The sequence below is a fragment of the Heterodontus francisci genome, chromosome 13 (genome assembly GCF_036365525.1).
Source record: "Heterodontus francisci isolate sHetFra1 chromosome 13, sHetFra1.hap1, whole genome shotgun sequence".
Taxonomy (NCBI): domain Eukaryota; kingdom Metazoa; phylum Chordata; class Chondrichthyes; order Heterodontiformes; family Heterodontidae; genus Heterodontus; species Heterodontus francisci.
The window spans coordinates 67,260,486-67,548,843 of NC_090383.1; the positions used below are offsets into that span (position 1 = coordinate 67,260,486).

At 42.5% G+C, this 288,358-nt stretch overlaps 4 protein-coding genes across 18 annotated transcripts; 2 read left to right on the forward strand and 2 right to left on the reverse strand.

Moving 5' to 3' along the window:
- Nucleotides 1-25,882: 25,882 nt before the first annotated feature.
- Nucleotides 25,883-74,301, reverse strand: erlec1 (endoplasmic reticulum lectin 1). 2 transcript variants are annotated; one of them, XM_068044938.1, is made up of 14 exons: nt 74,012-74,301; nt 55,935-56,039; nt 52,699-52,779; nt 50,616-50,693; nt 50,468-50,531; nt 49,140-49,186; nt 43,473-43,696; nt 43,169-43,307; nt 41,937-42,098; nt 39,708-39,767; nt 37,050-37,174; nt 35,642-35,719; nt 34,721-34,796; nt 25,883-27,323 (listed from the first exon to the last, which is right to left on the reverse strand). In XM_068044938.1, exons 1-14 carry the CDS (start codon nt 74,198-74,200, stop codon nt 27,252-27,254), a joined length of 1,500 nt encoding a protein of 499 aa, XP_067901039.1. In that variant the 5' UTR covers nt 74,201-74,301; the 3' UTR covers nt 25,883-27,251. The 2 variants fall into 2 exon arrangements, with proteins under 2 accessions (XP_067901039.1, XP_067901038.1); XM_068044937.1 differs by having other exon boundaries at nt 50,468-50,534.
- Nucleotides 74,302-74,337: 36 nt separating this feature from the next.
- On the forward strand, nt 74,338-187,159 carry asb3 (ankyrin repeat and SOCS box containing 3). Of its 12 annotated transcripts, none has more exons than XM_068044942.1 (12): nt 117,552-117,763; nt 118,277-118,827; nt 121,300-121,413; nt 131,363-131,567; nt 134,937-135,095; nt 137,306-137,418; nt 140,556-140,691; nt 158,004-158,181; nt 159,029-159,226; nt 174,989-175,240; nt 181,922-182,055; nt 186,906-187,159. In XM_068044942.1, the coding sequence occupies exons 4-12, from the start codon at nt 131,372-131,374 to the stop codon at nt 187,130-187,132; spliced, it is 1,593 nt and encodes a 530-aa protein (XP_067901043.1). In that variant the 5' UTR covers nt 117,552-117,763; nt 118,277-118,827; nt 121,300-121,413; nt 131,363-131,371; the 3' UTR covers nt 187,133-187,159. The 12 variants fall into 12 exon arrangements, with proteins under 12 accessions (XP_067901041.1, XP_067901050.1, XP_067901040.1 ...); XM_068044945.1 differs by having other exon boundaries at nt 117,561-117,587; XM_068044940.1 differs by lacking the exons at nt 117,552-117,763; nt 118,277-118,827; nt 121,300-121,413 and adding exons at nt 74,338-74,400; nt 74,913-74,966.
- On the reverse strand, nt 92,332-117,258 carry chac2 (ChaC, cation transport regulator homolog 2 (E. coli)). 3 transcript variants are annotated; one of them, XM_068044954.1, is made up of 4 exons: nt 117,172-117,221; nt 103,835-103,958; nt 102,828-102,863; nt 92,332-94,678 (listed from the first exon to the last, which is right to left on the reverse strand). In XM_068044954.1, exons 2-4 carry the CDS (start codon nt 103,880-103,882, stop codon nt 94,295-94,297), a joined length of 468 nt encoding a protein of 155 aa, XP_067901055.1. In that variant the 5' UTR covers nt 103,883-103,958; nt 117,172-117,221; the 3' UTR covers nt 92,332-94,294. The 3 variants fall into 3 exon arrangements, with proteins under 3 accessions (XP_067901055.1, XP_067901053.1, XP_067901054.1); XM_068044952.1 differs by lacking the exon at nt 103,835-103,958 and having other exon boundaries at nt 117,051-117,258; XM_068044953.1 differs by lacking the exons at nt 102,828-102,863; nt 103,835-103,958 and having other exon boundaries at nt 117,051-117,258.
- Nucleotides 187,160-207,511: 20,352 nt separating the features above from the next.
- Nucleotides 207,512-208,498, forward strand: LOC137376714 (putative nuclease HARBI1). The gene is made up of 2 exons (XM_068045689.1): nt 207,512-207,583; nt 207,860-208,498. Exons 1-2 carry the CDS (start codon nt 207,512-207,514, stop codon nt 208,496-208,498), a joined length of 711 nt encoding a protein of 236 aa, XP_067901790.1.
- Nucleotides 208,499-288,358: the final 79,860 nt, after the last annotated feature.

Consider the following 288,358-nt stretch of genomic DNA (forward strand, 5'->3'; position numbering starts at 1 on the left):
CCACTCTCTGTATAAAGAACCTACCTCTGACATATCCCCTAAACCTTCCTCCAATCACCTTAAAATTATGCCCCCTGGTGATAGCCCTTTCCACCCTGGGAAAAAGTCTCTGGCTATCCACTCTATCTATGCCTCTCATCATCTTGTACACCTCTATCAAGTCGCCTCATCCTTCTTCGCTCCAATGAGAAAAGCCCTAGCTCCCTCAACCTTTCTTCATAAGACATGCCCTCCAGTCCAGGCAGCATCTTGGTAAATCTCCTCTGCACCCTCTCTAAACTTCCACATCCTTCCTATAATGAGGCGACCAGAACTGAACACAATATTCCAAGTGTGGTCTAACCAGGGCTTTACAGAGCTGCAGCATAACCTCGCGGCTCTTAAACTCAATCCCCCTGTTAATGAAAGCCAACACCCCATACGCCTTCTTAACAACCCTATCAACTTGGGTGGCAACTTTGAGGGATCTATGGACGTGGACCCCAAGATCCCTCTGTTCCTCCACACTGCCAAGAATCCTGTCTTTAAGCCTGTATTCTGCATTCAAATTCGACCTTCCAAAATGAATCACTTTACACTTTTCCAGGTTGAACTCCATCTGCCATTTCTCAGCCCAGCTCTGCATCCTGTCAATGTCCCGTTGCAGCCTACAACAACCTACACTATCCACAACTCCAGCAACCTTTGTGTCATCGGCAAACTTGCTAACCCAGCCTTCCACTTCTTCATCCAAGTCATTTATAAAAATCACAAAGAGCAGAGGTCCCAGAACAGATTTGCTGAGCATTCTGATCCCACTCTAGGACTTGCATGCAGGATCTAGCCTAATGCTATTGGGGAAGTTGTATTGGTGAAGATGCTGTTCTTCAGAAGAAGGGGAACATTCTACAGAATCTTGCTGGGACTACAATTTGATAAAATTATCAGTCAAATGTTAGACTGAAGTCCAAGTGGATATTGAAGATCCTGTGCACTATGTGATGAAGAGCAGGGAGTTTGCCCAGTGTCCTAGCCAATGTTCCTCCCTTCACCAAAAACAATCAAAATGGTCATGCATCTCATTGCTGTCATAATATCTTGCTGTGTGCAAAATGGCAGCATTTCCCTACATGGCAACACTCACTGTACTTCAGAGTAATTTATATGAAATGCATTGAGATGTTTCTGATGGATATTATGTGTTATATAAACATGTCATTTTTATCAATGTGAGTCATGACCCTCCAATTTTTTTTGTTATTGTTTTAACCTGTATTTGCATTATAAAGCACCTAGCTAATAACTTGATTTTCCTTTAAACAGTACAATTTGTGTTATGAGCAGGTATACCTTACACAGGAGCTATAAGCCTGTGACTACATATTTTACCAATACTGTTTGGCAGACCAAAAGATGTAATAAGAACTGTTCTATGTTCTATTAGAATGAAGGGTATGTAGGTAGTTTGATCTTAGAGTAGGTTAAAGGTTCGGCACAACATTGTGGGCCGAAGGGCCTGTGCTGTACTGTTCTATGTTCTATGTTCTAACATAAGAAATAGGAGCAGGAGCAGGAGTCAGCCATTTGGCCTCTCGAGCCTGCTCTGCAATTCAATAAGATCATGGCTGATCTGATTGTGGCCTTAACTCCACTTTTATGCCTGCCTCCCATAACCCTTGTAGATCAAAAATCTGTCTAACTCAGCCTTGAATATATTCAATGACCCAGCGTCCACTGCTTACTGGGGAAGAGAATTCCAAAGATTAATGACCCTCTGAGAGAAGAAATTCTTCATCATCTCCATCTTGAATGGAAGACCCCTTATTTTGAAACTGTGCCCTCTAGTTCTAGATTCTCCCACAAGGGGAAACATCCTCTCAGCATCTAGCCTGTCAAGCCCCCTCAGAATCTTATATATTTCAATAAGATAACCTCTCATTCTAGCTGTTTAAGAAATCCAGGTGCTCTGCAGTCAAATACTCTTGCCCTCTGGATGTAATTTTGTGGATATCAACTTGCAGTATGTATCTGAAATGTTTAAACAGTTCAGCAAAGTTTATACGTTCCAACATATGGTAGCTTTCCTGCCATACCTTCACTCAATAAGATGGAGAAAACTGTGTGGATTCACATTTATTTGCTGAAAAATGCTCAGCCTAATGATGAAAATCAACACTTTGTATCGATTACTGAAATCACCCCCAGATGGTCGTGTGTTGCCTGCTAAGCTGCTCATGGATTGTAGAACCAAAACGAGACTTGGGGCTGGATTTAATGTTTAGTTTAGTTTAGAGATACAGCACTGAAACAGGCCCTTCGGCCCACCGAGTCTGTGCCGACCATCAACCACCTATTTATACTAATCCTATACTAATTCCATCCCCACCTGTCCCTATATTTCCCTATCACCTACCTATACTAGGGGCAATTGCTAACGGCCAATTTACCTATCAACCTTCAAATCTTTGGCATGTGGGAGGAAACCGGAGCACCCGGAGGAAACCCACGTAGACACAGGGAGAACTTGCAAACTCCACACAGGCAGTACCCAGAATTGAACCCGGGTCGCTGGAGCTGTGAGGCTGCGGTGCTAACCACTGCGCTGGTCCTGCTGTCAGGACCAGAAGCAGCTGCGGCTTACGTCAGGCCAGGAGTGGCCAGCAGTACATGATCCAGCGGCGGCCGGGCAATGAAGCGCGGGGGACGACCAGTTATGTGGTCGGGAGCGGTGGTGGAGACGCCCGCATCAGCTGACATCACCGCAGGTGCTGGCACTATTTTTAAAAAGCTATCAGATCTGCATTCATTGTTGCTGTTTGCAGTGATAGGATTTCCAGTGCTGAAGGGCTGCAGATTAATGGCAGACAGTAGACTCTGGGTGGCTCCACACTTTAGTGATGCCTTGGTGGGAGATTCTCTTCCCTAGGAATGGGAGGAGGGGAGTTGGGAGCCTGACCAAGCAAGCCTGGCTGCAGATTGTGGAGGAGGTCAGCAGCCGTGAGGTCACCCCAAGAACATGGATACAATGCTGCAAGCAGCTCATTGACCTCACCTGGCCAACAAAAGTGAGTACCTCTTAAAGCCTTCAGCTCTTGAGTCTTGCATTTATCAGAGGAGCAGGGTGCGTTGGTGGGGAGGGCGTCCATCCAGACGTGGGCAAAAGGCCAGGGAATGCAGACAAATTGCCTGAGGCATTATGAAATGGCCCTGAAGGGAGGTAGGTTGTCATTGAAGATCTCACAAAGTCCCTGGAAAGGGGCTGGATGCAGGAGGCATATATGTGCCCTCATTAGTAAAAGACTACCACCAGGCTATGTCTTGGCATTGTTCCCAGTTGGAAACCAACAGCATTCGTCCTTGTGTCTGCAGGAGAAGATAGCACACAATTACAGGGAGAGGCCCAAGACTGGCAGTGTTTTGCCAATTCTCCAAGTCCTGACCCTGGTGTGCATGGAGGCCATGGAGCTGGATGGACCACAGGACAGCTGGAACGTTGCAGATGTAGAGACGGGTACCTTTCTAAGACAGTAAGTAAGGTCATCCTGCGCACAAGGTGCATCTGCTGCGATGGAGCCATACTGCTCATCAGGCATCCAGTGCCTACAGGGATCTCTCATCTAGGGGGGTGAGCTATTCAGGAGGGGAGGTCCTTGACCCTTCAGTGTCTCTGTTCTCTCATGCAGGACATGTGAAACCTACTCAAAGAGCCTCCGAGAACTTGGGCGAGCCTGCCAGCTCTGAGGGGGAGGAAGGAGCCTCCGAGGGTGCATCGTCACCTCGTACCTCTGCACCCTCCACCAGCACACTCTCACGTTGGTGGGTCTGTGCTCACATTTGAATTTGGGCACACAACCTGGTGAGCACATCACACACACGCCAGAGCAGCTGACTGAGGCTGTGACAGTTAGGCCTCTAGACAGTTGGAGAACTGTGGGAGGTCAGGCCCATGCTGAGCCCCAGGCTCACGGTGTACCTCTGAAGTCATCAGCATCACGGGAAATGCTGCAGCTGCAGTGAGAGGTCAGGCAGCATCTGGCAGAGATGGCAGAGGCAATGCATGCCCAAGCGCAGACAATGGACGTGTCCATCCAGTCCTTGAGTGCTGCACTGTCGCTGACTGGTGCACAAGTGGCATCCACCGTTGAGAGATTGGTGACATTCCTGGAGAACCACATCCAGCAGAGCACTGTGTCTGTAGGACATTTGTGCAGACCTGCATACCTTCGTCTTGACCAGGCACTTAAGGTAGCAGTGGCAAGGCGAGAGGGGCACAGGGGACCTGGAGTTACCTCCAAGTCCTCTACCCTCTCAGGTCAGCGGGGAGGCACAGGTTTGCATTGCAAGGAAAGAGAAGCAGCTGCCCACCGCTACTGGGGGTTCCTCTCAGGGCACGCCTGGTGCGGGCCACAGTTCCACTGCCCCTCTGCTAGATACGCCAGATGCTCCTTCATCCCTGATGACAGAGGGTGCTACTGCTTCTGTGCAGGAGGTCCCCAACATGCCAGAGCCCACTAGGCCTAAGACAACCAGAGGACCACTACCAAGGTCATCCCTAGCCAAACTGCAGCAAGGCATCCTGCCTCCACTTCAGCTGACAGTACAGGGGAGCATCTCATAGTGCACACAAAAGGATGAAGAAGAGCAGATAGAAGCACGGGGTCTTCATGGGTGAATGTATTGTAGATGGAAAGGTAGAGTTTGCTAAAGAATTTTTTTCCAACAAACACGATCTCCTTATTCCGTATCCTGTTCCTCCACTGTCCTTCCTGATAGACTTGGCACTGAAATCTATTCAATGGCATGAACTTGGAGTACTTTCCCACTTGTTCTCCACTAAAGGTGGGGGGCGGGCGGGAATGTGAGCTGTGAGGAGCATGCAAAGAGGCTCCAATGTGATTTGGACAAGTTGGGTGAGTGGGCAGATGCAGTATAATGTGGATAAATGTGAAGTTATCCACTTTGGTTGTAAAAACAGAAAGGCAGATTATTATCTGAATGGTGATAGATTGGGAAAGGGGGAGGTGCAATGAGACCTGGGTGTCCTTGTACACCAGTTGCTGAAAACAAGCATTCCGGTGCAGAAAGCAATTAGAAAGGCCAATGGTATGTTGGCCTTCATTGCAAGAGAATTTGAGTGCAGGGGCAAGGATGTCTTACTGCAATTATACAGGGCCTTGGTGAGACCACGTCTGGAGTGTTGTGTGCAGTTTTGGTCTCCTTATCTGAGGAAGGATGTTCTTGTAATAGAGGGAGTGCAAAGAAGATTTACTAGGCTGATTCCTGGGATGGCAGGATTGACATATGAGGAGAGATTGGGTCGACTAGGCCTATATTCACTAAAGTTTAGAAGAATGAGAGTGGATCTCATAGAAACGTATAAAATTCTAACAGGACATGACAGGCTAGATGCAGGGAGGATGTTCCCGATGGCTGGGGTGTCCAGAACCAGAGGTCACACTCTCAGGATATGGGGTATGCCATTTAGAACCGAGATGAGGACAAATTTCGTCACTCAGAGGGTGATGAACCTGTGGCATTCTCTACTGCAGAAGGCAGTGGAAGCCAAGTCATTAAATATATTCAAGAAGGAGATAGCTATATTTCTTAATGCCAAAGGGATCAAGGGATATGGGGAAAAAGCAGGAACAAGGTACTGAATGAGACGATCAGCCATGATCTTTTTTTTGAATGGCGGAGCAGGCCTGAAGGGCCGAATGGTCTACGCCTGCTCCTATTTTCTATTTCTATGTAAGTGAATTTTTAACAGCTTGATTATTGATAATTATTGCCGTATAACTTTAGACTCCCACAGCAGCCATCACTGAGGCTGCTGGTTGTGCTAAGGGAGAGATCTGTGATTTGTGCCAAAGCCTTGCACTGCACCAGAGGGAAATGAGATGTCCGAGGGGAGCTGGAGGCCCAGCACTCGGGGTAGAGCAGACCCTGGTTTCCTTGATGCCAACCTGGATCTAATATTAGAGGCTATGAGGGAGAGAAGGGAGGTCCTCTTCCCAGAGAATGGCAGGAGGTGGATACTTTGTTGTGCAGTGGACGCACCATCTGTTCAGCATCATCTCCCTCTGCCTCCTCATCTCTCACCTGCACCTGCTCCTCCCCGATAAGCTGTCTTCTTCCACGTCCTCATTGTCCTCAAGATCCACACCTCTCTGCTGTGTAATGGAGAGCACCATGATGACCGAGACCCTTTCAGGAGGGTATTGGAGGGTGCTGCCTGACCGGTCCAGGTACTAGAATCACATCTTCAGAAGCCTGATGGACTGCTCAGTGATTGTCTGACTGAGCAGATTGCATTGGTCGTATCGCCTCTGTGCCTGTCTGGGGCTCCCACAACGGTGTCAGTTGCCATCTCTTCAAGGGATTTGTCTTATCCCCAAGGATCCATCCACGCACTTTGGTGGTGAAGATCTGAGGCAGCCTGGACTGGCGGAAGATGAAGGAGTCATGGCAGCTGCCAGGAAAGCGAGTGCACACATGGAGGCAGCTCTTGTTGTAGTCACAGACCAGTTGGACATTGAGGGAGTGGAAGTCCTTCTTGTTGATGGTTCTCACTGGCTGGTCACTGGTTGCCTTAATGGCCACATGGTTGCAATCAATGATCTGCATCTGGGGGAATCCAGCGATGGAGGCGAAACCCAATGCACTCTGTCCTTGCGAGGCTGTGTCTGTCCTTAAATGAATGTACTGTTCAGCTCTGGCAAATAGGGCATCAATGACCAGTGAGATGCAAAGGTGTGCAGCTGCTTTTGAGATGTCATTAAGGTCTGCAGTTGATCCTTGGAAGGAGCCAGGAGTGAATAAGTTAGGAACATAGGAAATAGGAACAGGAGTGGGCTATTCGGCTAGATTCATTCAACTAGATCATGGCTGATCTACCTCAGTGCCACTTTCCTGCATTATCCCCATATCTCTTGATTAGAATTAGAACATTACAGCGCAGTACAGGCCCTTCGGCCCTCGATGTTGCGCCGACCTGTGAAACCATCTGACCTACACTATTCCATTTTCATCCATATGTCTATCCAATGACCACTTAAATGCCCTTAAAGTTGGCGAGTCTACTACTGTTGCAGGCAGGGCGTTCCACGCCCCTACTACTCTCTGTGAAAAGAAACTACCTCTGACATCTGTCCTATATCTTTCACCCCTCAACTTAAAGCTATGTCCCCTCGTGTTTGCCATCATCATCCGAGGAAAAAGACTCTCACTATCCACCCTATCTAACCCTCTGATTATCTTGTATGTCTCTATTAAGTCACCTCTCCTCCTCCTTCTCTCTAACGAAAACAACCCCAAGTCCCTCAGCCTTTCCTCGTAAGAACTTCCCTCCATACCAGGCAACATCCTAGTAAATCTCCTCTGCACCCTTTCCAAAGCTTCCACATCCTTCCTATAATGCGGTGACCAGAACTGCACGCAATACTCAAGGTGCGGCCTCACCAGAGTTTTGTACAGCTGCATCATGACCTCGTGGCTCCGAAACTCGATCCCCCTACTAATAAAAGCTAACACACCATATGCCTTCTTAACAGCCCTATTAACCTGGGTAGCAACTTTCAGGGATTTATGTACCTGGACACCAAGATCTCTCTGCTCATCTACACTACCAAGAATCTTCCCATTAGCCCAGTACTCTGCATTTCTGTTACTCCTTCCAAAGTGAATCACCTCACACTTCTCCGCATTAAACTCCATTTGCCATCTCTCAGCCCAGCTCTGCAGCCTATCTATGTCCCTCTGTACCCTACAACATCCTTCGACACTATCCACAACTCCACCGACCTTCGTGTCATCCGCAAATTTACTAACCCACCCTTCTACACCCTCATCCAGGTCATTTATAAAAATGACAAACAGCAGTGGCCCCAAAACAGAACCTTGCGGTACACCACTAGTAACTAAACTCCAGGATGAACATTTGCCATCAACCACCACCCTCTGTCTTCTTTCAGCTAACCAATTTCTGATCCAAAGCTCTAAATCACCTTCAACCCCATACTTCCGTATTTTCTGCAATAGCCTACCGTGGGGAACCTTATCAAACGCCTTACTGAAATCCATATACACCACATCCACGGCTTTACCCTCATCCACCTGTTTGGTCACCTTGTCGAAAAACTCAATAAGGTTAGTGAGGCACGACCTACCCTTCACAAAACCGTGCTGACTATCGCTAATGAACTTATTCTTTTCAAGATGATTATAAATCCTATCTCTTATAACCTTTTCCAACATTTTACCCACAACCGAAGTAAGGCTCACAGGTCTATAATTACCAGGGCTGTCTCTACTCCCCTTCTTGAACAAGGGGACAACATTTGCTATCCTCCAGTCTTCCGGCACTACTCCTGTCGACAATGACGACATAAAGATCAACAACAACGGCTCTGCAATCTCCTCCCTGGCTTCCCAGAGAATCCTAGGATAAATCCCATCTGGCCCAGGGGACTTATCTATTTTCACACTTTCCAAAATTGCTAACACCTCCTCCTTGTGAATCTCAATCCCATCTAGCCTAGTAGGCTGTATCTCAGTAATCTCCTCGACAACATTTTCTTTCTCTACTGTAAATACTGACGAAAAATATTCATTTAACGCTTCCCCTATCTCCTCTGATTCCACACACAACTTCCCACTACTATCCTTGATTGGCCCTATTCTAACTCTAGTCATTCTTTTATTCCTGATATACCTATAGAAAGCCTTAGGGTTTTCTTTGATCCTATCCGCCAATGACTTCTCGTGTCCTCTCCTTGCTCTTCTTAGCTCTCCCTTTAGATCCTTCCTGGCTAGCTTGTAACTCTCAAGCGCCCTAACTGAGCCTTCACGTCTCATCCTAACATAAGCCGCCTTCTTCCTCTTGACAAGCGCTTCAACTTCTTTAGTAAACCACGGCTCCCTCGCTCGACAACTTCCTCCCTGCCTGACAGGTACATACTTATCAAGGACACGCATTAGCTGCTCCTTGAATAAGCTCCACATTTTGTTTGTGCCCATCCCCTGCAGTTTCCTTCCCCATCCTACACATCCTAAATCTTGCCTAATCGCGTCATAATTTCCTTTCCCCCAGCTATAATTCTTGCCCTGCGGTATATACCTGTCCCTGCCCATCGCTAAGGTAAACCTAACCGAATTGTGATCACTATCGCCAAAGTGCTCACCTACATCTAAATCTAACACCTGGCCGGGTTCATTACCCAGTACCAAATCCAATGTGGCATCGCCCCTGGTTGGCCTGTCAACATACTGTGTCAGAAAACCCTCCTGCACACACTGGACAAAAACAGACTCATCTAAAGTACTCGGACTATAGTCTTTCCAGTCAATATTTGGAAAGTTAAAGTCCCCCATAACCACTACCCTGTTACTTTCGCTCCTGTCGAGAATCATCTTCGCTCTCCTTTCCTCTACATCTCTGGAACTATTCGGAGGTCTATAGAAAACTCCCAACAGGGTGACGTCTCCTCTCCTGTTTCTAACCTCGGCCCATACTACCTCAGTAGACGAGTCCTCAAACGTCCTTTCTGCCGCTGTAATACTTTCCTTGATTAACAATGCCACACCCCCCCCCTCTTTTACCCTCTTCTCTGTTCTTACTGAAACAACTAAATCCCGGAACCTGCAACATCCATTCCTGCCCCTGCTCTACCCATGTCTCCGAAATGGCCACAACATCAGGATCCCAGGTACCAACTCATGCTGCAAGATATCTTTAATATCTAGAAATCTATTGATCTCTGTCTTGAACATACTCAATGACTGAGTCTCTGCAGCCCTCTGAGGTAAAGAATTCCAAAGATTCCCCACCTCTGAAGAAATTCCTCGTCATATCAGTCCTAAATGGCCTGCCTCTTATTCTGAGACTGTGTACTCTAGTTCTAGTCCCTCCCCCAGCCAGGGGAAACATCCTTCCTGCATCAACCCTGTCGAGCCCTCTAAGAATTTTGTATGCTTCAATGAGATCACCTCTTATTCTTTTAAATTCTCGAGAATGCAGGCCCAGTCTCCTCAATCTCTTCTCATAGGACAATCCTACCATCCCAGGAATCAGTCTGGTGAACCATCGTTGTACCGCCTCTATGGCATGTATATCCTTCCTTAGGTAAGGAAACCAAAACTGTACACAATAGTCCAGGTGCGGTCTTACCAAGGCTCTACACAATTGCAGCAAGACTTCTTTAATCCTGTACTCAAATCCTCTTGCAATAAAGGCCAGCATACCATTTGCCTTCCTAATTGCTTGCTGCACCTGCATGTTGGCTTCCAGTGACTAATGAACGAGGACACCCAGGTCCCTTTGGGCATCAATGCTGCCCAATCTTACATCATTTAAGAAATACTCTGCATTTCTGTTTTTCTTACCAAAGTTGATAACTTCACATTTTTTCACATTATATTCCATCTTGCCCACTCACTTAGATTTAGATTTAGAGATACAGCACTGAAACAGGCCCTTTGGCCCACCGAGTCTGTGCCGACCATTAACCACCCATTTATACTAATCCTACACTAATCCCATATTTCTACCACATCCTCACCTGTCCCTATATTCCCCTACCACCTACCTACACTAGGGGCAATTTATAATGGCCAATTTACCTATCAACCTGCAAGTCTTTTGGCTGTGGGAGGAAACCGGAGCACCCGGAGGAAACCCACGCAGACACAGGGAGAACTTGCAAACTCCACACAGGCAGTACCCAAAATTGAACCCGGGTCACTGGAGCTGTGAGGCTGCGGTGCTAACCGCTGCGCCACTGTGCCGCCCTTAGCCTGTCTAAATCCCTTGAAGCCTCCTCACAACTCACATTCCCACCAAGTTTTGCACCATCAGCAAACTTGGAAATATTACATTTGGTCCCCACATCCAAATCATTGATATAGATTGTGAACAGCTGGGGCCCAAGCACTCGCGGTACCCCACTAGTCGCAGCCTGGCAACCTAAGAATGACCGTTTATTGCTACTCTCTGTTTCTGTCCATTTACCAATTCACAATCCATGCCAATGTATGATCCCCAATCTCATGTGCTCTAATTTTGCTTACTAACCTCGTGTGGGACCTTATTGAAAGCCTTCTGAAAATCTGAACACACCACATCCACTGGCTCCCCCTTATCTATTCCTCTCGTTACGTCCTCAAAAAATGCCAACAGGTTTGTCAAGTATGATTTTCCTTTCATAAATCCATGTTGGTTCTGCCCAATCTGACCATTATTTTCTAATTGTCCTGTTATCACATCCTTTAGAATAGATTCTAGCATTTTCCCTACTACTTGATAGTTCCCCGTTTTCTCTCTGCCTCCTTTCTTAAATAGTGGGGTTACATTTGCTACCTTCCAATCAGCAGGAACCGCCCTAGAATCTATAGAATTTTGGAAGATGATCACCAATTTATCCACTATGTCTACAGCCAGCTCTTTCAACATTCTGGGATGTAGATCATCAGATCCAGGGGATTTATCAACATTCAGTCCCATTAATTTCTCCAGTACTACTTTTTTTACTAATACTAATTTCTTTCTGCTCCTCAAGTTCAAGACCACAGTGACTTTGACAGTCACTGGCAGGGCATGGCAACCAGTGGTGTGAGGTCTTTTGTGAAGAGGGTACAGATCTCTGTGGCCATCTACCTGGACAGTCGCAGTCTCCTGCGGCTCTGGTTCTCGGTCATCTTCAGGTGGCTGCATCTTTGGCAGCTGATCCTGTGATGAGGGTTTCGCCACCGTTGCCTTCCTGCCTCTCTTTCCTGTTCTGTGCCCTCCTGATGCCTGGGGTTCTGCCACTCATTGCCATTGGGCCTAAAGTCTGACAGTTGTGTCCCCATTGCCAACTGGAGCCTTTTGGGTAGGTGGTTGCCCAGTTGTCCTTGGCAGCATTGCCCCCTGCTATTCTGTAACTATGTCCCCTAGTTCGAGATTCCCCCACTAGTGGAAACATCTACCCAGTCAAGCCCCCTCAGAATCTTGTATATTTCAATAAGATCACCCTTCATTCGTCTGAACTCTAATGAATAAAGGCCTAACCTGTTTAGCTGTACTTGTTAAGTCTACCCCTTCATCCCAGGAATCAGCCTCGTGAATCTCTTGAACTGCCTCCAATGCCAGTATATCCTTTCTTAAATACGGGGACCAAAACTGTACACAGTACTCCAGGTGCAGCCTCACCAACACCCTGTACAGTTGTAACAAGACTTCCCTATTTTTAAACTCCAACCCCCTAGCAATAAAGGCCAAAATTCCGGTTGCCTTCTTAATTACTTGCTGCACCTGCATGCTAATGTGTTTCATGCACAGGAACACCTAGATCCCTCTGTGCTGCAATTTTTTGGAGTCTCCCTCCATTTAAATAATAGTCTGCCTTTTGTTTCTTCCTACCAAAGTGCATGACCTCACACTTTCCTACATTAAACTCCATCTGCCAAGTTTTTGCCCACTCACTCAACCTATCTATATCCCCTTGCAGATTCCTTATGTCCTCATCACAACATGCCCTCCCACCTATTTTTGTATCGTCAGCAAATTTGGATATATTACACTCTGCCCCCTCCTCCAAGTCATTAATATAGCTAGTAAATAATTGAGGCCCTAGGACCGATCCTCGTGGCATTCCACTAATTACGTCTTTCCAACCTGAAAAAGACCCATTAATCACGACTCGCTGTCTTCTATGAGTTAACCAATCCTCAATCCATGTTAATACATTCCCCCAATACCATGAGCTCCTATCTTGTCCAATAATCTTTTATGTGGCACCTTATCAAATGCCTTCTGGAAATCCAAATACACTACATCTACCGGTTCCCCTTTATCAACTCTGCTTGTTATATCCTCAAAGAACTCTAGCAAATTTGTCAAACATGATTTCCCTTTCACAAAACCATGTTGACACTGATTGCGTTCAGCTTTTCTAAATGTTCTGCTATTTCTTCCTTAATGATGGACTTGGCATTTTCCCAATGACTGACGTTAGGCTGACTGGCCTATAGTTTCCTTCTTTATGTCTCCCTCCCTTCTTGAAGAGGGGCATCACATTAGTGGTTTTTCAATCCGCTGGGACCCTCCCAGAATCCAGTGAGTTCTGGAATATTTTGACCAATGCCTCCACTATCTGTGTAGCCACTTTCTTTAAAACCTTTGGATGCAGGCCATCAGGTCCTGGCGACTTGTCTGCCTTTAGTCTCATTAGTTTGTCAAATACTTTGTCCCTCGTGATAGAGATTGTTACAAGAGGAAGGGGAGATGGAGGGGAGGAAGATAGAGGGGAGAAGAAGGGGAGGGAGGGAGAGAGAGAGAGGAGAGGGGAGGGAGAGAGAGAGAGAAGGGGGAAAGAGGAGATTGAGAGAAAGAGGGGAGAGAAAGATATCAAGAGCACACCTGCCAGATGGACATCTAACTGAATTCTCCACATTGGTACATCAAGTGTGCAAGCAGACATTGACTACTTGTGCAAGCAAAAACAATGCCAGGTACTCACTAAATAGGGAGAAATGCTTTTTAAATCAGACTGTGTTTGATGGCATTAGATTGGCTATACACTTTATATACAGATTAATTGCCCGTGGCTGAGTCAATAATTTTGTCAAATATTCGTGGTGCAACTTGTCAGTGCCTAATCCTGCTTCACCGCACAAAATTACGAATCACTGGTGTAGGAGATTTGCTGTGCACCCCATCAATCCGCATTGCTCAAAAGTTTATCAAATTTGTTTGACTTCCATTGGTATTTCCTATTCAGGGGTGCAAACTCCACACCTCTTCTTGCTGGTTTTGCTAAAACCAGGAATTTACTGTGAATGAATCATGAGTGCAATCCTATCCTAACACTTCATTATAGCACATGAGAGCACTACTGCAGTCTTCAAAATATACAGCCTTCATCTTTCTCTTTGTTGATAAAACAGAATGGTCAAAGTTCTGATCATGTCACCTAAATCTTCCCCATCAGTTTCCTATAGCTCTTGTTGCCAACTCTGGAAGTCATGGACTACAGCTGGCAAGGTTCCCACTCTGATCAACAAGATCACCTTCTCTTTATCTAAAAAATATAAACCTAACACTGAAAAGATTTGTGGCAAAATCTTTTGACCTGTCTGTACAAAGAATTGAACTGAGCAAAGGATGAGGACTCCTACTTTGCAAGTTTAAATTCTTCAATCAAGTTTTTATAAAGACTAAATCACTATCAATAATTTGACAAGTCTGTAAAAGCTTTCTCACCCACATTCTGCAACCAAAAGACATATGAGTGTCTATGTGGAACACCAGCTTAGGAAGTCAGCCACTCAAAATATAGTACAGACCAGACTGGATATTTATTTTGACTGACACAACCATGTAATGGAACTTGGAAAACAAACAAGGCAAGTTGGGTAAGGCAAGGGGCATTCACTGTATGCACCCAGTCATTTAGAGTGGGTAAAAATAACTCAGTCATTTGGTCCTTTTTAGACATCTAATGGAATATAAAGGTGAAGCAGATATGGTCTAGTACTATAGTGTAAAACAGCATAGCTTTATTTTAATAATTTCCTTCCATTTCCTCTCTCAGTGATGAGTGACCTAGCACATCTCCACACTAATTGGCTGAGGTCAGGAACTTCTGTGGACTGCAGTGCTGACCAGCTTCATTTGGTTTCAACAAAGTAGGAAGGGGCATAAATTAAAGGCACTGTTGCCAGTTGTACCTTCATTCTGTAATAAAATCAGTGGCGAGTAGTTTGCAAACATTTTTAAAATATATAATACATTGTCAACCCCAGGAAGTTTAGTTGCAAGATGTATGGCTGGCCATCTTCATCAAATCTCCAGGAAAGCATAAGGGGGCTACTAAATTGCTTCAAAATGTCTCAACATCATGAAAGCCATCTTAAATATGCAATTATCATGGACTTTGAGAATAAACCAAAAAGCAGTTTTTTGGGAATTTATTTTTGAAGATTAAGGATGGAACAATTTCCATTTTGGGCACTTAATATCAGTACCAAGTACTCCTAGGTCAGAATTAGTGCCGCGTAAAGCCTCCTCTATTCTGTCTCAGTTTCAGAAGGGCACCCTCTGCTGTGTTTATCTATTTCCTACTGCATCGGGCATCCTGCTGCATCTCTGAGCAAGCCTATCAATGAGTGCAAAATTATGAGATTTAGGCTGGTGACATCAAGAGCTGGATGGAGACTGCTCAAACTCACTTCACGTAGGACCCTTACAGTCAAGACAGAGGATACTTTCATTAAAATAGGTTTTTTGTTGTTCTGCCAACTTTATTCTTTAGCAGTATAAAGTTTCTGTTTAAAATGCTAACTCCCATGCCAACAAAAAATCTGACTTTGTATTGAAATATATTTAGAGTTTACATTTTGTTTTTAGGACAATCTGAAACTAAAGAAACAAATTCACATACTGCTAAAATTAAGGAGGTGATAATTGGACTTAATTTTCATTTTTCTTGTTTATATATTAGCAGATGAATTAAATCAACACAATTAGATTAGCTGGTAGGCAGACATTAATCCACACTTTTTTATTTGATCATATGATGTGGGCATCGCTGGCATGGCCATCATTTAATGCTCATCCTTAATTGCCCTTTAAAACATTTCAGAGGGCTGTTAAGAGTCAATCACATTGCTGACAGTCTGGAGTCACAAGGATGGCAGATTTCCTTCTCTAAAGGACATTAGTGAACCAGATGGGTTTTTAATAACAATCCAGTAGATTCATGGTCTCCATTACTTGATACGAGCTTTCTTTAATTCCAGATTTATGTAATTAACTGAATTTAAATTCCCCAGCTGCCATGATGAGATCTGAATTTATGTCTCAGGATCATTAGTTCAGGCCTCTGGATTACTAGGCCAGTCACATAACCACTTTGCTACCACACCCCTAACACACATTAAATTTCAAAACATTACCTAAACAACTTCTGCTAATAGCTATAATGAATGAGTCTCATCTTTTAACCAGCTTTCTACTCCCTATTCCAGCATAGAAGTTCATATATGACAGGAACAGGCATAGGCCATTCAGCCCTTGCAACCCGTTCCGCCATGGCTAATCTGTATCCAAACTCTATTCACCCATCCTGACTCTATATCCCTTTTAACACTTGGCTAACAAATACCTGCCCATCTCAGATTTAAAATTATTAATTGAGCTAATATCTGCTGCTTTTTGTGGGAGTTCCACACTTCTACCACCTTTTGCATGAACAAGTCTTTCCTAATGGCTTGGCTCTGTGGTTATGCCCCTGGACCATCCCCCCTCCAACCACACCCCCCCTCCAACCACACCCCCCGCCCCACACCTACCCACCCACACAAACAAAAAGCCAAAAAAATTTCCATGTACCCTACCAATTTCTTTTAAAATCCTGAAAACCTCAATCAAGTCAGATTCTGGAGGGGTGTAGGGCTGGAGGAGATTAGAGGTGGGGAGGAGAGAGGCTTTGTACAATGTTCCCTCGAATTTCCCTTTGCTGTTGTGGCCCATTTCTTGCACTTTGCGGTCCCTTTAAGATTGCTGCATAGCCACGCATGTGCATATCCTAAAGGGACCGCCGATTATGCCCTTCCATGGCACATTTCCGATTGCTGCATGACCGCACAGGAGGAATTTAAAAACAAGGAAATTTGAAATCCCTTTGGACCTTCATTGTTCCCAGCTTTTCACAATTTAAATAACACTCATATCTATCCTTTTTGGTCCAAAATATATGATCTCACACTTACCTGCGTTGAAATCCTGCTACCAATTTTGCCTACTCACTTAATCTAGCAATGTCTCTTTGTAATTTTATGCTTCTGTCTACACTATACTGCTAATCTTTGTCTCAGTGGCAAACGTGAATGCATGCAGGGGTGAGAGTGGCCAAAGAGCAAAAGGTCTGAAAATTAGTGGCTGAAGATAAAAAAAAAAGTCTGATTTTTTTTTTGATAAGGAATCATGTTAATGATCTGTAATGAATGCAAATACTTACAGGCCACTTCCAAATGTGTAGAAACATTCGTGTTCTCTTTGTCTATCTTTGATTATCGTCACGATGGCGGACCAATGCATTTGTATAAAATCACCAAAGTGACCTCGGCATTCCATGATTTCAGCATTTAATACAGTTAGTACATCATGTAATTTTGAAGGATGAAGTAAATTTTAACACCAAAACATAACCTTGAAAACTTATTCGCAAATCTGCGCTTGTTCATTCGTTGTTACCATAGCCTTAGTTGGGGCCGTTGGCATCGTCTTGCTTCTTCTCTGACTTGCTTCAAGCCTCCCTCAGTCCTCGCCTCAATGTTATTCTCCCATCTGATTTTTCCTCTTCTGTTTTTACCCTCAATTTCTCCTTCATTTGTTGCCAAGACAGTTGTGGGGTCTTTGTTTCCGATATCTGTACTTGGCTATTTTTCTTTCTCTAACTGTACTTAGCAACCCTTTTGCTGAACTTCTATTCTTGATCAAATCCACTCATTTATCTTTGTCCATCCAGCTGATTCTGAGCATCCTCTGCCACACCTACATTTCACAAGCTGTTATCTCCCTCTCATCCTCTTCAGAGTCTAACTCCCGCATCCATAGAGTGCAACACTCTACACTAGCGACTACGAGACGCTTTTTCAACTTCAGTCTGATGCTTTTGGATTTACAGATGCTACTGAAGTCACTGGTCACACCTCTTGCTTTGTAACAGTAGATTATAGTTCAAATCTGCTTTCTGTATCAGACAGATATTGTGCTTATAACAAGTTTAATTGACAATGTATTGTCTGATTGTTGCAATGAACAGGTGTGATAAACATGCTTGAACTGCCACTACCACCACACACAATTCCACCTGAAGGATGCGATTCTCATTGAGAAACTGTGAACATCAGGTGAGGACAGGATTGAGCTCAGATGCAATGTCAGCACTTCCCCCTCTGCTTACTCCCTTACTCAACAAAATCTACCAATGTCAGTTTTGAAAGTTTCAACTGACCTAACCCGCAACAGATTCTTTGGGGGAGTTAGATCCAGAATCCCACTACTGTGTGTGAAGACGTGCTTCTTGTCATCATCTCTGAACTGCCTAGCTTGAATTTTATGGTCATTCCACATGTCCTAGGGCTCCCACACCATTGGAAAAGTTTCTACCTATCTACCCTATCAATTCCTTGCAAAATCCTTATAAACATCAATCAAATTACCCCTTAACCTCTATATTCCAAAGACTACAAGTCTAGTTTATGCAATCTGTGTTCATAATTTAACCTTTTTAACTGGTGTCACATTCTGTTGCATCTGCTCTGTGCCCCCTCCAAGACAATACATCGTTCCTGTATAATGCCCAGAAGTGAACACAGTATGCCAGATAAGCCAAACCAGAGCTTTATGTAACTAACATAATTTCCATTCCTTTGCATTCCAGCCTCCTTGAGATGAAGCATAACATTCAATTTGCCTTTTCATTACTTTTTGTAATAAAAACAGAAATACTCAGCAGGTCTGGCAGCATCTGTGGAGAGAGAAGCAGAGTTAACATTTCAGGTCTGTGACCTTTCATCAATTCAGCTGAGTATTTTCAGCATTTTCTGATTTTATTTCAGATTTTCAGCATCTGCAGTATTTTGCTTTTATCATTACTTTTTTGCCTGTCTGTTCACGAGTTTTTCTCGTGATTTCTGTACTTGGACCCTGTAAGAAATGTGGATTCTGTCATTTTTTTACTGACATTTTTTTTGTATTATGAATTTCATGTACTTTTATATGTAAGTGTTTTGTACAAGCTTTTGGTAAATGAATTAACCTTAGCTGTGTATGTTATTGGAAAAAAACTGCTGCCCATACAGTTTGAGTCAACCAGAATTACTTTGTGATACAGACCAACAACAAACAGATAAAGGGAAAGAAAAGAACACCTATTGAAAACTATGTAACAAGTTATGAGCAAAATGTACCACAAAAGCAGGATGAGTCTCGCCAGAAATATATGATCTAATGGACCTCAAGGTTATAATGGACTGTTTGTACACATTGTTTTGCGCATGTGATCATGATTAATGTACAAACGGAAGTACTGACAAACAAAATGGCAGGGCCAATCAAAACAGCGATATGTATGAACCAACCAATGCACAGGAGCCGCCACTGGCTATGAAGAATAAAAGAACAGACCTTGAGGTTCGGCGTACAGATTTGAAGATGACAAAGGGAGAGACAAGAGGAGTCACGAGCCATATGTGCCACCAGAGCCTGTGGAGAGTAAAGTCCATCTGAACTAGGATACTGACTGCCTTGGATTTGTAAGTATTGCTTTTAGCCTTAATAAATAATCTTGATATCACTACATAAGGTCTCCTTATCCAAATTCTTACTGTCTGGTCCAAGAACAAATTATAAGTAAGGTTCTAAATCTTACAACCCTTAAATCTGTCTGTTCCTTCACAGTTTCTGGCATCCCACCATTTAAAAAATATTCTGATCCATCTTTCTTTAGGTCCAAAGTGGATGACTTCACACTGAACTTCATCTGCCATCAGTTTTCCCCACACATTTAATCTACCAATATCCCGTCACATTTTTTTTTTTGCTTCTATCTACACTATTTACTTGATCAACTAACAGTCAAATGTTGGATATAAAGTACCTGATTCCTTCAGCTAAGTCATTTATAAATATAGCGAAAGGTTATAGCAAAAGAATACTAGATAATTCAGGAAGTAGCCAATAAACAATCTGAGTAATTTTGTGCCTAAATAAATAACTGCATTAAGTTTGCATATCAATGAAGTTAGACAGTTTAACATTTATGCTGCAGTTACAACTATTTAAGTTAAATTACTAAAGCGTTAATCAAGTTGCCTGCATTAAATGACTCAACATACTATATCTGCCTTTAGTTATTAATTTAATAGAACAGGATGTTGGGAACCAGTCAGTCCTAAATGGATGACTCAATGCCCAAAGAGAGGGAAGGGGAGGGACAGCAGTCTGCATCCACTGGCCCACTTTGTAACTTCACTTTAGGATTGAGAATATTTCTGTATTCTAGCGAGAAGGGATTTTACCTGGTGCTGAAAAGCTGACTCTATTGTGTTATCCAAGTCACTATAATAGTGAATAGTTGAGACTTCAGCACAGATCTTTGTGGGACACCACTAGGAACTTACCTCCAATTTGACTATATGCCAATTATCCCTATTATCTATTATCTGCTGGCGCAGACATGATGGGCTGAATGGCTTCCTTCTGTGCTATAATTTTTCTATGGTTCTATCACCTAACCAATCTCCTGACCAGGTCAACATTTTTGCCTTTAATTCCATGATCTAAGTCTGTTCTGCGGAATCTCATCGAATGCCCTCTGGAAGTCCAGATAAACAGTACCCACAGGCATTGCCCTACTACTGTAATTACTTCCTTAAAAAATTCAATTAGGTAAGTTAGACATGACTTACTCTTTACAAATCCATATTGGCTCTAATTAGCTCAAATTTCTCTCGGTGCTCAGTCACTCTGTCCTTAATTATAGATTCCAATAACTTCCCCAAAATAGATGTTAGACCAACAGGTCATTAATTTACAAACCTCTCTCATCTTTCTTAAATAATGGAGACATATTTGCAATTTTCCAATGTAAAGAGACAGTTCCTGAATTGAGCACGCATTGGAAAATTATGGTTAAAGTATGTGCAATTCACTGGTTTCCTTTAAAATGCTGGGGGATAAACCATCAGGTCTTGTGGATTTGGCAGTCTTTAGTGCCAACATTTTATCGAATACGGTTTTCTTGCTATCGTTGAATTTCAGTGAATTCCAGTCCTTGTATCATTATTAATTTCCATGGAATGCCGGGTGTATTAATTAGGTTTAAGATAAAGAATGCAAAGGACAGAAGTAAGAAACGCAAAAGTAATAAACTGGGGGGGCTGATTTTAAGGGGATGAGAGTGGAACTAGGGAAAGTAAACTGGAAAAATATACTGACAGAAATAGAACAGCAGTGGGAAATATTTGAAACTGTGACTAATGGAATCCAGCAGAAATATATTCCACTAAAATGCAAGAACAAACTAGCCAGTAATAATACACCATGGATGAATAAAGAAATAAGGTCAAAATTGAAAGTAAGGAAAAAGGCATACATTAAGTACACTGACAACAAAGCAGCGGATGCCAAAAGGGAATACGCAAAGGTTAGGAAAAAGTTAAGAATTAGTAAAGCAAAGAGAAACTACAATAGTAAATTATCAAGGAATATAAAAAGAAATAGCAAGGTATTCTGCAGACACACAAATGACAAAAGAAAAATCAGAATAGGGAGGGCCACTAAGAGATAGACACAATAAATTCAACAACTTGTATTTATAAAGCATCTTTAATGTAATAAAATGTCCCAAGGTGCTTCGCAGCAACCTTACAAAGCAAAACTTGACAGAACCGTTTAAGATATCAGTGCAGATAATGAAAAGCTTGGCCAAAAAGGCAGATTTTAAGGAGCATTTTAAAGGAGAGAGGTAGAGAGGTTTAGGGAGGGAGTTCCAGTGCTTAGGATCTTGGCAGCTGAAGGCTCAAACTAATGGTACAGTGATTAAAATTGGGGATACTCAAGAGGCCAGAATTAGAGAAGCGCAGATAGGGAGGGGCGAGACCATGGTGGGGGGGGGGGGGGATTGGAAAACAAGGATGATAATTTCAAAATTGTGGAACTAACCAGGAGCTAATGTAGGTTAATGAGGATAATGGTGACAGAGGAATGGGACTTAGTGCAAGTTAGGACATGGGCAGCAGAATATTGGATGACAAATTTATAGAGGGTAGAACATGAGAGGCCAGCTAGGAGTTAAATGTAGAGGTAAAAAAGGCATTGCTGAGGGTTTCAGCAGCACATGGACTGAGACAGGGGCAGAGTTAGCAATGGAAATAGGCAATCTTAGTGATGGTGCAGATGTGTGGTTGGAAGCTTATCATGGAGTCAAATATGACTGTAAGGTTGCAAACAGTTTGGTTCAGTTTCAGACAGTTGCCAGGGAGAGAAATGAAGTCAGTAGGTAGGGAATGGAATTTGTATTGTGGAGCGAAGACAATAGCTTGTCTTCTCAATATTCAATTGGAGGAAATTTCTGCTCATCCAGTACTAGATGCTAGTTGGACAAGCAGTCTGACAATTTAGAGACAATGGAGGGGGTTGAGAGGTGGTGGGGAGGTAGAGCTGGGTGTCATCAGGATACATGTGGAAACTAACAGTGCTTTTAGATGATGTTACCCAGGGGCACCATGTAGATGAGAAATAGAAGGGGGACCAAGGATAGATCCTTTGGGGGGGCGGGGGTGAAGACTTGCATTTATATAGTGCCTTTCATGACCACTGGACATCTCTAAGTGCTTTACAGCCAATGAAGTACTTTTTGAAGTGTAGTCACTATTGTAATACAGGAAACGCGGCAGCCTGTATACAGACCGCAAACAGAAATGTGATAATGACCAGATAATGTTTTTTTTTTGTGGTGTTGATTAAGGGATAAATATTGGCGTGGACACCAAGGAGAACTCTCCTGTTCTTCAAAATAGCATCATGGGAGCTTTTACATCCACCCAAGAAAACAGATGGGGCCTTGTTTTAACGTCTCATCTGAAAGACGGCACCTCTGACAGTGCAGCACTCCGTTAGTATTGCACTGGAATGTCAGCCTTGATTTTTGTGCTCAAGCCCTGGAGTGAAACTTGAACCCACAACCTTGTGATTCAGAGGCGAGAGTGCTACCAACTGAGTGACAGCTGACACTAAAGGTAACCGTGAGGGAGTGGGAAGAGAAGTGATTGCAGGTGATTCTCTGTATATGATGATGTAGATTAAAAAGGAAACAGGCGACTGCAGTCTCACTTAGCTGGACAACACTGGAAAGGTATAGGAGGAGGATGGTGTAGTTAACCGTCACAAAGGCTGCTGACAGGTCGAGAAGGACAAGGAGGAACAGTTTACCTTTGTCATATTCAATTATGACTTTGATAAGAGCTGCTTTGCTAATGTGGCAGGGATAGAAATTTGATTGGAGGACTTCAAACATGGAGATCCAGGAAAGATGGGCACAGATTTGGGAAATGACAACACAGTCAAGGACCTTGGAGGGGAAAGGGAGATTGGAGATGGGTGGTAGTTTGAAAGGATGAAGAGGTCAAGGGTTTTTTTTTTGAGGAGAGGGATGATGATGGCAGATTTAAAGGAAAGGGATAATACCTGAACAGACAGAATTGTGAATAATATCAGTTAACAAAGGAGCAAGAAGGGATGTTGGGTGGTCAGCAGTTAAGTGGAAATAGGGTCGAGGGAGGAGGAGGTAGACCTCATTGGCAAGTTGAGCTCAGAAATGGCATGAGGGGAGATAGGAGAGAAACCGGAGAGTGATGCAAGTTCAGGGCGAGGATAGGAGGAACTTTAGAGAAAGTTTGGCACGGTGGACTAGGAAAAGGGAGGGAAGTGGCAAAGGCAGCTGGATTGGATGGTTTCAATCTCAGTGACGAAGAAATCAGGAGTTCTGATGATAGGTCATCAACCTGAAACATTAACTCTGTTTCTGTCTTCACAGGTGCTGCCAGATCTGAGCATTTCCAGCATTTTCTGTTTTTATTTCAGATTTCCAGCATGCACCATATTTAACTTTTGTAGAATGGATAGGAAGCTGGCTACAAAACAGAAAGCAGAGAGTTGGGATTAAAAGTAGTTACTTAAGATTGGCAAATGCTGGAAAGTGTTGTTCTACAAAGATCGGTGCTGGGACCAATACTCACTATTTACATAAAATGATTTGCGCTCAGGAATCGGTAGTACAATTTCAAAATTTGCAATAAACTAAATGGTTGGCGGTGGAGGGGAATGTGGTATGGTATGCAGTTAATACAGAGGAAGGCAGACAAAATATAGGATATTAATAAACTTGCAGAATGGATGTGTAATTGGCAAATGAACTTCAACATAGATAAGTGTGAGGTAGTACATTTTGGTACGAAGAACAAAGTCACATACCTCTTGGAAAATAAGTGTCTAAATGAGGTAGAGGCAGAGAGAGATCTGGTGTACAGATACACATATCACTAAACATAATGATGCAGGTTAATAAGGCCATTAAAAAGCAAACAAAGCACTGGGGTTCATTTCCAGAGGAATAGAATTGAAAAGCAGAGATGTTATTTTAAACCACATGGTACTGTGAACAGTTCTGGTCTCCATATTATAAAAAGGACATAGAGGCACTGGAAAAGATGCAAATAAATTTTACTAGAATGATACCAGAACTATGAGGTTACACCTATCAGTTAAGATTGAACAGGTTCTTTTCTGCAGAAAAAAGACTGAGGGGTGACCTAACAGAGGTCTTGAAGTTTATGAAAGGTTTTGATAGGATAGCCATTGAGAAAGCGTTTCCACTTGTGGGTGAGATCAGACTGGGACCATAAATATAAAATTGTTACCAATAAATCCAGTAGGGAATTCCAGAGAAACTTCTTTACCCAGAGTGGTTAGAATGTGGAACTCACTATGACAAGGAACAGTTTAGGAGAAGAGCACAGATGCAGTTAAGGGGAAGTTAGATAAGCACATGGAGGGAGAATGAGATAGGTTATGTTGATGCAGTTGCATGGAGGGAGGGAAGAGGCTTGTGTGAAGCATAAACAACAGCATGGATCTATTGGGCAGAATGGCCTATTTCTGTGCTGTAAATGGTCAGTCTTCACAAGAGAGGAAGAGGATAAAGTAATTATTCAACAAATCTGCCATTTCCTTATTTTCATTTGTAATATTACCCACATTCTTTTTTAAGGCCCACAATACCTTTGACTACCCATTTCTTCTAATTGTAAAAACTGTGTTAACCTTGATATCCCTTGCACATTTTCTTTTGTTTGCCTTTCTGCAGGTCTTCCTATCTTTTCTGCCTTGCTTTGCTGTTCCTTATATCTTTCCTAGTCCCCTGGATCTACACTATTCTTTGCACTTATGATCTTTCCTTTAGTTTTATGTTCTCACTCACCTCTTGTGTCAAACATGGCTGTTTTATTTGGCAAGTAGAGATTTTGTCCCTAAGGGGTATGTACTGGTCTTGCTTTGAGCTAAATTCTTTTTTGAACACCGTTCATCTGCAGTTTTACTGGATAACAGTTTTGATCAGTTTGCTGTTGTCAGTCTGTCTCATCCTGTTAAAGGCAGCCTTACCAAAATCTAGAATCTTAGTAACTATGCTAAGTTTCTCCTTCAAACCCCTCATTGAATTCAAGCATATTACTATCACTGTTAAACTAATGAAGTTTGGCTCATTATTCATTGCTAAATCTAGCAAAGCCTGCCTTCTGGTTCATTCTAGAACATATTGCTTCAGAAAACTCTGAATGGAGTCAAGGAATTCACAACCTTTCAGACTTGAGCTATTCTGTTTTTCCCAATTAAAATGAAAATTACAGTCTCATTAAAACAACTTTGTTTTTGCTACAAGCCTCTCTAATCTCTGAATTAATACATTCTGCCACTTCATTGCTGCTAGCGGGAGACCTGTAGGCAACCCCCATTACAGTTTTAAGTCCTCTCTTGTCTGGGCTGTTTGCTTTCTTTTACCTGTATCCTCTCTTACTTATGACTTTGTTCATGATAGATGAAAAGATGATGTTTTGTCATACTGTAGTAGTATTCTTTCGATACTTTTTTCTCACTGCAGTTGCATCACAACAACTGTACACGGATGGGTGTTTGGGTGCAAGGAATTTTGTTCAAAATATAAAATGAGGAAATTGACTGTAGACTACTGGAGCAGTTATATGGATAGCTTTAAAAATCCATTCAATATCTGTCACACCGTATTGTGAAGAGATAAACCAGCAATTATAACCACAAATAATTCAGTGAGTTGAATCTAAAAGCTTCAGCAGTAGAAGGTTCATTATAATTTGTAATGATTAACAAGTTATACTTCAAAGTACACTGGGAACAACTTATTAACACCTTCCAATGCTAACTACTCAGCCGAAGGGAGAAACACACTATTAATACATTTTTAAAAACAATTTGGTCTTCTATACTGGACTTTTAAGGTTGTTCAAACCAAATGAAAAAGTGAGAAACCAATCTACTTTCTTCTCATTTTTTTCATCCATTTCCTCCCCTCCCCTATTGAAGGATTGACTCTGTTTTAGTGTGGATTTATTGGCACCAGCTGTCCTACCATATTTTACCCAGTCACTATTATTCATGTTTGAGCTTTGACAACAACCGAAGTGAAGGGCCGCATCACAGTTCACCTATTTCATTATCAGATGTTTGCATATAGATAATCCCAGAATAGCAATCAGAGAAGGAAGCCTTCTCGATTGTCGCCTACCTGAAGTTAATTATAGTGCCTCCTACTTCTGCCCCACTGAGACCAATTATCCAAGGACAGATTGGGGATCTAATCCAGGACCTTCTTGGTCTGTATGGCTCAGTCATAGTTCTTGTTAACTATGTGCATCTAAACAGAACTTACAATCTACTTAGTACTAATTCTTTTAAAGTGAATGTGCCCACTATGAAGCATTTTGCACCAGTTGCTGATACTAGCTATTTGATGTTCATTCATAGCCATAAAGAAACTATATGCATTTATATAATTCTAGTATTAACAGATTTTGTTTTATTCAACTTAGCCACTTTTACTTATTCCGATTAGGTAGAAAGAACATTTAAGATATGTGGAATCAAAAGTCATAATACTTTTCAAAATATTATAAAAATTCAATGGAAAATAAAAAAAATTAAGAAATACACCGTAATGTTCATGGAAAAAAGATTCAGGAGGTCCATAGTTGAGGTGCAGTAAAGAAACATTCTTCTTTGATACCTTATGAAAAATTAGTATTTGCAGGAATTTAACAAAAAGGTGACTCTTGCAATAAAGTTCTGGAAAAAAGTTTAAATTTAAAATTTACATCCTGGTAAAATTACACTTCGCACATCAGATGTACAAATTTCAAGTATCATTTCAAACATTATACAAGTTCAATGCAGTCTACTACTTTTTTTTTTATACAGTGTATTTACAACCACTCAGTGGATGGCTTACTCCACTGTTTCCTTATACTATTTAGACATGAATGTCTCAAATACTTATTTCCAGGTGTTCATTTTTAAAAGAAACGGATATGTGATAAATGCTGATAATGGACTATTACACTATAATCTGTGTATTTGTTCACACAAATATTTAGCAAAGTAAATTTTGTTTAACCAACAAGAATCTAGTCTGTTCGGTCTTTTAGCTGGGTACTGAAAGCAATCCATTTTCATCAGCTGTATCCAGAATTTTACAAATTACCCGTGATTCCACCTGAGAAAAACAAACAATATCAAATTGAGATCTGACAATTGAGAGATAACACAGAGATCAAAGCCATGGTCCACATCAGTGCCCCAGACGCAATCAACTAATTCAGCACAGACCAGAGATTGAACCTGGGTCCTTGCTGCATGACTCAGTTACATATGAACATACGAATTAGGAGGAGTAGGCCGCGCGGCCCCTCAAGCCTGCTCTCCCATTCAACAACCTCATGGCTGATCTGATTGTAACCTCAACTCCACATTCCTGCCTATCCCCAATAACCTTTCACCCTCTTGCCCATCAAGGATCTATCTACCTCTGCCTTAAAAATGTTCAACACCTTTTGACGAAGAGTCTTCCAAAGACTGACGACCCCCCAAAAAAATGTCTCCTCAACTCGGTCTTAAATGGGCGACCCCTTATTTTTAAACAGTGACCCCTAGTTCTAGATTCTCCCGCAAGAGGAAACATCCTTTCCACATCCACCCTATCAAGACCCCTCAGAATCTTAAATGTTTCAGTCAAGTTTCCTCTTACTCTTCTACACTCCAGCGGATACAAGCCTAGCCTGTCCAAGCTTTCCTCACAAGACAACCCACCCATTCCGGGTATTAGTCCAGTAAACCTTCTCTGAACTGCTTCCAATGCATTTACATCCTTCCTTAAATGAAAAGAGACCAATACTGTCCATAATACTCCAGATGTTGTCTCACCAATGCCCTGTATAACTGAAGTATAACCTCCCTACTTTTGTATTCAATTCCCCTTGCAATAAATGATGACATTCTATTAGCTTTCCTAATTATTTGCTGTACCTGCATATTAACATTTTGCGATTCATGCACTGGGACACACAGATCCCTCTGTATCCCAGAGCTCTGCAATCTATCATTTAGATGTTTCTTTTTTTATTCTTCCTACCAAAAATGGACAATTTCACATTTTCCCACATTATACTCCATTTGCCAGATCTTTGCCCACTCACTTAACCTATCTATATCCCTTTGTAGCCTCATTTCTTCACAACTTACTTTCCTACCTATCTTTGCATCAGCAAATTTAGCTACCATACCTTCAGTCCCTTCATCCAAGTCATTTATATAAATGTAAAAAGTTGAGGCCCTAGCACTGATCCCTGTGGCACATCACTCGTTACATCTTGCGAACCAGAAAATGACCCATTTATACCTACTGTTTCCTGTTAGCTAGCCAATCTTCTATCCATGCCAATGTTACCCTCTACACCATGAGCTTTTATTTTCCGCAATCACCTTTGATGTGGCACCTTATCAACTGCCTTCTGGAAATCTAAGTACAGTACATCCATTGGTTCCCCTTTATCCACAGCACTTAACTTCTTCAAAGAACTCCAATAAATTGGTTAATCACGATTTCCCTTTCACAAAACCATGTTGACTCTGCCCAATTACCTTGAATTTTTCTAAGTGCCCTGCTATAACGTCTTTAATAACAGCTTCTAACATTTTCCCTATGACAGATGCTAAGCTAACTGGTGTGTGGTTTCCTGCTTTCTGTCTCCCTCCCTTTTTGAATAAGGCTATTTTCCAATCTAATAAAACATTCCCTGAATCTAGGGAATTTTGGAAAATTAAAACCAATACGTCAACTATCTCACTAGCCACTTCTTTTAAGACCCTAGGATGAAGTCCATCAGGACCCAGGGACTTGTCAGCCCGCAGCTCTAATAATTTGTTCAGTACCACTTCCCTAGTGATTGTAATTTTCTTGAGTTCCTCCCTCCCAAACCGAAACCTAATTCTACCACACCAGTCTTTGTGCCATGCATTCATTTCTCTAATCTTATTTGCCCTGTGCCAATTTGTACGTGGCTCAGGTAATAATCCAGAGATTATTACCTTTGAGGTTCTACTTCTTAATTTGGTGCCTAGCTCCTCATACTGACTATGCAGAACCTCTTTCCTTGTCATGCCTATGTCGTTGGTACTTACATGGACTACGACGACTGGATCCTCCCTGTCACACTATAAGTTTCTCTCCAGCCCTGAGCAAATGTCCTGAACCCTGGCACCGGGCAGACAACACAGCCTTCGGGACTCTCACTCTTCGCTGCAGAGAACAGTGTCAATCCCCCTCACTATACTGTCCCCTACTACCACTACTTTCCTTTTTGCTCCCCCCGCTTGAATGGCTTCCTGTACCATGATCAGTCTTCTCATCCACACTATAGCCCTCGCTCTTGTCCATACAAGCTGCAAGAACCTCGAACTTGTTGCCCAATTGCAAGGGCTGAGGCTGCTCCACTTCCACCTTCTCGATCCCCTTACCTGCCTGACTCGCAGTCACGCCCTCTTGTCCCTGACCAAAAAAGTCAACCCTATCCTAAGGGGTGTGACTGCCTTCTGGAACAGAGTGTCCGGGTAACTTTCCCCCTCCCTGATGCAACGCAATGTCTGCAGCTAGGCCTTCAGCTCATCGACTGTGAACCAAAGCTCTTCAAGCTGCAGACACTTACCTGCAGACTTGGTTGCCATGGATTGCAGTGGCATTCAGGAGCTCCCACAGTCTGCAGCCGCGACACATCACCTGTCCTGCCGGTTAGATTGTGTTAATTAAATTCAATTAATTTTTCTTATTTATTGTTCCCCTCGTTACCGAACTCCCTCACTTACCAAATTCCCTTCTTCACACTCTGTTGACTCACTGCATAAAATCAATTAGATCACTGTAGAAGCTGTAATCCCATAATATTAATAATCTGACACTCTAAATAGCTGGAGTGTTATAGCCCTATTGAATGATATTGGGAAGCTGATATGCTCTGCAAGAATCCATGTTACACACGTCACATCTGTTGGTGCTTTTGACCTGGCCACTTCTTACATGGCTACTTTTTGGGACTATTTCAACAGTTTGTAAACTATTTAATTTTCCATGTATTGTACTGACAGAAGAAGCCATCAGTTTCGTTCCAACTTTAATCGGAGGCCAGAGAAGTACCAACAGCCTCTGTTATTTCCTAATTTTACAACTACTTCCCACAGTATTTAACAGAGTACAGTACAAATGCCTGGAATAGTGTGGAACTTGTTACCACAAGAAATGGTTGAGGCAAATAGCTTAGATGCGTTCAAAAGGAATCAAGATAACAACATGAGTGCGAGAGAGAAAAGGGAATGGAAAGATATACTGAAAGGTTCAGATGAGGTAGTTGGAATGGAAGGAGTCTCAGTTGGAGTGAAAACACCAGCACAGATGAGCTGGGCTGCACATTTTATGTAACAGATAATAATGACACACTTGCAGTGTCAAGTAAAACTGTTCAAAACCAAATGTTAATGAGAGACTTGTGAGGTCTAGTGGTGGAGCAGAGGACTGTCCACCAGGTGGTCACTGGACATTAGGTGTACAGATGCCTTTCTGCTCAAGAATATGCAAATACATCACTGCAGGAGTTCCTCAGGGTACAAAGAACAGTACAGCACAGTAACAGGTCATTCGGCCCTCCAAGCCTGCGCCGATCTTGATGCCTGCCTAAACTAAAACCGTCCGCACTTCCGGGGACCGTATCCCTCTATTCTCACCCCTACTCATGTATTTGTCAAGATGCCTCTTAAACGTCATTATCGTACCTGCTTCCACCACCTCCCCCGGCAGCAAGTTCCAGGCACTCACCATCCTCTGTGTAAAGAACTTGCCTCGCACATCCCCTCTAAACTTTGCCCCTCTCACCGTAAACCTATGTCCCCTAGTAACTGACTCTTCCACCCTGGGAAAAAGCTTCTGACTATCCATTCTGTCCATGCCGCTCATAACTTTGTAAACCTCTATCATGTCACCCCTCCACCTCCGTCATTCCAGTGAAAACAATCCGAGTTTATCCAACCTCTCCTCATAGCCAATGCCCTCCAGACCAGGCAACATCCTGGTAAACCTCTTCTGTACCCTCTCCAAAGCCTCCACGTCCTTCTGGTAGTGTGGCAACCAGAATTGCACGCAATATTCTAAGTGTGGCATAACTAAGGTTCTGTACAGCTGCAGCATGACTTGCCAATTTTTATACTCTATGCCCCGACCGATGAAGGGAAGCATGCCGTATGCCTTCTTGACTACCTTATCCACCTGCGTTGCCACTTTCAGTGACCTGTGGACCTCTACGCCCAGATCTCTCTGCCTGTCAATACTCCTAAGGGTTCTGCCATTTACTGTATACTTCCCACCTGCATTAGACCTTCCAAAATGCATGACCTCACATTTGTCCAGATTAAACTCCATCTGCCATTTCTCCGCCCAAGTCTCCAACCGATCTATATCCTGCTGTATCCTCTGACAATCCTCATCACTAACCACAACTCCACCAACCTTTGTGTCGTCTGCAAACTTACTAATCAGACCAGCTACATTTTCCTCCAAATCATTTATATATACTACAAACAGCAAAGGTCCCAGCACTGATCCCTGCGGAACACCACTAGTTACATCCCTCCATTCAGAAAATCACCCTTCCACCGCTACCCTCTGTCTTCTGTGACAGAGCCAGTTCTGTATCCATCTTGCCAGCTCACCTCTGATCCCGTGTCACTTCACCTTTTGTACCAGTTTGCCATGAGGGACCTTGTCAAAGGCTTTACTGAAGTCCATATAGATAACATCCACTGCCCTTCCTTCATCAATCATCTTTGTCACTTCCTCCAAAAGCTCAATCAAGTTAGTGAGACACGACCTCCCCTTCACAAAACCATGCCGCCTCTCGCTAATAAGTTTGTTTCTTTCCAAATGGGAGTAAATCCTGTCCCGAAGAATCCTCTCTAATAATTTCCCTACCACTGATGTAAGGCTCACCGGCCTAGAATTTTCTGGATTATCCTTGCTACCCTTCTTAAAAAAAGGAACAACATTGGCTATTCTCCAGTCCTCTGGGACCTCACCTGTAGCCAATGAGGATGCAAAGATTTCTGTCAAGGCCCCAGCAATTTCTTCCCTTGCCTCCCTTAGTATTCTGGGGTAGATCCCATCAGGCCCTGGGGACCTATCTACCTTAATGCTTTGCAAGACACCCAACACCTCCTCCTTTTTGATAATGAGATGACTGAGACTATCTACACTCCCTTCCCTAGACTCATCATCCACCAAGTCCTTCTCTTTGGTGAATACTGATGCAAAGTACTCATTTAGTACCTCGCCCATTTCCTCTGGCTCCACACATAGATTCCCTTCTCTGTCTTTGAGTGGGCCAACCCTTTCCCTAGTTACCCTCTTGCTCTTTATATATGTATAAAAAGCCTTGGGATTATCCTTAATCCTGTTTGCCAATGATTTTTCATGAACCCTTTTAGCCCTCCTGACTCCTTGCTTAAGTTCCTTTCTACTGTCTTTATATTCCTCAAGGGATTTGTCTGTTCCTAGCCTTCCAGCCCTTACGAATGCTTCCTTTTTCTTTGACTAGGCTCACAATATCCCGCGTTATCCAAGGTTCCCGAAACTTGCCAAACTTATCCTTCTTCCTCACAGGAACATGCTGGTCCTGGATTCTAATCAACCGCCATTTGAAAGACTCCCACACGTCAGATGTTGATTTACCCTCAAACAGCAGCCCCCAATCTAAATTCCTCAGTTCCTGCCTAATATTGTTATAATTAGCCTTCCCCCAATTTAGCACCTTCACCCGAGGACTACTTTTGTCCTTATCCACAAGTACCTTAAAACTTATGGAATTATGGTCACTGTTCCCGAAATGCTCCCCTACTGAAACTTCGACCACCTGGCCGGGCTCATTCCCCAATACCAGGTCCAGTACGGCCCCATCCCTATTTGGACTATCAACATATTGTTTCAAGAAGCCCTCCTGGATGCTCCTTACAAATTCTGCCCCATCCAAGCCCCTAGCACTAAGTGAGTCCCAGTCAATATAGGGGAAGTTAAAATCACCCACCACTACAACCCTGTTAACTTTACATCTTTCCAAAATCTGTCTACATATCTGCTCCTCTACCTCCCGCTGGCTGTTGGGAAGCCTGTAGAAAACCCCCAACATCGTGACTGCACCCTTCCTATTCCTGAGCTCCACCCATATGGCCTCACTGCACGACCCCTCAGAGGTGTCCTCCCGTAGTACAGCTGTGATATTCTCCTTAACAAGTAATGCAACTCCCCCACCCCTTTTACATTCCCCCTCTATCCCGCCTGAAGCTTCTAAATCCTGGAACATTTAGCTGCCAATCCTGTCCTTCCCTCAACCGTCTCTGTAATAGCAACATCATAGTTCCAAGTACTAATGCAAGCTCTAAGTTCATCTGCCTTACCTGTTATACTTAATCCAAGCTCGAAGTTCATCTGCCTTACCTGTTATACTTATATAGGTAGTGTCCTAGACCCAATCATCTTTAGCTACTTCATTAATGACCTTCCCTCCATCATATGGTCAGAAGTGGAGATGTTCGCTGATGATTGCACAATGTTCAGTACCATTCACAGCTCCTCAGGTATTGAAGTAGCCGTGCCGGCATGCAGCAAGACCTGGACAACATTCAGGCTCGTGCTGATAAATGTCAAGTAACATTCGTGCCGCACAAGCGCCAGGTAATGACCATCACCAACATGAGAGAATCTAACCATTTCCCCATGACATTCAACGGCATTACCATCGCTGAATCCTCACCGACATCTGAGGTTGTTGGGGGGGCTGGCGGGGGTTACCATTGACCAGAAACTGAACTGGACCAGCCATATAAATACTGTGGCTACAATGGCAGGTCAGAGGCTGGGAATTCTGTGGCAGGTAACTCATCTCCTGTCTCCCCAAAGCTTGTCCACCATCTACAAGGCACAAGTCAGGAATGTGATGGAATACTTTCCGCTTGCCTGGATAGGTGCAGCTCCAACAACATTCAAGAAGCTCAACATCATCCAAGACAAAGCAGCCCGCTTGATCGGCACCTCACCCACCAGCTTAAAATTCACTCCCTCCACCACCAGCGCACAGTGGCAGCAGTGTACACCATCTACAAGATGCACTGCAGCCACTTGCTAAGACTCCTCTGACAGTACATTCCAAATCTGCAACCTCTGCTGCTAGATGTACAAGGGCAGCAGACGCATGGGGCCACCACCACCTGCAGGTACCCCTCCAAGTCACACACCATCCCAGAAACTATTTCTTCACTGTCACTGGGTCAAAATTCTGGAACTCCCTTCCTAACAGCACTGTGGGTGTACCTACACCACATAGACTGAAGAAGTTCAAGAATGTGGCTCACCACCACCTTCTCAAGGACAATTAGGGATGGGCAATAAATGCTGGCCTTGCCAGTGATGCCCACATCCCAAGAATGAATTAAAAAAGAACTCTGTTTTCAACATAAAAAGGAATAATGAAAAAATACGCACACAAAATGTAACTGCAAGATACAGTATACGTTACTCACCCCCAGAATGTACTGACAGGTTTGTGGCTCAAGCATGTAGATTGTGACAGCATGAGGGGACTCTGATTCCTTACACCTGCAATGTAGTATATATTTATTGACATGCACACAGTACAAAGAACAGGAAAGTATGACTGACATTTACAAAACACAGCACGTCTGAACTCTATCTAGAAAATCAAACTGTGAAGAACAACTTGCATTTATGTAGCATCTTTAAAGTAATAATCTATCTCAAGGTGCTTCACAGGAGCATTATAAAGCAAAATTTGATACCGAGTCACATGAGGAGATATTAGGACTGATGGTCAAAAACTTGGTCGAACAAGTATCTTTTAAGTGAGTGTCTTCAAGAAGGAAAGAGAGGTAGGGAGGCAGAAAGGTTTAGGAAGAGAATTCCAGAGCTTAGGGCCTTGGCAGCTGAAGGCAGGGCCACCAATAGTGGAGCAATTAAAATTAGGGATGCTCAACAGGCCAGAATTAAAAGAGCAGATATCTTGTAGGGTTGTGGGGCCGGAGGCGATTACAGAGATAGGGAGGGGCGAGGCCATGGAGGGATTTGAAAACAGGATGAGAATTTTAAAATAAAGCAGAAAGTGCTGGAACTACTCAGCAGGTCAGGCAGCATCTGTAGAAAGAGAAGCAGAGTTAACATTTCAGGTCTGTGACCTTTCATCAGAACTGGCAAAGGTTAGAAAAAAATTAGGTTTTAAGCAAGTGAAGGCGGAGTGGTCGGGGTTGATGGGGAAGAGAACAAAAGGGAAGGTGTGTGATAGGGCAGAGGGCAGGATAGATTAGTGAGAGTTTTAAAATCATAGTGCATTGATTTGAAAATTAAAAAGATTTTCCTATATAGAGTTAAACCTATAAGTCTGGAGAAAGATAGGTCTGTCGTGTGATCGCAGCAAAGACTAAACTTACTTCAATTTTACAACCACCTGTCGTGGTTTTCCTGTTAAGTCACAAAGATCACCATTTCCATAAAAATGTGAAACAACTCTGGAAAAAAAAAAGGAAATTGCAATACAGAACAGCATTCGCATCAATTCTCAGCTAATTTTATTAAAACTGTACTAAACATATAACATAGGCTACTTCACTAATGTTCTATGGAGAATCAAATTAGAAGCTTTATACAACCCCAAGTACTAAACGGACATTGAGATCAGCCAACAGATTTTCATAACTTCTGCCAAGCAAAATTTAATTCCAGAATTATACATAGTTGCTGTTTTCACCTGTAACTGGATCATGCTGCAGAAGAATAGTTACATAGTTCAACATGATAGGTTCGGAGGAAGATTATTTGTACAGAAGTGGCAAGTACATTGATAATTGCTTCTGATAGGTCTACAACCTTTAGCAACATTTAAAAAAATTCTACTACAATTTAATGCATAATTCCTTTAAAATCAGGAAACTTAAAATGAATATTTAACACCCGTTTCAAACACATAACAAAGATAGTTAAATTGATATGTATATGTCTCTGCATCGTGTTACAAAGAAGCAAAATAGAAGGGCTCACACGATGCCGTAAATTATTAGAGCAGGTTATCAACATGATTTCAAGTCTGTCTGCTGCTTTCTTGCACTACACAGTAATTATTCTGGGGTACAATTTTCCATTTTTGGCCAGAAGTATCATGGCCCACAGTGTTTGAAGGATGTTTCCTGTGGCTGATTCGCACATTATTAAACAGGAGTGATAGTGCACAATATGATCTGAACTGAAATGGTAGGATTTATTTCATGGCTCATGATAATTTGCAGATGTTATTCACAGAATTATAGAAATTATGCAACATAGGAGGCCATTCAGTCCATCGGGCCTGTCCTGGCTCTTTCAAATCGCATTCATGCTTAGTCCCACACCCAGCGTTTGGCCCTAACTTTGTAAGTTTAAATACCTGTCCAACGCCTTTTCAAAATTATTTATGGAATCAGCTTCTACCACCTTTTCAGATCCTGATACTCAGAAAAAAAATACCCTTCATCTTCCGTCTAGATCTTTTGCCAATATTTTTAAATCTATGACCTCTGGTTATTGACTCATTCACAACGAGGAATAGTTTTCCCTCTATTTACTCTATCGAAACCTATTATCTGAAAAACCTCTATTAGGTCACCTCTTAACCTTTGTTCCAAGAAGAACAGTCTTAACTTTTCCAACCTCCCCTCAACTGAAGTCACTCATCCCTGATAAACCTCCTGCTCCCTTTCTTTCTACACTTTTACATCTTTCCTGCAGTGTGGTGCCCAGAATTATCCACAGTATTCCAGCTGAAGTCTAGCCATTAAACTAAATATTACAATCTTAAAAATTTACCTCACTTTCTGTGTTCCATCTTCTTTCCATTGGTAAGACCTTGCTGAATTTTTTGCAGCCCATGTGATGTGCTCTTCTTTATTCCAGGTGCCAACCACTATGATGTTTTTTCCAGCTCCTTTATCCTTAATATATAAAAAAAATATTTTGTGACATCCTTATTGTTACAGCTTAAAATAAAAGGGATGAAAGTGTCTGTCAGGATGGAGGCAATCAGTATTAGGTGGCTATTTTCTGGGGAAAACTGTGTGGCTCCATGGGGTAGCCACTAGCCTTTCACCTTTGGGACCTGGGTTTAAATCCAGCTCTGTCTGATAGAATAATTTTCTTCTGTCTTCTGGCTGTATGGGTCCTAGGTGAATGAGTCTTAATCCCGTTCCCACACCAGCTCGCAATTTGACAGTAAATTGCAATCTCCCTCAGAGACATGGTTGTGGGAAATTGAAGATAATGCAGCAGGGACAAGCTCTTTTGAGGCAGAGGTACATTGATGGGGTAGAGCAGAGATATCTTTACTCTGTACCTGGTGTACGTCACTGAACCAGGAGTGCTTGATGGTGACAATAGGTGCCTGAAACAACATACATTTCACCAACACCTCATTATCAAAAAAGGATTTTTGTCCCCACTTTTTGCACCCAGTGTCAGCATTAAGCACTTGCAGGATTTTAGCATAGCATGGCTTATATGCATGGTAGAGATCCTCTATGCTTCTCTAACAATCACTAATTTTTGACAAACCACCAATCATTACTGTCTCCTTTACTAAAACTGCTAAGTCAGCTTGTGACAAATTACTGTTAATTTTATGTTGCGATCTGCGCACACTAAGAACCGCATGCACACAAATATGAGGGGGAGTGAATAAGCAAGTGTTGTTTCTCTGCCACTATTCTCCTTGGTGGTGCATCTCAGCTGAGCAAGATCACTTTCTTGTCCAATGGCCACATATGAATATTTCCAGGAGAGTCCACTAAATAGTGATCAGGAGTGGGAACTCTGGTTGACATCCTTCAAATTTCCCTTCTTTCTCCCATAACCAATGTAGCAACCCTAGGATCACCTGGGTGGAGATCTGTTAACTCAACATAACTTGATCTTGCGATCTTCCTGGTGTGTTTGGTTCAGCTATTCATTGTCTTAACCAAGTAAGCCATGGGGAAAATCTGTGGGGAGACTGAAATCCCATTAGTTTGAGTATTCAAATCTAGGTGCCAAAACTAAAAGGGAACTTGAAATTTACTGAACTATCTGGTTCCAGTTCTAATTTTAGGAGATTCTTTACACATACACACACAAAGTGTTTACATAGCTAAATTTTTAACCATGTATATTAATGCTTATTTCTTCCATATAGCTTCATTCAGCCAAGGACTAGTGTGAACTGCCTGTGGCCCCACACTGTGTATATGCAGAATGTCTGTAAATATATGGGGAGTGCTAAATCATTTCTTTATGTGCCAGAAACCCCTCTCTTAACAGGTAATCTGCAACAGGTTAGCAGATTTCATCATCAAAGTGTACTATTACAGTAAAAAGATCCACGTGATGACAGGAACTTGAAGTGAAAATCTGATTATCCATTGCTGCTAAACGTAAAGGGAAATACAGATTTTGCATCCTATAACATGGTTTCCTGGGATTGGTTGGATATAAAGAGGCCCTTGGTTTTAAGTTCCAGTTCCCCAGCATTTGCAATGGAGTTGGTGTGTGAAATGCCCCATAACAGATACAAGCACAGAATGTTATCATGCACAGAATGTTAAAGATGCCTTTATATCCTAAATGAGAAGTATTTCCCACCCCACCATAGAGCAGATTCTTGTAAATGAAGAGCTAGCACTGACAGGGATGATGAGTTGAGCTGCTTCCTTCTGTGTCCCAATTTCGATGATTCCATGTCTTGCATAAAGTTTTGTGCTGTGGAAATTCTGGCAGATAATTGGGAAGACTGATGATGGAAGTTCCACCTAACACCTCAATGGCACTTCTGAAAAGAGATGTAGCAACCTTCTACTATGTTTTGGTTGCATCCAAATTTCTCGAAAGGTCCTTGAGTATCAATGTTATTTTTCATTGGACTGATAGAGATTGGCTAATCATAATTTTGACACTCATAACGAATTAACTGTCGGTCAAGGTTCGGCTGTGGCCGCGACAGGAAAATATTAGAACAGGTTAGTTTGTCTTTCTTAAATCTCAAGAAATCTAAAATTAAGATGCTCTTTGGGGCTACAAAATGTTCTCTACAGGGAAATATGTAAATAGTATTGAATACTCCATTAGAGCCACTTGTCAATCATGTAGGCACAAATTAAAACTTTTCAAAATTGTACTAAAATGTAATATATCAATAACTGACACCGTCATGTCCTGTGTGCTTGGATTAATCATGTCTGCCTACATATGTAATCATCTAATAAATTTCCTCCAATATAAGTTACCATGTACATTTTAACAATGAGGGACAATGTAGTTACTGACTAATAGGCTATACAGTCCTCAGGTCTTGTTCAAGTACATGGAATGCTGGCTGTAAGCTTTGACTTTAGCTTCAAAATTCTTGATTCATGTCAGATGTAAACTCAAAACAAATTAAAAACCTTAAAATTGCCTTTTTAATGAAAATGAAATAATGCATCTTCCAACTACACATACCTCATGATACTGCTGCACATGCTTACCATAGCAGAATTCGTATTTCCACCATCCTACACCCTGTTAACACAGCAGAGTGAAGTAAATTATTTAAAGTTGAAATGCTATTAAACAGAAATAATGTCACAAAAATACACATTTCAAGAATGGACAGCTAAACTAGAGAAATAGTAAATATTAGCAATTTCTGAGGCTGTTCCATTCAATCATTCCTAAATGATAAGCTCTTGTTATAATTTTAAAAAATGCACCAACTATACAAAATAGACATCAAAAGACAGATGGAAAGTTACACCTCTGGCAAAAGGAACAAAGCATTCCCAAGACATTTTAGTTGCAGTTATTTGTTTTTGAGGGCTTAACTCCCTTTACAGTGTGTTTAGTATTTCCTAATAATGGCCTTCCAATGCTATACACCATCCATGGGTGAGTAATCACCCAGTCAGTCCACACTGCAGCTGCCCTGAAACCACCTGGTGGAAGATGTATCGACAAACTTGGGGGATAGAAAAGTTTAGGACTGGGAAACCCCCCCCTATCTTCCTCCTCTGTTTTTTAAATCATTTTTAAAAATCCAGTTTGACCATCATGGGTACAATTCTATTTCGAACTCTCTATTTGGTTCACTGGCTCATGGATGTCCAACGTTTTACAGCTGGGAATCAGAAACTTGTGTCAAAACTAGTGAGCATGTGGCATGATTTTGCAGAAACACAAAGCCTGATGCAGAACAAATTCAAACACTCCCTTGTATAAAAATAGCAAGACTTCATACACATAAAAGTTACATCACATGCACACAAAAATCAAGATCTCCACATATACAAAAACAGACTCTCCCATATGCAAAATGGACAGGACATAGAATGTACAGCACAGAAACAGACCCTGTGGCCCAACATATCTGTGCTGTTTATAGTCCACATGAATCTCCTCTCATTCCATCTGCCTCATCTCAGCCATTCAGCATATCTTTCTATTCCCTTTTCTCTCATGTAGTTGTCTGGCTTTCATTTCCCTATTGGATATATTAGTAACTATCTTATATTTATGGTCCCTAGTTTTGCATTCTCCCACAAATGGAAACATTCCACTTCTACTCTGCCCAACCCATTCATAATTTAAAAGATCTCTATCAGGTCACCTCTAAGTCTTCTCTTTTCTAAATTAGAAAATCTTTCAGTCTGGTACCATATTTGCAAATAAGGCAGCGCATAGGCTAGGTGAAAGGACTTGTGGGCATGGCTTGATCCTAGGGACAACTGTTGGGACAATTCTGCATGAAGACCATGCCTGATGTGTATTTTGTTTTTCTCCTTTGTGCTCCCATCTATAAATGTTGATCTCCAACACAAACCACATTGAGGTAGTTTAACTACAAACTGTAACTAGTGCTTAGCAAAGAAATAAAAGCTGTCACAAATTTCTTTTGCAAGTACACAGCACAGAAAGCAATATGGACTATCATGTCTATGCTGGCAACTAATCTCATTGCCCATCTCTCTTCCACAGCCCTGTTCTCTCCCTTTCCTTCAAATGTTTATCTCCCTTTCCTTTAAAAGATGAAATGGTTTTTGCCTCAAATATACCATGACAAAGTATTCCATGCTCCAACAATTCTTTGCTTTGTTTTTCCCAACTATTCTTATTGCCTCAGTGACTATTTTAAATTGTTGACTTTTCGTCACTGAATAGCCAACCAATCATCTGACAGCCTTTTTTCTTATTCTCCCATTCACCCTCCATAACACTTTGTCTATTCCTCATGATTGTCCCAGCATTGTTAGAAAGACATATGATAAAATCAGAGCTAAGTTTGTTTACTTTTAATCTATTTATACATGGAACTCTACCCTTATAGAACCAGCCTTTTACCTTACAAGAATGTAGTCATTTTGTAATTTACCCAAGTCATATTTGAACATTTTCCCACTGCTGATCGGTTATCCCAACTGCCAACTTTTTTACCCAATTAATTTGAGCTAGATCCCTTCCTATCTCATGGAATGCTGCCTTTTTCCATTCTAGCACTTATACCACTGAATTGCTGTTATCCTTTTATAATTTTACATTTAACCCACATATTAAAATAGACATCATTAACTTCTGGCTTTATTTCTCAAAGGCATAAATTTTTCAAATTATTTAATTTTATGTTTAACAGTGATCTCTAATTTAATCAGCATTTTTATGACTATCCTTGAAAAATACCAAGGGCTGGAATCTTACCCCATGGAAACAATAGGAACCACTTAGAAATTCCTGAATGAGCTGTTCATCAGTCAGTTTGGAGATGTGAGTAGTTCCTACAACAACTGGCTGTTGTCCTGCCACACTGATAGACTTGTGGGATAAAAACTTTTCATCTTGTGCGGATGTTGCGTCCATTTCCTATTAACCCAATATGAAGACCATTTTCAAATGTCATTATTTCAGATATATGAGCACTATCAAAGTAATAGGCCTGCTTACCTCTCAAGTCCAGTATGGAAATTAAAGAATGCCTGACGCTTATTGAAAGCTACACCTTCGGGACACATCTGAAATTACTTTAAAAAAAAATTCTGAACAGAACATTTTTTCCAGACAAAGCTCTCAGGAAACAGCAAAACTGATTTTAGAAGTGGCATCTGATTAATATCCCATGGGATAATGTCCCTGTACTGTATATTTCACAGCGTCAAACATACTGTCAACTTTTAATATGCATGAGTTTGAAATAATTTAGTTGTAATGCACTCAAACCACATTGACACATACCAATCTTGATATGCGTATTTATAACAATGTCAAAATAAGGTGGAGAAAAAAAAAGCCCATAGCTTCAGCAGCTTTGAAGTTTGGTCACAATACTCCAAGCTATAGCTATGAAATGGGTTCATTCTGAAACCCGTTATGTTTAGGGGTAGCAGAGAGCAGGCACTAAACTGGAGCTACGTTTTCAAAACTGAAAAAAGAAAAAATGAAAGTCACTGGAAAAAGGACCATGTGTCCTGCTGGGAGCTACAACAGATAGAGACCAAAATATTATTTTACTTCGCGCTTTAATACAGGCAATAGATCTTCAAAAATAGGATTCAGTTATTGCAACTCAACTGTCTTCACCCAACAAAGTTGTTAATTACTTAAACCAATATCTAGACAACATAGAATCTGAAGATGTAATTACATCGGCAGTTACATTTGGCATTTACAGCTGGTGTTATGGAACAGATGTCAGTTTAAAAAAAAATTAGCTGCCGGCTTATTTAAAAGAATGAAAAGTTGGAGAGTAAAAGGTAAATGGCCTAAAGAAACAAAGTACCATTTTCTCAAATTTCATTAACTTGGTTGTACTAAAGTACAAAGTGTTTGTATTTCCGAAGCAAAATGGAATTAAGCTACGTGGAAAATAGCCAGGCACAGATTTTCTTAGCTATTAGAGAAATTATTTTAAAACTCCATTTGGTATAGACAATTACCTCTTGGGCTCTTTGGGTAGTTAAAGGTGATTTCATCACATCTCCTTGCTGTTTTTCTAACTGTTCAAGGCTTTGAGGCCTTAATGGTGAGCCGTGTACCGACTGGCAAAATATGTCATTAACTGGGGAGGATTTAAATCTATACAAGATAAAAACAAAGTGAACACTCACATGTGGCATCAAATTATTAAGAGTATTACGAAAATGTGGTTAGAACAGATTACCTTTAAACTACTGAAGTTATAAATTATGTAGTGCTGGTGTACTGATTTTAAAGACAACGTATTACAGTTAGCTATTTTACCTGTATTTAGGATGGCTGCACAATAGTGGTGTCAAGATTACTAATTCATATTCACAGGTGGTGACTTCAGCAACAGAGAGGATCTCATGTTTGGCTTCAGGGTGGCAGACATACATTACAGTGGTAAGTCTTGGTTTGTTCTGTTTTAAGCTGCAAGGTGTGCCATTTCCCATTATGACTGGGTAATAAGGAGTGATCTGTCCTTCTATGTTTTTGGTATGAACCTTAAAATAAAATAATTGCCATTTTAGTACATTTGCCTTTCCACAACTCTGGACAAGATTTATCTTTGGTTATAAATGATGAGGAAGCATTCACAAAACAGAATACAGCAGCATCTAACCCAGAACCAAAAATGTTACAGGCTCGTCTTCTCTGTAACACTGTATATAAACAGGATGACCAGTTTTCATCTTTTACACAGTAGTTTTAGGAGGGATGCAAGAAAACATTAATGTGAGACTGAAAAAAGCAATAGTCCCTTGTATAAAATCTCTCAAGTTCGAATTCAGCAAACTTTAAAACTTACATCTGGTCTGAAAAGGGATCAGAAATCATACTTCTACAGTTAAAAACTGTAAGCCAAAGCTTTCTGTTCATTTATTATATTCTATTCCAATTGATTCATTCAAAAATAAAAAAAAATAAAAATAATTTAAATTATCTGAATGTGAATTTCTTTACATTAATTACATTGCTCTATTCAAATGCATGAAATGATTTTGAATTATCCAGTAATTTGAATTAAACAACAATGCAAAGTGGGAATTTAGTTTTAGTTTAGTTTTAGAGATACAGCACTGAAACAGGCCCTTCGGCCCACCGAGTCTGTGACGACCATCAACACCCATTTATACTAATCATTTAGATGAAATAAAAAACTGAACAAAAATAATTGAAGCGACTTCAAATTAAGAGGAATGACTATCCAGAAGGCATCATTGTAGCTGCAGCCTGCTATTTAAAAGCACGTTGTTTTGGCAGCAAAAGATGTGCAAAAACCAGGCTGATGATTTAACCAAACTTCAATTTTAATGGATACCACATCAGCGAGTGAAAGCTAACAACAGTGAGTGGCTTGGTTCTATTTTACCTCAACACTGATCACTTAGTCGACATTGTTATTTAGGGAGTTTCAAATGGGATTTATTTTTGAATGATAGTTCAGATATATCGTCTTGTTCATTCAGTTCTTGCAAAATTGTTGCTCATAAGAAACTAATGATCTTTTTCAAATTCTACCTCAATCCATTTCTTAGACTGAACAAACTGATCTTTATACAGTATGCAAAAGACCTAGAAATAGCAATAAATTTCCATTAAAGCACAGTGGTTTCTAGTTTTTATGCATGTGTTGAAAATCTTGCTTTTATAGAAATGAGAATAATTTAGTATGAGTTACCTAGTTACTTCCCTCCACCGCCCGCCCACCATCACCAACCCCCCTCCATCAGGGGGCCATTTTTCAGAGTAGAATTCACTCACATTCAGCAGAACAATTCATGAGAACCAGTTTGCCAGGTGGCTTAGCAGCACCTTGGCTCAGCACATTTACAGTAACTACCTTTGACTGTTTTGTGCTAAAAGGTTTGAAATATTGGGCTGGATTTTATGGCAGCGAGCTCATAAAATGGCGGCCTGCCCGTGCAAGCCACATGCCAAAGAGCCGTCATTTAAATAGTCGGGTTGACCCCATCCCGCCCACTCAAATCACAAGGAGGCGGGCTGTCCATTGCCTGTGCACAGTCCTGTAAAGTCCTCCTTACGATCATCTGGGGGCTTGTGCCAAAATTGGGAGAGCTGTCCCACAGACTAGTCAAGCAACAGTCTGACATAGTTATACTCACAGAATCTTACCTTATAATGTCCCTGATTCCACCATCGTCATCCCTGGGTCTGTTCTGTTCCACCTGGCAGCAGAGGTGGCAGCACAGTGATATACATTCAGGAGAGAGTTGCCCTGGGAGCCCTCAAAGTTGATTCCAGACCCCATGAAGTCTCATGGCATCAGGTCAAACATGGGCAAGGAAACCTCCTGCTGATTACCACCTACCGCCCCACTTCAGCTGATGTATCAGTGCTTCTCCAAGTTGAACACCAATTGGAAGAAGCACTAAGGGTAGCAAAGGCACAGAATGTACTCTGGGTGGGGAATTTCAATGTACATCACCAAGAGTAGCTCAGTAGCACCACTACTGACCAAGCTGGCCGTGTCCTAAAAGACATAGCTGCTAGACTGGGTCTGCAGCAGGTAGTGAGGGAGCCAACAAGAGGGAAAACCTACTTGACCTCATCCTCACCAATCTACCTGTCGCAGATGCGTCTGTCCATGACAGTATTAGTAGGAGTGACCACCGCACAGTCCTTGTGGAGACGAAGTCCCGCCTTCACATTGAGGACGCCCACCATTGTGTTGTGTGGCAGTACCACTGTGCTAAATGGGATAGATTTCAAACAGATCTAGCAACTCCAAACTGGGCATCCGAGGCGCTGTGGGGCAGCAGCAGAATTGTACTCAACCACAACCTGTAACCCTCATGGCATATCCCCCACTCTACAATTACCATTAAGCCAGGGGACCAACCCTGGTTCAATGAAGAGTGAAGGAGGGCATGCCAGGAGAAGCACTAGGCATACCTAAAAATGAGGTGTCAGCCTGGTGAAGCTACAACACAGGACTACTTGCACGCCAAACAGTGTAAGCAGCATGCAACAGGCACAGCTAAGCGATCCCACAACCAACGGATCAGATCAAAGCTCTGCAATTCTGCCACATCCAGTCCTGAATGGTGTTGGACAATTAAACAACTAACAGGAGGAAGCTGCTCCACAAATATCCTCATCCTCAACAATGGGGATGCCCAGCACATCAGTGCAAAAGACAAGACTGAAGCATTTGCATCCATCTTCAGCCAGAAGTGCCGAGTGGATAATCCATCTCGGCCTCCTCCTGATGTCCCAAGCATCACAGATGCCAGTCTTCAGTCAATCCGATTCACTCCACGGGATATCACCAAACAGCTGAAGGCACTGTACATTGCAAAGGATATGGGCCCTGACAACATTCCAGCAATTGTACTGAAGACTTGTGTTTCAGAACTAGCCACGCCCCTAGTCAAGCTGTTTCAGTAAAGCTACAACACTGGCATCTACCAGGCTATATTGAAAATTGCCCAGATACGCCCTGTACACAAAAAGCAGGACAAATCACCGCCCTATCAGTCTACTCTCAATTATCAGTAAAGTGATGAATAGAGTAGTCAACAGTGCTATCAAACGGCATTTGCTCACTGACGCTCTATTTTGGCTCTGCCAGGGCTACTCGGCTCCTGAGCTCATTACAGCCTTTGCCCAAACATGAACAATAGAGCTGAACTCCAGAGCCGATGTAAGAGTGACTGCTCTCGACATCAAGGCAGCATTTGACTGAGTATGGTATCAAGGAGCCCTAGCAAAACTGGAGCCAGGGGAAATCAGGGGGGAAACTTTCAGCTGGCTGAAGTCATACCCAGCACAAAGGAAGATGGTTGTTGTCGTCAGAGGTCAGTCATCTCAGTCCCAGGACATCACTGCAGGAGTTCTTCAGGGTATTGTCCTAGGCCCAACCATCTTCAGCTGCTTCATCAATGACCTTCCCTCCATCATAAGGTCAGAAGTGGGGATGTTTGCTGACAACTGCACAATGTTCAGTACCATTTTGCAACTCCTCAGATACTGAAGCAGCCTGTGTCCAGCTGTAGCAAGACCCAGACAACATCCAAGGTTGGGCTGATAAGTGGCAAGTAACATTCTCTCCACACAAGTGCTGGGCAAAGAGAGAATCTAATCATCTCCCCTTGATGTTCAATGGCATTACTATCACTGAATCCCCCATTATCACCATCCTGGGGGATGCCATTGACCAGAAACTGAACTGGACCAGGCACATAAATACTGTGGCTACAAGAGCAGGTCAGAGGCTGGGAATTCTGTGGCGAGTAACTCACTCCTAACCTTCCAAAGCCTGTCCACCATCTACAAGGCACAAGTCAGGAGTGTGTTGGAATACTCTCCACTTGCCTGGATGGGTGCAGCTCCAACAACTCTCAGGAAGCTCGACACAATCCGGGATAAAGCAGCCCACTTGATTAGCACCCCATCCACCTCCTTCAACATTCACTCCCTTCACCATCAACGCACAGTAGCAGCAGTGCGTACCATCTACAAGATGCACTGAGCAACTCATCAAGGCTCCTTCGACAGCATCTTCCAAACCCATGACCTCTACCACTTGGAAGGACAACAGCAGCAGATTCATGGAAATACCATCACCTGCAAGTTCCCCTCCAGGCCACACACCATCCTGATTTGGAACTATATCGCCGTACCTTCGCTGTCGCTGGGTCAAAATCCTGGAACTCCCTTTCTAATAGCACTATGGATGTGCCTACACCCCAAGGACTGCAGCGGTTCAAGGCAGCAGCTCTCCACTACCTTCTCAAGGGCAATTAGGGATGGGCAATAAATGCTGCTCTAGCCAGCGACGCCCACATCCCAGGAATTAATATAAAACAAAAGCCTCTCTTGCCCTGAAAAACTAATCTTATTTTTGTGGAATGTCAAACTTCTCCATTATGACAAAAATTCCATTGGTTTTCAAAGTAATTTTAAAATTTGTTTTCATTTATGATATTTCAGCTTCTACCTTAATCGTATGTGTGTGTCCCAATCTTTATTTTATTCTCTGAAAAATGATTGAAAAGTGAAGGATAATCAGTGCATTTTACTTCCGGATTAGCTGTGCAAGAGTCGTTCAACATGATAGGCTACTTAACCTGCATGATAACATCACTGTTGTTGGATGCCGAAGATCCTCTATAACTGGCATCAAAATCAAATTAACATTGGGAAAGATGAAATCCATGCTAGGGCAGCTTTCTTCAAGGCCAGCAGCGAGTGCTCTCACTTCGCCACTGACCACATAATCCAGACCAATGGTTGAGCATTGCAGTACTGCTCAACTTCCCAAATGCTTATTAATAGTGCCATCTGGTGGTGAGATTTCAGCTAGCTCAAATCTACACAATTACAGTATTATAGTTGACTGTATTTTGTAGTCCCACTGGCATGGAAAATGGTGGCCGTCCCCACAGGACCCGCCTCGTTGCTATTCTGTGGCGGGCGGCTACTTTACATATTCACAGCAGCTGCCTCCTCCAATCACGTGGCGGGGGTGGCATTGGCGGCGTTGCTCATAGCGTTACCGATGTGGAAGCAGGTGTTGGCACCATTTTTAGAAGGCTGCCAGTCCTACAAACAGTTAAACCAACTGCAGAGTTCACTCCTTTCCCCTACCCACTATCCATCCGAGTGCAGAGTTCACCCCTTAACCCACACCCCCCCGCCCATCAGAGTGTAGAGTTCATCCCTTCCCCCCGCCAGCCCCACCCATCAGAGGACATCGGTGGCGCCAGCTTTCCCTGGACGGGAAAGTGAAGGCGCCTGAGTGCCACTTGTCGCACTGAGGATCGGGAAATGAAGATAAGATCGCAGCGGTCTATATTTTAATTCATGCAAATGTGTTATTTAAATATGCCAAGTCGGGTCCCATCGTAGAGCTGACAGATCTGAATCCTCCTGCAAAAGCGTGGAAGAGAGAAAATTACAATAAGACTGCATTCTACTTACTTTCAATTTCTCAGTTTCAGATTCTTCTGGCTGCTCTGCAGTGGAATCTAAACAAAGACACAAAAATCAAAAATGTTTGAAATACAGTTGAATGTTCACCAATTCTTCATACATAATTTTACTCAATTAACAAGACAAACTCTCCCTTACGACTTTGCTCCTGTTAGAAACTGAACTACAGAAACGTTCATTTTAACGGGTAGAAATTTCCATATTAATGCCACGACCACAATGCTAATTCTCAGACTCTCACTCCACTCCTTCGTTCATCTATTAGCTGATATTTGAGATATGTTGATGCAATACTTGGGAAGATGAACATTTGTTCTGCTGTTCTAATTAGTCTCAGTGCAAAACTTAACACTGGTACAGTAAATGGTAACTGCATGAATGCTCCTTCAGTGTGTCACATCCTACAAATCTCTTCTAAGAGTTTCCATACTGTTCCTGAAAGGGACTAGAATTTATGGTATGTCCATCATTGTTTTTATGAAGATCTGTTTTGCATTCCACATTCTGCAGATTTAAAACTTTTTTCCTTTTGTACGAAATTTCAAGCATATTTAGAAAATGTGTCATGAGCAGGTTATTAAAGAAAATGTGTAAAAACATATCTGTTGAATTAAAATATGTTTCTATTGCACAGGGTTAAAATGACGTTTCAGCTTGTGGAACCAGTGACATAGATTAAACACATTTTTTTTTGATTCACAAGAAACAGCATCAGATTCCATGTTAGTTTACAAACCCTCATGACCTTGCCCCGGCCCATCTCTGTAACCTCCTCCAAGTCTCCAACCCTTCAAGAATTCCATGTTTCTCCAAGTCTGGCCTTATGCATTCCCTCACTCCCTTCACCCTACCATTGGTGACTGTGCCTTCAGTCACCTAGGTCCTAAGCTATGAAATTACTTCCCTTATTGGTCATTAGTCCTAATGTCTCCTTCTTTGGCTCATCAATTTTTGTCTGATTACACTCCTGTAAAGTGCCTTGTACTGTTTTGATACCTTAAAGGAGCTATATAAATACAAGTTGTTGTTGTGGTTTTCTGCAGAATCCCAACGTAAACGTGAATTGAGATACTGTAAGTAATGAAACAGAAGTGAACAATCCATAACTTATTTTTGGCTACAAACAGTATCTGAAATGGTCAGGTCTAAAAGGATTATTTTTAATTATTGCTCCTTTGATGTAAATCGCCTTTTATTTCAATTGTCATCATACAGAATTCACTTCTTGACAGGTCTGCAAATAACATGCTCCAAGAACATACTGTGCTGTATAAATGAAAATTCAGTGCTTTCTGATAGACAACATTGTTTCTTACCTTTGGTCTCAGAATCGGCTGGTGTGGTCATGGCACCAAGGTAATATTCTTGAATATTAACTTTCTGCTAAATCGAAGGTACATAAAAGTTAGCAATGCAATCAACTAAAGTTGATAACATTACAGGTTGATAAAAACAGCACAGTACCTGGCCAGTTTCTTTTTCCTCATGATATTGGCGAATGTGTTTTCCATGGCACACTTCATATGTCCAGTAAGATTCAATCTGCAGTGTACAAAGATTTCTATGAGAAATATTCAGCTCGCAGTATTTGCATATAAATCAACAGGTCAAAGAACATAAAAAGTATTTACAAATTGAACATTAACTATTGTTCTTTTGGGCCTCCTTATCTCGAGAGACAATGGATACGCGCCTGGAGGTGGTCAGTGCTTTGTGAAGCAGCGCCTGGAGTGGCTATAAAGGCCAATTCTGGAGTGACAGGCTCTTCCACAGGTGCTGCAGAGAAATTTGTTTGTTGGGGCTGTTGCACAGTTGGCTCTCCCCTTGCGCCTCTGTCTTTTTTCCTGCCAACTACTAAGTCTCTTCGACTCGCCACAATTTAGCCCTGTCTTTATGGTAGAAAATAACAAAATCATGGAAGTTAAAGAAGCACTTCAAAGTTTTACATTAATATTTTAAGTGCTACATGAACTTATATAACTGAATACAATGCTATTCACAGGAAGCAGGTCCTCAACGAAAAAAAGAAAAAATTACCCGAGTACCCAGGGAATGAACAGAAAACATTTGTTCATGCATTTTGTCTCTCTAGTTAATAACATTTCCCCTCAACATAATCTTCCTTGGGTTTGGAAGGCAGTAAGTTAAACACTTTACTAGATTGAGGCTTTAGCTATAAAATGTCAAGTTTCTTAAACAGTAAATGGATAACTGACCAGCAGCAATAACAAGGAATAGATTTTACAGTAGTTACCAGGTGAACTCTCTCTTGGCATTGGTAGAAAATAATGAACCATTACAGTTACTGTGTTAAAATGAAAACAAATGTTTTTTGCTGATCAGCCATGGTTCAGGTGGTAGCACTCTCACCTCAGAGTTAGAAGGTTGTAGATTCAAGTCACACTCCAGAGACTTAAGCACTAAAATATAGGTTGACACTCCAGTGCTGAGGGAATGCTGCACTGTCACAGGAGGCATTAAACAAAGGTCCCATCTGCTCTCCAAGATTTATGTAAAAGATCCCAGGACACCTCTTCGAAGAAGAGCAGGAGAGTTATCTCCACTGTCCTGGCCAATATTTATCCCTCAATCAACATCACTAAAGCAGAATATCTGATCATTATCACACTGCTGTTTGTGCGAGCTTCCTATGTGCAAATTGGCTGCTGCATTTCCTGCAACAGTGACTTCAAAAGCACTTAATGAATGTAAAGCGCTTTGGGAAGTCTTGAGGTTGCGAAAGGCACTTTCTCCAATAGCTTCAACAGACCACTCAATTTTTACAAGTCATGCTGAGAATTTTTTTTTTTCAAAAAAGAGCAGCCCAGAAAAAGAAGTTTAAATATTCAAGTTAAACTCAGAAACAGCTGCCAATCAGGCATATATACAAATAAAACTGACAGGATATGTGTATTCGAATGCAATGGCTATGGCCTTCCCTAAAACACTCCCTAGAACAGTTGACCACCCAATAGCATATAGTTAAATTTCAAGATAAGCAGAGTCCTTTATGTGAATGAATCTGGGTTTAAATCCCATGTGTTTCATGATAAAAGAAAAAAGCTACACCATGATACATCATAGACAAAAATTATTAATATGTCAGCCATCTTTGGACAAGTCACTATAAACGCATTCAGAAACAAGCAAGTCTACAATTTGGAACAGCAATGAAATTAGTAGCAACAGCTGAATGCTTTCGTAACTATACTTATTTAGAATAAATTAATGCAAGAGCTAGAAAAGAGCTAATGAGGTAGGTAAAGAAGTATAGTTGAGATGCAAAGTGGCAATGGGTTACAAACCAGCTATCAATATGGAAAAATACTAGTCTGTTCTTAATAGGATCAAATGTTCTTTTCCTCATTATAATACCTTTTCGCAGTGACTTTGTATCCAGTAAAACGATCACCACCTCCATCCCAAATGTGATCAGAAAACCCTGCATGAAAGTATGACCTAAAGACTACATTGTATAGCCCAGGAAAATAATTTAACCACAGCTGGAAATAGATTCTGTGAATTAACTAATTGCAAATAACTTTACCCTGTAAGAGCAACTGCTCTGTTTGAAGAGTGGTTCCAAAAGCTCACCAGGCCCATGTCCTTTGTAATCATGTTCTTCATCCTAAATGTATAGAAGGAAAGATTAACTGCACAGAAAAGCATCTATTTCAGTCAGATTAGGAACTCACCCTACTATGGACAGTTGACATTCAAGAGAATACAATGAAAACAGACCTTTAATTGTGTCATAGGTCAGTGATTTGTGGATTAGACAATACTGCAGCTGCAAAATGGATTGAATGTTTTATGTCTGCTGTAAACACTACCAGATTCAATACCTGCTTCCCCAAAGTAAAGTAAAATTGGTTCCATTTGTTATTTTATATTCAACCTTGACAGAAATTTTATAATATCTTCTGTTGCATTAATATTTCTGTGGAGTTAAACAATTGAAACAGGCTAGTGGACTGAAGTACACACTACACTAAAACATACATAGAAAAATATTTTCTGTGCAGAAACTAAACCAATCAGCATTGTGTAATAAAAACAATGCTTTACAGTGTTTGAAAATGAAATTGACTCAGTGCCACATGATTATAGCAAGCATGATTATAGTACAGAATATTGTTTACTCTTAACTTCACAAAACTGTTAAGATAGTAACAACCAATATGTTGTCAGATGTCTTCAGATTCTATGTAATTACCATATTTGCTGGATCATAAGACACATCAGGATTTTAAAAGGAAACCTTTAGGAAAAAAAATTTCAGTGTATATAGGTATTTACCATTACGCAACAAAAACAGCAATGCAGCACAATAAACCAATGCAACATGAAGTTTTAATAATCGCAGAAGCCTAAAAAGTCCTCATCACTCATGTCACACTCATCATCACTGGTGTTATGTGAACTATCACTTCCTTCAAATTGTACGTCATCTTCACTGCCATCTGGGAGATTACGGATACTGCATTTTTTTTGAATGTCTCAAAGAACAAAGAAAATTACAGCACAGGAACAGGCCCTTCGGCCCTCCAAGCCTACGCCGATCCAAATCCTCTATCTAAACCTGTCGCCTATTTTCTAAGGGTCTGTATCTCTTTACTTCCTGCCCATTCATGTATCTGTCTAGATACATTTTAAAAGACGCTATCGTGCCCGCGTCTACCACCTCCACTGGCAATGCGTTCCAGGCACCCACCACCCTCTGCGTAAAGAACTTTCCACGCATATCCCCCCTAAACTTTTCCCCTTTCACTTTGAACTCGTGCCCCCTTGTAATTGAATCCCCCACTCTGGGGAAAAAGCTTCTTGCTATCCACCCTGTCTATACCTCTCATGATTTTGTACACCTCAATCAGGTCCCCCCTCAACCTCCGCCTTTCTAATGAAAATAATCCTAATCTACTCAACCTCTCTTCATAGCTAGCGCCCTCCATACCAGGCAACATCCTGGTGAACCTCCTCTGCACCCTCTCCAAAGCATCCACATCCTTTTGGTAATGTGGCGACCAGAACTGCACGCAATATTCCAAATGTGGCCGAACCAAAGTCTTATAGAACTGTAACATGACCTGCCAACTCTTGTACTCAATACCCCGTCCGATGAAGGAAAGCATGCCGTATGCCTTCTTGACCACTCTATTGACCTGCGTTGCCACCTTCAGGGAACAATGGACCTGAACACCCAAATCTCTCTGTACATCAATTTTCCCCAGGACTTATTCATTTACTGTATAGTTCACTCTTGAATGGGATCTTCCAAAATGCATCACCTCGCATTTGCCCTGATTGAACTCCATCTGCCATTTCTCTGCCCAACTCTCCAGTCTATCTATATTCTGCTGTATTCTCTGACAGTCCCCTTCACTATCTGCTACTCCACCAATCTTAGTGTCATCTGCAAACTTGCTAATCAGACCACCTATACTTTCCTCCAAATCATTTATGTATATCACTAACAGCCACAAATATCTCACCTACTCTCACACCAGTGAAATGGCAGGCCCGCTTCATTTGTCCTGTTGACGTCAAGTTGTGATTTGGAGCCTCCATTCATTCGGGCCACTGGTCACGTATTTATGCTTTAAATGGCTTGATTATCGGAACGTCCAGGGGCTGAAATTGGTTGGTAAGACTGCCTGGAATCACAGCTAGCTGCATCTTCAATTCCACAACCCTCCTTTCCATGGCCTCAGTTGTGTGTGCCCTGAACTGATCACACACTAATAGGACTGATTTTTTTTTGTGAAGGCCACCTGGACGCTTCAACCGCACTTTCTCCAGCCACAATTTCATCCCTTCATTCATTCATCCATCCCTCAAGATAAACATGAACAAAAATTCCATGTGGAATTTCATTCTTTGGTAGTTTCTCTCCTAAAGATCATAAACGGTGCAGTTTGTGTCATCAGAACAACACGCCAAAACAACGTATTGGGTTTTCTCGTGGCCAGAAGTTTTTATTGGTATTGTTTTAGCACCTTTAATATCCATAGTCTTGTTCAATGGAACATCAAAAGTTAGGGGAACTTCATTCATATTGCCTATTTGTCCAAATTCCTTGCATTAACCACAAACCTGTGAAATTCAAATATCTTTGTTTCACATACAGCAGCATGCTGAGATCAGTTGGCTCAGCACTGGCAGGGAATCAAACCCATGATTTATCTGGTGTGCATGGCTCAGCTACTCAGTGCCTTAACCACCTGAGGCACTGTGGGAACTGAGTCTGGAATAAATATTGTGTCTCAAAACTTTAGTTAAACTTTCAGGGTGACTTTATATATAGTCGTACACCAGTAAACACTTTTAATGCCCACTACTTTATCCCTTATGCTGGTGAAACCACTTAAGGGTATTAACAGGTAGTTTTATGAACTGAAGGACAAAATTGTAGATGTAGAGTGTCATTGTTAAGAATGGTTAAAATATAAATCATGTTTGATTTTAGCCAATGAAAAAAATATAGTTTTTACTACTTATGATTTACCTCCACCTTATGTAAATTGAGCTAAAAGAGCAGCTGCATCGCATTTTACAAAAAGGTCCTTCATCACACAAAAGTGAGTGCTTTTAAGCAAGGATCATCACATCAGGGCTCTGCACATACAGACATAGACTTAAATCTATTTGAAGTCATTGCTTGTAGTCTAAAATGTTGAATATATTTATTGAACATTCAATGTTAAGTAATACATAATAGATTACATTACAAAGCTAATACAGGGAGCACTTGTAGCAAAACTGTGCTAGAAATTCTAGGCTTACCTGGTCTCCATTTCCAATTGATGGCAACATACATTTGTACCTTTCATTATGCACTGTAGTGATAATTATGTAGTCATCAGGTCTGTACAGGCCTCCTGTGGTTGGCTAAAAACAAAATATACAATTAACAATTGTGCAACATGACCAAATACATTCTTGCAAGTAGAATATTGTACAGTACATTACAGCGTACAACTTAACTTTTCATTACTAGATGCTAACATTTTCAAAAAAAAATGTTTAATTTTACAACACACAGGACAGGGATACAACATACTTGCTGGCACCACGATCATACTGCCCTAACTATTCTCAATTAAGACGACTTATCTTCAGGAATGTGTACTTATTTTTAGGTCCATGCAGTATAAGATAACTAACGAACTGCATCGCCATTGGATATTAATTTCACAGCAACAGGCTACAATATCATTGGAAAAGGAAATAACATTAGGATGATGGACATAGAGCCCCTTCAGCAGAATGTGCAATAGCAAGCATTTACTTTTGAAACTTTCGTCTACCGAAACATTAGAAATCACACAAAGCATCTAATGCAAGTGACACATACAATGTAATAAAATACCAAATAGTCCACGCCTGATAATTCATTTTTGCACTAAAACCATTTATCTAAATTAGCGGATAATTCGAACAGCATTAACAAAACAGCACCGTAGGAATTTAGTGCTAAAAAAGTTGGATAATTTGAACTAAGCAATTTTGAATTTTAAGTAGGTGGTACACTATCCTTGCAAAGCGCCTGGAGGTGTTTTACCACACTACAGACACTATATGAATGCATGTAATTCTCTGTTCCAAACAGTAATATGAATTTTTAAAAGGCAAACTCTGAAGGATGATGAAACTGAAATTCTTTTTCATAAATATAGCTGACAGTGCACAAGTAACTCAAACAGCAAAACTCTTTAAAAAAAAAACAAACAATTTATGGAAATAAGCAGTTAATCATAAAAGCCTCTGTCCTGGGATCTTTTTTGCTTGTTTGTAAATATTTTCTGTGCATAAACAATGGGTAAATTTGGGCGACATTTAAGAAGGATAGGGAAAAAGGAAAAGGAGGGGGTGGGTAGCTCTGTTAAAAAAGGATGAGATCAGTGCAGAAGTAAGAAATGATCTTGGCTTGGAAGATCAAGACGTAGAATTGGTTTGGCTGGAGATGAAAAATAGCAAAGGAAAAAATTCACTGGTGGGAGTAGTTTATAGGCCCCAGAACAGTAGCCACACTGTAGAAGAGTATAAATCAAGAAATAATGGGGGCTTGTAGGAAAGGTACTGCAATAATCGTGAGTGATTTTATTCTTCAAATAGCTTGGAATAATCAAATTGCAAAGGTAGCCTGGAGGATGAGTTCATAGTGTGTATTACGGACAGTTTCCTAGAACAATCATTTCTGGAACCAACGTGGGACCAAGCTATTTTTAGACCTGGCAATGTGTAATGAGACAGGATTAATTCATGACCTCATCATCAAGGATCCTCTAAGCAAGAATGATCATAACGTGATTAATTTCACATTCAGTCTTAGGGTGTAAAATTTGGGTCTGAATGTATCATAAACTTAAATAAAGGCAACTGCAAGGGTATGTGACAGATTGGCTAAAGTGAACTGGGAAAATAATTTAAAGGTAAAATGGTAGAGAAGCAATGGCAGACACTTAGGGAGATATTTCATAACTCTCAACAAAGATATATTCTATTGAGAAAGAAAGACTATGAGAAAGATCCACCATCTGTGGACAACTAATGAAGTTAAGGATGGTATCAAATTGAAAGAAAAGGCATACAATGCTGCAAAGATTAGTGGTAGGTCAGAAGATTGGGGAAATTTTAGAAATTAGCAGAGGATGACTTAAAAAAAGGGAGAAATTAGAGTATGAGAGTAAACAAGCAAGAAATATAAAAACAGACAGTACAAGTTTCTACAAATATATAAAAAGGAAGAGAGTAGCTAGAGTAAGTGTTACATAAGAACGTAAGAAATAGGAGCATGACTAGGCCATTCGGCCCCTCAAGCCTGCCCCACCATTCAATAAAATCATGGTCATCTGCCCCAGACCTCAACTCCTCATTCGTGCCAGCTCCTCACAGCCCTCAACTCCCCCATGTTTCAAAAATCTACCTCCTCTTTAAATACTTTCAGTGATCTAGCCTCCACAACTCTCTGGGCTGCAGAATTCCAGATATTCACTACCCTCAGAGAAGAAATTCTTTCACATCTCAGTTTTAAATGAGTGCCCCCTTTTTCTGTAACTGTGTCCCCTAGTTTGAGATTCCCCCACATCTTCTCAACATCTACCCTGTCAAGCCCCCTCAGAATCTTGTACGTTTCAATAAGATCATTCCTCATGCTTCTAAACTCTAACAAAGGCCTAACCTGTTTAGCCATTCTTGATTCCCAGGAATCAGCCAAGTGAATCTCTTTTGACCTACCTCCAATGCCAGTATATCCTTTCTTTAAATACAGGGACCAAAACTGTACACAGTACTCCAGATGCAGCCTCACCAACACCCTGTACAGTTGTAACAAGACTTCCCGATTTTTAAACTCCAACACCCTAGCAATAAAGGCCAAAATTCCATTTGCCTTCTTAATTACTTGCTGCACCTGCATTCTAACTTTGTGTTTCATGATCAGGAACACCCAGATCCCTCTGTGCTGCACTTTTTTGGAGTCTCCCATTTAAATAATAGTTTGCCTTCCGATTCTTCCTACCAAAGTGCATGACCTCACATTTTCCTACATTAAACTCCATCTGCCAAGTTTTTGCCCACTCACTCAACCTATCTCTATCCCCTTGCAGATTCCTTATGTCCTCATCACAACATGCCCTCCCACCTATTTTTGTATTATCAGCAAATCTGGATATATTACACTCTGCCCCCTCCTCCAAGTCATTGATATAGATAGTAAATAATTGAGGCCCGAGGACTGATCCTTGTGGCACTCCACTAGTTACGTCTTTCTAACTTGAAAAAGACCCATTAATCCCAAAACTCTGTCTTCTGTGAGTTAACCAATCCTCAATCCATGCTCATACATTATCCCTAATACCGTGAGCTCCTATCTTGTTCAATAATCTTTTATGCGGCACCTTATCGAATGTCCAATCTGCTGAGACTCTCCCAGAATCCAGTGAGTTCTGGAATATTTTGACCAATGTCTCCACTATCTCTGCAGCTACTTCCTTTAAAGCCCTTGGATGCAGGCCATCAGGTCCTGGCGACTTATCTGCCTTTAGTCCCATTAGTTTGTCAAATACTTTGTCCCTCATGATAGAGACTGTTACAAGATCTTTCCTCCCATTAGCTCCTCGCTTATCTGATATCTGTGGGATGTTTACAGTGTCCAGCACTGTGAAGACCGATGCAAAATATTGGTTTGAATTATCTGCCATTTCCCTGTTCCCAGTTATCAATTCTCCAGTCGCATCCTCCAAGGGTCCCACGCTCTTTCTTTTTACATACCCATTGAAGCTCTTGCTGTTTGTTTTAATATTTCTTGCCAATTTACTTTCATAATCAATTTTTTCCCTCTTTATTAGCTTTTTAGTCATCCGCTGCTGGTTCCTAAAACATTCCCAATCCTCTGGCCTACCATTAATTTTCACCGCTTTGTATGCCTTAGTTTTGATTGGATACTCTCCTTGACCGCCTTTGTTAACCACGGGTGGTTCAGCCTTCTCATTGAGTCCTTCTTTTTGACCGGGATAAATTTTTGCTGAGCGTTATGAAATATCTGCTTAAATGCCTGCCACTGCTCATCCACTGACCTTTCCCTTAGTCTATTTTCCCAGCCCACTTCAGACAACTCTTTCTTCATACCTCCGTAATTGCCCTTGAGGACACTGGTTTGAGACCAGAGTTGCTCGCCCTCAAACTGAAATTCTACCATGTTGTGATCGCTACCCGCTAGAGGATCCTTAACTAAAATATCTCTTATTAATCCTATCTCATTACACATTACTAGATATAAGATAACCTGTTCCTGGGTAGGTTCTGCAACATATTGCTCTAAGTAACAATCCCTGATGCATTCTACAATTTCGTTTTCCACGTTACCTCTGCCAATCTGATTTGTCCAGTCAATATGCAGATTAAAATCACCCATGACAATTGTAGCGCCCTTCTTACATGCCTCCATTATTTCTCGATTTATACTTTGTCCTACAGTGAGGCAACTCTTTGGGGGCCTATAGACGACTCCCACCCATGACTTCTTCCCCGTGCTATTCCTTATTTCCACACAAACTGATTCCACATCACGATCTATTGTACCTATATCACTACTCACCACTGTTGATCCCTAAGAGGATGAGACTGGGGAATTAATAATAAGAAGCAAGAAAATGACTTTCAACAAATATTTTATATCCATCTTCACAATATAAGACACAAAAAGCATCCCAAGAGTAGTATAAAATCAAAAGGGAAAAAGGGAGGGAGGAATTTAAAGCAATTATCACTCGAGAAAAAGTACTGGGAAAAGTAATGGGATTAAAGGCGGACAGGGTTAAGTCAGTAGGCAAACATTTGGCGGACGGGATTAAAATGTGGGAAAATGTGAGGTTGTCCACTTTGGCTGGAAGAATAGGAACGCAGAATACTAATTAAATAGAGAAAGAGACTGCAGAATGCTGTGGTACAGAGGGACCTGGGTGTTCTTGCATATGAATCACAAAAAGTTAGCATGCAGGTGCAGCAAGTAATTAGGGAGGCAAATGGAATGTTGGCATTTATTGCAAGAGGGATGGAATATAAAAGTAGCGAAGTCTTGCTACAACTGGGCAGGTGAGAGTGCACCTAGAGTACAGCGTACAGTTTTGGTCTCCTTACGTAAGGAGGGATGTACTTACATTGGAAGCAGTACAGAGAAGGCTTACTAGGCTGATTCCTGGGATGAAGAGGTTGTCTTATGAGGAAAGGTTGAGCAGGTTGGGCCTATACTCATTGGAGTTTAGAAAATAGAGATGATCTTATTAAAACACACAACAATCTGAGGGGGCTTGACAGGGTAGATGCTGAGAGGATGTTTCCCCTCATGGGGGAATCTAGAACTAGGGGGCACAGTTCCAAAATAAGGGGTCTCCCTTATAAGAGAGAGATGAGGAGGAATTTCTTCTCTCAGAGGGTCGTTAATCTTTGGAATCTTTTCTTCAGAGGGTAGGGGAGGCTGGATCATTAAACATATTCAAGGCTGAGCAAAACAGATTTTTGATCCGCAAGGGAATCAAGGGTTATGAAGGCAGGCAGGAAAGTGGAGTTAAGGCCACAATCATAATCAGCCATGATCTTATTGACGGCAGAGCAGGCTCCAGGGGCCGAATGGCCTATTCCTGCTCCTATTTCTTATTACCTTATACAAAGTCTGTGACATCATCTGAGAGCCAACCTCTACTCTTTATCTCGGGTTTCTGTCCACCACAGAGATAGAATTCCCAGCTAAGAGTTTGAGGACTCTAGGAGTACACAACCTGCATGTTGCTTAAACCAACCACTATTGTGTTTTCTTCTGTTTATATCTTTCCAAGTTATCACAAGAAATAGAAGGAGCAGGCCATATAACCCCTTGAACCTGCTCCGCTATTCAATCCAATCAAGGTTGATCTTCGACCTCAACTCCACTTTCCTCCCCGATTCCCAAATCCCTTGATTCCCTTAAATTCCAAAAGTCTATCAGTCTCAGTCTGAAATATACTCACTAAACATCCACAGTCCTCTGGGGCTAGCAAATTCCAAATAGTCACAACCATCTGAGTGAAGAAATTTTTCATCTCAGTCCTAAATGAACACCTTATCCTGAAATTATGAACCCTAGTTTTAGACTCTCCAGTCAGAGGAAACAGCTTTTCTATCTACTCTGTTAAGCCAAGGCTTCTCAGAACCTTATATGTTTCAATTAGATCACCCATTATTCTTCTAAACTTCAGACAGCATAGGCCCATTCTACTCTATTTCTCCTCATAGGACAATCATCTCATCCCAGAAATCAATCTGGTCAACCTTTGTTACCCGACCTCCAAAGTCAGCATATCTTTTGTTACAATCCCGTTAGGGACTGCAAACCTTAAAGGAGACATTACTGAAAGAATTACACCACAATACTTCACATTTTAAACAAAAAACTTTATTGTACAAGAATTAAACAAAGCAAAACATTAACAAACTACAACCTGATACATTTATATTTTAACCTTAAAATCTTACAGGAACACTTCCGTTCGACTTGTACTTCCACTCCAGGAATTCCTTATACTTTACAGGATCTTGGTGGTTTGTTCACTTCTCCTGGGACCAACCCAAAGTGCACCACTGCTCTTAGAAATTCACTTCGATTTCCTTAATTTCTCAACTGTCTTCAGAGGTATGAGATCACCTCCCGAACCTGGACTTCCCAGCTTGAACATGGGCCGGCCTGCCTGCCTGAAAATAGGAACACCCCTGGCTCCCAATGGCCTCTTTGTTCTCGAATCCAATTGACTTCCAAAAGGCAACTGCTTGTCTGAAAGCTAACTGCTTTCCGAAGCACTAACTGCTTCTGTCAGCCAGTACATAGATCAAAAGCTCAACAGACACCCTCTGCATCATCTATCTCCATAGAAATGTGGTACATGTGGAATGTCCCAGATAGCAATTTAAACTAATTATTTCCAACTCCAAATCTTCTCTTTGATTCCTGATACCATATGAATAACTGATATTGCTAACAATGACAAAGCAATTTCTTCCAAACTTTATGGTTCCAACTACCCAACTAAATGAGATCACCTGCAGTTTTATGGCTTTCACCTCTCTAACTCTGTCTCTGTAAGCACTCATGGAAAGATTTTTAGAGTCAGAATTATACAGCACAGAAACAGACCCTTCGGCCCACTGTGTCTGTGCAGGCCATCAAGCACCTAACTATTCTAGTCCCATTTTCCAGCACTTGGCCCATAGCCTTATATGCTATGGCATTTCAAGTGCTCATCTAAATACTTCTTAAATGTTGTCAGGATTCCTGCCTCCACCACCACTTCAGGCAGTGTATTCCAGATTCCAACCACCCTCTCTGGGTGAAAAATGTTTTCCTCAAATCCCCTCTAAACCTCCTTCCCCTTACCTTAAATCTATGCCCCCTGGTTATTGACCCCTCCACTAAGGGAAAAAGTCTCTTCCTATCTACCCTATCTATGCCCCTCGTAATTTTGTATACCTCAATCATGTCCCCCCTCATCCTTCACTGCTCTAAGGAAAACAACCCTAGCCTTTTCAGTCTCTCTTCATAGCTGAAATGCTCCAGCCCAGGCAACATCCTGGTGAATCTCCTCTGCACCCTCTCCAGTGCAATCACATCCTTCCTATAGTGTGGTGCCCAGAACTGTACACAGTACTCCAGCTGTGGCCTAACTAGCATTTTATACAGCTCCATCATAACCTCCCTGCTCTTATATTCTATGCCTCGGCTAATAAAGGCAAGTATCCTATATGCCTTCCTAACTACCTTATCTACCTGTGCTGCTGCCTTCAGTGATCTATGGACAAGTACACCAAAGTCCCCATGACCTTCTGTTCTCCCTAGGGCCCTACCATTCACTGTACATTCCCTTGCCTTGTTAGTCCTACCAAAATGCATCACCTCACACTTTTTTTTTTATTCATTCATGGGATGTGGGTGTCACTGGCCAGGCCAGCATTTATTGCCCATCCCTAATTGCCCTTAAGAAGGTGGTGGTGAGCTGCCTTCTTGAACCGCTGCAGTCCATTTGGGGTAGGTATACCCACAGTGCTCTTAGGAAGGGAGTTCCAGGATTTTGACCCAGCGACAGTGAAGGAACCGCGATATAGTTCCAAGTCAGGATGGTGTGTGACTTGGAGGGGAACTTGCAGGTGGTGGTGTTCCCATGTATTTGCTGCCCTTGTCCTTCTAGTTGGTAGAGGTCGCAGGTTTGGAAGGTGCTGTCTAAGGAGCCTTGGTGCATTGCTGCAGTGCATCTTGTAGATGGTACACACTGCTGCCACTGTGCGTCGGCGATGGAGGGAGTGAATGTTTGTAGATGGGGTGCCAATCAAGCGGGCTGCTTTGTCCTGGATGGTATCGAGCTTCTTGAGTGTTGTTGGAGCTGCACCAATCCAGGCAAGTGGAGAGTATTCCATCACACTCCTGACTTGTGCCTTGTAGATGGTGGACAGGCTTTGGGGAGTCAGGAGGTGAGTTACTTGCCTCAGGATTCCTAGCCTCTAACCTGCTCTTGTGGCCACGGTATCTATATGGCTACTCCAGTTCAGTTTCTGGTCAATGGTAGCCCCTAGGATGTTGATAGTGGGGGATTCAGCGATGGTAATGCCGTTGAATGTCAAGGGGAGATGGTTAGATTCTCTCTTGTTGGGGATGGTCATTGTGTGGCACTAATGTTACTTGCCACCATCAGCCTAAGCCTGGATATTGTCCAGGTCTTGCTGCATTTCTACATGGACTGCTTCAGTATCTGAGGAGTCACGAATGGTGCTGAACACTTTGCAATCATCAGCGAACATCCCCACTTCTGACCAAGATTAAATTCCATTTGCCACAGCTCCATCCATCTTAGCAGCCCATCTATATTGTCCTGTAATCTAAGGCTTTCCTCCTCACTATTTACAACACCACCAATCTTCATGCCATCTGTGAACTTACTGATCAAAACTCCTATATTCACGTCTAAATCATTAATGTACACTACAAACAGCAAGGGTCCCAGCACCGATCCCTGTGGTACACCACTGGCCACAAGCTTCTACTCGCAAAAACAACCCTCGACCATTACCCTCTGTTTCCTGCCACTAAGCCAATTTTGGATCCAATTTGCCAAATTGCCCTGTATCCCATGGGCTCTTACCTTCTTAACCAATCTCCCATGCGGGACCTCATCAAAAGCTTTACTGAAGTTCATGTAGACTACATCAACTGCTTCACCCTTATCTGCACATCTAGTCACCTCCTCGAAAAATTCAATCAAGTTAGTTCGACACAATCTCCCCTGACAAAGCCATGCTGACTATCCCTGATTATTCCCCGCCTCTCCAAGTGGAGATTAATCCTGTCCCTCAGAATCTTTGCCAATAATTGTGCTACCACTGGCGTTAGACTCACGAGCCTGTAATTACCTGGTCTATCCTTGCTACCCTTCTTGAATAATGGTACCACATTCATTGTCCTCCAGTCCTCTGGCACCTCTCCCGTGGCCAGAGAGGATCTGAAATTTTATGTCAGAGCCCTTGCTGGCACCTCCCTTGCCTCACACAACAGCCTGGAGACATCTCATCTGGGCCTGGGGATTTATCCACTTTTAAACCCGCTAAAACATCTAATATTTCCTCCCTTTCAACGTTAATATGCTCAAGTATATCGCAATCCCCCTCCCTGATCTCTACATCGGCGTTCTCCACAGTGAAAACAGATGAAAAGTAATCATTTAAAACCTCACCTACGTCCTTCGGCTCCACACACAGATTGCCACTTTGGACCCTAATGGGCACTACTCTTTCCCTGGTTATCCTCTTGCCCTTAATATACTTGTAAAACGCCTTAGGATTTTCCTTTATATTGACAGCCGATATTTTTTCATGTCCCCTCTTCGCTCTCCTAATTACTTTTTTTTTTTTTTTAAGTACCCCCCCTACACTTTCTATACTCCTCCAATGCCGCCGCTGTTTTCAGTGCTCCAAATCTGCCGTAAGCCTCCTTTTTTTTCCTGATCCAATACTCTATATCCCTTGACATCCAAGATTCCCTGGACTTGATGGTCCTACTCTTCACCTTAACGGGTACATGTTGGCTCTGAACCCTCACTATTTCCTCTTTGAATGACTCCCACTAGCCTGATGTAGACTTTCCTACAAGGAGCTGCTCCCAGTCCACTTTGGCCAGATCCCGTTTTATCAAATTGAAATCGGCCTTCCCCCAATTCAGTACCTTTATTTCTGGCCCGTCTTTGTCCTTTTCCATAACTACCTTAAATCTGACAGAGTTATGGTCACTATCTCCAAAATGCTCCCCCACTGACATTTCTACCACTTGTCCAGCTTCATTCCCTAGGATTAGGTCCAGTACTACCCCTTCTCTTGTAGGACTTTCTACATACTGACTCAAAAAGCTCTCCTGTATGCATTTTAAGAATTCCGCCCTCTTTACGCCTTTTGCATGAAGACTATCCCAGTTGATATTAGGTCCTATTATTTATCATCCCTCCTTACTGCAGTAATTGACTCCTCGATCAACAGTGCAATACCACCTCCTCTTTTATCCCCACCCCTGTCACACCTGATGATTCGATACCCTGGAATATTGAGCTGCCAGTTCTGCCCCTCCCTAAGCCATGTCTCTGTGATAGCAATAATATCATAATCCCATGTGCTAATCAATGCCCTCAATTCATCTGCCTTATTAGTAAAACTCCTTGCATTAAAGTATATGTAATCCAGCCTTGCATTTTTCACTTGTGCGTAAACAGGTTTATATTTGCTCTGCCTTCCAGACTGACTCAGTTTCTCTTCTATATTTGGCTGTGCCTCACCCCCTACTGTACCTCCACTCTGTATCCCATCCCCCTGTCAAATTAGTTTAAACCCCACCCCCCCCCACACACCAACAGCACTAGCAAACCTCCCCGCAAGGATGTTGGTTCCGTTCCGGTTCAGGTGCAACCCGTCCAACTTGTACAAGTCCCGCTTTTGCCAGAAACAGACCCAGTGATCCAGGAACCAAAAGCCCTCCCCCCTGCACTATCTCCTCAGCCACTCATTCAGCTGCTCTATCCTCCTATTCCTATACTCGCTAGCACGTGACACCAGGAGTAATCCAGAAATTACAACCCTTGAGGTCCCGCTGTTTTAATCTGCTACCTAGCTCCCTAAATTCTTGTTGCAGGACCTCATCCCTCTTTCTATATATGTCATTGGTACCAATGTGTATCATGACCTCTGATTGCTCCCCCTCCCCCTTCAGAATGTCCTGCAGCCGCTCCGTAACATCCTTGACCCTAGCACCAGGGAGGCAACATACCATCCTGCAGTCTCATTTGCGGCCACAGAAACACCTATCTGCACCCCTTACAATAGAATCCCCTATCACTCTTGCTCTTCCACCCCTGCTGTGTAGCAGAGCCCTCCATGGTGCCACGAACTTGGCTGTTGCTGCTTTCCCCTGGGAGGTCATCCCCCCCAACAGTATCCAAAGCAGTATATCTGTTTGAGAGGGGGACGGCCACAGGGGACTCCTGCACCACCTGCCTGCGCCTACTACTGCGCCTGGGGGTCACCCATCGCTTTTCTGCCTGTGCAGCCATTACCTGCGGCGTGACCACCTCGCTAAATGTACTAGCCACGATGTTCTCAGCATCGCGGATGCTCCACAGTGAATCCACCCGCAGCTCCAGCTCCGTAATGCAGGTAGCCAGTAGCTGCAGATGGATACACTTCCTGCACACAGTCGTCAGGGACACTGGAAGCGTCCCTGATTTCCCACATAGCGCAGGAGGAGCATATCACGGGTGCGATCTCTCCTGTCATGACTTAACCTTAGATTAGTTACTCACTTAACTAAAAAATACTAATTACACTAGGGGCCTTGTTCTACCCACTACAATCCACAGTCCTTAATAAGTTACACTGAATTTAAAAAAAACACTAGTAGTACTCACCTTATCACTAGAGGTTTTTACTAACAAAAAAAAACTTTCCCCTTATTTTTTAAGCTACTTAAACGCACTAACAGCTGCTACTCACCCAACCAATCACCTTGCAGATTTCCTGTGATGTCACTAAGTTTTTTTTTCGAGTCTCAGCACGCGCCGAGAGAGCAGGTCCGCCAGCTGCTCCTGTCTTCAGGTAAGTGAGGGCCTCGAGCCCCGCGCTCTCTTTTACAGCTCCCGCTCCAAATCAGCTTCCGCCCAGGTCTGCCAGCCACCGCTCCGCTCCTGTCTTCAGGTAAGTTTTGAACTTTTAAATCTTCTTTTTGTTCTGGGAAATCATGTGAGTAATTTAAACCCCTGATTGCAGCAGCTGCAGACACATCGTCTCCATCAACATGTTAAGATGGGTTCCCATTGTGTAGAGTCTTTACACTTCCCAATATGACCTTACTAAATCAACATGGGCCACCCTTATTTGCCTGCTTCTCAAACCAGGTATTTCATTTGTCTTGCATAAAAAAGCAATTCCCAAATTAAAAAAGTTACCTCGAGAAAATTTATATGAACCAAATGATCATAACACCTTCCTTAGGTACAGAGACCAAAACTGTACATGGTACTCTAGGTTTGGCCACACCAAAGCTCTGTACAACTGACGCAAGACTTCTTTACTCTTGTACTCCAACCCCCTTGTAATAAAGGCCAACATACTATTTGTTTGTTGTAGCTGCATGATAACCTGTGGTTCATGTACAAGGACACCCAATTTCTTTTTGTCCATGGGATGTGAGCATTGCTGACAAGGTCAGCATTTATTGCCCATTTCTAATTGCCTTTGAGAAGGTAGTGATGAGCTGCCTTCTTGGACTATTGCAGTCCATGTGATATTCCTAACAACACCATGTAGGTTTCTCACGATTTAAAAAAAATTCTGTTTTTCTATTCTTCCTACCAAAGTGAATAACCTCACATTTCCCCACATTATACTCCATTTGCCATGTTCTTGCCCACTCACTTAGTCTGTCTATATCCCCTTGCAGGCTCATTACTTACTTTTCCACCTAGCTTTGTATCATTGGCAAAACTGGATCCTCCATCCAAGTCATTAATATAGACTGCAAATAGCTTAGGCTCTAGAACTGAGCCTTGAGGCAACCCCACTAGCAACATCCTGCCAACCTGAAAATGACCTGTTTATTCCAGATATTTTCTGTCCTTTAACTAATCCTCTATCCATGCTATTACCCTAACTCCCTTATCTTGTGCAACAACCCTTTGTCTGGCAGCCCACCAAATGGCTTTTGAAAATTCAAATATCCTACATGCAATGGTGTCCCTTTATCTATCTATCCTCCTAGTTACATCCTCAAAAAACTCTAACAGATTTGTCAAACACTATTTTTCTTTCATAACACCATGCTAACTCTGCCCAAGCACATAATGATTTTGTAAGTACCCTGTAACCACTTCCCTAATAATGGATTCCAGCATTTTATCAACTGCCTGTAGTTCCACTTTCTCTCTCATTCATTTCTTTGCAGTCTTCTAATCCACTAGGACCATTTCAGAATCTAGGGAATTTTGGAAGATCACGACCAATGCATCCACTATATCTGCAGTCACCTCTTTCAGAACTCTAGGATGTAGGCTATCAGGTCCAGGAGATGTGTCAATTTTTAGTCCCATTTCTTCAGAACTTTTTCTTTACTAATATTAATTACTTAATTAATTAAGTTCCTCACTCTCAATAGATCCTTGGTATCCCACTATTTCTGGCATGTTTGTATCTTCTACTGTGAACATACAAAGTATTTGCATTATGTCTGCCATTTCCTTATTCCCCTTGTAACTTCGCCTGTCTCAGCCACCAAGGGATCCTTATTTGCATTCGCCATTCTCCTTTTTAAATACTTGTAAAAGCTCTTCCAGTCTGTTATATTTCTTGCTCATTTACTCCCATATTCTATTTTGCCCCTCTAACAATTTTTTGGTCCAAAACTTTCCCACACCTCAGGCTTACTATACTTTCTGGCAACATCATAAGCCTTTTGAAATCAAATACTATCCTTTAACCTCTTTAGTTAGGTATGAATGGATTATTTTTCCCTGTGGAGCTTTTATTTCTCAATACTTTCGTTGAGAATTATAAAGTATTTCTTTAAATGGCTGCCATAGCTTTTCGACTGCCATATCTTTTAATTCGATTTCCCAGTCTACCTTACCGAACTCACCCCTCATACCTATGTAATTGGCTTTATTTAGGTTTAAGGCTTTAGTTTCAGACTTAAGTGTGCCACTTTCAAAGTCAATGTGAAATTCTATCATATTATGATCACTTTTCCCCAGAGGAGCCCTTATTATGAAATTAATTAACTCATTCCCATTACACAAGACAAGATTTAAACTCCTGGTCAGTTCCACAACATATTGTTCTAGGAAACTGCCTCAAATGGATTTCATGAACTTGTCCTCTAAACTACTGTTGCCAATTTGATTTGTCTGGTTTATGTAAAGATTAAAGTTCCCCCTATTATTGCATTACCATTGTTACAAGCTTCTCTTAATACCTGATTAATACTCTGTCCAACAGTAGCTGTTAGAGGCCGACAAACTACTCCCAACAGTATTTTCTGCCCCTTGATATTTCTTATCTCCACCCATACTTTTTTACTTTTCGAGCAAAAGTCCTTCCTCAGTACAGTCCTTATGTCATTTTTATCAGGCTACCCCACCACTCCTGTTCCATTTCATCTCCCTTTGAAATGTCAAGCACCCTGAAATATTTAGTTTCCAACTTTGGTCACCATGTAACCATTTCTCTGTAATGGTTATTACACCAAACTCATTTATCTCCATTTGTGCCATCAATTCTTTGGCTTTTATGTTATGAATACTTTGTGCATTCAATTAAAGCACCTTTAATTTTAACTTTAACCATTTTTTCCCTGATTTGACCTCATACGCTGATGCACTATTACCATTAAACGGTGTCCTTTCCTGTAACACTCTAATTAGCTTTACCCAAATTGCTACACTGCTCTCTGCCCTTGACTTTTCTCTATAGTTTTAAAAAAAATTTCCCCTCACCCTACCCCGACAGTTTAAACCCAGTTTAAAGCACCAACTACAGAACTAGTTATTTTATTTGCCAGGACACTGGTCCCAAAACCCTTGTTTTCCACTCCACTCTGAGTCACACATTCAACTCTCTTATCTGTTTGACCCCATGTCAATTTGTACGTGGTTGAGTTAGTATTCGAGTTTTTATTACCTTTGATGTCCTAACTAGTAATTTGGATCCTGGTTCCTCAAACTCACTTAGCAGAACCTCATTTTGGCCGTTGTAAATTGCCCCTAGTGTAGGGAGGTGATGGGGAATATGGGATTACTGTAGGGTTAGAATAAATGGGTGGTTGTTGGTCGGCACAGACTCGGTGGGCAGTGCTGTATCTCTAAATAAAAAAAAATAAAATAAAACGTTGGTTCCTATCTGGAACATGACAATTGGATCTTGCCCCTCATGCGAAAATACAAATTAGGAGTAGGCCACTGGGCCCCTCGAGCCTGCTCCACCATTCAATAAATTCATGGCTGAACTGTTTACTCTGTATTTCCCCCTACCCCCAATAACTTTGCACCCCCCTTGCTTATCAAGAATCTATCTACCTCTGCCTTACAAATATTCAAAGGCACTGCTTCCACTGCTTTTGAGGAAGAGAATTGCAAAGACTCACAAACCTCAGAGAAATAATTTCTCCTCATCTCTGCCTTAAATGGGCGACCCCTTATTTTTAAACAGTGACCCCTAGTTCTAGATTCTCCCACAAGGGGAAACATCCTTTCCACATCCACCCTGTCAAGACCCCTCAGGATCTTATATGTTTCAATCAGGTCGCCTCTTACTTTTCTAAATTCCAGCAGATACAAGCCTAGTCTGTCCAACCTTTCCTCACAAGAAGCCCTCCCATTCCAGGTATTAGTCGAGTAAACCTTCTCTGTACTGCCTCCAATGCATTTACATCCATCCTTAAATAATGAGACCAGTACTGTACACAGTACTCTAGATGTGGTCTCACCAATGCCCTGTATAGTTGAAGCATAACCTCCCTACTTTTGTATTCAATTCCCCTTGCGATAACCGATAACTTTCTATTAGCTTTCCTAATAACTTGCTGTACCTGCATACTAACCTTTTGCGATTCATGCAATAGGACACCCAGATCCCTCTGCATCTCAGAGCTCTGCAATCTCTCACCATTTAGATAATATGCTTCTTTGTTATTCTTCCTGCCAAAGTTGACAATTTAAACTTTCCCACATTATACTCCATTTGCCAGGTCTTTCCCCACTCACTTAACCTATCTATATCCCTTTGTAGCCTCCTTATGTCCTCTTCACAAGTTACTTTCCTACCTATGCTTCAAGTTCTTTGTCAGCTGTGAGGAGATACCCTTAACTCTGGCACCGGGCAGGCAACATAGCCTTTGGGCTCCCAGTCATGGCTACAGAGAACAGTATCTATCCACCTGACTATAACATCCCTTACCACATTCCTTTTTACTTACCCCCATTTGAATGGCCTGCTGTACCACAATGACACGGTCAAATTACAGATCCTTCCTGCAGTTTTTGTTGTTATCCATCCAGGTAGCAAGTACTTCTTACCTGTTGGACAAGGTCAAAGACTGAAGCTCCTCTATCACGGCATCCTGGTTCCCCATACCAGTCTGACTCTCAGTCACATCTTCCTGTCCGACCGCTGACCAAATCTAAACTACCTAACCTAAGGGGTATGACTGCCTCCTGGATCAATGTGTCCAGGTAACACGCTCCCTACCTGATGGATCGCAATGTCTGCAGTTCAGACCTCAGCTCAGCAACTCTGAGCTGAAGTTCGAGTTGCAGACACTTACTGTAGATACGGGTGCTCGATATCTCACTGGTCTCCACCAAGTTTCACGTGTTGCAGTTTCGACATACCACCTGCCCTACCATCCCCATCTAACCTTGTTTTATTTATCTAATTAAGGTTACAGAAGGTTTTTATTCACATTTTTATTAACTAATTAGTTTATCTAGTTTACATTATGACTTAATCAAGTAATAGACATAACTTTCCACCTCACTATTACCCTAGCATGAATGGTAAATTATCTCTAATAGCTGTAATAAGGCTTCAATTTATATATTTTTATTGCAAATATATATGACACCCCTTAGTGGATAGCCAAAATGACTGCATTTTAATTGCTATTAAAATATTTAAAATTAATTGCAGACTCACATTTTCTCCATTATCTTAAACTGAGAGTTTTCACCTGACATCCTGTCACTACTGGTGGGATTCCTCCCACATTTCTTTTTGCAGCAATAACTCAAAGGTCTTTAAGGTTGCTGTTACACAATCACTTTTAGATGATGCAAAACCATTTTAGATACAGATCAATGCAAAACTGGAGGTATAATTCAAGATTACTAAGTACACAAAGTCCTGAGGTGTAACATCCTAATTGACACCAGTTTGAATTTTCACAGCACCTATAAATAGCCTGGCTAATACAAATATTGGCCACTTGTGAAAGGAAAATTGACAAGCCATCTTGTGTTGCAATAAACATCTTGTGAATTGCAGAATGGTTTATTCCCCAGTGTTCCACAGCAGCACTGGTTAGGTCATTAAAGAAACCACAGGAGCAACCGGGAAAAATTGTAGACATTTAATTAATGTTATAATCCAATGACATACCAAGAAGTTGGCAAACAAGTTTTTTCATTTTTCTTTGTGCCGTCCACAAATTGCCTTTCTATGGCCTGCCAATCCCACTTTTATGCCGGTCCATCATAATCAACAGATTAACAAATTTAATATGACGACTAGGAAAACATGAGCTAGCATCACTACTAGTAGAGAATAATACTTTTGTGCAAACATACCGGTTAACTAGAATACGTATGCCATTGTGTTTTGATTTGCATATTCACACTGTACCCATGTTACACCTAAACTCCAACTCCTATGCCCACTACAAGCTTCCAGTGCCTGAGCTGAAAGGCAATGCCTTTTAGCATTAGGTTTACTCAATCTGGTTGGCTATATTCAGAGAGGTTATCACCTCCCAAATCCAACCACCCCAACCCACCACTGGTCAGCATATACATCCATCCTTGCAGCACCCCACACCAATTAGAGAGCAAACTGATACTTCATTACCCAACTGGATGATTCTTGACCGTCAGAAACAGTCTCATCTCCCCATGTCCAATATTTTTATAACTATTAAAAGTGTTCTACTTTTTTATGCCCCAGGATTGCTGATAGTTGTGTTCTGGAGATTTGTCTTTAATTCCCCGGATCTCGAGGGCGATGATGGTTGGCAACCCTAGCTGTATGCCTGATATACTGACCAGCGTGAATTCGGCCCCGGGCCACGTTATCCTGAACGGGACATCGTCGCTTAACACAGGGACTGTCCTGCTCCAGCTCAGCTTCACAGCATAAAGCAGCAGCAGGCCGGGCACGGCCGGCACCACTTTATACAACATCCTCACGGCAGCAATCTGCACGCTCCGACCTGACCCGCGGCCCTGCGGCATTAACACGAGTACAACAGCTCAACCGAAGAGCCGGCACCCCAGAGCCGGCCACACTGATCCGGGTTCATCACATTCGGCACACACTCCATCCGCCACGTCTATTTCCGGTAGGTTGGAGCAATAGTACTTCCGGGTTCAGACATTGTTGCCTGGACTAATGGCAGCTCGAGGGTGTCTACCGCTGACCAATGGTGTTCCAGGTACAGCAGAGAGCAGCACTGAGCACCAGGGTGTGGAATGGCTCCTGTATTTCATAGCATTACATAGAGCCTGCAGCACAAAAACAGGCCATTCGGCCCAACTGACCCATGTTGGTGTTTATACTCCACAAGAGCCTCCTCCTGTTATATATTTGGTTCTTTATACTGCCATTCTATAGTCTAGCCAGAGAAGTTCTTAGACTGTATCATTTAAGCATTAATCTTTATTGTATTAGTAACTATATACACTCCACACTAGCCTGTGTGTCTCCTTCAAAAGCTATGCTGTAACTGTTCTGGAGTCTCCCACATGATCGCTCACCTCATCATGGTGAGCGGTAATCTTTACGTTCCAAGATTAACCCTTTGATACCCTTATACTACATCTCCCCCATCCACATCTCTCGCTCTCTCTATATATATTAATTTTTTTATTTACATGCAACCCCATCTCTCTGACTTCATTGATTCAACTTATCAGGAGGATTCACAAATCTCTCTGTTGTCATCAGATCTGGAAGATTTCTCTGATCCTTTGTTTCTTGACTTGGACGACCTTCATTGAGGTTTGTAGCATTTGATGCTTTTTGAATTGTCGGTTTATCATCTGAGTTGTCTAAATGTATGACTGATTGACATCTTTGATTTAAAGGAATAAGATTCCTTCTGTTTCTCCATATAGAACCTTGAGTTCGTACTAGATAAGATCACTGTTGATTCTCATCTTTCTGGAGAATTTTTTGGGTCTCATACCCATGTCTTTTGTCTTTTTGACAACTTTGGTAGGTTTCTTATACAGTATCTTCAGTTATAATTATGGGTCCGTTTGTTTCGATATGACTTCTTTGTCTTGTACTTTCTGATAATCCTTGATTTGCATTCCTGGAAGTAATTTCTTGGGTAGAATTGGAAGTTGTGTTCAAAGTTTTCTTCCCATTAAGAGTTCTGATGGCACTAATCTGCACAATAATGGAGTAGTTCTGTATGTCAGTAGTGCTAATTGGAAATCTTGATTTTTCATCAACAGTTTTAATGGTTCTGACTGCTCGCTCAGCTTCTCCATTTGATTGTGGATACTTAGGACAGCTTGTTAGGTGAACAAATCTACATTCTTCGGCAAAGGGCGTGAAGTAATTGTTTGCAAATTGTGGTTCATTATCAGATCAGGTATACCATGTGTTGCAAAAACGTCTTGTAAAACTCTGATAAACTGCTTCAGTTGTTGTTGTGTACAGTCACTTAAATTCGATCCATCTTGAGAAGTAATCAACTATAATTAGATAGGATCTTCCCTCAAAGAAGAATAAATCCATCGCCAACCATTCCCATGGTCTAGTTGGGAATTGGGTCATAGGTAGTTGTTCTCTTTGATCTAGTTTGTGTACCTAAAAAATTTGCTGGACTTGCTTCTTCCCAAATTCTCTGTGTAGCACTCCTGTGGGAACTTGCTGCATTTCTCTTTTTCGCTCTGGTAGTCTTTGAGTGGCACGGTGGGCTGTGCTGTGTTGTGCAGGTTCTCTCCGCATTGTGCGGGCTCTGTGGTGGAATCCGGACTCTCTGCAGTGCTCAGGTCAGGTTGGGGGGCTCTCCCTCTGTCCTTGCTCCTGGATTCTTCTTGTTTATCATCTTCAGCTTTCTTTATAATATGAAGTTCAATACAAGCTCTTCTACTTAAGAGTGAGAACTCCTGATTTCTAAAGACATAAAGTGTTTTGAATATCTGCTTTCCTTTATATTGAAGTGTTGCTTGTAACTTGCCCTTTACTTCAAGTACAACTCCTCCTGGGCCATGTAACTGGGTTTCTGTTGGTTGCAGAGCATGTGTGCATAGCTAGAGCTCTTTACCTGACAGGACCGTTACACTTGCTCCGGTGTCGAGTTTGAAATCAGTGATATGTCCATTGATATACGTCTGCTGACCAAAATGCTTGTTTCAGATCACTGATCTCGCCCAGAAAATATTTCAATTGGCTTGCTGCAGGAGGTTGCGTAACTTCATTTACCTCTCTATTCTGAACTACTTTTCCTTTAGAGGTAGTCGAGATTTCATTTTGGCACATCTTACTGAAATGCCCTATTTTTCTGCAATAAAAACCTTCTGATCTATTGGTGGGGGGGACATTGTTCATGCCTGTGGGAAGTTTTGGCACCACATCGCTGGCTGGATTTAATGGCGTCTTGTTTCCCCTCCCAGTGCACATTTTTTCCTGGTGCTTCGTGTTCAGTCCTCTGGTGAAGGAACGGAAATGTTACAGGAGGTTTCCTGTACAAAGGTCTTTCTTCACCTTGTAGGATTGGTTTGATTTTGCTGCACCAATTGAAGTAGGAATCACAAGCTTTTAAGACTTAGTCAAATTTGGCTGATGTTTCATTAATATGTTGTCTTGCTATTGTATCAGCTACAGCACCAATTAAATATAATAATGTATTCACTTGCTCGGTTTCGGACCTGCTGTACAATTTCAATGCCATTCTGTATCTGAGAAATCTTTTCCTCCAAATTGCAGTTTTGAGCCTGATTGGATCCCTCATGACTTTTGAAACTCTCTGGCACTCCCAAATTTTGATCCATTTTAAAAAATTTTATAGACTTTTCAGAGTGTTCCTCTTTAAGAAATTTTTTTTCAGGCTAGCTTGCTTTGATGGAGTGTAGCAGGTTTTTGACAGTGTTCTCTGTTTTTTATAGGCTCTGGTAGGGACTTCCCCTTTCTTTCAGCAGTTCATTGAAATGTTTACACAGCTGCCTATTGGACTTGACAGAGCTGTTTGATAGTCAGTTCCGGTTGCTTTTTTTCTTAGCTAGAGTTTATTTATTTTGTTTAAGCTTGAATGCTTTAATAATTTTCTCTCCAGCTTAGTTGTGTTAATGGAGACTCATCTGTGTTTGGGGGCTACCCGCACTTTTTTTCTTCACTATCGGACATTTTTTTCAGTTCACACGGTTTTCAGGGTTTTCCCCGTTCTCTGCCCTCGCATTCAGCCCGAGTGAGGGAATGGGTTTTCCCCTTAGCTTTTTGAGAGCAAGAGATTATTTATTTACCTTCAAGCGTGACTGCTTTAATGATTTTTTTCAGCTTTTCTGCGTTAATGGAGACTCTGCTGTTTTCGGGGTTTTCCGCATTTTTTTTTAAACTTAACTAGCAGACTTTTTTCAGTTTGTGTGCTTTTCAGGGTTTTCCCCTTTTTTTCTCCCTCTCGCTCACATGAAGTCTTTAGAAAAGACAGTGTTCTTCAAAAGGCTTTTTTTTTAAGCCAGGATTTCTCGATCGTCGGCACAATGACTCACCCAATCGCTTGTTTTATAGCCACGTTTCCGTTCTATGGAGCTTTTCTCCACCTTCTACAGTATGTAGTTTGTTTATTTCTCTTCAGCTACTTGTTTTAAAGTTCCTTCTCTTCTGGCTGAAAGATGATTTTTGCTTCAAATGTTCTCTTCTGGGTATAAGACTTCGATCCTAGTGCTGTTCACCATGTTACATATTTGTTTCTTTATACTGCCACCATATAGAATCTAGCCAAAGAGGTTCTTATACTGTATTGTTTAAACATTAATCTTTATTGTATAGTAACTATATACACTCCACACTAGTCTGTGTGTCTCCTTCAAAAGCCACACTGTAATTGTTCTCGAGTCTCTCCCACATGATCTCTTACCTCATCATGGTCTGACAGCTCTGTCAAGTCCAGTAGGCAGCTATGTATTTCGTGAACTGCTGAAAAAAAGGGGAAGTCCCAGCAGAAGCCTATAAAAAAAACAAACGGGGAACACATAATCCTTACAGTTTCTCTAGATTAATCCTTTGATACCCTTATACTACATCTTGGAACCCCATCAACACATCCTTCTATTCTTTTCTCCCTCCTGTGCTTATCTAGCTTTCCCTTAAATCCATTTATGCTAGTCCCCCAATGCGTCTATGTAGTAGTGAGTTGCACATTCTTATCAGTCTTCGGGTGAAGAACTTATTCCTGAATTCCAGACATGCCAACCCCACAGTCTCAAAGCGAGAGACAAACTCTTAAAAATCAAAAGATTTGGTAAAAAAAAATGTTGAGTTACTAACATACATATAGATTGATAGTTGGTTTACATGCCAATTCCCACAAATTGATCAAGGGAGATGGGATTGCTGGGTACAATTATGCCTCTATCGTGATCTCACGAGAGGGCTCCGAAATCTTGAGATTTTGCTGTGTGTCATTGCAGAAAGGTGAGAACTTCATTGTAGCCTAAGATACTTTGATTTGTGATTCCAGGCCAGTGTCCATGTCTTGACCTTAAGTAGCAAGCTATTATTCAGCTGCCCAGGTGAGGAAGGCCTTGGACTTTGTTTTGGTGTGTGTACTGAACTTGCTGGGTCTAGTTGGACAGTGCAATGTGCCCCACCACATGGACTCATTATCCAATGAGCTATGGAGAGGAAAGGTCAGAGGGAGTTGCTGCTCCTGAATCACCATTTACTGATTTCTACTTGGAAATGCATTCATGTTTGGGTTGAATGTGGTTATTGGGTGAAAACAAGATTGTGCTCATCTCTAATGCTCTTCACAGTTGAATAGCTGATTGAAGGGCTACTTGAATGAGATAGTATTTGAATTGTTATTCCAGCAAGAGGTAGAGCCTAAAATTGGGGACAGGAAATTGGGAATTGGATAAATACTTGAAGCGAAAAAATTTACAGGGCTATGGGGAAACAGCAGGGGAGTGCACATAATTGGATAGCTCTACCAAAGAGCTGGCACAGGCACAGCAGGCTGAATGGCCTCCATCTGTGCTGTATCATTCTACTGTGATGGAAGGGCGGATACTTCACTAATACGCTGGAATTTGTAAAAGACTTGCATAAAGCTTTTTCAGATGCAGTAATATTGTTTTTGTAGAGTTCTGACCTATTAGAGATAAAATAAGCCACTAATGAGGTTTATAAACTAACTGTCAATCTATGTTGGTTTATGTTTGAAAAAAAAAGCAACTTATGATTTTTATACCAAATCTATTGATTTTTTAGCATTTGTCTTTTGATATATGAGACAGTGGGTTGACATTAGTGGGTTTACATATGAACATATGAATTAGGAATAGGAGTAGGCCACTCGACCCCTCGAACCTGCTCTGCCATTCAACAAGATTATGGCTGATTTGGTTGTAACCTCAACTCCACATTCCCGCCTATCCCCAATAACCTTTCACCCCTTGCTTATCAAAAATCTATCTACCTCTGCCTTAAAAATTTTCAAAGACTCTGCTTCCACCGCCTTTTGAGGAGGAGAGTTCCAAAGACTCACGACCCTCAGAGAAAGAATTTCTCCTCATCGGTTTCTTAAATGGGCAACTCCTTATTTTTAAACAGGAACCCCTGGTTCTAGATTCTCCCACAAGGGGAAACATCCTTTCCACATCCACCCTATCAAGACTCCTCAGGATCTTGTATGTTTCAGTCAAGTTGCCTCTTACTCTTCTAAACTCCAGCGGATACAAGCCTAGCCGGTCCAACCCGCCCATTCCAGGTATTAGTCTAGTAAACCTTCTCTGACCTGCTTACAACGAATTTAGTTCCTTCCTTAAATAAGGAGACCAATACTGTACACACTACTCCAGATGTGGTCTCACCAATGCATAACCTCCCTACTTTTGTATTCAATTCCCCTTGCAATAAACGATAATATATTAGCGTTCCTAACTACTTGCTGTACCTGCATACTAACATTTTGCGATTCATGCACTAGGACACCCAGATCCCTCTGCATCTCAGAGCTCTGCAGTCTCTCACCATTTAGATAATAAGCTTTTTTATTCTTCCTGCAAAATGGACAATTTCTCATTTTCCCACATTATACTCCATTTGCTAGATCTTTGCCCACTCACCTAACCTATCTATATCCCTTTGTAGCCCCCTTATGTCCTCTTCACAACTTATTTTCCTACCTATCTTTGCATCATCATTGTAAGAAGTTGAGGCCCCAGCACTGATCCCTGTGGCACACCACTTCTTACATCTTGCCAACCAGAAAATGATCCATTTATGCCTACTCTCCATTTCCTGTTAGCTAGCCAATCTTCTATCTATTTATGCCAAAATGTTACCCCCTACACCATGAGCTTTTATTTTCCGCAATAACCTTTGATGTGGCACCTTATCAAATGCCTTCTGGAAATCTAAGTACAATACATCCACCGGTTCCCCTTTATCCACAGCACATGTTACTTCTTCAAAGAACTCCAATAAATTGGTTAAACATTATTGCCCTTTCACAAAACCATGTTGACTCTGCCTGATTACCTTGAATTTTTCTAGGTGCCCTGCTTAAAAGTCTTCAATAATAGCTTTGAACATTTTCCCTATGACAGATGTTAAGCTAACTGGCCTTTAGTTTCCTGCTTTCTGTCTCCCTCCCTTTTTAAATAAAGGAGATACATTGGCTATTTTCCAATCTAATGGAACCTTTCCCAAATCTAAGGAATTTTGGAAAATTAAAACCAATGCATCAACTATCTCACTAGCCAATTCTTCTAAGACCCTAGGATGAAGTCCATCAGGACCCGGGGACTTGTCAGCCAGCAGCTCCAACAATTTGCTCAGTACTACTTCCCTGGTGATTGTCATTTTCTTGAGTTCCTTCCTCCCTCCCTCCACTTCCTGATTTACAGCTATTTCGGGGATGTTACTTGCATCCTCTATGATGAAGACCAATGCAAAATACCTGTTCAATTCATCTGCCATCTCCTTATTTTCCCTTATTAATTCCCCAGACTCAATTTCTATAGGACCAACGCTTACGTTGTTAACTTTTCTTTTTTAAATATCTATAGAAACTCTTACTATCTGGTTTTATATTTCTAACCAGCTTTCTCTTGTACTCTAAGTTTATAAACTTTCTTCATGGCTTATTTAATTTCTAACAGGTCAGAGTTCTTTTTGGATGAAACATAGCCCACGTGTCCCAGCTTAATGCATTAATACATTAAAAATTATCTACAGTAGGGCAACTATTATCACCTCCAAATTTGATTATTCAAAATATGATACTGTCATTTAATACAAACATAGGAATAATAGCTGATAAAGACCCTCTGGTCCAGCTAGCCTGTCCCACACAACTGCAATACCTTGTGTATCACTACATATTGTATCACCATTTATCCAGTCCTCACCCATAAAATGTAAAAATTTCAATTATCAATTTCAGTGATGAGTTTTAACCATTATATTCATTTGCAATATCTTGAAATAATTTAATATTCTATATGACTATGTCTATTTGTTATAATAGATACTTAGTGAACAGTACAGTTGCACTGCTCTTTTAGTACCAATAGACAACAATTTGCAATTCTGCAGTATTCCTTATGCAGGGACACATCTCAAAGTGCTTTACATTGAAGATTGCACAACAGTGGATGCTAAGCAGGAGGGGAACATTTAAAAATAACAGGTAGGTTGGGAAACGAAAGGCACAATAGAAGGAAAGTATTTTAGGGATTTTTTTTTTAAGAGCGGAGAAGGTGGAGAGAACTGAATAGAGAGGGCAGAACTGTAGTAGTAAAATAAGGGGCCATCAATAGTGAAGAAGTGAAAACTGTAAGACTATTTATATCAGAGGAGTGCAGGGGTTATGCAGGAATTTGAAAATTTAGCCAAAAGTTTAAGTTAACTCTTTAGGGCTTTTGTAATGTCTGAACTGAGAGAGAGTGAGGTAGAGAGAGAGAGGCGGTGCTAGCACCCTGGCCCTCCAGCTCGCCGTCTTCAGCAAACTTGGGCCCATTTGAGCTGAACCCCGGTGCCAGGTGTGTGTGGGTCTCACTTGACCAGGCCTGACTTTCAAAGTGAGTCACTGTGACACCAATGACCCTTGGATCCCGCTAATCAAATGGCGAATCCTGGATCACACCTGTCGCTGAGAGCCAGGACCCGCCTCGTGCTGCAGGTCTGTCAATCTGCTCAGCGACCATGAGGGCAGATAAGAAGCTACCTCCATGCGCCGGGTTGATATCTCCCGCTCACATGGCCACCAACAGCTCAGCTCACACTGCTCTGTGGCACAATGACCCTGCAGCAAAGAACCAGCAATCATTGGTCCACGCAGTCTAATGAAGAACAGGACCTAGCAGCTTACGGAAGCTGCATTTTCAATCTGCCTGTGACAGCTCCCAAAATTTTAGAACTCTCGCGCAAGATTGCGAATGAGGTTTAATTTTACTTAGAAATTACATCTCTCGCAGTAAATGTACAAGAGTTGGCATGACTGGAATTCCCTAATAGATTGATCTTATACTTAATGGCCCCTAGTTTTGGTCTCCCTTTCCCGTGTCAATTGTGGGCATTGTACCAGCAGCATTTTCCAGCCGACTACTCCTATCATAATGTGTTTCGATTTAGAAGTTGACTGTTCAATTTGAATGGGGGCAGGGGGGCAGCGGTGGTTTAGGTCCAAGACTTTCACTAGTCATTTCTGCAGCTAAAATTCTACTAGATGTCAGCATTGGCTCAATGTCACTCAAGTCTGATGTTTGTTGGTTCAAGCTCACTCGAGATTTGAGCACAATACTCCAGGCTAGTACTTCAGTGCAATACTTCAGGGAGGGTGTGCTGTACTCTAGAAGGTGCTGTTTTTCAGATGAACTGTTGACTCTATCTGCCTTCTCTGGTGGATACAAAGCTCCAATTGGCACTAATCGAAGACAAGCAGGAGATTTTCCCCCAGTATCCTGGCAAACAATTTATCCCCCAACCAGCAATACCAAAACAGATTATCTGGTCATTTATCTCATTGGTGTTTGTGGGATCTTGCTGTCTGCAAATTGGCTGCTGTGTTTTCTTACATTACAGTAACTGCACATCATTGGCTGTGAAAACCTGAAAGGTGCTATATAAATGGAAGTTCCTTCAAATCATTTCCTGTAGAGAAAGTACATCCAATAAATGATCCTTGCCAATGAGCACCTTCAAGCTGTCTTCAAAGGCACTGGGACATTTCCATTTAGTTCTTCTCCATAATTACTGAGAACCATCCATACAATAGAACTGTTGAAAGTACAGACTGACTCCCAGAATAAGATACTAGCTGGAGAACCGTACCTGCTTAGTTTCTCTTCAGAGACGATCATAATGTTGAGTTGCAGTCCACAGATTCAAAATAGGGGGTTGTTAATATCACTTATGTGCTTAAGGTTGAGGCAAAGTAACTTGATCCCCTTCCTCTCCCTAAGAGAACCAGTATTTAAAATGCATCGGGCCTGATATGCTATCATGAAGGTACTGCATACCCCGATACCATTATACATGTCCATATAAAAATGACTGGCAGGAAAAGACCAGCTGATCCTTTAAGTCTGTCCCTAATTCATGATGCCTAGAGCATCATGAGACATATCCTAACACTGCGCAGTCATGTAATCCTCGAGAAGCATAAAAACTGAAAGAAATCCAGGGCCAGTAAGGGGATCCAGCAGCACAATGGCGCAGTGGTTAGCACTGCAGCCTCACAGCTCCAGGGACCCGGGTTCAATTCTGGGTGCTGCCTGTGCGGAGTTTGCAAGTTCTCCCTGTGACCGCGTGGGTTTTCGCCGGGTGCTCCGGTTTCCTCCCACAACCAAAGACTTGCAGGTGATAGGTAAATTGGCCGTTGTAAATTGCCCCTAGTGTAGGTAGGTGGTAGGGAATATGGGATTACTGTAGGGTTAGTATAAATGGGTGGTTCTTGGTCGGCACAGACTCGGGCCGAAGGGCCTGTTTCAGTGCTGTATCTCTAAAAGAAAAAAGAAAAATATATACAAAAAATTCTTCTCCAACTTCTTCAAGCTATCAAAATCAGTGCAGGAGATCACGTTGATCATGTGTATGTTACCTGTTACTGTTACCAATCCACTTACCATTTAGACGATGTAATCTCTGTCATAATAATAAACTGGTTCAGCTCTCTCTTGAAGATGTGCAGAAAGTCAGCATACAATGCACAAGCCAGCAAGAAATTCCAGAGGCTCACTGTTCTCTGGGAAAAGAACCACCTAACATCTGGCCTATTCCTACTTTTGAATAATTGTGACTCACTTCTAGGCCATTAATCAGTTTCTTACCTTTGCAGCTTTTCTGCTTAAGCAAAGAAATACTTAAAAAAATATGTTTATAAAAATACATCAATTTAAGTACAGGCAAAATAACCATCGACTTGCAAATATTCAGGATGTTCAAAGTACCGGTACTTACTGAGACACATTAAAATACTCAGGCTCCCTTTTAAATCCCACTGAGAATTTTCATGGAAACTTGTGTGGACACAATGGGAAATTATTCTTTGTATTTGTCAGTAAGTTTCTCACTGGAGTCTGTGGTCTAATGCAGGTATAATCAACCTTATAAAGCTCAAGACCTGAAGAAATAAATTATCTACAGATAAAGCCTCAAATTCTAATTATATATTGTGCGCTCACAAACTACCATTAGTATAACAAACAAGAAAGATTAAAATCTAGTTAGAGAGAACTTTTGACATGATTTGTTCCCACCTATTCAGTTGAAATCAAGATTATACTAGATATACAAAAGTGAGGCAATTATGCTAAGTCTTTATAAATCACTGGTTAGGCCTCTGCTGGGCATTATACTTTGGGAAGGATGTCAAGACCTTGGATAGGGTGCTGAATAGATTTACTAGAATTATACCATAGTTATGTGAAGAGACTATAAAATCTCAGATTGATCTCCATAGGAGGTTATGATGAGATTTAATAAAGCAGTTCAAAATTTTGAGATGTTTTGAAAGAACAGAAAAGGAGACACCTTTTTATTGGTAGGAGGTTTATTAACCAGAAGAGAGAGATTTAAGACAACTGACAAAAGAATCAGAGGGGAGATGAAGTGAATTGTTATGATCTGGAATTCACTGAAATAAAAACTTTCAAAATGGAATTGGATATATACTTGAAAAGGAACAATTTGCAGGGCTATGGGGAAAGGGCAGGAGAGACGGACTAATAGGATAGTTCTTTCAAAGACATGGCACAACCACAATGACCCGAATGACCTCCTTCTGTGCTGTATGATTCCTCTTTTCTGTTTTTCCCCTTTCATTTGACCTGTTCCACTCATTCCTTTCTCTTGGCTCTCTCCTTTCCTCTCATACATTGGCAGTTTCATAAGCCTGAACTTCCATTCCAACGAATACGGACTTGCTTTCTGTTACTCAATAATGTGTTGAGAGTTTGTGTTTGTGTAACTTCCAGTTTACTCCCTTCTCATGATCTGGACCTGTTCATGTAGTTTGTAGGGTAGGACCCTTCTAAGAGCTTAACTTTACCCACTTAAATTTGGCATCCTGGTCCAACACTTATTCATGACTAGATGAGCCAGTAATCAACAGCAGTATCAAACATCTTATTCTCTTCCATCCATACTGGTTCTCAATTAAACTTCTTGTGCATCACCTTCCTTAGTCCCATGCTGAGTTTCTCACCGAGATCTTGCTACATTAAGCAACTTCTGACTCTTTGATTTTAACCAACACCTAAACTTCACTATCCCCATCTCCTTTGACATTACTGCCCTCTTTTCATTCAAACTCACCATTCACATAAACTTTTCCTCCTGCAACCATGGGCACTCTCTTGACCTCATCACTTGTGGGCTCTTGATTTCTGAAGCCTTAATCACCTATGACTTCCTCATCTTCTTGCCCATCTGGTTTCCTCCAAGCTCACTATTCTTACCATCTGCTCTGTGGTAAAAAAAAAACTCACCCAGCTCCTTAATCAATTCCCTCGCATTGTCTCAGTCCCTTTCAAAACCACTATGACCAACCCCCCAAAAAAGCAACCTGTGACCCATCTGTCTATGCCACTATCTATCTGTAACCTTCTTTTCCTGTAGAGTTCTGGAATTAAACGTTTCAGGAAGGACAAGTAATCCTAAAAAACGTTATTTTTTTCCAAGTCTAAGCAATTAAAATAATTGGGCTCTTCCTACTTTTCTTTGCTGGTACATTGGAAAACTGAAAGATGACATAAATGTTCAATTAGTGAAATGCATAGTCTGGGAACAGACTATCGTCAAGGCACAGTATAGGGTCAAGATATTTTTAAAATGTTAAAATCTTATGGTTTCCCCAGTTGGATTGTTAACTTTTCCCCTTGTGTGTAGAGAACAATAAAACTAGGATTTTCAAAACTTAACTTCATTGTCTAGGGAGAATTATTTAGAGATATTAGAAGGCACTACAAGATGTAAAAATGAGATAAGTCCATTAGGAACACTTAAAGGGAAGGAACAAATGATGTATGCAAGGCAACTTATATTCTCAGTAAATATTCTTTAAACTATGGGTTGAAATTTTGAATGGAAAATTATAATGGCCTTATAATTATGAACTCAACTCAATTATATAAAACTTGAGATGGAGAAACCAAAAGCATCTGTTGACTTCATTTGAAATGATCCTTTGACAATATTGTATTTATCTTAAAAATTCTTCCTCGGGAGGTTAAGTCTATTCATGCTCGCTATCAAAAACTTCACGATTGCAATATCGAGATATAAATTCTGAAATTCAACTTCAAAAATAATCTGTGAGCCCCAAAATACAATTTACAATACAGCTGTTTAGTAGATACATTAGAAATTTCAATAGCAATGACTAGGTCAGAGGCAGTAGGATCCACTTTTTCAATCCCTAATAGGATTGGATTTTCAAATTTCATTAAAAGTTGCAAAAACTTTCATAGATTGGTAACCCTTGGATTACTCCCAGTGCCATGTGCTAATGATAACCGAAACAGGAAGATAATGCAGGTAAAGAAACATGGCTGGAGAAGCGGTGCAGAGGGAGAGCTTCTGGGGCATTAGGACCAGTTTTGGGGCAGATGGGACTTGTACAATGTTTAGGGATTGCACAAATGGCCTTGTAGGGAGGTTAAATAGTTTTGTTGGGAGGTTGGGATCTTTAAACTAACTTGGCAGGGAGAGGGTCACCAGGACATAGCAACAGTGAGGAGAGACAAGGTGCATAGAAAAACAGGAGACACAAACAGCAACAGAACAAGAAGTGTACAAAGACCAGGAATTAGATGGAGGAAATAAAGTCAATTGTGTACGGTGAGAAGCGTTACACAAGTTTGGCGAGTTACAGATTTAAGTTGTCACATGGGGTTATGATATAAAGGCTGTCGTGGAGACATAGTTTAACATGTACAGGAATGGGAACTGAACAGTCCAGGCTATAATGTATTCCGGAGGAATAAGGATGTAAAAAAAAAAGGGGGGGGGGGGTGGTGCGGGGGTTTGGCAGTCTTGATCAAGAATAATGTTTAACTTCTACAAGGAGAAGATATGCTCGGGGGTCCAAAAACTATTTGGTTAGAGTTAAAGAACAGAAAAAGGAGCTGCTACATTGCTGGATCTTTATTATATTCCCCCAAATAGTGAGAAGGAGAAAGGAGAGCAAATGTGGAGGCAAATTTCAGACAAATGTGGAGATACTTCGAGTATGAATGAAACATATTCACATTAGGAGGGAATATGGGGCATGCAAAGCCATAGCTCCATGGATGACAAAGGAAATGAGGTTAAATTAAAACAGAAAAATGGGGTTTGCAAAGAAATTAAAAGGCAAACAAAGCACAGGGATTTATTTTAGGGGTACAGAATTCAAAAGTAGTGAACTTATGTTAAACTTGTATACAACCCCAGTCAGGCCACACCTATAGAGTTTTAGGTGTACAGTTTTGGTCGCCATACTATAAAAATGACATAGAAGCACTGGAGAAAGTGCAAAAAGATTTACAAAGATGGTACCAGAACTGAGAGATTACACCAGTCAGAAGAGACTGAACAGGCTGGGGCTTTTTTTCTTTAGAAAAGAGAAGACTTAGAGGTGACCCGATAGAGGTCTTTAAAATTATAATTGGATTGGACAGGAGGAATGTGAAGTGAATGTTTCTACTTGTGGGCGAATCCTAAACTAGGGACCTTAAATACAGGATAGAATCATAGCTAGTTACTAATAAATCCAACAGGGAAAGAAGAAATAAAAGCAAAATACTGCAGATGCTGGAAATCTGAAATAAAAACAAAAACTGCTGGAAATACTCAGCAGGTCAGGCAACGTCAGTGGAGAGAGAAGCAAAGTTAACATTTCAGGTCTGTAACCTTCCATCAGAACTGGCAAGTGAAGGGGAGAGGGATGGGGCAGAGAACAAAGGGGAAGGTGTTTGATAGGGCAGGAGAGATTAAATAACAAAGCTGTCCTGAGACAAAGGCAAAGAGAGTGCTAATTGCTTGTGGTGAAAGACAAGAGTGTTAATAGCAGAATAATGATCAGCTCTGACTATATGAAAAGCAGGCACATGGTTAAAAACTAAAATATTTTTTAAAAGGGTCAGTTATGCTCTGAAGTTATTGAACTCAATGTTCAGTCCACAAGACTGTAGAGTGCCTAATCGAAAGATAAGGTGCTGCTCCTCGAGCTTGCGTTGATGTTCACTGGAACAGGCCAAAGACAGAAATGTTGGCATGAGAGTAGGGGGGTGTGTTGAAATGGCAAGCAACTGGAAGCTCAGGGTTATGCTTTCGGACTGAGTGAAGGTGTTCCGCAAAGCGGTCACCCAAGCTGCATTTGGTCTCCCCAATGTAGAAGACACCGCATTGTGAGCAGCGAATACAGTATACTAAGTTGAAAGAAGTACAAGTAAATCACTGCTTCATCTGAAAGGAGTGTTTGGGGCCTTGGATAGTGAGGAGAGAGGAGGTAAAAGGGCAGGTATTACACCTCCTTCGATTGCATGGGAAGATGCCGTGGGAATGGGACGAGGTGTCGGGGAATGGAGGAATGGACCAGGGTGTCACAGAGGGAACAATCCCTTTGGAATGCTGACAGGGGAAGATGAATTTGGTGGCGGCATCATGCTGGAGGTGGCGGAAATGAGGGAGGATGATCCTCTGGATGTGGAGGCTGGTGGGGTGGAAAGTGAGGACAAGGGAAATAAGAAATTTCTTTACTCAAGAGCAGTTAGAATGTGGAATTGGTTGAGGCAATTGGCTTAGATACTTTCAGAAGTTAAATTAGACAACTACAACTAAACAATCTTCTTTCAACGAGACTTAAACCCAAGCCACATCTACCCTTTGAGGTGGATGTAAGATTCTATGGCATCATTTTGAAGAAGAACTCGGCCATTCTCTGAGGTGTCCTGGTCAATATCTATCCCTCAATCAACATCACAAAAACAGATTATCTGGTCATTATCACAATGCTGTTTGTGGGAGCTTGTTGTGTGCAAATTGACTGCTGTGTTTCCAACATTAACTGTACTTCAAAAGTACTTCATTGGCTGTAAAGTGCTTTGGGATGTCCAGTGGTCATGAAAAGGACTATATAAATGCAAGTCTTTCTTTCCAGGAGAGAAAAGGGAATGGAAAGATGTGCTGAAAGGCTGAAAGGAGGTAGATGGAATGGGAAGAGATTTGTGTGAAGTAAACACCAGCAAAGACTAGTTGTGCTGAATGGCCCCTTTCTGGTCTGTAGATTCTGTGTAATGTAATTTATGTCAAAGATCAGGTTCAGAATACAGTAGAAAACCAGGCATAATAGAGTGCAGGGGGAAATTGAAAAGAGATGCTGGGGCAAAGAAAGAGCATGAGGAAAGATTAGGAAACACAAAAAGGAACCCAAAATATTTTATAAACATATAAAAAGTAAAAAGATAGTTAAAGGAATGGTGGGATTGATTAGAGACAAGGAAGGAAATCTTTTTGTGGAGGCAGAGGTACTGAATGAATACTTTGCATCTGTCTTCATAAATGAGGATGAAGTTAATATTGTAGTAGAGAAGGGGGGGGGGGAGCAGAGATATTGTATGGAATTAAAATAAGTTGGTATGACAAATTTAACAGTCACCTGGTTCAGACGGAACGATTCTAGGTTGCTGAGGAAAGCTAGAGTGGAGATTGCAGAAGCTCTGACCACAATCTTTCAATCCCCCTTGGATATGGGAATAGTGCCAAAGGACTGGAGGATTGCAAATATTACACCGCTTTTCAAATAAAAAAAGGGTGGGATAAAGCTGGTAACTGCAGACCAATCAGTCTGGCAGTGGTGGTAAAACTGCTACTAACTATTGTTGAGGACAAAATTAATTCACACTTGGAGAGGCACGGGTTAATAAGGGTCAGCTAGCATGGATTTGTTAAAGGCAAATCATGTCTGACTAAACTGATTGTGTTCTTTGATGAAGTAACAGAGAGGATTGATGATGTTGGTGAAGTAGATGTATATATTAACTTTCAAAAGGCATTTAGTTATCACATAACAGACCTACTCGGAAAATTGAAGCACATGGTATTAAAGCGATGTCGGTAACTTGGTTACCTAATTGGTTCAGGGATGGAAGGTAGAGAATAGCAGTGAATGGATATTTTCCTGACTGGAGGCACTTACGCAGAGATCCTCAGGAGTCGGTAATAGAATCATTACTTTTGTTTTATATAAATGATCTGGACTTGGGTATAGGGTGCACAATTTTGAAGTTTGTGGATGATATAGAACTTGGCAATGTAATAAATAGTAAGAACATCAAACTTCAGGACGACATTGACTGGTGAAATGGGCAAACGTGGCAGATGCAATTTAATACAGATAAGTGTGAAGTGATGCACTTTGGGAGAAACAACATGGAGAGGCAATATAATCTAAATGGCACTTTTTGCATGGGGGTGCAGCAGCAGAGGGATCTGAAATTGCATATTCATAAATCCTTGAAGGTGGCTCGGCAAGTTGATAAGGCAGCTAAGAAAGCATATGGGACATGGCTTTATAAATAGGGGCATTGAGTTCAAAAACAGGGGAAACACTTTTACAAATCACTCGTTCGGCCTGAGCTGAAGTACTGTGTAAAAGTCTGGGCATCACACTTTTGGAAGGATGTCAAGGCCTTGGAGATGGTACAAAGGAGGTTTACCAAGGTTCAGGGATTTTAGTTACATGGAGAGATTGGAGAAGCTGGGATTGAGAAAATTTAGCAGAGACCCAATAGAGGGAATCAAAATTATGAGGGATTTTGATGAAGCAAGTAGTAAGAAAGGATTCCCTCTGCCAGATGGGTTGGTAACCAGAACACAGATTTAAAATAATTGCAGAAGAACCAGAGGAGACATTGTTTCCCACAGAGGATTATAATTATCTGAAATGCACTACCTGAAAGGCTGATTCACTAATGTCCTTCAGGAGAGGAAATCTGCCGTCCTTACCCAGTCGGGCCTACATGTGACCCAGATCCACAAAAATGTGGTTGACTCTTAACTGCCCTCTGAAATGGCGTAGTAAGCTACTCAGTTATATCAAACCATTACAAAAGAAAGCATTGTGGACGTACCTACACCGCATGGACTGCAGTGGTTCAAGGCAGCAGCTCACCACCACCTTCTCAAGGGCAATTAAGGATGGGCAATAAATGCTAGCCTTGCCAGTGATGCTCACATCCCAAGAACGAATAAAAAAAAATCTTTTGGAGCTTTCAGAATGCATATGAACAGAAGTAATTTGCACGGTTATGGGGAGAAAACTGGGGGCTGGGACTAATTTAGACAGTTCTTTCAAAGAGTGACCAGGCATGATGTGTCAAATAACCCGCTTTTGTGCATTAAGATTCTACAAAAATTCTCTTTTTCCAATTAGAAAAGGATGGTGTTTTGAAATTAATTCAACTTGGGGCTATGAAAATAGCTGTGTGCTAAACAGGATAGTAGGTTAGGATTGTTAGTTTCAAGCCTTAATTAATAATAGCTGTCAGTACTGTGTAAAATAGGATTCCCACTCAAATTAGAACTTATGATATTTAGAATTTGGCAATATCCATAAGTAAACACCAGAGAATTAATACATTTCAAATCAACATTCCCATTAATGGTATTGCATTTATTTTTTTAAATGATATTCTTTGAGGTTCATTCAAAAATGATAAATAAATTTCAATAATGGCAATATTACTTTAGATCACATTCATGAAGCACAGGAACCCATTTGCTAAATAGCAGCAGCTTTACGAATGTGAAGTACAATGGTGTTTTCGAGCAATCCCGATTTAAAAGTAATTTTCAGTGCAAGTCAAAACTCTGACTGGCTTCTATTATAGCTTAAAACTAACTAAGACGATCATATGTATTTCTATTCATTTTTTTACAGTCTGAATATAATTATGGCTCATTGTAGTTTGCAATCTCACCTTTTCCAAATATCAAATTATTTATTTAACAGAAATCAGCATATCGATTCAGTGTTATAAAACCCCCAAGTAAAGAGGCACATATTCTTCATAAACCATGTACACAAGCTTGTGTGCAATCCAGACAAACATTTTCTAGTTTGGCTTAGACTAATCCTCTATAACATTCAACACAAGTGTTCTCTAGTACAAAAGCAAAATACAGCTAATGTTGGAAATCTGAAATAAAAACAGAAATCCCTGAAATACTCAGCAGGTCAGGCAACATCTTAGGAGAGAGAAATAGAGTTAATGTTTCAGGTCAATAACCTTTATCAGAACTGGCAAAAGTTAGAGATGTAACAGTTTTTAAGCAAGTACAGAGGGGGAGGAGCTGGGAGAGGGGAGGAATGGTCTGTTACAGAGGAGGAATGGTCTGTTACAAGGTGGAAGGCAGAACTAATAAAAGGGATGCTGGTGCAAGGCAAAAGAGGCTGGTAACGGCACAAAAAAAAACAAAAATGGGATGCAGGGAGCTGTAAATGGGAACCGCAGAACCATTACCAGAACTTGCTGTTCGAAAAAAATGGGAGTAGCAGTTATGAATGCATGTCACTGAAGTCAACATTGGGTTCAACAATTTCAGATTATAACCATTGCTCCCATTTTTTTCAGACAGTTGTTGCCGTTTACAGCTCCTCTGGACCTATCTTTTGATTCCTTAAAGAGTTGCACTTATATAGCGCCCTTCATGACTTCAAGACTACAGCTAATGAAGTACTTTTTTTGTTATAATGCAGGAAATTGTAGTCACTGTTATAATGCACTTGTCCCATTACCACTGCCTTTTTCCTTATGCCATTAGCTTTTTGTGTTATTGAATCATTCCTGCTTTCCACCCTATCACAGTTCTTCCCTTGTGTCCTTTCCTCCCCTTTCCCTGCCTCTGTAATAACATCTCTAACCTTCTCCAGTTCGGACGAAAGGTCATCGACCTGAAACCTTAACTCTGTTTCTCTTTCCAAAGATGCTTGTTGAATATTTCCATCATTTTCTGTTTTTAGTTCAACATTATCTAGATTCTGTTGAGATACAGAGCCAGCAATTTACAAAGATCACAGTAGAAATGCTTCCATTATCAAATGTCGTACATACAAGATAAACTTCTGGGACTAATTTTGCATTTCAACATACATTTACTGTACATGTAATACATTGATTTTAATCCCTGAATGTTTGCTGTTCCCAGCAACAATAAAGGCTGGCAGTATCCATATAAATGACATTTTACTGGATGATATAATCCTGCCAAGTTAAAATTTAACTTGTAGCTTCTCCACTTAGAATTTATGGTAGTATTAAAGCAGATGATAATATTACTGATAGTACCTAAATACTCAGGATATGCAGTGCAAACTATTCTTGGGTTTAATCTACACCAGGTTTGTCAAGCAATTCCGCCTCTGGAGTAAGCGTGACTTCTGCTTTGCTAAAGACCAATGAGAGAACACTTTGATATGCAGAATACATGGATACACATACACTTTTTAAGTTACCACAGGTCATCAGCATTGCATTTAACATCTTCTACCCTGTTTTGGTGGGCATTTTCAGAAAGAGTACTGATGCAGCAGGAATAAATTAAGTAAGAGTAAAAGGGATTAAAGTGAAGTCTCTATTCCAGTTCTACTTTATTGCACCAATTCTTTATATACAGTTACTTTTTCCATTTCGCTCTAAAAGCTCCTTGACCATTTTCTCCAATGAAAAGAGGTGTTCATCTGTATCTTCTGGAACAAGCTTTCGTAAGGAGTCAGCAAGTTCAAATAAGTACTCTGTGTTCCTTCCACTTTGCCCAACAGCATTTAAAATCTGCAGAGCCATGTCTTCCAAGGGTGCTGGGCCCAAGTAATTGGGATTATCACATGTTCCTATGTATTGCATCACAGGGAAGGGATCTTTTGAAGTATCCTTAGGGTAAAAAGTAACAGTAATAGTCCTGTAACCATCTTTTTCTCGAAAGTCAAGATATTCCTTCACCTCTTCTTCCTTTCCATCTGGAAGTTTATACACCACACCCCATACAAGGCCCTGAACATAAACATATGATATGGTAATGCATTTGTTCAAAATATCAATACCTTTTATTAAATCATGAATCATGGTTTACTGTAGAAAACAAATTGAATGAGTTATACATATTTCACAAGTATGTAATGGATTACTTTGAGGTTGCAGTATGGATTGTTGAACCAATTATATATGCTTACCAATGTAAATATTCATATATTTAATTGGTGCAATTTGCACTCTTCCACCCCAGATTATTAGGATGGCAGATCCTAATGCTGTAGATGACTTATTAACAGTAAACAAAAAAGTTCTCTATATAAAATAAACATAATCCTCATTTTTATTGCTAATGTTCTATAATATGCTGTCTGATACAATATTGTAATTGAAAAATGTAAATAATTCATCTGGTGGTAGGAATTGTTTCCTATCTTGAACTTTCACATAAGTGACTGCTTTGCCACAAAGAATTTACAGAAGATGAGTAATCACGAAGCTTCCATCTGCCATATTAAGAATTTCACCTTCCACCCTCCCCCCCGCCCCATTCTTACCTGAACCAATCCCAATCCTGATAGAGAGCAGTGCTTTGCATTTCCTCTGGGGAGGTCCTTGTACATAATATGCATAACTCCCAACGTCTTGGCTGAGATCAGAAGCTCAACATGGGACAAACTGCCTCTGAATATTTAAAAGCTAAAGTATTTGCATTGATCCAAGCAGTCATTTAGTGGAAGCTCTCACCAAAATAATCAAACATGACTGATAGCCTGTCCTCCTTCAGACAACTTGCAGGCATGAAAAAAAAAATCAAGATTGCTGTTACAGTTTCAAGTTCTTTTGTACCACCTCCTTCAAAAGAGAACTTGAGGCTTCAATAAGCACAATGGGCTGGATTTTAGAGGCCCCCTGACGTCAGGGGTCGTGGGGTGGGGGCCCAGAAAATGTCACCAGGAGAGGCCCGCCACAGGCCTCGATGCTGGGAAGGCCGGGCCCGATATTGCCAGCAGTGGCGAAGCCAATCTAAATATGTAAATTTATTAAAACAAATGAAATATTTACCGACTCATGCCGTCTGTCCCGCTCCAAAATGCTAGCCGGTGGCAGGCACTCCCGCATCTTTGGATCTCCATTCAGGAGATCCGATGCGAGACACTGGTTTGGGGGGTGGGGGGTGGAAGCAGGAACAAACGAATATGATTGGTGGAGGGGATGGTGGGAACGGTTAAAGATAAAAGTTTTTGTCAACTTTGGGAGGGGCGGGGGAAGAGAAGGTCAGGTACACAAAGTAAGTATTTGGGGGGGGTGGTTGGGAAGAGGGCACAGAATGAAGTGTATGGTTATTGGGGGGGGGGGGGGTGGGAGAGGGGTTAGAAACATTAATTTACAATGCCTTTATCTTTAAATATGTAAATGAAATGGAAGGGTTTGAAGCCCTTTAAAAATGGCGTCAGCACCTGCACTATTTGATATGTTGTGGTTTCTCCACAGTATAAGATCAGCATTTTTTTGAGTCAGAAAATACAGATTTCATTTCTGCAATTTGAAAGTATTTTACATTATAAAGATACAAAACCATCCAGGGAATCACAGCACAGTGGTTGTGTCACTGGACTAGTAATCCAGAGGTCGGGGCTAACGATCCAGGATGTGAGTTCACATCCCACCATAGCAGCTGGGGAATTTAAATACAGTTAATTAAATAAATCTGAAATAGTATCAGTAATAGTGACCATGAAACTACTAGATTGTCATAAAAACCTATCTGGTTCACCAAAATCCTTTGGGGAAAGAAATCTGCTGCCCTTGCCTGCTCTGGCCAGTAAGTGTTTCTGAACCCAGAGCAATATGGTTGATTCTAAAATGGTCTGGCAAACGGTTATAAAAATATCACACAGATTGCATCAGTTCAAGAAGGCTCCCCATTACTACCTTCTCAAAGGCAATTAGGGATAGTCAATAAATGCTCACCATGCCAGACACGCGTCCCATGAATGAATAAGAAAAATTCCAACTGATAATGAAATTTCTAAAATTTGTATAATCTGAAAGATGAAAAGCATAATCCATATCTGGATTATTCTTACCTGTCTCTATTGTGGGTAACCTTGGTTTAAGGTTAGCTCAGCTCAATCTTATTAGCATTCAAATTAATAAGTTAATAAACATTCTTTGTCCTTGGTGTCTCCCTTTACCCATCTAGCACCATCTCCTCCTTTGCCCTCCTCATTTAGTTCCACCCATCAGCTTTTCTTTAAAATCCTCATTTTTTATTGTCCATCCAAGCTCCAATCTGAATTTCTCATCGAGATATACTTACTCCTTTCCTCCATCAGCCTCTGCATAGTGACTGTTAATCCTCTGTCATATCAACCTTCATCTCAATTCACCTTGCTCTCTTTCCTCGGCGTTCAATGCCCTGCTATTCTCCCTACCCATATTCACAGCCATCCCCTCAACCATGCCAGTTCGTGTGGCCTCCCTATTCCCATTGTCTCAATGACAGAAGACCACCTCTTGTTACTTCCTTGTATCCCTCAGAAATCACATTTCCCCCTTCCAAAGCTTGCATGTCTGCATTTTGGAAAATCTCTCCCCAAATGATACTTACGATTGCACTTTCAAACTCCTAATTATCTAGTCTTTGGCCCATCTGTTCTTCGCAATTCTCCTGCAGCTGTTGATATACTCAATCACTCCCTCGCCTTCACCTTTGGTGTTCACCTTCCCAGTAAAACCTGGTCTTAACCCCTGGTACAGCTCCCATTTTCACTCCCTCAAGTCTAAGGGGTGGAGTATTGAACATATATGAGACACAACTAGTTTTGATTGGACTACTTCAAGCACGATCAGGCTTCACTCTCCTTTGTCAAAACTACTCCATGCATTCCAGGATCATCCTGGAGTAAAGATAAACTTTGAGTTTGTTTCTTCATTACTAACCACCTTCTTAAACCCTGCTCCCTTGTCCCCTCCACTCTCACCTCAAACAAGTGTAAGCGTAGATTTATTAGTAAAATAGATAAAATCAGCTGCCTTTTCTGCAACTCCCTTCCTCTTGCCCACAATTCTAAATCTATAGACTTGCCCCTACCCTAGCCCTGAACCTTACCTTTATTTCCCCTCACGTCTTCTCCAAGCCTATCTTGTCCATGAGATCCATTGTTTGCTCCTTTCACGCCATAAAACTGTAAACTGTTGACCACTCAAACTTCCCATCCTGGTCCCCGTGCTACATTTAGCATAGTGATAATGCCCCATAACATGACGGAGGGTGTCCTCAGTGTGAAGATGGGACTTCGTCTCCACAAGGACAGTGCAGTAGGCACACCTACCAACACTGTCTTGGACTGATGCATCTGCAACAGGTAGATTGGTGAGGACAAAGTTTGGTAGGTTTTTCCCTCTTGTTGGTTCTCTCACCACCTGCCACAGACCCAGTCTGGCAGATTATATCCTTCAGGACTCAGCCAACTTGGTCAGTAGTGGGGCTACCAAGCCACTCTTGGTGATGGACATTGACATCTTCCACCCAGAGTATATTTTGTGCCCTTGCTACCCTCAGTGCTTCTCCCAAGTGGTGTTCAACATGGAAGAGTACTGACTCATCAGCTGAGGGAGGGCTGTAGGCGATCAGCAGGAGATTTCCTTGCCCGTGTTTGACTTGACGCTGTGAAACTTCATGTGGTTCACAGTCAATGTGGAGGACACCCAGGGCCACTCACTCTCAACTGTATACCACTGAGCAGCCACCTCTGTTGTGTTTGTCCTGCTGGTGGGAAAGGGCATGCCCAAGGATAACGATGGCAGAATCTGAGATTTTGACTGTAAGGTATGATTCGATGAATATAACTGTGTCAGGCTGTGCATGACTTGTCTGTGGGACAGCTCTCCCAATTTTGGCACAAGTCCCAAAATGTTACTGAGGAGGACTTTGCAGGTCGACTGAGAAGGGTATGCCTTTGTCATTTACGGTGCCTAGGCCGATGCCAGGTGGTTCGCTTGGTTTTATTCTTATTCCACTTTTCCATGGTTTGATACAACTGAGTGGTTGCTAGGCTATTTCAGAGGGCAGTTAAGAGCCAACCACACTCCAGCTGTGTGTCTGGAGTCAAATGTATGCCAGACTGGGTAAAGACAACAGATTTCCTCCCCTGAAGGATATTAGTGAACCAGATGGGTTTTTACGACAATCCGGTAGCGTGATTTATGAGACAAGCAGTTTATTGCAGATTTATTAATTAATTGAATTTAAATTTGCCCAGCTACCATGGTGAGGTTTGAACTCATGTCTCTGGAGCATCAGTTCAGACCTATGGATTACTAGTCCAATAACATTACTATGCTACTCTCACAAGGACACAAGAAATAGGAGGAGGAGTAGACCATATGGCCCATCAAGCCTGCTCCGCCATTCAATACAATCATGGCTGCCCTTACGATTTAACTCCACTTCCCTGCCCGCTCGCCATACCCCTCGATTCCCTGATGGACCAAAAATCTGTCTATCCCAGCCACAACCTTCTGGAGCAGAGAATTCCAAAGATTCACAACCCTTTAAGGAATTTCTCCTCATCTCAGTTCTAAATGACCGGCCCCTTATCCTGAGGCTGTGACCCCATGTTTTAGATTCCCCGACCAGCGGAAATAATCTCTCAGTGTCTACCCTATCCAGCCCCTTTAGGATCTTATATGTTTCATTGAGATCACCTCTCATTCTTCTAAACTCCAGAGAATACAGGCCCAATTTACTTAGTCTCTCATCTTATGACAACCCCCTCAACCCAGGGACCAATCTAGTGATTTAGTGAACCTTTGCTGCACTGACTCCAATGCAAGTATATCCGTTCTTAAATGTGGAGACCAAAACTGCACACAGTATTCCAAATGTGGTCTTACATTTTTACTGATTGGACGTACACTTCTTCACACTCACAATGTTATGGGTCACTGGGGGAGTGCGATTGACTGAATTGAATTGGTTTCAAGAACACACAGGCATGATAGAAGTGCAGCCATCCTGACACGAGAGGCATTTGATCACACTATCCAATCGTAGCCAGAGACTTTCCTACTTCTCTTTCCAGCGCTGCACCATCACCCCTGGAGCTCCCATGGATCTATCCTTGGCACTCTCCTATTCCACATCTACATGCTGCGACATCAGGTTCCACATGTATGCTGACAACATCTGGCAATATCTCACCACTTGGTCCCTCCACTATGTGTTGACAGCCTACTTACCAGACATCCAGGTTGTAATGCGCTGTAAATTTTGTCCAATTAAACATCGGGAAGACCAAACCCACTTTTTGGCCCCCACACAAACTATATTCTCTCGTCGATTCCAAAAATCCTCCCTGGCCACTGGGATCGAAAATTTGCAAATGTAACTTTAACTTAAGAAATGCGAGATAGAGAAGTGAGAAATTGTCGCCCTGTTAAGTATCTATTGAGGGGAAATTACTGCAATCTATAATTAAGTACAGAGTGACAGAGCACATGGAGAAATTTGAGCTGATTAGAGGGAGCCAATATGGATTTGTAAAAGGTACATCACATCGAACGAACCTAAGTAAATTTTATGAGGAAGTAACTAAAGTACTAGACTAGAAGTACTAAAATATCTATGGATTTAGTTAATCTGTAGTTTCAGAAACCATTTGATAAGGTTCCACATAAAAGACTCTTAGCTAAAATTAAAGCTCATGGAATTGAAGGATAATTATTGATCTGGTTGGGAGATTGGTTAGGCAGTAGAAGACAGAGTACTGACAACAGGTATGCACTCAAATTGGAAGGAAGTGACTGCGTGGTGTCCCATAATGATCTGTGCTGAAGACTCAACTATTCGCTATGTTTAATAACTTAGATAACACAATACAGAGCCATATATTCAAGTTTGCCAATGACAAAGATTGGTGGATATAGTAAGTAGTGTAGATGGGAGCATAAAACTACAAGGAGACATTAGTAGATTAAGTAAATGGACAAAACTGCAGCAGATAGATTTCAATGCAAGCTACTAAGAGATAATCCATTTTGGACCAAAAAAAGGATAGATCCGGGTGTCAATAAATGGTGAAAAGCTAGGAACAGCGGAGGCCCAAGTAGATTTCAAATGTTCTTATTTTCAATTCCCTTCATAGCCTTACTCCTTCCCATCTCTGTAACCTCCTCCAGCCCTATAACTCTCCAAAATCTCTTTGCTCGTCTAATTCTGGCCTCTTACGCAGTCCTGATTTCAAAAATCACTGGACCATTGGTGGCCATGTCTTCAGCTACCTGAGCCCTAAGCTCAAGAATTTCCTTCCTAAGCCTCACCATCTATCACTTCTCCTTTAAGATGCTCCCTAAAACCTACCTCTTTGATCAAGCTTTTGGTCACCTATCCTAATATCTTATCAAATTTTGCTTGATAATGCTGCAGTGAAGCACCTTGGGATGGTTTAATACATCAAGGTGCTATGAAAATGCAAGTTGTTGTTGTTGTTATTGTTGGACCAGTAATACATTATTGATGTAGTTTAGCGTTGTGATTTTCTCAATACGTGAGGCTTTCTCGGAATCATCCCTTTTTTTTAAAAAAAAGGAGGCATTTAAATAACAAATGCATAGTGAGCATTACAAAAGACCACTCGCACCATTTGAAACTATTCTGCTATATAGGATCTATAGTTACCATTCAGCACCACCACATTCCTATTGAAAAAGGCAGAATCAAAGCAAGACTAAGGATTCGGGTGATATAAATGAAGGATAGACTGTCAAGCCATGACAACAGTGAACAAAAAAATATGGTGAAATGGCAATTAGCAAATTTGCAGAAATCAACAACTTGTATTTATATGGCACCTTTAACATAGAAAATGAGATCAGGGGAGGGTGACGATAGGTTTGCTCAAAGAGGTAGACTTTAAGCAGGGTTTTAGGGAAAGGAGAGAAGTTGAGAGACTAAGAGCTTTGCGGAGGGAATTTCATTGTAGGAGAAGCAACTAAAGGCACGGCTGCCGATAGTAAGCCCAAAAAAGGAGGGATAAATAGAGGTCATAGTAGGAGGTAGTGTATCAGAAGTTTCTCTACAAAATCCAAGCTTTTGGTATTAATGATAAAAGATTGAATCGTATCGAGAACTAGCTGGAAGGCCATAGACAGAAAGTGGTTATAGATGGATTTGGATCCTTTTGGAGACAGGATGCCAATGATGTCCTGCAGGGATCGGTGCTGGGACTGTTGTGCTTTATTATTTTTATTAATGATCTAGATCGGGGGCAAGATCTGCAAGTTTGTACAAGATACTAAAGCTGTGCAAATGTCATGACTGTAGGTGATACTTGCTTCAGGTGGATCTTGATGAACTGGACTTTTGATTGGCAAATGATATTTAAATTGGAAAACTGCAGTGTTTTGCATGGTAGGGCAAGGCGAATATTAAATATATGTACACACTTTAGGAAATAGCATTAAATTAGGTAGAGAAAGAGATCTGGATGTTCTAGTGCACAGATCTCTAAAGGTTCATGAGCAATGCCCTGAAGTGATAGTTAGAGTGGGATGCATTTATAGGACAACTGATTACAAGACAAAGCATACTGTTTTGTCCTTTTAGAAGACCTTGGTCAGGCCTCAGTTAGAATAAGGTGTCCAGTTTTAGTCTCCTCACATGTTGGGTGATATGGCTTTGGAAAGGGAGCAGAGGAGGACCACTAGGTTAATCCCAAGTTTGAAGCATCTTATTGGGGGTGGTGGGAGGGGTAGGGGAGGGAGAAGGTGGGAAGCCATTGCTGAAGAAAGATAAAGGGAAACAAGGGCTTGGACCAATTTAAAAACAAGGACGGGAATTTTAAATGAGACTTTTCACTAATCTGTGAGCATTAAATTTCAATCCTATACAATAAACAAGCATGCTGAAATTTAGTGTAGTTTCTCTACCTTCCTAATCTGGAAGCTGATACTGTATTTTATTGCAAAGTTTGTGATTTAAAACTACAGATTTTATCAGTAATATGATAATACTGGTACTTTGCACACATTTGATCAGGTAATAAATATACAATGGCCCGCTGTTGTTCCTCCACAGATACTTAAATATTTCAAATACGTACATGAATGAATCAAAATATCTTAAACTGAAGGACTGATTTACAATCATTCATTATTCTTTTACCTCAGGATCTTCAACAAGTGTGACAACTCTTCCAGGCTACAGGGATGGAATGAAAAATACATAAAATGTTCAGAGATGTATAATCACACAATTTAATTATACTATGATTAAGGACGAGCCAAATTTGGCCTAATTTTAAAAGACCTCTTAAAATCAAAATTATTTCCTTGCTTTACAACAAAGTTGACATATTCTTGGGTTCTAAATATTCTGGTTCCAGTAACAAAATATGTGACTTAAACCAGACATTTTATTAATTACAGAACACATTGTAACTTGTTCTTTCAGAAAGCACATGGCAGACAACTCACCTGGACTTTCCCACACATAAACAGTAATAAATTACCTCACTATCAGGCAAATTAAGTCTGTACTGCTGAATCACACTCTATTCTAAATTTGAATTTAGTACATCCCTGGAAGAAAATCACTGGTACAAATTTTGGATTTGGTTTATTTCTAAAAAAAAACTTCCATTTGAACAGAATCACTGATTATACAGTACAGTAGTGTTGGACTAGCAAGTCAAAGGTGGCGAGTTCAAATCCCACCCTGACAAGCTGTGAAACTGAATTTAATAATTCTGGTAATTTGTGGCTAGCTGGACTTTTGTAAAAAACCCATCTGGTTCATTCAATTTACCACTCCTACCTGATTCAGCCCACATGGGACTCCAGTTCCACATTATGTGGTTGACTTCTATTGCCCACAGGCAACCAGGGATGGACAATAAATACTCTTGTGCTAATGCCACCCACATCCCAAGAACTGCAAATATTTAAATGCTTTAATCTGATATTCCTGGATTATAAACAGTAGATACTTTCTCAATAAAGCACCTGTGATAAACATGCTGCTTTTAAATGCTGCTTTCAATGAACAATAAATATTTTTAGTGGCATTTGCCACAGATAGAAATTGTTTAATTTACTGTGACTTTAATCCCCAGAGAAAATGCAAGACTAAAGGTCTGCCTTTGCACTAGAAAAAACTGAAATGCCACGTACAATTCCCATTTTGAGTAAAGAATTATCAACACAGGCAGTCACTCTCATCTCAGCTCTGGAATTCAGGTCATGTCCAAGCTTGGATCAAGGCTGTTGTTGAAGTGTATTCCCAGGGCAGAGGCACCTGCAATAAATACTATGTGAATAACTAATAACATATAATTCTAGCTAGCAATGAAATGTTTGCAAGGCATCATGGGACTCAGCTAACTTGACCACATTCCTTACAAGGGATGATTCACATAAATTCAGCAGAGTCTAATCAAGTAGCCTCTAGCCGATGCCCTTATGAAATGTCGACAAAGATGGAATGCTGACAAAGTCACCCGCCTGTAACAAGGTTAAGATAAGATGTTATGTATACATAAGGCCCAAGGGCGGTGAAGCAGGGGATCTGGAAGACATCATGAACGCATGAGTAACCCCTAGCTGTCCAAGAGCACGAGCTGACCATGCAGTCCCCCAATGTCTAGTAACCCAGTTCATTGGTTCTACGAATCAATGTATATAATTTATAATCACTATGATTGGACCGTGTCCAGCCGGGATGGGCCGAGGAACTGTATGAAACTGTATAAGTATTGATGATTTTCCTTTGTTCGGTGGAGAGGAATCTGGATTGCCCAGTAACCTACTCCTCGCCGGCGTAACCCAAGAAACTGTTTGACGTTTGGAGAAGACCAGAGTGTCGAGTGATTCTTTCAGATTCATTCCCGTTAACAGCTGTCATGAGGTATGAAGCAGAGTCTTCCTGGCAGAATCCAAACCGCATCAGCAAGCAGGTTATTGGTAAGTGCTCCTTGACAGCACAGTTGATGACCCCTTCCATCATTCTGCTGACTATTAGGAGTTGGCTGATAGGACAGTAATTGGCTGGATTAGATTTGTCATACTTTTTTTTGCAGTAAGTCGTATTCATAGGCATAGAGATACAGCACTGAAACAGGCCCTTCGGCCCACTGCGTCTGTGCCGACCAACAACCACCCATTTATACTAATTCTACATTAATCCCATATTCCCTACCATGTCCCCACCATTCTCCTACCACCTACCTACACTAGGGGCAATTTACAATGACCAATTTACCTATCAACCTGCAAGTCTTTGGCTGTGGGAGGAAACCAGAGCACCCGGCGGAAACCCACGCGGACACAGGGAAAATTTGCAAACTCCGCACAGGCAGTACCTAGAATCAAACCCGGGTCGCTGGAGCTGTGAGGCTGCGGTGCTAACCACTGCGCCGCTCCAATCTGAGCCAACTAGTCCCAATATCTTATCAAGAACAGGACAAATAATGAAAACTAATCTAAAGGTTGGCTGCAGAATTACATGTATAGTACTTCCTTCATAAACAAGCATCACTGACAAACCTGGAGTTCTTTGAAGATGTTACAAATAAAAAAAATTAAACTATGATCGTGAACTTTAAGAATTTGATGAAGTCCCATGTGAAAGATTCCTAATTAAGTTAAAAGCTACAAAAGCCCAAGGCAGAACATGGAACTTGATTAAGCAATTGAATAAAAAAAAAGAATATACTTTGAGAGACACAATATTAACTTGGGGGATGTTGAAAGGCATCATGCAGGGTTCAGTGCTTGGGACAGCGGCTTTCATCTTCATTAATGTCTTACATACGAATTAGGAGCCACATACGAACATACGAATTAGGCCACTCGGCCTTTCGGGCCTGCTCCACCATTCAATAAGTTCATTGCTGAACTGATTACTCCACATTTCCACCTACCCCTGATAACCTTCCACCCCCTTGCTCATCAAGAATCTATCTATCTCCGCCTTAAAAATATTCAAAGACTCTGCTTGCACCGCCTTTTGAGGAAGAGAGTTCCAAAAACTCACAAACCTCAAAGAAAAAAATTCTCATCTTTGTCTTAAATGGGCGACCCCTTATTTTTAAACAGTGACCCCTCGTTCTAGATTCTCCCACAAGGGGAAACATCCTTTTCACATCCTCCCTGTCGAGACCCCTCAGGATCTTATATGTTTCAATCAAGTCGCCTCTTACTCTTCTAACTTCCAGCGGATACAAGCCTAGCCTTTCCAATCTTTCTTCATAAGACAGCCTACCCATTCCAGATGTTAGACTAGTAAAACTTCTCTGTACTGCCTCCAATGCATTTACATCCATCCTTAAATAAGGAGACCAGTACTGTACACAGTACTCTAGATGTGGTCTCACCAATGCCCTGTATAGCTGAAGCATAACCTTCCTATTTTTGTATTCAATAGCCCTCGCGATAAACGATGACATTCTATTAGCTTTCCGAATTACATGCTGTACCTGCATACTAACCTTTTGCGATTCATGCACTAGGACACCCAGATCCCTCTGCATCTCAGAGCTCTGCAATCTCTCACCATTTAAATAAAATGTTTCTTTTTTATTCTTCCTGCCAAAGTAGACAATTTCCCACTTTCCCACATTATACTCCATTTGTCAGGTTTTTGCCCACTCACTTAACCCATCTATATCCCTTTGTAGCCCCCTTTTGTCCTCTTCACAAGTTACTTTCCTAACTACCTTTGTGTCATCAGCAAATTTAGCAACCATACCTTTGGTCCCTTCATCCAAATCATTTACATAAATTGTAAAAAGTTGAGACCCCTACACTGATCCCTGTGGCACAGCACTCATTACATTTTGCCAACCAGAAAATGATCCATTTATGCCTACTCTCCATTTCCTGTTAGATAGCCAATCTTCTGTCCATGCCAATATGTTACCCCCACACCATGAGCTTTTATTTTCTGCAATAACCTTTGATGTGGCACTTTATCAAGTACCTCGATTTCCAGAAGGTATAATACATCCACCAATTCCCCTTTATCCACAGCACATGTAACTCCCTCAAAGAACTCCAATAAATTGGTTAAACATGATTTCCCTTTCACAAAACCATGTTGACTCTACCTGATTATCTTGAATTTTTCTAAGTGCCCTGCTATAATGTCTTCAATAACAGCTTCTAACATTTTCCCTATGACAGATGTTAAGCTAACTGGCCTGTGGTTTCCTGCTTTCTGTCTCCCTCCCTTTTTGAATAAGTGAGTTACATTCACTATTTTCCAATCTAATGGAACCTTCCCAGAATCTAGGGAATTTTGGAAAATTAAAACCATGCATCAACTATCTCACTAGCCACTTCTTTTAAGACCCTAGGATGAAGTCCATCAGCACCCGGGGACTTGTCAGCCCGCAGCTCCAACAACTTGTTCAGTACCACTTGCCTGGTGATTATAATTTTCTTGAGTTCCTCCCTCCCTTTCATTTCCTGACTTACAGCTAATACTGGGATATTACTTGTATCCTCAATAGTGAGGACTGATGCAAAATATCTGTTCAATTCATCTGCCATCTCCTTATTACCCATTATTAATTCCCCAGACTCACATTCTATAGGACTTTGTTAACTCTTTTCTTTTTTAAATATCTATAGAAAATCTTACTGTCTTTAATATTGAAATCAAATATAAGCTGGTCAAAGAGTCTGGTTGTACTTAATGGTATATACCTAAATGCAAGGAGAATAATGAATAAAGTAGATTAGTAAAGGGCACAGATTGACCCGTGGAAGTATGATTTTTAGCTAATACTGAAATATGGCTTAGAGAAGGGCAGGAATGGCAACTGAACATTCCTGGTTACAGGGTTTTCAGACAAAATAAAGGGGGGAATAAAAAAGGAGGTGGGCTGGCAATATTGATTAAAGAAACAATTACAACTGTGAGAAGGGATGGTATGTTAGAGGGATCATTAAATGAGGCAATACGGGTTGAACTAAGAAACAAAAAAAGGGGCAATTACACAGCAGGGAGTACTATAGACCTCCAAACAGTCTGACGGAGGTGGAGGAGCACATTTCCAGGTAAATTTCTGAAAAATGAAAAATCAATAAGGCAGTAATAATGGGGAATTTTAATTACCCTAATATTAAATGGGATACTGTCTGTATAAATGGTACAGATGGCCAGAAGTCCTGCATTCCATTCAGGAGAACTATTTTAGCCAGAAGGAGTTGCAATAAGTTCAGGGTAAATATGTTCCCGCAAAGAAAAAGGGTGGAACAGCCTAATCTAAAGCTCCCTGGATGATAAAGTGCATAGAGGGTAAGATAAGGCAAAAAAAGTCAAACAGAGAGCTTAATACTGCAGAAAGCCTAGAAACTGTACAGGTGAAATTAAAAGGGAATTAGGAAAGCAAAGAGAGGGTATGAAAAAAATACTGGCAAGTAAAATCAAGGAAACCCAAAAGAATTTTAATTACATAAAGAGCAAACGGATTAAAGGCCTGCTACCCGACCTGAACCTGACACATGGATCGGTCCCAGCTTTTGGGCTCGGCTCGGGTTGGGGCCAGGTCGGGATGGGTTTGGGTCGGGCCGGGCCAGACACACACAGCAAGTGCTCTGCCGGTAAGTATTAAAATTAAAAAAAACTTACCTGAGCTGGGAGTCCGGGACAAAACTCAGTCTGCGCAGTGATCGAGTGACGTCACTATGACATTATCATGCACGCGCTGCAGCTTCGTGGAGCTTCCCAGTCGGAAGGTAAGTAAAGGAATGGTCGAGTCGGGCTCGCTGTGGATGGGCCGGGTTGGGTTCTTTTTCCCAACCTGAGCAAGGCTTTAAAGCGGATAACTAAGGAAAGCGTAGGGCCTGTCAGGGACCAAAAAGGTAACCTATGTGTGGAGGCGAACAATGTGGATAAGGTTCTTAATGAATACTTTGTTATTGTCTTCACAAAAGAGAGGGCCAATGATGACGTTTTAGTTAAGGAGGAATAGTGTGAAATATTGGATGGGATAAACAATGCAAGAGAGGAAGTACTAAAGGGTTAGATGTCTGTGAAAATAGAGGCCTAGATGAAATATGTAACGCAGGTTGTTAAAAGAAGCAAGGGAGGATATTGTGGAGGCTCTGACCATAGCATTTCAATCCACGCTGGCTAGAGAATTGGTGTCACAGGATTGAAAGTCAGCCAACATTGTACAGTTGTTTAAAAAGGGAGGAAGGGATAATTCGAGTAATTGTAGGCCAGTTAGCTTAATTTCAGTTCTGGGCGAATTATTGGAATCAATTATAAACCTTCATTTAGGCAGAGATTATTCAAGGCAAGTCAGCATGGATTTCACAGAATAATACAGTGCAGAAGAGGCCCTTCGGCCCGTTGAGTCTGCACCGATGCATTAAAACACCTGACCTGTCTACCGAATCCCATTTGCCAGCACTTGGCCCATAGCCTTGAATGTTATGATGTGCCAAGTGCTCATCCAGGTACTTTTTAAAGGATGTGAGGCAACCTGCCTCTACCTACTCCCAGGCAGGGCATTCCAGACCGTCACCACCCTCTGGGTAAAAAAGCTCTTCCTCAAATCCCCCTTAAACCTCCCACCCCTCACCTTAAACTTGTGACCCCTCGTAACTGACCCTTCAACTAAGGGGAACAGCTGCTCCCTATCCACTCTGTCCATGCACCTCAATCTTGTACACCTCGATCAGGTCACCCCTCAGTCTTCTCTGCTCCAGCAAAAACAACCCAAGCCTATCCAACCTCTCTTCATAGCTTAAATGTTCCATCCCAGGCAACGTCCTGGTGAATCGCCTCTGCACCCCCTCCAATGCAATCACATCCTTCCTATAATGTGGCGACCAGAATTGCACACAGTACTCCAGCTGTGGCCTTACCAAAGTTCTGTGCAACCCCAACATGACCTAACATGACCTCCCTGCTTTTGTAATCTATGCCTCGATTGATAAAGGCAAGTGTCCCATATGCCTTTTTCACCACCCTATTAACCTGCCCTTCTGCCTTCAGAGATCTATGGACAAACACGCCAAGGTCCCTTTGTTCCTCGGAACTTCCCAGTGTCAGGCCATTCATTGAATACTTCCGTGACACATTACTCCTTCCAAAGTGCATCACCTCACACTTTTCAGCATTAAATTCCACCTGCCACTTTTCTGCCCATTTGACCATCCCGTCTATATCTTCCTCTAACCTAAGACACGCCACCTCACCGTTAACCACTCGGCCAATCTTTGTGTCATCCGCGAACTTACTGATCCTACCCCCCACATAGTCATCTAAGTCGTTTATATAAATGACAAACAATAGGGGACCCAGCACAGATCCCTGTGGTACGCCACTGGACACTGGCTTCCAGTCACTAAAACAGCCGTCTGTCATCACTCTCTGTCTCCTACAGCTAAGCCAATTTTAAATCCACCTTATCAAGTTACCTTGTATCCCATGTGCATTTGCTTTCTTGATAAGTCTCCCATGTGGGACCTTGTCAAAGGCTTTGCTGAAATCCATGTAAACTACATCAACTGCACTACCCTCATCTATGCACCTGGTCACATGCTCAAAAAATTCAATCAAATTTGTTAGGCATGACCTCCCTCTGACAAAGCTATGCTGACTATTCCTAATCAAATTTTGCCTCTCCAAATGGTGATAGGTTCTCTCCTTCAGAATTTTCTCTAATAGTTTCCCTACCACTGACGTAAGACTCACTGGTCTGTAGTTCCCTGGCTTATCTCTACAACCTTTCTTAAATAGTGGGACCACATTAGCTGTTCTCCAGTCCTCTGGCACCTCCCTTGTGGCCAGAGAGGAATTAAAAATTAGGGTCAGAGCCCCTGCAATCTCCACCCTCTCCTCCCACAGCTGGGACACAAATTGTCCGGACCTGGAGATTTGTCCACTTTTAAGCCTTCCAAAACCTCCAATACCTTGTCACTCCCTATGACAATTTGCTCAAGAACCTCACAGTCTCTCTCTAATTTCCATATCTACATCCTCATTCTCTTGTGTGAAGACAGATGTGAAGTATTCATTCAACACCCTACCAATGTCCTCTGGCTCCACCCACAAATTTCCCCCTTGGTCCCTAATGGGTCCGACTCTTTCCCTGGTTATCCTCTTCCCATTGATATACTTATAGAATATCTTGGGATTTTCCCTACTTTTACCAGCCAGAGCTTTCTCATATCCCCTCTTTGCTCTCCTAATTTCTTTAAGCTCCATCCTACACTTTCTGCACTCCACTAATGCATCCATTGATTTGCTCTCCTTGTATTTGCTAAAAGCCTCTCTTTTCCTTCTCATCATACCCTCAATGTTTCTGGTCATCCATGGTTCTCTGGGCTTGTTGCTCCTACCTATGACCCTAGAGGGAACATGTTGGGCCTGTACCCTCCCCATTTCCTTTTTGAATGCCCCCCCACTGCTCTTCTGTAGATTTCCCGACAAGTAACTCTTTCCAGTCTACCTTGGCCAGATCCTGCCTTATTTTACTAAAATTTGCTCTCCCCAATCCAAAACCTTTTTTTGCAACTTGATTTGTTAAGGGAAGGTCATGTCTGACTAACTTGATTGAATTTTTTGAGGTGACAAGTAGGGTTGATGAGAGCTGTGTGGTGGACACGGTCGACATGGATTTTACAAGGCTTTTGACAAGGCCCCACATGGCAGGCTAGTCAAAAAAGCAAAAGCCCTTGAGATCCAAGGAGGAGTGGCAAATTGGATCCAATATTGGCTTAGTGGCAGGAAGCAAACAGTAATGGTTGGCAGGCGTTTCTGCGACTGGAGGGCTGTTACCAGTGGGGTTCCGCAGAGCTCAGTACTATGTCCTTTACTGTTTGTAGTTTATGTTAATGATTTAGATTCAAGTGTCAGGGGCATGATAAAGAAGTTTGCAGATGATACACAAATTGTCCATGTGGTTGACAGTGAGCAGGGTAATGAATGTTGGATGGTGCAAAAAGACAAGGGAATACACAATAAATGGGAGGATACTGAGTACTGTGGAGGAACAGAGGGACGGAGCGTATGACCACAGATCCTTAAAGGTAGCAGGACAGGTCGATAAGGTTGTTAAGCAGGCATATGGCATGCTTTCCTTTATTAGCTGAGGCATAGAACAGAACAGCAGTGAGGTTATGCTAGAGCTGTATAGAACACTAGTTAGACCACAGCTTGAGTACTGCATACAGTTCTGATCACCACATTACAGGTAAGATGCGATTGCACTGAATCACAATCATTACAGTGCAGGAGGCCATTCGGTCCATTGTGTCTGCACTGGCTCTCTGAAAGCATTTTCCTCCGTTCCATTCCCCTGCCTTCTCCCCATAACCATGCACATTCTAATTGGAGAGGGTGCGGAGGAGATTTACGAGGATGTTGCCATGACCGGAAAATTTTAGTTATGAGCAAAGATTAGATAAGCTGGGGTTGTTTTCTTTGGAGCAAAGGAGGCTGAAGAGTGACTTAATTGAGGGATATAAAATTATGAGGGACCTAGATAGAATAAATAGGGACAATCTATTTACCTTAGCAGAGGGGTTAAAAGCCGGAGGGGAAAGATTTAAAGTAATTGGTAGAAGGATTAGAGGGAGATGAGGGAACATTTTTTCCCCACGCAGAGGGTGGTAGGGAACTGCAACTCACTGGCTGAAAGGGTGGTCGAGGCAGAAACTCTCACCACATTTAAAAAGTACTTGGATGGCTACTTGAAGAGCCGTGACTTAGAGGGCCATGGATCTAATTCAGGATGGTGGGATTAGGGTAGCTCCTTGTCAATCGGCATGGACATGATGGGCCAAATGGTCTTCTTCTGTGTCATAATTGTTCTATGATTTCATGGAACATATAGTGATTGCTTTAAAATGCCCACAAGCCACCCCTGAAGCTGATTCTCCACTGTAAACTATTGTGACTACTCTCACACAGAAGTGAGGGTTGTAATGTTTTACCCTACACGAAACAGGTATAGTAAACCATTAAAATGTTGTGAAGTAGATAAGCATGGAATCGTAGCATGGTTCTGCAGTGGGCAAGCCATGAAAACAATTTAACAAAGAAATGTTATTACCTCATAAGTAACAATGAAGAGCAAGTTAACTATGGAACAACATACAAAAACTAAAGAGTAACTCCCTCAAACATGAATGCATTTGTCTAAACTGATCAAGATTGTCAGATGTGCACCTTTTTTTTTCCACGATTAAAACTGACCCACATTTTACAGTGATCAGGGAAAATATTCACTGAATCACAGAATTGTCACAGTGCAGAAGGAGGCCATTCGGCCCATCATGTCTGCACCAGCTCTCCGAATGAGTAATTCACCTAATGCCATTCCCATGCCTTCTTACCGTAACCCTACACATTCTTCCTTCGCAGATACATATGAACATACAAATTAGGAGCAGGAGTAGGCCACTCGGCCCCTCGAGCCTGCCCCACCATTCAACAAGATCATGACTGATCTGATTGTAACCTCAACTCCACATTCCTGCCTACCCCCTGATAACGGTTCAACCCTTTGCTTATCAAGAATTTATCTACCTCTGCCTTAAAAATATTGAAAGACTCTGCTTCCACCGCCTTTTGAGGAAGAGTGTTCCAAAGACTTATGACCCTCAGTGAAAAAATTTCTCCTCATCTCTGCCTTAAATGGGCGACCCCTTATTTTTAAAACAGGGACCCCTAATTCTAGATTCTCCCACAAGAGGAAACATCCTTTCCACATCCACCCCATCAGGATCAGTCAGAATCTTATATGTTTCAATCATCGCATCTTACTCTTCTAAACTCCAGTGGATACAAGCCTAGCCTGTCCAACCTTTTCTCCAAAGACAACCCACCCATTCTAGGTATTAGTCAAATAAACCTTCTCTGAACTGCTTGCAACGCATTTACATCCTTCCTTAAATAAGGAGACCAATACTGTAAACAGTACTCTAGATGTGGTCTCACCAATGCCCTGTATAACTGAAGCATAACCTCCCTACTTTTGTATTCAATTCCCTCACAATTCTTTCTTTTGGGCCTCCTTATCTCGAGAGACAATGGATATGCGCCTGGAGGTGGTCAGTGGTTTGTGGAGCAGCGCCTGGAGTGGCTATAAAGGCCAATTCTGGAGTGACAGGCTCTTCCACAGGTGCTGCAGAGAAATTTGTTTGTCGGGGCTGTTGCACAGTTGGCTCTCCCCTTGCGCCTCTGTCTTTTTTCCTGCCAACTACTAAGTCTCTTCGACTCGCCACAATTTAGCCCTGTCTTTATGGCTGCCCGCCAGCTCTGGCGAATGCTGGCAACTGACTCCCACGACTTGTGATCAATGTCACACGATTTCATGTCGCGTTTGCAGACGTCTTTATAGCGGAGACATGGACGGCCGGTGGGTCTGATACCAGTGGCGAGCTCGCTGTACAATGTGTCTTTGGGGATCCTGCCATCTTCCATGCGGCTCACATGGCCAAGCCATCTCAAGCGCCGCCTACTCAGTAGTGTGTATAAGCTGGGGGTGTTGGCCGCTTCAAGGACTTCTGTGTTGGAGATATAGTCCTGCCACCTGATGCCAAGTATTCTCCGAAGGCAGCGAAGATGGAATGAATTGAGATGTCGCTCTTGGCTGGCATACGTTGTCCAGGCCTCGCTGCCGTACAGCAAGGTACTGAGGACACAGGCCTGATACACTCGGACTTTTGTGTTCCGTGTCAGTGCGCCATTTTCCCACACTCTCTTGGCCAGTCTGGACATAGCAGTGGAAGCCTTACCCATGCGCTTGTTGATTTCTGCATCTAGAGACAGGTTACTGGTGATAGTTGAGCCTAGGTAGGTGAACTCTTGAACCACTTCCAGAGCGTGGTCGCCAATATTGATGGATGGAGCATTTCTGACGTCCTGCCCCATGATGTTCGTTTTCTTGAGGCTGATGGTTAGGCCAAATTCATTGCAGGCAGACGCAAACCTGTCGATGAGACTCTGCAGGCACTCTTCAGTGTGAGATGTTAAAGCAGCATCGTCAGCAAAGAGGAGTTCTCTGATGAGGACTTTCCGTACTTTGGACTTCGCTCTTAGACGGGCAAGGTTGAACAACCTGCCCCCTGATCTTGTGTGGAGGAAAATTCCTTCTTCAGAGGATTTGAACGCATGTGAAAGCAGCAGGGAGAAGAAAATCCCAAAAAGTGTGGGTGCGAGAACACAGCCCTGTTTCACACCACTCAGGATAGGAAAGGGCTCTGATGAGGAGCCACCATGTTGAATTGTGCCTTTCATATTGTCATGGAATGAGGTGATGATACTTAGTAGCTTTGGTGGACATCCGATCTTTTCTAGTAGTCTGAAGAGACCACGTCTGCTGACGAGGTCAAAGGCTTTGGTGAGATCAATTCCCTCACAATGAACAATAACATTCTATTAGCTTTCCTAATTACTTGCTGTACCTGCACTCTAACCTTTTGCGATTCATGCACAAGGACACCCAGATCCCTCTGCATCTCAGAGCTCTGCAATCTCTCACCATTTAGATAATATACTTTTTTATTCTTCCTGCCAAAATAGTCAATTTCACATTTTCCCACATTATACTCCATTTGCCAGATCTTTGCCCACTCACTTAACCTATCTATATCCCTTTGTAGCCCCTTTATGTCCTCTTCACAACTTACTTTCTGACCTATCTTTGTATTATTGGCAAATTTAGCAACCATACTTTGTCTCTTCATCCAAGTCATTTATAATAAATGCTAATTTCCTTTTGAATGCCTCAATTGAACCTGCCTCCACCACACTCTCAGGCAGTGCATTCCCAGATCCTAATCACTAGCTGCGTGAAGAGGCTTTTCCTCATGTAGCCTTTGCTTCTTTTAAATCTGTGTCCTCTCGTTCTTGATTCTTTCATGAGCGGGAACAGTTTTTCTCTATCTACTCTGCTCAGCCCCCTCATGATTTTGAATACCTCTATCAAATCTCCTCTCAGCCTTCTCTTCTCCAAGGAAAAAGGTTCCAACTTCTTCGATCTGTCTTCATACCTCAAGTTCCTCACTCCTGAAATCATTCTCGCGAATCTTTTCTATACTCTCTCCAATGCCTTCACATCTTTCCTAACGTGTGGTGCCCAGAATTGGGCACAATATTCCAGCTGAGGCCGAACTAGTGTCTTATACAAGTTCAACATAACCTCCTTGCTCTTGTACTCTATGCCCCTATTCATAAAGCATACAGTATCCTGAGCTTTATTAACTACAGTCTCAACCTATCTTACCACCTTCATTGACTTATGCACATATACCCCCAGGTCCCTCTTCTCTTGAATCCCCTTTAGAGTTTTACCCTTTATGTTATATTGTCTCTCCACGTTCTGCCTACTAAAACGAATGACTTCCCATTCTTCGTTTTGAACTTAATCTGCCACTTGTCCGCCCATTCCACCAACTATGTCCTTTTGAAGTTCTACACTATCCTCCTCACAGTTCACAACTGTTCCAAGTTTCGTATCATCCACAAAGTTTGAAAGTGTGCCCTGTGCACCAAGGTCTAGGTCATTAATATATATCAGGACGACCACTGACCCCTGGGGAACTCCACGACAAAACTTCTTCCAGCCCGACGTACGTCCATTAACCACCACTCTGTTTCCAGTCACACAGCCAATTTTGTAGCAATGTTGCTACTGTCCCTTTTATTCCACTAGCTATAACTTTGCTGCCAAGTTTGTTGTGCGGCACTGTATCTAATGCCTTTTGGAAATTGCGGCACTATATCAAATGCCTTTTGGATATTATTGCGTAGGATACGTTTTTCAACAGGGACTGTTGCAGCCGACACAAACTACAAAATCAAAACCATTGGTTGCTTATATTGTTCGAACAAGTCCTGTCTACACTGCTCCAAATTTTCACTGACCATAACTGTGACCGTGTGGAGAAGCGGAAGAAATCCCAAGGAAAGCTCAACAGGTCTGGCAGCATCTGTGGAAAGAGAAGCAGAATTAACTTTTCGGGTCAATGACCCTTCTTCGGAACTTCTTCAGTTCCGAAGAAGGGTCACTGACCCGAAACGTTAACTCCGCTTCTCTTTCCACAGATGCTGCCAGACCTGCTGAGTATTTCCAGCATTTGTTGTTTTTATTTCAGATTTCCAGCATCCGCAGTATTTTGCTTTTATTACCCAAGGAAAGCTTTGCAGGTTGGGAAAGGAGACACAATCCGCTGCCAAAGATTTGAAGGGTGGGTGAGGGGTTATCTCCAGTTCCCACTGGCTGTCCCTCTCCCACTGACCGGGATTTAAACAGCCGCGCCAACTCGGGACGTTTATTAGCATCATAACTAAGGCAATCAGGAGCCTCTGCCGTCCTGCCAGTGCCCGGGCCACCTGCCTGCCTTCCCTGTCTCACTCACTCACCTTGCCCGGCACACCCCGGTGGTCGGTACTGCCCTGCCAGAAGCGGCGGATGTAGCCCCGAATGTAACCCACTAACTTCTCCTGGTAAGGGAAGTCCACTTTCCAGATCAGCGAGCCGTACCCAAATATCCACATGTCGGCCCCCGCTGTTACCGTGCCAGCGATGACCGTTCTCTGTAACGGCAAACCAACCTGCGCAAAGTCTCAGCAGCCCGCAGTCAAAGCCGGGAACCTAATGCGCAGGCGCACGGGTTGTGTGCTCGTAGGGCTTCACGGGAAATGATGTTCCATTTGTTTCCGTTTGTCGCGTGGTCTCGCGTTCCACTGGCGGCGCGTGGACAACAATTCCCAGCAAGCCCAGCGCATCCCCTTGCTCTCTTCTGATTCGTCTGTCACATTCAACCTATCGCCGCAGATATCGCGACCGAGCGCACCAATCAGGTATCAGCCACGTGAGTGAGAGTGCGCGCAAAGAGCGATGACGTAACAGCTAAACAGGAAGTTGAGGAAACGGTCTGGAGGAGGTTTGAGGTGTTGGTGAGTTTCTGAGGAGTAATAAAGTTTAGGCAGAAGATTTTTGTTCTTGTCCTGTTCGTTAGTTTAGGGTGTTCTTATTACAAAACGCTGCATTATTACTGGGGGTGTTGTGTTTGGAGGAAACTTGTCACCCGCTACTTCAGACGCCTGTGCTTCAGCTTTAAGTGAAATTAATTGTAAGTGTACCGTTCCTTATTGCCAGCCCAAAATTGTAATCGAGGATTGCGTTTACTTTATTCTCGTGTACTTGTCAGTTTGTCAGCCAGTCACACACAATAACAACTTTTCCCAGTGGGATTCGAAGTTTTTGGTATCAACCAATAAGATTTGTTAAGTACCTCCAATTAGATGACACCTCAACCTTGTTTACTGGAGGGAATTCAAGCCACGTTTTATGCAACCGGTTTTCTTTATTTAACACTTAAACCCTGGAGATCATTCTGTGAAATCTGTGCTGTAAACCCCTCCAAAGTCATTATATCCTTCCTTAGGTCTAGTGGCCTCTTACTGAATGTAGTGCTCAAGATGGGGACTGACCAAGGCTCTGTACAACTGAAACATAACTTCATTTGTACTCCAGCCCCCATGAGATAAAGGCCAACATTCCATTAATCTTTTTGTATCTATGTACGAGCTTTTAGTGACCTGTGTACTTGGACATTCAAATATCTTTATTCCTTGTTTCTCAGCAATTACAAGATTTATTTATTTGACTACAAAGTGGATAACATATGAACAAGAAGTACGAGGGGGTCATTCAGCCCTTCGAGCCTGCTCCGCTATTCAGTGAGATCATGGCTGATCTACTTCACCATTTTCCTGCACTACCCCCATATTCCTTGAGGTTTTTATTATGTAGAAATCTATCGAACTCAGTCTTGAAGATACTCAACAACTGAGCCTCCACAGCCCTCTGGGGAAGAGAATTCCAAAGATTCACCATCCTCCGAGTGAAGAAATTCCTCCTCATCTCAGTCCGAAATGGCCTGCCCCTTATTTGGAGACTGTATCCCCTGGTTCTAGACTTCCCAGCCAAAGGAAACATCCTTCCTGCATCTACCTTGACGAACCCTGTATGAATTTTGTATGTTTGAATGCGATCACCTCTGGTCCTTCTAAACTCCAGTGAATAGAGGCCCAATCTATTTAATCTTTCCTCATCGGACAATCCCTCCATCCCAGGAATTAGTTTGGTGAACCTTCATTGCACTGCCTCTATAGCAAGTATATCTTTCCTTAGGTAAGGAGATCGAAACTGCACACAATACTCCAGGGGCGGTCTCACTAAAACTATATATAATTGCAGTAAGACATCTTTACTCCTATACTCAAATTCTCTTGTAATAAAGGCCAGCGTACTATTTGCCGCCTTAATTGCTTGCTGTACCTGCATGTTAGCTTTCAGTGACTCATTAACAAGGACACCCAAGTCCCTTTGAAATTCAACACTTCCCAGACTCTTACCATTTCAGCAATACTCTGTATTTCTGTTTTTCCTACCAAGGTGGATAACCTCACATTTCTCCACATTGTATTCCATGTGCCAAATTTTTGCCCACTTGCTTAGCCTCTTCAAATCCCCATGAAGCATCTTTACATCCTCCTCACAACTCTCACTTCCACCTAATTTTGTCTCATCTGCAAACTTGGAAATATTACATTTAATCCCCACATCCAAATCATTGTGATTTCACAAAAGATTGTGAATAGCTGGGGCCCAAGCACCAATCCTTGCTGTACCCCACTAGTCACAGCCTGCCAACCTGAAAATGATCCATTTATTTCTGCTATGTTTTCTGTCCGTTAACCAGTTCTCAATCCATGCTCGTATATTCCCCGTGCCCCCCGCAATTCCATGTGCTCTGATTTTGTTTGCTAATCTCTTGTGTGGGACCTTATCAAAAACTTTCTGGAAATCTAAATGTATCATATCTGTTGCTTCCCCCTTGTCTATTCTGCTAGATACGTTGTCAAAAAACTCCAACAGGTTTGTGAAACATGATTTCCCTTTCATAAATCCACGTTGACTCTACCCAATCCTACCATTATTTTCTAAGTGCCTTGTTATCACATCCTTAATTATAGATTCTAGCATTTTCTCCATGACTGATAGACTAATAGGTCTGTAGTTCCCCTTTTGCTCTCTCCCTTCTTTCTTAAATAGTGGGGTTAAAGTTTCCACCTTCCAATCTGCAGGAACCATTCCAGAGTCTATAGAATTATGAAAGATGACTACCAATGCATCTACTATCTTTACAGCCACCTCTTTCAACACTCTGGAATGTAGATCATTAGGATCAGGTGATTTATCTACTTTAAGCCCCATTAATTTCTCTAGTACTTTTTTTAAACTAATATTTTGCAGTTCCTCATTTTACACTAGTCCCCTGATTCTCCATTCTTTCTGGGAGGTTGCTTGTATTTTCCTCTGTGAAGACAGAAATGAAGTACTTGATTAGTTTCTCTGCTATTTACTTATTCCGCATTATAAATTCTCCTGACTCTGCTTGTAATGGACCCACATTTGTTTTTGCTAACCTTTTACTTTTTACATACCTATAGAAGCTTTTACAGTCTGTTTTTATGTTTCTCACTAGTTTACTCTCATTCTGGTTTGTCTTTTTTAATCTTTTTCTTGGTCCTCTTTTGCAGAATTCTAAAATACTCCCAGTCCTCAGGCTTGCCATTTTTTGGGCAACGTTATACACCTCTTCCTTTGATGTAATACAATCCATGATTTCCTTCGTTAGTCACAGTTGGAACACTTCCTTGCTGGGTTTTTGTGAATTTTTTGTTGTAAACTATGTAATAGTTCTTTAAGTGTTAACCATTGCCTGTCTACTGTCATATCTCTTAATGTTTCCCAATCCACCATAGCCAATTTCTCTCTCTAACCAATTTATAACCCATGTTGCAAGGTTATTTCCAATTCCACACTTTTCCTTTTGCTAATAACTTGTTCAGAACCTTATTAAATGCTTTCTGGAAGTCCATGTAGACGACACCCACAGACACTCCCTCATCCACCATGTTGGTGACCACTTTAAAAAAAAAAAAATCAATTGGATTAATCAAGACATGATTTAACCGTCAGAAATCCATGCTGACTCTCTAATCAGCTTATACTTGTCCAAGTGTTGAGTCACTGTGCCTCTGATCGAAGATTCTAGTAACTTCCCACATCTGATGTTAGACTGACGGGTCTGTAGTTACCTGGTTTTCCTATCCCTCCATTGTTAAATAATGGAGTGCCATTTGGAATTCCAATCTGACAGCCCAATTCCCAAAGTTTTGGAAAATTATGACACATGATTCTGCAATTTTCTTTCAATACCCTGAATTGTCTAAATTGTGTCTTGTTATTTTCTCCATTACCATTTTAAAACAAAACTTGTATTAAATTCAATAGATTTGTCCTTTTGATTCTTTTTTCTTAATGTCCCTTGTTCCACTAGTATTTTATCCTCCTCTTCCATTGAGAAAACTGATATAAAGTACTCATTTAATATGTCGGCCATTTCCTTACTACTGATTAGGGTATCCCCTGCATCTCTCTTAAATGGGCCTGCATTTGCCTTTGCTACTCTCTCAGTATATTTATAACATACCATAGTTTTTATATACCATTGTTTTCATATCCCTTGCAAGTTTTTGTTCCATCTTCTCCTTTTGCATCTTTTTAATACTTCCTTTTATATTTTTCTTTTTATAGCTCTCTGTCTGCTGGACTTGAATTTTCCTTTTTAGATGCTGTATCTTACCTCATCTTTTGACCATGGTTGTTTAACCGCACAAGTGGAGCTTCTCCCTTTTAGGGCTGTATCTGGTACTGTACCAATTACTTCTTTGAATACTTTGCACTGTTTGTAGGTTTAACGATGCAGCCCTGTACACTGTGTGCTCAATTTATGCTACCTCCCCTAGATATCTCGCTCACTTTAGTTCAAAACTGTGGTTTGTGACTCACCCTTCTCCCTCTGAAACTTAAAAGCAAATTAATCCTATTATGGTTACAGCGCTAGAAAACATTTGAAATACAAAGTACATTGATCATCTTAAAGAGCAAAATGCAAATAATACTGATTTGCTTTAGTCCCTCCCGAAGTTGTTTAGTTCAAACATTAATCAGTATATGTCATCTCACAGTTGCTGTGTGTCTCCTTGGGGTTGAAGACAGGGACAGGTGTGATAATGAATTCATTTTGTGCATGAAGAATGCTCTGCTGTGTTGTATTATTGTAGACATACGTTGTAAATACTTCATTTCAAAAATTGTTAAAATATCTGGGGTCAGATTTTCCGGACCCTTTAACATTGTTTTGAACTCTATACATCTATACTTAACGAGTACTTTGTACAGATGTTTACTAAGGATGACAAATCTGACAATATCGTTAGAAGCGGAGATAGTAGAGACAATGGATAGGGTAAAACTGAGAGGGAGAAAGTACTGGAAAGGCTTCCTATGTTTAGGGTAGATAAGTCACCTGATCCAGATGACTTGCATCCCAGGTTGCTAAAGGAAGTGGGAGTGGAGATAATGGAAGGTCTTGTCAGAATTTTCCAATCTTCCCTAGATATGAGGGAGGTGCCATAGGATTGAGAGCAGCAAATGTGATACCCTTATTCACTGGGCGGCACAGTGGTTAGCACCGCAGCCTCACAGCTCCAGGGACCCGGGTTCAATTCTGGGTACTGCCTGTGCGGAGTTTGCAAGTTCTCCCTGTGACCGCGTGGGTTTTTGCCAGGTGCTCCGGTTTCCTCCCACCGCCAAAGACTTGCAGGTGATGGGTAAATTGGCCATTGTAAATTGCCCCTTGTGTAGGTAGGTGGTTGGGAATATAGGATTACTGTAGGGTTAGTATAAATGGGTGGTTCTTGGTTGGCACAGACTCGGTGGGCCGAAGGGCCTCTTTCAGTGCTGTATCTCTAAATAAAATAAATAAATGGTGTAAGGACAGTCCTAACAACTAAAGCCCAGTTACTTTAACATAATTGGTGGGTAAGGTTTTAAAAACAATAATTAGGGAAGAAATCAACAGGCACTTGGAGAGGTTTGAGTTACTTAAGGATAGCAAGCACTGATTTGTAAAAGGCAGATCATGCTTTACTAGTCTAATTGAATTTTTTGATTGAGCGACAGAGAAGGTTGATGAAGGGAATGCAGTGGATCTTTATATACATTTTAAGAAAGCATTTGATAAAGTACCACGTAAAATGCTGGTTCACAAAATTGAGGCTCATGGAACAGGAGGGTCAATGTCCAATTGGAAAAAAAATTGACTTAAGGGCAGAAAACAGCGAGTAATGGTAGATAGTTGTTTTTCAGACTGGAGGATGGCAGACAGTGGTGGTTCCCCAAGGTCAGTGCTAGGATAGCTGCTTTTTTTGCTATATATAAATAACTTGGATCTTGGAATACAGAGTAGAATTTCAAAATTTGCTGGCGACACCAAACTTGGAGGAGTGGCAACCTGTGAGTATGATGCGAACCACTTGCAACAGTACATAACTAGCAGAATGGGCAGACAAGTAGCAAATGGATTTTAATACACACAAGGGTGAGGTGATGCATTTTGGCAGAAGGGATAGGATGAGGCAATATAGACTTAATAGTGCAGTGCTAAAGAGTGTGCAGGAACAGAGGTACCTGGGGGTGCATGTGCATTAATCTTTGAAGCTAGCAGGACATATTTAGAGAGTGGTTAGCAAAGCATATGGAATCTTGGGCTTCGTAAGTAAAGGCACAGAGTACAAAAACAGGGAAGTTATGCTGAACCTTTACAAAGCTCTGGTTAGGCCCCAACTAGAGTATTGCATCCAGTCTGGTTACTACAGTTCAGGAAAGATGTGAGGGTCCTTGAGAGGGTGCAGAGGAGATTTACCAGAATGGCTGCAAGGATGGAGGATGTTAGTTACAAGGTTAGCTTGGGTTGTTCTCCCTGGAGCAAAGGAGATTGAAGGGAGATTTGATAGTGGTGTACAAGGTTATAACAAGCTTAGATAAGTTAGACAAGGAAAAGCTGAACCCACTAACTGGTACAAGGACTAGGAGATAAAGATTGAAAGTTTTGGACAAGCAATGCATGGGTAATGTGAGGAGGAACTTTTTTTTTCACAGCGAGTGGTAATGACCTGGAACTCGCTGCCCATGAGGGTGGTGGAAGCGGAGACAATCAATGATTTCAAAAGGAAATTAGATGGGTGCTTGAAGGAAATAAACTTACAGGGCTACAGGGATCGAGCGGGAGAGTGGGACTGCCTGGAATGTTCTGCGGAGAGCTGGTATGGACTCGATGGGCCGAATGGCCGCCTCCTAAGCCGTTAATGACTCTAAACACTACCTCTAATTTCATATCTAAAATAACTGAAACCCTTCCAGAATAAATTATTTTTGGCTTAATGGCAGAATTGGATTATGTGCCAAAAGGTTGGAAATGCAGCATTTTCTGGGGGATGTCCAAGATCTCTCTAGAAAATAAATCTCATGCCTTCAGGACTTGTACATCCCTTCAGTAAATGACTACATGACTGCTACAAGCTGCAATTTGGAACTGCTCCTTTAAGTCCCAGAGTCACAGACTTGAACATTTATGGAGGGCAACTGGTTTAGTCATTAATCACTAGATCTGACTGGACCACATAAAGCTCTAATGGGTCCTGCTGCCTTCTGCCAACACTATTCATCTTCCCTGGATGTCCCCATCATCCTGCAATGCAAAGATAACCCTACTTTTATTCACCACTACCAACTGTCTTCTGAAATCTTTCTCCCCAAACCTCCCCTCATTCCAACAAGAACTGTGCCCCATCAAGCACCTTTGCCCCATCATGCCTGTTACCTCTAGACTTGGCTATTCCAATGCTCTCCTGGCCATCTACCTCCTTCATACACCTGAACTCGTTCAAAATTCTGCTGCCATATCCTAATTCACACCAAGTCCTGTTCACCCCTCACTCCTTGCTGGCCTGATTGGAGAAACTTGCAGCTGAAGTCTGTATTTCACTGTGCCTCCAATCTAAATCAATTTCATGTGGTAAGGTCTTTCTTGAGGCTGCTTTTAAGCTATCAGCTTTTGTCATATTGCTAGGCTGGCATATATGCATACAGGCATGTCATCTTTGGTGGTAACACCATTGCCTCCAAGTCAAAGTGGAATGCATGACTATCTAATTCTGCCATCACCGTCACAGTGGCATTCATCACATTTCTTTGGCACCTTCTCCTCCTTTGAACATCGTACCCTGTTAGATCCCTCTCACCACTCCCTTTAAAATTCATTCCATCAAGTTCATCATGCTTTTTTTTCCTGCGGCATTCTCCCTTTCCCACTGCTGCTTTGAGCATTGACCCATCCTCCAATTTAAATCTTCATCTCTACTTCTCTTGCCCTCATCCATTAAATTCACTGCCCTCCTCTCCTCTCTCTAAACTTCTCTCTCCATATAAATTCATCTACTCAAATTCAAGGCCATCTCCTTGACCTCATCTCTCGTGTCCTCAATATTCCTGTGGTCTCAATCATCAACAGGATCATCACTGCCATGTTTTTTGTATCTCTCATCACATGCACCCTTTGGCTTCCTTCAAGACCACTTCAACATATGGTCCTGGAAAAAGCTTCCTCCCAAAGTTACTTACAGATGCGCTCTCAACTGCCTAACCTTTTGCCCTCTATTTTCTCGTATATCTCTCTATGCCTTTATTATCTCTAGACGCAACTATTTCAATGCTGTCCTGGCTGGCCTCTCACCTTGCACCCTCTATAGACTTGAGCTCATCCAAAACTCTGCAGTCTATAATCTAACTCGCACCAAGTCTTGTTCACCCACCACTCCTGTGCTCACTGACCTATATTGGCCTTTGGTCAGGTAATGCTTTGATTCTCATGCTTGTTTTCAAATCCCTCCATGGCCTTGCCCCTCCCTATCTCGAACTTCCTCCAGCCCCACAACCCTCTGACATTTCTGTGCTGCTCCAATTCTGGCCTGTTGCACATCCCCACATTTCTTGCTTCATCTTCAGCTGTCTAGACCCTAAACTCTGGAATTCCTTCCCTTGACATCTCCTCTCTACTGGTCTCCTCTTAAGATGCTCCCTAAAATTTCCCTCTAACCAAGCTTTTTGTCACCTGTTCTAATATGTTCTTCAGTGGCTTTTGTTTGATAGTAGCTCCAGTGAAGCGCCTTGGGATGTTTTGCTTTGTTAGAAGTGGCAAATGGAATTCAACCCAGAGAAATGTGAGATGATGCATTTGGGGAGGTCAAACAAGGCAAAGGAATATACGATTAATGGGAGAATACTGAGGTGTAGAGGAAGTGAGAGACCTTGGAGTAAATGTCCACAGATCCCTGAAGGTAGCAGGACAGGACGATAAGGTGGTTAAGAAGGCATTTGGAATCCTTTCCTTTATTAGCCGAGGTATAGAATAGAAGAGCAGGGAGGTTCTGCTGGAACTGTATAAGTTATTAGTTAGGCCACAACTTGAATACTGTGTACAGATCTGGTCACCTCAATACAGAAAGGATGTAATTGCATTAGCGATTAGAGGGCAGTTGAGGAAAAGATTTTTCACCCAGAGATTGGTGGGGTCTGGAACCTGCAGCCTGAAAGGATAGTAGAGGCAGAAACCCTCAACTCATTTAAAAGGTGTCTGGATAGGCACCTACAGGGCTACAGACCAAATGCTGAAAGGTGGGATTAGGCTGGGTGGCTTGTTTCTCCATCGGCACAGACATGATGGGCCATGTGGCCTCTTTCTCTGCCATAAACTAAACTTTCTAAGTGCTATATAAATGCAAATTGCTATTGTTGATTTGCTCAACCATTTCCTCATCATCTCCTTTGCCACCTTCTCCAGTAAAACTTTTACTGTTTTGTGTGTTTGGTGTTCCCTTAGGTATAGCCTGCATGTTTGCTCTCAAGTACGAGGCACAAACTTGAGTGTATTGAGCAAGTAATCTATTTAGTTTCAATCATAGTTTGAAGTTTCTTGACCATTTTTTCCACAAAGTATTTGGAAAAGTGGTTGTTTTTTAAGCAGTGTATTCATGCAGGGCTTTTTTTTGAAAGGCATTGGGACAGAAGATCATCAGAATACTAATTTTCCTTAACAGACTCTAAATGCACAACTTGTTAGCTTGTCTTGGCATTCGATAAATACCTCAATTGTGTTATAAACTCTTTGGCAAGCCATTGTTTTTGGCCCTCCGTACAGGGATCAAAAATACACACACAAACCCAAGCAAACAGTCAGGTCTTCATAAAGCAATGAAGGAATGTTTTGACAAGGGCTAGAAGGAAAGGGCAAGAGAGAACATAGGAACAGAAGTAGGCCATTTAGGCCCTTGAGCCTTTTCCGCCGTTCAATGAGATCATGGCTGATCTGTGACCGAGCTCCATATACCCACCTTTGCCCCATATCCCTTTATACCTTTGGTTACCAAAAAACCTATCAATCTCAGTTTTAAAGTTAACAATTGATCTAGTGTTAATTGCAGTTTGTGGCAGAGAGTTCCCATCTTCTACCACTTTTTGTGTGCAGAATATTGCCTAACTTCACTCCTGAAAGGTCTGGCTCTAATTTTTAGACTAAACCCCCAGTCCTAGCCTCCCCAATTGGTGGAAATAGTTTCTGTTTGTCTTGTCTGTTCCCCTTAATATCTTAAACTTCAATCAAATCACCCTTAACTGTCTGAATTCCAGGAAATACAACCCTAGTTTGTGTAATCTGTCCTCATAATTTAACCTTTGGAGTCCAAGGATCATCCTGGTAAATCGATGCTGCACTCCTTCCAAGGCCAATATATCCTTCCGAATTGCAGTACTGCAGGTGTCATTTAACCAGGGCTTGTATAGGTGAAGCATGACTTCTGCCCCTTGTATTCTAATCCTGTATAAAGGCCAGCATTCTGTTAGTTTTTTGATTATTTTCTGTACCTGTTTATAACATTTTAATGATCCACGTACCTGGACACAAGTCTGTTTCTAGTTTTCACCATTTAGAAAGTACCCTGTTCTATCCTTTTTAGATCCAACGTGGATGACTTCACATTTGCCTACTTTGAAATTCATTTGCCACAGTTTCACCTATTTACTTAATCTATCAATATCTCTTTGTAATTTTACACTTCCATCTACACTGCTTACAATACCACCTATCTTTGTCATCGGCAAATTTGAATTTGTGGCTTTCTATCCCATCGTCTAAGTCGTTAATAAATATGATGAATAGATGAGGCCCCAACATAGATCCTTGCAGGACACCACTAGTCACATTCTGCCAATTAGAGTACCTGCCTATTATCCCTATTCTCTGTTTCCTGTCTTGCAACCGATTTCCTAATTATTTATGTTGTTTAAGTCAAGCAAACTGACCCACTATGTGGGAAATCATAGTGCATTTTTTATTTTTGCATTTGGACTGATTGGATGATCGTAACTGTTACTCTGTTTACGTGGTGCAAGATAAAGCAGCTTAATGATTCATGCCTGACCTCATCGTGCCAATTTTTTTCTTGGTCCACCTTTGATAAAAGTGAAGAACTACGTGTCAGAAATACAAACATCCAGTTCGGATCACAAGGTGGTATCGTTGTTAGGATGTTTGACTTGCGCTATTATATAGTTATAGTATGGGAACACCCCTATATGCAAGATGCCCAGACTTTGTGTGGGAGTGATGAGCACCACTGTCTGAGAGAATCTCAAAGATAAGGTCCTGAACTTGTAATACCATCCAGCACCCAATCTGGCTGGACCATATCAAACTCTGCTGGGACTTGCTGTCCTCTGCTATAACTGCTCACTACTCTAAGATCATCCTGAAGGATAAAAATAATCCACGGTTTGCCTCCTTAAACCACTTTCTCCCGTCCCCTCCGTTTTCACCTCTAACAAGAAGCACAAGGAGCTCAAGTGATCTTCTATTCGTTTGCCTGTGCTGCTTCCCCTCCCTCCACTCCCCATTCCCCCCCATCTCCTGGCACACTAACCGTTACCTTGAATGCAACTTTCATATTAGTTTTTCTCCCATCTTCCTCAATATACTCTTTTTAAGGTGATTTCATTCATGAGATCCATTGATCCCATTGCCACAAACTCTCATCCGCCTTCCCTTCCTGGCCTCATGCTTGTTGACCGTGTGAATGGATCTGCTGCCTTTCAAAACCACCACCATAATCATCCCAATCTTGGAAAAAAAAAAGCACCAACCATTGACTCCTTTGTCCTTGCAAATTATCGCTTATTCCCAACTGCCATTTCTCCTCTCCAAGGCTGTCGCTTCTTGTGTCTCCCTATTTAGATCCCTCCTGTCGGATTTCCGACTCTCCCACAGCATTGAAGCTACTCTAACCAAAGTCACAAAGTAAGTGCTAAAGTAAGTTGGTAAAATGATAATATGACATAAATCTAAGACAATTACAAAAGGAATGAAAGGTGGGGATGTATATAAAAATGTTAGACATGGTCGTAGAGTAGAATTTGGAATTCCCTGCAGTATGTAAATTAGGGTATAAGGGTCTTGGGTCTGATTTTTCTACTTTTGTTCTTAAAAAAAAAACTTTGAATTTAATCGAATTTGCATTTTTTCCATACTATATTAGATAATTGAATTGATTCCTACAATGCAGGAAGGTATCTGCTTTTAAATCCCATTGAACGTGAGATAAGGCAGCAGTGGACAGGTGACTGATTTATGCAGGTGACTTAATTGCAGGTTCCGTTTTATGTGCATAAAGGGCCAGTTTTAACTTCCATCAGGAAATGTTTATTTTAAACATCATGGGATCTCCCTCCCCCAAGCTGGGGCATATGAATTTTTTCAAACAAAGGGGAACATGGAATGCTTTACTACAGGCAGTGGTTGAGGTAGAGATCGCAGTACCTTTTTAAAGGAAAACTGGATAAATATTTGAAACAGAGGAAAATACAGGGTTATAGAGAGAGTGAGAGGAATACCCTCCCTCTATGGAGTAAACCTTTAGAGTGTCTCCGGAGAGAAGAGATTTTAATGCCATCAGTTTCAGATGCGTTTGGCTTGAAATTAAGGTTCTTTCAATCATACAGGGTTCTAAGCCACTGTATCAACCAATTGTGGTACAACAATTTTAATTTGGAGTTCAGAGTCCAATCTTCACTCTCTTGCATTAGTTTGTTTGTTATTGGCTTCTATCACTGAGCAATCTTCAGTTGAAGGTCTTTTTGATAGAGACTACATCCGCTACTTTTTAAGGTAGTGAATGTTAACTAGTACTGTTGATGGTGAGTGGATTAAAATTATTTTTGGAGTGCATTTGCTACCTATTAGTGTTCTATGATTCATTTGTTTAAGTTCAGACATCTGTTTGGGCCATATATGGGGAATCCTGATTACCTCAGTTTACCCACTGTTCATATTTGGAGGAAGGAAAGCTTGGATTCAGTACCTGATAGTCGTGGCAGACTGGTTTGTTATAAATAATTCTGTGAATGCGCTTGTTGCATATTCATTTTTGTCACAATGTATTGAGACTGGTGCACTGTAGGAGGAAACCGTTGCACATGAGAACTTTTAATACGCCAATGTTTTTGTTTGATAATTTATTACTCCAATTGTACCCATCTCTGCCATAACCTGTAGTCAAGAGTTGCTCACTCCAGTATTCTAGAATTCGAGAGCCCAGATTGTACAAACAGTGCTGAACTAATGGTGCTTGCTGTTCCATTGCACTTGCGCTTGTACATACACACAGAATTTCTTACACGTGCACACAGAATTGCTACGAGCTTTTGCACTGTGAGTTGTGGTAACTAGAAATCCAAAACATTGCAGTGCCCTTAAAAGGGGATCTGGCACCTGTATGAACAAGGCAAGAAATTGTGTATCTCCTTACCCAATCAGATTGAAGAATCCTTACTGAGACACATAGTTTGAACCAGAATTGTAAGTTTAAATAATTCAATTGCAGATTCTGTACAGAAAGTGAAATGGAGAGGGAGAGAAAAATGGCATAGAGATAAAGATAGGAAAAGTTTTTTTTTAATGACATTTTAAATTTTTAAAAATCTCCAGCAGTAATTAGAATCTGAAGGAATGAGATTCCACATTTATAAAAGTTAATTTTCAGTGTCAGAGGCGTTGGTTGGCAGTAATTATGACTTATTAGGCCATTAAAAATTCCCTTATACTTGAATGGAGAAGCCCTAACTTTTTTAGTACATTTAATGGGTATCTATCACGTAAGTACCCCAAGTTTACGCTGTTGCATGTATTTGAATGCTGAGTCTTCTGGCAAGATACTGGTATTCTGGAGGAGCAGGGCAGCTTGGACAGCAGCTTCCTGATTTCCACGTTTAACTGAGCATGTGCGGTTGCAGTAGCTTACTCTTTACTCAGACTAAAGGTGAGAGCTGTTAGTCTCACTGTTACTTTTATCTGCAAAATCCAGACCAAGATAATATTTTTACACACAATCCAAGGTTGAAAGGACAAAATCTACAATTGTAATGTTGGGTGTTCTCCATAGTGTAAAAAAAAAATCACATACCCATCATTATGCCTAACTGAAATTCTAATATACTGGTATTATAAGTAGTGCAATCTTTGCTCTTTCAAAGAAACTTTTATTAAAATGTCTTATCCTAGCATGTTTATTATGTCACAGTCCCTAACTTTGTTTGTAATGTCAGCTTTGAATATTTGGGTGCCAACTTTCAAGATGGATTGTGCAGGAGCGATGTGATATCTAACATTTTCTGACTTCAATTTAATTTTCTTGCTTTATTAATTCAGCTCTGGAAAATGGACTTCACTGAGGCATACTCAAATACCTGTTCAGCTGCTGGATTTGCTGCAAGAAAAGAAAATGTAGAACTTTTGAAAGCCTTGATTCAAAAAGGTCATAGTCTTGACATTGCTGATAATCGTGGTTGGTATCCAATCCATGAAGCAGCAACTCACAACTCTTTGAGATGCTTGAAGCTTTTAATACATACAGGTACTGTGAAATACTGTGCAGTTATTGTTGAAATAAGACCTGTTCCGTTCACTTAAGCAACTAATCTTACTAATTGCTTGTACAGTACAGTTGTAGTCATTGTGTCATCCTAGTGCAGGTTGACAGTTCTGTACAGGCATTTTGTACATAAATTGTATTCAGACTGTGATATCTTTCATAATCCTGAAAGCCTTTTGTAAGAAATCAGAATGTTGTAGGGTAACCCTTCCATTGAAACCAAATTAGGAAAACAGGCGTTTTTGTTTCCTTGACCAAATAAAAGCTGTAAACCTTTTTCATTAAAATGTAAAATTGAAGCATAATAATTTAATGGCTGTACCATGATGGTGTTCACAGTAAATTGCAACATGCACTCTTTTACCTGTCTCATTTGTCTTTGCTTCTGACTCTCTCTTGCCCTCTCTCCCATTCTCCTCCAAGTTGTTTCTGTATCCTCACCTCATTATGGATGACATCATAGCATTGATGGAAACTTGACTCATGACCAGAAAGTTCTATTTCCCCTTATGGAAGCACTGTCACCAGCTTCGCCCAAAATCTTCTTGTGATAGCTTGACCCTCAGGGTCACCATTGGCCTGTTCCCCCACCCAGCAGCACCCTCTCCTCCTGTTAAGTATTTTATCCTTTCATTTTATCCCATTCCTCACACCTTCCTTTTCATATCTTTGTTGCTAACAGCACCCCGACATGATCTTTCTCCCATCTCTTTTCCCTGGGTCTCTACTGAGTCGCCCTCATCCTTGATGATTTCAACCTACACTACACCTTCCTAAACCCCTCTTTCGTCACATCATTGACCTCCTACCTTCGTTTAACCTGACCCTTGATATAAATTCTTAGATTCATAACCTTTGGCATCCCTTACCTTGACCTTGTCCTCTCTGCACCCAGGATCTTGATCCAATAACTAGGCAATCAGTGATCCCTTCCTTATTTCCCTTATCACCTGCATAGATCTAATCTCTTCCATTCCCACTATTCTTGCCACCTGACCACAAGGGAAAATACTCTTTCCCAAAAGTCCCCCCAAACTCCCTCTGAAATTCCCAATTTCCTTGACTAGTCCACCACGCATCTCAGCACCTCTGTTGCTCAGTTTGTTTAATTTCTCCCTCATTTCTGCCTTCACCCTTGTTCCTAGCAAATCAATCTTTGTTTCCCACCTCTGTCACTCCCCTAGTGCAGCTTTTACTGCTTCAGGTCAATAGAATGCAAGCTCAAACCTCCTTTAAAATCCTGTTTGCTCACCTCAGCTACTAAATATGAAGAGGTTATAAACTTTCATTTTCAAGATTGATATCGTCTGTGCATCACCCTTTGCTGCTTTTTCCCCTTACTCCTGCCAACTTTAGTCCAGGACCCCATCTTTTTAGTTTCCTGCTTATCTATTCTTGGTTCTTTTGAGGCTCATCTTATCCTCCTCACCCCTTAATGATCTACCTACTCAACTCCCTTTCCTGGCTCCCTTGCTAATTGACATTGTTAATGCTTTCCTTTCTTTCAAAACTGCTGCTATTACCTTTAGATTCAGCCCATTCACCCTTTTGAACTGTCAACCCATTTTTAAATTCCTTTTCTCTCCTAATCTTCAACGTGACATTGGCTCCTAGCTCTTTGCCTGTCACTGCTGGAACTCCCTTGCCACAACCTCTACTCTTTGCTACCAATTCCATTCCGCTCTCCAGGAAGTTCCGGGTTCAAGTCCCACTCCAGGGCTTCACAAAAATCCAGGCTGACCCTCTGGTACAGTATTGAGAGAGTGCTGCACTTCGGCGGTGCCGTCTTTTGGACGAGAAGTTAAAGCGAGGCCCAATCTGCCTGCTTGGGTGGTGTAAAAGATCCCATGGCACTGTATTGAAGAAGAGCAGGGAAGTTAACCCCAGTGTCTTGGCCAATACTTATCCCTCAATCAACATCATAAGAACAGATTATCTGGTCATTATCACAATGCTGTTTGTGGGAGTTTGCTGTGCACAAATTGGCTGCTGCACTTCCTACATTACAAATGTAATGACACTTCAAAAAGTAGTTTGTTAGCTGTAAAGCACTTTGAGACGTCTGGTGGTTGTGAAAAGTGCTATATAAATGCAAGTCTTTCTTTCTCTCCAGATGCACTCTGACAACCAGCTAGATGATTTGTAATTTTGGAACCCTGTTCGGCTCTGAGATGAACTTTTAAACCCACATCCTTGGTGGCATCAATCCTTCCACCTCCCTCCATATTGCCCACCTCTGCCTAAGCCCCTCGGCTGCAGAAACCCTCATACAGCTTTGTCATCTGACTCAATTAGGCTGAAAGTTGATCTGCTGCTCTCGCATCCTCCACCCTCCATTAACTGTAATTTGATCAAAATGTATTCTACTCCAGTTTTTGCTGACCTACACTCCCACTGTCCTCAGCACATTAAAATTTAAAATTCTTGCCCCTGTTTAAAAATTCTTTTCTTCGTGGCCTTGCTCCACCCTATGTCTGTGATTACCTCCAAGCTGATATTGCTTCCTGAAGGCTTTCTTCCTCTGGCTGCAGCCTTCTATACATTCCCTTCCACCCGCCCCTCCCACTCCCCCCGCCTTAAACCTCCAAAACTCCCCCAGGCTATTGTTAGCGGAGCTTTCAGCCATTTTGGAACTCCCTCCTTGGATGACTTCATCTCCTTCTCCTCTTTAATATCTTCGTCTTTTGTCCAGCTTTCTGACACCCCTCCTAATCTCTTCCCTTTTTTTGCCCAAAAATCCATTTTCTTCATGCCCAGTTGTGAAGCAGCTTAGGATGTTACTTTATATTGAAATTACCATATTAATGCAAGTTGTTTTTCAGTTTTCTCATCTGCTGTTGTTTGATTCTTCTGTACTTGCTGACTGTAACTGGAATTGGAAATTAGAAGAACCAAAAATAGCAAAAGTTGACACAAAGTTGGGTAGGAGGCTTGGTGAGCATTGTCAATAACTCTGGCTGAGTCAGGACAATCTGAGACTGCATTAGTCTCGGTCAGGTTGCAAAGCTTGAGAGTTTACCTGCCCACCTGCTGTGTCTTCCACTCTATTGTTCTCTCCTCTTTCCCCATGACTTTCCGAACAACCAGCTTACCTGTCTGTTCAACATAAGTGCTCTTGACCTGTTCTCGAGTGCAGTAACTAATTGCCTGCTGAGATGTGAAATTGGGCAGTAAGGGGCAGCAGGAGGTGGAGGAGGAGTGAAAGTGTGATGTGAAACAGTGAAGAAAAATGAAGGGGGAGGGCAAGAGAGAGTGAGAATTGAAGTACCGAGAGTAAGTTATGTAACATTTGAAGGGACGATCTTTAATTGAATGAAAATTCCGAACTTTTTTATTTGTACTTTCCTCCAGCTTCGTCGACTCTACACGTAGAATTAAAGACTTTTGAAGGTGAAACAGCATTGCATCTTGCTGCTAAATGTGGTCATTTAAAAACTGTTCAGATTCTGCTAAAGGCTGGGGCAAATCCAAATGCCATCACTAATGAAAACATAACATCACTTTTCTTAGGTAAGGCACTGAAAACATAGATTTTGGGCCATAATTTGCTGTGGTAGGGCATCTAATGGTGTCTGTCATTCAATAGACTTTTGCGCTTTAGGATTTAAATTTTTTTTGCATAGCAAGTTGCTGAAAGTGTGAGCTGATACCATTGCAACGAGGGAAACCAGGGACCTGAGTGAACAGGGCAAGCAACTGTGTATCTTCTGAACCAATCAGATTGAAGGACTGTGAAATTAACAGAGCAAGTACTGAGAAGGAAATGTAAATTAGAGTGGATGAATTCAGTGTCAGAACAGGTACAAAAAGGGAAATAGGAAAAGAAAGGTTGGATTAAGAGAAAAAAGTGACAAAGGAAATGTAAAGATAAAGTTTAAAATAATTGACGTTTTTAAAAAATCTCCAACAATTAAAATCTGAAGGACTGAGACTCCACAAGTGTAATAGTTCATTTTCAGTGCCAGAGTGTTAGATTAGCAGTAATTAACACTTAACATGTTATTATAAGGGACTGGAATGGATAGGATTTAACTTTCTGTGGTGATTTTTAGTTCATATCTTCTGTGTAAATACAGCAATTTTACACCATTCAACACATTTCAATGGGTGAGAAAAATATCTAGCTGCTGTTTTCGCCAGGCGAACTGCAGAGCGGCACAACTTGGACTGCAACTTTTGGATATTTGATATTCTGTGTAAATCTGCCCCCTTGCCTGAAGTTGCTCTAATATTTTCCCTAAATAATGAATTTAAATGATTATATTCAGTCTGTTATAATTTGTATCTTTCATTACGTATAAAGGAGTTGGATTTTTTTTGAGCTTCCTTGGGTCCAATAAACACTTTGGAGGCAAAACCAGCATAAAATTTGACCTTTCGCTGCCTGGAAAACTGGCTGTGAGTGATTTTTTTTGTAACAACCAGTTAAGGCTCATAACATGCCATGCTCAGCCATGAATGGTGGAGCAGGCTCAACAGGCCAAATAGCCTACTCCTGCTCCTATTTCCTATGTTCCTAACTCTCAGATTAATCTGATCACAAGTGGAACCAGGATAGTCTTCAAGTTCAGTTTTCTTGCATAGAGACTTCCTGTAATTAGATTTGTTACATGATACTCACAACCTGAGGGCTGGGACGACAATTTGTTCATAGCAGACCAAAATTTGACAGAATTCCAACTCCGTATTGTCCTGGGAGGAATAAAAATTGTACACTTCAAAATATTCAGCATATTCTATATGAAGAAGTCACTACTTTCATTTTACAAGTTGTGAAAAATCGAATTTTCCATTTAAGCATCTATACACACTGTAAAAACTAGCCTCAACAGGCCTGAGTGAAACACCAGTCTCTTGAAAACCCGCATTACCGCATTGTATTTGGGTGGTGCTGCATATCATCTCCTTCTCATTTGTCATTTTCGTGTTGATTAATTTTTCCTTTGTGTTTTTCTTTGGTTAACTGGGTGTCAGACATTGTTAAATTACATCCTTTCATCATTATTAGGCTCCAAGCTATTGAGAAATCTACATAAGTACAGAACACACTTTTTCCCAGTAAGGACACATCACAGCTTGCCTTAGTTCAGATGTCATGGGTACTGGTTGGCAGAGCCAAGGCTAAGGGATCCCAAGTGTGCACAAGGATAATAAAACAGGATTGTATCCCTCCCACAGGAAGATAGCCAATCATTAGATAACTGGCAAGCATGTTTTTAAATCAGTTTATTTTTTTCCTCTTTTCTTTCACATGTGTTCCTCCTTGACCCTTCTCCTGCCAGGACTGCACAACATAAGCTCTTGGGAATGAATAACATCTGCCAGTGCAGTCAGATAACAATGAAAGTACACTTTGTGACGTGCATACTTGTGGCAGATTGGATTGCGGGAGATCTCTTCTAATTAATAGCAGTGGGAAAAAGCTGCAGATTCTTTTAGCCATTTTTTGTGACCATAAGAGAATCCGCTCACAAATCAGAAAGAGCCATAATGAGTTGTGATTAGTTTCTGGATATAAAGTATCCATTTTATACCTGGAATGATATTTCAACTGGATAACTTAATGTTTTCAGTTAATTCTTCACATAATGTAATCTTATTTAAAATGTCTCTGTTTATCTTGTATGCATCGATATGACCATAATCTGAAACGCTACTATTTTATGTTACAATATGCTGGAAGAGAAAGTTTGATTGTTTTAATTTTTCCACATTTTAAGCTACCGAGAAAGGCCACATTGCTGTTGCAAGGATATTATTAAGACACGGAGCAAGGATTAACGGACCCCATTCTGCATGTTTATGGAGTGTTGTACATCAGGCCGCTTATCAGGTACTGTGACATTCATTGTATATCTCCGTAAGGAAGAAAGAAAAGTTTTAAAGTAATGTTAGTATTGTCATGAATGTTAGAGTAATGTATTAATTCTGTTTTTCATTCTTGGGATGTGAGTGTCACTAGCAAGGCTGGCATTTAGATCCCACCTTGAGAAGGTGGTAATGGGTCTTCTTGAACTGCTGAAATCCATGTGGGGAAGATGCTCTCTCAATGCTGTTAGGTATAGAGTTCCAGAAACTTGACAGTGATGAAGGACTGGCAATATATGTCCAAGTTAAGCTGGTGTTTGACTTGGATGGTGAACTTGGAGGTTTTGGAGTGCCCATCTACCTGTTGCCATTGTCTATTACATTTTTGTACATGCCAGGCTGTCTTTATAATTCACAGTGTGCCTATCAGGGATCTACTTGCCCAATCCTCTCTATTCTAACAGATACATTCTGGCGAACCAGTGAGACCTTCCCTGAAATTCAAAAAGTCAGGGTTTGATGACATTGTTCAGTCCATGACTATATTTAACTGCTGGATCACCGTGTTTGGTGCCCAAAGCTGTCCTCATCAGGAGCACTGGATGTGAAGGAGCAGTTAGCCTAGAAGACGACCGAAAAATTTGTTTTTAAAAAGTTTCCTTGTGGGCCAGGAGGAGCAGGAGTAACCTTTGCAAATGACATGGCTGAAACGTTTGCACCGTTTTCAGCCAAATGGATGGTCCATCTCCGCCTCCTCCTGAGGTCTCAACCTTCACTTAATGTAACATCAAGAAACGGCCGAGTATCCAGGACACAGCAAAGGCTACAGGTTCCAATAACGTGCCAGTTGCAATGTTGAAGAACTGTTCTCTAGAACTAGCTGTGCTCCGAGCTGAGCAGTTCCAGTATAGCTCCAACAGTGGCATCGACCTGACAATGTTGAAAATTGCCCAGTTGTGCACTATCTCCTAATGTCTCAAACAATTACAACCCTATCAGCCTATTTTCAATCGGCAGCAAAATGATTAAATGAGTCACCAGCAAGTGGCACTTAATTGATGCTAACCTGCTCACTGATGCAGTGTTTGAGTTCCACCAGGACCACATGTCTCCGCACCTCATTACAATCCTAGTGTAAACACGGACAAAAGAGCTGCCCTCGACATCAATATAGTATTCAACTGAGCGTGGCACAATGGAGCACTAGTAAAACTGAAATCAGTGGGGATCAGGGAGAAAACTCTCCTGTTGCTGGAGCTATATTTGGCACAAGTTAAGATGGTTATGGTTGTTGGAGGCAAGCCATCTCAGTTCCAGAACATCTCTGCAGGAGTTCTTCAGGCTGTGTCCCGGGCCCCACTATCTTCAGCTGCTTCATCAATGACCTTTCCTCCATCATGAGATCAGAAGGGGGAGGCATGTCATCTTTAATAAAGATTGATAATAGATGTGTTCCTGCCCAGATGGACATCTACAAAGGGGAAATTTGAGGCAAGTAGATGAAAGTAAAATTATCTGAGATCAACTAAAACATATGGTGGGGTGGGAAATGATAGAAGGAGCAAAAGTTATCCTGATTCTTCTTGCAGCACTTTCAGTGGTTGATATCTTGGCGGGTTCATCAAAAGGATCCACTAATAAGGTGCTTCTAGCACAAAGTGGTAACATTATATGCAATTGTTTTGCAAAATTGGTTAGCAATATCTCCCTACTTTGGTTCTTAATGCATTTGCCATTCAGAGCTTTTCAAATCTACGATCAGAGTTTCTTGCAGTGGAGAATATACCCATTAGCTTTACTTGTGACGTGCAGAGTCATTGAACTGCAAGGACTCTTTGCTGTTCCACCACATTTGATTTAGCATTCCAACAGGTGCTCCTGAGAACTCACTCTGACCTCTTACCAAAATGTGCTACTCTGTTTTCTTTCACCGATCTTTCTCTGAAGCTTCCCTCTGATGAAGGGAAGTTAGATTTAAGCCAGAATTTACCCAAAGAGATGATCCAGGAGGAACGGATAGCACCTTTTACAGGAGATTCAACACTGGTGTCTCTCAGGAAGATGAGGTAACTAAAATAAAAAATTAAAAGCAAAATACTGCGGATGCTGGAAATCTGAAATAAAAACAAGAAATACTGGAAATACTCAGCAGGTCTGGCAGCATCTGTGGAGAGAGAAGCAGAGTTAACGTTTCAGGTCAGTGACCCTTCAGGGTCAGATGATTATTATAAATATTTATTATAGGCGAGGTAACTAGTTCATTCATGCCAACTTATATGGATGAAGTCATATCAGTTCTGGAAACCTTGCTAACTATAACCATATAGACTTCAATCAATTCAGTAGAATGGCTATCTAATGCTGCTAACTGGGGCGACTATCTGAATCCTAAATTAATCTTAATTTCTATCAATTTTAAGACATTGATCACAGTCGTAAATTTATAATCATGCAGTTGATGCTGAATTATTGTGGCCTGACTGAACTCCCATTACAACCTCATTAATTTTGTCATTTCACCCTATCTATTAGTGTTTGTTTGTTAGGTGCTGCTAACTATGACTTTAAGGTTAATAAACAATTGTTAGTTCATGACTTTGTGTCTGTCAACATCTTTGTAAATTTGTGACAAAGGGTTAATTCATTCCCTCAGTAGTTTGTGTAATCCTAATTGGAAGTTGATTGCGTAGATGCCAACAAAGTCTGTTTGATGTAAGAAAGTTTGAACCAAATTTAGGTGTAATTAACTCCTAGGCATAGATTGGGTGATAATCTTAAAATGGTTCTTTGACAAGGACTTAAGTTGAAAGGGTCAGGGATTTGACGGGTGTCCTTGTCGTGGTATCGATTCCAGTGTTCTTGCCTGTTTTCCCTATAATCAGTCAAGCCAGACTTGACTGCTGTGCCCTGTGTGCACACCACTACTTTACAAAGTAAGTAATCTGTCTTTCTCTTGAGCAGCTGAGCAATCCTTTTCTCCACTGTCATTTACTGAAAGATTTAGCAATCCCTACCTAGTTATGTGGACTTTTAACTACCTGCTAATTTAACTGGCTCCATTGAGTTGTCAAACTAGATTTTACATTATCTTGAACAGTTCATAACCATAGTTAACTTTAGAAAAATTATCTCTAAAACCCTTGAATTTATAATGCTTTGCAGGAACACTTGGAAATATTGATGCTGTTGCTTGAAAAAGGGGCTGATAAAGAAGCCAGGGACGATTATGGAATTACACCATTGTTTCTTGCTGCTCAGTATGGAAAACTGGAAAGTCTAAGAGTTCTTCTACAACATGGTAATTGTTCAGAATCTTAAATACTTTGATCTAATGCAATATCATAAATGTGGGTAATTTTTCAATGGGCTATTGTAAAATCATACCATTACAATTGCACTGTTTGTATTGCTGTTCTCTAATGAGATTATTGCGTTTCAGTCTTTGAAATTATATAATTCCAATGCTAATTTTAAAATGGCTCCAGTCCTTAGAAAATAAGCAACATAGTAGGTTAGCATGCTTTTGCATATCTTTGAACACTGTTTGCATGTAACAAAAACAAGAAATGCCTGAATCACTCAGCAGGTCTGGCAGCATCTGTGGAAAGAGAAGCAGAGTTAACGTTTCGGGTCAGTGACCCTTCTTCGGAACTGACAAATATTAGAAAAGTCACAGATTATAAACAAGTAAGGTGGGGGTTGGGCAAGAGATAACAAAGGAGAAGGTGCAGATTGGACCAGGCCACATAGCTGACCAAAAGGTCACGGAGAAAAGGCAAACAATATGTAGCTATGTGGCCTGGTCCAATCTGCACCTTCTCCTTTGTTATCTCTTGCCCAACCCCCACCTTACTTGTTTATAATCTGTGACTTTTCTAATATTTGTCAGTTCCGAAGAAGGGTCACTGACCCGAAACGTTAACTCTGCTTCTCTTTCCACAGATGCTGCCAGACCTGCTGAGTGATTCCAGCATTTCTTGTTTTTGTTTCAGATTTCCAGCATCCGCAGTATTTTGCTTTTATTTTACTGTTTGCGTGTAGCCAGGGTTACTAAAGTGTAAGTATTCTCTGCCAGCTGCAAGAACCTCACATGAATGCAGTGACTGTTCTAAATATACTTTTGGGGTACCGTGACTATTTGTTTGCCCACAACAGTCACCAGATTCCTTTCTTCATTGTTTGAAGAACTTTGAGAAGTTTACTCTTGATAAGATGTTAGAAAATAAAAATGCTTGCATTTATATAAGATGTGTTTGGGCAATGTAACCCAGTTCATTGTGTTGTAAATCCACTGAGCTTGTAATAGGTATAGATATGCTATCTCTCTCAAAAAGGGTACAAGTGCAATGGAAAAATACACTCCAATACTCTTTTGAGATTTAAATTAAGGTATGCTGTTGAGCAGATCAGAGAATTTGTTATGCATCTGAATGCTAAATTTAATCTGCGATTCCTTGATGCTAACGCTTGATAGCAAATTGGAAAAGTGTTCAATTTCTAGGGCCAATGAGCAGAAAAGTAGTAATGCAAGACCAATAGCTTTAAATCATCCCCTTTTGCACCAGATATGGAAGCCAGGATGCTCTCCCTTTTATTAGTGTACCTTTGGTTTCTCTTGCTGATGAGGCAATGGCACTAAATCCCTGCAGTGGCAAAACCCAGCCAACAGGTAGGTTGGGACCAAAATGAAAAAAGCAAACAATGAGAGAACCTGGAAAGAGAGAGTTGATAATGGAGAAAGTCTTCATGAAGAGAAAAACGTGAAGCAAAGAAAGCCTCAGTAAGAGAGAAATTAGAAATTTAATCTGGAGGAGTGTGTGTCATAGAGTTAGAGGTATACAGCACAGAAACAGGCCCTTCGGCCCACTGTGTCCGCGCCAACCATCAAGTCTATCTGTTCTAATCCCATTTTCCAGCACTTGGCCTGTAGCCTTATATGCTATGGCGTTTCAAGTGCTCATCCAAATACTTCAGTGTTGTGAGGGTTCCTGCCTCTACCACCCCTCCAGGCAGTGCGTTCCAGATTCCAACCACCCCTCTGGATGAAAAAACAACTTCTCACATCCCCTCTAAACCTCCTGCCCCTTACCTTAAATCTATGCCCCTTGGTTATTGACACCTCCGCTAAAAGAAAAGGTTTCTTCCTATCTACCCGATCTATGCCCCTCATAATCTTGTATACCTCAATCAGGCCCCCCTCAGCTTTCTCTGCTCTAAGGAAAACAATCCTAGCCTATCCAGTCTCTCTTCATAGCTGATATGCTCCAGCCCAGGCAGCATCCTGGTGAATCTCCTCTGCACCCTCTCCATTGCAATCACATCCTTCCTATAGTGTGGCAAGCAGAAATGTACACAGTACTCTAGCTGTGGCCTAACTAGCATTTTATTCAGCTCCATCATAACCTCCCTGCTCTTATATTCTATGCCTCGTCTAATAAAGGCAAGTATCCCATATGCCTTCCTAACCATCTTATCTACCTGTACCGCTGCCTTCAGTGATCTATGGACAAGTACACCAAGGTCCCTCTGACCCTCTGTACTTTCTAACGTCCTACCATCCATTGTATATTCCCTTGCCTTGTTAGTCCTCCCAAAGGAGGGATTAAATTCTGTTTGCCACTGCTCCGCCCATCTTACCAGCCCATCTATATCCTGTAATCTAAGGCTTTCCTCCTCACTATTTACAGCACCACCAATTTTTGTGTTCTCTGCGAACTTACTGATCATACCTCCTATATTCACGTCTAAATCATTAATGTACACTACAAACAGCAAGGGTCCCAGCACTGATCCCTGCAGCACACCACTGGTCACAGGCTTCCAATTGCAAAAACAACCCTCGACCATCACCCTCTGCCTCCTGCCCTGAAGCCAATTTTGGATCCAATTTGCCAAATTGCCCTGTATCCCATGGGCTGTTACCTTCTTGACCATTCTCCCATGCGGGACCTTATCAAAAGCCTTACTGATGTCCACGTAGACTACATCAACTGCTTTTCCCTCATCTACACACCTGGTCACCTCCTCGAAAAATTCAATCAAATTTGTTAGACATGATCTCCCCCTGACAAAGCCATGCTGACTATCCTTGATTAATCCCTGCCTCTCCGAGTGGAGATTAATCCTGTCCATCAGAATTTTTTCCAATAGTTTCCCTACCACTGACATTAGACTCACCGGCCTGTAATTACCTGGTCTATCCCTGCTACTCTTCTTGAATAATGGTACCACATTCGCTGTCCTCCAATCCTCTGGCACCTCTCCTGTGGCCAGAGTGGATTTGAAAATTTGTGTCCAAGCCCCTGCAATCTCCTCCCTTGCCTCACATAGCAGCCTGGTATACATCTCATCTGGGCCTGGGGATTTATCCACTTTTAAGCCCACTAAAACTGCTAATACCTCCTCCCTTTCAATGCTAATTTGTTCAAGTATATCACAGATTCCCTCTCTGATCTCTACACCTACATCGTCCTTCTCCATAGTGAACACAGATGAAAAATAATCATTTAAAACCTCATCTGCGTCCTCCGGCTCCACACACACATTGCCACTTTGGTCCCTAATGGGCCCTACTCTTTCCCTGATTATCCTCTTGCCCTTAATATACTTGTAAAATGTCTTGGGATTTTCCTTTATCTTGCCTGTCAGTGTTTTTTCATGCCCCTTCTTCGCTCTCCTAATTACTTTTTTAAGTCCCCCCCCACACTTTCTATATTCCTCAGGGGCCTCCACTGTTTTCAGCCCTCTGAATCTGCCATAAGCCTGTTTTTGCTTCCTTATCCAATGACATCCAGGGTTCTCTGGACTTATTGGTCTTACCCTTCACCTTTACGATAACATGTTGTCCCTGAACTCTCACTATTTCCTTTTTGAGTGGCTCCCGCTGATCTGATGTAGACTTTCCTACAAGTAGTTGCTCCCAGTCCACTTTGGCCAGATTCTGTTTTATCATATTGAAATTGGCCTTCCCCCAATTCAGTACCTTTTATTTCCGGTCCATCTTTGTCCTTTTCCATAACTACCTTAAACCTTAGAGTTATGGTCACTCTCCCCGAAATGCTCCCCCACTGACACTTCTACACTTGTCCGGCTTCATTCTCTAAGGTTAGGTCCAGTACCGCCCCTTCTCTTGGAGGACTTTCTGCGTGCTGGCTCAAAAAGGTCTCCTGTATGCGCTTTAAGAATTCTGCCCCCTTTAAGCCTTTTGCACTGAGACTGTCCCAGTTGATATTGGAAAAGTTGTAATCCCCTGCTATTATTACCCTATTATTACTACACCTCTCTGAGATTTGCCTACATATCTGTCCTCTGTTTGTTTGGAGGCCTGTAGTACACTCCTAGCCAAGTGATTGCCCCATTTTTGTTTTTAAGTTCTACCCTTATGGCCTCATTTGAGGAACCTTCGAAGATATCATCCCTCCTTATTGCAGTAATTGACTCCTTGATCAATAGTGCAATGCCGCCACCTCTTTTACACTCCCCCCCCCCCCTCCCCTCCCCATCACGCCTAAAGATTCTACACCCTGGAATATTGAGCTGCCAGTCCTGCTCTTCTGTCAACCATGTCTCTGTGATAGCAATAATATCATATTCCCATGTGTTAATCAACGCCCTCCATTCATCTGCCTTACTTGTAACACTCCTTGCGTTAAAATAGTTGCAATCCAGCCTTGCATTATTCGCTTGTGCCTTAACAGGTCTATATTTTCTCTGCCTTCCAGACTGACTGACTTAGTTTCTCTTCTCTCTTATGGCTGTGCATCACCCCCTACTGTGCCTCCACTCTGTATCCCATCCCCCTGCCAAAATAGTTTAACCACCGCCCCCCCCCCCCCCACCCCCACCACCAACAGCACTAGCAAAACTTCTTGCAAGGATGTTGGTCCCGTTCAGGTGCAACCCGTCCAACTTGTACAGGTCCCACCTTTGCCAGAAACAGACCGAGTGATCCAGGAAACTAAAGCCTCCCTTCTGCACCATCTCTTCAGCCACGCATTCATCTGCTCTATCCTCCTATTCCTATACTCACAAGCACATGGTACTGGAAGTAATCCAGAGATTGCAACCTTGGAGGTCCTGCTTTTTAATCTGCTACCTAGCTCCTTAAATTCTTGTTGCAGGACCTCATCCCTCTGTCTACCTACGTCGTTGGTACCAATGTGAACCACGACCTCTGACTATTCACCCTGCCCCTTCAGAATGTCCTGCAGCCACTCTGACATCCTTGACCCTAGCTTGATTTGGGTGTGGGTGGGAGTGGGGGAGTTGTGTGGTTAAACTTAGCAAACATGTTATTGTATCAGGAAGCTGGTTGCAACTCACTGACTTACACATTTAACTGGAGTGCATTAGGTTGATTGCGTGCAACCCCCTCGAGAGGTGGGTTGTTATATGCTAATCACTCAATTAGAATGAGATTTTAACTGACTTTCAAATTCAGTGACGCATCCACGGCTTTCTCCAGGATTCCTAAAATGGGCCAGTGAAAGCAAGTCGAGAGAAAACAACGGCAATAGCAGAGTGCTGAATCAAATTGATGGAAGTACTATGTTACACCAATGTGCTTTGTTGTATGATTTTCTTTAATCCTCTGTTTGGAGACCTGAATTTATATATTTTTTGCAAGAAATCTTTAAAAAGACCATCTAAAAGGATGAATTTGCTGGCAGCTTAAGATGGCTACCTAATTTGCAACACTGTATCCTACACTGCAATGCTTGTGAGGAGGGAGTTGAAATGTCTGCTCATACCCCAGCAAGAACCAAGAGCCAGAAAGTTTAAAGGAACTACCTGTTCTTTTTAGCAAGAGAGAAGTACTGCTAACGGCTATGTTTTCAATCATTGAGTGACTGTCACGTGACAAGCTCCTCCCCATCTGTGCTTTTAAGCTTGCGTATTTCTGCAGCGGAGAGAGGGGAAACAACTGGACTCTGACACATGCAGACCCAAGTCGCTGTGCCTGTCTCGCTCTCCATTCCAGTTTGAAAGCTTTCAAATCCTACCTGTTCACTGACCACCTTTGCATACTCTGGCTATATTCAGAAACCCCATTGGAGGAAATCATCCACATTGCTGTCTCTAAGAGACCCACCGAACCAGTCATCTACCTCTTCAAACTAAAAGCCTCAGGATCACTGACTTCAGCTCGAAGCCAACTAAATCACCAAATGCCACAGACCATATACCTTTTTTTTTATATGGACTCTAACTCAACCAATCTACCTTTCCCCACTCTAACCTATTTCCGTGTGTGTGTGAAAGTTGGTGCGTCGTTTATTATCTTTATTCGTTCGGTTTAGGTACAATAAAGTTAACCACTTTCTTTGTTAACAAGAACCAGACAGGTTTTCTTTACTTACTTGCTATGATCATAAACTAATCAGTCACCTACTGAATTGGCCAGTTTAAGAAAGAATTAAACCTGTTGTGGTCAAACAACGAGAGGGAAGCCCTTCGACCCCCTCCTCACTTGACCGGAACACCGACCATAAATACTTGGTACTTACAGCTGCTTTAACTGCTAGTGAGAAAGGGTTTGTTCACAGCACTTGTTCTGAGAGTTTACTTTTGACGCTTGAGGATTTCTGTCTCACATCAGGACAAATGGTGCTTTGGCTGGCTTACATAGCACCTTGGATGAGGGCGAGTATCACTAGCACCATCGTGCTCTCAAGACTTGCGATAGAGTCTACAGGCAGGGTCTGGGTTTCCTTGACGTGTCCAAACAGCAGTTTTTCAGGAAACTCAGCTTGTCCTGTCAGCTTTGACCGACGTGTATAGACTCTTAGACCTGTTGCCCTCTGGACTTGGTGGCCTAGTGTTACCAAAGAGACGTAGAGTTGTTATGGCACAGAAGGAGGCCATTCAACCCATCGAGTCCATGCTAACACTCTGTAGAGCAATCCACCACAATCTGTCCTATTTCCCCGCTCTATCCCTGCAAGTTTATTTCCCTCAAGTGCCCATCCAGTTTGCTTTTGAAACCATTCATCTCCACTTCCACCTACCTCGTAGGCGGTGAGTTCCAGGTCATTACTGCTTGCTGCATAAAAAACGTTCTTCCCCACATTTCACTGCATCTCTTGCTCAAAACCTTTAAATGTGTCCCCTAGTCATCTGCTAATGGGAACAGCTTTACTTTGTCTACCTTTTATCTAAACCTGTCATAATCTTGTACATCTCCATCAAATCTCCCCTGCTCCAAAGAGAATATCCCCAGCTTCTCCAGCCTAACCTTGTAGCTAAAATGCCTCATCTCTGGAGCCATTCTGGTAAAGATTCTCTGCACCCTATCAAGGACCCTAACATCCTAAAGGGTGGTGACCAGAACTGGACACCGTATTCTAGCTGTGGCCTGACCAGAGCTTTATAAAGGTTCAGCATAACTTCCCTGCTTTCGTACTCAATACATCTATTTATGAAGCCCAAGATCCCATATGCTTTGCTAACTACTCTCTCAATGTGTTGACACTTTCAAAGATCTATCCACATGAACCACCAGGTCCCTCTGTCCCTGTACACTCTTTAGAACTGTGCCATTTAGTCTTTATTGGCTCTCCCTCTCTCTTCTGTCATTTCTCTGTATTAAATTCCATCTGCCACTTGTCTTGCTCATTCTGCTAGCCTATCCATGTCCTGTTAAAGCCACTATCGCCCTCAACTTCTAATCTTTGGATCTTTCCAGGGCTTTGTCGGAGACATATCTAGGAGATCCCAGTAAGTGGCTCACAAATGGCAGTGACTGATGAATTGTTTCCCAGGGCTAGCAATTACGTGGATTTTGTCTGCGATAACGCCATTCAGAATGAGCTGCCACGTGTGTTTGCATCTCTGGCTGGCTTCCCACGGGCTCAGGCTACACACGTGACAATTCAACTTCTACGCACATGCATGAAGGTCCTGTTAGAAGTTTCTGTTAGCTTGCCATTCAAGAGGGCATCTGAGTTCTTTGTGAACAGGGCAAGCAACTGTATCTCTTGACCAATCAGATTAAAGAATTTTTAATGAGCAGTGCAGAGTCTGAACTAGAAAGTGTTATTTTGCATATTGAATTCATTGTCAAATCAAGTACATAAAGCGAAATGTAGAAGGAAAGAAAATATTGGATAGAGAGATCAACGATTAAGGATTTTTAAAAAATTCTATAATTCTCCAATAATTAAAATATGAACAAGTGCGATTCCACACTTTTAGAAGATAACTTTCAGTGCCGGAGAGGTTGTTTACCAGTAATTTAGGAGGTTTTTTTTGTGGTGAGTTTAATCTATATCTCAGGCAATTACAGGAATTTCATGCTTTTGATGTATTTATGGTGAGTCAGAGGGCGAGATGCTGCTTTTGGAGGAGCTAGGCATCTCGGACAGAAATTTCCTGGTTTCACTGCTTTACTGGGTATGTGCAGTCACTTGAAATTGCTATCCATTTTTACACGTAAATAACAGTGAGCTCTGTTAGCCTCACTTATTTATAAGCACAATTCGGCCCATTGTTTAGAACTGTTTATTGAGGACAAAAATAATACTGGCATACCTGCAGGATTGTATATTGAATGCCCCACTAGGAGCATCTTGTATTGTCCTTCACATGACCTGCTCTTTTCCTATTCTGTATTCAATGATGACTCCCATGCCATTTGTATAATTATCTCCCTGCTCAGCATAGTGGGGAAAGTCTTTGCTTAAGTCGCTTTAAACAGGCGCCAGAAGCTGGCCGAGTGCGTCTACCCTGAGGCACAGTGTGGCTTTCGTGTGCAGAGCGATCGACCGTTGACATGCTGTTCTCCCTTCGTCAGATACAGGAGAAATGCCGCGAACAACAGATGCCCGTCTGCATTGCTTTCATTTGTCTCACCAAAGCCTTTGACCTCGTCAGCAGACGTGGTCTCTTCAGACTACTAGAAAAGATTGGATGTCCACCAAAGCTACTAAGTATCATCACCTCATTCCACGACAATATGAAAGGCACAATTCAACATAGTGGCACCTCATCAGACCCCTTTCCTATCCTGAGTGGCGTGAAACACAGTGGCTGTGTTCTCGCACCCGCACTTTTTGGGATTTTTTTCTCCCTGCTGCTCTCCTATGCGTTCAAGTCCTCTGAAGAAGGAATTTTCCTCCACACAAGATCAGGTGGCAGGTTGTTCAACCTTGCACGTCTAAGTGCGAAGTCCAAAGTATGGAAAGTCCTAATCAGGGAACTCCTGTTTGCTGACGATGCTGCTTTAACATCTCACACTGAAGGGTGTCTGCAGAGTCTCATCGACAGGTTTGCGGCTGCCTGCAATGAATTTGGCCTAACCATCAGCCTCAAGAAAACGAACGTCATGGGACAGGACGTCAGAAATGCTCCATCCATCAATATTGGCGACCACGCTCTGGAAGTGGTTCAAGAGTTCGCCTACCGAGGCTCAACTATCACCAGTAACCTGTCTCTCGATGCAGAAATCAACAAGCGCATGGGAAAGTCTTCCACTGCTATGTCCAGACTGGCCAAGAGAGTGTGGGAAAATGGCGCACTGATACGGAACACAAAAGTCCGAGTGTATCAAGCCTGAGTACCTTGCTCTGTGGCAGCGAGGCCTGGACAACGTATGTCAGCCAAGAGCGACATCTGAATTCATTCCATCTTCGCTGCCTCCGGAGAATACTTGGCATCAGGTGGCAGGACCGTATCTCCAACACAGAAGTCCTCAAGGCGGCCAACATCCCCAGCTTATACACACTACTGAGTCAGCGGCGCTTGAGATGGCTTGGCCATGTGAGCCGCATGGAAGATGGCAGGATCCCCAAAGACACATTGTACAGCGAGCTCGCCACTGGTATCAGACCCACCGGCCGTCCATGTCTCCGCTTTAAAGACGTCTGCAAACGCGACATGAAATCCTGTGACATTGATCACAAGTCCTGGGAGTCAGTTGCAAGCGTTCGCCAGAGCTGGCGGCAGCCATAAAGGCGGAGCTAAAGTGTGGCGAGTCGAAGAGACTTAGCAGTTGGCAGGAAAAAAGACAGAAGCGCAAGGGGAGAGCCAACTGTGTAACAGCCCCGACAAACAAATGTTTCTGCAGCACCTGTGGAAGAACCTGTCACTTGGCCTTTATAGCCACTCCAGGTGCTGCTCCACACACCACTGACCACCTCCAGGCGCTTACCCATTGTCTCTCGAGATAAGGAGGCTGAAGATGATGATTCAGTAATGACTCCCATGCCATTTGTATAATTATATTCTTGCTGGTATCCGTTTTTTATGTAGAACCTTTGTGCAGTATTGTACTTTTTTTTGATTCTGTGTTAACTAATTGTTCTGTTACTTTGCAGGGTTATTTTTTTTTTAAAGTAATTGTTCGTTGATCTGACTTTAACTTTTGGCAAACTGCAGAAAGGCTTATTTGACAAAATAGGAGGATTTTTGTATTTTATTCTATAAAGTTTTGAAAAAATGAATTAAAATGGAAGCTGGCTTCTCTTATCAAATTCTAAAATGAAGGTTAAGAGACAACTTGTCTACAGAACCATGTTAGTGAATGGAAGTATACCTTAAATGGTAAAATTCTTGAGTGGAGGAAGAGACTGTAGCTACATAAATCTTTAAATGTGGGAGTACAAGTAACAAAAGGCACAAAAAAGGTGATTCTGGGTTTTCCACATTGGGAGTTGAATGCATACAAGATATTGATTTGGCCACATCTGGAGTAGTGCATTCTCAGAAGGATACTGGGACCATGGAAAGGGTAAGAGAATGATATTGGGGAAATAAAAGGTTGTAGTTATGAAGCGCTCCTATGTCAATTATAGCACAGTTCAATGCAGAGCAAAGTTACTCCATTTACCACACTAGGCATCCAGTGGCCTGTGAATATTGTTGCCAACTTAGTGTCAAATAGGATAGGTTTTGGCCTGGAAGTCCATACTCATTAGAAAATTGATTGGGTCTGCCTAAACTCATTTCACATAACATCCTCACAACCAACAGACATTCTTCCCAGAAGTGATCGGCCATGCCTTATACCTTGCCATATTTGTTGTGTTGCAAATTCTTACCAAACTTTGCATACCTTGCATCAACAGAACATCCCTTTAGAGAACTATGCAACGTTATACTGCCTCTGTTTGTATTGTGGAGATAGTGATTTCAAACAAGTCATTAATTGGTTTAAAAATATAATTTTAAATTAATGAGAGAAATACTGTTAGCTTTAGTAAAATAATTGTTTTTCTTTCGATCCTCCACACAGTGGTGCTGGTGAGATGCTTTTCTGTGTGTTCTATAAAATTATGCATTGCTAAAATATCTTTCGTATCTCAATCATTTTGAATTGCAGCTGATTTTGTATAACAATATAGGATGAATTTGGGATTTAAAAAGAAAAGTCTGGAATAAGTGCTGAACAAATATAAAAGTTTGAAACAATGAATGCAGTAATAACCTATTACAATTGAATCATCACATGATTTTATTCAGAAGAAACGGAATTTTTGGGTCTTAAGACATGTTCACAGTTCATTTTCTAATAATTTGTTATCCTGTGTAGTAATTCTCCTTTTGTAATAATTTACAATGTTGATATCTTCTTTGGCCTTGTCTTGAGAGAGACAATGGGTAAGCATCTAGAGGTGGTCAGTGGTTTGTGGAGCAGCGCCTGGAGTGGCTATAAAGGCCAATTCTGGAGTGACAGACTCTTCCACAGGTGTTGCAGATAAAATTGGTTATCGGGGCTATTACACAGTTGGCTCTCTCCTTACACTTCTGTCTCTTTCTCTGTTGATATAAAATGTTGATATATTGCATCTTTATACTAATGCTTGCTAAATATAGAATTGAAATTTAGAAACTAGTGTTCAAGTCTAGAGATTTTACTGATGATGAAATTGTAAAATAGTATACATCAAAAATTGTCACCAGTTTTGTTCCCATCCTGTCTCTGAAGCATTTACTCATTAGGGAATGGTTTCACAGGTATTGGGTACCCAGCTGTACTTTCAGTAGTGACCTTTATTCAAGTGTGATCCTTAGTGGCCAATGTTGGCATGGTGGGGGAGGGATGGGGAAGTAGATTCACACTTTAGCCTAATCCTGTCTTCACATGACATCTACAGACATGCACTTTCAACATCTGCTTAGCAGTCAGGACTACAACTTTTATAAGAAACCAAAGAATACTGAGAAGAAAGCAGTCAGCATGTGACTATCAGCAAGAAACTGCAGCCCTGGATAAATTAAAGAACAAGACTATTTTCACATGAAATAGAAATGTTTTAAGGTACTGGGCCGAAGGGCCTGTTTTAATGTTGTATCTCTAAAATAAAATAAATGTTAGACTGAAAGATGGAACTAATATTCAAGTTTTATATAATGTATTTTTTAAAAAAAAGACGTTTTCTCAAAAGTAATGTTTTCCAGACCATTCTACCCATTTAGAAGTACTAATGTTATTTCATACCTTTGTCATACCACTATACACAAATCAGAATAAAAATGGCACAAAAATCAGTAAAGAACAACTGAGTTTGAATCTGTTTTTGGTCTCTACTTTTGCCAAATCTATACAAGGTGGTGGTGTAGCTGTAGAGCAAATAGACACCTCCAGTATAATGGCTGGAACCAACAACAACATCTATTTCTATAGTACATTTACTGTTATAAACATATGGCACTTCAGAGGAGTGCTGTAAAGCAAAATTTGACCCCAAGCCACAAAAGCAGTTATTATGGCATATGACCAAAAGCTTGGGGAAAGAGGTAGGTTTTAAGCAGCGTCTTAAGGGAGAAGGGAGAGACAGATTTAGGGGGGAGTTCCAGAACTTGGGGCCTTGGTAGCTGAAGGCACGACCACCAGTAGTAGAGCCATTAAAATCAAGGATGCTGAAGACCTGAATTAGAGGGGTGCATCTACCTTGTAGGGTTGTGGGGCTGGTGGAAATTAGATATAGGGAAGGGGTGAATCATGGAGGGATTTGAAAACAATGGTGAGAATTTTAAAATTGCAGCATTGCTTAACTGGGGTCCAATGTAGGTTAGCGAACATGGGTGATGGGTGAATGGCATTTGGTGCTAGTTGGAGGGTAGAATGTTGGAGGCTGGCCAGGAGTCCATTGGAATAGTCAAGTCTAGAGCTTTAAAAAAAAAAAAAAATGCATGGTTGAGGGTTTAAGCAGCAGATGTGCTGAGTCAGAGGCAGAGTTGGGCAATGTTAGAGGTGTAGTAGGCAGTCGTAGTGATGGCGCGGACATATGGTTGGAAGCCCATCTCGGGGTCAAATATGACATCAAGGTTGCAAACAGTCTGGTTCAGTCTCATTTGCAGGGAGAGGGATGGAGTTAATGGTGCAGGAACTAAAGGCAATGGTTTTGGTCTTCTCTATTTAATTGGAGGAAATTTCTGCTCATCCAATACAGAATGTTGGACATGCAATCTGACAATTTAGAGACCTTTGAGCGAGGTGGTGCATAAATGCATGTTGTGATCCCATGAAGTGCACTGAATCTGCCTTAAATCTATTTAATGATGCATATCTCGTTGTTTGTGCCAGTGGTCAGTACATTGGTGGATAGATATAATCACTCTGTGGCACATTATTCATGTCGTGCATTAATGTAGTTCATTCAAATTTTAGGGCACAAATGTGCATGGACAGAGACATGTATAATGGCTTACTAAGGAGAGCATGAGAGCCAGGAGCAGCACCAGGCACAGCTAAACAGGAATTGCTGACCTGGTGAAGCTGCAACACAGGACTATATGCATGCTAAACAGTGGAAGCAGCATGTGATAAACAGAGCTAAGCGATCCCACAACCAATGAATCAAATCAAAGCTCTTGCAGACCTGCCACATCCATTTGTGAATGGTGGTGCACAATTAAACAACTAACCAGAGGAGGAGGCTCCACAAACATTCCCATCCTGAATGATGGGGGATCCCAGCATGTCAGTGCAAAAGACAAGGCTCCAACATTTGCAACCATCTTCAGTCAGTAGGGCTGAGTGGATGATCCATCTCAGCCTCCTCCTGAGGTCCCCAGCATCACAGATGCCAGTCTTCAGCCAATCAGATTCACTTAACATGAAATGAACAAAAGGCTGAAGGCACTGGATACTGCAAAGACTATGGGCCCTGACAACATTCTGGCAGTAGTATGAAAGACTTGTGCTACAGAACAAGCCATGCCCCTAGCCAACCTGATCCAGTACAGCTACAACACTGGCACATACCTGATCGAGTGGGAAATTGCCTCTGTATGCCCTGCCCACAAAAGGCAGAACAAATCCAATCTGGCTAATAACCATCTGATCAACCTGCTCTGACTATCAGCAAAGTGATGGAAGGTGTCGTTGACGGTGCTGTCATCTGACACTCGACAATAACCTGCTCACCAATGCTCAGTTTGGGTTCCATCAGGACAACTCAGCTCCTGACCTCATTACAGCTTTGGTCTAAACATGGACAAAAGAGCTGAATTCCAGAGGTGAGGTGAGAGTGACTACCCTTGATATCAAGACAGCATTTGACTGTAGCATCGAGGAGCCTGAGCAAAGTTGAAGTCATTGGGGATCGGGGGGAAGCACTCTGGTTGGCGTCATTCCTAGCACAAAGGAAGATGGTTATGGTTATTGAAGACCAATCATCTTAGCCCCAGGATATCACTGCAGGAGTTTCTCAGGGTAGTGTCCTAGGCCCAACCATCTTTAGCTGCTTCACGATAAGGTCAGAAGTGATGATGTTCACCATTTGTGACTCTTCAGATGCCGAAGCAGTCGTGTCCACATGCAGCAAGACCTGGACAATGTTCAGGCTTGGGCTGATCAGTGGTAAGTAACATTCGTGGCACACAAGTGACAGGCAATGACCATCTCTAACAAGAGAGAATCTAACAATCTCCCCAGGGCATTCAACAGCATTACCATCGCTGAATTCCCCATCAACAATATCCTAGGAGGATATCATTGACTAGAAATTTAACTGGATCAGCCATATAAATACTGTGGTTCCATGAGAAGGTCAGAAGTTGCAAATTCTACAGCAAGTAACACACCACCTAATTTCCGAAAGCCTGTCCACCATCTACAAAGCACAAGTCAGGAGTGTGATGGAATATTCTCCACTTACCTGGATGAGTGCAGCTCCAACAACATTCAAGAACTCAACACCATCCAGGACAAAGCAGCCCATTTGATTGGCACCGCATCCACCACCTTAAACATTCACTTCCTCCTCCACCACTGGCACACAGTGGCAGCAGTGTGTACCATATACAAGATGCATTGTAGGAACTCGCCAAGTCTCCTTCGTCGGCACCTTCTAAACCCGTGACATCTACTTCCTAGAAGAACAAGGGCAGTAGGCCCAAGGAAACACCACCACTTGCAAGTTCCCCTCCAAACTCCATACCATCCTTATTTGGAACTATGTCGCTGTTCCTCACTGTCACTGGGTCAAAAACCTGGAACACTTCCTAACAACACTGTGGATGTACCTACACCTCGTGGATTGTAGCGGTTCAAGAAGGAGGGTGACTTACCACCACCTTCTCGAGGACAATTTGAGATGGGCAACAAATGCTGGCCTTGCCGATGATGCTCACATCTCATGAACAAATTATTTTTTTAAATTGCTTAATTTGGCATGTATATATCTTTTAAATAGAAGGTGGTACTTTGTTATGGAGGGAAAAATATTTCATCTCTAACTAACACAACCAAGTAATGTTTTCACATACCATATTTGTCCAATTAGCCCACACAGAATACAAGTTCTAGAATTGTACTAAGTCAGTATAGTATGTTAATATAGGTAAATAACTTAGCAAGATGTTGTATAATGGCAATGAATTCAACTTGTACACAGTGTTCTTGGCAATAAATTGCTCCTCTGTTTTGATTCAATCCAAGGCAGTCATGAGCTGTTCTTGTCCGAGTACATTGGAGAAAGAGGAATACAGCCTGTTTCTAGTGTTTTTCTTGTTACGGCCAGGTGTTGAGGGGTGTGGATGGTTCCCACTTTTCACCTCCCAACTGACCGCAGTTAGTTAGTCCCTGAGTGTTTAAGGTGAAATAAAGAGGCAAATGACAGGTGTTCTGTTTGGTTAAACAAATGATAACTATTTTTATATGATTCCTGACATGGTCTCTATCTCTCGCGCACAGACACATATGAAAAGATATATAGAGGGGAAAAGGGGTAAGTGGTTTGAAGTGAGGAAGGTATTTGGGGTTCACGATAAACCTGTTGGATGTTTTCGGAGGACAGTTTATCTTTTAAAGTTGCAGGTCTGGATATTTGTAGCTTTCTGGTGGTTAAGACTTCAGACTGGAGGTGGTGGTCATTTTCAGTTCCTCTGCACCAAGTTGAAGTGTAGAATTCGCAGCAGGACTCCTTCCTTGTTTTGGTTGGATTTCTTTTCACTGCTCTTGGCCAGAATGCTTTTCTGTAATCTTGTAGCTCTGGAGACAGAGATCACCTTTAAAGGTTTAAAAAAACTCTCACATTAGCTTCTGTTAGGAGACACATGGCCCTCTCCCCGTTGTGACCACACAATGGGGTGATCATAAAATGAGCCAAGACATGATAACCATGACCATCATTTGATGTTTGTTTGAATGGGGATCATTCAGTTGTAATGTCAACTTCACACCTTCTTTGTTTCAGAAGAGCCCATTCAATTCAGGAATGTCTCTGGATGGTTTCAGAATGGGTGTAATTGACACCTCTTAGCCTGGAATCTATCCTTTTGTTCTTAACAGACAGTGAGACAGTGTTCGAATATACAAGGCCATCTTTTTCAGCATTGTCTACTTTTTTTTTTATAAAGGTAGATTCAATTTTAAAGAGTCCGCCTTGAATAAAGTTCATATCTGAAAAGTAGCAATATGATATGTCTTTACTGGGCATGGCGCGTAATTAATTTGTCTGCCTTTGTAATCCCTAATAAAAGGGGTTAAGATGGACTTTGCAAATGAATTAAGATCGCAAGTTGCTGAATTTAGGGATTTTACATTATCTAGTGATTTTCAACTGTGACTGTAGAGCACATTAAGAGTTTTAAAAATAGGCAGCAACAATTATAGCAGCTGAAATTTGGTCATCTATAGTGATGTCTTTTAACTGTGGCTCAGATTGCTGTAACTTGTACATCTGCATTAGTACTGTAATCTACAGCTGATATCTGGCAAAACAGTTTGGATTATACCTTTCCTCGTTAACATTATCAATGACTGGTAAGTAGATTGGCTCAGAATTTACATGTAATAAGGTGTTTGTGCAAGGGGCAGATGTTCCTGAAACATAAAATCCCGATAGTTAACTGTAGTGCATGCAATATAAAAGTGAGATTTTAAAATTGAATATTCTGTCTATATAATTAATATTGCTTTTTAAAATATTGAAGTGATATGCATATGAATTGAGCTATGTTAGATTGAACACTTGGGTAAGTTCTTTCTTTTACGTCTAATAATTGCAAAATGGCGCAAAAGCTAATACTCTCAGCTAGTAAATGATTAGTTTGCACTTTAATATTTCAAATGCGTTGCACAGTACTCTTGGGATATGACTCTTTTTAACACCTGAGCCATGAACTGAATTTGCAGCAAGATAACCTGTTAAATCTATTTTATAGGTTGTGATGTTAATTGCCAGGCCTTTGATAAGGCCACGCCATTGTTCATAGCAGCTCAGGAAGGCCATACAGAATGTGTTGAACTGCTGTTGTCAAATGGAGCTGATTCAAACCTTTACTGCAGTGAAGATGATTGGCAGTTGCCCATTCATGCTGCTGCCCAGATGGGAAAAGTCAAGTAAGTATTCAGACTGAGTTATTAAAAGGGCACACCTCGGTCCATTGTCTCTCGAGATATGGAGGCCCAAAAGGAAAGGAAAAGGATGTAGTTTGAACAATTTGTGATTGGAAAATTTATTTTTGAAATTTATATTAAACATTGCTGTACTGTGGATATGTATAGGATTACAAAACAGAATTGATTGTAAAGTAGAAATTATATTGCTACAGTAGTACTTATTCTTTTCCTTATATTTTTAAAAGAAATCTTAAAATGAGAATGCATCATTTTTAACTTAAAAGTTTGGGATTTTCCAGGAGACCAAGCCTAGAACCCCCACCTAGAAATGCACTTCCTAATTTTGTGCCTTCAGCATTTGGATTTCACACTCAGGCGCTCATGCATTTTTTTCCTACTGCCTACAGTTTAAGTTACAAAGACCCTGTAACCACTTGCATTCGCATGTCAGGATTGTTCCTAAATTGTCAACTTTTTGGGGATGTGCCAATTTATTTTGTTTTCTGGGTTGACATCTGTGTTTTTATACTTGGCATTTCATTGAGATTCACTGCTGCAGTGGATACATTTGGCAAGGATAAATGATCCTGATAAATAGTTTCAGCCATAACATGGTCTTAAGTAATCCTCCACAAAGTTCTCACCCAGTCTACTCCTTGAAGCTCTTTTATGACTTCTGCTGTTTCAAAATTTATTCAAATAAATTTGTATGTATTACATTGGCTGCATTATCATTCAAAGTCTTGCACTATTTATAATTCAGGCTAAGAGCCAAGAGCAGTTTTTTCTTGTTTCTGTTGTGTGTGAATGCAAAATTCATTTAATAGTATATATGGATTTCTGGCAGGGTGCTGGAATTCTTAATACCGATCACTGATCGAATATGTGATACAGGGAGGAATAAAGTGAGCCCAGTCTATTCAGCAGTGTACGGAGGACAGCAAATATGCTTAAAAATGTTACTTCAAGCAGGTTACAGTCCTAATGCCCAGGAGTGCCCATTGTATGAGTGTCTATCGCCATTGTGCATGGCTTTTTCTCGGAGGTAAGCTATTCAAATTTCAGAGCTTTTTAATTACAATTTCTGTGGAATTGTAAATGACTCATTATTCACATTCTCTGTGCATCTATATTGACAACACATTGTAATACATTGTGTTACATTGTAACACATAGTTTAAAAAAAAATAGGGCCATATTTAATGGTTGTTCATTCGTTCATTGGTGTCATCTTCCCAGAAGGTCGACTGCCATGGATCTCCACCTCTGTCTGTCCTGTGCTATCCTTACACATTCTGCATTGGTCAACTGCATGCAGTCTATTTTATGTTATCCATTTTCTTCTCTGCTTCCCTCTCCTATGTTTTCCATCGATCTTTCCTTCCATTAATTGTCTCTGTCTTCTTTCTGCTCTAATGATGTAACAGAAGTATTGTATCTTTCTCTTTTTGATATGCACTAATTTTCTCTTTTCTCCAGCCATTTCAAGCACCTCCTCATTAGTCTTTCTGTCTGTGTAGGATATGCAGAACATCCACCCAAATGTCCACATCTCGAATGCATTCAGCTTATAATAATCTTTTTGTTTGTTGTCCATGTCTCCGAGGCATATAACATAGCTGCCAAAATGTAGCACCTCTGCATCCTTTTCCTAAGATTCAGGGTCAGTATCTTTGTCTTTTATGGTCAGCAGTGAACAAATGGCGCCAGCCATTGATTACACTTGCCCACAGATTTTCTGTGGGGTTTTGCTCTGGAACTGTGATAAAGCCATTTCAATGCAGTGCCTTCCACAAGGGATCTGGGACCTGTGTGATCAGGGCAACTGTGACTCTCCTTAACCAATCAGATTAAAGAATGGCTACACATCAGAGTCTTAATGAGGAAGTACAAATTGAAATATTTAATTCAATGCTAAATCGTGTACAGAAAGCGAAATAGAGAGGGGAAAAATAGGGTTGAGAGCGACATAAGAGACCAAGAGTAAAAGTTTCTGTTTACATTGAATTTTTATTAAATCTCCAATATTACATCGCCAACAACTTGTATTATATGGTGCTTTTAATGTAATAAAGTGTCCAAAGGGGCTTCGCAGGAGCATTATAAAACAAAATTTGACACAGCCACATCATGAAATATTAGGACAAATAATCAAAAGCATGGAGAAAGAGGAGCGCCTTAAAGGAGGAATGACAGGTTGAGGGGCAGGGGAAATTCCAGAGCTTAGGTCCTTGGTAGCTCAAGGCATGGCCACCAATGATAGAGCAATTAAAATCAGGAAGGCTCAGAGGCCAGAATTGGAGCAGCACAGTTTTCTTGAAGGGTTGTGGGGCTGGAGGATATTAGAGATAGGGAGGGGCATGTCCATGAAAGTATTTAAAAACCAGGATGAAAATTTTAAATTCGAGGCCTTCTTTAAGGGGGAACAAATATAAGTCACAACGAGCATAGGAGTGATAGTTGAATGGGACTTGATACTGTTACGACCGACCGCTCCTGTCAAAGCCCCCAATCAAAATATACGATTCTGATTGTGGTGGGACCAACGCACTGTTAATTCAGTCCCGTCGCTCCACAGATCGGCCTAACACATCATCTAAAATTTTCCAAATTAAAGAGAGACCCAGCCAAATTGTACCATTTATTAACCCCCGAATGAGGCTAACCAAACCATGTGTCTTTAAATCAACAAATTAACTCTTTAATAAGAACTAAATTCTTAAACACTATTAAGATATAAACAACAATTAAAATAGAAAAAAATTAGAGTCCTTGCAAATTTACAGTCCAATGTTGCTCGAAGTTCTCACAGGATGTTTTCCTTCTCCAGCGAATTTCAACAATTAACGACTTGTAAACACTTTCAACAGAATCAATCTGACTTTAGAGTTTTTGAGGGATAAAAGATTGTCACAGTCTAACTTCCCTTTCTTCAATTTAAATTACCAGTGATCTCTGTTTGTTTTGGCTTGACTTTTTCTTAGAATTTTGAGATAATAATAAAACAGACTAAAATCCTATTCCTTCAGTTTAAATGGTTGAGAGCTCTTTTTCAGGTGTCTGAAACCACAGCTGAGTCTCTGTGTTCTGTTAGCATTAACTGTCTTCAACTCATAAGCCAGTCCAAAACTGAATTGTAACAAATGTATTGCATCAGGCTCACTCCCAGTGGCTATATCTATGGTAACGAGAATGCACCCTTTAAATCGCAGTCTCCAAATGGCTGTTCCTAAGGCAACGAAAATGCACCTTCCTATAACTCCTAAGGCTTGCTGGCTCTTAAAGCAATACTGATCCCTTGCAAGCCTTAAAGGCAAACAGCATATTCCAAAAAAAAACTACAGGACCATGACAATACAAGTTAGGACATGGGTAGCAAGAGTTTTGGATGACCTCAAGTTTATGGAGGATTTCTCATCTCCACATTGCCCCATGGCAAAATCATCTGAAAATAATGTCAGTTTCCATCCATGCTGATGACAGCTCTACCTCACCACCAGCTCTCTTGACCCGTCCACGGTCTAAATTGTCAGACTACTCGTCTGGCATCCATTACAGGATGAGCAGTAATTTCCTCCAATTAAATATTGGGGGAACTAAAAGCATTGGCTTTGGGCCCCATTACAAATGCTATTTCCAAGCCACTGACTCCACCCTTCTAAAAATTATAGAGTCAGTCAGTCATTACAGCACAGAAGGCATCCATTCACCCCATCTTGTCAGAACCTAGGAGGCCAGCCATGAGTGCATTGAAATTGTCAAATCTAGAGGTAGCAAAAGCATGGATGAGGGTTTCAGCAGCAGATAAGCTGAAGTAGGGCAGAGTCAGGCAATGTAGTAGGAATGGGTGATCTTAGTGATGGTGCTGATATGTGGTTGGAAGTTCATCTCAGGCGACAATATGACACCATGGTTGTGCACAGTGTGCTTCAGTCTCAGACAGTTGCCAAGGAGACAGGGCATAGACAAGATGGGCTGAATGGATGCCTTCTGTGCCGTAATGACTGTGACTAAAGATGTAGAGATTAATGAAACAGGATAAATGTCAGGATCATAATTCAGTATAGAACCAAACTGAATGCCCTAAGCATAGAGGAGAACTGAAAAATAAAATAAGAGGAACAAAGTGTTTGAGACTAGATTAGCGAGAGAACCCAAACCTCTTTTAGTCAGCATAGTCAAGGGGAAGGGTGGGACTGATTGAGGACCGAAAAGGACCTCTAATGGATACAGAGGACATGGCTGAGGTACTAAATGAGTACTTTGCATCACTAAAGAAGAGGGTACTGCCAAAGCCACAGGAAAAGGAGGAGGCACAGTATTGATCAAAGATATTGTTACAGCACTAGAACTGGATGATGTACTAGAGGGTTCAAAAACAGAATCTATTTCGTTTAGAATTAAGGAACAATAGCGGAACTATTATGCTGCTGGGTGTACACGACAGGTCACCAAATACTGGGAATGAGTTGGAGGAATAAATTTGCAGGCAAATTGCAGAAAGCTGCAAGATCTTTAGAGTTGTGATAATGGTAGTGATGATCAATTATCCTAATATAGAGACCTAGAAAAGGCAGTGCTGGGGGATGAAATGGGGTATATTTCAGTGGGATTGCATTTGGGCACAGAGAAACTGGATTGGATAAAAATAAATTAAATAGATACTTATACGGTTGGCAGCACTCAGTAGAAAGTCACGTGGTCTAGATGGGATGCATCCTAGATTGTGAGGGAAGTAAGGGTGAAAATTGCAGAGGCTCTGGCTACAATCTTTTAATCCTTAAATATGGGAGTGGTGCCAGAAGACTGAAGGATTCCAAATGTTACACCCCTGTTCACAAAAGGGGAGAGGGATAAACATAGTACTTATAGGACTGTCAACCTAATGTCAACAGTGGGGAAGCTTTTTAAAGATATTAATCTCAAACAAAATTAATTGGCACTTGGGGAAAAATGGGTTAATAAAAGCCAGCATGAATTTGTTAAATGCAAATCATGTTTGATGAAGTAACGGAGAGGGAAGATGAGGGTAGAAAGTAGTGTTGATGTGAATTTGGACTTTCAAAATTAGTTTGATAAAGTACCAGATGATAGATGTGTTAGCAAAATTGAAGACCATGAAATTAAAGGGACAGTGGCAACATGGATATGAAATTGGCTAAGGAACAGAAAGCAGGAAATAGTAGTGAACAGTTGTTTTTCAGACTGGCAGGAAGACATCCTCCAGGGGTTGGTGTTGGCACCACTGCTCTTTTTGATATATTAATGACCTGGACTTGCATATACAGGACATCATTTCAAAGTTTGCAGATCAAACAAAACTTGGAAATGTAATCAACAGTGAGGACGATCGTAACAGACTTCAGGAGGACTTGGACAGAATGGTAAAATTGGCAAGCACACGTACCAGTGAGGCCAGAAATAGGAAGATAGTGCAGCTAAACACGTGGCTGAACAGCTGGTGTAGAAGGGAGGGTTTCAGATATCTGGACCATTGGGATCTCTTCAGGGACAGGTGGGACCTGTACAAGTAGGACGGGTTGCATCTAAACTGGACGGGCACAAATAGACTGGCTGCGAGGTTTGCTAGCGTCACTTGGGAGGGTTTAAACTAGTGTGGCAGGGGGGTGGGAACCAGAGCAGTAGGACAGCAAGTGAAATAAATGAGGGGGAACGAGTAAATAAGGCCCGTAAGACTAGGAGGAAGAGCAGGCAGGGAGATGTTGCGGAGCACAGCGGGACTGGTGGACTGAATTGCATTTGTTTCAATGCAAGAAGTATAACAGGTAAGGCAGATGAACTTGGAGCTTGGATTAGTACTTGGAACTATGATGTTGCTATTACAGAGACTTGGTTGAGGGAAGGACAGGATTGGCAGCTAAATGTTACAGGATTTAGAAGCTTCAGGCGGGATAGAGGGGGATGTAAAAGGGGTGGGGCAGTTGCATTACTGGTTAAAGAGAATATCACAGCTGTACTATGGGAGGACACCTCGGAGGGATCATGCAGCGAGGCAATATGGGTGGAGCTCAGGAATAGGAAGGGTGCAGTCACGATATTGGGGGTTTACTACAGGCCTCCCAACAGCCAGCGGGAGGTAGAGGAGCAGATATGTAGACAGATTTTGGAAAGACGTAAAGGTAACAGGGTTGTAGTGGTGGGTGATTTTAACTTCCCCTATATTGACTGGGACTCACTTAGTGCTAGGGGCTTGGATGGGGCAGAATTTGTAAGGAGCATCCAGGAGGGCTTCTTGAAACAATACGTAGATAGTCCAACTAGGGATGGGGCCGTACTGGACCTGGTATTGGGGAATGAGCCCGGCCAGGTGGTCGAAGTTTCAGTAGGAGAGCATTTTGGGAACAGTGACCATAATTCCATAAGTTTTAAGGTACTTGTGGATAAGGATAAGAGTAGTCCTCTGGTGAAGGTGCTAAATTGGGGGAAGGCTAATTATAACAATATTAGGCAGGAACTGAAGAATTTAGATTGGGGGCGGCTGTTTGAGGGTAAATCAACATCTAACATGTGGGAGTCTTTCAAACGTCAGTTGATTAGAATCCAGGACCAGCATGTTCCTGTGAGGAAGAAGGGTAAGTTTGGCAAGTTTCGGGAAGCTTGGATAACGTGGGATATTGTGAGCCTTGTCAAAAAGAAAAAGGAAACATTCGTAAGGGCTGGAAGGCTAGGAACAGATGAATCCCTTGAGGAATATAAAGACAGTCGGGAGGGCTAAAAGGGGTTATGAGAAGTCATTGGCAAACAGGATTAAGGAAAATCCCAAGGCTTTTTATACGTATATAAAGAGCAAGAGGGTAACCAGGGAAAGGGTTGGCCCACTCAAGGACAGAGAAGGGAGTCTATGTGTGGAGCCAGAGGAAATGGGCGAGGTACTAAATGAGTACTTTGCATCAGTATTCACCAAAGAGAAGGACTTGGTGGATGATGAGCCTAAGGAAGCGAGTGCAGATAGTCTCAGTCATCTCATTATCAAAAAGGAGGAGGTGTTGGGTGTCTTGCAAAGCATTAAGGTAGATAAGTCCCCAGGGCCTGATGGGATCTACCCCAGAATACTGAGGGAGGCAAGGGAAGAAATTGCTGGGGCCTTGACAGAAATCTTTGCATCCTCATTGGCTACTGGCTACAGGTGAGGTCCCAGAGGACTAGAGAATAGCCAATGTTGTTCCTTTGTTTAAGAAGGATAGCAAGGATAATCCAGGAAATTATAGGCCGGTGAGCCTTATGTCAGTGGTAGGGAAATTATTAGAGAGGATTCTTCGGGACAGGATTTACTCCCATTTGGAAACAAATGAACTTATTAGCAAGAGGCAGCATGGTTTTGTGAAGGGGAGGTCGTGTCTCACTAATTTGATTGAGTTTTTTGAGGAAGTGATGAAGGTGATTGATGAAGGAAGGGCAGTGGATGTTATCTATATGGACTTCAATAAAGCCTTTGACAAGGTCCCTCAAGGCAGACTGATACAAAAGGTGAAGTCACATGGGATCAGAGGGAAGCTGGCAAGATAGATACAGAACTGGCTCGGTCATAGAAGACAGAGGGTAGCAGTGGAAGGGTGCTTTTCTGAATGGAGAGATGTGACTTGTGTTCCGCAGGGATCAGTGCTGGGACCTTTGCTGTTTGTAGTATATATAAATGATTTGGAGGAAAATGTAGCTGATCTGATTAGTAAGTTTGCGGACGACACAAAGGTTGGTGGAGTTGCGGACAGTGATGAGGATTGTCAGAGGATACAGCAGGATATAGATCGGTTGGAGACTTGGGCGGAGAAATGGCAGATGGAGTTTAATCCGGACAAATGTGAGGTCATGCATTTTGGAAGGACTAATGCAGGTGGGAGGTATACAGTAAATGGCAGAACCCTTAGGAGTATTGACAGGCAGAGAGATCTGGGCATACAGGTCCACAGGTCACTGAAAGTGGCAACGCAGGTGGATAAGGTAGTCAAGAAGGCATTCGGCATGCTTGCCTTCATCGGCCGGGGCATAGAGTATAAAAATAGGCAAGTCATGCTGCAGCTGTACAGAACTTTAGTTAGGCCACACTTAGAATATTGCGTGCAATTCTGGTCGCCACACGACCAGAAGGACGTGGAGGCTTTGGAGAGGGTACAGAAGAGGTTTACCAGGATGTTGCCTGGTCTGGAGGGCATTAGCTATGAGGAGAGGTTGGATAAACTCGGATTGTTTTCACTGGAACGACGGAGGTGGAGGGGTGACATGATAGAGGTTTACAAAGTTATGAGCGGCATGGACAGAGTGGATGGTCAGAAGCTTTTTCCCAGGGTGGAAGAGTCAGTTACTAGGGGACATAGATTTAAGGTGCGAGGGGCATAGTATAGAGGGGATGTGCGAGGCAAGTTTTTTACACAGAGGATGGTGAGTGCCTGGAACGCTGCCAGGGAAGGTGGTGGAAGCAGATACGATAGTGACGTTTAAGAGACATCTTGACAAATATATGAATAGGAAGGGAATAGAGGGATATGGGCCCCGGAAGTGCAGAAGGTGTTTTTTCACCCCCCCCCCCCCCTCTCTCTCTTTTCCCCCCCCCCCTCTCTCTCTTTTCCCCCCCCTCTCTCTCTTTCCCCCCCCCTCTCTCTCTCTCTCTTTCCCCCCCCTCTCTCTCTTTTCCCCCCCCCTCTCTCTCTTTTCCCCCCCTCTCTCTCTTTCCCCCCCCTCTCTCTCTTTCCCCCCCCCTCTCTCTCTTTCCCCCCCCCCCTCTCTCTCTTTCCCCCCCCCTCTCTCTCTTTTCCCCCCCCCTCTCTCTCTTTTCCCCCCCCCTCTCTCTCTTCTCCCCCCCCCTCTCTCTCTCTTCCCCCCCCCTCTCTCTCTCTTCCCCCCCCCTCTCTCTCTCTTCCCCCCCCCTCTCTCTCTCTTCCCCCCCCCTCTCTCTCTCTCCCCCCCCCTCTCTCTCTCTTCCCCCCCCCTCTCTCTCTCTTCCCCCCCCCTCTCTCTCTCTTCCCCCCCCCTCTCTCTCTCTTCCCCCCCCCCTCTCTCTCTTCCCCCCCCCTCTCTCTCTTCCCCCCCCCTCTCTCTCTTCCCCCCCCCCTCTCTCTCTTCCCCCCCCCTCTCTCTCTTCCCCCCCCCTCTCTCTCTTCCCCCCCCCTCTCTCTCTTCCCCCCCCTCTCTCTCTTCCCCCCCCCTCTCTCTCTTCCCCCCCCTCTCTCTCTTCCCCCCCTCTCTCTCTTTCCCCCCCTCTCTCTCTTTCCCCCCCCCCTCTCTCTCTTCCCCCCCCCTCTCTCTCTTTCCCCCCCCCTCTCTCTCTTTTCCCCCCCCCTCTCTCTTTTTCCCCCCCCTCTCTCTTTTTTCCCCCCCCTCTCTCTTTTTCCCCCCCCTCTCTCTTTTTCCCCCCCCTCTCTCTTTTTCCCCCCCCTCTCTCTTTTTCCCCCCCCTCTCTCTTTTTCCCCCCCCTCTCTCTTTTTCCCCCCCCTCTCTCTTTTTCCCCCCCCTCTCTCTTTTTCCCCTCCCCTCTCTCTTTTCCCCCCCCTCTCTCTTTTCCCCCCCCTCTCTCTTTCCCCCCCCCCTCTCTCTTTCCCCCCCCCTCTCTCTTTCCCCCCCCCTCTCTCTTTTCCCCCCCCCTCTCTCTTTTCCCCCCCCTCTCTCTTTTCCCCCCCCTCTCTCTTTTCCCCCCCCTCTCTCTTTTCCCCCCCCCTCTCTCTTTTCCCCCCCCTCTCTCTTTTCCCCCCTCTCTCTCTTTTCCCCCCTCTCTCTCTTTTCCCCCCCTCTCTCTCTTTTCCCCCCCTCTCTCTCTTTTCCCCCCCTCTCTCTCTTTTCCCCCCCTCTCTCTCTTTCCCCCCCTCTCTCTCTTTTCCCCCCCTCTCTCTCTTTTCCCCCCCTCTCTCTCTTTTCCCCCCCTCTCTCTCTTTTTCCCCCCCCCTCTCTCTTTTTCCCCCCCTCTCTCTTTTTTCCCCCCCTCTCTCTTTTTTCCCCCCCCTCTCTCTTTTTCCCCCCCCCTCTCTCTTTTTTCCCCCCCTCTCTCTTTTTTCCCCCCCCTCTCTCTTTTTCCCCCCCCTCTCTCTTTTTCCCCCCCCTCTCTCTTTTTCCCCCCCTCTCTCTTTTTCCCCCCCCTCTCTCTTTTCCCCCCCCTCTCTCTTTTTCCCCCCCCTCTCTCTTTTTCCCCCCCCTCTCTCTTTTTCCCCCCCCTCTCTCTTTTTCCCCCCCCTCTCTCTTTTTCCCCCCCCTCTCTCTTTTTTCCCCCCCCTCTCTCTTTTTTCCCCCCCCTCTCTCTTTTTTCCCCCCCCTCTCTCTTTTTTCCCCCCCCTCTCTCTTTTTTCCCCCCCTCTCTCTTTTTTCCCCCCCCTCTCTCTTTTTTCCCCCCCCTCTCTCTTTCTTCCCCCCCCTCTCTCTTTTTTCCCCCCCTCTCTCTTTTCCCCCCCCCTCTCTCTTTTTTCCCCCCCCTCTCTCTTTTTTCCCCCCCTCTCTCTTTTTTCCCCCCCCTCTCTCTTTTTTCCCCCCCTCTCTCTTTTTTTCCCCCCCTCTCTCTTTTTTTCCCCCCTCTCTCTTTTTTCCCCCCCTCTCTCTTTTTTTCCCCCCCTCTCTCTTTTTTCCCCCCCCTCTCTCTTTTTTCCCCCCTCTCTCTTTTTCCCCCCCTCTCTTTTCCCCCCCCATCTCTTTTTCCCCCCCCATCTCTTTTCCCCCCCCCATCTCTTTTCCCCCCCCCATCTCTTTTTCCCCCCCCATCTCTTTTTCCCCCCCCATCTCTTTTTCCCCCCCGCATCTCTTTTTCCCCCCCGCATCTCTTTTTCCCCCCCCATCTCTTTTTCCCCCCCCCCATCTCTTTTCCCCCCCCCCATCTCTTTTTTCCCCCCCCCCATCTCTTTTTTCCCCCCCCCATCTCTTTTTTTCCCCCCCCCCCTCTCTCACACCAGGAAACCCCAAATTCGGAACAGCTGCTCTACTTCAGCTACTGTCAGCTGTGAAACTGACACTTGCGATTTTTTTTTTAAAGCTGGGCTGAAGAAGCTAATGGGAAATTTCTGGTTCCTTTTAAATGAGTTGAGGGTTTCTGCCTCCACGACTGCTCCTGGCAGCGAATTCTAGATATCCACCACCCTCTGGATGAAAAACTTTTTCCTTATGTCCCCTCTAATCCTTCTGCCAATCATCTTAAATCTGTGCCCCCGGTAATTGACCTCTCCGCTGGGGGAAATAGATTATTCCTGTCTACTCTATAGCGGCCCCTCAGAATTCTATAGACCTCAATTAAGTTACCCCTCGGCCTCCTCTATTCTGAGGAAAACGACCCTAGCCAATCCACTCTTTCCTCATAGTTGCACTTTTCCCGCCCTGGCAACATTCTTGGAAATCTCCTCTGTATTGTCCCCAGAGCAATGATGTCCTTCCTGTAATGTGATCAGAACGGTACGCAATAATCCAGCTGTGGCCTAACCAGCGTTTTATACAGTTACAGCATTACGTCCATGCTTTTGTATTCTATACCTCAGCCAATAAATGAAAGCATTCCATATGCCACCTTTACCACTATATCTACCTGTCCTGCCACCCTCGGGGACCTGAGAACATGCACTCCAAGGTCTCTCACTTCCTCTACCCCTCTCAATATCCTCCCATTTATTAAGCATTCCCTTGCTTTGTTTGCCCTCCCATGCTTACCTCACACTTCTCCGGATTGAATTCCATTTGCCACCTTTCTACACACTCAGCCAAACCATTGATATTCTGGAGTATACAGCTATCCTTTTCACTATCAACTACACAGCAATTTTTGTGTCGTGTGCAAATTTCCCAATAATGTCTCCCACATTTAAGTCCAAATCATTAATATATACCACAAACAGCAAGGGACCCAACACTCAGCCCTGTGGAACATCACTGGAAACCGCTTTCGATTCGCATGAATCCAATTCGCCACATTCCCCTGTGTCCCATGGGCTTTTACTTTTCTGACCAGTCTGCCACATGGGACCTTGTCAAATGCCTTACTATAATCCATGTAGGCAACATCCACTGCACCACTCTCATCAATCCTCCTTGTTACTTCCTGAAAAAAATAGTTAAGTTAGTAAGACATGACCTTCCCTTAACAAATCCATGCTGACTATCCCCGATTAATCTGATTAAGTGACAGTTTAGCCTATCTCTCAGAATTGATTCTTATAATTTGCCCACCACCGAGGTCAGACTGACTGGCCTATAATTGTTTGGCCTATCCCTTGCACCCTTTCTAAACAATGGTACAATATTCGCAGACGTCCAATCCTCTGGTACCTCGCCTGTATCTAGTGAGGATTCGAAAATGTTTCTCAGAGCATCCGCTATTTCCTCCCTTTAGCAACCTGGGATACAATCCATCCGGCCCTGGTGATTTATCCACTTTCAAGGATGTCAGACCCTCTAGTACTTTCTCCCTTTTATCTTTGTTTTGAGGAGGAAGGGGAGTAGGGTCAGGCGGCACAGGCACTGTATTGGCCTCTAGTCACTTGCTCCCTGTCAAGAAGCCCAAGTTGGGTTGCTTCACCGTGATGTTCAACAGTGCATCGCAAGGCCATACCACCCACATGATGCAGGAATTGAGTAGCACCATTTGCTGTACAGCTGTGAGCACAGTTCATAAGGGAAGTATCAGCTGACTAATACCAGAGGTCACGCCAAATGAGTTTTGCCCTTATGAACACTTTTGGCAACAAACTTAAATCAGTCGCTTGTTGATGTGTAACACTCCTACACTACTACAAAGGCTTTCATTTGGATGTCAGTATGCTGCTCTTTGTGCAGGTATTCCCCCATCTTGCCCTAAATTATCCTGTACATCAGTGACAAAAACATCTCACTGATAACAAATCTGACAACATTCTGTGGTTCTCCAAGTGCATAATTTTGTGGGTATTTCAATCTTTCCTCTTACATCTGCAGTGGCGGGAGATTCTGAGGTGGTTGACTAATAACTTGCAAAAGAAACCTTGGGGTATGAGATGGTATTTGTAGTCTTGATCATGGACTGTTTCCTCTTTAAGGAAAAGAAAGTATTAATACACTCTTGTGTGCTATCGTATGGAATGCAATTCAGCTTTCAACTCTTTATTGAGGTGAGATGGCACTCACTTTCAGGGCCCTCACCTTCCAAAGACCCAGATCGTACCCTAAATAGACCTTTTCTTGGAGTCCAAAAGTTGGGCTCTGCTTTGCTGTATTAAATACAGTAACCCCTTGATTGAGGAGTCTTTATGGGCTTAGTACCCTGAAGAAGCACCAGCTTCAAACATTGTAGTGAGTCATCTTGTTACAGACACAAAAAGGCTGCTCTGATACTCTTCAGCTGCTGCTGCAGCAATAGAATTCTCCTGCCCTTTATCCATAAGCAGGCTGCCTATGAAGGGTGCTCATAGTACTTGGAGGCATTTGTAAGTATGTAATGAAGCTTCACTGAGAACAGTTGGGTTGTTCTCCCAATACACACACATCCCATCCTTTGGCTGCTGTGGTAATTTTAATCCCTTGTGAACTGTACTTAATTTGAAGGTAACATTATTAATATCAATAATACCAAGATCTTTTCTGTGGAAACCTGGTCAAAAATGTTGAAAATAACAATTATATAGCAGTAAGCAAAAGGGAAGACGAGTACGTTGTAAATTTTGTTGTAAATTAAAATGTGCTATCTTGAAACTGAAATAGTTGGTGGAAGTGAAAAATAGTATATGCCTTCCGAATTTATAAGTCTTTATAATGAACTGTCAAGAACTTTTTTATTGTCCTTTGAATGTAATTTGTGAGAATAGTGGAATATTCTGCATAAGAACAAGTTATTTTGATTGGAGAGATTTAATTAAAATGCTGATTTCATTACTGTTGCAATACATTTTTGTCACATCTCATAAAATGAGAATATACTAAATGGCTTAAATGTCTTCACTTTAACATCTAATTGTGTGCAGCCATGTGTTCTATTTTGTTTTAAACTCAGTAGAAAGAGATTTTTCTATGTTGATACTACATTTACTTTATGGCTTGCCAACTAATAGGAGAAGAAAAGTAGATCTGTCTATGCTCAAAGATGCCTCATGAAATAATAGTTTTTTAAATGGAAAAATAAGCAAGAATTACCAAAGGTCAAAAGTGTAGATTAAAACTTCACTTCTGCAGAACTGAAATGAAATGAGGTGGGGCAAAAGAACTGTTCTAAAGAATAGCATTTGACAGGTCGCATTTGACAGGACAGGTAGATAGAGTGGTGAAGAAGGCATATGGAATGCTTTCCTTTATTGGCCGAGGTATAGAATACAAAAGCAGGGATGTAATGCTGGAACTGTATAAAACGCTGGGTAGGCCACAGCTGGAGTATTGTGTACTGTTCTGGTCAGCACATTACAGGAAGGACATAATTACACTGGAGAGAGTACAGAGGAGATTTATAAGAATGTTGCCAGGGCTTGAAAGTTGCAGCTATGAGGAAAGATTGGATAGGCTAGGGTTGTCTTCCTTAAAATTAATTGAGGTGTACAAAATTGAGTGGCCTAGATAGAGTAGACAGGAAGAACCTGTTTTCCCCTAGCAGAGAGGCCAATTACCAGGGGACACAGATTGAAGGTAATTGGTAGAAAGATTAGAGGGGATAGGAGGAAAAACTTTTTCACCCAGAAGGTTGTGGGTGTCTGGAATTCACTGCCAGGAATGGTGATGGAGGCGGAAACCCTCAACTCATTTAAAAGGTACCTGCACATGCACCTGAAGTGCTGTAACCTGCAAGGCTATGGACCAGGTGCCAGAAGGTGGGATTAGATTGGACGGCTAGATTATTTGGCCAGTGCAGACACAATGGGCTGAATGGCCCCCTTCTGTGCTGTAATTTTTCTATGGTTCTGTGGACACTTCAGCTTTGCATTTGAATTAGAATTAGCATTTTGGGTGGTCTGCTATTTTTCTAATTTGGTACTGCTCTCCATTGTTGAAGTTTAGACCATCAAAAACTCTGATTTTTTTTCAACTTTGCACATCCAAAACTGAAGACCTGAACACCTATTCTTGATCGAGAAATATTATTGTATATTAAAATTGGAAATACAAACACCATCCAATGAGGTAGCAATGAAAAACTCAAATTTCTGTGCACTGATTAATGGCATGAAGAAGCCATACTGTTACATAGAATTACATAGAATGTACAGTACAGAAACAGGCTATTCAGCCCAACTGGTCTATGCCAGTGTTTATGCTGCACATGAGCATTTTCCCACTTTACTTCATCTCACCCTATCAGCATAACCATATATTCCATTTTTTTCTGATGCATTTATCTAGCTTTCCCCTCAAATGCATTGTGGATAAGGTTTTGTGGCAATTTTTAATTTTAATTGTCCCGCATATCATCCCTGAGTTTTTGCTTTTTCTTGGAGTTTAGTTACCGGGAGTGGGGTGGGAAGTATTTAGTCATATGGTCCAGCCATCATGAGGTGGGGCAGCCTTGATGGGCCAGTTTGTTTTTTCCTGCCCACAATTTTGTCTGTTTGTAATTAAAAATGTCCTTTTGAAGAAGCTCTCCTTGCTTCATTATTCTGTCGGTAGTGTAATCTTTATTATTTATATGCATCCAGTAAGTGTATGTTATAGAAATGTTTCAGAAGTCAACCATTTACAAGTCAAAATGGATCAATCTTGTTATTTGCAAATGTAACTTTTTTCTCTTTAAGATATCCTATTCAGGGGTATTAGTAAATCTAATTTCCAAGTTTTGTAATAGCAGCATTTAATGTTTGTTATAGGGAAAATGTATCTAAAGTGTGGCGAGTTGAAGAGACTTGGCAGTTGGCAGGAAAAAAGACTGAAGCGCAAGGGGAGAGCCAACTGTGTAACAGCCCCGACAACCAATTTTATCTGTAGCAGCTGTGGAAGAGTCTGTCACTCTAGAATTGGCCTTTATAGCCGCTCCAGGCACTGCTTCACAAACCACTGACCACCTCCAGGCGCATACCCATTGTCTCGAGAAAATGAAGAAGTATAGGGAAAATGTATCTTTCAGTTAACTTATTTTTCCATTTATAATTGAATTGAATAGCAGTCTTTTGTAATATGTTCTCCTTGTAAGCTAAAGGACTATATTGCCAAAGTTAATGCTTTTCAACATATTGATAAATATTGAACAGTTTGCACCAGGATCATTTCTATTCTTTTCCTTGTTGCAGAGCCAAAATTAAAAAGTTATATTCTTCTATTTGTGTTCTAGACAGATGCCATAAGCTATATTTAGGGCGGCACAGTGGCGCAGTGGTTAGCACTGCAGCCTCACAGCTCCAGTGACCCGGGTTGAATTCTGGGTACTGCCTGTGTGGAGTTTGCAAGTTCTCCCTGTGTCTGCGTGGGTTTTCTCCGGGTTCTCCGGTTTCCTCCTACAAGCCAAAAGACTTGCAGGTTGGTAGGTAAATTGGCCATTATAAATTGTCCCTAGTATAGGTAGGTGGTAGGGAAATATAGGGACAGGTGGGGATGTGGTAGGAATATGGCATTAGTGTAGGATTAGTATAAATGGGTGGTTGATGGTCGGCACAGACTCGGTGGGCCGAAGGGCCTGTTTCAGTGCTGTATCTCTAAACTAAAAACTAAACTAAACTATATCATAGCAGATGGCAAAACAGGCCAGTTGTGCCTTGTTTTTTAGTTTGGCATGTGTATGTGAAATGATTGCATGTATATACATTTATTTATTATTAATCAACCTAGAGAAATGGCTTAACTGATAAATTATGAAGATTGTTATATGTCCTGAAAAAATCAACTTCCTGTTTATATGGTTCAGGAAGGCAGACTAATTTTTCTTATTCATCTTATTCCCCAGATTTTTTGCAATTGTTTACATCCTCCTTAAAGCTGGAGCTGTTGTAACAGGTCTTCATTATTGTTACTGCCTACAATATCAGAGATTCCATTTGCTACGGTTTCTTCTGGCACAGGGTTACTTATTACCGTCAGGCAGTTATTCGGCTGACATTGCAAAGTATGGATTATTATCAGAATATCAGTATAAGCAGTGGTTACCTCACTTATTATTGGCTGGATTGAATCCTGTGGATCTGCTTCGTGAAACATGGTAAGTAACAAGTTCAGAGATGTACCTACTTGTTGTTTTAAAATAAACTGCAAATAGCTTCTTTATAATTAAAATAGTAATACAGACAATAGACATATTGGTTAAAATATTATCATTCCAGCCCACTTTCTTTGTATTTAACTAATGAGCTTGAGCATGCAATGTTGTTTCATTATTTTCAAGTTCCATTTGGTAATGGATATTACACCCAAGACTAATTGTAGAGAACAGGTTAGTATTCAATTGGGAATGATTAAAATAATATATGTGGTGGAGTGTAGGATTGATTTGTAATTGTCAACTTAAGTATGGAATTAACCATTTAATGGGCTTGTTGATTTTGTACCAAGCAGGAGTTTAATGTTGCAGACTAATAACATACCAATAAATTTCTAGATGTTGCAGTTAGTTCTTTTCCATCCGTAATTAAAGCAGCATTCACAATCCAATATCTGGCCTTTTTACGTTTCATTCCATTGGAATGAGTAGTGTTACTTGAAAACTTATTTTTCCACCCCAAGCTCCAATACAAGTCTTGGTAAGATCTGGCTGTTATACAAGGGCTTGCCTGCTGCACTATGTGTTTTTTATTTTAAGTAATTTTTTTTGTCTGTAAAATGATATCAAAGAATAAAAAGATTAACAGAAGTAATTAGCAAAAGAATAGTATGTAATGTAGAATCGAAACTGAAGTCTACAGTTTTATATTTCTGTGATCTTTTAATTACAAACAGGAATAGTTTGCCAGTGCAAAATATGCAGCACGGTAACAGTGTCAGAGTAAGATTTATGTCCCAATCTTATACTTGACCCTGACTCTACTGGAGTATCCAGTGCCGTGATAAACCAGGCAAATGTCCATGCCAGTATGGGTGCATCTTGGATGCCCACTGGAAGATAGGGTGTAAAATGTCCCAGGATACCCACTCAGGAGAAACTGGTGAAAATGCCAAAGACTCTGGAAACTGATTTTATTGTGCTAACCTGAAATCTGCTGGAGTGTTCCAGACCAGCCCTGTGGGCTCCACTTGTGTCCCTTGGATGCTGGAATTTCGCAAATGTCCAGGTTCCTTGAACCAGCAGGGATTTTGGTAGATGATTCTCGTGCTGTTTCTCCATCTTGATATCAGGCCTCCAATAGAGTGGACAGAATATTCAACCTGCCCTTGGTTTCAGTTGGAGTTTCCAGCCTCGGATTTTTGCGACAGAGACCTAGGGCTGAATTTTACGCCGCCTCAGTGGGTCGGATGGTGGCGTGGGGGCGGCGTAAAATTGAGTGGGAGGCTCCAGGAGGCCTACCCACCCCACTCCTGCCTCTGGTGAACTTTATGGCGTTCGGGGGTGGGGGAGGCGGTGGAAACGGCCTGCCCGCCCGAGGCCAATCAAGCCCCATAAGTGGCCACTAAACGGCGACTTAAGGGCCCTCGCAGGTATTTTACCCATGGCAAGTGGACGTGCTAGGGATGTGAAAGGCTGCCCAGCGATAGCTGCTGGCCTTTCCATGCCCCGGTGGTGGAGGCAGGGGAAGGCAGGGGAAACCATGGCAGTCGGGCACAGAGTGCCCGATTGAGGGCTGCCCCCGCCTCCCAACCCAACCCTGGGACCCAAGACGCCTCCCTCCCCCACCCCCCCCACCCTCAACGACTCCAGCCCCACCAGGGAAGGACCTGGTGAGGCAAGCCCAACTTACCTCGGCTCCATGGCGCGGCTGGGCTGCAGTCCCAGACGTGGCCACCGCTCCCAGTGGCGCTGCTGGGACTAAGTTGTCGGCCTGCTGATTGGCCGGCAGCTCATTGAGGTGTGACCTCCTCCCTCAAGTGGGTGGAAGTCCTGCCTCAGGAGAATTAAAGCCTGGGCACCCGTAAAATACGGGACAGATCCCCGGGCTGGGCCGAAGCGGGTTCACCACCGACTTTTATGCCAGTGGCGAATTTCCGTCTGCCTAAGGTAAAGTCCAGCCCCTGGTATTTGTGAGTTTTAACCAATTTCTCATACTCCTGCCTATTCTCTTGTCCCTTTTATTTCAGGCGTTTGCCACAAACCTGTATAAGGAAAAGAAAAATAGTTGGGGTTATATTTTTCACGAGCATTAAATAGTCTTTGTCATTAGAAGATTAAAGAGTGCGAGCTGTCTGGAGCACGAGAGGCAGAATCACCATCAAAGGAACCAGTGTATGTAGTGCAAGTCATTAAAAAAAAATCCTTGCCATCTTCTTGCAAAAAAGAGATCCAGCCAGGAGCATATTATAGGGCAGGTTGCAGGGTTCTCTTTTCAAGTCTCCAGCATTTAACGAATGTGGTTATGTGTATTTCAGTCTATCATAGGATTCCTTTTAAGAATCTTGTAGTGGAGGCTAACGCCAGCTTAATTTTATTAAAGACCTCAGGGTTTGATTTATTTTCTGAAGTTTTTTTTTTTAGCAGACTAATCTGTTAAATGTTTCAATGCAGTCATTAACCCATCAACGTAGATTGAGAACGACCGCATTTAAATGGCAAAACAGAAGTTTATTAATGTAAAAATAGCACAGGGAAGAACCTAAACCCACTAATCTGTATTTTTTTTTTAAAGGGGAAGTAACGTGTATATTTTTAAGATATTCCAAGAATGCAAAAATACGATGAAGATATAAATCCCAAATAAACGCCGATTATCCAGAATTCCAATTCAGTATCTTTCTTCCCCACCCCTTGCATGAAGATAGAAGACTAATTCACGGACCCCAAGGAAGACCAAGGAATAATTCCAAATATTTTTGAACAACCTCAGAAGATTGCCGTACTTTATCTTGGGACTTGTATAAAAAATACTTCTGCTTCAAACTGCATCTGTTTGGTCTAAAAGCAACCATCACAAAAGTAGTTCAAGATGACAGGGCTGAAAGTACCACTTTCTGCTAGGGAGGAAGAAAGTTAGCTGAGGTGTATGAAATGATGGGGTTGATTATTTTTATTTATGAACTAGATGCATTGTAACAGTAGAAGAGGAAAATGTACGCATAGTTTTATTCTGTGCAAAATTACAGTAGTTTCTATGTACCTGCAATTCTGGAGCTTCACCGATTTTAGCAATTGCAACAAAGGATAATATAATATAGACTAATCTTGGGCTGGGGTTATTTTATGCAAACCTGCTTTAAATTACACAAATATTTAAGCAATTTGGGAGCTGTAAGAGTAAACTATTGTTACATAGGTTCTGGGAGTGATGGAGTGAGTGTAGCAAAGGCCAGAGTTCAAGATTATGCCTATAGTGCTTCTGTAACTTCGGGACAATAGATACCAATCTTGTCTTGAAAGCTGTAGTTAATTGTTTTATTATACCTCTTTGATCTAGATTTATTTCAAAAATAGGAAATGTTTTTGCTTGCTTTGTGACAGCAGCAGATAACCTACACTGATCTATTCTCTACTGACATCATTCACAAAAGACGAATGTCTGCTCCTGCCGATTATCAGCAGTGAAAACTGCTTTCTTGCATGCAATGACTCTTCAGCTAATCGTGCTTAAACCATAGTAGATATTTGTCTCAAAAACAATTAATGACTATAATAAATAAATATTATTATCTAATTAAAATTCAAATCTTTTCAGTTTTATTTTTTTCCAATGATAAGTTTTCTTCAGGTAAGGTGTACATTACAAATTTGACTTTTAGAGCTTTCAATTTGGAGGTAATTTTATTCATGATAAAATAAAACAGCACATTAATAGAAAGTAAATGCCAACCATGTATTTGGTTGATTATTTGTCACTGGTTCATGATTTTCAAGATATTATCATAAAAAGGTAATCATCGAGTTTGTTCATTACTGATGTGTTGTCCAGTGCCTGTCTACAATTATAAGGCAAGTCCATTGTTGCGTGCATTAGTGCCGTGTAATATAATAATCTATCACTAGGAAACTCATTTCCTTTTTTTTTTGCAAGCATCAGTATGACTGATTATTTTGCTCAACCCAAAAGGCCAGCAGCATATTGCTGATAAAACTGGAATGTATATTTTATGGCTATCTATTTGAGCTCTTTTCAAATGAGTTCTTTCTACAAAAACCCCACAAAGTTTAGATGCATTTTTAAACTTTATAAATAACACCTATGATTTTAACTTCTTAGTAAAATATTATGATCAGATATATCAATTTTTACATCATTGTATGCATAGTTGGATTCCAACAAATTAGAAAAATTGACTCTTCACGTTGCATGTGCAATGAAAGTTTGATTTCCAATGTCATTCTCAACTTTTGTTGTCGAGCAGCTTTTTGAAAGAGATCGTTGGCCGTTTATCAGGCTTCAATTCTGTATCAAGTGTAGTCCAAAGCTTATTGTATTTTACACCACCAGAAAAAACAATGCCCTATGCCTCTTCAGCACTACGTGGTTCAATGGCGCCAACTCTAGAAAGGGTCTGGGGAAGCTACATTGTTGTCTACTAGTGCTGTTCAATGGATCAGCTTAGTATCAGTGGCAGAGAGAATTATAGAACTGTAGGAACTCCATTGGCATTGATCCAAGCAAACAAAGACCCAACAATGATTTTCTTCATCTCTTCTCTCTTTTTGGGACTAAAAGGCAGGAGATCACATCGGATGTTTGATTAAGGGATGCCATCATCAGAGATTACTCCTTACATTGAGTCAGTCCTTCCAGTTAATTGTTATTTTCTAGTCCAGTAATTTTAGATGCAGTGAGTTGGTGCTCATAGTCATGGTCAAGATTATTAGATTACTCCCTGTTGCTTGAAGAGAAGATTTTATTTCATACAAGCTTACAGCACATACGTAGGCTATTTAGCCCATCATGTCTGCTGGCTCTTTGAAAAGGCTGTTATGCTTACTCCCACATTCCTGCTTTTTATCCATAACCCTGTAAGTTCCTCATCCTCAAGTACCTTTCCAGCTCCCTTTTACAATTATTTATGGAATCAGCTTCCACAACCTTTTCAGGTAGAACGTTCCCGATACCCACAACTGAGTGATAAAATTTCTTGTCACTCCAACCCACCACCCCCCAATCTTTTTCCAATGATTTTGAATCTATGACCTCTAGTTATTGCCCCCTTGTCAGAGAGAGTTTCTTTTCCTATTTGCTGTTACCAAAACCACTTATCTTGAAAACCTCTGTTAGGTCATCTCTTAACCTTCCCTTTTCGAAGGAGAACAGTCCTAACCCTTCCAACCTTGCCCCATAACTGAAGTCTCTGGTAATATCCTCTGTACCCTTTCTAAGGCTTTTACATCTTTCCTGAAGCGTGGTGCCTAAAATTGTCCACAATACTCCAGCTGAGGCCCAACGATTGATTTATAAAGTTCTAGCATTTCTTTGATTTTACGTTCTATTTCTCTATTTCTCACCCCAAATAACCCATGTGCCTTTTTAACTACCTTTTCAATCGACGTCAGGGTCTGAATTGGTGGCAGGCAGGCCTGCAATTTGGCGCCATCAGCCATCGCACTGGTTCCCTGACATGATCCTGATCCAAACATTTTCAAATAGACTGGTTCAGGGTCAGATTGGCTGGCTGCCTGCTGAGAAGCCAGTTACCTGCAAATTGATTTAATTAAGGGATCTGTTAAGTCCCGGTTCCTGCGCCGACTGGAATTTCCAGTCAGCAATGTGGGCAACCCACATTAGGTTGGACCACGTCCAGGCCAGCATGGTGGGCTCAGGGCAGAAAGTTGGGGGGGGTGGGATGTCACAATTGTTCATGCAAGGGGCCACCCCTGCCTTGCACTCGTAATGGCCGCCGGGCCACAACTGTGGCCTCAGGGCTTCCCTGGAGCAGTTGACCCTCTGCGATTATGCCCAGTCAGCTGTGGCCATTTTAAAAATCAAAAATTACTTGTCTATCTGTGTGTGTCTCTCTCTCTCCCTCTCAATCCTCTCTCCTCCCCCCCGCCCACTCTCTTTTTTTTATATATATAATATGTCCTCCAGCATCGGGAGCCCTCCCTGACTGGATGGTGAGCTTCCTCCCTGGCTTGTTGGCTCCCCATTTCAGAATAGCCGTGGTCGTGTCTATAGCATGCTGTGCGGGGTCAGGACTCGGAACTAGCTCACGTGTCGGCTTCCCAGCCCCTGAATGAAATTCAGCCCTGAGTTTCGTGATTTATTTTATCTTGGACATATTAACAAATGCTTCAAGAAAGGAAAATTCAAAATGGGAACACTGTCTTGGACAATTGAGGCAGTACGCCCAGGAAATTGGCTAGCCAAAATAGATCTCCAGATGTTTGCTGCAAGAGTGTCCAGCCATTTGATACAGCAACAGACTCAAACTTTGAACCATGCAGTTATCTTCCTTCTCCCTTATTAACACAATAGTAATTTGCTCTAATCTATTTTTTGCTTTTGGGATGCAACACTGATGGCTTGTTGACACAGTAATCATGTAGTTTTCAGACCTCAACATTGGCATTTGGATTTGAATTCCCTTGCAACAGAAGAATTCATTTGGGTGTGTTTTGTTTGTTGAAAATAAAAACATTAAAAATACACAGCAGGCCCAAACCATTTCCTTTACAGAGAATTTTTGATGTACCATTCAACAATAACGGCAGAATTCCTTTACAGATGCTGAGCTACTATATAATTCTAGCATTTCTGTTTGTATTTAAGTTTCCAGCATTTGAAGATTTTTCTTTCTATTTATGTATCATTTGTTTTTTGTTCTGCAGGTTAAATACTGCCAGCGATAACGTGCTTAATTTTACGCTTGAGTTTACAAACTGGAAGAGGCTTCCTCCAGTTGTGGGACAGATTCTTTTCTGTCGCAGAGCAAATTCCACTTGGGTTCACCAGAAACATTTTGGTATGTAAACTTTCTAAGTGCAAATTACAGTGATATACAGTTGAATTGCAGTGACTTCTAATTAGATACAGATTCTTCATGAGAACTGAGATTACTAAATTTAGAATCATCATAAATGCTCTTTTTAAAAAGCTTCTGTTTTGCCACTCCCCCTCTGCTTTTGCTTATTCTTTTTGTCTGTTAAATTCTCTTGAAAGGAAAATCAGCCCTGGCCCACTTACCCCCAAGACATAGCCCAGGGGGCCCAGGAAACATTTCCACTGCCTCCCACTAATCATTCAAACATCTTCCATTCATTTTTCTGCCTCCTGTCCTCCTTGTCCCCATGATTGATTTCTTTTGATTGCTGTGCTCTTCAGTTGTAATTTAATATGAATTATAACTGAAACAATTCTCATAGGCATTATAGATAAGAAAATAAACCAGAACTTCTAAACACCCTCTGTTCTTTTGAAAGCTAGCAATCGTTGAAGGTGGCAGATCAGGTTGAGAATGCAGTTAAAAAGGCATACTGGATCCTGGGCGTTATAGAGGCATAGAGTAGAAAAGCAAGGAAGTTATGAAGAAGCTTGTATAAAACACTGGTTTGGCCTCAACTGAAGTATTGTATCCAATTCTAGGCACTGCACTTTTGGATAGAATGTGAAGGCTTTAGAGAGGGTGCAGAAAAGATTTACAAGAATGGTTCTAGGGATAGATTGGCGAAGCTGGGGCTGTTCTCCTTAGAAAAGAGAAGGTTGAGAGGAGATTTGATAGAGGTGTTCAAAATCATGACGGGTCTAGATCGTGGAAATGGGGAGAAATTGTTCCCATTGGTGAGAGGGTCGAAAACCAGAGTTGACAACTTAATGTGATTAGCAAAAGAACCAACGACAACGTGAGGAAAAACATTTTCACGCGCCGAGTGTTTGAGATCTGGAATGCACAGCTTGAGAGTGTGGTGGAGGCAGAACCATTCCTTGCAAAAGGGAATTGGATAAGCACCTGAAGAGAGAAAATTTGCAGAGCTGTGGGGAAAAGGCAGGGGTGTGGGGCTTGCTGAATTGCTCTTGCAGAGAGCTGCCACAGACACGACAGGCTGAATGGCTTCTTTGTGTGCTGTAACCATTCTATGATTCCATTCTGTGACTGGACCTGCGGCAAGTGGTGAGAACTAACAGGAGGGAAAAATCTACTTGACTTTGTCCTCACGAATCTACCCGTTGCAGATGCATCTATCTCTGACAGTATTGGTAGGAATGATCACCACAATCTGTAATCTCATGGCTCTGCATATCCCTCACTCTACCACTACTACTGAGCCAGGGGGCCGAATGCTTCTTCAATGAGTGTAGGAGAGCATGCCAGGATTAGCACCAGGCATTCCTAAAAATAAGGTGCCATCCTGGTGAAGGTACAACATAGGACTTAAATGCATGCCAAATAGTGGAAGCAGCAAGCAATCCCACAACCAACAGATCAGTTCAAAGCTCTGCAGTCCTGCCTTATCCAGTTGTGAATGATGGTGTAGAATTAAGCAACTAATGGGGGAAGGAAGCTCCATGAACATCCCTGTCTTCAATAATGGCCAAACTCAGCACATGAGTGTAAAAAAAAAACAAAAGGCTGAAGTGTTTGCAACCATCTTCAGCCAGAAGTGCTGAGTAGATAATCCATCTCTGCCTCCTGCGGTCCCCAGCATCACAGATGTCAGAATTCAGTCAATGCGATTCACTCCATGTGATATCAAGAATGGTTGAACACACCAGATATAGACAAGGCTATGGGCCCTGACAACATTCTAGCTGTAGTGCTGAAAACCTGTGCTACGGAACTAGTCATGGCCCTAGTCAAGCTGTTCCAGTATAGCTACAACACTGGACTCTTCCTGACAAAGTGAGAAATTACCTAGGTATGCCCTGTCCACAAAAAGTAGAACAAATCTAATTTGACCCATTACCACCCCATCAGTCTACTCTCAAACATCAGCAGTGATGGAAGGTGTTGTCAACACTGGTGCCAAGTGGCACTTATCAATAGCCTGCTCATCAATGCTGAGTTAGGGTTCTTCTACCAGGACTGCTCAACTCCAGGCCTCATTACAGCCTTGGTCTAAACATAGACAAGAGCTGAATTCCAGAAGTGAGGTGAGAGTTACTGCCCTGGATATCAAGGCAGCATTTGACCAAGTGTGGCATCAAGGAGCCCTCGTAAAATTGAAGTCTACGGGAGTCAGGGAGAAAGCTCTTCATCAGCTGGAGTCATACCTAGCAGAAAGGAAGATGGTTGTGTTTGTTAGAGGCCAAATATCTGAGCCCCAGCACATTGCTCCAGGACTTCCTCAGCCCACTATCTTCTGCTTTGTCAATGACTTTCCCTCCATCATAAAGCTAGAAGTGGGGACGTTCGCTGCTGTTTGTACAGTGTTCATTTCCATTTGAAACTCCTCAGATACTGAAGCAGTCCATTTCCGCATGCAGCAAGACCTGGACGATGTTCAGGCTTGACTGATAAGTGGCAAATAACATCTGCAGCACGTTGCCAGGCAATGACCATCTCCAACAAGAGGGAATCTAAGCACCTCCCCTTGATGTTCAACAGCATTACCATCACTGAATTCCCTACCGCCAGCATCCTTGAGGTGTGGGGGCCACCATTGACCAGAAACTAAACTGGACTAGCCAGTTATTGCATTATTTCTTCTCATAGATTTCTCCAGTTTTAACCAAAAAAAATCACTTCTAGCTGTTCTCAAAGCTTCATGTAAAGTAGCTGCTAGGTTGTATGAGTTTTTGCTTGTCACAATAAAATGATTTATTTCATATTCTGGTTACTGTCATACATTACTGAGATTTTGTTTTTGAATATGATTCTACTCTACTTTCACCTCTGCATGACTGGTTCCATAGCAACTATACTGTTGTGTGCTCAGATTTTGATGGATTCAATAGTCTAGTCCTGTTAGAGAATAATAACTACTGACGCAACAGAATGAAATCAATTGTGAAGTAAATTTTATGGTGGGGTGCATGCATGGATCACTTATTGGGGTGCTATAGCTGCTGTGTATTGTATACTGTATATTGTTGCAGTAGTCTTAAATGATGAACATGATTCCGGCTATAAATCTCACTTAAAACTTCATGAAGTGATGCAAAAAATGAATGGCTATTGCCCTTGATACACATAACCTTTCAATTATATTAGTTACTAATGTGGTGAAGCTGCTTTGACCACCATTAAATGTGTATACACCGTAGTAATGATTTCATTTTTAGTTGCAAAGTATTTACAGCACAGAAAGAGGCAATTCAGCCTAACAGGTCCATGCTGGTGTTTATGTTTCACACGACCCTCCTCCCACCTCTCTTCATCTAACACCATCAACGTATCCTTAACTTCTTTTGTCCCCCATGTGCTTATCTGGCTTCCCCTTGATTGCTTGTATCCTAGTAGCCTCAACTACACCCTGTGGGTAGTGACTTCCACATTCTAACCACACTCTGGGTAAAGAAGTTTCTCGAATTCCCAATTGAATATATTGGTGACCATCTTATATTTATGGTCCCTAGTTTTGGTCTTGCCCACAAGTGGAAACATCATCTTTATATCAAACCTGTTGAAACTTTTCATAATCTTGGGGATCCCCGTCAGTTAGCTACTCCTCGTCTGAAATGTGTATAGTGGTCTGGTGTTAAAAATCATTTTAAAGAATATTGATGCACCATCAATGCCAGCACAGTTGATAAGCACTGCATAGAACATTGTGCATGAATAATGCTAAATGTGAAATGGATCAGTCTATAAAATTGAGAATGCAGGTGAAGTTATCAACTGACTTTTGGATCTTCACTCCAGCCACGCATGATTGTAGTGGTTGTTCAAGTTCGGAAGCGGTGCCATTCACTTCATGCTGATTTCAGATAATTTTTGACTTATCAGTTTAAGATTGTATAAAATTGTAGCTTTTATGATCCCTATTTTAAGACTCTAGTTGGCAGGATTTTTGTTGCTGATTTTTCTCCCTATCTGTCCTGAACAGCATTGCCTCTTACATGAGGTGATGTTCCATTTGATCAAGGGCAGTCGTTTGTAACTTGCCAAAGTGTCTGTTGTTCTTATGAGAGTCCAGCAATGAATGTTGGTAGCACGGTGTGTCACAATGTTAATCTTCTCCTTGGATATTGTTCACACAAAAGCACTTTCCAGTAGGAAAGTGCAATCAGGAAGCGGGAGTTCTAGATGATTTTTTGTTTTCTTTCCACTTCTGTCCAGAGATGCTGAGATCTATGGTAGCATTCCAGTTTTCCTTTCAGCTGCGATTAGCTTTGGATCTTGTGGTCTGTATGGCATTGTTACACAACTGAACAAGTGAGCATGAGGGATTCCTAATGTAGAACCAGAGGAAAGGTAATAGGCAAAAGCACAAGGGCAATATAATTTTTTTGTTTGGAGAACTTCTTTAACTGGTACCCAGGATTTACAGAGAACCACTAATTTGAATCCCGCTTAAGAATGACTAACATTTATTGTTGACATTGAAGCTAAATAAACACTTCTGGAGCATTTTACTTTTGAGCTTCTATTGTGCATTAAAAGTGGGACCATCACCCTTGCAGAACCTAGTATATCAGGAAGAGGGATGAGGGAAAGAAGTAGAATAATCCAGCTGCAAGTGGCACCAATGCATTAATATCTGATAACTGCTCTATTGATGCATACTTGCAGAAAAGCAAAGTATTGTTGGTTTCAGATAAAAATCCCTCCGGCAATGAGTCATAGCACAGAGCGGTACCAAATGTATATAATAATCTTGAGATATTTTTGATATATTTTTCATGGTTATGTTTTGATTTTCTGTTCCAATTTAGATGATATTCCTTCGTTGGCGCACCTCAGTCGTTTAAAAATCCGATCAATGCTAAAAAGTGAATACCTTCGTTCTGATAAATATATTCATCAGTTACCACTCCCTACCTGTCTGCATGATTTTCTTCTTTATAAAGAAGTATTGAAATTATATGGCATTCCAGAAATTTCAGAGAATAGAGAAGAAATGCAAACAGAAAATGATTACATTGAATATTCAGAAGACTGATCAAAGAAAACATCAGAAGTGTGGAAGGTAAACAGAAAAATATGGATGCCTTGGCTGTTGTGTCTTAATGCTTAAGTTTGTCAATCATCATTAAATCTGCACACAAATCTGTGGCAGCTTGAGGGTTTAATTTTGCAGGTCTGTTTTTTTTTCTAATTAAACTTATTGGTTCATCTGTCTGGATTCATCATCTGCCATTGTAGGTTGTGAAGGGTGGGCTGTGAAAAACACTTCTCATACATGATGCCACTGGATTTTATCTTCAAATGTCATATCAGGGAGAGTTCCTCGCAAAATCTCTATCCCATGGCTGTGTCTTTTTTTTAATTCCCCCCCCCCCACCCCCCCCCCACGTCTTGTTTATTTCCACAGTTGCTCAGCATTCTCCACTACCGCACCCAAGAGGCTGCTGTTCATTTGTGAGCCTTGACAGTGAATATTGACAGGCTGTTCGACTGGGGATTATTGTAGTCGAATGTAATGTCCGTATATGTGCGCTTTCAGCAAGCACTGCTGGATGCTGATAGATTGGGACCTTAGTCAATTTTTCCCTTCTGTGCTGAGGCCAGTTGTAACACCCTTACTGCTGCTCTGGCTGAAATCAACTAAAGCAGGACTGAAGCTGAGGCTTTGCTGAAATGTGCAACTCATTAGATATATATATCCATAGAAACTTAGAATGATACAGCACAGAAGGAAACCATTTGGCGTATTGTGCCTCCGCCAGCTCTTTGAAAGAGCTATCCAATTAGTCCCACTCTGCTGCTCTTTCCTCATAGCCCTGCAAATCTTTTACCTTCAAGTATTTATCCAATTCCCTTTTGAAAATTACTATTGATTCTGTGACAACTACCTTAACAAGCAGTGCGTTCCAGATCATACGAACTAGGGGTAGGCTATTCGGCCCCTCGATCTATAAGATCATGGCTGATCTGTTTGTGAACTCAGCTCCACTTTCTTGCCTATCCCCGATACCCTTTGACTCCCTTTTTTGTCAAGAATCTGTCTACCTCTGCCTTAAACACATCCAATGACCCTGCCTCCACTGCTCTTCGGGGAAGAAAGCTCCACAGACTCACGACCCTCTGAGAGGTCCCCTTTTCATTTTTGTGACATTTATTTTGTTTTATGCATAAAATAAACTCAATAGCCAAGCAAATATGTTAAGAAAATCCAAGTACGGTAGCTATTTATAATACTGCTTAACGAAGCATTCGGGTTGGCATCTTTTGCTTGTCAGGAATTTAAGTAGATTTGTGAAACAAATAAGTTATGAAATATCACCAGACAACTTATCTCCAGATCTGATTATATTTCACATTTTATTGGCTGGGAATCGATCGAGGCTGGTGAAGGAGCATTGTTCAATTTTTTTTGATATAATGGAACAAAAGCTGTATAAATCTCAAAGAAAACCTGAAAACAGCTGCCATAAGTTCATACAGTAATTAGTAAATGAAACCACAGTGACTAGTACCTAATGAATAAGACAGACTGAACTTCTAACCTGCCACCTGGAATTATTTCTTGTAAATGGATGTTTTTATACAAAATGTGGAGAACTTTTCCAGTTGTGTAACTGCTGGAACTTTTACTGCAATGCTTAGGAAACTGGGAACAAGAGTCTTTAGGAAAGTATGTCATCAATCTTTGCTTGGAACACTATAGTTATAGTCCTTTTTAAATGTTGTGAATATTTGAAGTAAATGGGTACTGGTCTAAGGAGGGCAGCAAAGACTCACCAAACCAATAAGAGTATGGTAATAGCTTTGTACTCTCTCTCAAAGACCACATATTACCACTGTCAGATTATAGATTTTAGGGGCGGAGTGGAGGGTGGGCAGTGGGGAAGAGATAGAATCTCCTGAGCTGTCAAAAGGATTTTTTTATTTTGAAGCTTTTATGATGCATGCTGTCAGGTACTGTCTTCTAATGTAATTGAGTGCAGTCTATTTTTATACTTTGAAGACACGTGTGATTTTCCAAATATGAACCTTATGGTTTCGTTTGTGTTATTGACATTCTTGTCATCAGTCACGACATTTGAGATAATGTACTGTGCTTGTTAAACATGGTAAAAGAAAAACATCTGAAACAGCAGAAAAATTTTGTTTTTGAACTCTTTTTATGTAATATGGAGCCTTTCTCTTTGTGGGTATGTCTGCTAAAAATTGCTTTGTGTTTTCTTTCACTAACCTCTGCTATAGAAACAAGCAAACTGATGAATAGTTAACAGAGACTAATTTGGCCATCACCATTAAAGATGTGAAGGACAGGACTTGTTAGATGACCAGAACTGAATGATTAGAGAGTTTTATATTCAAGTAGCGGTGAACAAAGGAAGTGAAGAGTTGGTGACAGACCTTCCAAGCAGAAAGATTACAGCAAGGACTGTGATGACACGAAGAAATAAAACCAGTTATGTAATGAAGATACCTTTCTCAGGCTGTCCCTTCACACTTCCTCATTTTAAAGTACCACTTTGAAAAGTATTGAATGTTACATTTTGCCATAGCTGTTTATCAGAACTGTAAGGACTATATTTTATTAAATGGATGGTCTGTTTGTCTTATTATTTTCAACCCTTTAGCAAAATGATGGATTGGACAGTTTTGAAAAGTACACATCCTGAGAACATATTACTGTGAGTGGGATAAAGTAGCCTCTCATGAAATAGCCAGCACAATGATCTTTTATTGTTTCTCAAATATCTAATGAATCACTTCACTAGTAAGAATGCCAGAGTTTGTTGATATATATACAGAGTGAACAATATATTTATGTATAAAGATTGACAAATGCAAAATTCATAATTTACCCATGAGGCCCTGCATTTGCACTCTGTTTTCTTTGCTCAGTGTAAACTTGCTGTGTACACAAGCCATTTTAGTTTTAGAACAAAATACACATAGACCTTCAGCTTTTGTGATAACTAACAATTTATAGTAGCTTAGAACCAAATGAATATTTTTTTTTCACATTATCATAGTAATATCTTTGCCAAATAAAACAACATTGTTTTTGCCATGCCCTAAAATGCAGTGGATCTTAAGAACTAGGCTTTCCCATCTGCCTTCTCTGATTTGGGCAGCATTTTGCAGTCATTTTACAGTTGGATCTTATGCCTCTGAGATGCTCTTTTGGCCTCAGCCCTATTCCAAGCCCAGTGGTCTTTTTACATGTTTAGGGTGTGCTTCCCCAGTCTGTTGAGGTGTTGCAAGAGACTGGAGAAGGAGACACGCTGCTGCAGTTCTTGATAACTTGAGAGTGGCCAGCAAGTTGCCTGTTCAAGGGGAAAAAAAAGTCTTCAAAATTTCTATTTTATTAACGAGGCTGATGCATGGCAGTATTCTGAAATTATTTACATGGACCACTGTTCAGTTTTTATCCTGAGGCCCCCTCTATTGATTTCTGAAAGCCAGGTACCAGGACCTAGCAGGTGGTCCCTACATTCAGCTTTCCGAGTGTGCAGTTGGCAGGAACCACAACGAATGCAGTCTTTCCCTCATTTACGTATCATTAGCATGTACCTCCCAACATATGGGTGAATGTAATTAACTCTGACTGAACCAGCCCCTGGATAAAGGTGGGGATGCAGTGCGCAGATCCCCGAGTTGCTTTGTGTCTCAGACTGCCTAATGATTGATGGGAAAGGAGGTAGAAAACCTAAGCCTATATATGTGGACACTAATGCTGCAAAAACCTTTCGTTAGTTGGTTCATTAACATTGCTAATAAAACAAAATGCACTTGTTTTACCTCATGTCTTATTAATTTTGTTATCAACCTGGTCAGTCACTGATCTAAGAATCTCTATGTGAACATAGGAACAGGAGTAAACCATTTAGCCCCTCGAGCCTGTTCCACCATTCAGTGGAATCATGGCTGATTTGTGACCTAACTCCATATATCCGCCTTTGCTCCATTAACTTTGATAGATTTTTGATGAAGCAGCTGAACAGGCTCGGACAGTGCCCTGATGAACTCCAGGAGCGATGGCCTGGTACTGAGATAATCAGCCTCCAACAACACAACCGTCTCCTTTCTACTTGGTAGGACTCCAGCGGGCGGAGAGTTTTCCCCCAGATTCCCATTGACTTCAATTTTACTCCTTGGTGCTATATTCAGTTAAATGCTGCCTTGATATCAAGGGCAATCACTCTTGCCAGATCTCTGAAATTGCTTCCAATTTCCACCCTTCTCTCACCTTTACATGGTCCATCTCCGACACTTCCCTTTCCTTCCTCGACTTCTCTGTCTGTATCTCTGTGGATAGGCTGTCTACTAATATTCATTATAAGCCCACCAACTCCCACAGCTACCTCGACTACATTTTTTCACCCCCTGCCTCCTGTAAGGACTCCATTCCATTCTCCCAGTTTCTCCGTCACCGCTGCTCTGATGACGCAACCTTCCACGACAGCGCTTCTGATATGGCTTCCTTTTTCCTCAACTGTGAATTTCCCCCCACTGTGGCTGGCAGGGCCCTCAATCGTGTCTGACTCATTTCCCACATCTCTACCCTCACCCCTTCCCCTCCCTCCCAGAACTGCGAAGGGTTCCCCTGGTCTTCGCTTTCCACCCCACCAGCCTCCACATCCAAAGGATCATCCTCCGCCACGTCCAGTGTGATGCCACTACCAAACGTATCTTCCCCTACCCTGTCAGCATTCCGAAGGGATCGTTCCCTCCACGACACCCTCGTCCCCTTCCCACGGCACCTTCCCATGCAATTGCTGGAGCTGTAATACCTGCCCTTTTACCTCCGCTCTCCTCACTATCCAAGGCCCCAAACACTCCTTTCAAGTGAAGCAATGAGTTACTTGTACTTCTTTCAATTAATATAGAGTATTTGCTGCTCACAATATGGTCCTCTCATTATTGGGGAGACCAAACGCAGATTGGGTGACCGCTTTGCGGAACACCTCTGCTCAGTCCGAAAACATGACCCTGAGTTTCTGGTTGCTTGCCATTTCAATACACCCCCCACCCCGCTCTCATGCTCACATTATCCTGGGCTTGCTGCAGTGTTCCAGTGAACATTAACGCAAGCTTGAGGAACAGCATCTGATTTACTAATTAGGCACGTTACAGCCTCCTGGACTGAACATTGAGTTCAATAATTTCAGAACATGACGGGGCCCCCCTTTTTTCATGTTTGCGCTTTGGGCCAGGGCAGTTCATTTTTCTGTCAATTAACATCCTCCCTGCACTAACGTTTTGTCTTTCAGCACACCATTAACATACCATTTGCCTTTGCTCCATGAACTTCTGGTCAGTTATTCTCAGAACAGGGTCACAATCAAAACCTTCCCTTTTTTTATCTCTTGCCCCACCCCTGCTTTATTTGCTTAAAACCTATTACATTTCTAACCTTTGCCAGTTCTGATGAAAGGTCACTGACCTGAAACGTTAACCCTGTTTCTCTCTCCACAGATGCTGCCAGACTTGCTCAGTATTTCCAGCATTTCTTGTTTTTATTTCAGATTTCCAGCATCTGTAGTATTTTGCTTTTGTTCTGGAATTTAGCTCTTTTGTCCATGTTTGCACTGAGGCTGTAATGAGATCTGGAGCTGAGTGGCCCTGGCAGTACCCAACCCGAGCATTGGTGAGCAGGTTATTGGTGAGAAAATGCCGCTTGATAGCACTGTCGACAACACCTTCCACCACTTTGCTGATGATTGAGAGTAGACTGATGGGCGGTAATTGGCAGGGTTGGATTTATCCTGCTTTTTGTGGACAGAGTGTACCTGGGCAATTTTCCATATTGTCAGGCAGATGCAAGTGTTGTAGCTGTACTGAAACAGCTTGGTCATTGGTAAACTTGGATATGTGGTTCTCTATCCTATCATGTTACTCACTAATATGCTGAATAGTTGTGGCTTCAACATGGCATCATGTGGGACACCACTAGTCACATCCTGCCAATTAGAGTACCTGCCCATTATCCCTATGCTCTGTCTCCTGGTGCTCAGCTAATTTCCTAGCCAGGTTAATAATTGGCCTTTGATTACAGGAACTTCAACTTTTAGGCTAACCGGTCAATAATTCCCTGATTTCTCTCTTTCAGCTTTCCTAAATAATGGAGTGGGGTGCAGTTTTCCAATCTAAAGGAATGATTCCTGAGTCAAGAGAACTTGGAAGATAGTTATTTAGGGCATCTGCAAAGTTCTTACCCTACTTCCTTTAAAGCCCTGGGATGGAAATCACCTGGTCCTTGGGATTTGTCACTCTTTTGTGCCATTATTTTCTTCATTACTTAATTTTGGCAAGTCCCCATCCCTCATTCAATATAAGTTTCCTCAGGATGTCTAGCCTGAGGAAATAAGGTAAATTTGCCAATAATTTTACCAATCCCATCAGATGTGGATCTCAGATATATTTAAACTTGGTCATACTCAGTGGGGTCAATTTACATTTGCAGATGAAGTTGTAGGGGTGGGGGATTGTGGTGCAGGGTTTAACCTGTTAGCGGCATTTATCTCAAATTTTGGAGCACATTGTGCACAATTTTCTAACGTGACCATTTACTGGATCAATGAACAAAATGAAGCGATTAAAGAGTATGCGCCCAAATTTCTGTTCAGTACTGATGGCAGGCAAGGTTCCCTGCTGAGAGTATGAAGTCAAATAATTTCCCCTCTAGAATTCAATTGAGATCTGATCACTTATATAATTTGTTAATGATCAAACCTATTTACAGTCATTGTTTCAACTTGTTGTAAACTTGGGGTATTGCAACAGTGATTCCTAATAAAACAAATGTCAGTACCAGCACCTCAAATCATTTTGCTTTTTAATTTAAAGTAATAAAAACAAAACAAATGTCTTTGGTGATTATTGAACCCTCCAGAAGATTAACTGAAGTGAACCTGAAGTACTCTGGGAACTTAATTGGCTATAAAGGTTTGTCTAGTTAATTTTTACAGCAGTCGTGAGGTTAGTGGAAGGCAAATTCAAGTGGGGTGTAAAATGGGTAATTGCTTCAATCCTGTCTATGTCCCACCAATCAGGCTAGATTAAAATTACCCCGCTATTTAGAAAGAAAGCAAGTGGCATCTTTATTATTTTATACATCAAGGAAGGTGGTGTAGTGTATGCTTCACAGATCTATATTCAATTCTTCTGTTTTATTTAATCAATGCCATTTGTTGGTTTTGAGGCTGAGGCTTACTTTTTGTCGAGAGGCAAATCACATGGCAGCAGTGATGCTATCCAGTGTAAAGGGCAGGGTTCTTTGTCATAACCCATAGGCCTCACAATCATTTATTTGGAAATTGGGCAGAAAGAGGTACATTTAGGCTCTTAGGGGATGAAAGGTCCAGTGAGACATCCTGAAAAAATATCTAGTGTAAAAGCCCAAAAACTTGACATGGTATATGCACAATGGAAACAGGTTGAAAGGTGGGTAGAACAGAGATACCAATGGGTTCTAATATACAATTCCTTGATTGGGCTAGGTGGAGGTTGATTTAAAAAAAAAAGACCAGTGGCAGTTTGGGTTTTATAAATAGGGGCACAGAATAAAGAAATAATTAATTAGGCCACCGTTAAATCTGGGCAGGAGTTTCCGCGGCGTAACAGATCGAGGAATTTCAAGTGGAAATTCTGTCCAGCACAAATCAAGTTTAAGTGATCTTTTGCATTGGATTGAAAAGAATTACACTGGATACGCCCCCAGACTGAATTCATCACCATTGTGAGTTTTCACTAATTGTGATGTTTATGGACCTTCAAGGAGGCTGTTAAAACTAAATTTGTTTCAGGTGTAGAGACAGAAATAGACATGATTTTAAAAGCTTTTAAGTTTTTTTTAATCACAAAGAAATTGACTGCTGTATATAAATGTATCTAGTAAATGGTTCTGTATAGTTTTTTGAAGTTATTTTCAATTATTTAAATGTGGGTTATGGATGGTGGATCAGACATTGATTAAAATGCTTTTTTGTGATTAAACCTATTTTGGTTAATGAAACTGCATCAGGTTAACAATCTTAAATATAACAAGGAATACTTTTTAATGCAAACAACTTTTTTTTAAAAAAACTTTGATCATGCTGGGTTCATGGAAGATTTTATGTTCAATGATATGCAGAGGATTTTGAGTGGAAACTTGAGGAAAAAACACTTCTTAAACTAGTCCAATTTGCCCCTAGATTGCTGATCGCACCCAAAGCAGAAACTCTTGGCCAATTTGTGCAGCCTTGGGTGTTTCATTATAGAAAAGCATTAACGACAACAACTACTTATATTGTACCTTTAACATAATAAAACATCCCAAGGCGTTTTACATAAGCATTATAAAACTAAGTATGACACTGAGCCATAAAAGGTGGTAATGGGTCAGATAACCAAAAGCTTGGTCAAAGAGGTAGATTTTAAGGATCTTCCTAAAGGAGGAAAGCGAGGCAGAGTGGTGTAGAGAGGGAATTCCAGAGCTTGGGGGCTAGGCAACTGAAGGTGCGGCCACTAATGGTGGAGCGATTTATATCAGGGATGCACAAGAGGCCAGATTTAGTGGAGCGCAGATATCTTGGAGGGTGTGGGGCTGGGGGAGATTACAGAGGTGCGGAGGGGTAAGGCGGAATTTGAAAATCAGCATGAGAACTTTAAAATCAGGATGTTGCTTGACCGGGAGCCAATGTAGGTCAGCAAGCAGAGGGGTGATAGGGGAACAGGACTTAATGCAAGTTAAGACATGGGCGATGGAGTTTTGGATGACCTCAAGTTTACAGAGAGTAGAATGTGAAAAAACCTTCCAGGAGTGCATTGGAATAGTCAAGTCTAGAGGTAACAAAGGCATGAATGAGGGTTTCAGCAGCAGATGAGCTGAAGCAGGGACGGTCGGGCAATGTAATGTAGGTGGAAATAGGCATTTTTAAAGATGGCACGAATGTGAGCTCGGAAGCTTATCTCAAGGTCAAATGTAACACCAAGGTTGCAAACAGACTGGCTTAATCTCATACTGTTTCCAGGGAGGGGAATGGAGACAATAGCTAAGAAATGGAGTTTGGAGTGGGGACCAAAAACAATGGCTTCAGTCTTCCCAATATTTAATTGGAGGAAATTTCTGCTCATCCAGTACTGGATGCCAGATAAACAGCCTGATAACTTAGTAACAATGGAGAAGTCAAGAGAAGTGATGGTGAGGTAGAACTGAGTGTTGTCAGCACACATGTAAAAATTAACACTGTGCTTTTGGATGATGTTGCCGAGGGGCAGCATGTAGATGAGAAATAGGAGGGGACCAAGGATAGATCCTTGGGGGACTCGGAGCTAATGGTGCAGGAGCAGGACGAGAAGACATTGCAAGTGATTCTCTGTCTATGATTAGATAGATAAGAATGGAATTGGGTGAGAACAGTCCTACCCAGCTGGATAACAGCGGAGAGGTGTTGGTGGAGCATGGTGTGGTCAACCATGTCAAAGGCTGCAGACAGGTTGAGAAAGACAAGGAGGGAAAGCTTACCTCTGTCACAGTCACATAGAATGTCATTTGTGAATTTGATGAGAGCTGTTTCAGTCCTGTGGCAGGACCGGAAACCTGATTGGAGGGCTTCAAACATGGAGTTCCGGGAAAGTTGGAACGGATTTGGGAGGTGACATGTTCAAGGTCTTTGAAGAAGAAAGGGAGGTTGGAGATGGGATAGTAGTTTGCAAGGGCGGTGGGGTTAAGGGTTGGTTTTTTGAGGAGATGGATGATGACAACAGATTTAAAGGAGAGAGGGACAACACCTGGAGAGAGGGAACTGATTACAATATCGGCTAACATGGATTAAAACTGTAGAGTGTGTACTGTCACCAGGATGACACTATAGTTATGATATATACTGGGACTATTTCCATTGTAAGGACAAAGGAGAGGTTTTAAAAACAATTATAAAACATTTTGATAGAGTGAATAGGAAAAGACCATTTCCTGTGGTTGGGAAATCTATCATGAAACATATACGAAACATGTAAAGGAACTGTAAAGACCATCAAGCTCACCTCTTCCACAGTCTCCGTGTGTCACAGGTTCCACAATGTCCTGGGGCAGATAAGAAACCGGAGGCCAATTTAGGCAAAAACTCTGGGAAATTCCTCCCCTGCCCCTAAGGCATACAAGCAAGCTAGGTAATTCATGAATTCCACTGTATGCAGTTGCTCCATAACATACTCTCTCCAACTTGAAATATCTTTCTTGTGCTGGAACTTTCCATCTCCCTTTGCAAAGACTAGAAAATCTATACCAACTGCACACTTCAGTAATCTATTCCAGAAAGTTAGGACTGTCTGCAAAAACAATATTTCTTAGTATCTAATCTAACTCTTTGTCTATGTACATGCTCAGGCATACATCCAGGTCAAAAAAAACATCCAAATGGACTGAATTTATTCCCTTTGTTATATTTAAACCTCAGTCATGCCACGTCTAAGGCTACATCTCTCTAATGATCATGGCCCCCAATTTCTTGAGCGTATCCTGATAACTAAGTGTCGTGAGACCATGTATCATTTTGGTTGCCCTCTTCAGTGACTTTCATTTCTCCTCCCCCTTCTCCACCCCACACAACCCACCCCACCCCAATGTGTGGTGACCAACACTGAATATTATTTCAAGTGCACCTGGACTCAGGTCTTGTCCATCCTAACTATAGTATTCCTAAGTTTTACATTGCACTGTCCCAGCAATACATCATAAAGCCCTATTTGCCTTCCCAATAACCTCATCACATTGCATGTGGACCTTCAATGATGCATCAATTATTCTTGGATACTTATGCTGTTTCTAATGGTCCCCTAAATATAAAGGGGGACTGCTCATAGTCATAAACATAGAATTAATTTAGTATTCCTTGGTTTGTGGAGAGCATATTATTCTTGGGATTTTTCAGTAGTCTCACCATGTCCTTTCTTGCTTGCTGAGGGTATATTTATAGAAATGATTGACATTTCTTTTAATATTCTCTGCTAAGCTCACTTTCTATTTTATCTCTACTGGCCAGTTTTTTAAAAAACCTTTACCTTATGTTTATATTCACTCCACTGATCTACCAGCAGCTTTAAAATTATTTCTTCATTGCCTTTATAACTAAGGTTACTTCCATTGCTGCCCACATTAGTCCATTCCTTCTGTTTCCTTTAGCTCATTCCCAATTTCTTCAAAACCTTCCTTTCGAAAGTTGAATTTTCATTGTGTTCATTTCTATCATAGGTTTAACTTTAACCTATACTGTGGCCGCTGTTCTCTGACTCTGACCTGCTCCACCAGCTCCTTGTTGTTACTTAATATTGTATCCAATAATACCTCTGCTTGCTTGAGTTCCTTGAACAATTGTTCTATGCAACAATCCAATATTATGTTGAGGATCATGCATTCACTGCAATTGCACCTTAATGAGTAGTAACAGTGTGCATTAATTGTTAGGTAATGAATATTTAGTACAACAGCAGGCAAGATCAGCATTGTGGGATGTGCCTGATGCGGAAAATTCTGGAAGCTGAGTGCTTAGTACAGCCACAAATGTAAAAAAATAGTTCCTGACGGTAGATTATCTGATCCATAATGATTGACTTTCAGATGTATAAAAAGCTGTATTGGTCAAGAATGGTTTGAGATTCAATGTGTTGGATCATGGTCAATTTTTTGTCATTCAAAGGATTTGCAAAGGAAACTGTACTAAGGTAAGGAGGTATCTACTGGTTTGTGAGCAGATGAATATAAATGAGGCCAATGTGGTGTAGTGGATGCTATTTTCTGTCCATTTACTTACTGTTGGCTGGTTGTTTAGGATTACTAGGCGCTGCTCTGTATAAAGGAATTTAAAAGGTCTGGTAAGATTGTCAAATTGCTTTTTCCTCCTTTTATCTCTTGTGTGTTCAGGGACTTTTGTATCAATTTTCTTCACAGCTGTTGCCATAGTGCGACAATGGTTTTCCTCATGGGAATCCCTCAACAAGAGAGAAAGAGGATCACTGGAAGGATGAAAGGCAGTTCAGGCAGGACTAAAACTGCTTTGCACAAATGCATTGATACTGTCACAGCAAAATCTACAGGCAGAGCTGTATATACCTCTATTTCTTACTGTATCTTCCCTGTAGCCTCTGAAAATACCTTTCATCTACAGTTTCTTTCCTTTCAATGCAAGATAGAAACTTCCTATTCATTCTATGTGAAGGCATCAGAGGGGTGTTGGGACAGTCTGGATCAACATCCCCTCTCATTATTTTGGTATGAGTGGCCTATTCGTTTGAGTGTGCAGGACCTTTAAATTTTTTTGCGTGGCTGTGCAAACGGGTCCATCTTGCACTGGGGCCTGAGAGAACCATCATCTGTACCTTTCCAGCTATGCTGCTGGTATGGGGCAGTGCTTCATCATATCCACTGAGTGATGTGAAAACATTCCGAAATGCATCAATAATATTACAATTCTATGCGATTAATCAGTCCTGGCAGGGCTGGAACACATAATCCAGTCCACTCTGTCTTTCAAGGCAGTGCACATGTGGTTAGTGGACTGTTCCACTCCAGTTGCCATCTGCAGCAAACTGCCATAGTGTTCAGTGGCTGCACCAATGCTTGATTCTCAGAAAGCATTCTTTCCTTTATAAGAGGATTCAATGACGTCCCAATCTCTAGGCTCATCAGTTGAGTTGTGGATGCCAGCTGGGCCTCTGGGCAGCATATTCCTCCTGCTTTTATGCTATCACCTTTGCTCCCGTCTACTTGTGCTATGTACCCACTGCACTCTCCTGTAGCTCACTCTGTCAATCCCTCATGGTGGATGTATCTGAGTTGGTGCTTGGGAGGGGAACAGTGATTGATGATATGTGCTGTAAAGTGTAGGGCCAATTGTACAACAACAATTTGTATTTATATAGCACTTTTAACATAATAAAATGTCCCAAGCCACTTCGCGAAGCATTACAAAACAAAATTTGACACAGAATCACTTAAGGAGATAGTACAGCAGATGACCACAAGCTTGATCAAAGAGGTAAGGAGTGTCAGAAAGGAAAAAAGAGAGGTGGAGAGGCAAGGAGGTTTAGGGAGGGAATTCCAGAGCTTAGGACCTGGGCAGCTGAAGGCACAGCCACCAAAGGTAGAGCGATTAAAATCAGGGATGCTCAAGAGGCCAGACTAGATAAGTGCAGTTATCTTGAGGTTTGTGGGGCTGGAGGAGATTACAGAGATATGGAGGGGTGAGGCCATGGATGGATTTGATAACAAGGCTGAAAATTTAAAAATCGAAGTGTTGCTTAACTGGGGGCCAATGTAGGTTAGTAAGCACAGGGGTGATGGGTGAACAGGACATGGTGCAAGTTAGGACATGGGCAGCGGTATTTTGAATTAACACAAGTCTACAGAGGATAGCAAATGTGGGACCAGCCAGGAGTGTGTTGGAATAGTCAAGTCTAGAGGTAACAAAGGCATGAATGAGGAATTCAACACCAGATGAGGCAGAGGCAGAGTCAAGTGATGTTATGGAGGTGGAAATAGGCAGTCTTAGTGATGGCATGATTATGCAGTCAGAAACTCATCTTAAGTTCAAATATGACACCCATGTTGTGAACAGCCTGGTTCAGCTTCAGACAGTGACCAGGGAGAGGGTTGGAGTTGGTGGCTAGAGAACAGAGTTTGTGGTGGGTCCAAAGTCAATGGCTTCAGTCTTCCCATTATTTGGTTGGAGAAAATTTCTGCTCATTCAGTACTGGATATCTGTCGAACAGTGTGACAATTTAGAAACAGAAGAGGAGTTGAAAGAGTTGATGGTGAGGTAGAGCTGGGTGTCAAAGAACAAAGAACAGCACAGGAACAGGCCATTCGACCCTCCAAGCCTGCGCCAATCTTGATGCCTGCCGAAACTAACACCTTCTGCACTTCCGGGGCCCATATCCCTCTATTCCCTTCCTATTCATATATTTGTCAAGATGTCTCTTAAACGTCACTATCGTATCTGCTTCCACCACCTCCCCTGGCAGCAAGTTCCAGGCACTCACCATCCTCTGTGTAAAAAAACTTGCACATCCCCTCTAAACTTTGCCCCTCTCACCTTAAACCTATGTCCCCTAGTAACTGACTCTTCCACCCTGGGAAAAAGCTTCTGACTATCCACTCTGTCCATGCCGCTCATAACTTTGTAAACCTCTAAAATGTCGCCCCTCCACCTCCGTCGTTCCAGTGAAAACAATCTGAGTTTTTCCAACCTCTCCTCATAGCTAATGCCCTCCAGACCAGGCAACATCCTGGTAAACCTCCTCTGTACCCTCTCCAAAGCCTCCACGTCCTTCTGGTCGTGTGGCGACCAGAATTGCACGCAATATTCTAAGTGTGGCCTAACTAAAGTTCTGTACAGCTGCAGCATGACTTGCCAATTTTTATACTCTATGCCCCGGCCGATGAAGGCAAGCATGCCGAATGCCTTCTTGACTACCTTATCCACCTGCGTTGCCACTTTGAGTGACCTGTGGACCTGTGCGCCCAGATCTCTCTGCCTGTCAATACTCCTAAGGGTTCTGCCATTTACTGTATACCTCCCACCTGCATTAGACCTTCCAAAATGCATTACCTCACATTTGTCCGGATTAAACTCCATCTGCCATTTCTCCGCCCAAGTTTCCAACCGATCTATATCCTGCTGTATCCTCTGACAATCCTCATCATTATCCGCAACTCCACCAACCTTTGTGTCATCCGCAAACTTGCTAATCAGACCAGCTACATTTTCCTCCAAATCATTTATATATACTACAAACAGCAAAGGTCCCAGCACTGATCCCTGCGGAACCCCACTCGTCACATCCCTCCATTCAGAAAAACACCCATCCACTGTTACCCTCTGTCTCTGTGACCGAGCCAGTTCTGTATCCATCTTGCCAGCTCACCTCTGATCCCGTGTGACTTCACCTTTTGCACCAGTCTGCCATGCGGGACCTTGTCAAAGGTTTTACTAAAGTCCATATAGACAACATCCACCGCCCTTCCCTCATCAATCATCTTCGTCACTTCCTCAAAAAACTCAATCAAATTAGTAAGACACGACCTCCCCTTCACACAACCATGCTGTCTCTTGCTAATAAGTTCGTTTGTTTCCAAATGGGAGTAAATCCTGTCCCGAAGAATCCTCTCCAATAGTTTCCCTACCACTGACGTAAGGCTCATCGGCCTATAATTTCCTGGATTATCCTTGCCACCCTTCTTAAATAAAGGAACAACATTGTCGTCAATGTACATGTGGAAACTGACACTGTTTTTGGATGATGTTGCTGAGGGGCACGTAGATGAGAAATAAGAAGGGGCCAAGGATAGATTCTTGGGGGACACAAGAGGTAGTGGTGCAAGAGTGGGAAGAGAAGCTGTTGCAGGGGATTCTGTGGCTACAGTAAGATAGATGACACTGGAACCAGGCAAGTGCAGTCCCACCCAGCTGGATGAACGTGGAGAGGCATTAGAGGAAGATGGTGTGATAAACCATGTCAAAGGCTGCAGACAGGTTAAGAGGGATAAGGAGGGATAGTTTACCTTTGTCACAGTCACATAGAATGTCATTTGTAACTTTGATAACAGCCAATTTGGTACTGTGGCAGGGATGGCAAACTGAGTGGAAGGATTGAAATATTGTGTTCCAGGAAAGATGTGCATGGATTTGGGAGATGACCGCAAGTTCAAGGACTTTGGAGAGGGGAGATTGGAGATTGAGTGGTAGGGTCAAGGGTTAGTTTTTTGAGGAGAGAGGTGATGATGGCAGCTTTGAAGGAGAAGAGGATAGTACCTGAAGAGAGAACTGTTAACATGGGAGCCAGGACAGGAAGTGGGAATAGAGTCAAGGGAGCAGGAGGTGGGACTCATGGACAAGATGAACTCTGAGAGGGCATGAGGGGAGAAAGGAGAACAAACCAGAGAAACATGCAAATTTGGGAGTGAGGGTGAGGGGACCCTTGGAGGAAATTTGGCCTGTTTGGCTAAGGAAAGGGAGGCAGAGGCAGCTGATCATGTGGTCACAATCTTAGTGCCAAGTCCATGAGCTCCTCGCACTTCTTGTTGGAGGTGATACAGGGGAGAGGGGTTTAGGAGGATGGTTAGCAGTAGAGAAAAGAGGCTGGGAGTTATCTTTGTATTCCAGGTTGATCCTGGAATAGTGAGTAGTTTTGGCAGATGAGAGCAGGACCTTTATGTGGTCCAGCCAGATCTGGTGGTGAACGGCTAAACCAGTTGTCCTCCGTTGAAGTTTGTGTCTCTTTGAATTAAGGGGGTGAAGATGAGGGCTGTACTGGTGGAATGACCAGGGTGAGAGAGAGAGTAATAGTTTTATGGGGACTAGGGCATCAAAGGTAGAGGTGAGGTGTAGTTGAGCAGATCGTTAGCTGCAGAAAAGTCATGGTGAACAGAGGGCCAAAGACTAGACAGTTGGGATTTTGAAAGTGTGGTTTGAAGTGAATCCAGAGATAGTTTTATCAAGGGGCAGACACAGAAAGAAGTAGGGTTGGTGCATGGAAGGGGATTGTGGGTGGAGAGCGATACAAGGAGGTGATCAGAGATGGCCTTACCTGTGATTGCTACGATGGGAGTAGTGAGGCCACAAGAGATAGCAAGGTCAAGGCGGTGGCCAAGAATATGGGTTGAGGAGTTTACATGGAGTGAGAGATTAAGGAATGATAGGAGGGCAGTGAACTCAAGAGAATTGAATTGAGATGGAGACTGAAATCACCTAGGATAAGAAGGGGCTTGTTACAAAGGCTGAGAGAGGAAAGCAGGAAGATAATTCAGTGTAAAACTTGGCATGGTACTTTTGGAGCTCAATGCTCCAGCTAATGCCGTCTCGTAACTTTGCACAGCTGAACACATGTTCAGCAGCAAGAAGGACATCCCCACCAACACTATTTAAAGGGATCATCAATTACTTTCAGGTTAGTTGCTGCTTGATTTCTACTGGCTCTTGCTGCAATTGTAAAAGTATTTGGTGGGTTGTAGAGTTGCTAAAGTTTACAAGGAGTGGTGTGGCAGGCACTGAAGGACTTTTTTCTCATTTCAAGGTTTATGCATCAACCAGTTGCTGCCAGACATGGGTGCAGTAGTTTGCATCCCCCTTTCCTACAGCATGACAGGGAGAATGAGCAGAGGTGACAGAGAGCAGGACAAGCTGCTGGAATAGGGAAGTGGGGTAGGGGGGAGGTGTCTCAGCAGAAGGCCATATCTTCCCAGAATGTTCAGCGAGCAACTCTCCTACCTGAACCTCAGCGAGGAACAGTCTGTCAGATGTCTCCGCTTAACTAAGGTAGTCCTCACTGAAAGCTTCCATTTGCTGCAGCCACAGCTGCAACCTCGGGCCTGGACCACTTTGCCTGTGAGGGTGACCGTGGCCATGAACTTTTATGCGTGTGGCTTCTTCCAGGCTAGAGCAGCGATCCTTGCAACATCTCCCAGTTTGCCACCCACTGCTGCACAGGGGAGGCCGCTAAAGCTCTGTATTCCAGAGAGCTGAATACATTTCATTCTCTCTTGCCAGAGAAAGCTACAAGAAAAAGTTACATTTTCTTCAGGTGGCCAGATAATCTTTTTTAAATATGTTCTTATTTCCTTTTGCTCCACAAAAGTGTAATTACTTATTGGCAAGTAATTATGAGTCATTGCAGATGCAATCAGCACAGAAATCAGTCATTTGACAGGAACTTAAACTTTTTATGCCATGATTCTCATTGTCAAAACCACGAAAAATGTTACATCTAGTTGAATGAAATGAAGGTGGAATTTCCTCAGGCAAGGGGCGGTGGGTTTGGGTTTGCGTTTGGGTGCGTGTGGGGAGTTAAATTCCATAAAAGTGACGTCGGGGCAGGATCCAGACATCCTTCCACCCTCTTCCAGGTTTCTGGGTGGGATGGTTTGAAGGCAAACAGGGAATCCCCAAGCAGCTGTCCGGTAAGTAATTAAAGTAATCAAATAGCTCATTAAGAACTATTTTAACACTCAACTCGCTAGGGTCACCAAGGCATGTGCACAATGGGAAGAGCTTCCTTAGTGAAATTGACAAATAGGGAAGGCTTTGCTCAATTACATGGAACAGCACCAACTATTGGTCAGGTGAGAGGCTGCTGTTCAGAGCACTTCTTCTCAGTAAATGCTATCACTGCTTGACAACTTCTTAAAAGGCACTCCAGCTGTCTAGCACTTCCCTCACCTTCAGTTGCAATTCCCTGCTGCCAGGCTTCGCCGGGCATGGGAGCAGCTTAGGCAACTGCACCTTGCACCTCTAATGAGGGGCAAGAGGAGAGGCAACTTCTGGAAGGAGCATGTGCCTCCGTGCCCTCACAGCTTCCAACTTCACCTCAAGTGCCACGTCCGTGAATCATGGGGCTGCTCTTCCCCTTCTGGCATCTATCTTCTTCCTCCTTTTGCTTCTGCAAATTTGCTGTCCACAAAGCACCGTTCCACCAATGTGAGTACTGCCGGTGTCCCTTTAAATAGTTAGCCCTCATTTGGGCTTCTGACTTTTCATCCTGCCCGCTGCACCTAATTAGATGCCAGTCTTTGAGGTGCCCTCTTAATTGGCTGGCCCTCGCAAAATTCACCCCTGAAGACCTGCTAACTGGAGGGTTGGGCTGCTGACCTGGAAATGGTCCCGACAGTTCACCAAAAGCTAAGTCTGTAAGATTCTGCTCAATATCTACCGTAGATAATCTATCGTTTTTAAGAGACGTTTTTGTCCTTACGTAAAAATGATCAATTTTAAGGTTACTATTAACAGAGAGCTTGCTGTCAGTACTTTGAAATATGTGTAGTTGTATATTGAAGATCTGCAGTTTGTAGCATTGAATTTTCTCTTGCCTTATGGGCAGTAATATTTTTCTTTCTTTCATTTATTAGCATCGTGGACAGCTTTCCCAGTAAAAATGTCACAGATAGGATACATTATCTAGAATATCACATTCCAAGTATTATGGTAATCAAATACTTCAAGCTATGGGCTGAATTTTAAGGTAACAATGTGGGCGGGTATGGATGCATGGAGGGGACACAAAATGGGGACGGGACTGTTGCGACCAGGTGAGATAGGGGTCTAGGGGTTCCCTCTCAGCCTTTGTCTGGTCTAACCACAACAGGGTTTAATTTTAAAAATACCGTGTTTTTAGCTCCCCCTCAGTGAATCCTTGTTCACTGCTTTCCAATTGTCAGGCAAAGAAATCAGGCAGATTTTCTTAAATTTAAACAAGAAAGGTGGAAGTTTATTAATCTTCGATTATAATCCAGTATCGGCTACGAATACGTGACGTAACCACGCTAGCATGCATACGCGATAAACACACATGCAGATAGAGACAGAAAAAGTAAAAGGAAAAAAGGGAAAAAGTTTGAGGCAATGTCTGGTAATTATTTACGGTCCTTTAAGTTCAATGTGGAGTCTTTGGTTTCCATTAAGTCTTGCTGTTCATTGGTGCTCGGTGCATGCTTTAACTTGTTTCGATGTAGGAGCCTTCTCTCTCTTGAGGTTTAAGCAACTTCAGTGGGTCCGGAGGTTTGTAAGAAAGTGAGAGAGAGCCAGCCAGGAGAGAGGCTCTCTTGTTCCAGGTTCAGTTGTAATCTGCAGTCTCTTCAAAACTGTCCTGTGTCTAGTTCAAAAAGCCTGGACCAGCAGGTTAGTTATGTGACTCGCTTTTTTAAAATGCTCCTGTGATTCCAAAGCTCTCGGTATGGGGGGGGGGGGGCGGGGCGGGGTTGTGTAGTGCTGTCTCTTACACCGTCAAGATGTGGATCACCATTGCCTAGCCCAATCTCTGTTAATTGAATCAGTGGGCAATTCTTTTATCTCTCCAAGCACTGTCTCTTAGTATGCAAATGTCCTCCAACCAAATGTCTGCTGATGTCTTTAAACAAGTCATTTCTTCACTCCAGCAACAGTTTTAAATTAATGCTCATATGATGAAATTAATATGCCTCATTCTTGGCAGCTGGGGATCTTCATGACAGGACACATCGAACAAGAAGTCTGATGCCCCATCCTGATCTTGTCCATGGTGGCAACAATGGAGGGTGGAGGTCTGATAGCGATGCAGAAGGCAGGTAATTAAGCTAGTTAAATGGCCAATTAAAAGCGATTTTTATGTGTCAGATGCAATTTTATAAATGCGCACAGGTCTCATGGGGCTTCAGAGTCTCACCTCCTTGAAGGAGGCAGATCATGCCTGTCTGGAAATGGAAGGCCAAATATCGAGGGCCTGGAAGGGCCACAAAGGGAGGGCTGGGCTTAGCATGTCATGACTGAGGGGAAGGTTGGCTGTGCTACAAGGGGGTCAATTCAAGAGGGCAACGTGCAGGTGACACCTGGGCAAGGGTCACAAGTGTGGGCATCAAGAGGGGGACAGTAGCAGGAGAAGACTGTCTTTTAGGGAGAGGCCATTTATCATGGGTCTCATTCACCCAGGCTTTGGGGACCTCATAGAAGATGTAGTGCACCTGAGAGGGAGGGAGGGCCAGGTACCTGCAGTGGCACCGCAACGGCCTATGAGCCCACAAGAGGGTCCTCATTGGCCTCCGGATACGGCCGAAGGGCAAAGAGAGAGAGAGGGAGCTGACCTGTGCAGAAGGAGGTACCCTCCAGAGAAAGTGTCCAGGTCGAGGCTCAACTACCTGCAGATGTCTGAGAGGCAGTGTCAATGAAGACTCCGCTTCTCCAGGGAGGCCATGACAGACCTGTGTGCCATGATGCAGAATGAGCTGTGCCCCAGGGGACTTGGGAATCCAATGCCATAGGCCCTGAAGGTGTCTGTGGCAGTGAACTTCTACGACAGCGGATCATTCCAGGGGTCCACTGGAGAAATGTGTGGAATCTCCCAGTCTATGACACATCACTGCATCAAGATCACCAATGGCATGTTCAGGAGGGCAGGTGACTATGTATGCTTCTGCATTGATCCAAACAGTCAAGCTGAGAGGGCTATAGGATTCTGGGCCATTGCTGGATTCTCCCAGGTGCAGGGGGTGATTGACTGCATGCATGTGGCAATCAAAGCACCCACGGACCAGCCTGCTGCCTTCATCGACCAGAAGGGCTTCCACTCTCGCAACGTTCAACTGGTCTTGCGACAACAACAAGAGCTTCTTTCAGTGTGCACTCATTTTCCTGGCAGCTGCCATGACTCCTTCATGCTCTGCCAGTCCAGGCTGCCTCAGAGCTTCACACCAATGCCCAAAGTGTGCGGATGGAACCTAGGGGGCAAGGGAAATCCTTTGAAGAGACGGCTACTGACCCCTCTACGGAAGCCCCAGACAGAGGTACAGAGGCAAAATAACCAGTATCATCTGCTCAGTAGGACAACCATTGAGGAGGCCATTGGGTTTCTGAAGATGCGATTCCGGTGTCTGGATTGGTTGGGTGGCACCCTCCAGTAACCTCCTGCACAGGTCTCGGTCATTATGGTGGTCTGCTGCACTCTCCATAACATGGCCCTCCAGAGAGATGTGTACCTTGAGGACAGTGAGGTCCTGGAAAGAGGAGGAAGAAGGGGGGGGGGGGGGGCCCTGCTCCACAACAAGGTTGCCTCCTCCTGCAAGCCTCCGGGAAGATGACCTCCCTCCTGTCCCTCATGGCATCCGGCACTAGATCCAGGTGGGCATCGATGAAGCGAGGGTCTGCCCTGCCCCTCATGCCAGCCCTCCAGCTCCCCTGTGACATCTCACTTCCCTCTGGTGCTGTGGAAAGCAGATCTCTCCCTCAGGTCAACAGCAGCTTCAATGATGGTTGCTGTGGAAGTCTACATGAGCCCCACACTTGATCTGACCCGCCTCTGTTCTTAATCCCACTGTCTCTAAGTGACAGGAACCCCGTCTCCATAACAATTAAGGCCTTGAAAATTGCAATGTGAATCAGTTTCCCACAGGAGGGAGGTTTCTGACCCCAAACCGGACCTGGCTCCTGTTTCCTGCCTCCATAATGAAAATCCAGCCCAATATATCTCACTGGGACCATTTGCAGTGAGAATCCTGTCCACTATTAAATCAGCTACCTGGCAAAGAAAGACAAAATGCCAAAATGCATGTGAGAAAAATCTAATTTTACAAGCTTCATTCTCCCATTCAGTTTATGCGTATGTTATTAAATAGAGGTCAAATTCCCTGCTGAAATAGAATCCAACTTCACTGTTCCTTTTAACTGTTTTAACAGGTTTGGATCAATAATCCTGATTGTCATGAACCTTTCTTTTCCCTCAAAGTGTGTATATGTCTATTTTTCTTTATATGGTAAGTGTTATTGCCAGTATGTGGGAAACAAAGAGGAGGGGTGAGTAAAGCAAGGAGAAGCTGTGTTAATAGTTCATACAGTTCAGGTATGGGCAGCCCATTGCAATTTCATTTATAATGTGTATTTTAAAATTGAAAATGTGAATTTGCCTCCTGTTCCACTTGCTAGCTGCTGCTCACTTCTTGCTGCTCCAGTGAGTTACTCAGCAGGAACCTTTATAAGGTCTATAGGCACTTTTAAAAAGGAAACAGCTGGGGCAGGATTTATGGCTCCCGCCAGGGCTGGGATTGGAGGTGGGTGGGAGCTAAAATTAGCCCCGCCGGCTGACACACTAGTTCCCCGGCTCCATCCAGCCTCCGGGTCATTTTGGTGGAGGTGGGATCGGGGGTCAGCAGGGCTACCCGCCTGCATGTGACTGGTAGCTGATCAGACTCATTAAGATCTAATTGAGACCAATTAAAGGAGGCTAACTGGAATTTTCCAGTCAGCCTCCAGGTTCCCACAGGCGCCGGGGTCCAGTTTAGGTGCCTGGAGGGGGGTACCTGGCAGCAGGCCGGAGGGCCAGGGCTCTAAGCAAGCCTGGAGGCTCTCCCTGCCTAGCTGGATGTGGGAGCAGCCACATGCTGCCCTTTGGAGAGCTCCCCCTCCCCCCCCCATCCTCCCCACAGTTGTGGCCTGACTGCTGAATCTATTTTTAACTTAAAGATTTAGAAAGGTTAGAAAGAGGATGCCTCCATCTTGAAGCACTTTCTCTCTTACTTGCCCTCTATTGCAGACTGCTGCTCCTATCAAGCTGGAAGGCCTCTGGTTGACCCTCCAGCTTCAAGAGTCCACCTGCTGTCTTTCATTGAACAGTGAACCAGCTTTCTGACCATTAATTGGCTGCCCTGGGGAAAATCACAGGTGAGTGACTGTTTCTGCCCCGGCGGGAGATGGGGGGAGGGGTTGTTTAGGACCTGGAAACAGTTTCCACCTCTGTTTTCCACCCCTGGACGGAAAATCCAGCCCCTGGTTTCTGATCAGAAAGAGCAGCCAGCAGGGCCAGGCGGTTACAATAGGAAGGTGAAGCTGGGAAGGTAAAGTGGGGAGGATGCTTGGGGGGTCAAAGTTTGTGCCATAAGAACAAACATGAAGTGGTAGGTTAGGAAGAAACCGATTAAGCAGAAGGTTCAGTGGAAAAGAAAGCCACGAAGTACAGAAAGGGATAACAGTTGGAAAAGGAAGATGAAGACAAGGACTGGGGATGCACGGTAGAAGCTGGGTAAAAATGAGGGCTGCACAGAGGGAAGGGGAGAAGAAGAGAAAGAGGATGAGGAAACTAATGATGGTGAAGGGAAGAGGAAGCAGAAAGGAAGAAGAGGACGAGGGACACAACAAACAAGGGTGAGCTAAAGGGGGAAGGGTGAAGAATTGCAAAACGGGGCAGCAAAGTGCATGGGGAGTGCCGATGGTAAGACATGTAACGGGGAACAAATAACGGACAGAGTCACAGCATGGTGAGAAAATAGTTTACAACAGCTGAGGATACAGAGACAAGCAAGACAGAAATACTGTCACATTGAGAGACAAAAGCAGAATCATAGAGGGAAAGAGAGATTAGGATACACAAAGGATAGAGAGGAAAAACTGAACAAACAAGAATAGAGAGAGAAAAACTGAAATAAAGAATAAAATAAACAAAGTTAGAAGGAAGAGAACCACAGTTACACATTAAGATATTGAGAAAGCGAGTGGAGAATCATGTCTGCATCGAAGAACAGAGATCGTTTTGGTCCTTCATTGTAGGATGGAATTATGCAAGAATGAGTCACCTTTGAGGATCACTTACAAAACATGATAAATAATTTTGCTCCATAGCTTCAGGATTTTGCTTGAACAATATCAAGTGTACCTACCCTGCAGTTACTAACTCAAGATGCTTCAGCAGTACTCCATATATTGTAGGATCACTCCTCCCAGCCAGTGTTCCATGAAAACACAATTCAACAAAAAACACAAAGGTGGCAAAATCTATGTGAGGCAAAGCAATATATAAGATGATCATGCTGCTTCATACTGATCTTTAAAAGAATTGCTGAAAGAGGAAGTCCTTTAACACTTGTTTAGGAAATTTGATTTGTTGCTTTCGTCTATTTTGTTTAAATTTTAAAAATCAAACTTATTTAGGCATTGTATTGAAATTTTCAAACAGCAATTTTAAGAACAATTTGAAAGAGACTTTGATTTTTAATCTCAATGCTCTGCAAGTGAAACAGGTTGTGTCTACTTCCAGGCAGGAACTCAGTCTGTTCTGATTTTAGTCACAGGATGCATTTAAAAATTCTCACGTTTTTGTCAGTTCTTATAAGGTATATTACAATGTATTACACAATGGATATTTGTTAATGTTCTATCAAATAATGGTTGTATTTCTGAAGAGAATAAAATAAAAACTGCAGTTCCTCTTTCATATAAATGGTATTGTCCCTTACAAACGCTATAGATTTAAAACTAAGGGTTAGAGACAAGGGACGCTTTTATAATACACTTCTACTTTGAACGAAAAATTATTCTTTTTGCTTCAATTTTTATGCATTTACATATGGGAATTCTACCAGTTTATTCTTGATTTTGTGCTCCCGCATTCAAATTTCATAAACATTTAATGCAACCTAAGGCCACAGTACATGTCTGTACTGCCAATTTATCACATTATAAGAGAATCAATTTAAATGTGTGAAGGATTTCAGCAAAATCTGCAGGGAGCTTTATTCGAACTGCAGGATATTGTGCCCATATTGTTGCTGTCAGAATCCCATAAATATATTTACTGTTTTGCAAACAAAATACAGACATGTGGGACTTTAGATTCAGCATTCACATGTTAGGGAGGCATCAAATCAACCCACCTTTTGTTGGTTTACTCTTGGCCCAGATGGTTGCTAATTTTCAATTTTTGATGGTATGCACTAATTGACAGAAGTATCCAGGTAGCAATATGGATTGAAACAACAGTAGCTTTGCACCACACTAGCTGATATTTTATATTCTCTTAAATTGTTTGCAACATTCTGTCACCAAAATCAATCAGTCCTATCTTCAAGTCTCTGGCCTTGGGTTTGTGAGCGGAATCATAAATAGAGAGGGCAATTTTTGCCTGAATTGGGTGGCAGCAGGTTGAAAATTTGAAAAAAAAATTGCCTCAATTTTTCGCCTAAGGTCTGCCGTTACAAATTTTGGCCAGGCTTTGAAATAGGCAGTCAGTGATTCTTTCCAAAATAGGTAAAAGCCTCACTGAAACATTTAAATTAGGGTCCTAAACTGTATCTAGGATGACCAGTGGGTGGAATGCATGCAGCATAAGAGCAGATGGGAGTGAGCCTTTGGTTTATTGGTAGCATTGTGTCCACAAAGAGATTGATTCCCATTCCAGGCAGTCCTGGAAAGTGGAGACTAGATTGGGGCCTATAAATATTGGCTTGATAGCCAATGAGGTACTCGTGTTCAGATGGCTCTATGGTAGTATTCCCATCTTTGAGTCAGAAGGGTTGGGTTTGGGGCCCAATCAAGACAGTCCTAGGAGGTGGAGACAAAAGTTCGGCTCTGAATCCTGGATTGATGTCCGTTGGGTGTACTTACTTCTGATGGGTGCCCCACACCCCGCCACTAAGGGCAAGTGGGGCTTTATTGTCTTGTTTGCAGCTCACCGAGAAGGTATTCCGAAGATAGAAACTGTGAAGAAGACAACAGGAAGCTACCTTTTCAATTCTTCACTAGTAAGTGGCTCAAGAATTTCATGTGTGTCAGGACCTGATCTTGGACAGAACACTGTGGATGGTTGAATAGGAACAGATTTGATGGTGTCATGCAGGCGCCCACATTCCCAGAATGAGACGCATATTTCGCCACATGAACATTAAGACTTAAAATTGTTGCTGGGAAGAAAAGAGGGCCTATCACAAGGAATTGCCAGGCCCCTGGCCAGCAAGATCTTTTTTGCATACTAGCAGACAGTGGGCGGCACAGTGGCGCAGTGGTTAGCACCGCAGCCTCACAGTTCCAGGGACCCGGGTTCGATTCCGGGTACTGCCTGTGTGGAGTTTGCAAGTTCTCCCTGTGTCTGCGTGGGTTTTCTCCGGGTGCTCCGGTTTCCTCCCACAAGCCAAAAGACTTGCAGGTTGATAGGTAAATTGGCCATTATAAATTGTCACTAGTATAGGTAGGTGGTAGGGAAATATAGGGACAGGTGGGGATGTTTGGTAGGAATATGGGATTAGTGTAGGATTAGTATAAATGGGTGGTTGATGTTCGGCACAGACTCGGTGGGCCGAAGGGCCTGTTTCAGTGCTGTATCTCTAATCTAAAATAATCTAATCTATTGCCTCAAACCTCTCCATTTTATTTTTTTTCTCTTTTCTATCCCTATTTGCATGTGTGTATCGCGTGTGCATGCTAGCGTGGGCGCATCTTGTAGCCGTAGGCATTTTTGAATTAAACTTTAAGTTCTAATAAATTTCACTTTTCTTCTTTAAACCTAAGAAAGGTTTATGTTCATTTCTTTGCCTTAAAATTGGAAAGCGGTGAACAAGGATTCATCAAGGGGGAGCTGAAAATACAGTGTGTTTAAAAATTAAACCCTGTTACAATAAGACCAGATGAAGGCTGAGAAAGACCCCTAGACACCTTTCTCATCTGGTCGTAACAATAGGCTCATGTCATTCTTTCTTATAATCTTACATTCCTGAACATACTTATGGTAGGATTCAGGTTTCCCTTGGTCAAGTGGTAGTCTGCCCGTCTCCATGCTGAGAGCCAAACAAATGGATTTTAACTCAGAGAGGCCTGTTTCAGGGCTCTTGAATGTTGATCTAGATGTTACTCTGACGTTTCTAGATATGATTTGAGCTTTAAATATCCGTATGTGTACTTTTCCTGTGTATTTTCAAAACCAATAAAAAAGAAAGACTTGCACTTATGTAGCAACTTTCGAGACCACTGGATATTTCAAAGCGCTTTACAGCCAATGAATATACAATCACTAAAACATACATGGGATTTGTGATGCTGGTGCTGTTTAGTAAAATAATAAATGAAGACTGTCAAATGTTTCATTGGTAGTTATTTATGTTTCAATTTACAAAACACCACATTAGAATCATTCAATCAATGGAGCACAACGGAGTTACAACAAAGTAAGAATAAAAAATGTTAAAAGTTAGCACTTAGTCTATAAATACAGATTATGGTAATAGATCAGAAATGCACACCTGATAATGAGAAAACTGTCAAATGAATAACTTTACTAGAAAATAAAAAATAACTTTTCAGCAAGTAAAAGTGGAAATAAGCATTTGATGGAAAGCAAAAGATTGAGCTATTACAATTTATATAATCAAGTCTGTTGTTAAAGAAAATAATACAGCCACAGCATCACAGCTCTGGGTGTGAAATCTCCAGCAACATTTTATTTGTGCAATTCTTCAGATTGAGGATGTAATGCTATTTCTGTGACACTACTTTATCATGACAAACCCAATTACCCAGGTCTGCAGCAGGCTGAAGGATGTGCATTCACTGCATACTCCATTCTAATTGTTATTTGAGAATCTGCTGTGGATGAGCATTATTATTGGGGAAACTCCTTCCTAGTAATCAATCTGAATTATAACTTGGAATTCTTTCCATGCATCTGAATTATTAGGAAATTTCTTTCATTCCTTTGAATTATTCATATCTGCTGAAATCCATATACAGTACCTAGATATCCCATTGATCATTATTACTACAATTACGTTAATAAGCTGCTGTTTTTGAGACTTTGTTGTGCACCAATTGGCATTGCATTGACCATAAACAACAGGGTCTGTACTTCCAAAATCATTCATTGGATGGGAACATTTTAGAACATTATGAGGAGGTGATAAGGTGCCATATAAATGCAAATTCTTTATTTTCTTTGTGTAATTCATTTGATTTTATGCCAAAGAACTTCTCAGCTTGGGACTGCGCGGCCACTGTGCTTCAAGGAGTCAAAGTATTGTACTGTGACTTACATAGGAAGAGTTCCTACAGAAGGGAGGGGCAATTGCCCATAAAGGAAAAAGCCAGGGTGGGGACCTCAGGCAAAGAATGCAGAGGTCAAGTGGATTAGCAAATCTGAAATTACAGTAAATGTGAAAATATGGTTGTTGGGGCACTTCCCATTGTTGTAGTCTATTGTTTATAGAGGGTCACAGAGTACATATGTTTTAATTTTAAAGCTTTAGGGCTGACTTTTATGAGTGTGCTGCAATTTTCTTGCGGCGCACTCTAAGAACGTCGTGTTTCCCATGCGGATGCGCCGTCCCTGAGCCGCCGCGATATTACATGCGGGGGCTCATTTAAATAGAGGGGATGGAGCGGCCGCCCCCGATGATGTAGAGCGGGGGCCTCCGTGTCCCCGGTAACGGCGTCCGGTGCCACTGCGCAGGTGCCGGTGCCATTTTTAAAGGGCTTTAAGCCCTGACACAAATGTATAATTTTTAAAAGGACAATATAAAGGATTTGAATATAAAAATAAGTGATGGAGGCCCTTCCCAAACCCCCACATTTCAGGCAATGAAATGACCACCCATTGAATGTTCAAATACCCAAACATTCCCCCCCAACCTCCAATCTTTTGCCCTTCAACCCGTTCCCAGCATCCCCACATCGATTAAAAATTGATTTCCCCGCTCCTCCATCCCCCTGCCCTGAAAATTTTATTCCTCCCTCCTCCGGGTTCTCGCCCGGAACTCTGTACGTGGAGCACGAATGGTGGCCGTAATATCGGAGTCGGACGGCCACTGCCTGCAGGTAAGTTTATTTAAATAATTTAAATGTTCATCTACATATGCTGATAAAGGGCCCACCGTGGGGCGGCGGAGGGGGCCGCAACCCGGGGCGTCGAGGGGCCGCTAAAATTCAGCCCTTAATTTCTAAACAAATTGGAGGTGTTCTTTGTGGCTGCTAATCCAATAAGCAAGGAATTAGCAAAGTGTATTAATAAACATCAATATTTCTGCACTGCTCTTTAAAAGCTGGGGACCGTTTTTTTGCTTGTGGGATGTGGGCAACACTGGCAAGGCCAGCATTTATTGCCTATCCTTAATGGCTTTTGAGAAAGTGGTGGTGAGCTGCCTTCTTGAACCACTGCAGTTGATGTGGTTTAGGTACACTCACAGTCCTGTTAGTTCAGGATTCCAGGATTTTGACCCAGCGACCATGAAGGAACAGTGGTTTTTTTCCAAGTCAGGATGGTACATGGCTTGGAGGGGAAATTGCTGATGGTGGTGTTCCCATGCGTCTGCTGTCCTTGTTCTTCTAGATGGTAGAAGTCACGGTTTTGGAAAGTGCTGTCGAAGGATTTTGTTGATGCTAAGGAGCTGGAACTTGAAGTAAAGAAGGACCTAAAAAGAAGCCTGTGGAGTAAATTGCCTCCCTAACTGTACTGAAAAGCCAGTGACTGGCTGGTTGGTTTTACATTTCTCCTTTAAACTCCATTACTATTCAAAAACTTCATAAAAATAGTAATTATTCATAATCAGTGAAGCTTTCTAATCGATTTGTCCTTCACTGGTGGTTCATAGAGTTCGATAAGTAAAGGTTGGATGACAATAATAAGCTTTGTGTGTTTAAGAGTTATGGGCCAGTGCAACAGCACACATTTTGTAGATTCTTAGGTTTATCCTGGATAATTGTACACACACAGGAGAGAGATCAGTTAAACACACAGTGTTTATTACATTTAGTCCTCACCGTGATATAATGCTTGGAACACCTAATGCTTTGAGAAAACAACTACGTGGAGAAGAAAAAGCCAGCTACAACAGTCCATAAGGGGATATAACTAAAAATAATGTGCTCGATTTACAATGGTATTATTTGCCTTTTCCAGCACTCTTTGCAAGAACAATAATACCTCACTGTATATTGAACTGATTTGTTATTTCTCCTTCACGCTAGAGCTGCCGTAAATATGCAAATCTAACATTTAAAACTATGACCAAGGATACATTTTTTGCCATTTATTCTTGTAACAAAAAACAATGCAGATCCAGCTGATGTTTTCTAAACGAGGTACGGACTCCACTGATTAACTAGATTACGAGCCATCTGCTGTTTTAAAAATAAGACTTCTGTTTGCATTGTAGAAATTCCCTCAAAAATCATTAATGTACCATAAAATTGCGCTTCAGTCGAACCTCAGATAGGTAACTCGTCCTCCAGCAGGCTGACATTTGTTTCTCATACAAATTATCCCCAAGTGCCAATTTGTATCAAATTATCATAAAATCTTATGCTATGGATTCACATCGACAGGAAATTGGTTGAATTCGTTTCACATGAAAATCTTTTGCCAGTAGTGTAAGGAGACATATCCGATCAGTTTGAGCGAGTTTTGAGTTAATTTCCCTCCAATTCATTCTGCAATTACAGCTACTGCGTTAGATGAGCGGTGTGAATGATATGTCAGAGTGGGAATTGTGTCTTCCGACCAGGGGGGAAAGTAAAGCTTAACGCCTGCGGTGTGTGCGCCGGAATACTTCATTCCCTGTACTCTGAGTTGCTCTCTCTCTAACCCTCGCTCTCCCCACTGCCGCATGAATGCACAGGTTATAAAAGCTTTGATTGTCTGTGGATATTTATAGCTGCAGCATGCCATGAAACTTGTTCATGTACTTTTGCTTGGATTTTTGGTAAGTATATCTGAATACGGTGAAAACTGAAATGGAAACTCCAGGGGTAATGTTAGCAAAGCAATTGGCTACATTACAGTAACATTTAGAGCTCCGTTGTACCAGCCCTTCGGCGTCGGGAAGGCCCCGCCGGATATTGGCGGGGGCGGCAAGGCCGGCCCGGCCACAAAGTGATAAGGCCTTCATCTAAATATTCAAATGAGCAGTCATAAAATGCAAATGAACTTACCTGCCGCTGGTGGCCATCCCACGCCGATTTTACCGCCACCGATTGCAACTCTATACTGAGTTGGGAGGCGAGACACTGGTGGGGAGGGAGTTGGAATAAGATCATCAGGGCGGGCGGGGTGGGGGAAGCGCGGAAAACCTATTTCATTGGGTTTGGGGGATGGTGAGAAGGGGTTTAGGGTCAAAGGGAATAAAGTTCAGGGGAGAAAGGTCATTACAGCAAACCAAATTTTTTTTGGGGGGGTGGTGGGGTAGAGGCCAAAAAAAGACAATGTACATTGGTGGGGTTGGAGAGAGGATTGCAAGTGTGCACAAATATTAATTTAAAGTTTAATTGACCCAACACTTTTAAAAATGTAAATTTCATCTAAGGGCTGGAAGCCCTTTAAAAAATGGCGTGGGTGCCCGTGCTGTGAAGCCGGACGCCATTGCCAGGGATGATGGCCACCCCCCTCTATGTCATCGGGGGCAGCCGCTCTGCCCCCTCCATTTAACAGAGCCCCCGCACGTAATATCGCGGGGGCTTGCGGCGGCACGTGGGTGTCTGAAGGCCGCTGCTTTCACAGCGCTCTGCCACGAAGCATGGCGCACTGATAAACTTCAGCCCTAATTAGTATCCAGTTGGGTTTAGAATTGAGAAATGAACAAGCTCCTCTTATGCAGGCCAGGGCATGTTTCACGGGGAATGGAGACCTGCAGCATCAGTTTTGTTAATTACTTACTTGTATGTCGGAGAAAAGTGTTTAACTGAGAATCTGTTTGACTAGATTTGGGGCTGGATTTTATAAGCTTGCCGCCGAGATAAAATGATTTTTTAAAAATTTCCAAAATATACTTTATTCATAAAAATCTGTAAAAATTACATTGCCAAACAGTTTCAAACAGCACCAAAAAATACAAACATTGCAAAGGAGATCAGTTTCCTTCAATACAATCATGAGTTGCCTCACAACCCTTCCATTTCATCTGTCATGCCATTAACATTTTTACATTTTACAGCAAATGAAAATTTTCCCGATACAGTTCGAGGGGTTTCCCAAGGATCCAGCCCCTCAGTTCAGCTTGGAGACCTTACACAGTGGTCTTTCCCCATTGAGCCTTTGCTGCGGCTGCCCCAAGCTTTAGTGCGTCCCTCAGCACGTAGTCCTGGAACTTGGAATGTGCCTGTCTGCAACATTCGGTGGTGGACAACTCTCTGCGCTGGAAGACCAGCAAGTTTCGGGCAGAACAAAGAGTGTCTTTCACCGAATTGATAGTCCTCCAGCAGCAGTTGATGTTTATCTCGGTGTGCTTCCCTGGGAACAGCCCGTAGAGCACAGACTCCTGTGTTACAGAGCTGCTTGGGATGAACCTCGACAAAAACCACTGCATCTCTTTCCACACCTGCTTTGCAAAGACACATTCCAGGAGGAGGTGGGCAACCGTCTCTTCCCCACCACAGCCACCGTGGGGGCATTGCGCGGAGGGGGCGAGACTTCGGGTGTGCAGGAAGGATCTGACGGGGAGGGCTCTTCTCACCACCAGCCAAGCTACATCTTGGTGCTTGTTTGAAAGTTCTGGTGATGAGGCATTCCGCCAAATGACTTTGGCAGTCTGCTCGGGGAACCATCCGACAGGATCCACCGTCTCCTTTTCCCGTAGGGGCTTGAGGACATTCCGTGCAGACCGCTGCCTGATGGATCGGTGGTCGAAGGTGTTTTCCCGCAGAAACTGCTCCACGAAGGATAGGTGGTACGGCACGGTCCAACTGCATGGAGCGTTCCGCGGCAATGTGACCAGGCCCATCCTTCGCAACACAGGGGACAGATGGCACCTCAGCACGGAGTGACACTTGGAGTTTGCGTACTGGAGGTCTACACACAGCTTGATGCAGCCGCACACGATGGTGGTCATCAGGATGAGGGCCACGTTGGGTACATTTTTCCCGCCCTTATCCAGAGGTTTGAACATCTTGTCCCTCTGGACCCGGTCCATTTTAGATCCCCAGATGAAGCAGAAAATGGCTCGGGTGACCGCCACAGCGCAGGAGTGGGGTATGGGCCAGACCTGCGCCATGTACAGCAACAACGTGAGCGCCTCGCACCTGATGACCAGGTTCTTACCCACAATGGAGAGAGATCGCTGCCCCCACATGCTCAACTTTTGTTGTACCTTGGCTACTCGCTCCTCCCATGTTTTGGTGCACACCCCGGCCCTTCCGAAACATATCCCCAGCACCTTCAGGTAGTCTGACCTGACGGTGAAGGGGACAAAGGATCGGTCAGCCCAGTTCCCAAAGAACATGGCCTCGCTCTTGCCGTGGTTAACTTTGGCTCCCAAGGCCAGTTCGAACTGGTCGCAGATGCTCATCAGTCTGCGCATGGACAGCGGATCCGAGCAGAAGACGGCGACGCCATCCATGTACAGGGAGATTTTGACCTGAGTGCCTCCACTGCCTGGGATTGTCACCCTTCTTATGCCCGCATCCTTCCTAATAGACTCAGCAAAGGGTTCAATACAGCAAACAAACAAGACCGGGGAGAGAGGACAGCCCTGCCTGACTCCAGATTGGATCGGGAAACTTTCCGATTCCCACCCATTGATTGAGACTGTGCTACTGATGTTTGTGTAGAGCAGTTTGATCCAATTGCAGATTCCCTCCCCAAAATGATGGCCCGCTGGTGTGGGCTGCTCTCCAAAGAGCCGCCACGATCTCAAGCATGCGGCTCATTTAAATAGCTGGGGCGGGCCACCCCCACCCCCACCCCCACCCCCACCCCCACCCCATCACGTGGAGGGGGAGGGCTGTCCATCTCCGGCAATTGTGTCAGCTGCCTGTGCGCCATTTTTAAAGGACTGTTAGCACTATGGGCTTATTTAAATATGTAAAGATAGATGGAATAAAGTTAAATGAATACATTTATTTTGCCCCTCTCTCACCCACCCACCCACCCAATAACAATTAAATCAATTATTTTCCCTTTCCCCCCCCCAAATACTTACCTTTACCATCTGACCTTTCACCCCCAAACTGCACAAAGTTTAAACTACAACCCTTCCCACCATCCCCTACACCCATAATGTTAATTTGATCCTGTCCCCCCATCCCCCACTCACTAAGAAACTTACCTCCTCCCCGCTCCCCACCAGTATTGTGCTTTGTTTCCCCAGATGGGGATCCAAAGGCACGGGAGTGCCGGCCGCTGCTCTGAAGATCGCAGCAGGCCCGTAGGATCCCAGGTAACTGCATGTTAATTTATTAATTTTATTCATTTGCATATGCTAATTCAGGTCCCATCACCCAGCGGCAGGGAGGCCGCCACGGTGCCTCACTGCTGCTGGGAGGATCGGGCCGGGCTCTGCCAGCATTGAGGTCCATGGCGGGCCTCATTGGGGCCATCTTCAGGCCCTCTCCCCCCCTCCCCCCCACCCGCCCCCGTCGCGGATCCCGACATCAAGCATTCCTTAAAATCCAGCCCCTGGTTTGGAAATGTAAAGAAACAGGATTTTGATGCTAGTCGATTTTAATGCAATTTGCAAAATCTAACACAATGTGGAGTAGATTTTGGTCTGGGCCATTTTCATAGAATTTTATAGCACAGAAACAGGCCATTCGACCCAACAGGGCTGTGCTCCAACACACCATAACCATACTGTTCTAATCCTTTCTCCCTGATGTGCTTATCGAGCTTCCCCTTAAATGCATTTATGTTATTCGTCTCAATGATTCCATGCAGTAGCAAGTTCCACGTTCTTACCACCCTCTGAGTAAAGGAGTTTCTTTTGAATGTCTTATTGGATTTCTTGGTGACTATCTTATATATATGGCTGAAAAGCAAAATATTGCAGATGCTGGAAATCTGAAATAAAAGCAGAAAGTGATGGAAATACTCAGCAGGTCTGGCAACATCTGTGGAGAGAGAAGCAGAGTTAACGTTTCAGGCCCGTTACCTTTCATCAGTGTTCTGATGTTCCAAATAATATTTTAAATTGGAAGATATAATGTAGTTTAGAAAGCAAAAAGGAGGCTGTAAGTGCAGTGTCTTTATTTAAAAACAGCATAGTGTCTAAATTAAAGGTTACTGATTATTTTTAAGAAGCATTTATTTTAGTCCTTTTTTTCTCTTTATTCCCTAGACAAGTAAACAGATAGACTAAAAGCAAAATACTGCGGTTGCTGGAAATCTGAAACAAAAACAAGAAATGCTGCAATCACTCAGCAGGTCTGGCAGCATCCGTGGAAAGAGAAGCAGAGTTAACGTTTCGGGTCAGTGACCCTTCTTCGGAACTGACAAATATTAGAAAAGTCACAGATTATAAGCAAGTGAGGTGGGGGTGGGGCAAGAGATAACAAAGGAGAAGGTGCAGATTGGACCAGGCCACATAGCTGACCAAAAGGTCACGGAGCAAAGGCAAACAATGTGTTAATGGTGTGTTGAAAGACAAAGCATTAGTACAGATTAGGTGTTAATACACTGAATATTGAACAGCAGCAAGTGCAAACCTGAAAAAAAACCTGAAAAAAACAGTGGGTAAGCAAACTGAACAAACTAAGATGAAATGAAATAAATGCAAAAAAAGATTGTAAAAAATGTAAAAAAGAATGTAAAAAAAAGGAAGAAAAAATAACTAAAAATGAAAGTAAAATGGGGGGCTGTCATGCTCTGAAATTATTGAACTCAATGTTCAGTCCAGCAGGCTGTAGTGTGCCTAACCGGTAGATGAGATGCTGTTCCTCGAGCTTGCGTTGATGTTCACTGGAACACTGCAGCAATCCCAGGACAGAGATGTGTGCATGAGAGCAGGGGGGAGTGTTGAAATGGCAAGCAACCGGAAGCTCAGGGTCCTGCTTGCGGACTGAGCGGAGATGTTCCGCAAAGCGGTCACCCAGTCTGCGCTTGGTCTCCCCAATGTAGAGGAGACCACACTGTGAGCAGCGAATACAGTATACTACATTGAAAGAAGTACACGTAAATCGCTGCTTCACCTGAAAGGAGTGTTTGGGGCCTGGGATAGTGAGGAGAGATGAGGTAAATGGGCAGGTATTACACCTCCTGCGATTGCAGGGGAAGGTGCCCTGGGACGGGGACGAAGTGGTGGGGGTAATGGAGGAGTGGACCAGGGTGTCGCGGAGGGAACGATCCCTTCGGAATGTTGACGGGAAGGGAGGGGAAGATGTGACTGGTAGTGGCATCACGCTGGAGGTGGCGAAAATGGCGGAGGATGATCCTTTGGATATGGAGGCTGGTGGGGTGAAAAGTGAGGACAAGGGGAACCCTGTCACGGTTCTGGGAGGGAGGGGAAGGGGTGAGGGTAGAGGTGCGGGGAATGGGTCGGACACGGTTGAGGGCCCTGTCAACCACAGTGGGGGGAAATCCTCGGTTGAGGAAAAAGGAGGTCATATCAGAAGCACCGTCATGGAAGGTAGCATCATCAGAGCAGATGCGTCGGAGACGGAGAAACTGGGAGAATGGAATGGAGTCCTTACAGGAGGTAGGGTGTGAAGAAGTGTAGTCGAGGTAGCTGTGGGAGTCGGTGGGCTTATAATGGATATTGGTAGACAACCTATCCCCAGAGATGGAGACAGGGAAGGGAAGTGTCAGAGATGGACCATGTAAAGGTGAGAGAAGGGTGGAAATTGGAAGCAAAGTTGATAAAGTTTTCTAGTTCGGGGCGGGAGCAGGAAATGGCAGCCATACAGTCATCAATGTACCGGAAAAAGAGTTAAAAGAGTTGGGGGAGGGGGCCTGAGTAGGACTGGAACAAACAATGCTTGACATATCCCACAAAAAGACAGGCATAACTAGGACCCATGCGGGTACCCATAGCGACACCTTTTACTTGAAGGAAGTGCGTGGAGTTGAAGGAGAAGTTGTTCAATGTGAGAACAAGTTCAGCCAGGCGGAGGAGGGTGGTGGTGGATGGGGTCTTGTTGGGCCTCTGTTCAAGGAAGAAGCGGAGAGCCCTCAAACCATCCTGGTGGGGCATGGAGGTGTAGAGAGATTAGACGTCCATAGTGAAGAGGAGGCAGTTGGGGCCAGGAAACTGGAAATTGTCAAAATGACGTAGGGCGTCAGAAGAGTCACAGATGTAGGTGGGAAGAGACTGGACCAGCGGAGAAAAGATAGAGTCAAGATAGGAAGAAGATACATTTTTCTGAATATCACATTGTGGTAATGTTTGAATTTTTCTGAAGAACACATTAAGAGAGAACAAAGAACAGCAGGTTACTTACCTGGAGTGACTGAAAGTCCTGCAGAGCAGCTGGTAGGAGATACCATGACAGTGCTGTGAGCTAGGACCGCAGACAGGACCTTGGGAGGTGTTGAAACTCTGAGTATCGTAGGTAATTTTCCAGCTGGTCAGAGATTTCAAACTAATCTGTCAATGGGTCAAAAAATTTGAAAAGCAGTAGCTGAAGCCATCACTGTTTTTAGTTTCCCTGTTCTTCCTCTTCCTCTGTGTGAACAATGATGGTTCATGCTGCAGCAGATTGCTGTACAAACATTTTTCCAAGCCTCACCATAACTGTCTTTTCATTCTAGGAAAAGATGGTTGCTTGTACTTTTTGGCAATCACTTATTGCTCCTTAATTTCTCAGGTTTACACTCCATACTGCTTCAAGCACCACTGATGTCATCACCTGAACTTTTCATGGTATGTTCAATGAAGTGTGCTTGAATTTTACAGATATAATATGTTTTGTGAGACATTTTAATGCCAATGCCCCTCTAAATGGAGTAACCTCTCGAATGCAATACGTTGGTGAAATGGTTTATTGGCACCCAAGCTGATGATGTTGGACTACTTGAAATCAACATGATGGGCTGGATTTTCCCATGGGCTTCAGAACCCCGACGTCGGGACCAAATGGGGGTCTTGAGCCTGCACTCTGGGAGGCTGCTTCGTAACTTGCTGCCTCTGAGCTTGCCGCCTAATTAAGGATGGCGGGCTGGCTCTCGATGCTGCAGGACCAATCAGAGGGACACAGGAGAGGTGGGGGCTGCTGTGGCAGGTCGGGTACCACGATGGCACCTGAACATGGAGGTGCTCTCTGAAGAATTGGACATTCAACTAAATAAACTGTGGGCACATCATTGCGGAGGGGGAGCCCCTCCAAAGGAAGGCTTGCAGCCGTGACTGTAGCCCTCACAGTTCAGCAGATCCATGCTAGGCTGTTTTGCAGGATGCGCCACTGGCTGCCATTTCCTGGCCAGCTGCCAGGAGGTCGCCACCCTATGCCATCTGTGGATTGCAACTACATTGAAGTGCCCATCCACAATCTGGAACATTCAGGCAGTGTGTGAAGATTGCCCTTAATTGGCACTTTAATTGGCCTAATTGGCCACCCACCACTGGCAGGTGGGTAGCCATCACCACCTTCCTCCCCAGAAGCCATCTCCCTGAAAATGGGCCAGATGTGGGAACATGTCAGAATGCTAGTCGGTGGCGAGAAATTGCCGCCACGCCTACCTCCAAACTAGACTCTGCCTCTGTGCCAAAATCCAGCCCGATGAGTGCAGTTAGGAAATTGTATCCGTTATTCACTTAAATGGAGTAGAATTAAAGAAAAAATAATTGAATGCAACCATCTCACGATAGCGTAGTTCAAAAAGAAGATATTGAGACAACATAATAACAGACATGTCATCTCACAGAATTTCCATGATTCTTATTAGATTTGATGCACATCTGATGAATTTTGATGAAAGGTAACAGACCTGAAATGTTGGGCTGAATTTTCCTGGCCCATTGGAGATGGGCTGGGAGGTGCAAGGGATGGCAAAGTGACAGGGGGAGACGTCCAAAGGGGAGCCCCCGTCTTCCCACTGCCATGCCATATTGCTAGCATTGGGAAATGTAACAGCTCAGCCACCCACGGGGTGACCAATTGAGCCACTTAAGTAGTCAATTAAGAGCCATTTCCCACCTCCACAGCCATTTTGCCCATGTTGGGCAGGCGCGCTGCTGCTTGGGGAGACCACCAGATAAGTCCTGCCCGCCTCCCAGTGGGTTCCAACGCAGGTGGGGCTCACCTTGATGAGCACTCCATAACCCACAGAAGGGCCCCTCCAAGACCACCTCCTGCCCGATTGCCAGGCCTTGGCTTACCCCAACCCAACTCTCCTGTCTTTGAGGGCACCCTGGAATTGAAGGGCCCTGTCCCAGGAGCTGCAGCCTCAGCACTTGCCACCACTAGCGGTGGGACTGGTGAGGCTGCAGAGCTGCAAGCCCTATGATTGGGCCAGCAGCTCCTTGGGGCAGGCTGCCATCCTGAATTGGATAGTGACCCCAGTGGCAGCCTCTTAATTGGCCCAGTGGCAATATGTCACCCCAGGTCCTGCCGCTCGCTGAAGCGGAGTCACTCCTTACTTTCGGCCCCAGCGGCGGGACTTTAGGTAAGCGGCAAAATTCAGCCCATTAACTCTGATGCTCCCTGTTTCTGTCTCCACAGATGCTGCCAGACTTGCTGAGTATTTCCAGTATTTTCTGTTTTTATTTCAGATTTTGCCTTTAATGCACACTTGAATGCACTCTAAATTCACAGAAAGTGATCTAATTTGTTTTAATTGTCTTTTAAAATGCTTTAACGTGTTCATGTTTCAGCTATCTGGCCCATGGTTTTGTGAGGGTACGAGCACAGGGTTTGGCCCAACAACCCTCCAAGAACTCTGCACTCCTCCAATTCGGGCCTCGAGTGAATCTCGATTTCCTTTGCTCCACCATTGGAGGCCACACCTTCAGCTGCTTGGGCCCTAAGGATGGAATTCCCTCCATAAACCTCTGTGCCTCTCTACCTCTCTCCTCCTTTGAGACCTATCTTAAAACCTACCTCTTTGACCATGTTCTGGTCACCTGTTCTATATCTCCTTATGTAGTTCCATGTTAATTTTTTTCTGATAACACTTCTTGGGAAACACCTTGGGATGTTTTACTACATTAAAGGAATTATATAAATACAAGTTGTTGTTGGAAAGTAAGTGATAATACACTTTAAAAAATCTTGATTTAACTTGCTCTTTATTCAGCATTCTAAACACAAATTCACCCCCAATAAGTTATATCACATCTGCACTAATTAATGTAAATATTTTAGCTTGAATGTTAATAAATGACATTAAACGAACACACTCAGCTGGGGATTTATTTCTCTCTTGCTACCACAGTAATCAGAGATGTAAATTAAAGTGTTGTGATCATTACATAATTAAGCAGGATGACTGCAGCATGATTTAATTGAGCAACAAGCCCACAGTATTGTAGTCTTTACTCCTTTTTTCTAATTTTATATCATTTTCTTTCCTGAAGGCTGGTATGGTTCAAAAGGTGTTAGCAGCTCTCCAATGTTCAACCAAATAGCCAGTCTGCAGCTGGAACTCTTAACTTCAGCGAGGCATTGAATGGTCGGCAGCAGATGGGCTGCCCAGTGCACACCTCACAGAAATTCCTTTTCATTGAAGTCACCGGCGGCCGATCTACTACTGCCTGTTTTGTGCCCCCGCTGAAGTTGAAAATTCCGCCCTTCATGTTTAGCCCTAGATTGTGAGCATTCTTAAGTTTTAGCTGTGTGGGTCATCACAGCTGAGCTTAATCCTGTTTCTCACCTGACATCTTGACTTTCTGGTAGGAGTCACTTGATCACAATCAGGAACAGGAAGTCTAGTTGATTTTCCTTTCTGGAGCATAGAGGCACCGAGACTAATTGTATATCGCTCCAGTTGACATCAGCTAACCTGGCATAGATCCTCCATGAACGTTTGGATTTTACAGGTCTGCATAGCTTAGTACACACCAGCTGATGCATTTACTCATGGAATCATTGGGGAAGAATGATTTCCTGATCTGAGGTTACAGCTCTGTGAAATTGAAAGCCAGGCATTAAATGTTGCAGTTTGAAACAAACACAAGAATAGTACAGTTTGAAGCCTTGAACATAGAATCAAAGTTACCAAAAGAAAACCAGATCCAACAAATCTTTAGCTCTATCAGTACAATGAAACAGTCAGTTGCTTTATAAGAATGAAAGAAATACAAAAATAAAACCTTTCTGGGCAGCATGATCAGAGCTTTTTACTCTATCTGCAAAGAGATGCTCGATTTAGATGTCTGGTCAAGCCAGAATGAAAGTCTGCTCATAAGCAAAATGAAAGAAAATAAAAATGGATCAGAAGTAATAAAGACGGTTAGTGTTGATCAGCTCACTAAACATGGACTACCTGTGGGATTACATGACCAGGCTGTTTGAAGACTGCATCAGGAGCAGATCATGACCAGTAAGCCACATAGCGAAGGAAGGTCCAAGCACTCCTTCTACTGTCCAAGAAGCAGCAAAGGTTACACATTTTTTTTAACGGATGTGAGCGATACATTTTAGACCTGATTCTGCAGCGAACTGTGTGAGGTACATGTTGTGGGATGACCTTAAGAATGGATCACCTTTAAAAGCTGTAAGTGAAGGTCACTGGAGGAAGTGATGTTGTGTCACACATGACCAGGGAGTTGTGGGTGTAGCCCGACAGAGTGAGGTGTGTTTAGATGTGGCTTGTGCAGTACCTGTTAGTACATATATGTTCTAATTTAAAGTAAATAAAAACATTTTCTTTGGATATTACTTGTAGTCCTGTGAATCTGTTCACATATCAAAAGAACAAGTAATATTACATGTTGGCAATATTTTGGATACATTTTTCTGAATATCACATTGTGGTAATGTTTGAATTTTTCTGAAGAACACATTAAGAGAGAACAAAGAACAGCAGGTTACTTACCTGGAGTGACTGAAAGTCCTGCAGAGCAGCTGGTAGGAGATACCATGACAGTGCTGTGAGCTAGGACCGCAGACAGGACCTTGGGAGGTGTTGAAACTCTGAGTATCGTAGGTAATTTTCCAGCTGGTCAGAGATTTCAAACTAATCTGTCAATGGGTCAAAAAATTTGAAAAGCAGTAGCTGAAGCCATCACTGTTTTTAGTTTCCCTGTTTTTATTTCTTTGTGTACAGAGCCTGAACCAAAAAGAGAGGGAAGAACTCAACAGTGTCACTGGAGGCCCACAGCACATTGAGGAAGTCTGGTTGTGGAAGCTACCAGTATTGCAAGGTGCAGCTCTGCAGAGGAAAAAACTTCACAGTTTAAAAAAAAAGTTGTGGTGTCTCACTCTTACAGGGGTAGACCTACAGAAAACTAATCTGTCTAAACAAGAAAAAAGTGTGCCTGTGTAACGAAAACCTGTAAAAAATCCTATATTTATCAAAAAAAGGATCATTAAGACAATGGCTCACAGATATCCAGTTATAGATTGGAAGGCGTCGAACATAGCATCTGAATTTAAACTGTTTTGACAGTGAATGGAACTGTGTTTCCTGGATCACCAAAGTGAGTGAACCAGAGAAACAAGCTATCAAGATCAAGATCGCACTGGACAATGAGGGCCTGCAATGGATCAATGCATCAGGATTGTCAGCTGAGGATCAGAACAAACCTAGCAAGCTATGGACATTCCTGGAGCAGCAACTCAAGGTGAAGGTAAATTTCCAAGGACATAGTCTTGAGCTTATGGCCTAATGACAAAGGCAAGATGAGTCCATTGACCAGTTTGTTGCAAGGTGCCGAGACAAAACTCAATAACGTGACACAGATATCAAATTGTCACAATGCGTTATAGAGTTAGTAATCATGTATACCCCACTAGAGGCCTTTCAAAAAGACCATCGAGAAGAGAAGAATAACACACCATAGATGCACTACTCAATGATGAAAGGAGATTTGAAGCCTTCATGCTTGGGCGCCAACAGTTACAAGTGTTGGGGGCAGCTACAACAATTGGCATGGTAACCAAGGCTCAGAGGTCTGTGGCAAATTTGGTCTGATTCACTCAATTCACAGTTGTCTGGTGTACCAGGACCAGTGCAAAACTTGTGGCATGTGAGGACATTGGGCAAGAGAGTGCAGAGGCCAAGCTCAGATATTGCACACAGGAATGGTGGCAGATCACATGCAGAGAGAACAGGCTGGATTTTGTTCTGGAGTTGGGGTACCCCACCACCAGGCCAAAAAGGAGGGGGGAGCCCCGCCTCTGCATTTTCTCGGCCCCCCGGAGCAATCCTCTGGTCTTTTTGCATCAAAGTTTTAGGAAGCAGGATCCCTGTCCCTATAAAGACTTTAAAGGGAGGGGGATCCCACCTCCAAGAGCTGCCGGCGAGTCAGAGGGCCAGCAGCTCAATAGTATCGGCAGTGGTCACTGGGAGCGGTGGCTACTGCTGGTACTGCAGAGGCCTCGGTCCCAGGCCCTGCAGTGGAACCCCGGACAAGAAATAGGTGTGGCAGGGTTGCCCGGGCCAGTCCGGAAGGTCCCGGTGACGGGGGGGGGGGTTGGGGTTGTTTTTGTTGTCAGGGAGAGGTGTGTCCTGGGGGATGAATTGGTTCCTGGTGGGCCACAAATTTCCAACGAAGGAGGGACCACCTCCCCCCCCAAGTTCGCAGGGAGGGCGACAGGAAGAGGCCTCTAATTGGCTGTTAATAGGCCACTTAAGGGCCTCAATTGGCCTCTGGGCAGGAAGGCTGTTGTCGGCCTATCCCGACCCAGGGAAGATCATTGAGCAATGGGTGCTCCACCCCGCTGCCCCCCACCACCTGTCGCAATTCTCTGTGCACCCTCGCCTCCGATCCTGCCTTCGGGAGCCCGTAAAGTCCCAGCCAACGTCTGCAAGACAGGATTGCAAACGCAATAAAAGGTATGCCAACAGACAACAAAAGCCCAAGCAGGTACATCAGATCAGCAGAGAGACAGATTTTCTGGCGAACACGGTGAAGAATGCACTCGTGAGAACAGCGAGCAAGCATTTCACATAGTCAATCTGGATCAACATGTCAATGCTGTTACGCTATCTGAGGCATTTGCCATGATTGGGTTATATGTCCACAGAAGAGTGGCAAGCATAAGCTCTGAGTAAAAATCGACATCGGAGAAAGTGCGAATATTCTGCCTATCCATATACTGAAGGACATGTACCACAGCTAGGCTGACTGCTTACAATGGTTCTCAAATCAAGTGCATTGGAACGATAACCTTACAGTGCAGTTATGGGAGATCTGAATGGCTACCACAAATGTTTTATAGTGTAATTACAACTGGACCAGCTGCTGCATGACTTCCAGTATGCCGAGGTCTATGAATTGTCACGATACATGATGTCAGCACCGCACTGAAGATGGAACAAAACATCCAGGTCAAGTATACCGGGTTGGGCCATGTAAAGGGTGACAGAAAGGCTGGGAGCCTTGACATGAAGAGATGATATGACTGGCAGTCTCTTCTTGGGCTTCAGTTCATTGCAGCAAGTACCCAGAGGCCAGAGGGTTTGCCTGTGATTGGTGAAGTTGCTAGTCACCATTTTTCTAAGCCCGCTAAACAAGGGAAGATGAAGGCATTGTATGACAGGCAAGCAGGACCAGAATTAGCTCGATTGTGAGTAGGACAGAAGGTCAGAGTCCTCAATCATGTATCGAGTACTAGGTATCTTGCAGAGGTTGCTAGAATATGTGACCATCACAGACCATACGAGGTCCAGACACCAATGGTGTGATTCTCAGTTGGAAACAAAGTCAGCTCAGAGAGCTGTACGACAACACTACATGCGACAACCCTGTGGCATCATGGACACATTCAAAGACAAAGGCTGAAGATGAACATGCAGAGGCTACGAGCATAGAGGAAGAACATGCTAACCAGAGTTCTAAGTCATCAAGATGGGCTCAGCTCTGGGAAGAGGTTTATGATAACAAGATTGGGATGAATAAGCAAACCGTGTCTACATTTTAGAGAGTGTTAAACTTACTTCTAAATAGCATTTTGTTTTAATCATGTATAGTTTGTCCAAACCACAACATTGTTGTTTATTGTACATATGTTTTTATCTTTGGAGAAAAAGGGGGATATTGTGGAACAACCTTAAGAGCGGACCACTTTTAGAAGCTATAAATGAAGGTCACTGGAGGAAGTGATGTCGTGTCACATATGACCAGGGAGTTGTGGGTGTAGCCCGACTGAGTGACATCTGTTTAGATGTGGCTCATGCAGTAACTGTTAGTATATACCTATTCTAGTTTAAAGTATAATAAAAACCTATATTTTCTTTGGATATTACTTGTAGTCCTGCGAGTCTTACAATAGTTCACATATCAAAGGAACAAGTAATATTACAGTACGTAGTGCGCAATCATAAAATATTTAATTTTAGAATACAAGCTTGTAAAATGCTTCAGACTATTAATAATGCAGTACCTCCAGTGAGGAATGTGAAAAGGCTGAAATACAGCTGACGTCAGCAAGCACTTATGCTGCTGTCTTATCGGGATGGATTTTGTGAGGAAGGCGTGGCTCCTGGCACCGGGCCAAAAAGGCAGGGGAAAGCCCATCTCTCCCTTTTTGTGCTTTCCCCAGAGTGATCCTCCGGTCTTTTTAAATCTAAGTTTCAGAAGCCGGGATCCCCTGGGAGTGGTGGTGTTACGATCAGGTGTCTAGAGGTTCCTCTCAGCCTTCATCTGGTCTTACTGTAACAGTGTGTTTTGAGCTCCCCCTTGGTGAATCCTTGTTCACTGCTTTCCAATTATAAGGTAAAGAAATGAGCACCAGCAGGTTTTCTTAGGTTTAAAGAAGAAAGGTGAAATTTATTAAACTTAAACCCTAATTCGGTTAATGCCTATGGATATACAATGCGCCCATGCTAGCATGCATACGTGATACACACATGCAAATAGAGAAAGGAAAGAGCAGAAGAAAAATAAAATGGAAAGGTTTGAGGCAATATCTGAAGAGTTTGTTATGATTCTTTGAGCTCACTGTAGAGTCCTTTTGTAGGTTGATCTTGCTTTTTGTTGGGGTCCAGTATTCTTCTTAAACCTTGTTCACTGTAGGAGACGTTTCTCTCTTGGGGTTCATGTGTCTTCATTGGGTTCCAAAGCTGGTGAGAAAGAGATGGGAGCAGACAGGAGAGAGATGTTCTCAATCCAGGAGCCAGGAGCTTTCTGAGTTTAAGTTCTCTGTGGCAAGTTCAAAGAACCCTGCAACAGCCACTTAGTCATGTGACCAGCTCACCTAACCAGTCCTGGCCCTTGTGGATTGTCTTGTCCTAGAAGACCTTGGAATGTCTCCTCTACACACAAAAGCTGGTGATCAAAGGACCCTTGTGGGTTAAATTGGAGCAGGGAATAGCCTCTTTGTCCTTTCAAGTACTGTCTGTTAATATGCAAAAATATCTTTCCAGCCAGTCTGGCAGTCCTGGTAATAGGCCTTCTCTTCTTCCCAGCAACAATTTGAAATTTAATATCCATGTGGCAAAATTAATGTGCTCATTCTTGTCAGGCGGGGGCCTGCATGACAGGTGGCCACTGCCCATGCTGCAGAGACCTTGGACCCAGGCCCAGCGCTGGGGACCCGGACCTCAGGAAAGTGAGGTGGGGTCGCCGTGGCCTTCCAACGGGGGTATGGGGGGGGGGAGGTAGCCATAAAGTCAGGGGGTGGTGTATTGCTTCCCGGGAAAGGCCCTCCGTAGGCCACAGTTTTCCCATGGAAGAGGGACCCCCCCCCCCCACCAAGACCACAGGGATGGCGCCTTGTTTTATAAGGCACCCTCCCCGCGTGGCAGGGGCCCACCCCCCGCCGCAGTTAATAGGCCACTTAAGGGCCTTGATCGGCCGCTGGGCGGAAAGGCCATCATCGGCCTATCCTGTCCCCAGAAAGTTTGCTTGGCGACGAGGCAGCAATGGGCCCTTACGTCCCCCCGGCCACCCATCGTGATTCTATGGGTTGCTCCCGCCGCCTCTGACACCGCTTCAGGGGCCCATAAAATCTAGCCCATCGTGTGCAGTTCCCGCCTCTGTCTCATGCTCTAAAATACACTCCGTGTCAGTATCTGAGCTGGCAGCTGTGACTGTGAGACCAAGTGATGTCTCTTCATCTTCACCATACGTCGACTGACTGGGAAGATTCCAGTTCTTGGGTATCTGAAATGAGAAAGTGACAAGAGTTGGATTGTGGTGAGGGGAGAGGAGAAAGTAAGAAATGCTTTCTTACATCATCTGCAACTTCTATATCAGAAGAGATTGAGAAATGAGGAAAAAGTGAAAGGAGGGACGGAAGATTAGGTGTGCAGATATCAATTGCTTCCGGGCTGCCAGTGGCCACAACCTTAACGATGACTCTTCCCACATGGTCAGCACTGTCTCCTCCATGGGTGATAAAACATGCAGGCATATTGGTCGCCCTCTACTTCTTTGCTACTGCCTCTAGTTATGCGCCACATTTTCCAGCAAGAAATAGGAAAATGTGTCAGCGAGTGTCGTCCAATATGTTTAGGTGATGTGGCTTTCATACTTAAAAGAACTGCCAATGTGTGTGAGCTGTGTGTTCATAGATTCATAGAATGGCTACAGCACAGAAAGAGGCCATTCGGTCCATCATGCATGCCAGCTCTCTGCAAGAACAATCCAGCTAGTCCCACTCCCCAGTCCTTTCCCTGTATCTCTGCAAACTTTTCCTTTCCTGTGCGTATCCAATTCCTTTTTGAAAGCCACGATTGAATCTGCCTCCACCTCCATTTCAGGTGGTACATTCCAGTTCTTTTGCCAGTCACCTTAAATCTCAACCCTTCTGCTAATGGGAACAGTTTCTCTCTATCTATCCTGTCCAGACCCCTTATGATTTTCAACACCTTTATCAAATCTCCTCTCAACCTTCTCTAAAAACAACCCCAGCTTCTCCAATCTATCCACTTAACTGAAGTTCCTCATCCCTGGAACCATTCCCGTAAATCTTTTCTGCACCCTTTCTAAAGCCTTCACATCCTTCCTAAAATGTGGTGCCCAGAATTAGACACAGTACTCCAGTTGAGGTTGAACCACTGTTTTATAAAGGCTCATCATAACTTCCTTGCTTTTGTACTCTATGCCCTTATTTATAAAGCCCAGGATCCCATATACCTTTTTAACAGCTTTCTTAACCTGCTGTGCCACCTTCAATGATTTGTTCACATATACCCCCAAGTTTTCTGTTCCAGCAGCCACTTTCGAATATACCCTTTAGTTTATATTGCCTCTCCTCAATCTTTCTACTACTGTGTTAAATGTCATCTGCCACATGCCTGTCCATTCCACCAGCTTGTCTCTGTCTTCTTGAAGTCGCAGTTCACTATACTTTCAGGTTTTGTGTCATCTGCAAATTCTGAAATTGTGCCCTGTACATTCAAGTCTAGATCATTAATATATATCAAACAAAGCAGTGTTCCTAGTACCGACCCTTGGGGAATCCTACTGTGTACCTTCCTCCAGTCTGAAAAATAACCGTTCACCACTATTCTCTGTTTCCTGTCACTTAGCTAATTTTGTATCCATGCTGTCACTTTCCCTTTTATTCTATGTGCTTCAACTTTGCTGGCTAGCCTATTTTGTGTCACTTTATCAAATGCCTTTTGGAAGTCTATATGTACACCACATCAACTGCATTATCCTCTTTAATCCTGTCTGTTACCTAATCAAAAATTCAATCAGGTTAATTAAATATGATTTGTCTTTAACAAATTTGTTCTGGCTTTCCTTAATTTATCTACACTTGATCAAGTGACTGTGAATTTTTGTCCTAGATAATCTTTTCTTATAGCTTCCCTATCAACAAGGTTAAACTGACTGGCCCGTCGTTGCTTGGTTTACCTTTACACCCTTTTTTGAACAAAGGTGCAACATTTGCAATTCTCAGTCCTTTGGCACAATCCCTGAATCTAAGGAGGATTGGAAGTTTATGGCCAATACCGCCACAATTTCTACCCTTACTTCCCTCAGCATCCTTGGAAGCATCCCATCCAGTCCTGATGACTTATCAACTTTAGGCACAGCCAACCTTTCTAGTACCTCCTCTTTAGCAGTTTTTAACCCAACCAGTATCTTAGCTACCTCCTTGTTCACTGTGACTGAGGCAGCATCTTTTTCCTTGATAAAGAAAAATGTAAAGTACTCACTTAGCACCTCGACCATGCCCTCGGCCTTCATGTTTAGGTCTCCCTTTTGGCCTGTAATCAGCTCACCTCTCCTCTTACTACCTTTTTACTATTTATACGCCTATAGATTCCTTTTTATGTTAGCCTCCAGTCCCTTCTCATACTGTCTCTTTGGTTTTCTTATGTCCTTTTTCACTTCCCCTCTGAACTTTCTATATTCAGCCAGGTTTTCAGATGTATAATTTTATCCTGGTTCTCACTTGTATTGTGGGTGTGAGGTTTGCAACAGTGCTAAATGTGTGAGGGTAAGGTGATATATACAAATTTTATAGGTTGAGTCCTGATTGTTAGAGATTGTTGGTGGGTGAGTGATTTGTGTGCAGTGAGTTGAGCAGTGGATGAGGCTAGGGGTGTAGTTGGTAAAATATGGCATTTGAAGATGAACTCACTGAACCTGACAACTCGTGTCAGATAATTGAACTGCTTCCTGTACTGCATCCATGTTGGAGGAGCAACACTCCTGGCATTGACCCTCTGCTGCTATTTCTTCCCAGTGCTTCCTGAACGTATGTCTGGAGGTCCTCCTGCCTCCCTGCAGCTACAGGACATTTCTCCTCCATTCTGTGTCTTCCACCAAGGTCAACCATTCTTCACTCTTTCACAGGACACTTTTGAAAAAACTCCAACCACCTCCTGCAGCCACAATGCACCTCCCCTTTAAGAAGTACAAGCTGCATTTAAGTATCATGAGGCACTCACAATGTCAGCTCCCCCCACCAATGTGTGCAGCCCATGAACAGCACAGGTAGCACTGGCAGCAGACAGTAATCATTTAAAACAGTAGGCAGCATATCCTAACTACATTGTAGTGAATGGGTGCAGCTTAATCACGCATTGTGATCTCTGTGCTCCTTTAATTCATCCCCCATACACCTCACATGGGAACCTGCACAGTACTGTCCAAAATTACTATGTAATGTATTTCTACAGTCCCACATTGAATAAAATAATTAGGTAATGTTCTTGCTTCCTATTCATGTTGTTCTGAAAATAAGCTATATTTTGTCGATATTGAAAATGGGAAAGTAGGAAGTCATGCATATCTGAGGGTTCACTGGAACATTTTCCCCTTCCTCCTATTGTACTCTGTGCTAATTTTGATATCATTAAACCCCTGCTCTCACTTCTTTGGCTAAAAGCGGCCTGTAATCTCTTCTCAGGAAACCATAGAAGTTTACAACAATGAAGAAGGCCATTTGGCTAGAGCAAAACTGATAATTCTGACCTGCTCTTTCCTCATAGCCCTGTATCTTCACCTGCTTCAAATATTTATTCACTTTCCCCTTAAAAGATGCAATGGTCTTTGCCTCAATCAATCCCGATGGCAAAGCATTCCGTGCTCCAACAACCTCTATGTAAGATAATGTCTCCTAACCTCTCTTTGCTTTCTTAGTGGTAACTTTAAGTTAATGACACGGCATCACTGAATTTTTTAACCTGAGGAAATAACCCTGTTCACCCTATTAAAACCCTTCATTATTTGAAACTTTGACTTTTGCGCTTTTGTGGAAAGAGTCCCCATTTTTCAATTCTCATATATGTGTTTCCCATCTCTGACATCATCCTGATGAATCTATGCTTTATGATTGGTACATGTTTAATGTTCTTTCTACCCTGAGGCACCCAATTGCACCGTTACTCTAACAGTGGCCTAACCATATAGAGCACAGAATTCTATTAGTCTTTTTATGCACTCACACTTTAACAAGATTGTGTATTTGAACACCTTCTTCTCTCTTTTCAGTCCACATTCTTCTGTGACTTTCTTGTGAGTCAATACTTCTGTGTCAGCTGTGGCTCAGTGTCAGCATTCTCACCTGAGTCAAAAGGTTGTGGGTTTCACTGAAATACGGAGGAAGTACTGCAGTGTCATAGGTGCTGTTTTTTTGATGAAACATTAAATTGAGACCCTGTCTGCCCTCTCAGATGAATGTAAAAGATCCCATGGCCCTATTCAAAGAAGAGCAGGCAAGTTCTCCAAGTATTCTGGCTAATATTTATCCTCAACTAACATCATTAAAACAGATTATCTGGTCATGTATCTCATTGTTACTTGTGGATCTTGCTGTGCACAAATTGGCTGCAGTGTTTCCCTACAACAGTGACTACACTTCAAAAGTACTCTATTGGCTATAAATCCCTTTAGAACATCCTGAGGTTGTGGCAAACACATATATATTTACCTTAAGCTTTTATAAAAGCAAAATACTGCAGATGCTGGAAATCTAAAATAAAAAGAGTAAGTACTGGAAATACTCAGCAGGTCTGGCAGCATCTGTGGCAATAGAAGCAGAGTTAACATTTCAGGTCAGTGACCTTTCATCAGAACTGGCAAAGGTTAGAAAAAAATTAGGTATTAAGCAAGTGAAAGGAGGGATGTGGGGTGTGGGGGGACGTTGGTGGGGAAGAGAACAAAAGGGGAGGTGTGTAATAGGGCAGAGGGCAGGAGAGATTAAATGATAAAGCTGTCCTGGGACAAAGGCAAAGAGTGTGTTAATGCTTGTGGTGAAAGACAAAGCAGTATTCCAGAGAGACTGTTAATAGCAGAATAATGAGCAGTTCTGTCTACATGAAAAGCAGGCATATGGTTAAAAAATAAAATAAAATAAAAAATTATAAAAATAGGCCAGTCATGCTCTGAAATTATTGAACTCAATGTTCAGTCTGCAAGGCTGTAGAGTGCCTAACTGAAAGATCAGGTGCAGCTCCTTGAGCTTGTGTTGATGTTCACTGGAACACTGGAGTAGGCCAAAGACAGAAATGTGGCCATGAGAGCAGGGGCGAGTGTTGAAATGGCAACTGGAAGCTCGAGGTTATGCTTTTGGACTGAGCGGAAGTGTTCTGCAAAGCGGTCACCCAATCTGCGTTTGGTGTCTCCAATGTAGAGGACACTGCATTGTGAGCAGCGAATACAGTATACTAAATTGAAGGAACTACAAGTAAATCTCTGCTTCACCTGGAAGAAGTGTTTGGGGCCTTGGATGGTGAGGAGAGAGGAAGCAAAGTGTCCCCTTCCCACAGGACCTTCCCATGCAATGGCAGGAGGTGTAATACTGCCCTTTTACCTCCTCTCTCCTCATCATCCAAGGTTGATTGAGTGGGGGTGGTGTGATCTGCTTGGGTGGGTTGCTGCTGGTCCTCAGTTCCGGGGGAGGAATTGGAGGCCTGTGGCGGAGGGGATGGTGTGGGTAGGTCAGTTGGGGGAAATTGGAGGGCTAGGGGGTTTAGGTCGGGGCATAGGGGAAGGTTGGATGCCAGAGGTGGAGGGGTTGGAGACCTCCATGGGAAGTTGGGGTCCTGTGCTGGGTGGGGGCGGGGTGTGTTGGGGAAGATTGGGAGACTGGTGAAAGAAGTTGGGGGGGATTGTAGACTGGTTGGGGGAGTGAAATCAGAGGCCTCATGAAGCAGGTTGTGGGGAGGCTGCCCGATTGTGGGGTTTCCTCAAGCAGGCATGCTTTGCCAGTACATCAACCTCCTGGATCCCCACCAAAATGTCTTACTTCACACTTCCCTCAATTAAATTTTATCTGCCAAGTATCTGCCCACTTCACCAGACTTTCTATGTCCTCCTGAAGTTTGTTACTATCCTTGTTGTTTATTACATTTCAGAGTTTCATATCATCTGAAACTTTAAAATTATATCTTGTATGGCCAAGTTCAGTTCATTAATACATATCAGAAAGAGCAGTGGTCCTAATACTGATCTCTGAAGGACACCACAGTAGATTTCCCTCCAGTCTAAAAGGCAACTGTTCACCACTATGTCCCTTAGCCAATTCCATATCCATGCTGCCACAATCCCTTTAATCCCATGGGCCTTAATTTTACTTACAAGTCTAGACAGTGTAGATGGAGAGAAACCATTCCCATTGGCAGAAGGGTTGAGAAACAGAGGACACAGATTTAAAGTTATTGACAAAAGGAACAAAGACTATATGAGGAAAATCTTTTTTATGCAGTGAGTGGTTACGATCTGGAATGCACTGCCTAAAAGGGTGGTGGAGGCAAATTCAATTGTGGCTTTCAAAAGGGAATTAGGTAAGCACCTGAAGGGGAAAAAAAATGCTGGGGTACGGGGAAAGGGCCGGGGAGCGGCAGTAGCTAAATTGCTCTTGCAGAGAACCAACATGGATTTGACGGGCCACATGGCCTCCTTCTGTGCTGTAACCATTCTATGATTTTGTGATGCTAGTTGGAGCTCATTTATAGTCTGGGTCATGCTTTGCTTAATATATGCATGTAGAAGGTAGCTTGGATTATGCCAGATGAAACCAATCAATTATTTTGTATCTTGAAAATATCACAATTATGAATTTTCCCTAAGAGGGCATTCAGACAAATGTAGTTAGAATTCTGATGGGTCTACTACATAGATGGGAGCACACAGTGGTACTGGGAAGTATTTGTATTACTTAGTGATGTGTAATGCATCACAAGTGTTTAAATACTCATTTTATAGTTTGACAGAATCTGCAATATCAAAAGGGAAAGTTAATGTACAGTGCAATCCATTTATAATAGAGCAATTGGCGAGATACTGTTTTGTCTGTCACAGCTGCCTGGCTGCTATATAGCATATGTATGCAAAGAGTGACCCTCAACATTTCAAAATACACAAAAACTTTTCTTACAATGAAACAATAAAAACTTTTCAAGTCATTGTAATGTGAACTTTTCATTGTGGAGATGTCAGTTGTCCACCTGTTGCATCCCATTGTCAGTATAGACCTGAAGCACCTCCTTTACATGTGAGAACTTCAGTCCTAGTATCTGAGTCAGGTACTGCTAAGTTGTTCCATGGCTTCATGCAGAGCAAGCCAAGTGTCACTACACTTACAACTTGCATGTTTTTGAGATGGACATCTTCATCATCATTGTAGTATACTGTATTAAATTGGCTTATTGTATTGTAATATCTTCTGTATACTGCCTCCCTGCTGCCCTGTCTGTTGGGAGGTGTAAATAAAAGTTTCTAACATGGCTACTCCCAGTTAATATCTAATTTTAGTTTTATTATGAATACACAACAGAAACATGATGACGAAAGGATGCGATTGATTTTGTTTTACATTTCATTCAAGAGGTTACAGTTTGAACAACACTCTGACACACTTTTTGGAACTCCCAAAGTCGATTTTGAGGAAGTTTGAGCGATTTGAAAGATAGCTTTGTGTGTCTGCAATTCATGTTCAGCTACAACTCAGTGAGTATGTAATTTAAAATATATGGCACTGAAGACTTATTTTGGGACAATGGGGGAATTCAAACCTAATGAAGAGGACTAGTGTAATTCCGAACAAAGGTTACACATTTAGCTGCAAGCTAATAAAATCCTAGATGAAGATAAAGTGAATGCTTTCCTCACCATAATGGGGCTGGATGCTTGTGAGGTGGTGTTGAACCAATGTTTCCCATGGAATCTCTGTACTTTGGACTATTCTGAAACAAATGAGATTCTGGACAGATGCTATGGCTCAACTAAGAACAAAATTGCGCTGTGAGTTATATTTTGTGGAAGAAAGCAGTTGCCAAATGAGTCTATTGCAGATTATATTCTTGAATTAAAGAAATATTTTCATTGCTGTGTTTATGGTGCAAACTTAGAAGTCAACCTTAGAGACGCGTTGTTGGAGGACCAAGTGATAAAATTAGCCATCCCAAGGCCAAAGACAAGATAAAGGACAATGTACAGCTGACATTTTGCAAAGTTAGGCCAGTGCCTTATGCACAATTAGAAGTAGTCAGTTAAGAGCTGAATAGATTAGAAAGAACAGGGGCAATTAAAAAGGTGAAGAGCCGTGAATGGGCCGCACCCATTGTGGTAGTTCACAAAGCAAACGTGTCCGTTCGAATTTGTGGGGCTTATAAACAAACGGTAAATGAGGTGATTGAAAATGATACTTACCCACTGCCTACTAGTGATGATTTGTTTTCTAACTTAGCAAAGGGGAAGGTGTTCAGTAAAATAAATCTGTCAAATGCATATTTGCAATTTGAATTAACTGACAAGAGCAAGGAATTGCTTACCATTCATACACACAAAGAGTTGTACCAGTACGAAAGGTTACCTTTTACAGTGTCTACTGCTCCCGCAGTGATCCAGAGCGTGATGGATCAGGTACTAAGTGGGATGGAAGGAGTGTGCTGATTCTTGGATGACATTTTAATTAGCACTAAGACTGAGAAAGAGCACATGGTAAGATTGAGCAAAGTCCTAGATCGACTTCAAGTGTATGGCATCAAAGCTAAAAAGCACAAGTGGTACTTCATGGAATCGAGTGTAACATACCTGGGTCGTCAAATAGATGGTGATGGTATCCACCCAATACAGGAGAAGGTTGAGGGGATTTTGGAAGCAAAGAGACCAGACAGCAAAGAAGAACTTAGAACATTCGTAGGAATGTTTGTGCATTATTCTAAGTTTATCCCCGACTTAGCTATACATTCGCTCCATTGTATCAACTGCTGAAAGATGGAATAGATTGGGAGTGGTCTGTGGCGTGTCAGAAAGCATTTGAAGATGTGAAGGAAGTACTGACTAGTGATGCTGTTTTGACCCACTATGATCCCAAGAAACCATTGGTTTTAGTGTGCAATGCCTCACCGTAGGGGTTCGGTGTAGTGTTGTCTCACATAATGAAAGACAGTGTGAAGAAGCCCATAACATATGCTTCAGAGATGGGCATTGATTTTGATGGCCCATCGTTATGATATTAAATATTGTAACTCAACAGATCATGCAAATGCAGATGTTCTTTTGAGATTTTCTGTGAAGATTGATTCAGTTTTAGCCCATGATTTACCTATAAATTATATACACTAATGACATGCCTGTCCAAGAAATTTCTGAAGAAACTTGCAAGGATGTGGTGCTCAATTATGCTATGAATGGTTGGTCTAAAGAGTGTGATGATGAGAAATTGCAGGAGTATTTCACACATAGAAATGAACTGTGTGTAGATCAAGGCTTTCTCCTATGGGGTTTGAGAGTCACTATTCTGCAAAGGTTTAGGGAGAGATTGTTAGAGGAACTTCATCAAGAGCACACAGGGATAGTCCAGATGAAAGCAGTAGCAAGAAGCTATTTTTGGTATCCAAAGATAGATAGAGATATTGAAGAGTTGGTGAAAAGTTGTGAAGTGTGTCTCAGAATGAGAAATGATCCAATCAAAGTTCCTTTTATTCCATGGTTAAACACAAGAAAATCGTGGGAATGCATACATGTCGATTTCTTTGAAGTGGAAGGTAAAGAGTATTTTGTTTCGGTCGATAGCGAAAGCAAGTGGATAAATGTTGAGTTTATGCTCAATACCACAAGTGCCAAAACTGTTGAGGTTTTGAGACGTCGATTTGCAATTTATGGATTGCCAGATGTGTTGGTTTCAGATGATGGTCCACAGTTTACGTCAGAAGAGTTTGAAATATTTCCGAGTAAGCATGGAGTCAAATGTACTCTAATACCACCATATCACCCTGTTTTCTTTCAAGGGTAACTGCTATGGACGGTCAAAGAAATTTATTACATCAGGGGAATTAAATGTGTGAGCTACAAGAATCTTTCAGTGTTCAGTAGTTCTGTAACAGTGCTGCTATATATTTGGGTGCATCATACTCTTATTACCTTCAGACTCAACATTCTAATGTTCTCCCGTCTGGCCTCCCATCTTCCACCCTCAATAAACATAAGCTCTTCTAAAATTCCGATGTATCCTAACTCACAATAAGTTCCATTTATCCATCACTCCTGGGTTTTTGGTTCCTGCTATGACAACACCTCGAATTTAATCACTCATCAACCTCATCAAATTTCTCTATGGCTTTGCTGCTTCCTATCTCTGTAACCTCCTCAGCCTTACAACCCTTTGGGATCTCTGTGTTCCTCCTGTTATGTTTACGCTGGGTTGCTGGATACTTTTATATATATATATATATATATATCTGATTTATCTCAGAGCAATGCAGATATCACACTTGTATTAAATCACCAACTGGTTTATTGACAGCACTTAAAAGTATCTCAGCTCTTACAAGATCTCAGTACAATGTCTTCTTCAGAACAGTCTGTGTTTAGTAGAACATATTAGATCTATGTCTTTTAGTTTCAGTTTCAACTTCTTCAGCTCCACCCCATAGGCTTAAGCAATCAAACAGTGAACTTAGATAAGTGGACAGATTAATACAATCAAACCCAGATCAAGCAAATACTACACCTCCAACCCTGGAGTCTTGTGCATCCCCCACTTCCTTCGTCCCATCATTGGTGGCTGTGCCTTTCTGTCTCCAGGCCCTGTGCTTTGCAATTTTCTCCCTAAAGTTCACCACCTCTCTCTCCTAAGATGCTTCTTAAAACTTACCTCATTGACTAAGTTTTTGATCACTTTTCCTAATATCTCCTTTTTTTTTAGCTCAGTTTCATATCTTGACTGATTAAACTTGTGAAGAGCTTTGGGACATTTATTACATTAAAGGTGCTATATTAATGTAAGTTGCTATTGTAAGTAGATGGTTTACAAATTACAATCAGATTAGATTAGAGATTCAGCACTGAAACAGGCCCTTCAGCCCACCGAGTCTGTGCCGACCATCAACCACCCTTTTATACTAATCCTACACTAATCCCATATTCCTACCTATACTAGTGACAATTTATAATGGCCAATTTACCTACCAACCTGCAAGTCTTTTGGCTTGTGGGAGGAAACCGGAGCGCCCGGAGAAAACCCACGCAGACACAGGGAGATCTTGCAAACTCCACACAGGCAGTACCCAGAATCGAACCTGGGTCCCTGGAGCTGTGAGGCTGCAGTGCTAACCACTGCGCCACTGTGCCGCCCTTCAGTCACTATCATTTTAAGAATTGCCTAAATGAATTGGGATAAATAGCATTTTAAGCAGCTTTTCTAGTTGTATGTGTTGCAAATCCCTGTTGTATTCTATGTGTCCATTGTGATGATTTTGAAATCTGTTGCTCCCAGTGAGATCAGTGCTCACATAGAATGAATCTCAGGAAATTGTGGAAGCACATGGAAAGTCATAGACTGCACCCCAGCAATTTCCCAAGATATGCATGGGTGAGAGTTACTGTTCACTGGGAACACTGGATTATGGAATCAACTCCTACATTTTCACTTTATTAAATAATCTAATTGTAAATAAATACTGTAAATAATTGAGAGCTGTGAATAAATTCAATCAGCAGTTTTTCTGTGCTAAGGCTGCAGTTTCATATTTTTGTCTTGGCAGATGGTGTAGTTTTAATCTTCTGCAAGTTCCAGTATACACTATGACTCTTAGATAAGGCAATTGCTAGCCCAGGGTAATGCTGGCTTTGTACAGCAGACAATGAAAGAACTGGGATGATATACTTACCTCTGGTTCAGTTAGTCCTGTGAAAAATTCTCCCTCTGCATTGGGTCCACATTCTCCTGCATAACCATAGTAAACCGACTTTTATTGAAGTATTTAACGTATTATTGTTGTCGGTCACATTTTCCCACACTTTTTCCATGATCTTCATTGCATCCAATACATTGACATGCTTTATGGCAGCACTTGAGATAATCTCCCTAGTGCTGTTAAGTTCACATTAAATGAATGCCCTGTTTTTTGAATGAATAGATTACTGCTGATCAAAGTCCTTCCGTTGAGGACCTGGCTGAATCAGTTAGTGCTGCATAAGCCTGAACACTGTACTAAGATGAGTGGTCTGGATGCTATAAGCTTTCCTGTATTGACTCTTCCATCATGTTGAAGGAAGTGACGATCATATGGCCGATGAGGTGACTGAGGTTTTTAATGACAGCTGCTGGACAGATTTAGGTATAAAAATGTATTTAAATATCCAGTGTTCAGTGCACACCATGATTAGTTTTTCACAGAAATAAACAAAAGCTGTGAAAGTATGTAGTGAAGTCAATAGCTGAAGTGGCCTTTTAAGAATCTGATTTAAGAATAAAATTCCAAAGAACCAGTGCAGAAAATTCCAGTAGTTCCTGTTTCAAATAAGTGATGAGCATTGAAAAAATGAACAATTGAAAAGGATCATTGATTTCAACAATTTACGTAGGATTGTTTAAAATTAAGAAGGTTCTTCCTCCAGAGCTGCAGTGGAGAAGTGACAAAACCTATTCAACTCACCTGAGACAGGCTCTGTCTGCAAGTGGACTGTTGCTAAGTCAAATCTAAAGTGTTTAAAACATTGGAAAGTTAATGTAATTATTCTCTTAATTATTGATAAAACAAAATTAATGTTTTTATTAACTAGCAATATTTATTTAAAAGACTGAATGTTGGCAACCTGAAACAAAAGTAAAAGACAAACTTGAATTGCATAACAATTCAATCAGCATCTGAAGGTAAGACAGTTTATCATTTTGTTTGGGACGTTCCATCAGAACTTATAAATGTTTTGTGGAAGAGTTCCACCCGAACGTTGACTTAGCTTTCTCATTTAGAGAATTACTTATTGCTGTATTGAAGCCATAACTAAACATTTGATGTGGCAGCAATATCATTAAAGTTCTCTTATTTTTGCTCAGTTAAAATAGTCCAAATAGGCTCCCTTGATTTCATGTCTTGCTTCCTCCTTGGAGCCAGGGGAGAATTGACAAAACACATGCAACTGATGGCAGCAAGTGTAAGAAATTGTGTATTTTGTTTATAAGATATAATACAATAACTCATTTTCTCATGAGGGTTTTTTTTGTCATTCTAAGATCTTATTTTGCAAAGCAGCCTTAACTGCTTTCCTAGACAATGCTTTGTATTATAATTAGGAAATCAATTCTCTGATCCCACTGGTCTCACCTCCTTGCATTGCAGATAGTAAGCCCCAGCACTACTTACAATTCTGCTACTGACAATGCTAACTAATGCATTCAGCTCCTTTTAGCGACAGGATCCTTTGGTAAAGGCGAGCAGGAATGAAAAAGGGACCATTTACAATAGGAATCTTCAAAGGTGCAGAATTGGAAGAAGTAGATCTAAAGGGAGAACATCTCGGAGATTTTAAAAGTAAAAGGAACACCTATGAGAATTAAATGACTTGAGACAAATCAAAATAAAAAACATTCCAACAAAGTATTTTTATTCTTTCATGGGGTGTGGGCATTACTGGCAAGGTCAGCAATTGTTGCCCATTCCTAATTGCCCTTGACAAATGGCTTTCTAGACCATTTCAGAGAGCAGTTAAGAGTCAACCACATTGCTGTGGATCTGGAGTCACATATAGGCCAGACCAGGTAAGGACAGCAGATTTCCTTCCCTGAAAGGTCATTAATGAACCAGATGCGTTTTTACCATACCCAATGATAGTGTTATGGCACCATTACTAAGACTAGCCTTCAGATTAGAGATACAGCACTGAAACAGGCCCTTCGGCCCACCGAGTCTGTGGCGACCATCAACCACCCATCTTTATACTAATCCTACACTAATCCCATATTCCTACCAAACATCCCCACCTGTCCCTATATTTCCCTACCACCTACCTATACTAGTGACAATTTATAATGGCCAATTTACCTACCAACCTGCAAGTCTTTTGGCTTGTGGGAGGAAACCGGAGCACCCGGAGAAAACCCACGCAGACACAGGGAGAACTTGCAAACTCCACACAGGCAGTACCCAGAATCGAACCCGGGTCCCTGGAGCCGTGAGGCTGCGGTGCTAATCACTGCGCCACTGTGCCGCCCCCAATTGCAGATTTTTAATTAATTGCCACTTGCCATGGTGGGATTTGAACCCATGTCCCAGTGATATTACCACTATACCACCATCTCCCCAAAGCAAGGGACTTATTTTGATGAAAGGGTGAAAACAGACACTAAATGGGTGCTGTGCTAATAAGGCACACCTGCCTGACAGTCTAGTTTTAGCACACAATTTTGCTGTTGATTACCATAATTTGAACTTGCCTGCAGGTACTAAGCCAGCACTCAAGTGCTGATTAGATACAATTTTCATGGAGCAATCTATATCAGCTTCACCATTCAGGTGTAGATTGTTCTGGCTGACACAGAGTGGTATGTTTTTAGAATAGCTCAAAGGCTGAGGGAGAGGGAGAGTGTGGCACTGGAGGTCCAGAGGAGATGGAGGGATATCCTCTACCCATAGGGGGAAGGAGCCCACCTCACCCTCCTGTCTCTCTTTCTTGCAGCAGCTGGTGTTGCTCTGCCAGGCCTCACATCCTCCTCCAGGCAAGATGCCCATGATCAAACACTCCCTTTCTCCTGGTGCCTCCTACTAGGTGTCCAATGTGGTGAAGTAGCACAGAACTCACTATTTTTAGGTGAAGTCCTCAGTTGGCATCCAGAATAAATATTTATAGAATGTTGACCGAAGTCTTGACAAGCTGTCCCAGGAAGTCTCCCAATGTGTTTCAAATATCCTCTTCAAATCTCCATCAGCAAGTGAACAGTAAAAACTGATATACTTTTAAGAAACACTGAAAATTTTAAGCAGCAATTAGTTTACTTGCACTGTACACAAATGGGGATTGGAATTGTTCAGAATGGATGGTAGACATAGCACAAGGACAGCACTCAGATTTAATGATGCCTCACTGGAATTCCTGCCGTGTGAATTCAGGAGTTGGAGGGACTTACTTTTCCCTAGCAATGGGAGGAAAAACTTGCTGCTTTCACCAACAAGACGTGGTCGGAGGTAACTGAAGAAATGAGCAGCAGAAATATTGTGTCCAGGTCTTGGATGCAATGCAGGAAGTGATTTAATGACTTAACCAGATCAGGAAGAATGAGTACATTTGCTGATCCAAATATATACTGTGCTTTAAGTCCCCTCCTCCCCCTTTCACACTGCCTTGTTAAGTGAACTCCATAACATCACTCTTCACACCCAATCAACTTTCAACTACACACAGCCTTCACTTTTTATCACATGGCCATTTATGCATCTATCATTTCCACTCACACCAACCCCTATACAATATGATACCTCTGTCTCCTAGTCACACTCACTGAATGCACTACATCCATCAGGTGAATACAGGTCTGTTTTGTTGCCCCTTCTAGAAGAGAGCACATAATATAAGAGAGAGGGATAGAATTGGAGCTGGCACATCACAAATGGTCCAGTCACTGATGCAGAGTAGGAGGCCCCGAGTATGGTGATTGCCAAGATTGTGACTTTGCCACAACTAAATCATATTCCTTTTATTTGTTCTTCCAGGGCATTCACATCTTCAATTCAGGTGGCACAGTGGTGCAGTGGTTAGCACCGCAGCCTCACAGCTCCAGCGACCCGGGTACGATTCTGGGTACTGCCTGTGTGGGGTTTGCAAGTTCTCCCTGTGACCGCGTGGGTTTCCGCTGGGTGCTCTGGTTTCCTCTCACCGCCAAAGACTTGCAGGTTGATAGGTAAGTTGGCCATTGTAAATTGCCCCTGGTGTAGGTAGGTGGTAGGGAATATGGGATTAATGCAGGAGGGGATGTGGTAGGGAATATGGGATTAATGTAGGATTAGTATAAGTGGGTGGTTGATGGTTGGCACAGACTCGGTGGGCCAAAGGGCCTGTTTCAGTGCTGTATCTCTCTATGACTCTATAAGTGTTGCAGGACAACCCTGGGGATGATTCTCCATTCCTTCTGAGAGTACACCGTCACAGGATGTACAGCAATGTACCAGCGCAGATACTCGCACTTCAGTGGGTCCACTTAGACAGTTAGTTAGGTTTTCACCTGGCAACTCACACCCCACAAGTGAGTATGAGCAGACACTTTTGCCCGGGACAACTGTGGAGAATCCGCATCGTGGGGTGTAATCCTCTCTGAGCTCTACTCAGCTGGACACTGATGCTAAACTCCAGGGGTTATCATTGAGAAGGTGAATGCTAGAGATGCATCAGCAACTTAGCCAGGTATTGACAGATTTAACCTGCACTCTCCACAATAACAGAGAGGATGGAGAAATCCAACTCAAACACTAGTGGATTGGTGATGCAGGTATTTGTGAGAACATTCATCATGGAGACCATGGCTGCCTCTGTAGAGCTTCAAGCACAGCTCTCAAATGAGTCCATGCAGGCCATGACTGTCTTATCTTTGGCCTTACAACCCGCGACCTCTACCAACTAGAAGGACAAGGGCAGCAAATACATGGGAACATCACCACCTGCAAGATCCCCTCCAAGTCACACACCATCCTGACTTGGAACTATATCGCGGTTCCTTCACTGTCGCTGGGTCAAAATCCTGGAACTCCCTTCCTAAGAGCACTGTGGGTATATCTACCCCAAATGGACAGCAGCAGTTCAAGAAGGCATCTCACCACCACCTTCTCAAGGGCAATTAGGGATGGGCAATAAATGCTGGCCTGGCCAGTGACGCCCACATCCCATGAATGAATAAAAAAAAACATTGTGCCACTGATCTTCACCAAGCTGATCTGCAGCTGAATGACAGGAGTGATGTATAACTAGACCAGGAGAGGGATGATGACAAAAGCAGACATGGAAGTGAGAACTCCACTCAAAGGGCTCCCACTTCTCACCCGTTGGCCCCTCCTCAGCCAGTAATTTGTCTCCTAATGGTTGAGTATGTCCCTGCAGGTGGAACAGTCTTTGGTAGGCCTCTCAGGGGAAATACAAAATCCAGATGCCATAGGCCAAAAGCATCTCAGCGGTCAGGGCAGTGATCTGTGCAACCAGACTGCACCTCGGTTGAAGCCACACAGGATGTACCTTGTAGAAGTGATAGGAAGCATATGTTCAAGAAATTGTAATTCATCAAGGATATGCACATGGGTGTTTAAAAATATGTTATGTTATTAAGTTTTGTATTTTGTAACTCTGCACAAAACTTTTTGATTATCACCACTTCCACATTTTTGCCCTTTATTGCATTCTGAATTCCAACTTGCCCTTTCACTTGTTTCAGGATGAATATCAATATGTGACATGAACCATTGGGTGGATGTGCAACGGGTGGATGTGTGATTGATGGACTGTTTGAGGCAACAAGAGGGAATAGTCCTGGTGGTGGGAGCAGGCCACAGGATTTCACTCGTTGTATTTCACATTAGGTGAATCTTTGTAAGTGCTGTGACATAAAGGCCTGCTCGGGTCTGCAATAAAAAACCCAACCTGAGCCCAACAGAACCACATCCAACCTGAGCCTGACCCGGCCCGAGTCCTCCCATTTTTTCCCACGCCCGACCTGACCTGACCCGACCATCAGTTAACTTACCTTCCGTTTTTCACTTTGTTGCTGATCTGCATAAGCTTAAAATAACTGTAACAAAACCACCTCTCTAGTCCAAAAATTGCATTAACAGTGGAGCCACTTACCTGTGATAGAGCGTGTCCGACCCGGTCCGATCCGAGCCCCGAATGCTGGACCCGGAAGTGCAACCCAACCCGACCCGACCCGACCCGAAGCCGACATATGTCGTCAGGTCCCGTCGGGTTCGGGTCGGGTAGCAGGCCTTTACCGTGACGTGGACAGTGCCTCATGTGACCTCAGCTCCTCTCTTGTGCACCTGCGTCCTGTGCATGTGCTGATCCCACCACAGCATGTTGTCACTGCTGTGGATGGTGATGGTCTTCCTCTTCTGATGTGCTGTCAAACACATCCAACGCGCCTCCCATCCTGTCTTGTCAGTTTGAAAGCCTCCAACTTGATAAAGCTGTTTCCACACAAGAACTCTCAGCAAAGTGTTTGCCAGAGGGACCTGTGACAGCAGCTGCAATAAGTGAGCTTTTATTAAAATGGAGCAATGACAAGTTTAAATATTCACCTGAACTGCTGCTTAATCTTGCCTGTGTCACTGGTCTGTTTGCCCAGCCCCGAGAAACACATTTGGCATATGTTAAATTTGGAGCAAAGTTAAAAGTGATTTGTAAAGTTGGAGGCTTTCAAACTGACAAGACAGGATGGGAGGCACGTTGGATGTGTTTGACAGCACATCAGAAGAGGAAGACCATCACCATCCACAGCAGTGACAACATGCTGTGGTGGGATCAGCACATGCACAGGACGGAGGTGCACAAGGCAGGAGCTGAGGTCACAAGAGGCACTGTCCACGTCACGGTAAAGGCCTGCTACCCGACCCGAACCCCTTGGGACATTAAGTACTGCAATAACCACCTGCCTGCATGCAAGAATTAAATCCTGGACTGGGCTGTCTTCTCACCGGCATCCAAACCTACCTCGGCTAAACCTGGAAGTGGGCACTTTCGAGCCAAGTTGCAATCCCAATCAAAAATTTTAGCCCCTTCCCTCTCCCCGACCCATTCTTGAGGGTTAAAATTCCCCCCAAACCCGCAGAAAAAAGGACAGGTGTAAAAGCAAAGAGGATGTGGTTTGTTGCCACTGTAGTAGTTGTAGACAATTTTCAGTTATCTCAGAAGCAGTGTTTGTGGAAGCTGCACTTCACAAAGAAACCCAACAATGAATTACACCACATGCTGCAACCTGACTTCCAGCCAGGTCACTGCAGGAACCATACTGCCAGTGGTTGTAAAGGTCACAAATGTCTTGATTACCTCTGCTCCACCTCCAGGAAACCTTCAGAAAAAAGGATTCTGGCTTGTTTGATGCTGGCCCAGATGAATTAAAGACCACATTTGCTGCAAAAGAAGGCTTTTTAAAGCAGGTAGCAAAGCAGCCTTTTCATTCGGTGCTAACTCTTTCATCATCAGATGCAAATTTAATTCTCTGAGCTATTATTTTGCGGAGCACCTTGTCAATCAGTGAAGTTTTAGATGGTCATGGCCCACAAGTGCGGTATCCAGAATTCTCAACATAAGAGGAGTTCACTCATGAGGCCCCTTTGCCAGCTACCAAGCAATTGAATGCAGAACTCAAAACAGAGAGCTCTAGTTAAATCATTGCTGTGCTCACTGAAAAACATCATGCCTCAAGGCCCCTTTTGAAGTAGACCAAAAGTTGTTCTGATTCTTCGTATTTACTGAATAACCACCACAGTGAAAATATCTCCTGCATTCTCTGTCAGCCGACTATTGCCATTCCAATTGCACAGATCGCTTCAACGAAAATCAGTCTCTCATGGAACTGAAATTTTCCCCTTCCTAATGTTTCTTACCACGGTGTCTTCCATTGGTGCCTGCAATTGTGTTCCCTACTGAACCTGGCCTCTTATGTCTCTCCTGTGCTCGCTCAATGATCGGTGATTGTGAATGGGTGGTTGATACTTTGCCTCAGAGCAGATGAGATAACAGAGAGTCCTGATGCAGACTCCACCTCTTTTTTTGTGGTAAACCCTGGCTCTGGCAGCTTTCTTCCTTACGTGCAGACATCAGAGGGGTCTAGAGGAGGGAATTTTTTTTATTAGTTTGTAGGATGTGGGCATTGCTGGCCAGGCCAGCATTTATTGCCCATCCTGAATTGCCCTTGAGAAGGTGGCGGTGAGCTGCCTTCTTGAACTGCTGCAGTTCTTAGGGTGTAGGTACACCTGCAGTGCTGTTAGGAAGAGAGTTCCAGGATTTTGACCCAGTGATAGTGAAGGATCGGCGATATAGTTCCAAGTCAGGATGGTATGTGGCTTGGAAGGGAACTTGCAGGTGGTGATGTTCCCGTGCATCTGCTGCCCTTCTTCTTGGTGGTAGAGGTCGCAGGTTTGGAGGATGCTGTGAAGGAGCCTTGGTGAGTTGCTGCAATGCATCGTATATGGTACACTCTGCTGCCACTGTACATTGGTTGTGGAGGGATTGAATGTTGAGTGTGGTGGATGGGGCGCCAATCAAGCGGGCTGCTTTGTCCTGGATGGTGTCGAGCTTCTTGAGTGTTGTTGGTGTTGCACCCATCCAGGCAAGTGGAGAGTATTCCATCACACTCCTGACTTGTGCCTTGTAGATGGTGGACAGGCGTTGGGGACTCAGGAGGTGAGTTACCCACCACAGAATTTCCAGCCTCTGACCTGTAGCCACAGCATTTATGTGGATGGTCCAGTTCAGTTTCTGGTCAATGGTAGCCCCTAGGATGTTGATAGTGTGGGATTCAGCAATGGTAATGCCATTGAACGTCAAGGAGAGATGGTTAGATTCTCTCTTGTTTGGGATGGTCATTGTCTGGCACTTGTGTGGCGTGAACGTTACTTGCCACTTATCAGCCCAAGCCTGGATGTTGTCCAGGTCTTGCTGCATATGGGCATGGGCTGCTTCAGTATCTGAGGAGTCGTGAATGGTGTTGAACATTGTGCAATCATCAGCGAACATCCCCACTTCTGACCTTGTGATGGAGGGAAGGTCATTGATGAAGCAGCTGAAGATGGTTGGACCTAGGGCACTACCCTGAGGAACTCCTGCATTGATATCCTGGGACTGAGATGATTGACCTCCGGCAACCACAACCATTTTCTTTTTTGCTAGATATGACTCCAACCAGCAGAGAGTTTTCCCCTTGATTCCCATTGACTCCAGTTTTGCTAGGTCTCCTTGATGCCAACGTCACTCTCACCTCACCTCTTGAGTTCAGCTCTTTTGTCCATGTTTGGACAAAGGTTGTAATGAGGCCAGGAGCTGAGTGGCCCTGGCGGAACCCAAACTGAGCATCAGTGAGCAGGTTATTGCTGAGCAAGTGCTGCTTGATAGCACTATCAATGACCCCTTCCATTACTTTGTTGATGATGTTACGACCAGGTAAGAAAGAGGTCCAGGGTTTCCTTTCAGCCTACACCTGGTCTTACCATAACAGGGTTTAATTTTTAAACATACTGTGTTTTTAGCTCCCCCTTGGTCAATCCTTGTTCTCCAATTATAAAGCAAAGAAACCAGCTCAAACAGGCTTTCTTAGGTTTAAAGAAGAAAAGTTGACATTTATTAAACTTAAACTCTAATTCAGTTAGCGCCTATGGATAGCATGTACATGTGATACATGCAAATAGAGACAGAAAAGAGCAGAAGAAAAATAAAGTGGAAAGGTTTGAGGCAATATCTGAAGAGTTGTTGTTATGGTTCTTCGAGCTCGCTGTAGAGTCCTTGATTGTTGGTAGATCTTGCTTTTCGTTGGGGCCCAGTATTCTTCTTAAACCTTGTTCACTGTAGGAGACTTTTCTCTCTTGGGGTTGATGTACCTTCAGTGGATTCAGAGGCTTGTGAGAAAGAGATGGGGACAGACAGGGGAGCGATCTTCTCAGTCCAGGAGCAAACAGCTTTCTGCCCAAACTGTTTGTACAAATTCAAAAAACTCAGGTTGCCCAGTAGGTTAGTCATGTGACTAGCTGGTTTGACCATACCCATTTGTGTATTCGGCCATCTTATCAGTCACCTGGAATGCGAGCTCCCCCACCTTCAACGTCTGGTGATCAAAGGTCCATAATGGATTGAATATCACGGAATGACTGCTTTGTCCTTGCAAACACTGTCTGTTAATATGCAAATGTCTTTTCCAGCCATGGCTCATCTGTTCAACAAGTCCTCCCCTCACTCCAGTAAAAGTTTAAAATCAATGTTCATGACAAAATTAATGTGCTTCATTATTGGCAGGTGGGGGCCTAGAATGACAATGATCAAAAGTAGACTGATGGGGCGGTAGTTCACCAGATTGGATTTGTCCTGCTGTTTGTGCACAGGACATACCTGGGCAATTTTCCACATTGCCGGATAGATGCCAGTGTTGTAGTTGTACTGGAACAGTTGGTCTAGGGGTCGGGTAGTTCTGGAGCAAAAGTCTTCAATACTATTGCCGGAATGTTGTCAGGGCCCATAGCCTTTGCGGTATCCAGTGCCTTCAGCCATTTCTTGCTATCACGTGAAGTGAATCGGATTGGCTGAAGACTGGCATCTGTGATGTTCGGGACCTCAGGAGGAGGCCGAGATGGATCATCCATTTAGCAGTTCTGGCTGAAGATGGATGAAAATGCCTCAGCTTTGTCTTTTGCATTGATGTGTTGGGCTCCCCCATCATTGAGGAAAGCGATATTTGTGGAGCCACCTCCTCCTGTCAGTTGTTTAATATACAGGTATCATTGTCCTGAGAGAAAGCAACAATATGCATTCTCACATCTGTAGACCATTGGTACAGGCAGTCTCTCCTTGGCCAGTAGTCAACAGGAAAGCAGGCTGAACGGCACCTATTAATGGTTTAGGTGCTCGGTTGGCTTGCCAGGAACCTCTGCCATTGAAGTACCTGAGATCAGGGATGCTTTCCTAATTTGGACTGTGCTAGTATGGGTACATCCTGGGCACCTGTTAACCTAATAGAAAACCACACAGGGAAGGCTGCTGACTTTAGGGGCTGCCCTAATACTTCAGAAAAATATCCTCTCCAGTGCTGAGCCCAAATGTGTCTCTTCTCACCTAGCGTACTGACTGCCTCACATAGAATCATAGACAGTTTATGGCACAGAAAGAAGCCACTTGGCCCATCGTGTCTGTGCAGGCTGAAAAACATTCCTCCCATTCTAATCCAATTTTCTAGCATTTGACCTGTAGCCCTGTAGATTACGGCACTTGAGGTGCCTATTCAGACTCCTTTTGAATGAGTTGAGGGTTTCTGCCTCAACTACCCTTTCAGGGAGTGAGTTCCAGACCCCTACCAAACTCTGGGTGAAAAAACTTTTCCTCATCTCCCCTCTAATCTTTCTACCAATCACTTTAAATCTATGTCCCCTAGTCACTGACCTCTCTGCTAAATAGGCCCTTCACCTCCACTCTATCCAGGCCCCTCACAATTTTGTACATTTCAATCAGATCTCCCCTCAGCCTTCTTTGTTCCAAGCAGAACAACCCCAGCCTATCCAATCTTTCCTCATAGCTGCATTTTTCCAGTCCTGGCAACATCCTCATAAATCTCCTCTGTACCCTCTCTAGTGCAATTACATCCTTTCTGTAATGAAGTGATCAGAACTGCACACAGTACTCAAGTTGTGGCCTAACCAATGATTTATACAGTTCCAGCATAACCTCCCTTCTCTTAAATTCTATACCTCGGCTAATAAAGGAAAGGATTCCATATGCCTTCTTAACCACCTTATTGACCTGTCCTGCTACCTTTAGGGATTTGTGGACATTTACTCCGAGGTCCCTCACTTCCTCTACACTTCTCAGTATTTTTCCATTTATCGTGTATTCCTTTGCCTTGTTTGACCTCCCCAAATGCATCACCTCACACTTCTCCAGGTTGAATTCCATTTGCCACTTTTCTGCCCATCTGACCAGAATATCAATATCTTCCTCCCACAGCTACCTTCCTCGCTATCTACCACACAGCCAATCTTTGTGTCCTCTGCAAACTTCTTGACATATCCCAGACTGGGCTGAGGAATCTCTTGGCCTGAGATTCTCTCCCACAGCCATGCCCCATCTGATGCAAGTTCCTTCTTTTGGGCCAGCCAGAGGTTCAGCTTCAAATAAGGCCTCATGGAAAATTACGACAGGATGCCTGGACACCATGTATCTGTGTCCTGACCTATTGCCCCTGCCTTCCTTTACATGCCCCACTAGACATTCTATGGGATTATAGTGGAAATTCATGGCAAAAGTCTTTAAAGACCTGAGAGTTAGCCATTTTCACTCTGGTGGCCAAGAGATCAATATAGCTCTATTGTACTTAATTTGGGCTTTGACTGCTGCACATTTTTCCAGAGCTGCAGAATGGTCCAGGATTAACTGCATGGCTGTGCATACATCCATCATGCTGCCACAAATGTAGTTAGTGGACTTCTGCAGATGATCTACTGTCTGCTGCACATTCTGGGATACACTGCCATTGCCTATTCATGCATTCAATGCTCTAGAAGCGTCTTTCATTCCAGTAGCATGACCCTAAGATCTGGATCCTGAGACACCAGTTGTTTCTTCTTTCTCTTTGGCTTTTTCTTCCTTAGGCACATACAGAAGAGCATACAAAGAGAAGTTAGAATGTGCTGTTGAGGTGCAGGGTTCACAGATCACTTTCAGTCAGAAGGGGATAAGGGATTAATGATATAGTTTACTGACAGGTAATGTGGGATACAGCAGGATGAGAATCAAGAGAAGCAGACATCATGAACCTGGACCTGGCACCTGCCACCCCACTAGTCACCCCCACCTCCGCACCACCCCCCCTCCCCCCCCCCCCCCACCAATTCTAGCTCCCTCTATTCACAGGAATATGTGGTGACAGGGCAGAATTTTGAGGGTGCATACCTATTTCTTATCTCTTACAGCTGTTTTGCACTACCTGCAAAAGTGCCAAATTAGTTTCATAAGCCTTGAGATGGAATAAAATCCAGGTATCTGCTTGCAGCACATTATGGGAGAATGCTACAAGCAATATCATCCATGTGAGGTTTTAATACAATGATTACTTGTAAGTGATTGTGAATGAAGGAACACTTGCAGCTGAAGCTGAAGGTGTAAAGAGCATCTGCTACTTAATGAGCAAGTGATGATAATTCACTTTAACCCATTGAGAGGCATGTAGCTGTAAGTGTCAGACATGCTTTGTACCTCCTCTTACCTTGTCTGATCTGGTAAGGTCATTACATTATTTTGGCATTGAATGGCTGTGCATTGAATACTGAATAATGTAATGAAGCTCCTCTCACTTTAGAGGATAGTCAACACCCATTCCAGAATGACTACATAATGAGACCATATTAGGCAGAAATTAGATGTTTAGAGAGCCCCAGTGTCCTGGAGCAGGAGAGAGCAGAAAGCTTGATTTCCATGTAGGGGACCAGGAATCTGAGGGGCATCATGGACCTTTAAATTGTAGTGGCTGGGCTACATTGAGAGGGGAGTGTTAGAGGGAAGTGTTAGAGGGAGTTCCTGGGCTTCCCCAAGAATTCAACTCATTATGCCCCCAGTAGGTGTCTGTGGAACTCATGGCAAATGATAATGGGCATGATTTTTATTGTATCCTTTAAAAAGACCCCAAAAATATCCTAGTGTTATTAATCCTGGATTGGAGAATTTTCTAGCTATTTTATATCTTCTCCCTGAAAGGGACTGGGAGTAACTCAGATGGAGTGAGCGGTTCTACCTTCTAGTAGGTGTACCGGGGTGATTGCCGCTGAAGTACCCTTTTAAGTGCAACGTGCTTATTCCAGTTATGCACATGACTGGGTCCCCAGGATTTGGGATGGAGCCTCTAAATTCATGCTAAGACAAATGACCATGGGGTTGGGAATATAAAGAAGTTATTGTCAAAGACAACAAGGATACAAAATGTTGGTTTCCTGAAGTCCGTGATGGTAGTTTTTTGTCATCAACCATATTGCACCAAAATGTGAACAATTAACTCATCTCCCATCTTGGATTGGATGAGTTTACTCAGTTGGGTGCTGTGGCATTCTGGGGCTCACTGAAAGTATACTCAGTTAGAAAACTGTCACATCTTGATGTGGAACCTATCATACAACAATGTCTTTAAAGCAAGTTTTCAGTCAATAGCAACTCAAATGTTCTAGCCCGACTCTAAGCTCCAAAATAGATCTTGGGAACCAGAAGTAAGATGAAACAAGGTAAGTGAATAGTTTTACATTCCCTTTTTAAAGGCAAATGTGGCCTATGAAAGATAATTTAATTCGGACTTGTTGGGAACAAAAGCAATAATTAAAGTTAAAATGAAAACAGAATAGAAAAAAAAAAGCAAGATAGAACTGGTGGAAAATGGGAGCAGCAAAGGAAGTAGAATTCAAGGGGAATAATTTTCAAACGATGTGCTGGTGGTGGGGAATCCACTGCAGGTTGTAGATTCTATCCTATGATGACATGATAAGCAGAAATTACCTCCAGTAAAATATAAGGAAGATTGAAGCCATTGTCTTCGGTTCTTGCTACAAACTCTGTTGCCTAGCCACTGACTTGATCCCTCTCCCTGACAACTGTTTGTGGCTGAACCAGATGGTTTGCAACCTTGGTGCCCTCTTTGACCCTGAGATGAGTTCTGACCACACTATCACTATCACTAAGACCGTCTGTTTCCACTTCTGTAACACACTGGATATTAGAGAGAAAACCAGCTGTCCTCTCAGGCTTTGCAGTCTCATATAGTCCTTCCATAATAAAATGCATGGCACTCTTCAGTTTGACAGCTCCACCTCTGACAGTTTTGAGATCAAGAATGGGATGGAACAGGGCTGGGTCTTAGCTCCTACTCTATTTTGTGTCTTTTTCTCTGTCCTCCTGACGTATGCTTTCCCTGCCGACATGGAAGGATTGTACCGTCACATACGATCAGACGGGAAACTCCTCAACCTATCAAGACTGAAAGTCAAGACAAAAGTTTGGTATGTCCTGATCAGAGAACTTCTGTGTGCGGATGATGCTGCATTAGTTGCCCAGACAGTAGACCAGGTCCAAAGTCTCATGGATTGTCTGTCCCATGCCTGTGTCATGTTCTTCCTCACCATCAGTGTCAAGAAAACTGTATTTAAGGGACAGGGTGATGTGTCTCTGCCTGTGATCAGATTCAACAACACACCACTGGAAGCAGTCAGCAAATTCTGCTACCTTGGATTTATGGTGACTGACAACATGTGTCTTGATGAAGAGCTCAGCACAAGCATTGGAAAGGCAGCCACCAACTTTGGCCAAATACCAAAATGGGCATGGAAAACAAATAGCTGACCCATAGGACCAAAATGCTTATCTACAAGGTCTGTATCCTCAGCACATTGCTGTATGGCAGCGAAACCTGGACAACTTACACCCACCAAAAAAAAAAGGCTCAAACAGGTCCATCTCCGTCACCTATGATCCATCCTTGGCATCACATGGAAAGGCAATGTCACCGATGAAGCGGACCTTGCTAGGGCACACATGCCAAGCCAGCTAGTGCTAATCAAGCAAAGAAGACTTCGCTGGCTTGAGCCTGCACACAGGATGGAAGTTGGCTGCATCCCCAGTGATGTGCTGTAGGGGGAGGTAGCTCATGCCAAGAAACCAGCAGGCGCCCAAAGCTCTGATTCAAGGGTGCTGTCAAAAGAGACATGAAAGTCTTCAATGTCAATCATGATAAATGGGGAACTCCAGCTAACAATCGATGCTAATGGCGACACCAGCTGTGGGCAGGAATTTGCCCTGCAAACAAGGTTTCAGCAGAGATCATCCTGCATCACCACTTCATGTGTGGCACATGCAGACTTTGCCTTTCCAGAATTGGTTTGTTCAGCCATCAAAGGAAGTGCAGCAGATGATCTCATCTGACCTCACCAAAGTTCTGAGGTTGAATTCCCATCATCTCTTGTGGATAGAAGAATGCCGATCACAAAGAACAAATCACAATAACTTCACTTGACACTGCCTATGCCTCAGCTCATCTGTTGAAACCCTCGCCATATCTTTGTTATCTCTACACTTGACAATTCCAGCACATTCCTAGCTGGCTTCTCACATGCTACCCTGTGTAAACCTGAGGTCATCCTAAACTCTGCTCTACATGTCCTTACTCGTGCTAAGCCCCATTCACCTTTCACTCTTGTGATTGCTGAATGACATTGGCTTCCGGTTAAGCAATGTCTTGGTTTTAAAATTCTCATCCTTGTTTTCAAATCCTTCCATAGCCTTGCCCCTCCATATCTCTGTAATCTCTTCCAGCCCCAGAACCCTCTGAGATATCTACGCTCCTCTAATTTTGGCCTCTTGAGCTTCCTCGATTTTATTTGCTCCTCTATTGGTGGTTGTGCCTTCAGCTGCCAAGACCCTAAGCTCTAGAATTCCCTTCCTGAACCTCTCCCCCTCTCTCTACCTCTGTTTCCTCCTTTAAGACACTCCTTAAAATCTATCTCTTCAACCAAGCTTTTTGGTCGTCTACCCTAATATCTCCTTATGTGGTTTGGTGTCAAATCTTGCTTTATAACACTCCTGTTCTTCTTGTTTATGCAGTCTCTGTGATGGTGTTGTGTGCATTGAAATGGTCACAGAATGGGCTGTGTGCCCATTATTTTTCGATATGAGTCGTTGGTGAGCAGGATTCCTCACTGCTGTGGTGATTTTGAAAAGAAGACCCTTAATGTATTCAACTTGCCTTGTTTGAAATTGAAATGATATTTTACATGCATGTTACAATACCATATGATTCATGTTAACTGTAACATTGCAGCTTCTGACTTTCCGGTAACTTTATTACTGTAATATGAAGGTTTCTTCCAGCACAACAGTGTATGAGCTGTAAGCTTGCAAGGCCAGTTTAGCTCATGGAAGCTATCTTTTTGCTGGAGTTGTTGGAAGCCTAAGGGTTAAAGTGCACCATGAAAATTGTTGATAATCCTTAGAGTTCCTGAACTCTCTACATGCATTTAACAGTATGCACAGACTTACCGCAAAAAATAAAATGCTTCAGAGAACAGATGACAAAATAATACATCATTTGAACAAAATAACAGCATCACCACACAATAGTAAAAGTTGAATCTTCTTTTCAAGATCATAATGGATCACAACCTCTTCTACCACCAAGCAATTACTGACAGAATGCTGCAATAGCGCAAAGAACTTGAATCTTTGAAAGGGTGACCTTGGTAGAACTGAAGGACAGTATATGTAGAGACATTGCAGACTGTTAGTTCCATCTTTTAATACTGGTGAGAAAGGTGCCACCATTATTGATTGAACTGAGACTTTGATTAATCCTTTTTATTACACAGCAGTAGAGAATGACTGCTCTGTAAATTGCTTACTTTATTGTATGAATTTTATTCATGCTATTTTTAAACTTTTTGGATCCAAGAACCTAATGTGCCAAATATGAAGCTCAGATCAATACCCTGTTTTTCTACTGAAATAAATATAATGAAATTCCAGTATATATATTTGAAACCTGAGATCATAAAATGTAAATATCAAGATACAATTTTAATAAAAGTAGTGTAGGTCTTTTAAAGTTGCTATGTTATGCAGCATACAGTCGGCTTCTGAAAGCAATCAGAGGGATTGTAGGCTTAGGATTTTCAATTTGTTAAGCCTTTAAATGCTTACATAGAAGAAATGGGATATATCGCTGTGCTGGCATCTAGACTCCTTAGAGATTATTGTTAAAAACTGACAATTCTTCCATGTTTCTTAACATACGTGGATAACATCTATATTAGGGTAATGGGTTGAAGAGTGACTTTTATTGCAACAAGGTTAGCATCAGAGATTCAATACACAACTTTCTACCGATTAATGACTTTTGTTGTAGTTTGTTGTTTTGCTGATCTTTATTTAAAATTAACCCCTTCATCTATCATTGTTTAAGACAATCTTATATCAGCCGGCAGAGGCACTTGTGTTTCTATGAGGTGCTTTAAACAGATCAATTTATCATTTTAGACATCTGCAGATACAGACAGAAGTAGTGACTGAGAAATTAACCAAAAGACTGCAAAAGAAACTGGTGATGAGCAAAATATAGAAACGCAAATAGCTGTTAATTGTGTACATTCTAGTCATTGTCTTATTAAGAAAAAAGCCTGTTTATTTAAACTTATACTCAAGGATATATAGAAAATGAATCCATTGTAATCTATTTAATCTGCAAAGACACTATTGCATAACAGATCAGAACTGCTTAACTTAGAAACAATACTATTGATTGATGGCTGCACAATGGAAGCATATAGTTAAGAGAAAGCATTCACTTCTGTCGTAAATAGGTAAAACAAAAATATATGGTAAAGTAAACAGTGCAACTTTCCATCAGTATAGTATAGAGGCAATAAGATACCCAGGCACTTTAGTTTGACTTATCAGCAGGGTTTTCTTGCTGCCGCAGTAAACGTTTTGCTGAACAAGTTATGCAGTGAAACAAAATGTCCTGAATCAAAACTTTGATAGACGTATGTAAGTTTTCTCTGTTTGATTTGAATATATAAGTACAGTAGAATCTCATTATTTCCAGACTTCTCATTATAATAAATGTGATCCTGTGATTCTGGTCGAAGCATCATTAGAATTATTATAGGAACCTTGTCCTTGATGAAAATAACTGTTGGAAACAACTAATTTTGCCTCTGGTGTCAGGAACCTGACGTTGGAACCATTTTTGGGTCCTGTCCCTGCATCGGGGACAAACTAGTCACAGTCCGCGATTTTGGTAGATATACTACTAATTGGCTAGAGGGCGGGTTTCGCGGCCAATTAGTGGTAGTGGGTGTGGGATAGAGACAGAGCTTCTGAAGTGTGGGCCTGATTTAAAGGCATCATGATAGCCATTATCGTGGCAGCTGTTTTGAAGCAGTATGCAAGTTCTAGTACAACAGGAGGAGAGACAGAGGCCTGGCACCCAGGGCAAGGCAGCCCCTTGCTTCACAAATGCAGACCTTGAGGTGCTACTGGAGGCTGTTACAGAGATGAGGGAGGTCCTATTGCCTGAGGGTGGCAGGAGAATACAAAGTGGCCTGGCTGGAGGTGGCTGAAACTGTGAGCCGCAGCAGCATAGTGCCAAGAAACTGGGTGCAATGCCGCAAGAGGTTCAATGACCTTCTTTGCTCTGGAAGCTGACTGAAATACGAAACCCTGATGATAGGCCTCTAGGTAATCAACCTCCAGCAGTCACATCAACTCAGCAGCCTTAGGGTACATGGTGCTCCTTAACATGGGAGAAATGTATGCCCAGGATACTTACTAACCCCTCAGCAATGTCCAGAGCCTTAGTGTTTGTCATGCTGGGCCCCCACCTGCCAAGAATGAGGCATATTAATTTTGCCACATGGACATTAAATTTCAAATTGTTGCTGGGAAGAAGAAAAGGCCTCTCACAAGGGCTGCCAGACTTGGATGGAGGATACTTGCATACCAATAGGGACAAGAGAGGTTACCTCCCTTATCCACTTATCCTAAAATGGACTTTGATCACCAGGTATTGTGTGTAAGAGGAGCATTCCAGAGACTGCTGAAGTGATACAACCCACAAAAGCCAGGACTGGTTAAACCAGCTGGTCACATGACTAACTGGCTGGTCCAGAGTTTTTGAGCTAGCCACAGAGTTTTTGAACTCAAAAAGACTGTTTGCTCCTGAAGTGAGAAGACCGCTCCTGTCTGCTCCCATCTCTTTCCCACAAGCCTCTGGATCCACTGAGGACAAATGGACTTCAAGAGAGAAAAGTCTCCTACATCGAACAAGGTTTAAGAAGAATACTGGGCCCCAACGAAAAGCAAGACCTACCTACAATCAAGGACTTTACAGTGAGTTTGAAGAACAGTAACCAAAACCAACTTCAGATATTGTCTCAAACCTTTCCACTTTATTTCTTCTGCTCTTTTCTGTATCTATCTGCATGTGTGTATCACATATGCATGCTAGCGTGGGCATGTTGCGTTTCCATATGTGGTATCCGAATTAGAGTTTAAGTTTAATAAAGTTCAATCTTTTTTCTTTAAACCTAAGAAAACCTGTGCGGGGAAGAGGTTACCCACCACAGAGGGTCTACAGACCGAAGCTCAGTTGCCTTCAAACGTCGGAGCAACAGTGTCGCCGAAGACTCCGCCTCTCCAGGGAGGCTGTCACAGAGTTGTGTACCAAGATGGAGGATGAGTGGAGCCCCATGGGAAGTAGTGGCCACCCAATGCTGGTGGCATTGAAGGTCATTTTGATGCTGAATTTCTATGCCTCAGAATCATTCCAGGGATCTGCTGGAGATATCTGTGGGATCTCCCAGTTTTCAGCTCATTGCTGCATCAAGATGGTCACCAATGCCATGTTCAAGAGGGCCAGCCAGTATGTGCGTTTTTGTACCGAGCCGGACAGTCAAATTGAGTGTGCCATAGGGTTTGAACTATTGCTGGATTCTCCCAGGTGCAGGGTGTCATTGACTGCATGCATGTGGCCATCAAGGCTCCTGCAGACCAGCCAACAGCCTTCATCAACAGGAAGGACTTCCACTCTATCAGTGTACAGCTGCTCTGCGACCAACACAGGAACTTCCTGTAGGTGTGTGCATGGTTCCCAGGAAGCAGCCACAATGCCTACATACTAAGGCAATTCGAGGTGCCTTTTATAGGGAATGCCACAACCTCACAGTGTGTTCCCACTCATCAAACCCTTTGACGGAGCCATGGTACTCCTGAGGTCCCCAGTGGCCCACAAGAAATGCAAGGACCTCAAGTCATTTAATGGTGGTACAAAAGATAGCAAAAATCCATGACTCCAAAAAAAGTAACCCATGAACTCCGAGTGCAGCAAGGTGCTCCTCTTAAATCTCTTCCATGTGCTCCTACCTGATGTTCCCCCTGTGCTGTCAGCTGAGGTGGAAGAAGGCTGCTGACCTTGCTGTCCATGGCTTGGGATGACGTTGGCCCTTGTCCTCTGGCTTCCTGAGGCCTGGAGGTCCCCGGCACATTGAGAGCCTCCTGCATTTATTCAGGAGCCATCTCTGTCATTGCAGCTGAGTGAACGGCTGGTGTCGCTGACAGTGGGGTTGAAGGGTTGCTGTGCATACCAGGAGTACTCTGAGAGGAACACCCGGATGCATCAGGCAGCTCCTCTTGCTCCCTTTCAAGGCACGCCTATACCTCCCTACTCGCCTGAAAAGTGCGAGAATCTGGCAGTGAGTCCAGATGCCTCGACTACTGTAGCCCAGACATTGCTACATGTAGCTCGGGTGTGCATTGCTGCTCGGGTGTTCAGTGTTGCTCGGGTGTTCATTGCTGCTCGGGTGTTCAGTGCTGCTCGGGTGTTCATTGCTGCTCGGGTGTTCAGTGCTGTTTGGGTGTTCAGTGCTGCTCGGGTGTTCAGTGCTGCTCGGGTGTTCATTGCTGTTCGGGTGTTCAGTGCTACTCGGGTGTTCATTGCTGTTCGGGTGTTCAGTGCTGCTCGGGTGTTCAGTGCTGTTTGGGTGTTCAGTGCTGTTCGGGTGTTCAGTGCTGTTCGGGTGTTCAGTGCTGCTCGGGTGTTCAGTGCTGTTTGGGTGTTCAGTGCTGTTTGGGTGTTCAGTGCTGTTTGGGTGTTCAGTGCTGTTCGGGTGTTCAGTGCTGTTCGGGTGTTCAGTGCTGTTCGGGTGTTCAGTGCTACTCGGGTGTTCATTGCTGTTCGGGTGTTCAGTGCTACTCGGGTGTTCATTGATACTCGGGTGTTCATTGCTGTTCGGGTGTTCAGTGCTGTTCGGGTGTTCAGTGCTACTCGGGTGTTCATTGATACTCGGGTGTTCATTGCTGTTCGGGTGTTCAGTGCTACTCGGGTGTTCATTGATTCTTGGGTGTTCATTGCTGTTCGGGTGTTCAGTGCTGCTCGGGTGTTCAGTGCTACTCGGGTGTTCATTGCTGTTCGGGTGTTCAGTGCTGTTCGGGTGTTAATTGCTGTTCGGGTGTTCAGTGCTGCTCGGGTGTTCAGTGCTGTTCGGGTGTTCATTGATACTCGGGTGTTCATTGATACTCGGGTGTTCAGTGCTACTTGGGTGTTCATTGCTGTTTGGGTGTTCAGTGCTGCTCGGGTGTTCAGTGCTGCTCGGGTGTTCAGTGCTGTTCGGGTGTTCAGTGCTACTCGGGTGTTCATTGATACTCGGGTGTTCATTGCTGTTTGGGTGTTCAGTGCTGTTCGGGTGTTCAGTGCTACTCGGGTGTTCATTGATACTCGGGTGTTCATTGCTGTTTGGGTGTTCAGTGCTGCTCGGGTGTTCAGTGCTGTTTGGTGTTCAGTGCTGCTCGGGTGTTCAGTGCTACTCGGGTGTTCAGTGCTACTCGGGTGTTCATTGATTCTTGGGTGTTCATTGATTCTTGGGTGTTCATTGCTGTTTGGTGTTCAGTGCTGTTCGGGTGTTAATTGCTGTTCGGGTGTTCAGTGCTGCTCGGGTGTTCAGTGCTGTTCGGGTGTTCAGTGCTGTTCGGGTGTTCAGAGCTGCTCAGGTGTTCAGTGCTGTTCGGGTGTTAATTGCTGTTCGGGTGTTCAGTGCTGCTCAGGTGTTCAGTGCTGTTCGGGTGTTCAGTGCTGTTCGGGTGTTCAGTGCTGTTCGGGTGTTCAGTGCTGCTTGGGTGTTCAGTGCAGTTTGGGTGTTAATTGCTGCTCGGGTGTTAATTGCTGTTTGGGTGTTCATTGCTACTCGGGTGTTCAGTGCTGTTCGGGTGTTAATTGCTGTTCGGTGTTAATTGCTGTTTGGGTGTTCAGTGCTGCTCGGGTGTTCAGTGCTGCTCGGGTGTTAATTGCTGTTCGGGTGTTAATTGCTGCTCGGGTGTTAATTGCTGTTCGGGTTTTAATTGCTGTTTGGGTGTTCAGTGCTGCTCTGGTGTTCAGTGCTGCTCGGGTGTTAATTGCTGTTCGGGTGTTAATTGCTGTTTGGGTGTTCATTGCTACTCGGGTGTTCAGTGCTGCTCGGGTGTTAATTGCTGTTCGTGTGTTAATTGCTGTTTGGGTGTTCATTGCTACTCGGGTGTTCAGTGCTGTTCGGGTGTTAATTGCTGTTCGGGTGTTAATTGCTGCTCGGGTGTTAATTGCTGTTCGGGTTTTAATTGCTGTTTGGGTGTTCAGTGCTGCTCTGGTGTTCAGTGCTGCTCGGGTGTTAATTGCTGTTCGTGTGTTAATTGCTGTTTGGGTGTTCATTGCTACTCGGGTGTTCAGTGCTGCTCGGGTGTTAATTGCTGTTCGTGTGTTAATTGCTGTTCGTGTGTTAATTGCTATTCGGGTGTTCAGTGCTGCTCGGGTGTTAATTGCTGCTCGGGTGTTAATTGCTGCTCGGGTGTTAATTGATATTTGGGTGTTCAATGCTGCTCGGGTGTTAATTGCTGCTCGGGTGTTCAGTGGTGCTCGGGTTTCTGCTTTGTCAGGCTGCTTCCAACGTTCCCTATTATTCAGTGCTGTCTGCACATTAAATATGGTGCCTGCATTTCTAGCCGTGTGACTTGATGCTGCACGCGCCAACTGAGTGGACAGCACATCCGCCTCCTGGCCATTAATTGGCCACCTGCTACGTAATTCAATTCACTCGGCTGCCCACCACCTGCACGGGAGCAGCTCCTGCGTCCGGTCCCAACAGCAGGACCTCGGGGTGTCCGCTAAAATTCAGCCCAATGTTTCAGATCAGTGACCTTTTAACAGGACTGGATGAAGCTAGAGATTTTGCAGGTTTAACAGATGGCTGCGTTTGCTGACAACACAACCACCAGGTGGTGCAGTACTTGCACATGAGCAAGAGCAGCCTCGTGCACTGAAACATCACTGTCTGTGACCTTATTGGCAGCTGCCAGTAATAAAGATGGCGCTGCTCAATTTATCATATAAACAAAAACAAATAAAACCCAAATGCCCACAGTGGCTGTGATCACTGCCTCCATCCCACCCCCACCAGTTCACCACTCCCTCCTGCCATCGCGCCTCTCTTCACCGCTGCCTCCATTGCCTGTCTGCTCGCCGCCTGCTCCATGCCTTGCTGCTTCTCCCCTCTTGGCCACTCACTCCCCGCTTCACACCACCCCCCTGTGGGTCATTCGCTCCCGGCCTCACTGTTTCATCTCCTCTGCTCTGCCTCTTCTCCCTCACCCTCCTGCTTCCCGCTCACAGTCTGCCTCCCCTCCCTCGCCTAACATGTCACGTTCTCTCTCCCCTGCTTCCCCCTTTGTGGGGAAGAAAGGTGGCGATCATGGGAGGGAGCGGGGATCAGATGCAGGAGGGAGTGGGGAGCAGAGGCAGAGCAGAGGGGAGGAAGTGGCAAGGTGGGGAGAGAGTGGCCGAGCGGGGAGAAGTGGTGAGATGGGGAGCAGAGGCCCACAGGTATGTGGGGAGTGAAGCAGGTAGCGAGTGGCCGAGGGAGGAGAAGTGGCGAGGCGGGGTGTGAGCAGCGAGCAGATGTTGCAGTACGTGATGACGTTTTCGCGCACATGCATGAATTAGTCCTGGCAAGCCGGGTGCTGACATAGGCTGTGCAAGCGCTGCACCATACTGACAGCAAGAGTCAATTCTGTGCATGCACGAAGCTGGGAGCGCTTTGATGATGTCGTTGCTGGGCTGCGTTGTCAGGAATCATGTTGTTAACAGCTGGGATGGAAAGCAGGAGAGATTAACTGACAAAAAAATATGGTGCATGACAAAAGGAGATGATAATGAACAGATAGAGAAACAAAAGATGCATCCAGAAGAGCTGTAAAAGGCAGCCACATTATCATTACCAGCATTTGCTGAGAGCAGTGGTTATGATGTAAAATTCTTTAACTTGATGTTGAGCCCAGGAAGTTGTAAAGTAGCTAATCGAAAGATGAGGTACTGTTCCTCAAGCTTCTTTTAAGCTTCATTGAAATAGTGTAGGAGACCAAGGTCATAGTGGGCATTGTAAGACTCTTAAAAATGGGCTCCCATTTCCCTCTAAGGTCCTGACCCCGTATGAGTATCAATTGCACAAAACAAACTTTGGATGCCATTTCCACTTTATGTGGAAACACCTTTATTAACTCACCAAGCAATAGAATATACCAGTTGCTTAGTAGATCCACTTACAGAAGCCCATTCCCGGTTGGTCAGATCCGCTGAATGAATTCTTCCACACGCCTTCCTGTGACTGACCAAGTCACACTTCCCAGCTGCAGCAATAATGTCCTTGTGAACTGTGGCTTTCTATCCCTTTCTGACTCTGATCCCTTGACATATAAGGTAATGTCTCGAATTGGGTCATCCGATTGGGTTTTAGTGCCTTATCAATCTCACCCTGGCTATGCAGGACCACCAGCATGTGGTCATATCCTGCTGTCAGCAGGCAGGCAGGTTTGGGGGGGGGGGCCTTATGTGTAAATCAGCAATGGTTATGATATCTACATCTTGATAAGGCAAGAAGGAAATCATTCACACATATTTCAAGAGGCCATTATTTATGAGAGTGGTTGTAGACAGACTGTCTGATGTTGTAATAGGCCGGGCTAAAGGCCTGCTCCAGTCTGGAAAAGAAAACCCGACCTGAACCTGACAGAACCCCACATTGGATCCGAGTCTTTCCATTTTTTCCCGCGCCCAACCCGACTTGTGTCCGACCCAACCCGATCTCGACCGACCACTGGAATGTTCACTTTACCTACCTTCCAATTCCGAATTCGTTTTTCACTTTTTCAGTTTGTGCAGATAAGCAACAAAAACTGTAATTGGACTTGAAAGGTTGTTTAAAAAAATGAAGATTGGAGCCACAAAGTCAGTGATTGTTTGGTCACGAGTTAAACAGAAACCCATGGAGTTGTGCCCAGACAGGTTGTGCCACACTGTACCAGTATCTGTATTGCTTAAAATAAACACTGCAATTGCCCGAAGGCTCAGAAAATATCATTATACATTACCTAGACTCCTGCTTTACAGGCTGAAATACTTGCTGCATGTTTATCCAGCGAGCAGCTGAGATGCAGAGACCAGGAATGTCCTGAGTGATCAATTATTATAAAATATACAGTATTTATATAAATAATATAAAATTATCACTGTCATGATCACACAGTACAGTACTGTATGTGTGTAGACTCGAGTCCTGACAGTGATCATTTTATATTTTTTATATAAACATGCAGCAAGTATTTTAACCTATAAAGTAGGAGTCTAGGTAATGTATAATGATATTTTCTGAGCCTTCGGGCAATTGCTGTGTTTATTTTAAGCAATACAGTTACTGGGACAGTGTGGCACAACCTGTCTGGGCACAACTCCATGGGGTTCTGTTTAACTCGTGACCAAACAATCATTGACTTTGTGGCTCCAATCTTCATCTTTTAAACAACCTTTCAAGTCCAATTACAGTTTTTGTTGCTTATCTGCACAAACTGAAAAAGTGAAAAACGAATTCGGAATTGGAAGGTAGGTAAAGTGAACATTCCAGTGGTCGGGTCAGGCTTGGGTAGGGTCGGGCGCAGGAAAGAATGAAAGGACTCGGGCTGGGTTGGGTTTGGGTTGGATGTGGTTCTGTTGGGCTCGTGTTGGGTTTTCTTTGCAGACCCGAGCAGGCCTTTACTGCAAGTGCAGATCTGCAGTACTGTTTGTTTGAAGACTTCCGGTGGTTGATCAGCAGACACACCACCAGCACCTCGAATAGCCTACAAAGCAAAGAAGAAAACAGATATGTTAATGTTGACAGAGTATGTTGAACAATTTCTAGCATTGACATTTAATACAATTTTACATAAAGGTTGGTATCACTTTTTAAAAAAAAAATTCTTACCCTAGATTATTTGATGTCAATAATGAATCTCAACCCTCCAAAGCTTTGAGTGTCCATCTTTCCTTTGAGATATTTGTTTATCTGGCAGTGCTACAAAAACTTACAATCAGCAAGCGCTGCTTGTTAATTGCTTTTACACACTGGACTGTCTTGTTCCTCTGTAAGATTACAGTTCAGTCTTAGAAGAGATAAAGCATCCCAGAAGCCCTGATTTGAAGTATTAAAATGCAAAACAAGTAATCTAACAGTGATCAAATAGTTATGTATTTATTGAACATCTTTCTTCCAACTCCTTGAGCACATAAATGTAAAGATCCCACCTCTAGGAGCAGAACTAAGTATTTGTAGATAACTTTCAAATGCACATAGTATTTCTCTTTTCTGTCAGAAATATCAACTTGTCTCTTCCGAGACTTTCAAACAACATCTTGACTCCCTCATGATTTGTAAGCAGTCTTCTCATGAGATTATCCATTTTCTCTCTACAAAGAAAGACTTGCTCTTCTCTAGCACCTTTCACAACCTCAGGACGTCTCAAACCACTTTCCACCCAATGAAGGTCCTTGTGAATTGTAGTCACTGTTGTAAAGAAGGAAACGCAGCAGCCATTGCCCACAGCAAGCTCCCACCAACAGCACTGAGATAATAACCAGATAAAACAGAAACAAATCGGGTCAAAACATAGATTGAAAAGAAAACAAATAGCCTACACCAACAAAGCCCCCAATAGGCAGTTAGATGAACATTTAATTTAGTAGACTCATTTATAGACATAGCAAGTAAGTAGTCTCAGTTACAGACATGGCAAAAAAAAATAAGAAAAGAACAAAAGGTGTTATAAATTGTCATGTGAAGAAAAAATAGAGTCAACAGTGGAAGGATTAGGGGCAGTCCTCCACTGGTCGATTGTCCTTCCAAGTACGCTAAAGTTCCTCTCACTGCTGCTACTGCTCACCGGAATGCAAAGTATATTTCTAGCCAGCCTGGCCAATTTAGGGTATGCAACATTGTGTTCCTTCCACCAGCCCAACAGATCAGGCTCGCTTGCCATGGCCAACACAGCAGGCTTCTGCATGTCATCAATTGTGTCCATTCCTTCATGAACATTCTCCCATTCAGCAAATACGGTCAGTGCTTTTTTGGCAGCTGTAGGTTCATCGTCAACCACTTTCGTTTCCTTCACATGGTCTTCTGCTTTAAAGTTGTTGATAAGTCTGTGCACTTCAGAATGAATGTCTTCCCTATCATGGCTGGACAACATTCGCAGCTGATTAAATTTAGGCCAGAGAAATGTTGCTATCTTGTGCACGTCATTTACTTCAACTTTCTTCAGAAGCCACTCTCTGTGCCGTTGCCTGACAACTGCTTGCAATGGAGTATCTGAAGAATGTGGCATACAGAGTCGTTTAAGTTTCTCAAACCACGGAATTACCAGGTTCAATGTAGGATACTGGTCTCCTTCGAGTTCCCTCTGAGCTTCATAAAATGGTCAGAAGGCAATGTTTTCCAGCCTGACGTTTTCCCCACGCTGTTCCAGTTTCTCATGCAGCTCATGATAAATATCCTGAATTGAATTCATTGTCAGATACACAGTACTGTATTTCATTTCTGCCATTGGATTTAAAGTTTTAGACAACTGTGCAGCGAGACCAGACTGTTTAACGTATGTCATCAAGGCTTTGGCCTGATGTATAGTTTCTACAACATCCGGAGCTTCGGAAGCTAATTCCTTTGGATCAAGTGAATGTCGAAGGACCGTGTTATATACGTGGTCCTGACAATCCAGACGTTGATATGGTCTAAGAGCAAGCACTATGTTAGCACCTTGATCTGTCACCCAGACTAATTTATTTAAATTTGCTGGGTTGAATCCAAAAGTATTCACGAACAGCTTTAAAATCTCATGCCGGATATTTTCGCCAGTTTTGGCATCCTCCAGTGGAAACTTTGCTGTTTTTAAAACTTTGGCATTAAGTTTAAAATCTACTGTGATGTAATGACAAGTTATCGACATATAATGGATTTTATGGTAGTTGTCCGTCCACATGTCGGTTCTCATTCCCACATTCAAATCCTTCAGTATGTCAGTAATCTGAGAAATTAGTTGTTTTCTCTTTTCTCCAGCCACATCACGATACTTTCTTGAAACTGTAACTGGATTTGGTAACACACTTGATGCTGGTACTCGACCATATATAGCACCCACATTGATAAGCTCTTGTGCTAGCTCAAACCCTTCACAGACAGTTTGGAAAGGTCGAATATCCTTGCAACAGAGACTCACGCATTTGTCTGTAATTTGTTTTTTTTCGCTAATCTGGACAAACGGAGTTATGGACGACTGAGTTGGCCCTGTTGCGGTCGAGTACAACCTTTTTCAGTGTGCCGCTGCAATGATGAACTTCCTGTCTTTTTACAGTCATATTTTAGTAGAAGTTTGCAAGATTTGCATTGTACAAATCCAGTTGAACTTTTACTATCACGGAAAACAACAGCATTGAAATGTTTCCAAACAGGAGATTTACCTTTTCCAACTACAGGACTTTTCACTGCTAAACATTCTCCAGTTGACAGCATTCGTTTTACATCCATAGTGCACTCACTGTACTTACCACTTTTGGATGGATGGAATAGAAGGCAGCTGCAGCATGAGCGCTATAACGTCATAGAGACGCTCACTCGCTCACTGCACAGACTCAGAGTCTATGCGTTTCCCGCCTTGACATCCCGGACTCCCAGCTTAGGTAGGCTTTTCAACTTTTGACGCTTACTTACTCAACTTCCCTTTTCCTCCCAGCAGAGCAAAAGGTAATACTGTGTGTGTCTGACCTGGACCCGGCCCGACCCGACCCGACCTGAGCCTGAAAGCCGGACCCGGAAGAGCAACCCGATCCGACCTGAACCCGACACATGTCGTCGGGTCCCGTTGGGTTTGGGTCGTGTGGCAGGCCTTTAGCCTGGGCTACCACATTAGTGCCATGTCCTGACTTGTCTGTGTGAGTGTGTGTGTCTGTGTGCATGTGCATCCTTTTTTTCAGTTACACTGTCTTTAATTTTAAAATGTCCAATATGAACCCCAGCAATGATGTCTTCAGTCAGAATTCTTCACCCTTCGTCCTGATGTCCTTCACCTCCATGTTCTTACCACCCGGCGAGCCCTCATGTTGGTCCACACCACAACAGGTTACATTTTACTTATAAACAGAAATTCAAGAGATATTAAAAATGCCTTACAACATGGGGCAGGGAATTAAAATGGCAAGCAGCCAAAAGTTCAGGGTTACATTGGTGGACTGAATGGAGGTGTTCAGCAAAGTGATGACCCAATGATGACCCAATCTGCATTTGGTCTCCCCATATAGAGGAGACTGCATTATGAGCAACGAATAAAATATACTAAACTGAAAGAAACACAAGTAAATTGCTGTTTCAGCTGGAAGGAGTATTTAGGAGCAGAATGGAGATATTAAAAAGGCCACAAGGTAGCGAGATAAAAACACTGTAGTAAAAGGTGCAAGGGATTTAAAATAAATTGGAAAACCAGCGAAAAAGATAAGTTCCAAAGAATTGGAGTCAGAACTGAATGGTATATAACATGAATGCAAAAGCATTCTAAAGAAAACTGAAGAGTTAGAAACACTATATAATATAGTCACCATAACAGGACTGTGAAATTAATATTACTGGTTTAACATTTTCAGGAGAGAGGAGGGAGAAAAAACCAGAATGGAATGGTGCTGCTAATGAATGATTCTATCACAGTCCTAGAACATAAGGATGTCTTAGATGGTTGTGTTAAGACAGAATCAATATGGATCGAATCAATGTTCTCTCCAATTTTTCTTCGTTGTGTGGTCTGCTTATTGCATTGTGCGGTATGTTCAAGATTGCTCTGTGGCCACATATGCATTTATCTTAAAGGGAACATTGATTGTGCATGGCCTGTTTGTTGTACTGCGTGGTACATTTTCAAATGCTGTGTGGCAGTACACCCAGGCAGTTTAGAAAGAACATTGAATAGAATTAAGAAAAAAGGAAGAAAGAGAATTTGTGTTTCTATAACATCGTTCAAGTCCTCAAGACATTTTAATGTGCTTCACAGCCAATGAAGTGTAGTCACTGTTGATATGTAGGAAAACACTCTCCTCTGTAACCATGTTAGATTACCTGGAGTCAGTTTACTTTTCATAATGCCATTGAATGTCAAGGGGAGATGGTTAGATTCTCTCTTGTTTGAGATAGTCATTGCCTGCCACTTGTGTGTGGTGCGAATGTTACTTGCCACTTGGCAGCCCAAGCCTGGATATTGTCCAGGTCTTACTGCATTTCTACATGGACTGCTTCAGTATCTGAGGAGTCGTGAATGGTGCTGAACATTGTGCAATCATCAACGACCATCCCACTTCTGACCTTAGAGTCATAAAGTCATAGAGTTTTACAGCACAGAAACAGGCCCTTCGGCTCAACGAGCCTATGCCAACCATCAAGCACCTGTCCTAACTAATCCCATTTCCCTGCACTTGGCCCGTAGCCTTGTATGTTATGGCGTTTCAGGTTCTCATCTAAACATTTCTTGAATGTCATAAGTGTTCCTGCCTCTACCACTCCTTCATGCAGTGTGTTCCAGATTCCAACCACCCTCTGGGTGAAAGAATTCCTCTTCAACTCCCCTCTAAATCTCCTGCCCCTTACCTTAAATCTATGCCCCCTAGTTATTGACCTCTCCGCTAAGGGAAAACGTTTCTTCCTATCTATCCTATCAATGCCCCTCATAATTTTGTACACCTCAATCAGGTCCCCCCTCAGCCTTCTCCGCTCCAAGGAAAACAACCCCAGTCTATCTAGTCGGTCTTCATAACTGAAATGCTCCAGCCCAGGCAACATCCTGGTGAATCTCCTCTGCACCCTCTCCATTGCAATCACGTCCTTCCTGTAGTGTGGTGACCAGAACTCTACACAGTATTCTAACTGTGGCCTAACCAGCGTTTTATACAGCTCCATCATAACCCCCCTACTCTTATATTCTATGCCTCGGTTAATAAAGGCAAGTATCCCTTAAGCCTTCCTAACCACCTTATCTACCTGTGCTGCTGCATTCAGTGATCTATGGACAAGCACCCCAAGGTCCCTCTGACCCTCTGTACTCCCTAGGGTCCTACCATCCATTGTATAATCCATTGCTTTGTTAGACCTCCCAAAGTGCAAGACCTCACACTTCTCAGGATTAAACTCCATTTGCCACTGCTCCGCCCATCTTACCAGCCCATCTATATCTTCCTGTAGTCTAAGGCTATCCTCCTCACTATTTACGACACCAACAATTTTCGTGTCATCTGCAAACTTACAGATCATACCTCTTATATTCACATCTAAATCATTAATGTACAAACAGTAAGGGTCCCAGCACCGATCCCAGCGGTACACCACTGGTCACAGGCTTCCACTCGCAGAAACAACCCTCTACCATCACCCTCTGCCTCCTGCCACTAAGCCAATTTGCCAAATTACCCTGGATCCCATGGGCCTTTACTTTCTTAACCAATCTTATATAAAGTATATAAAGAAGAGCTAGCCAGCACTATCTGTGTGTTGTTAGGAGTGGAGAAGTAAGCTCCGTGACAAGCAATAAACAATCTCCACCAAAGCATCCTAGTTTCAGTGTCTTCTTCACAAACAGGCTTGGAAGTTTCTCTAACATTGGTAGCAGAGGATGGTTGGTTGAAAGTGAAGATTGGGGACTAAGATTTGTTTTCAGACAGGAGATTAGAATTTGAGTTTTTTTTTGAGAAGGCTGTCATTGGAGTTTTTTTTGAAGAAAGATGACTGAAACCAGGTGTAAGGTGTCGGGATATGATTTTCCACGGCTGTTTTGTGAAGCTGAACCTTACGATCAATGGAACAACGAAGCTGATCTATGGACACGGGTTATGTACCAAAAAGGAAGCAAGGGATAGCCCTTGCACTTTCAGTTCCTGCCAGAAGCAACATCTTGGAGCTAAAGGCTCATTAGCTGGATAATGAAAGATGAATTATTGAGTGCCTATGAGGTCTGGTCGGACTTTGATAAATTTGGAAAAATGGATGATTCTTCCAAAAAAGAATATGTTATGGAGTTTAGCCATCTATATGCAAGGATGCAGCGATTCTACTTGGAAATTCCTAGATCAGTACTTGCCTTCAAATTGTTGGATTGTGCTAGGATATCGAACATGGATAGGCTCTTGGTATTAACAGGAATTCAAAGAAAGATTCAAAGAAAGAGATATGCTTTTTGATCAGATGTCTGACGCCCTGAAAATTTTTTTGGGAAAACATTCCTTTCCGGCTGCTTTCATGGTGCAAATGGACTCTTGAGCGGTGACACTGAAAGTGGAGGATACAATGCTAGCATTTTGAGGCCATTCAAATATGTGGCCCAAATGTCAATAGGAAAGGAGAATTGCAATCAAAATGACACAGTGGCACAGTGGTTAGCACCGCAGCCTCACAGCTCCAGCGACCTGGGTTTGATTCTGGGTACTGCCTGTGTGGAGTTTGCAAGGTCTCACTGTGACTGTGTGGGTTTTTGCCGGGTGCTCCGGTTTCCTCCCACTGCCAAAGACTTGCAGGTTGATAGGTAAATTGGCAATTGTAAATTTCTCTAGTTTAGGTAGGTGGTAGGGGAATTGAGGGAAGGTGGGGATGTGGTAGGAATATGGGATCAATGTAGGATTAGTATAAATGGGTGGTTGATGGTCGGCACAGACTCGGTGGGCCGAAGGGCCTGTTTCAGTGCTGTATCTCTAAAATAAAAAATGAATGAGGATAGAGACCCTTTTGGCAGCTATAACACATGGCAGGAATTGGGCAATTATGGAAGAAAGATGAACCCCAGGAATAACCAAGGAGTGGTCAACAGGTTCTTCCAATGTGACTCAAAGTATCACTATGCATTGCATTGTCTAAAAAAGGAGATGACACATGATGTGGAAGGTTCGGAAGGCGAGGAGGATGCTACTGATCAATCAGAAGGAATTGTACTGGTCACGAGAAGCTTCAGTCTGGTAATGAGTGTCCTAGTCACAGATTTGTTCAGTTGTGTAGTACTAGACAGTGGGTGTATGTCCACAGTATGTGGAGTGGAGTGGACTGGTTAAGGTGTTACATGGATTCTTTAAGTAAGGAAAACTGAAGTAAGGTCAAAGAATATGACAGTTCTACCTGTTTCAGGTTTGGGAATGACAACACATTGAAATCACTAAAAAGAGTGGTAATTCTGTGTAAAATAGCAGGGGTAAACCATTTTATTAGTATGGATGCAGTATCCAGTGAAATACCTTTGCGTTAGGCTCAGATGAAATTGGATATGGAACATGACAAGGCAATTGTCTTTGGGAAATCTGAAGTTTTGCAGTTCACGCAGTCGGGACATTATTGTATTCCTTTAGTGAGACCTAACATCTCTAAGCAGGATGTTAAAGAAGTATTAATGGCATCCAGGGTAGGGATTTAAAGGAGAAAAGACAAATTATTTCAAAACTATGTCAACAGTTTGCACATCCATCTTGTCATATGTTGAAGATTGTGTTTAAATTGCAGGGCTAATAGATGATGACTGCAGTAAACTTATTGAGGATATCAGTGAAACATGTGATATCTGTAAAAAAAACAGGAGGACGCCATCTCGACCCATAGTGAATCTCCCATTAGCAAGGGATTTTGATGAAACCATAGCGATGAACTTGAAGGTATGGGATAAAGACAAAAACATTTTTCTTCTACACTTTCTAGACATAGTGACTAGATTCGGTTTGTCAACAATAATTTATAGTAAAGACAAAAAAGTAATAGTGGACAAGATAATGGAAAGGTGGATAAGAACGGACTGGGAGCACCTGCTAGATTTCTAACTGACAATGGAGGAGAATTTGTCAATGATGGGTTCAAGAACATGTGTGAAAATATGAATATTGTAGCAATGTACAAGGCAACAGTAAGTCCTTTCAGTAATGGGATTTGCGAGAGAAATCACACTGTGATTGACAAAATGCTCCAAAAATTTTTGCCAACCAACCAAATTGTAAATTGATGACTGCTCTGGCGTGGGCAGTACATGCGAAAAACATGCTTCAAATGGTTGGGGGCTACAGCCCCTAACAATTAATTTATGACAGGATCCGAAAATAGCTTTGGTAATGTGGGATCATCCCCAGCTTTAGAGGGGATGATATTTAGTTCAATTTTTGCGTCCGACATATGTGTATGTGAAGTGTAGGGTGCATCATCAGTGTCCATAATTTTTCAGATTCTGTCAAGGTATAATCAGTGCCAATAAGCCATGAGGAATGTACTCTAACAATTTGGTTGCCATGTTCTAAAGTTACCATTTTGCCATCAGTGCCTATAATTTTTCCTGGGCTTCTCCATTCTTTCTGCCCTTCTCTTTTGAAAGGCATGCATGCTGTGAAAAGAGCATTTATTAAGGTGGAGGTTTCAGAAAAAAGTCAGGAGAGCTTTCAGGTATTGGATCAGGCCATCAGAAAAGAATTTTAATACTGGGGACATGGTGTATTACCAGGGACAGGTCGAGTAGTAACAGTCCAGAAAGGGATAGGAAACCTAGTAGGGAATGTGGTTTCACAAGAGCAAGGACCAGAGAGCAGGCGAGGAGCACCACAAGAAGTAGGAGCCCTTGAGATACAGAAGCTCTAGTGCATACTAAGAAGTTAGATGGTAAATTGATAAAGGATGCAAAACAAAAAGAGCTTGGCAGTTGGAAAGAGTTTGGCGAATCCACGGAGATGCCAGATAGAGGACAACCAGCATTGTCCCATAGATAGATCTGTACAGAGAAAGTACTTCCCGATGGCATGTGTAAAGCTAAGGCCAGACGTGTAGCTCAGGGATTTGAGGAACGACTAGGCGACCAGGAAGTTAGAGTGGACTCCGCAATAGCCGAAAAAGTAAGTTTGAGGATTTTCCTAGCCTTTTTAGTGACACATGGGAAAGTATGTCCATTGACATCAAAGCAGCATTTTTGGAAGGGGAGAAATTTCAAAGGGAAGCATTTTTAAAGCCACCAAAAGAAGCTGGAGATAAAGAAGGGAAATTATAGAAGCCAAACAAGTGTGTTTATGGGCTAAACGATGCATCAAGGTGTGGTGTATTTCAGTTAAGTCCGTCCTACTAAAAGCTGGTTGTATTCAGCTAAAAGCGGATCCAGCAATGTTTTATTGATGCTATGAAGAAAAACTAGCAGGCATTTTCTTGATGCACGTAGACAATCTTCTGTGGGGAGGATCTGCAGCATTTGAGAAATTTGTGGTAGATAACGTTCTACAGGAATTTAAAATTGGAAGTCGGGCTTCTGGAGCTTTTAAATATATAGGGTCAAATAATAGGCAGACTAACCTAAATCAACAGTCTTAGCTCGAGAATGTTAATAGGATCCCAATAGATTGGGCCAGATCCTCACAAAAGGAAGACTCCGCAGACCAGTTAATGAGCTTAATCGGCAATTAAACTGGTTGTGCACACAAACTAGGCCGGATGCTTGCTATGATGTATTAGAATTGAGCACCATGCTGAAAGATGCTACTGTTGGGGAAGTGCTGAAAGCAAATAAGACATTAAATTGAGTTTAGATAAATGTACACTCATGTTTCCAACATTGGGTGACCCAGAAGAGATGAAATTAGTCATTTTAGTGATGCCTCATACGCTAATCTTCCCGATGGTTATTCGAGCACAGCAGTGTTCATTATATTTTTGGTGGGAAGAAATGATAAATGTTGTCCATTAGCCTGGGAACTGAAGAAAATAAAGAGGATAGTTAAAAGCACCTTAGCTGCTGAGACACTTGCACTGGTCGAAGCGATAGATATGGGTATGTATTTATCGAGTATTTTAAAGGAACTCTTAAATAAGGGGCAATCGGAGAAATATTTTCCTATAGAATGCTATATAGATAACCATTCTTTCTGGGACAATGTCCATTTGACACAAAGTGTCACAGAAAAGAGGTTGAGGATTGATCTCATGAGTATAAAAGAAATGTTGGAAAGAAAAGAAATTTCCAAAATAAAATGGGTCGACGCAAGTCATCAGTTGTGGGATTGTTTACAAAGAGAGATGCTTGTTCAAAGAAATTGTTGGATGTCCTTGAAGAGGGCTGTTTTGTGTTATGATGAGTTAGGAAAACGTGGAATTTTTTTAATGTTAAGATCACTTTGTAATTCTTTAAGCAAGTTTTTTTTTAAAAAGGGGGAATATACAGTATATTAATGGTTGGTGCTGTTGATGGTTGCTGGTATAATAATGTAAGATGAAGAATAATGTTTCATTATTTTGTCTCTCTTTTTTGTTTTATATATATGTATTTAAATTAAAGAAAAGAGGGGAGTCTGTTAGTGTCTAATAAGTTCTGTTAATGGATGTTAAATACCTCGTAGTTGAAGATCATAGGATGAACAGGTGCTGATCAGTTAATTGTACTCGGATGTGTATATAAAGAGCCAGCCAACACTGGCAGGGTGTTGTTAGGAGTGGAGAAGTAAGCTCTGTGGCAAGCAATAAACAGTCTCCACCAAAGCATCCTAGTCTCAGTGTCTTCTTCACAAACAGGCTTGGAAGTTTCTCTAACATAGCCAATGGTCAGTTGATTTTTTTTGTATGTAAGGTGACCATGGGTTGGGAGAGAGACTTCAGAAACTCCTCCATAGAACCATCTAGACGTCAGGCATTCCAACTACATCATTACAAACAATTGTTTATGCATAGGAGTGGACTCTCTGCTATCTCTCCTAGTCAGCAGCTATGATGCTTTTAAAGTAATTTTGTTCTTGCCTATAGTTTAGTTAACCCTCTCTTTTGCTGTGTGTCCTGATTTTGTTTTTTGAAAATTAAAACAAACCGAGGAATTAATTTTCTTATGGCTTTGGCTGCTGATTTTAGGTTTGTCACAAAACAGTATGATGCACATTAATCTACAACCTCTCACTAAAATCACATCAGTAAGTCTTCACAAATCAATCAAAATAATTACATAAAATTAATTTAAATTCAATTAAAAGAAGATGAATTAAATGTATTGTGTAAATAGAATATTTGTTTGGAACAGTAGTATATGCAAAGTGAACCACTGTTCTTTCGATCATACTTAGGACCATAGGAACAGGAGGAAGCCATTTAGTTTCTCTCTATTTACCATTTCTCTTCCCCTTAACATCTTGAAATCACCCTTAACTTTCTAAATTCCAGGGAATACAACCCTAGTTTGTTTAAACACTCCTCGTAATTTAACCCTTTGAGACCAAGTATCATTCTGTTAAATCTACCCTGCACTCCCTCCCAGGCCTAAGGTGTGTTGCCTGGAATGACTCAAAGTATTCCAGGTGTGGTCTAACCAGGGCTTTGTACAGCTGAAGCATGACTTCTACCTCCTTGTATTCTAGCCTCTAGGTATTAAGATCAGCATTCCATTAATTTTTTTTGATTATTTTCTGTGCCTCTTCATGACATTATAACAATCTATGCACCTGGACCGCCAAGTCTCTGGACCTCCACTGTTTCTAGTTTTTCGCTTTGTAAAGCACCCTGTTCTATCTTATTTAGATCTAAAGTGGATGACCTCATATTTGCCTACTTTGAAATCTATTTGCCAGCATTTTGCCTGTTCTCTTTATCAACATGTCTGTAATTTTATGATTTCATCTACACTGCTTACAGTGCCGACTATCTTTGTGTCATCTATACCAACATCTAAGTCATTGATAAATATTGTGAATAGTTGAGACCCCAACACAGATCCTTGCAGGACACCACTAGTCACATCCTGCCAATTGGAGCACCTACCTATTATCTCTACTCTCTGTGTGTTGCTCAGCCAATTTCCTAACCAGGTCAATAATCTGCCTTCAATTAGCTAGCAGTCTCTTAAGGACTTTATCAAATATCTCTGGAGGTCCACATGAATAGCATCCATAGACATTCCCCTGATCTCTACTGTTTACCCTTTGCTGCTCTTTGTATCTTTCTCATTCGCTAGGATCTGTGCCATTTGTTGAATATTTGTATGCTTTTTTGTTTAGTTTTATTTTATCTCAACTTTTTTGTCATTCATGACTTTTTTGGCAAGTAGAGTTCTTGCTCCTTAAGGGTATAAACTGGTTTTGTAACACATTCAGTTTTCTTTTGAACACCTCCCACTAATCTTCTGTCGTTTTATCCATTAATAGATTTGCCCAGTTTACTGTCTGTGTCTCATCGCATTGAAGTCAGCCTTACCTAAATCAAGAATCTTACTAGCTGTTTTGCATTTCTCCCCTAATAAATACTAGGGTTGCACTTGATTATATTACGATCGCTATTAGGTACATGTTCACACACTGTTAGGTTATTAACTAATTCTGGCTCATTATTCATTATGAAATTTAATGCGGCATGCCTCCTCCCTTCCCCGTCCTCCCCCTCCCCTTGTTGGTTCAAGGACATGTTATTGTAGAAAACTATCCCAGACGCAGTCAAGAAATTCACTATCTTTTTGACATCCCAGTCTGCTTATCCCAATCTATATGAGTTAAAATTCCCCTTTAAAACCACTCTGCCTTTGCTACATGCTTGTCTAATGTCTGCGCATATACAACCTACCACTTCACAGCTGCTACCAGGGGGCCTATTCACAATTTACACAACAGTCTTAAATCCTTTTCTATTTCTTAATTTACCCACAAAGTCTCCTTTGCCTGCTTAACTCTCATTAAATCCTCTCTTATCATTGAAGTGATTTCATCCTTAATCACTAAGGCTACTCCTCCCCCTCTACCATTTCCCTTATCTTTCCTGTAGACTTTACCCCTGAAATATTTAGTTCCCAGTCCTGACTGTCTTGCAGCCATGTCTCAGTAATGGCTGCCATGTCATATTCTCCAAGTTGAATTTGTGCCTGCAGTTTATTCAATTTGTTTCTTATATTCTGTGCATTTGTATAAAGAATGCTTATTTGAGCCACTCGCTCTAACTTGTCCTTCACCTCTAATGTTTTACTCAACATGTTTCCAGCCAGCAGGATCATCTGAAATTGTAAACTTTCATATGTATTGTCACTCAACTGCTAATTTTGATGCATTATTAGCAATGGTCATAAAGGTTAACCTCATTTGAATACTTGTGCAGAACCATCTCCCATTAATCTGAATGACAATCCAGCCAGGGATATCTGTTTTCTTTCAAGAATTAGGACATGCAACAGAAATGCTAATCATTGTTGTAAAATACTAGCATACAAATAATTAATATGTTTATATGTCCTTTGCTATTTTGATGTAGATGTTAATCAATTTAAGTATTTGTATGCTGATATTCCCTGATGCAATCTCAAGGCCTAGCAAGTGTGTAGAAAATGAACAGAAATGTTGTTAAGTGTCTCTGAGTATTTCCATCTCAGAGAAAATATTTGTCTATCATGCTTATTCATGAAGCCTTGAGGTGAAGGAAAAGGGCAGCTGAAAATATTAACAGACTGTCTACAGTAAACCAGATTTAACAACCTTCATCCTGACTGCCATAGCAAATGGAATTAGAGAACTGCCACCATTTTATCTCTGCTAAGTCTGCATTATTATTGCTAGTGAAAGAGTTTGTATGCCTGTGACTGGGTGTAGATAGGCAGCAGTGCATTTTCGTTGAACTATGTATTCATTACTGTGACAGGATAGTTTGTCGGATTATATTATTGCTGAGCAGACACTGCTCCAGTTAGAGCAGGGCATGCTTGGTATTTTCTGCGTGATTTCAATAGCTTAGTCCAGTCCGGAAGGTTCTTTGCAATAAAGTATTATACCAGTCAGCAAGTATGATAAGTAGGGCAAAGGCATATTTAATGCGAAAAGTTTAGTCCCATGTGCTAAACAAAGTGAGAAATGTTTATATCATTTAAGCCTCCTGACCATGAAAGATTACTGCATGAGCATCTTTCAGGATGAACAGGTGAATCTCACAAATCAGTGAGAGTTTACATTTCTGGGTGTCACAACTGATACATACTAGATTTTCTAAGTATATGAGATATAGTAAAGACTGTGAGCTTCAGCTTACAATAGTCATTTCATAAACGCCAACATTAACACTGATTCTAGTAACATGTATATGTAATATATACATTGCACAGAGATGTCCATCACTTGTAAAGAAGATTTGTATAGTTGACCTATTTGAAATACAATACAGGAAATAGCTGATACCACATCAAATTCACATATACAATGTCCTCAGTTTACAGAATACAAATACATAAGGTGACATTGGAATATTTTTAAGCAGTGAAGTGCCAGCTTTGAGTAAATGATCAGCTTTTACCTTGTGAGCATCAAAATATTTCCTAAAATTCTGTGGAGTGCTTTGACTACACATTAGATAAGACACAATAAAAGCTTTGTTTTATATAAATGAGACTTTTTGAAATTATTAGATTGTGCTTACTATCTCGACTTCACTTCTAAAATGCTATTAGAATTGCTTTTCTGAGCACTGACAGCAAATTAGTCAATGACTAAGCAGTACAATATCTAGTAATGTGGGAAAGAACTCAAGGAGTCTGACAGCTTGACATGAAATGTATTTCAAACAGGTGCAATTTTATTTCCATCTTACTGTTTTTCTGCTTTGTGCATTATTCTTCCCTTTTTTAAACTGAAGTTCCCCTTTCTCTTATTAATTCCCAGCAGTTGGGCATCACTGGCCAATCCCTAGTTGCCTTTGAAAAGGTTATGCGGGGCCTTCATCTTGAACCGCTGCAGTCTGTATGGTGAAGTTGCTTGTATAAGACTGTTAAGCAGGGAGTAACAGAACCTTGACCCAGCATTGATGAAGGAGCAATGATATCCGAATCAGGATGTTTTGCGGCTTAGAAAGGAATCTGGAGATGATGATGTTCCCATGCGCCTGCTGCCCTGGTTCATCTAGGTGTTGGAGGCCACAGGTTTGTGAGGTGCTGCTGAAGAATTCTCAGTAAGTTGCTGCAGTGCATCCTGTAGATAGTACACACTGCTGCCTACTCTGTTGTTGGAGGGAGTGGATGAGGTGCCAATCAAGCAAACTACTTTGTTATGGTTGGCATCAAGCTTCTCTGAGTGTTGTTGCAGCTGTACCTATATAGTCAAGTGCAGAGGGGGATGGTAACATAGTGGCTATGTTTCTGGATTAGAAATCCAAAGGCTTCGACTAATGACCCAGTGATGTGAGTTCAAATCCCACCACAGCACTTGGGGAATTTAAATTCTATTAATGAAATAAATCTGGGATTAAAAGCTAATATCTGTAATGGTAACCAAGAAACAATCTGATTTTCATAAACATCCATTTGGTTCTTTAGGGAAGGAAATCTGTTGTGCTTGCCTGGTCTGGGCTACATGTGACCCACAGCAATGTGATTGGCTCTTAACTGCCCTCTGCAATGGCCTAGCAAGCAACTCAGTTGCATTCAAGAAGGCACCACCAACATTTCTCAAGGACAATTAGGGATGGGTAGTAAATGCTGGCCTTGCCAGTGAGGCCTACATCCTCTGAATTAACTAAAAAAAGTACTACATCATAACATATACAGGCTGGTAGAATGGGCAGACAAGTGGCAGATGAAATTTAATGCATATGTTTTGGCGGGCAGAATGAGGAGAGGCAATATAAAATAAAGGGTACAATTCTAAAGCAGGTGCAGGAACAGAGAGACCTGGGGATATATATCCACAAATCATTGAAGGTGGCAGGTCTGGTTGAGAAAGTGGTTAAAAAGGCATAGGGGATCCTGAACTTTATAAATAGAGGCACAGAGTACAAAAGCAAGGGAGTTAAGATGAACCTTTATAAAACATTGGTTTTTTCTCAACTGGAGTATTATGTCCAATTCTGGGCACCGGACTTTAGTGAAGATGTGAAGGCTTTCGAGAGGGTGCAGAAAAGATTTATGAGAATGGTGAAAATTCAGCCCATGTTTTCTGGATATCAGTCCAGGCCTTCTGTATTACTAGTCCAGTAACACAACTACTATGCATCTCAAGGTATTGCTAGGAAGTGATTTTGTCGATGCCAG

Excerpts from the sequence above, each read along its gene's own strand:
- erlec1 (XM_068044937.1), bottom strand. The coding sequence starts at position 74,200 with ATGCCGCAGGGCCGCGGGTCAGGTCGGAGCGTGCAGATTGCTGCCGTG. Across the intron at positions 42,099-43,168 it reads CTACCCAAAGAGCCCAAGAG|GAAATGGACGCAACATCCGC; the intron begins GTAATTGTCTAT and ends TTGGGTTAATAG. Across the intron at positions 39,768-41,936 it reads GTTCCTATTGTTTCCATGGG|GGTGTAGGATGGTGGAAATA; the intron begins GTAAGATTCCAG and ends CTGTGTTAACAG.
- asb3 (XM_068044939.1), top strand. The coding sequence starts at position 74,711 with ATGATCGCTCACCTCATCATG. Across the intron at positions 175,241-181,921 it reads GATCTGCTTCGTGAAACATG|GTTAAATACTGCCAGCGATA; the intron begins GTAAGTAACAAG and ends TTTGTTCTGCAG. Across the intron at positions 182,056-186,905 it reads GGTTCACCAGAAACATTTTG|ATGATATTCCTTCGTTGGCG; the intron begins GTATGTAAACTT and ends GTTCCAATTTAG.
- chac2 (XM_068044952.1), bottom strand. The coding sequence starts at position 117,185 with ATGTGGATATTTGGGTACGGCTCGCTGATCTGGAAAGTGGACTTCCCT. Across the intron at positions 102,864-117,050 it reads ACCGGGGTGTGCCGGGCAAG|CCTGGAAGAGTTGTCACACT; the intron begins GTGAGTGAGTGA and ends CCATCCCTGTAG. Across the intron at positions 94,679-102,827 it reads CACTTGTTGAAGATCCTGAG|GGCCTTGTATGGGGTGTGGT; the intron begins GTAAAAGAATAA and ends GTTTATGTTCAG.
- LOC137376714 (XM_068045689.1), top strand. The coding sequence starts at position 207,512 with ATGGGTCTCATTCACCCAGGCTTTGGGGACCTCATAGAAGATGTAGTG. Across the intron at positions 207,584-207,859 it reads TGAGAGGGAGGGAGGGCCAG|GCCCTGAAGGTGTCTGTGGC; the intron begins GTACCTGCAGTG and ends CCAATGCCATAG.